Source organism: Lepidochelys kempii, chromosome 6, assembly GCF_965140285.1.
Source record: "Lepidochelys kempii isolate rLepKem1 chromosome 6, rLepKem1.hap1, whole genome shotgun sequence".
In the NCBI taxonomy this organism is placed as follows: Eukaryota; Metazoa; Chordata; order Testudines; family Cheloniidae; genus Lepidochelys; species Lepidochelys kempii.
The window spans coordinates 11,391,786-11,632,853 of NC_136385.1; the positions used below are offsets into that span (position 1 = coordinate 11,391,786).

General features: G+C 48.9%; 6 protein-coding genes, 2 long non-coding RNA genes and 1 pseudogene across 11 annotated transcripts; 6 read left to right on the forward strand and 3 right to left on the reverse strand.

Annotated features, from left to right (window-relative positions):
* The first annotated feature begins 1,435 nt into the window (after positions 1-1,435).
* Positions 1,436-33,291, forward strand: LOC140913678 (uncharacterized). The gene is given in 8 exon segments (XM_073350463.2): positions 1,436-1,539; positions 1,946-2,072; positions 4,082-4,198; positions 11,759-12,675; positions 12,678-20,416; positions 21,529-21,572; positions 21,909-21,985; positions 33,220-33,291. Coding segments are annotated over 5 exon segments (1,326 nt in total). The 5' UTR covers positions 1,436-1,515; the 3' UTR covers positions 12,819-20,416; positions 21,529-21,572; positions 21,909-21,985; positions 33,220-33,291.
* A 1,106-nt stretch (positions 33,292-34,397) lies between these two features.
* On the forward strand, positions 34,398-45,295 carry LOC140913062 (maestro heat-like repeat-containing protein family member 7). Its single transcript, XM_073348744.2, has 11 exons — positions 34,398-34,597; positions 35,004-35,110; positions 35,470-35,592; positions 35,894-35,973; positions 36,396-36,501; positions 36,712-36,807; positions 37,512-37,616; positions 38,058-38,193; positions 38,342-38,544; positions 38,691-38,843; positions 39,822-45,295. Exons 4-11 carry the CDS (start codon positions 35,960-35,962, stop codon positions 39,912-39,914), a joined length of 906 nt encoding a protein of 301 aa, XP_073204845.2. The 5' UTR covers positions 34,398-34,597; positions 35,004-35,110; positions 35,470-35,592; positions 35,894-35,959; the 3' UTR covers positions 39,915-45,295.
* Positions 45,296-55,900: 10,605 nt separating this feature from the next.
* On the reverse strand, positions 55,901-68,720 carry LOC140913662 (uncharacterized). Of its 2 annotated transcripts, none has more exons than XM_078853460.1 (4): positions 68,539-68,720; positions 67,881-68,010; positions 67,659-67,775; positions 55,901-57,686 (listed from the first exon to the last, which is right to left on the reverse strand). In XM_078853460.1, the coding sequence occupies exons 1-4, from the start codon at positions 68,560-68,562 to the stop codon at positions 56,158-56,160; spliced, it is 1,800 nt and encodes a 599-aa protein (XP_078709586.1). In that variant the 5' UTR covers positions 68,563-68,720; the 3' UTR covers positions 55,901-56,157. The 2 variants fall into 2 exon arrangements, with proteins under 2 accessions (XP_078709586.1, XP_073206535.2); XM_073350434.2 differs by having other exon boundaries at positions 67,881-68,007; positions 68,539-68,719.
* A 42,528-nt stretch (positions 68,721-111,248) lies between these two features.
* LOC144930692 (uncharacterized) lies at positions 111,249-120,577 on the reverse strand. The gene is made up of 3 exons (XR_013636013.1): positions 114,852-120,577; positions 112,820-112,901; positions 111,249-112,633 (listed from the first exon to the last, which is right to left on the reverse strand). It is a non-coding gene; the product is annotated as an uncharacterized LOC144930692 (long non-coding RNA).
* Positions 120,578-120,662: 85 nt separating this feature from the next.
* Positions 120,663-131,277, forward strand: LOC140913669 (uncharacterized). 3 transcript variants are annotated; one of them, XM_073350443.2, is made up of 4 exons: positions 120,663-120,828; positions 123,522-123,651; positions 124,384-124,500; positions 129,358-131,277. In XM_073350443.2, the coding sequence occupies exons 1-4, from the start codon at positions 120,805-120,807 to the stop codon at positions 130,719-130,721; spliced, it is 1,635 nt and encodes a 544-aa protein (XP_073206544.2). In that variant the 5' UTR covers positions 120,663-120,804; the 3' UTR covers positions 130,722-131,277. The 3 variants fall into 3 exon arrangements, with proteins under 3 accessions (XP_073206544.2, XP_073206545.2, XP_073206547.2); XM_073350444.2 differs by having other exon boundaries at positions 123,525-123,651; XM_073350446.2 differs by having other exon boundaries at positions 120,664-120,828; positions 123,464-123,651.
* A 10,732-nt stretch (positions 131,278-142,009) lies between these two features.
* Positions 142,010-174,995, reverse strand: LOC140913070 (uncharacterized). The gene is given in 13 exon segments (XM_078853191.1): positions 142,010-142,841; positions 143,533-145,643; positions 148,666-148,752; positions 150,917-151,033; positions 153,232-153,361; positions 153,884-154,255; positions 155,531-155,553; positions 160,411-160,694; positions 160,696-160,800; positions 160,802-161,885; positions 173,376-173,492; positions 174,159-174,285; positions 174,811-174,995. Coding segments are annotated over 12 exon segments (3,492 nt in total). The 5' UTR covers positions 174,835-174,995; the 3' UTR covers positions 142,010-142,841; positions 143,533-144,621.
* Positions 165,753-170,765, forward strand: LOC140913701 (uncharacterized). Its single transcript, XR_012159642.1, has 3 exons — positions 165,753-167,784; positions 168,281-168,678; positions 169,166-170,765. It is a non-coding gene; the product is annotated as an uncharacterized LOC140913701 (long non-coding RNA).
* Positions 174,996-193,218: 18,223 nt separating the features above from the next.
* Positions 193,219-203,777, forward strand: LOC140913667 (uncharacterized). Its single transcript, XM_073350442.2, has 4 exons — positions 193,219-193,347; positions 193,870-193,999; positions 198,885-199,001; positions 202,170-203,777. The coding sequence occupies exons 1-4, from the start codon at positions 193,324-193,326 to the stop codon at positions 203,474-203,476; spliced, it is 1,578 nt and encodes a 525-aa protein (XP_073206543.2). The 5' UTR covers positions 193,219-193,323; the 3' UTR covers positions 203,477-203,777.
* A 16,054-nt stretch (positions 203,778-219,831) lies between these two features.
* LOC140913088 (uncharacterized) lies at positions 219,832-221,256 on the forward strand (annotated as a pseudogene).
* Positions 221,257-241,068: the final 19,812 nt, after the last annotated feature.

Genomic DNA, 241,068 nt, shown 5'->3' on the forward strand with positions numbered 1-241,068 from the left:
CGCCAGCACCGAGGTCAAAACAGGGCATCTGTATGGGGCAGCTGCCCTCCCCATGGCGCTGGGCAGAGACACAGGTGTGAGCTCCTGTAACACACATGGTGCAGCCCTCCTGAAAGACACACATACCACACAATTAGGAAGGCCAAAAAAGAATGTGAAGAACAGTTAGCAAAGACTCAAAAAGTAATAGCAATTTTTTTTTAAGTCCATCAGAAGCAGGAAGCCGGCTAAACAACCCGTGGGGCCACTGGACGATCGAGGTGCAAAAGGAGCACTCAAGGACGATAAGGCCATAGCGGAGAAACTAAATGAATTCTTTGCATCGGTCTTCACGGCTGAGGATGTGAGGGAGATTCCCAAACCTGAGCCATTCTCTTTAGGTGACAGATCTGAGGAACGGTCCCAGACTGAGGTATCACTAGAGGAGGTTTTGGAACAAATTGATAAATTGAACAGTAACAAGTCACCAGGACCAGATGGAATTCACCCAAGAGCTCTGAAGGAACTCAAATGTGAAATTGCAGAACTACTAACTGTGGTATGTAACCTATCATTTAAATCAGCTTCTGTACCAAATGACTGGAAGATAGCTAATGTGACGCTAATTTTTAAAAAGGGCTCCAGAGATGCTCCCAGCAATTACAGGCCTGTAAGCCTGCCTTCAGTACCAGGCAAACTGGTTGAAACTATAACAAAGAACAATATTGTCAGACATATCGATGAACATAATTTGTTGAGGAAGAGTCAACATGGTTTTAGTAAAGGGAAATTGTGCCTCACCAATCTACTAGAATCTTTGAGGGGGTCAACAAGCTTTTGCTGCCAAATTCTTCCAGCCCTACCAGCGGCATTAGCTTTGTCGGCAGGACAGCGCTCCTGCCGACAAAGCCGCGTTCACACTGCCACTTGCGTCGGGCAAAACTTTTGTCTTTCATGGGGGGGGGCTTTTTTAAGTACCCGTGAAAGACAAACGTTTTGTTGACAACTTCGCAGTGTAGACATACCGTTACTGAGAGACTGACAAGCTGCACAGCCTGGCCTGAGCCCTGTTGTCCCCACTGATCCTTACTCCTCTCCAAGAGCCAGGAAAGAACCCAGGAATCGGGGCTCCCAAGCCCCCGCCCTAGCCAGCTCCCTACGGCCCCACGCACAGCCCAGGGGCGGGGACCGGGCTGCCCCCTTACGGGCTCCTGCCACTGGGGCTCCAGGTGCCGCGAGCGCCCCCGGCGGCCGGACTCGGGACCCAGGCGTCCGGGGGGGCTGCTCCAGAAAGTCCCTGCGCTGGGGCCTCCCCCGGCTGCTGGAGCTGGCGGCGCAGGCGCGAGCGGGGAGCGCGGCAGGGTTGGAGCGGGGCGGGGCCTTCCCGGACACCTGGGTCCCAGCCCGGCCCCTGCGCAGGGCGGGTCCCGGCTGCAGCCCCAGGCGGGCCAGTCGGTTTCGGGGAGGGACCAGCCGCGGGGCGGGAAGTCGCTGCCCGGGCGGAGGAAGCGGCCGGGGCCGGAGCCGAGCCCGGCGATGGCTGCAGCGGGGCCGGCGCAGGTAGGACGCGGGGCGGGGACTCCCCGGCCGGGCACTGGCTGGTCCCGGCTGGGGCCGAGGGGGGCCGGGACCGGGTCCCTCCCGCGCTAGTGACCCCGGGGCTGGGAGCGGCTCAGCGCGGCCAGGCAGGGGCCGGGGGTCAGGGGCTGCAGCAGGCGGAGCGCTGGGGCCGGGGAGCGGCTTTGGGGCCCCGGGACCCGCCCACAAAGCCGGGCGGACATGCGGAGCCAGGCGCGACCCCTTTACCCCGAGTCCCCGGGGGGCTGTGTGGGGGGGTCTCCCTGGCTCACAGCTGCTGGGCTGGGGGTTCCCCGGGAGCCGCTGCCCTCGAACCCGCGTCCCCTGCGGAGAGCCCGGGCTGGGGCTGGCGCGGAGGGTGCTGAGTGTGTAACGCTTGTGCCAGCAGCTGCGGGTGGCGTTTGAGGAGGTGGCTCTGTATTTCACCCGGGAGGAGTGGGAGCTCTTATCCCGGCCAGAGAAGCAGCTGTACCGGGACCAGATGCTGAGGAATTACCGGGCCCTTGTTTCCCTGGGTAAGGACCGATTTATCTCTACTCATAGCTGTGAAACGTTTGGGTTCCCTTGATGCCTCAGCTGCCATGTGCCACCCCGTGGTCGGGTGTTGGCAAATGTCGGCCCCTTTCAGGTCGGCTTCCTGTTGAAGCAGAAATCAGGACTATCGAGTAGTGTTGTCCAATAAAAATTCCATGTTAGCCACGCTGCGAGCCACACTTGTGGTTTTGAATTTTTCTTCTTAGCCACATTATAAAAAAGCCACTTGCATTAGCCACAATTCAGTAGCCTATTAGGCACATGTGGCTAGTGGCGAACGTATTGGACTCCGCTGCTATAGAGCCTGGGGCTAATCTTAGGGCTTGGCTACACTTCCAAGTTAGAGCGCATTAAAGCAGCCCCGGGCGCCCTAACTCCCGACCCGTCCACACTGGCAAGGCTCTTACAGCACCTGGACTCTGCAGCCGGAGCGCTCCTGGTAATCCACCTCCACGAGAAGCACAATGCTTGCTGCGCCTCGGCTGAGACGCCCGGGCGTCAGTGTGGACGACATGTTGCATTACTGTGCTGTGATCAGCCTCTGGAAACGTCCCATAATCCCCTTAAGTCAAGTGGCCACTCTTCCCAATGTTGTGACCTTGGCTGTAGGAATGCGGATGTGCCCTTTCAAAGCTCCATTTCTGACAGCTGGCTGCTTAGCTGCTCCGGGACAAAGCAACCATTGCTGTGGAATGCTGCTTGCTGTGAGTGTGTGAGATGGGGTGGGGGGGGGGTCTGCTGCTGTCTGAACTTACAAGACAGCATGCTGACACACTCTCTGCCCCCCAAAAACCAACTCTCTCCCCCCACTTACCCACAACACAGTCCTTGTCACACTCCACCCACCCACACCATTTGAAAAGCACGTTGCACCTCTTGAACGCTGGGCTAGCTACCACAATGCACTGCTCTTTGTGGCGTTGCAAGAGCTGCTAATGTGGCCACGCCAGTGCGCTTGACTCTGACAGTGTGAACACACTGCAGCTCTTTCCCTACTGCGCTCTCCGAGGGCTGGTTTAACTCCCAGCGCTCTACATCTGCAAGTGTAGCCAAGCCCTCAGTGTAACTTGTTTACTTGCATTACGTACCTCAGTCCTGGCACAGCCATGGTAGCAAACAGTCACGTGAACGACAACCTCTTCCAGGAATCCCGGCCAGACACCGATGGCAGCAACTCTGCCTCAGGAACTGACTCTAGCTAGAAAAATAAGGCAGGGAGAAAACACATCTGCTGCTTGCAGCAGCTCCCAACCTCCCTGAAAAGAACACGCATCATACATTTAACAACTGTATAGTAGAACAACGCTTGCAACCTAAGCAAAAGAACTGATAGATTTGTAGAATGGCGCCACCTGGTGACACCTGCCATGGCACATGTTGTGGCTTATGCCTTAATGATGTACTGCCAAGTGTTGAATTTGAGCTGTAAGAGGGCAAAGGACTAAACTTCCCTTCTTCCAAAGTCTTCCCCACCATAAATTTTTAAGGAGACAGTTGGGTAAGTGAGAGAGGGTAGTTGGGGACTTTGTATCCACCCTGTCTCTTAATGAGAGTTAATGGGGTGTTCAATGATATTTCAACTCGTTCAACTCGTTGTCCTATGGAACTTACTGCCACAAGATAGCATGGAGGCCAGGATGAGAACTTTTTGTGGAACATCTGGAGTTCCCCTAGTAAGGATTTAAAACTGGGCCCCCCACTGCAAATTGAGATGGGTCATAGACGTTGCACTTCAGAGTATGAACTAAACTTGCCTGGTGGGAGATGAGAAGAAATCTCTAAGGAAGGCTTATTTCTTTATTCTCCTGCTTGGGATCTCTTGCGCTTTCCTAGGAAGCAGCATCCAAGGTCAGTGTCCCATCATGCCAGGTGCTCGGCAGACACACCCTGATCGAGATGGGGCCCTGTTGTGCGGGGCTGCACCAATATATAAATGATTCCCTGCCCCCAAAATTTTATTAATAAAATTGATTCTTTCCCCTCCAAACAGGCTATTCAGGTTCCACACCGGATTTAATCCACCGGATCGAGCTAGGGGAGGCAGAGCTCTGGATCCAGGATGCCGAGGACTCCAGGGAAACCTCAGGGCCTGAGAGCCCCTCCTCAGGTGAGTCGTAATAATCCAGTCCCTTCTGATTTATACAGCTGCTAGTGGCAGGCTCCTTAATGTAGAAGGCAAAGGCAGAGCGAGCTCCACTGTCTGGGAGCTGAAGGGGACAAATGGAGGCTGGGAATTAGGGGTCAGTGTTTATCTGGGAGGGGAAGGGACCATTGGGAGAGCTCCCCTCATGGCAGCTTGGATTCTCCATCACTGGGAGTCTGTCAGTGGAGATGGGGTGTCTCTTTCTCAAAGCCCTGCTGTAACTCAGCCAGGAGTTACTGGGCCAGAGGCAGGAATCACTACGGGGGAGATTCTCTGCCCTGGGTTAGGCAGGAAGCCAGGCTGGATGGGTACAATGAGTCTGTCTGGCCTTGATATCTTGAATCATAGAAACGTAGGACTTGATGGGACCTCAGTAGGTCATCTAGTCCAGTCCCCTGCACTGAGGCAAAGCTAAGTATTATCTAGATCATCCCTGACAGGTGTCTGCCTCACTTGTTCTTAAAAACCTCTAATGATGGAGATTTCACAACCTGCTTAGATAATTTGTTCCAGTGCTTAACTACCCGTAGAGTCTGGAAGTTTTTCTTAATGTCTAACCTAAATCTCTGTTGCTGCAATTTAAGCCCATTGCTCCTTGTCCTGGCCTCAGTGGATAGGGAGAACAATTTCTCACCCTCCTCTTTGTAACAGCCTTTTACGTACTTGAGGACTGTTATCAGCTCTCCCCTTCTTCTGCCCCCCCGCCAGTCTTCTCTTCTTCAGACTAAACAAACCCAATTTTTTCAATCTTTCCTCATGGGTCATGTCTTCTAGACATTTAATCATTCTTGTTACTCTCCTCTGACCCTCTCCAGTTTGTCTATATCCTTTCTGAAGTGTGGTGTCCAGAACTGGACACAGTACTCCAGCTGAGGCTTTACCAGTGCTGAGTAGAGTGGAAGAATTACTTCTCGCATCTTGCATGCAACACTCCTGCTAATACATCCCAGAATATTTGCTTTTTCCCCCTCCCCCAAAAAACGATTCCATGGTTGACTCATATGTAGTCTGTGATCCACTATAACCCCAGATGGTTTTCTGCAGTACTGTTTCCTAGGCAGTCATTTCTCATTCTGTATTTGTGTAACTGATTATTCCTACATAAGTGTAGTACTTTGTGTATGATCTTATTGTATTTTATCCTATTTAATTCTGACCTTTTCTCCAGTTTGTCAGGATCATTTTGAATTCTAATTCTGTCCTCCAAAGGGCTTGCACCCCTCCCAGCTTTGAATCATCCATAAACTTTGAGTGTACTCTCTATGCCATTGTCCAAATCATTTATGAAGATATGGAATAGAACTAGAGCCAGGACAGATCCCTGTGGGATCCCGTTCAATATAGCCTTGCAGTTCATTTATGAACCATAATAACTACTCTCTGAGTGTGGTTTTCCAACTAGTTGCACGCACAGCTTATAGTAGGTTTGCCTAGGCTATATTTCTCTAGTTTGTTTATGAGAAGACAGTATCAAAAGCATTACAAAAGTCGAGCTGTGACATGTCCTGCTTCCACCCTGTCCACAAGGCTTGTTACCTGTCAAAGAAGAATATTAGGTTAGTTTCACATAATTTGTTCTTGACAAATCCATGTTGACTGTTACTTATTACTTTTATTTCCTTCTAGGGGCTTACAAATAGAATGTTTGATTACTTGCTCCCTTATCTTTCCAGGTACTGAAGTTAAGCTGACTGGTTTATAATTCCCTGGGTAGTCCTTATTTCCCTTTCTATAGATGGTACTATATTTACCTTTTTCCAGTCCTCTGTTTTCTCTACCATCCTCCAGGAGTTCTCAGAGATAATCGCTAATGGCTCGGAGATCTCTTCATCCAGATCCTTAAGTATTCTAGGATGTATTTCATCAGGCGCTGCTGAGTTGAAGGCATCTACCTTGTCTAAGAAATTCATAACTATTTCTTTTCCTATTTTAGGCTCAGATCCTACCCCGTTGACACTAATGTTCACTATGTTAGTCGACCGATCACTGCTAACTTTTTTGGTGAAAACTGAATCAAAGGAGGCATTTAACAGTTTGGCAATTGCTGCGTTTTCTCTTATTGTCTTTCCCTCCATTTAGTAATGGGCCTAGCCTGTCCTTGATCTTCCTCTTGCTTCCCATGTATTTGTAAAATGCTTTCTTGTTCCCTTTTATATACTTAGCTAGTTTAATTTGTTTTTAGCCCTGGCCTTTCTAATTTTGTCCCTACATATTGGTTCAGTTCTAGAAGTGGGTCATTACAGCTCCACCATGCCTCAGATTCCTCACCTGTGTAATGGAGAGGGCATTGGGACTGTGAGGCTAAAATCCGTCTGTGTGTGTCAGCGGATCTGGCACGGGGGGGGTGGGGAGAAAAGCACCTGGGTAGAAATACAAGCCTGCCGGTCCATAGACCACATCACCTTCTTCTAGGCTTCCCACACCTCAGAAAATCATACCAAGGGAAGGGTTGTCCTAGAGATTTTTGAGATGAGTTTCATGCCTCTGACCCTCCTCTCTCAAGTTATGAATGCTGGTGTCCTATGGCCCTGGGCACGTGGGTCCAAATATAGCTCAGAGAAGGGCAAAAACCTGCTCGCAGCCTAGGAGAGCATCCCAGAGTCACTGGCCCTCGGCAGAGAAGGTACTGTCCTCTCCAGGTTCCCACCCCCTCTCTGCCAGTTCATTGCGCACATAACCTCTCAGACTGGAGAAACCTTCTCCAGCGAATAAGGAGAAAGCTGGGAATGGCTCGAGGCAGAGCAGGATCAGTGATGTACGATGAGTGTGAGGGGACGCCACATGGAGGATGCAATTTGTAGAGCAGGTCTCAGGCACTTGTAGAGCTTCACTGTAATGTGCTAAAACTGCCCCGGGTTCCAGGCAGCTTCTGCAGGGGAAGCTGATGTGTTTGGGGGCCAGACGAAATCGTCCTACAGGCTATGGTGTGGAGTACCCTGGTGTATGGGCAGGGTGTGAGGGAGAGGAGGTGGCATGGCCTTGTCACATCCCCACTAGTCCTGCTCTCTCAGGCGTGGTCTACATTGGGGGTGGGGATCGATCTAAGATACGCAACTTCAGCTACGAGAATAGCGTAGCTGAAGTTGACATATCTTAGATCAACTTAGAATCACTTACTTCGCATCCTCGCAGTGCGGGATCGACGGCCACTGCTCCCCCATCGACTCTGCTTCCGCCTCTTGCAGTGGTGGAGTTCCGGAGTCGACGCCAGAGCGATTGGGGATCCATTTATCGCATCTACACTAGACGAGATAAATCGATCCCCAATAGATGGATCACTACCCGCCGATCCTGCGGGTAGTGTAGACGTGGCCTCAGTGGCATGAAATCGTTGTCACTTGCATTGCTTCAGTGTCCATGCTTAGCACAGCCCTCAGCCCTAACGTGTCTGTGACTGTCTGTAGATCAAAGGCCACTCTCACTTTCCAGCACAGCATTGTCACTGATTGGGTTGTAAAACAATACAAACATGTTTTTCAGGTTACATCACACACCCTGAGTGACAGGTTACATCCCTTCAACCCCAAACCCCACCCTCTTGAGGATTTTAGTTTAGTTTTCATAGAATCATAGAATATCAGGGTTGGAAGGGACGCCAGAAGGTCATCTAGTCCAACCCCCTGCTCGAAGCAGGACCAATTCCCAGTTAAATCATCCCAGCCAGGGCTTTGTCAAGCCTGACCTTAAAAACCTCTAAGGAAGGAGATTCTACCACCTCCCTAGGTAACGCATTCCAGTGTTTCACCACCCTCTTAGTGAAAAAGTTTTTCCTAATATCCAATCTAAACCTCCCCCACTGCAACTTGAGACCATTACTCCTCGTTCTGTCATCTGCTACCATTGAGAACAGTCTAGAGCCATCCTCTTTGGAACCCCCTTTCAGATAGTTGAAAGCAGCTATCAAATCCCCCCTCATTCTTCTCTTCTGCAGGCTAAACAATCCCAGCTCCCTCAGCCTCTCCTCATAACTCATGTGTTCCAGTCCCCTAATCATTTTTGTTGCCCTTCGCTGGACTCTCTCCAATTTATCCACATCCTTCTTGAAGTGTGGCGCCCAAAACTGGACACAGTACTCCAGATGAGGCCTCACCAATGTCGAATAGAGGGGAACGATCACGTCCCTCGATCTGCTCGCTATGCCCCTACTTATACATCCCAAAATGCCATTGGCCTTCTTGGCAACAAGGGCACACTGCTGACTCATATCCAGCTTCTCGTCCACTGTCACCCCTAGGTCCTTTTCCGCAGAACTGCTGCCTAGCCATTCGGTCCCTAGTCTGTAGCTGTGCATTGGGTTCTTCCGTCCTAAGTGCAGGACCCTGCACTTATCCTTATTGAACCTCATCAGATTCCTTTTGGCCCAATCTTCCAATTGGTCTAGGTCCTTCTGTATCCTATCCCTCCCCTCCAGCGTATCTACCACTCCTCCCAGTTTAGTATCATCCGCAAATTTGCTGAGAGTGCAATCCACACCATCCTCCAGATCATTTATGAAGATATTGAATAAAACCGGCCCCAGGACCGACCCTTGGGGCACTCCACTTGATACCGGCTGCCAACTAGACATGGAGCCATTGATCACTACCCGTTGAGCCCGACAATTTAGCCAGCTTTTTACCCACCTTATAGTGCATTCATCCAGCCCATACTTCCTTAACTTGCTGACAAGAATACTATGGGAGACCGTGTCAAAAGCTTTGCTAAAGTCAAGAAACAATACATCCACTGCTTTCCCTTCATCCACAGAACCAGTAATCTCATCATAAAAGGCGATTAGATTAGTCAGGCATGACCTTCCCTTGGTGAATCCATGCTGGCTGTTCCTGATCACTTTCCTCTCATGCAAGTGCTTCAGGATTGATTCTTTGAGGACCTGCTCCATGATTTTTCCAGGGACTGAGGTGAGGCTGACTGGCCTGTAGTTCCCAGGATCTTCCTTCTTCCCTTTTTTAAAGATTGGCACTACATTAGCCTTTTTCCAGTCATCCGGGACTTCCCCGGTTCGCCACGAGTTTTCAAAGATAATGGCCAGTGGCTCTGCAATCACAGCCACCAATTCCTTCAGCACTCTCGGATGCAACTCGTCCGGCCCCATGGACTTGTGCACGTCCAGCTTTTCTAAATAGTCCCTTACCGCCTCTATCTCCACAGAGGGCTGGCCATCTCTTCCGCATTTTGTGATGCCTTTGTGCATTTGTATATAAGCACTTGAGATAACCTGTTCATCGCCCCTCATTCCCAGTATGAGGCAGGAGCCCTCCCCTCACAGACATTCCTGCCTGTGCTTCCTCCCGGTATCCCGCTTTCCCACTTACCTCAGGGCTTTGTTCTCCTTCCCCCGGTGAACCTAGTTTAAAGCCCTCCTCACTAGGTTAGCCAGCCTGCTGGCAAAGATGCTCTTCGCTCTCTTCGTAAGATGGAGCCCGTCTCTGCCCAGCACTCCTCCTTCATGGAACACCATCCCATGGTCAAAGAAACCAAAGCCTTCTCTCCGTCACCACCTGCGTAGCCATTCGTTGACTTCCACGATTCGATGCTCCCTACCTAGGCCTTTTCCTTCCACGGGGAGGATGGACGAGAACACCACTTGCGCCTCCAACTCCTTTATCCTTCTTCCTAGAGCCACGTAGTCCGCAGTGATCCGCTCAAGGTCATTCTTGGCAGTATCATTGGTGCCCACGTGGAGAAGCAGGAAGGGGTAGCGATCCGAGGGCTTGAAGAGTCTCGGCAGTCTCTCCGTCACATCGCGAATCTTAGCCCCTGGCAAGCAGCAGACTTCTTGGTTTTCCCGGTCAGGGCGGCAGATAGATGACTCAGTCCCCCGGAGGAGAGAGTCCCCGACCACCACCACCCGCCTTCTCCTCTTGGGAGTGGTGGTCGTGGAACTCCCAACCTCAGGACATCGCATCTCATGCCTTCCAACCAGCGGAGTCTCCTTCTGCTTTCTCGCCCCAGACATATCATCTGGTCCACTCTCCGCAACGATACCTGTGGAGAGAACATGAAAGCGGTTAGTTACCGGTGTCTGTGTTACTGGAACCCGGACATTCCGCTTACCTCTTCTGGAGGTCACATGTTGCCAAGCTTCTTCACTGGCCTCTTGGCTCCTCTGTGCAACCTGCTCTAAATCTGTAGAGCTTTGTGCCCCTAGAAGCCTATCCTGAGTTTTGTCCAGGAAATCCTCAGTTTCCCGTATGCAACGCAGGGTTGTTATCTGTTGCTCCAGACCTTCAATCTTCTCTTCCAATATGGAGACCAGCTTGCACTTTGTACAGACAAAGTCGCTTCTGTCCTGTGGAAGAAAGACAAACATGGCACATCCAGTGCAGGTCACAACAGCTGAACCCCCCCTTCCATATCACCTTCCTACTACGAGCTTCCTCAGAGCAGTTTGCAAGACGTAAGCCTCACTGGGCTCACTCCAGGCGAACTCCCAGGCAAACTCCTACTGTGAGCTGCTCTGCTGTCCCCGCTGCTCAGCTGGTTCTCCGCCGCTCAGCTGGTTCGCGAAGCTCTGGCTATTTTTAAACAGCCAGGCTTCCCTGTCACAAACAAACAGTTTAGTTTTGCACAAAGAATGAAACATCAAGCGGAGGCTAAATTACTTCTTTAAAAGGAATTCCTTGAAAAGGACTCACTCCCCCACAGGAATAAGCTACGTTGTTCTCAGCAGCTTTAAACCAGTCTCAGTACATCCACATGAGGAAATTGTAGCCCCTCAACTAATTTCAAACCAATGTAGTTAAAACAGCACAAAAACTGGCAAACAGGCCTCATGCTATATAAGAGGAGAAAGTGAAGAACCAGCACCAGGTAAATAAACACCTCTGGTTAAAATAAAAACAAAATAAGTTTGAAAACAAAACCAGGGCCCCATTGTGCCAGGCGCTGCCTGTATCTTGGGCAGGCTACAATTTAAGCATAAAATGAGACCCAAGAGGTGCATGGTACACGTGGGAGCAGGTGCTAGGTGCTGCACAAACAATGTAGGGTAGAACCACCGTGACTAAGGTTGAAGATTTGTCGTGGAATTTTGTATTAAAAATTATGGAGCAGTTAAAGTAAACTTAGTAAAATCACAGGTCACTACATTTACTGTGACTGCTCCAGGATTTTTAATAAAACCTGCCCTGCCCAGAGGGCACTAGCCTCCCAAAAAGCACCCTCCCCCTCAGCACTGCAACCCTGACCACAGCCTGGTGCAGAGGGGTTGGTGTGGGCTAGAGAAGATCTGGGTGGCAAGGCCATTCACTGAAGTTTGCCCCCCCCCCCAACCATCATGAATGTGAGTGGGGGCAAATCTGAGTGGCACTGTAACCCCGCGGGCCAGGTCTCAATGCCCAGTGCAAGGCGTTGGGTCTATCCCTGTGGGACAGGAGCCATCATTGCAGGGTAAGGCACCCATCCAAAAAACAGTCATGGACAAATGGAGAAATCGCTCTATCCGTGACATTTTCTATCCTTGACAAACTTGTAGCCTTAACCGTGAGCTAACACTGGGATTGCCTCTGCTCTCTCCAACAGGGCATGGGATCCCGGGCGGAACGAGGAAATGGTCTGAGTGTGGGGAGAGTGCGGCAGGAAAGCAGGATTCCACATCCCACAGAGGGATCCATGCACAGGACACAGTCCATCGCCAGGGTAAACTCAGTCAGAGACCAGACCTGGCTACGCACCAGAGACTCCCCGTGGGCCAGCGTCGCCATCGCTGCATCGACTGCGGCAAGAGGTTCAGAAAACCCTCCGGACTCATCCAGCACCAGTGCGCACACACCAGGGAGAGGCCGTACCGCTGCTCTGACTGCGGCAAGGCCTTTGCAGAGAGCTCAAAGCTGAAAATACACCAGCGCACGCACACCGGGGAGCGGCCATACCACTGCGCTGACTGTGGCAAGAGCTTTACACAAATCGCACACCTGAGAACACACCAGCGCACGCACACCGGGGAGCGGCCGTACCGCTGCACCGACTGCGACAAGGGGTTCAACAGTGCCAATATGCTGACCCTCCACCGGCGAACGCACACCGGGAAGAGGCCATACCACTGTGCCGACTGCAGCAAGAGCTTTGCAGAGAGCTCAAAGCTGAGAATACACCAGCGCACGCACACCGGGGAACGGCCGTACCACTGCACTGACTGTGGCAAGGACTTTGCACAGATCGCAAACCTGAGAACCCATCAGCGCACGCACACTGGGGAGCGGCCGTACCACTGCACTGACTGTGGCAAGGGCTTTGCACAGATGGCACACCTGAGAACCCATCAGCGCACACACACCAGGGAGCGGCCGTACTACTGCTCTGACTGCGGCAAGGCCTTTGCAGAGAGCTCAAAGCTGAAAATACACCAGCGCACGCACACCGGGGAGCGGCCGTATTGCTGTGCTGACTGTGGCAAGGGGTTTACACAGATCGCACATCTGAGAACCCATCAGCGCACGCACACACCGGGGAGCGGCCGTACGCCTGTGCTTACTGCAGCAAGGACTTTGCACACAACTCAAACCTCAGACTACACCAGCACATGCACACAGGGGAGTGGCCATACAGCTGCCCCAGCCCTGAGCCCCGTCCCACCCCCTGAATCCCTCATCCCTGGCCGCAGAGCCCACACTCATTTTTAGAATAGAATAGAATCATAGAATAGAATATCAGGGTTGGAAGGCACCTCAGGAGGTTGTCTAGTCCAGCTCCCTGCGCAAAGCAGGACCAATCCCCAATTTTTGCCCCAGATCCCTAAATGGCCCCGTCATAAATATCAAGGGAAGGGTAAACACCTTTAAAATCTCGCCTGGCCAGAGGAAAAATCCTTTCATCAAAAAAAGGGTTAAGAAGCTAGGATAACCTCGCTGGCACCTGACCAAAATGACCAGTGAGGAGACAAAATACTGTCAAAAGCGGGGGGGAGGGAGAAACAAAGCCTCTCTCTCTGTCTGTGTGATGCTTTTGCCAGGGACAGAACAGGAATGGAGTCTTAGAACTTAGTAAGTAATCTAGCTAGATATGCGTTAGATTCTGTTTTCTTTAAATGGCTGAGAAAATAAGCTGTGCTGAATGGAATGGATATTCCTGTTTTTTATCTCTTTTTGTAACTTAAGGTTTTGCCTAGAGGGATTCTCTGTTTTGAATCTAATTACCCTGTAAGGTATTTACCATCCTGATTTTACAGAGGTGATTCTTTTACTTCTATTAAAATTCTTCTTTTAAGAATCTCATTGCTTTTTCATTGTTCTTAAGATCCAAGGGTTTGGGTGTGTGTTTGCCTATGCAAATTGGTGACGATTTTTATCAAACCTTCCCCAGGAAAGGGGGTGTAGGGCTTGGGGCGATTTTGGGGGGGAAAGACGTTTCCAAACGGGCTCTTTCCCAGTTATATATCCATTAGACGTTTGGTGGTGGCGGCGATAAAGTACAAGGGCAAAAGGTAAAATAGTTTGTACCATGGGGGAAGTTTTAACCTAAGTTGGTAAAAGTAAGCTTGGGAGGTTTTCATGCAGGTCCCCACATCTGTACCCTAGAGTTCAGAGTGGGGAGGGAACCTTGACATGGTGGCAGAGCGGTGGGATTAACTTGAAATCATTTAAGATCAATTTGAGATTCTTTTGAACCAGAAGCACAGATTTGAAAAGAAATTTTTTTTCTTTGGGCTGCTGAAAAGCAGGTTTTAAGCTGAAAGCAGTTAGGTTTTTTTCCTGCTTTGGGGACAGAGCAGAGACAAAAGGGAATTGTCTTTGGTGAGCTGGAGTTTCCCTACCTAAAGGCAGGGTAGTTAACCTCCTGCAGGGAAATTTACAAGTCTTCACAGACCTGAAGTTGTTTTTTTCCTAAGAGCAACTAGAGGGGTTTTCTATCTATTTGCCTGGAGACAAAGGTGTTAGGGTTTTTTGTTTTTGTTTTTTTAGGATTTTTCTGTAGGCTGACAATCACTATCAGAGAATATAGGTGGTACATTACAGCACAGCAAAATTTTACAAGCCAAGGTTTCTTGGGTTTTTTTGTTTATTTCTAACTCTCGGGTGTAAAGTTAGTTCAAAACAGAGAGGCAAAGATGACAGAAACCAAGACACAATACTAATTTGAGTTAGCCAGACTGGAGGCAGCGAAAGAGGCAGAAAAAGCCCTAGAAGCTGCCCACAGGAGAGAAATGGAGGCAAAGGATAAAGAAATGGAGGCAGCGAAAGAGGGAGAAAAGAACCAAGAGGCTGCCCACAGGAGAGCTATGGAGGTAGAAAAGAACCAAGAGGCTGCCCACAGGAGAGCTATGGAAGCAAGGGCCAAAGAACTGGAGAAGAAGGAAAAAGAGAGGAAGCATGCACTGCAGATGGAGAAGGCAAAGACTCGGCAGAATATACCAACAAACCCTAGCAATCCGCCTCCAGGTACCACTTCCCATCCCAGAAAGTTTCCCACCTACAAGGCAGGCGATGATACCGAGGTCTTCTTAGAAAACTTCGAAAGGGCCTGCCTTGGGTACAGCATCTCTACAGACCAATACATGGTAGAGCTGAGGCCACAGCTCAGTGGACCCTTAGCTGAGGTGGTGACTGAAATGCCTAAGGAACACATGAACAAGTATGAACTGTTTAAAACCAAGGCGAGAGTCAGAATGGAGCAAACACCCGAGCCTTCTCATCGGCGGTTCAGAGCCCTACGGTGGAAACCAGACGTGTCATTTACCCAACATGCCTACCACATTGTGAAACATTGGGATGCCTGGATATCAGGAGCAAGTGTTAAATCTTCAGAAGATTTGCCCTTCCTAATGCAAATGGAACAGTTCTTAGAGGGTGTTCCTGAGGAAATAGAAAGATACATCCTAGATGGGAAGCCCAAATCAGTAAACGAGGTGGGGGAGATTGGAGCCAAATGCGTGGAGGCCCCAAGGCCCCACCTACCCCCCAAGGAACCCTCCAGCCACCTTATCGTCCTGCCACACTGTTCTCCAGCAACCCACCTTGCCCCAGTGACCTGTCAGCTGGACAATGTGTTAGATGTAACGAGCCGGAGCATGTAAAGGTTAACTGCCCCAAAAACCCCAACAGATTACAGTTCATTGCACCGGAATCACACTAGAGGTCCTCAGGCCCAGATACCTCCCAGATACCCTTGGAGCGGAGGGAAACAGTGAGTGTGGGCGGGAAGAAGGTCACCGCGTGGAGGGACACCGGAGCACAAGTGTCAGTTATCCATGCTTCCTTAGTGGACCCCAATTTAATCAACCCAGAGATCCAAGTGATGATTCAACCCTTCAAGTCAAACTCTTTCAATTTGCCTACAGCCAAGTTGCCTGTCCAGTACAAGGGCTGGTCAGGAACGTGGACTTTTGCAGTCTATGATGATTATCCCATCCTCATGCTGTTGGGGGAAGACTTGGCCAATCGTGTGAAGCTAACCAAGAGGGTGGGAATGGTCACCCGCAGCCAGGCTAAACAAACTGTCACGCCTAGCTCTGTTCCGGAAACTTCTACCAGGACCTGGTCAGAGGTGATGGACCCGGACACCAGGCCAATGTCTGCAACAGCAGTAGTGGATCCAGTCCCAGAACCGGAACCCGTGGAACAACTAGCACCAGACCCATTGCCAGCACTGAATCCAGTACTTGCAACCCCAACACCAGAGGGCCCCACCGAACTTGAACCGGCAGCAGCCGATAACCCTACACAAGAGGCTCAGCCGGAGCCTGAACCCTAACATAGTGCTCCAGTGGAGAGCAGTTCACAATCAACGGAAACAGCCCCATCCCCTACATTGCTTCCAGAGGGACCAAGCATAAATCCACAATCCAATGAGGAACTGATGTCTCCAGCAGCAAGGGAATAGTTCCAGACCGAACAGGAAGCAGATGAAAGCCTCCAGAGAGCTTGGATGGCAGCACGGAGCAATCCACCGCCTCTCAGCTCTTCTAATTGATCCAGGTTTGTTGTAGAAAGAGGACTTTTATACAAGGAAACTCTTTCTGGTGAACACCAGGAAGACTGGCATCCTCGGAGACAGTTGGTAGTTCTAACTAAGTACTGGGTTAAGCTCTTGAGCTTAGCCCACGATCATCCTAGTGGCCATGCTGGGGTGAACAGGACCAAAGACCGTTTGGGGAGGTCATTCCACTGGGAGGGAATGGGCAAGGATGTTTCTACCTATGTCCGGTCTTGTGAGGTATGCCAAAAAGTGGGAAAACCCCAAGACCAGGTCAAAGCCCCTCTCCAGCCACTCTCCATCATTGAAGTTCCATTTCAGTGAGTAGCTGTGCATATTCTGGGTCCTTTTCCGAAAAAGACACCCAGAGGAAAGCAGTACATACTGACTTTCATGGATTTTGCCACCCGATGGCCGGAAGAGTAGCTCTAAGCAACACCAGGGCTAAAAGTGTGTGCCAGGCACTAGCAGACATTTTTGACAGGGTAGGTTGGCCCTCTGACATCCTCCCAGATGCAGGAACTAATTTCCTGGCAGGAACTATGGAAAGCCTTTGGGAAGCTCATGGGGTAAATCACTTGGTTGCCACTCCTTACCACCATCAAACAAATGGCATGGTGGAGAAGTTTAATGGAACTTTGGGGGCCATGATATGTAAATGAGCACTCCAATGATTGGGACCTAGTGTTGCAGCAGTTGCTCTTTGCCTACAGAGCTGTACCACATCCCAGTTTAGGGTTTTCACCTTTTGAACTTGTATATGGCCGTAAGGTTAAGGAGCCATTACAGTTGGTGAAGCAGCAATGGGAGGGATTTATACCTTCTCCAGGAACTAACATTCTTGACTTTGTAACCAACCTACAAAACACCCTCTGAACCTCTCTACCCCTTGCTAAAGAAAACCTACAGGATGCTCAAAAAGAGCAAAAGGCCAGGTATGATAAACATGCCAGAGAGCGTTCCTTCAAAGTAGGGGACCAGGTCATGGTCTTAAAGGCGCTCCAGGCCCATAAAATGGAAGTGTTGTGGGAAGGGCCGTTCACGGTCCAGGAGCACCTGGGAGCTGTTAATTATCTCATAGCATTCCCCACCTCTAACCGAAAGCCTAAGGTATACCATATTAATTCTCTAAAGCCCTTTATTCCAGAGAATTAAAGGTTTGTCAGTTTACAGCCCAGGGAGGAGATGACGCTGAGTGGCCTGAAGGTGTCTACTACGAAGGGAAAAGTGAGGGTGGCGTAGAAGAGGTGAACCTCTCCATGACCCTTGGGTGTATGCAGCAACGACAGATCCAGGAGCTGTGCACTAGCTATGCACCGACGTTCTCAGCCACCCCAGGACTGACTGAACGGGCATACCACTCCATTGACACAGGTAATGCTCACCCAAGTCCAACCTTACCGGGTGTCTCCTCAAGCTAAAACTGCTATAGAATGGGAGATCCAGGATATGTTCCATATAGGGGTAATCCGCCCCTCTGGCAGTGCATGGGCATCTCCAGTGGTTCTAGTTCCCAAACCAGATGAGGAGATACATTTTTGCGTGGACTACCGTAAGCTCAATGCTGTAACTCACCCAGACAACTATCCAATGCCACGCACAGATGAACTATTAGAGAAACTGGGACGGGCCCAGTTCATCTCTACCTTGGACTTAACCAAGGGGTACTGGCAGATACCGCTTGATGAATCCGCCAAGGAAAGGTCAGCCTTCACCATCCATGTCGGGCTGTATGAATTTAATGTACTCCCTTTCAGGCTGCGGAATGCACCCGCCACCTTCCAAAGACTTGTAGATGGTCTCCTAGCGGGATTAGGAGACGATGCAGTCGCCTACCTTGATGTGGCCATATTTTCGGATTCCTGGGCAGAACACCTAGAACATCTACAAAAAGTCTTTGAGTGCATAAGGGAGGCAGGACTAACTGTTAAGGCTAAGAAGTGTCAAATAGGCCTAAACAGAGTGACACCAGGTGGGTCAAGGAACTATCAACCCCCTACAGGCCAAAGTGGATGGTATCCAAAAGTGGCCTGTCCCAAAGTCAAAGAAACAAGTTCAATGCTTCTTAGGCTTGGCCGGTTATTACAGGCGATTTGTACCACAATACAGCCAGATCGCCGCCCCACTCACAGACCTAACCAAAAAGAAACAGCCAAATGCCGTTCAGTGGACCGAAGAGTGTCAGCAGGCCTTTAACCAGCTTAAAGCGACACTCATGTCTGACCCTGTACTAAGGGCCCCAGACTTTGACAAACCATTCCTAGTAACCACTGATGCGTCCGAGTGTGGTGTGGGAGCAGTTTCAATGCAGGAAGGACTGGATCAAACCTGTAGTGTTTCTCAGCAAGAAGCTGTCTGAGAGGGAAAGCAACTGGTAAGTCAGTGAAAAAGAATGTTACGCCATTGTCTACGCTCTGGAAAAGCTACACCCATACGTTTGGGGAGGAGGTTTCCACCTGCAAACCGACCATGCTGCACTACAGTGGCTTCATACTGCCACAGGAAATAACAAAAAACTTATTCGGTGGAGTTTAGCTCTCCAAGATTTTGATTTCGACATCCAACACATCTCAGGAGCTTCTAACAAAGTGGCTGATGCACTCTGCCGTGAAAGTTTCCCAGAATCAACTGGTTAAAATCATCCTTGAGATGTGGAAAATATTGTTAGTCTTTATATACTTTGTAGTATATTTAGAGGTGCATGTGTCTTATTAACTCTGTTTTCTCCTAGAGCTCCAGGAAAAAATCCCAGCCAGCGTTTCACTCTATCTGTGATTTGGGGGGCATCATGAGTGTGAAGGGAAGGGTAGACACCTTTTTGGGGTCCCTCCTGGCCGGAGGAAAAACCCTTTCACCTGTAAAGGGTTAAGAAGTTAGGATAACCTTGCTGGCACCTGACCACAATGACCAATGAAGAGACAAGATACTTTCAAAAACTGGGGGGAGGGAGAAACAAAGCCTCTCTCTCTGTCTGTGTGATGCTTTTGCCAGGGACAGAACAGGAATGGAGTCTTAGAACTTAGTAAGTAATCTAGCTAGATATGCGTTAGATTCTGTTTTCTTTAAATGGCTGAGAAAATAAGTTGTGCTGAATGGAATGTAGATTCCTGTTTTTGTCTCTTTTTGTAACTTAAGGTTTTGCCTAGAGGGATTCTCTATATTTTGAATCTAATTACCCTGTAAGCTATTTACCATCCTGATTTTACAGAGGTGATTCTTTTTACTTTTTCTTCTATTAAAATTCTTCTTTTAAGAAACTGAATGCTTTTTCATTGTTCTTAAGATCCAAGGGTTTGGGTCTGTGGTCACCTATGCAAATTGGTGACTATTTTTATCAAACCTTCCCCAGGATAGGGGGGGGGGGGTAAGATTTGGGAGGATTTTGGGGGGAAAGACTTTTCCAAACTAACTCTTTCCCAGTAACTGATGTTAGACGTTTGGTGGTGGCAGCGAAAGTCCAAGGGCAAAAAGTAAAATAGTTTGTACCATGGGGAAGTTTTAACCTAAGCTGGTAAAAATAAGCTTAGGAGGTTTTCATGCAGGTCCCCACATCTGTACCCTAGTGTTCAGGGTGGGGAAGGAACCTTGACAAGAGTCATGAACCAAGAAGCCGGCGCAAAAGGACTTGCTTAGACACTGGGGGCATATGGGAAAGAGTGCAGTGAGCATCTACTGACGATCTCCAGAGTGAAGGAGCTTCTGCGCTGCACCTTGGATAACCTGGGAGAGGAGGAGCTTAGGATCTTCAAGGATCTTCAAAATGACTGAAGTTGAACTGAGAAACACATCTATCACCAACCCCCGCATCCATGGGGACAAGCTGGATAGGGAAGGGTTGGCAGAGATGATGGAGGACATAATCAGTCACTACGGGGTGCGCTATGCTATAGAAGCAACCCTGAGCGTGCTGAGAAACAAGAACCAGAGAACCCAGGTGACAAGACTTTGAGATGCAGAGGGATTACATCAGACAAACCTGGGAGTGGAGATCAGCCCTCTTCAGAGTCAGTGATCTCCTGATGCAAACCTGGGGCAGCATGGGACAGAAGGAACTTGAGAGCTTGCAGATCAAAGTGTCTGAGATCAACCATGAGCAGGACTCTAACCCTGTTCTCTGCAATAGACTGGAGACAGCAGAGCCTGTGGAGGTCATGGAGGAGCTGATCCATGAGTGTGGGCAGGAACATGCTCTGCGGGTGACCCAGGACATCCTGAGAGGCATGAACAGGGTTGCCCTGGCACAGAGACTCATGGAGGCAACTAGGACGGGTAAGGAATGAGTCAGGGAGGGGAGATCGGCTCCTTGGGGAATCCCATTATATCCATGTCTCCTTTTATACGGAGGCTCCTAACTATTGGGAATGGTTCGAAAAGCCAGGAAGTGGGAACCGGTAATGAAGGCAGTTCTAGTTCATTGCAGTCCCATCCCTTGTATGACCCATGAGATGCAACCAACACTGTCATTTTCGCCTCCCATTTCCCCTGGTTCTCCACGGTTTTCCTTCCTGGCTCTGTGACATTTCCCTATTCCCTACAGACAGCTGTCTCCCCAGGGAAATATTTCTTGCTTGTTTTTTTTGGCAAAAGTTCCCTAAAACAGAGCAAACCAAGTAGAGGTGACACAGAGTGGTGGTAAAATCAGACCACAGGGGGTTTGTGGGAATCCCAGTGTTTTCATTGACAGGCAGGAAGTTATGTTTTGCTCATCTAAAAGGTGAGCAACATTCTGGGACACATCCTGCAAGGGGAGAGGATGGCTTTGGAGGGCATCAAGGCAGTGTACAAGGGAAGGAGAGAGAGGAGGGACCATATTTCTCCTGGTCCTTAGCCATACCCTCTCTGTGGAGGGAGAATATGGGAGACAAGGGGAAGACAAAAGATGGTCTGAACACCAGCTCCTGTCTCTGGTGCAGGAATAATAACAAATCCAGGGAGCAATGTTTAAGAGGTTGGTTAAGGCCTAAGGAAGCAGCTCCCAGCTCCTCCAATCCCAGCCTCTCCCAGCAGCAGGACCAGAGCTAAAGTGCGGGCTGCAGGGGAGTTCCTGGCTACTCTAGCCTCTCCCAGCAGGGGGCGCTGTAGGGAGCGAGGCAGGAGCGCTGGCTGTGTGGAAAGCTCTCAGCTACTCCAGTCCTAGTCATTGCCACCAAGAGCCCCTAAATGAATAGCCTTAGAAAACGCTGTATAAGTTGGGATCCCAGCCCCAAGGGACGTGGGGGGTGCCATGGGGCAGCTTGTACTGTAGCTGCCGATTGCTCCTTTCCTATGGCTGGAGAGAGGGCATCAGTTTCAGGAACAGTCGTAATGCAGCCTGGAGACTCTCCCCACTGAGAGATGCCAGTGGTATGTGCTCATCTGAAGCATTGTCTTCCTTCCCACAGATGCCTCGAGAGAGAACCAGTGTGAGCTGTGTCCGAGAGAGAAGGTACGGACTGTGCTCTCGCAAGGGTGTTGTACCTGTCAAGGCTGATTCCCCACTCTGGCACTTCAAGTGCAGAAGGTTGAGGCCCCGCAAGGACTCTAAAAATTAATACTTGCTACTCCAGGCTTTTATTAAACCAGGGGTGGGCAAACTTTTTGGCTCGAGGGCCACATCGGGGTTCTGAAACTGTATGGCGGGCCGGGTAGGGAAGGCTTTGCCTCCCCAAACAGCCTGCCCCCTCTCTGCCCCCTCATACTTCCCACCCCCCTCAGAACCTCCGACCCATCTAACTCCCCCTGCTCCTTGACCCCTAACTGCCCCTATCCACACCCCCGACAGGTCCCCAGGACTCCCACGCCTATCCAACTGCTCCCTGTCCCCTGATCATGCCGCTCAGAGCACCAGGACTGGCAGCCGTAAGTAGCACTGGAAGTAGCGCATTCCTACAGGGAGCAATTTAGTACACTACACTGGCGGCTCTTGCAGCCACGCTCCCCAGCAGGAGCTTGCAGCCCTGCCGCCCAGAGCACTGGTGGCACGGCGAGCTGAGGCTGCGGGGGAGGGGGAACAGCGGGGGAGGGGCCGGGGGCTAGCCTCCCTGGCTGGGAGCTCAAGGGCCGGGCAGGACGGTCCCGCGGGCTGGATGTGGCCTGCAGGCTATAGTTTGCCCACCTCTGTATTAAACCCCCATGTTACAGCTTTTCTTTGGCCTTGGATTGGTAGATGCTGTCAGCACCCAAGTGCAGAACCCCTTTGAGAGACCAGGAAGGCGCACTTGGGAACTCCTTCCTGGGCGGTACCCTCAAGCCCTTTCACCCCCCTCCCCCCCCCACTCCCTCCGGGGAAGAGCTGAGAAAGAAATAAAAAAGGAATTTGGCTGTTGCCACCAGCTAATTAAACAACATGTGCGCAAACCTTTTAAGACATACAAATTTAATTCTATTCTTAAAAAAGGCAAATTTTATTTTTAAAATAAAGGAAAGAAAATAAATCTGTAAACTCAGCTATTGCTTGATTTAAAAAAAAAAAATTACAAGGATTAAGCACCAAAAATAGTTTATTTGAGTTCCAACTTAAAGGTGCCAAGAGCACCTAGGGTTAGCACAGAGGAATCCACAAACCATAAAGAAATAAAAGAGAGAAACATAATCGCATCTTCCTAGACATTTCCTGGTCTATTTACATATCTGAGGTTTCAGATGAGTAGTTTCTAGATATGATCTGATGATTTTTCATACCTGGCCCAAGCTTCTTACAGCATCGCTGCTTGGTCCCCCTCTTCCCGGGAGAACAGACAGACAGACAGAGACAAAGGGGGCGTTTTTCTCAATTTTAAAAAGTTCCAGCCTTTCCATTGGCTCTTTTGGTCAGGTGCCAATTCACTTCCTTTTCCCTATGCATCGCAGTGAGACTTTTTAACCCTTTACAGGTAAAGCAAGTGGAGAACAGCTACTAAGAGGGATTTTATAGCTAACTGGCTGGCTGGGTGTCCATAACAGGGAGCTACCTGTCCCCCTTCATTTACCACAGTACCAGATCCAACTGGGACATTGTTCAGGAAGTTACCTCCATGTGGCTGTGTGTTGGGATGTGGAGTTGGGAAGCAGAAATGGCTAGAGGGGTCAGAAACTGTATCAATCCCAGTAATCAGTGAGGGTCTCAGTAGTTGCTCCCTGGAGGCACACAACTTTTTTTTTACTCCTTTTTCATCCATAGACTTAATTTCACTTACTCCTATCGCAACTTCCCCACCCCCAATTCCAGGATCTAGAGCAGGGGGTTGGGTGGGGGAAAGTCAGGACTTCTGGGTTTTATTCCCAGCTCTGGGAGGGGAGTGGAGTCTAGTGGGCTAGAGCTGGGGGTGCGACTGGAAGTTCCTATTTCTAGAAAGACAGCGTGGAGCCATGGTGACCCGGCTCACATCCTTTCCCTTCATGGTGGTTTAGCACGTTAATCTGTATAACAACAATAACAATGAATTCCAGATTTCCTGGTGGCGGGATGTGAGCCCTAGTGTTTTCCTCTGAAAACTGTTTTCGGTGCAGTGCTGTGCTGGGGCTTCATTGAGCCAACTTGGCATTTCCAAAATGGCAAGGGGAGGTTTTTATCTACAACCTTAGGATCCATCCACACCTTGTCCTGCCTTTGCCATTCAACACGCTGCTCCTGCTACCCAAATCCTGCCACCCCTTTCTAGGGGAAACATCAATCCTGCTATGTTTGGGTTAGTATAGCCACAGGCTGCGCAGAAGGGGTGCTGTTTCCATATGCTGTGCACGTGGGAACCCTCAGCCTCAACACGACCAGCCTCTGCCACTTGAGCTCAAGGCGACTCCCCCTTGGCTGGCAGCTGCAATAGTAGATCATTTATCCCGGCTGTGGGCTGCATTTATTAGGAAGAGCTGTCTCTCTTGTGCAGAGCCAGGGTGTCTGCAGAGCCCTTGGGAGCAAGGGGTGGAGGCACTAGCAAAGACAGGATTTCCCTGATAGAGTTTGGAAGGATTGTTCATAACTCTCTGAACCGCTCTTCCTGGCACCTGAAAGCTGATCACAAGTGCCCGTGCCCCCCCTCACAGAGCTGCTTCTCCAGCCCACTGAGAAGAAAACACTCAGCTTTCATAATCCTTTCACTGACCTCCTGGGGCATCTTGGTCACCTGGGGAATATTGCAGGAGATGACAGACGGTGGGGCAGAGTCCAGCTGATCCCTGAGTCCCCTCTGCGGCCGTGCTGTAAAGCCCCCAGGCCACGGAAACAGCCACAGCTGCTCGGGCTCCCTCTTCTCTACAGCTCTCCTGTGGGAAATCCCCACTGGAGTCATGTTAACCCCTGATCCTGTGTTCTAGGATCTACCAGAAGAAGTAAAGCCAGAGATCATTTAGGCCCCAGAGGGGAGCCAGGAGACATAGAATCATAGAATATCAGGGTTGGAAGGGACCTCAGGAGGTCATCTAGTCCAGCCCCCTGCTCAAAGCAGAACCAATCCCCAACATATAGGTAAGAACTGGGGTGGGGAATTCGGTGTCACCCCCTCTGCAGGAGTTCATGTCTGGGAGCATAGGCCAGTTCCTATTCCACCGTGTGCAGCATCCCTCAGGTATGGGCACGTTCAGACTTCACGATTGGTCTGACATAGCAGGGAAATACAGAGAGTGAAGCACTGTTCAGTGTGTAACCCACGTGGCTGCTCCATGACCAGGGTTATTAGGGAGAGCCTTTTGGAGATTTTGTGTGTATAATACACAGAGGGACCCCGTAGACATGGTCAGAACAGGGACAGGTCTGTCTAGTGGGGGCTGGGAGGCAGGACTCCTGGGTTCTATTCCCCAGTTCTTTCACTGACTCGCTTGGAGACTTAGGCAAATCATCACTGCTCCTTCGTGCCTCAGTTGTTCCATCTGAAAAATGGGGAGGAGTTGAGGCTTAATTCCCAAGTGCAAAGTTCTTTGGGAGCCTTAAATGGCAATTACTAGAAATATTCAACAGTAAGGATGATTCACCACAGGAACAAGCTACCAAGGAAAGTGGTGGATTCGCCATCTCTTGATGTCATTTAATGAAGACTGTTAGAGAGCTTATTCCTTCACTCTCCCACTTCCTTGGTCCTTCTCACATGAACAGAGAGCAACAATACCGAAAGTCTGAAGGTGCAAACAATTCAATGTTTACTGGGGTGAACTTCCAGCAAGCTTAAATCCAAGTTCCTTTTTCCTTATTTTCGAATCCCAACTTACGTCCTGTTTGCCCCTAATTTATATAGTAGTAATCTCAGCTATACCTTAACCAATCATTTTATGAAATTTATCTAACCAATCCTAACATATTGTAAATGATTAGCCAACCAATTATATCCCACCACCTTAATTAGTTTACACCCAGCAAATTTAATTATACAGCAGACAGAAACAATCACAGAACCAGACAGAGACCATGCAAATAAACAATAGCAAAGTGGGAACTATACTGACAAAACAATACAGAAGTGAGGATTTCACAACTATATCTATGAAGACATAAGGGTTTCCTAGCTGGGTCTATTGATAAGTGAGTTCTTACCAAACGGAAAACTATCAAACTAAATTTCCTTTTACATCTTCCTTTTACATCCTTTCTCTAAAGGTGATAAATTGGATCACCTTTCTAAGAGCCCCAGATTGCCTTATTTCAATGACTGGTTTGGAATGTAAGGATGTGACCATTCGCTTCCCAGCTTATGGCTGCCTCTGCTGCTTATCCAGAGGCCTTAGCCTAAGCACAGGGCCTCAGACTGTCACAGTGAGAAAAGGCCCTTACACAGATTCTTTCTTTTATACCTCTATAACTAGCTAAATGATAAACATATACCTAAATTCTTAAAGTATAGGCCTTTACAGACAGGCCTGAATATCTATATCCTAACAAAGACTAGATCCTTTCTAGAATGTGTTTGCCCAAAAAGTAGCTATTGTGTCATACAGGGGGCCTGTGACATGCAGGGTGTCAGATTAGACGCTCTAATGGTCTCTTCTGGCCACAAAGTCTCCTCATTTCGGAAAAACTGAGTGGAGCACTGGGAGCAGCGTCTGATGTTTTACTGTCTAGCCAGCTTGCTTCCGAGAATGAACAGTCATTGAGTGGGGTGATCCACAGGGAGTAGCTCAAACCTCCAAAGTGCCTGTCCAGCGGCAGGACATTAGCACAGCAAGGGAGGGGTGTGGCAGTGACATCACAAAGGCCTTTTGCAGGACCTCAGACTATTGGCCCAAGGTGGGGGGGAGGTGGTGACCTCACAGAGAGATGCTGACATCAGCCAGGCAGGACAGGGGCGAGGGGCCAGGGAAACCTCACAGACCCGTGTGGCTTTGCTTCAGCAAGTCTCCTTCTTGAGGTCTCTCTTTGAGGACTGAGAGAGTATTAGGGTTCACGTATGTGAGCGCGAGGAGGAACCTCTTTTGAGTTTTCTCCTTTCCTTTTACTGATTTGAGTAGAAAACAGACGTCCCTGTTTAGAAGGTAAGAGCCTCCTCGAGGTTTGAAACCTGCTCAGTCTGATTCATCTGGTGAGAGATGAATTCTAGGCGTGGAAAACACGAGCTTAAGGAGGCAGAATTTTATTCCGCACCTAGAATTTTGTCCCTTAGAATCACTGGGGACATTAGGGTTTGTCCTTTTTGTTTCACCTTTTCCTCCATCCCTCCCTCCTTTCTCTTCTTCTCTTGTTTCTTTTGTCCTTTCTCCTGTTCCCCTCCCAACACCAGGAGGTGTGTGTGTCATGGGGGAGAGCTCTGCAGCTCCCACTGTGGGAGGACCCCCAAAAATGTGGGGCTGAAATAGCGCTTAGGCACTGATCCCCACCAGTGACCTGGGCCACCCTTTGGGCTCTCTGGTGAGAACCCTCAGCCTCCCGTCCTCAGTCTCTACCCTGATTGCCTGAGCAGGGGGTTATTGACAGAGAGTAGTCTCAGGTTCTTGTTGTTCTCTTTTAAGACCAAGAAAGTAAGTCATAACCAGTCATATGTTTGACGAATTTTGCTGCTTTTTGGCATTAATTGTCTCTGAGCAGTTCATGATTCTCTCTAACATTCCAGTTCTCCTAAAATACTTGCTGAATAATTCCTGTGCCCTGTTGTTGGTCTGGAGCTCATTGGAGAGCACTTTATTCAGGTCATTCAATGTATGAAATTCAAGATCCGATGGTTAGTTTGAAAATCAGGGCTCTTGGGTCCTATTCCCAACTCTGCCACTGACTGGCTGTGTGACCTAAGACAAGTCAATTCTCCTTTCTCAGCGTTAGCTTCTCCCTCTTTCAAGTAGGAATAATAATGATCCTCTCCTACCTACCTCACGGTGGATAGAGGATGGGGATCCATTGGAGAGTGTCACTATGAGAAGTGCATATGAGGTGTCCTATCACGTTTACTCAGATCAGATTATGACATCATAGAATAGCTGAAATATTCTATTTTATTGGTATTTTTTTATTTTGAAATTGTTAAGAGCAGCAACTACTTAGCTCAGACTGAAGCAGCTTATCTAATTTTCGAGATCTAAGTGTCTCCTCTTTGTGTGTGGCAAGACAATTTAACACACTGTGACAAACAGGAAATGCATTTGTTTTGCAACAAAATATTTGTGCAAAGAATTTTCATCCCACTTGTTATGATTTCAAGAAACAAACTGGTTTAGTCTGAATGGGATTTTCTGACAGAAACAGTTTCAATGAAATTTCCCCACCATCTCAATTCCTGGGCTCTATCCCTGCCGAGGGGGAGGGGGACGGGGAGGGAGGTTGTGGTCCGTTAGAACAGGAGTCAGGACTGGTGACTTCTCTTTCTGGCTCTGCCACCGCCTTGCTGTGTAGGCCCTTGGGTAGGTCACTTCCCTTCTCTGTACCCCACGCTCCTCCCCATCTGTCCAATGGGAACAGGGACAATTATCAAACTCTGGGCAGTCGTGAGCCTGAGTGAGAGAAGGGGCATGTCAGAGTTCCCTCTCCACTCTGAACTCTAGAGTACAGATGTGGGGACCTGCATGAGAGACCCCCTAAGCTTATTTCTACCAGCTTAGGTTAAAAACTTCCCCAAGGCACAAATCTCTATTTGTCCTTGGACTGAGGTATGCTGCAACCACCAAGTGATTTAACAAAGAACCAGGGAAAAGGACCACTTGGAGTTCTTCTTCCCCCAGCAATCCCCCCAAGCCCTTACAACCCCTTTCCTGAGGAGGCTTGAGAATAATATCCTAACCAATTGGTTACAAAATGATCAAAGACCCAAACCCCTGGGTCTTGGAACAATGGAAAAATCAGTTATGTTCTTAAAAGAAAGTTTTTATTAAAAAAAAAGGTAAAAATCATCTCTGTAAAATCAGGATGGAAAATACTTTACAGGGTATTGAGATTCAAAACACAGAGGATTCCCCTGTGGGCAAAACCTTAAAGTTACAGAAAACAGGAATAAACCTCCCTCTTAGCACAGGGAAAATTCAAAAGCAAAACAAAAGAAAAACTAATCCGCCTTGCCTGGCTTACCTATACTAGTTGCAATATTGGAGACTTGGATTAGGATGCGTTGGAGAAGATGGATTTCTGTCTGGCCCCTCGCATAGACTCATAGATATTAAAGTCAGAAGGGACCATTATGATCATCTAGTCTGACCTCCTGCACAATGCAGGCCACAGAATCCCACCCACCCACTCCTGCAATAAACTTCTCATCTATGTCTGAGCTATTGAAGTCCTCAAATCATGGTTTAAAGACTTCCAGGTGCAGAGAATCCTCCAGCAAGTGACCCGTGCCCCATGCTACAGAGGAAGGCGAAAAACCTCCAGGGCCTCTTCCAATCTGCCCTGAAGGAAATCCTTCCCGACCCCAAATATGGTGATCAGCTGAACCCTGAGAATGTAGGCAAGATTCACCAGCCAGATACCCAGGAAAGAATTCTCTGTAGTAACTCAGATCCCACCCCATCTAACATCCCATCACAGGCCATTGGGCCTATTTACCGTGAATAGTTAAAGATCAATTAATTGCCAAAATCATGTTATCCCATCATACCATCTCCTCCATAAACTTATCGAGTTTAATCTTGAAGCCAGATAAGTCTTTTGCTCCACTGCTTCCCTTGGAAGGCTATTCCAGAACTTCACTCCTCTGATGGTTAGAAACCTTTGTCTAATTACAAGTCTAAACTTCGCGATGGCCAGTTTATATCTATTTGTTCTTGTGTCCACATTGGTACTGAGCTTAAATAATTCCTCTCCGTCTCTGGTATTTATCCCTCTGATATATTTATAGAGAGCAATCATATCTCCCCTCAACCTTCTTTTGGTTAGGCTAAACAAGCCAAGCTCCTTGAGTCTCCTTTCATAAGACAGGTTTTCCATTCCTCGGATCATCCTAGTAGCCCTTCTCTGTACCTGTTCCAGTTTGAATTCATCCTTCTTAAACGTGGGAGACCAGAACTGCACACAGTATTCCAGATGAGGTCTCACCAGTGCCTTGTATAACGGTACTAAAACCTCCTTATCTCTACTGGAAATACCTCTCCTGATGCATCCCAAGACGACATTAGCTTTTTTTCACAGCCATATCACATTGGCGACTCATAGTCATCCTGTGGTCAACTAATACTCCAAGGTCTTTCTCTTCCTCCGTTACTTCTAATTGATGCGTCCCCAGTTTATAACTAAAATTCTTGTTATTAATCCCTAAATGCATGACCTTACACTTCTCACTATTAAATTTCATCCTATTACTATTACTCCGGCTTACAAGGTCATCCAGATCTTCCTGTATGATATCCCGTTCCTTCTCTAAATTGGCAATACCTCCCAGCTTTGTATCATCCTCAAACTTTATTAGCACACTCCCACTTTTTGTGCTGAGGTCAGTAATAAAAAGATTGGTCCCAAAACCGATCCCTGAGGAACTCCACTGGTAACCTCCCTCCAGCCTGACAGTTCACCTTTCAGTAGGACCCGTTGTAGTATCTCCTTTAACCAATTCCTTATCCACCTTTCAATTTTCATATTGATCCCCATCTTTTCCAATTTAACTAATAATTCCCCATGTGGCACGGTATCGAACGCCTTTCTGAAATCTAGGTAAATTAGATCCACTGTGTTTCCTTTGTCTAAAAAATCTGTTACTTTCTCAAAGAAGGAGATCAGGTTGGTTTGGCATGATCTACCTTTTGTAAAACCATGTTGTATTTTGTCCCATTTACCATTGACCTCAATGTCCTTAACTACTTTCTCTTTCAAAATTTTTTCCAAGACCTTGCATACTACAGATGTCAAACTAACAGGCCTGTAGTTACCTGGATCACTTCTTTTTTCTTTCTTAAAAATAGGAACTATGTTAGCAATTCTCCAATCATACAGTACAACCCCTGAGTTTACAGATTCATTAAAAATTCTTGCTAATGGGCTTGTGTCATAAATATAAAGGGAAGGGTAAACATCTTTAAAATCCCTCCTGGCCAGAGGAAAAACCCTTTCACCTGTAAAGGGTTAAGAAGCTAGGATAACCTCGCTGGCACCTGACCAAAATGACCAGTGAGGAGACAAGATACTGTCAAAGCTGGAGGGGAGGAGAAACAAAGGTTCTCGTGGTCTGTGTGATGCTTTTGCCGGGGACAGAACAGGAATGGAGTCTTAGAACTTAGTAAGTAATCTAGCTAGATATGCGTTAGATTCTGTTTTGTTTAAATGGCTGAGAAAATAAGCTGTGCTGAATGGAATGGATATTCCTGTTTTTGTGTCTTTTTGTAACTTAAGATTTTGCCTAGAGGGATTCTCTATGTTTTGAATCTGATTACCCTGTAAGGTATTTACCATCCTGATTTTACAGAGGTGATTCTTTTATTTTTTCTTCTATTAAAATTCTTCTTTTAAGAACGTGATTGCTTTTTCATTGTTCTTAAGATCCAAGGGCTTGGGTCTGTGTTCACCTATGCAAATTGGTGATGATTTTTATCAAGGGTGTAGGGTTTGGGGAGGATTTTGTGGGGAAAGACGTTTCCAAGCGGGCTCTTTCCCTGTTATATATCTGTTAGACGCTTGGTGGTGGCAGCAATAAAGTCCAAGGGCAAAAGGTAAAATAGTTTGTACCATGGGGAAGTTTTAACCTAAGCTGGTAAAAATAAGCTTAGGGGGTTTTCATGCAGGTCCCCAAATCTATACCAAAGAGTGGGGAAGGAACCTTGACAGCTTGCAATTTCATGTGCCAATTCCTTTAATATTCTTGGATGAAAATTATCTGGGACCCCCGATTTAGTCCCATTAAGCTGTTTGAGTGTTGCTTCTACCTCAGATATGGTAATATCTACCTCCCATATCCTCATTCCCATTTGTCATGCTACCATTATCCCTAAGATCCTTATTAGCCTCTTAGTCCCAAGAGAGAACGGCCACAGAAACAAAGAACCCAAAACAAACCCTCCCCCACAGATTTGAAAGTAACTTTTGTCCCCATTGGTTCCTTTGGTCAGGTGCCAACCAGGTAATTTGAGCTTCTTAATTTGAGGCTACCCTTATGGTTATGACAGGGCGTTAAAGCCCTGTGTGAAGGGGAAAGGGGAGTTTCACGGTGTTTAGCACCAAGGAATTCTAAAGTTTGCTAAAATGTCTAGTCTGCGGAAACAAGAAATGTTCGGGGCCAAATTTTGTAACCACTGCCTTTTTTAAAGCCCATTCAGGGATGTGAGTCCCTGTCTTTTAGGTACCTGGGGTTCTTTGCCAGCAGGAGAGAAGAGGTTCCTGCCTCCATTTTTGTGGCCTTAACAAACCAGGTGCTGTGCCCCAGTTCTCGTCTGAGATCCCTGAAAAAGAACATCTTCCCATCCATTAACAAGACAAGACCTATCTTTAAAGGGGGAACAACAAAGAGAACCCTGGAACTTACAGACTAGTTAGCCTCACTTCCATAGCTGGAAAGATACTGGAATACATTATTAAACAATCAGTTTGTCAGCACCTACAGGATAATTTGGTTCTTAGGACTAGCGAGCATGGATTTGTCAAGAACAAATCATTCCAAACCAATCCTATTTCCTTCTTTGGCAGAGTTACGGGCCTGGTAGAGGTGGGTAAACAGTAGATGTGATCTATCTTGGTGTTACTAAGGCTTTTGACACGGTTCCTTAGGACATTCTCACAAGCAAAGGAAGGAAATGTGGTCTAGATGCAATTAGTGTAATGTGGGTGCAGAGCTGGTTGAAAGCCCATATTCCAAGAGCCCTTCTCCATGTTTGGCTGTCCAATGGAGAGGATGAACATAGTGGGTCCGGCAGGGATCAGTCCGAGGTCCGGTACGATTCAATATTTTCATTAATGATTTGGAAAATGGAGTGGAGAGTATGCTTCTAAAATTTGCAAATGACACCAACCACTTTGAAGCACAGGATTGGAATTGAAAACACCCTTAACAAATTGGAGAATTGGTCTTCTTGAGCCAAACTCCCTGGCTGGGCCCCTCTCTATAGACTGGGCTGAAGTGAAACCCCAGAGCCAAACACTCCTCCTCCTGGGCAGTGCGCTCTGACCTCTAATGGTCAGATGCTGCTTAGCACTGTCAGAGCAGCTTTTGCTGGGGGATTCTCCCAGCACTTTCCAATAGCGGGAAAGTATTAAATTCCTATTTGACTGCTGGGGACAGAGCCATAGACAGGGGAGCAACTTGCCCAAAGTCCCACAGGAAAAGGAAAACAACCAGCAATGGAACCAATAGGAAACCCAGCAATGGAATTCAGGAGTCCTGACTCCCAATTCCCTGGTCCAGTCACTCCAGCGGAGCACACTCCCTCTGAAAGTCAGGGGGAGCGGACATGAGGGCCTGGCTGTAATTGCCAGCTGTGGGAGGGAGTGTGCAGCAGTGGTTAGCGAAGGGGCCTGGAAATAAGGACTGCTGGGTCCCATCCATAGCTCTGACACTTGGTGTGACCCTGAGCCAGTAGCTTCCCCTCCCCAGGCCTGTTTCTCATCAGTAGGGTTGGGGTCGCAATCCTGACAGCCCAGAGGGTTTGGGAGGCTTCAGGAAGGTGTGTAAAGTGCTGGGATGTCAGGATCCTGGAGGCGCTGTCACCCGCGCACTACGGCAGTGATCTGTACCCCCTGCTGTTGGCCAAGTTTCTCCGTCCCTTGGCAATAAGACAGACTCTTGTTTTCACAGCCAGTCGATCCCCCAGTGTCATCACCCTGTCTGGTGGCTGGGCAGGGTAACTCCTCAGGTCACCACCACCCTCTCCAGGCCACCTTGGGCTTGGAGGGTGAGGAGAAGGGCGAGGGACGACACTGAACATCCTCCATCCATCACTCCATCACCGAGAGCAAGTGAGTGGCATTAGGGTTCCTCTTTGGCTTTCCCTGTCTATCTGGGGAGAAGCAGAAAGAGGGGGGGAGAATCTCTCCCAAAGGAGATTGGATTTGCAAACAGCCCCCAGGAGCCCCTCACTCTCAGACCGGGGAGGGGCTTCTCCAGAGCCGTCTCCAGTGTGTTTGGAAAGCTCCCAGCAATGGGGCTCCCAGCCCTTCCCTTGTGGGAGACTGTTCCCCAGGTTGAGAGTCTCTGAACTGGGCCAGACCTTGTGAGCTGCTGAGCATGGAAATCAATGGGAAACAAGGGGGCCCTGGCCTTGCTATGCCTGGGGACTTTGAAGTGGGCAATAGTTTCCCAGGAGAAGTCTGGACTCCTGGGTTCTGTTCCTTCTCTAGCCTGGACAGGGGAGCGTGGCCTGGGATGGCAGGAGGGAGCTGCTTGTCCAAAGTGACCGATGGTCTTTGTGACTGACCCCAGTGCTCGAAAAGGATGAGACTCCCCGGTTACTGCAGCACCAGGGATGACGAGGGGGAACATTGGGAGCAGATCATGCGATAAACTCCTGCCAGTTTGTGTAGCTTGCACTCCCTGCACCCCTGTGGTGGGAGTACGAGCTGCTCTGGCTGGGGCAGAGATGGGGAGGGACGAAAAAGGCTGGTTCGTGAGAGGCTGCCTTGACCCCAGACTCACGCCTACTCCCCGCTCGGTTCCAGGATGGCCAGGCTCCTGAGGATGTTCAGGAAGAAGGCTCTGCAGGTGGCCCCAGAGCCTGAGCGAAGCAGCTGCCATCCTCCCCAGGAGCAGAGCGGCCCCTCCGTCCCTGCTGGTGGGGAAGGAGCCCTTAGCCGGACCAGGAGGTGGAAGTGCCCAGCCTACTGGCAGAGGAAACCCGCTCCTGGCGCAGGTGCCGAGGTGGGAGAGGCAGTGGCTAGGCCAAAATGGAGCTGGGCCAGGGTGCGGCTGGGCAGGCAGGACCCAGCCCAGGAGTGGAACCGGGCAGGGTGGCTCTGGGGCTTGTTGTGTGGGCAGCAGCGGCCCCAGGAGCCCAGCCCTGATTTCCAGCAGGAGGCATCACCCTGCCCGGTCCCTGAGGACCTTCCAGCCTCCCTAGGGCAGGAGGTGGAGGATCCCTGTCCCAGCACCAGGAGCTCGGCCCGCTCCCCATGGGACAGCCGCAGCGCCTGGGACTCGGGCAGCAGCGAGGCCAATGGACGCTTCTGCTTTGTTCCAGGTGAGGAGCCAGGCTGGGCTCAGGGAGGGGTGAGGAGGGGGCTGTGAACCCCCTGGGCCCAGGCCCTCGACCAGTGCTATGGGGGTGGGTCCCCAGCCCAGGTGTCTGGCCTGAGCCACGTGAACCCCACTGACACTAGATGCTGCCACTTTGGTCCTTGGTGCTCCATTGGGCGGGGGGCAGGTGGAGAGGCACCTCCCAGGGAGTCCAGGACAGTGTGGGGGGTCTCTTTGCTATGGGCTCCTGAAAAAGTTGGGGGCTGAAGGCATCACTGAGAGGGGGGAGTGTGGGGCCTGATCTTCCCTAGGTCCCAGAGGTGGGAAGGGGGCACATTGCCCCACCATGCCCCTGTCCTTCCCCCAAGAGGCAGCAGGAGTCACCCTGTCCCCTTCTCTCCCTGGTGCAGGGACCGCCAAGGACTCAGAGGACGAGGAGGAGGAGGACTGGGTGGATGTGGTCACAGAGGAAGCTGCTCTCAAAAACATCCTAGAGCAGCTCCAGGGCCGAGAAAAGGTACAAATGTCCCCCAGCTGTGCTAGAACCGAGATTGTCCCACTCCTTCCCAGCATCCCAACCCCCTGCAGAGGGTCTTGGCCCTCATGAGCCACCACCCCTAATGGGGACCTTTCTCCTCCATGATCTTGGACCCCCAAGATAAGGGTGTTTGTCACACACCAGCCAGGGTCTCCTCCCCCACAGGCACTGTCCCAGTTCCTGACCCTGTTGGTGTAGGAGTCGTGGGGGATTTGGACAATGGGTGGGTCCCCACTATCCCCCATTCAGGCCTAAGTCCTGGAGCTGGTGTGGCTGGGGCAGGGAGGTCCCTGGCTAACTGGCTCTGTCTCCTCTAACCCCACTCCTGGTGGGTGCAGGATGAGGCCCAACAGCTCCTGTTTCTGCACACCATAAACCCCGCGTGTCTCGCTGCACAGCAGAGAGGGCAGGACACACTGGAGCCGCACTGCTGCAAGGCGGCTGTGGAGGAGAGGATTGTGGTGAGTGAGACACGGCACCCGGCAGCTGGAGGGTGGACAGAGACATGGGAGGGGCAGGGGTCTCCCCGGGCTGATGGTTGGGGGATGGCTGGTGCTGGAGGGGCAGCTGAGGGCAGGGATTGCTGGGGCTGAAGATTGGGGAGAGGAGATGGGAGAAATAGTGGGCAGGAATCGGAGGAGCGGGAGGCAGCTGGGGGGATCCTCCTGGCTGCATGGGGTACTGGCTGTGTAATCTCCTAATTGGGAAGTGTCAATGGGGCCCAAAGCTCACACGCTCCTTTGTCTTCTTTGGATCTCACAGGAGCTCATTGAGGAGCTTCCTGACGACTCTCCACCTGGCACCGTCCTGGCCAACTCCCTGATTGCTATGGGCAAACTCAGGTACCAAGACCCTCTTGCGCGGTTCCCCTAACCCTGGTGCTGCTCAGGCCCATGGCTGGGAGTCACTGCCCCTCCCACTCCCAGGTCACGTCCCAAGGGTGTCTCCTCTGGCAGAGGTGGCGGGAAGGTTCACTCTTTCCTGGCTGCTCTGTTCTTTTTCCTCCAGTAACATTGCAATGGCATTGGGGAGAGGCTGACTCCGAGGATCAGATACAGGAGGGGCAGCAGGGTCCAGGGAACAGGCACCATTCCTGCCCTGCCACTGTCTGTCTGGGAAACCTTGGCCTTATCAGTCCCCGTCTTGGTGCCTCAGTTTCCGTTCTCGTCCGCCTCTACCTATTTCCATGCAGCTTCTCGTCCGTGTTGGTGCCAGTCCCACCCCTGCACTGCACAGTCTAAAACCGGCTCCTCTCTCTTGCCAGCACCATGACACCTGCCCTTGAGCCAGCGCTGGAGACCCACCTCCTTCGAGCTGCTCTGCATGCAGTCTTCACCCTGGGCACAGAGAAGGACACCACCCAAGTCCAGGTAGATCGTGCTAAGTCATGGGTTGAAGAGCCAGCTGTCATCCTGCCACAAATCCTTGCGAATTGCCTGCAGTAGGATGTGAATGAGAGAGGCCAGGATATGTGTTTGGGGGTCTCACCAGTGCTTCCCAGAGACCCCCTCTTCCCATCCTGTGGCAGGTGTAGCCGCAGTTTCCCTAATTCTGACCCACGACTCTCCCTTGCTTTGCAGGATCTGCATAGCGTCTTGCCAGACGTCCTGGATGCCATGCTGGGGAACCTGCTTGCAGAGTCCCCAGACACCAACAGGCTCCACTACACCTTGGAGGTGAGCCTGATGAGAGGGGTGGGGGCAATTTTACTGTAACTCTTAGATCCCTTTTCCAGTCTGTCCTCTTAGCTGGGCCCCCAGTGGGCCGTCCTTGGTCAGGGCACTCAGTGCAATGCAGTGTCAGGCCCTTCCTCCTTGAAGAAAAGAGGAAGGAGCTGGGACTTCAAGCCAGAGCTCTGCCTAGTTCTGTTGAGCACTAACCATGGGGCCCCTGGCTGGCTTGGGGAGTGGGAGTCTGAACCCCTCCTGTGAGATCCAGAAGATGGTCCTCAGAGAAGAGTCACAAGCTCGTTCCTAGAGAAACAGGAGGACCCCAGAGAATCAGCCCTTGTCTCTGATGGGCCCCAAGATTCCTGGGGGAATTGTGCTCATACTCAGTCCCTTCACCCAACCAAGGACTTGAGAGCCAGGGAGGCGGGAGGAGTCTGTCTCCTTCCTGGTGAGCTGTTCAGGAATCAGGAGTTCTGGGAGGATGGGACCAGCCCCGACACTGAGCATTGTCCCAATGTAGAGAGACAATGACAAGTTGTGACCTACAAGCATCATCCTAGGGGCAAGAATCCCCTTCTAAAGCTCTACAATCAATGAATCAGCTATTCCACCCCTCATACAATGTCTCAGCCCCCTGGGAATGGGGAGGGGCTCATTAGCACAACACATGCACCTGCCCATTGATCCTGAGCTGCCTCCTTTCCCCACAGCACATTAACTACTGGATCTTGTCCAGGGTGTCGCGAGAGAGAGCCAGGGCCATTAGGAGCAGCACGACCCTGCTCAGATCCACCATCACTCTCCCTGAGTTCGACGTAAGTGGCCTCTGACCCCAGCTTCCTGACTCCAGGCATAGGTGGGCTGGCTCCAACGGACTGTAGGATCTGCTGCTGCAGGGGCTGTGGGTTAGGAGTGCACCTCTTGGGGAGGCAGAGTCAAAGCAGAGAATGAGCCTGGCTTGAGTCAAGTTCTTCTTGTCCTGGTTAAGTGGCTACTCTTGCTTTTAAGGGGACCATGCTCCAGATTCATGCCTTCCTGTCATCCTGGAGCAGCTGGGGAAGCAAATCCTCATGTAGAGCCCTGCCTGCATCCCTGTGCTCCAGGCTCCCTTGCGAGCAGAGACAATTAAGGATCTAGCTCTAGCTCCTATCCTCTAGCATCTCCTGCTGAGGGGAAGGAGAGTCCTGGCCCAGGTGGGGACTGGGAGCTGACAGGAAAATGCTGATGGAATCCCCTCTCCCTCTCCCTTCCATTAGAACTCAGCCAAATTCCCCAGGATGGGTCACCAAGTGGCACAGCTGGCTCTGTTCATCGGTTACCCAGCCAAGGACATCACCTGGCAGGCCAGGGAGGGGGTTTACCGGCTCTACCAGCTGCTGCTGCACCAGAGGGGTAAGGAACCCAGCTGGGAAATGGCACCTGAGAGAAGAGTGAGACTGGGACCCCAGCCAATTTCTCTCAGACTGACCCCGGCTGGAGGATGAGTCTCTCTCTCTCTCTCTCTTTCTGTCTTCTACACCACCCCCTGCAATTGTGTCAGGCCAGGCACACAGCGAGGACTCTGCCAACTCTGCAGCCAGCAATGGGATTGGAAGGACACAAGCACTGCAACCAGAACAACAAATGTGTGTGTGTCTCTCTTTCCCAGGCCTGACCGTCCATGAGGCCAAAGACCTGTGGGTCTGGGACTGGCACCAGGACTGCAGGCTCCTGGGCTACAAGAACACAGCCAGGGTGGGGGAGGTAAGGACACTCTGCCAGGGCATGACACAGCTCTGGCACTGCGGGTGGCTGCCTCCTGGAGCCACTAGATGGAGATGCCATTCTAGTCCAGGATTTGGAGCCTGGCTCTGGGCTATCTGCTGAAGCCTCACATCCGGTTTGTTTAGGTCTTCGGAAAGTTCTTCTCAGAGGGGCAGAGAAGATTCTTCCTGCGGACGGCAGTGCTGGCCATCCAAGACCCCCTACTGTGTGTCAGCCAGGCTGGGCTGCTCCTCACCTACTCCCTCCTGGGGGAAGCCCAGCAGCTGATGGGGGACAAGGTAAGCAGCTGCATTAGACTCAGGAGATTGGGGTGGGGCCCAGGCCTCATTCCCGTCCTATGGCCATTCGCTGGCCTGACAGCAAGGAGACTGGCGGGGAATGAGAGTGAGAGCAGGTGCTACTGGGAAGGGAGATGAATTCACCTCCATGAGCAGGAGGGAGCCAGCTTGTCCCCGGAGCAGCTCCAACTCAGCGCTTTAGCAAGGCTAATTAATGACCAGCATTACCTCATCATGGACTTATGTTCTTGGGACACAGTGCTGTCTCTCTTGGGAAGGGCAGAAGAGCCCCCTAAGTGCCCTCTGCGAGCCTCTCCTGTCCCACAGGGCTGCACCCAGTGGCTCAGTGTCCGTGTCTCCCGGGCCATCACCCAGAGTTGCTCCCATCATTGGCAGCCTGGGAGGCCAAGGACTGACGGGTGATGGCGACTGACCAGGCTGTTCTGAGTCACATGGGCGGGGGAAGCTTGTCCTGCTGCTGGCAGGGCTGGACCCGCTCTAGAGAGAACGGGAGGATTCAGTCAGCAGGGGCTGCTGATCTGCCCCATTCACCAGGGCTGCCATCCTGTGGCTTCAGCATTAGTGGCTGGGATGACTTGGGGAAAGGTCTCAACCTCCCCACATCCCACTTCACTGCTGTCAGAATCCCTCCTGCCCCTCTGCTAGAGCCCCCTGCCTGCCCAACGTGGGTGGGGGTGGAAGAGAGGGGTCTGAGAACTTGAGCTGTGGATTGGAGGTGGAAGAGCTGTCAGGGGCACTGAGGGGGAGGTGGCAGGAGCTCACTCTACAAGAAGGGGAGCTGGCACTGGAGGTCACTAGAAAGGACAAGAAGACTCCATTCTGGGGGTCAGGAGGGGGAATCCATCTCTCAGAGGTGGGTGGGTGCTGGGTGGAAATGCTGCTGGTTCCAGGTGCCCTTAATTCCCCCTGATACTGCGGGGGCGTCTGAGTCTCTGACAGGTCCTCGTTCCCTTGCAGCAGGAGGGCGTCACGGCCAATGTGATGCGCCAGCTCCGCGTCATCCGGCACTTGCGCCGGGTACCTGAGGCGCTGCAGGGGCTCTGCCTCTGAGGCCACCAGCAACTCCCGCTCCCTGCTTCTGCTGCAGGTACTGCTCTGGCAGTGCCCCACCCCTGGAGAAAGAAGGGCTGAACCAGACCAGAGAGGATGCGCAGGCCAGCAGCCAATCGGTAAAGGCCTGAGGAAAGCCAATCAGAGCAGAGGAAGAGGCAGCCAATCAGGGCCAGGCTAGGTCCTATATAAAGGCTGCCGAGCAGAGGCGAAGGTGGTCGCTCCCTGGCTAGTAAGGGAGAAGGACTGGCTCCTGGTATAAGGAGCAGCACCTTGGACAGAGCAGTGCTGGGCAGGCTTTGGGGAGCAGAATGGAGCTCCAGCCCGTTACCTGCCAGGCTCGGCCCATGCCAAAAAGGGTCGAGAAGGTGCATAGGGCCAAAAGGTGAAGTGGCCCAGGGAAACTAGGCAGACAAGAGGGGAGAGAAGAAGGGCAGAGGGAGGCTGCCGCTAGAGGGTCCCTGGGTCAGGACCCAGAGGAGCGGGCAGGCCTCGGTCCACCCCTTTCCCCCTTGTACAGCACCTGGCCGTGGAAGAGTGGTTGTGACAGACTGCAACCAGACCTTGAGCAGAGGGGCTAGACTAAAGGGTTGTGGTTGGCCACCAAGGGAGGTGCAAGCAGGAGGACTGCTGTTAACATCCCCACCCCCGGGAAGGGGGTGAGACTGGAGTGGTGGGCACTGCTGGAGGGCAGTGGCCTGAAGCAGACAACGGTACTGCGCCGAAGAGGATGCCGCTGAGCAGGCAGCAACGCGGGTCCCAGGGCAGCAGAGCAGACGATGGCCAGACACCACGTGTCAAGGGCACTGCACAGCGGTTGAGAGCTTATTCCTGGAGTGACCAACAAGAGGTGCCAGCGGTGGTGGGTTGAACTCCTCACACTCCCTGTAAATGGGGAGCGAGTGGAAGGGGAAATGGAGCCCCCTGGCACTCACAGAAACTCTCTCCTCTCTGTGGAGCAGGGTCCTTTCCTCTGCCCCCCAGATTCCTTCATCTGAGGCAGGAGCTCTTTTCCTCACACCCATTCCCCTCCCCCCTTTCCTTGGTCTACCCCCATCCCATTTCCCCTGCGCCCAAACAAAGCTCTCCCTGCCCCATAGGGTGTGGAAAGGCCATTGTGTCAGGGCCACAGCCCAAGCCCCACGAAAGCTCGGAAACTTTTGAGGAGGTGGGGGTGGGACAGAGGCTCAGGGCTAGCTTCACCTCCTGCCCTTTATTCTCCCCTTGGCCCTTCTATGGGGGCTCTGGGTGTGAAATGAATAGGAGCCTCCTTCCCAACTGTCTTCCAGGCCCTGGGATCTGTTACAGCCTCCCCGATGTGCGCATCCTGTAGCTGAGCCACGTCAGGGAGCAGTGGGGACAGGTCACCTCATCCCATCCAAGCAAGCAACACTGGCTCTCAAAGAGGCTTAGATGGAAGACCCCACTCCCCCATAGAGCTAAGAGCCATTTACTTCTTGGGGCCTGTGGGTCTCTTGGGGGAGAAATGGCTTCCCCAATGCACAGCCTGGCTGGGAGCTTCCCACGTCCCTGACTCCCAGCTCTGGGACAGAGACGTCTTCATCATCGTACCACCCTCGTTTTGTTCCTAGGAAGGGGCTCCCCAGAGATGTCCTCGAACCTGGACTCCTGAGAGCATTTCTGGCAGGAGGCTCCAGCCCCTCGGGCAGGAAGAGAGCATCAGGTAGTCTTGTTCACATGGCATCTCCGGTCTCCAACTCCACTTCCTGCAGCAGGGCAAATGAACCCATCATCTCCCAGTATCCCAACTCTTTGACTTCCTTCCACTCAACAGTGGGGTTTCTCCAGCCCCCTCACCACACCTGTCAGCCTTTGAATGATGAAGGGCCTGAATGTCCAAGTCACCAGAAGAAGCAAACTCCAGTTCCAGGTAGTGGGGCCTGTGTGTGCTCAGCCCCTCTGGAAACCAGGTCTGAAATGGGGAGCAAGGACTCCAGGCCAATAACAGTAGGAGTGGGCAGAGCAGGCCTGTAACAGGGTGCTTTCCCCTGGGCTGCAGAGCCTGGGGCCTAGCCAAGCTGATTACAGAATGAGCCCTAACTGAGAGGCACCAGGTACCTCCCCCTAAAGAGCCAGACTTCAGTGGTGACACAGCCCAGCTGGGGTATCAACAGGAATGAGAACGAGGTCAAGGGAGAGCAGAGCAGCAAGGGAACTTGAGAAGAGAGGTAGGACGTGCCCAGGGAAACCTGCAGCAAAGAGAAAGGAGCAGACCTTGCTATTGGGTACAGGGCCCTGGGCTGCTACCAATGTCAGGGTGGGACTGGGTTCCCGTACTGGCCGCAAAGAAGCAAAAGACACGGCCTGCTTAGGAAATTGCTGAGTGGCAAAAGGAGGGGCCAGGGCCCCAAGAGGTTAGAAAGAAAGGAGAAGGTTCCTCTGACACAAACCCACATGAGGCAGGTAACGTGGAGGTGGCAGGAATGGCCATGGACTTTGCAGACCCTCCACCAACACACCTTGTCAGGTGCTGCAGGGAGGTGAAGGACGAAATGGTTGGCCCAGAGATGAAGCTGACTGGAGTAGGGACAAACACAAGGGGGGAGCAGTCCATGGTGGGTTCCCAGACCTGATGGAAAAGGTTTTGGCGTCTGCAGCTGCAGCAGCGAAAAGGCTACAGAAGACGCTAAGGGCTTCAGAACGGGCTCTGCAAGCAGCGGTTAATGAGAATGAGAGGCTGCAGGAAGAGCGTTGGGATACTGCAGAAGAGGAGGATGCCTCTTCATTCCGGTGAGGGAGCTGGCAGTGGAGCTGGAGACACTGTGGGCACAGGCTGTACAAGCGCGCAGCCGGTGACAGCGACGAGATGACGAGGGATGAAGCTTGGACAAGAACAGAACTTGCCCCCCATGTGGGCCAGTTTCTAAGGAGGAGGGTATATAACGGGGGCTTGGCCTGTGGGTTATAAAGCCTGGAGCTAGGCCAAATGGATTACAGAGTGAGCTCCACCTGAGGGGAAAGCCAGGGAAAACCGCAGCAAAGGTACAGGAGCAGGCCCAGCTGTTCGGTACCGGGCCTTGGGGCAGAACCTAGAATCCAGGGTAGGACTGGTTCTCCCATGGTCTCGAAGGAAGGGGGTGTACAAGGCCATAGAAAGGGCTACCAAGGACAACATGGGCAGGCCGAGCCAAAGTCAGGCTGATGAAGAGCCCCCGAAGGGATGGAGGACCTTGTTTCGGTTAAAGACATTTTTGGACTTTTCCTTTGGGATGAACGCGACTCAGGAAGGAGAGGACTAAAAGACGGTCACCTGCCAAAAAACTGCCAGTCACCTGCGAAAAAACTGCGAGAGGGCCCTGGCAACTCTCGGCGGGGGTGCTAGCCCAGCAAGAAAGCTGTGCCACCAGGCCTTGCCAGGAAGGGGCACCTATCGGTGAGTGAACTGTTACAAGCCTTCTTCCATTATGGAAACAGCCTGGTATTGGAGAGTGGTGGGGATGGCCTGTGGGAGAGGATGGCTGGAAGGGGCAGCAGGGTCCAGTGACGAGAGCAGGGAACAGGTTATACTGCATCCCTGTCACTAAGTGGTCACGTGATCCTGGCCAGGTCACTCTCCCACCTGGTGCCTCACTTTCTCTATCTTTGAAATGGGGATCATGCTGTCCCACATTAGAAAGTGTTGGATCCTCTGATCTTGCTTCCCAAATCCCTGCCCTCCTTGCCCCACACAGGCCTCTGCCCTGTTCCTCAAACGTCCATGCCCGTGTTAGTGCCTGGGTCGCTCCGCAACTGCAAGGGCTCATGTACAGTCTCCTGCCAGCAAACTGAAACCACCCCTTGATCCAGAATAGGAATCGCAGTTCCTGTGTGCTGCCCTGAATGGAATATAGACCATGGGCATGGGGAAGGCCAACACTCACATCCGGGTAGATCATCAACCTACTCCTCTGTCCCAGGAGCAGGAAGGCCTCTGGGTCTTGCTCTCTTAGTAGCTGGAGCTGCTAAGTTGGGGGTGCAGTGGGCCATTGGGTGACCCTTGGTCAGGGAAGTCAGTGCAGAGCAGTGTTTAACCAGTTACCAGTCCATGAGAGGACCTTATGATGTACCTGTATGGCACAATAATTCTTTAGTAAATCCATTGATTCAATTGCTTATTCTTTGGGGTTCAGACCCTCTGTTCTCTCTGGAGCTGTGTGCCAGAGAGGGCCAGGAGCAGATGCACAGGGCTAAACAGCCTGTAATGCTAGGTGAGTCAAACCATGGCCACAATACAGACACCCTGGGCATCCATGGGGACTGATTCTGGGCCCTTCACTACCAAGAGCACAACTCATTCCAACTTGAGTCATGACAGTGGTGACCCCTGCCAGCCCCTCTGAGGTGGGTCAGTATTATCCCTGTTAGCTGGGGCATAGGGATAGAAAGCAGGAGTTATTGTCCTCTGTCTCCTGCTGGTGAACCTGAGCTGTACTATGACTAACCTGCCTGAGCAGTACATGTTAGCTAAACTGTTTGCCACCCCCAAATGGTTAAAAATCATGAGACTGTTCTAAGAAAATGGAAGTTGGAGGTTTTTACGTGCTTTAGGTTTCTGAGCTGTTAGGTGCACTGGTTTCATGTATTCAAGGTTTTCTCTGCTACCATGAGGGCTAGAAACTTTTGTAATGAAAGCTGAAATTCTCCTGCAATACAGTGGAGATAACCTTCATTCCCACCCCTTAAGTGTTATCCCCTTCCCTCTCCTCAACCAGTTTTGGCAGTTGCCGAAGCAGACAGACTCTCCTGGTGTGTATCTGGGCTCACATGACAGTTGCTGAGTGATCAGCATGGGCTCCAGGGTCAGCTTATCATTATGGTCCTTTTTACGTACTCCTCAGACAGAATAATTTATTAGGAACCTGATCTGCAGACACAGGCTCCTCTCCCCTGGGCGCATCATCTGGGGTGCCCCTCCACAGAGATGGGGTAGGGCTACCTGGCCATAAATGGTGAAGATGGGCAAGGAAAGGAAATGGGGGTGATCTCATAGATCCCTGTGGAGTGTGATGAGCCTCACAGGATACAGGGTGGCAGTGACGTCTTAGGGGCTGAAGCAGGGGCTGCCCCACAGGATATGGGGGTGGGGGGCAGGGACCTCTCAGGGTCTGAGCCCTGTGCAGCCTGTTGTGGCCCCTCAGGGAACATTCACTGGGACTGTTAGAAATTCAGGAGCTGTTTGATCCTCCTGAGCCCATCGTCCCCTCTCGCCCCCTGCAGCTGCTGCTCCCAGGGGTTAATGCCGCAGTGAAGGGCAAAGGGCATCTGGGGTTTGGATTGTGGGATGGAGCCAATACAGGCCCAGACTGTCCCACTCTGGGCAATTCCCCCTCTACTTTCAAACTGCACAACCCTGCCCCCACCCCTAATTACCAACTGCCACTCTGGGCTGGGGAAGGACCATTCTCACCTGCGTGGGGGGGGGGGGGGGGAGTTGGAGACTTATCCCCAGACTCAGGATAAAAGCTCCCAGCTGAGGGGATGAACCATTTCACTGGGGGGTGGGGGGAGGGATAAAATGGCAAAGGTTGAAAATTCACCAGTTTGATGTTTGGTTTTGGGGTTTCTGAACAATCAGATCCTTTTCATTTTTCCTGTTCTCTTTAGCAAAGGGGGATTTTTGCCACAGTGACAAATTTTGGGATTGTGTCAGGATAAGCCCCTGCCACCTGGGAGAGTGGGACCCTCCAAAGTGGCAGTTCTGGCAGTTGGTCAATCTTCTTCTCCACCCCGAAGTGCCCACTCAGAGGGCGAGGGGGATCAGCCACCCTGACCAGCCTGGGCTTTCCCCTCTCGATGGAGGATGCCCCCTCCCCAGGCTTTAACTCGCTCCAGAATCACCCCCGTCTAGCACCCTGGCAGCGTAGGCCCTTGGGTCGGCCACTTCCCTTCTCTGTACCCCAGGCTCCTCCCCATCTCTCCAATGGGAACGGGGAATATTCTCGAACTCTGGGCAGTCGTGAGCCCGAGTGAGAGAAGGGGCGCTAAAGCCCTCTGTGAAGGGGAGAGGGGAGTTTCACGGTGTTCAGCACCAAGGAATTCTAAAGTTTGCCAAAATGTCTAGTGCGTGGAAACAAGAAATGGCTGGGGCCAAATTTTGTAACCATTGCCTTGTTTAAAGCCCATTCAGGGATGTGAGTCCCTGTCTTTTAGGTACCTGGGGTTCTTTGCCAGCAGGAGAAAAGAGGTTCCTGCCTCCATTTTTGTGGCCTTAACAAACCAGGTGCTGTGCCCCAGTTCTCGTCTGAGATCCCTCAAAAAGAACATCTTCCCATCCATTAACAAGACAAGACCTATCTTTGAAAGGGGAACAAAGAACCCTGGGACTTACAGACTAGCTAGCCTCATAGCTGGAAAGATACTGGAATATGTTCTTAAACAATCAGTTTGTCAGCACCTACAGGATAATTTGGTTCTTAGGACTAGCGAGCATGGATTTGTCAAGAACAAATCATTCCAAACCAATCCTATTTCCTTCTTTGGCAGGGTTACGGGCCTAGTGGAGGTGGGTAAACAGTAGATGTGATCTATCTTGGTGTTACTAAGGCTTTTGACACAGTTCCTTAGGACATTCTCACAAGCAAACGAGGGAAATGTGGTTGAGATGCAATTAGTGTAATGTGGGTGCAGAGCTGGTTGAAAGCCCATACTCCAAGAGCCCTTCTCCATGTTTGGCTGTCCAACGGAGAGGGTGCACCTGGTGGGTCTGGCAGGGATTAGTCCGAGGTCCGGTACTATTCAATATTTTCATTAATGATTTGGAAAATGGAGTGGAGAGTATGCTTCTAAAATTTGCAAATGACACCAACCACTTTGAAGCACAGGATTGGAATTGAAAACGCCCTTAACAAATTGGAGAATTGGTCTTCTTGAGCCAAACTCCATGGCTGGGCCCCTCTCTATAGACTGGGCTGAAGTGAAACCCCAGAGCCAAACACTCCTCCTCCTGGGCAGTGCGCTCCGACCTGTAATGGTCAGATGCTGCTTAGCACTGTCAGAGCAGCTTTTGCTGGGGGATTCTCCCAGCACTTTCCAATAGCGGGAAAGTATTAAATTCCTATTTGACTGCTGGGGACAGAGCCATAGACGGGGGAGCAACTTGCCCAAAGTCCCACAGGAAAAGGAAAACAACCAGCAATGGAACCAATAGGAAACCCAGCAATGGAATTCAGGAGTCCTGACTCCCAATTCCCTGGTCCAGTCACTCCAGCGGAGCACACTCCCTCTGAAAGTCAGGGGGAGCGGACATGAGGGCCTGGTTGTAATTGCCAGCTGTGGGAGGGAGTGTGCAGCAGTGGTTAGGCAGGGTAACTCCTCAGGTCACCACCACCCTCTCCAGCCCGCCTTGGGCTTGGAGAATGAGAAGGGCAAGGGACAACACTGAACATCCTCCATCCATCGCTCCATCACCAAGAGCAAGTGAGTGGCACTAGGGTTCCTCTGTGGTGTTCCCTGTCTGTCTGGAGAGAGGCAGAAAGAGGGGGAGAGAATCTCTCCCAAAGGAGATTGGATTTGCAAACAGCCCCCAGGAGCCCTTTGCTCTCAGACCAGGGAGGGGCTTCTCCAGAGCAGTCTCCAGTGTGTTTGAAAAGGTCCCAGCAATGGGGCCCACAGCCCTTCCCTTATGGGAGACTGTTCCCCAGGCTGAGAGTCTCTGAACTGGGCCAGACCTTGTGAGCTGCTGAGCATGGAAATCAATGGGAAACAAGGGGGTTCTGGCCTTGCTATGCTTGGGGACTTTGAAGTGGGGAATGGTTTCCCAGGAGAAGTCCAGACTTCTCAGTTCTGTTCCTTCTCTAGCCTGTGCGGGGGTGGGGGTAGGGATGAGTCTGGCCTGGGATGGCAGGAGGGAGCTCCAAATGAGCTATTACCAGCAGGAGAGTGAGTTTGTGTGTGTATGGGGGTGGGGGGGATGTGAGAAAACCTGGATTTGTGCAGGAAATAGCCCAACTTGATTGTCATGCACATTGTGTAAAGAGTTGTCACTTTGGATGGGCTATCACCAGCAGGAGAGTGAATTTGTGTGGGGGGGTGGAGGGTGAGAAAACCTGGATTTGTGCTGGAAATGGCCCACCTGATGATCACTTTAGATAAGCTATTACCAGCAGGACAGTGGGGTGGGAGGAGGTATTGGTTCATATTCTCTGTGTATATATAAAGTCTGCTGCAGTTTCCACGATATGCATCTGATGAAGTGAGCTGTAGCTCACGAAAGCTTATGCTCTAATAAATTGGTTAGTCTCTAAGGTGCCACAAGTACTCCTTTTCTTTTTGTGAATACAGACTAACACGGCTGTTACTCTGAAACCCGTAGGAATATAGTTTTTGATAACCTTCCTTAGCAATAATGATATTTAACGTCATGGTTGAATTCCATATTATTACCCCTTGGTTTCGTACTTACATGGGAATTGCTCTGAAATTACACTCTGACACCTGGACTTCCTAAAAAATCCTACAGCTGGAAGGCGAGACTGTCTCTGTCAAAGCTTGAGATCGAGTCATTAAAAAAGAAAAAAGAGTTTAAAGTAGTTTCACGTGCTGCATTTTGATGGGATTACAATCACATTGTCCTATTGTTTCAAATATTTCCTCTCCCCTTCTACTGTCCCATGTGAAAGACCCACAAAAACAGGAGGAAACTGACTGTACACAAAGTGCTCTCGGTGCTTAGAGTCACCACTTTCAGTCAGCGAAATCACGGGGATTTTACTCAGAACGGAAGTGAAAAGGTTTCAGACAGAAGTGTGGCTTGTTTTCAAGATGACGGTGTCCCTGTAACAAAACAGCTATCCATCTATCTAGGTTCTTAGCCCATCGCCAATGTACCTGAAGTACTGCCCAAAATGAGTCCACAGCAAGTAGCTTATGCCTGCCCAGTTCATAGAATCATAGAATAACAGAGTTGGAAGGGACCTCTGGAGGCCATCTAGTCCAACCCCCTGCCCAAAGCAGGACCAATCCCAACTAAATCATCCCAGCCAGGGCTTTGTCAAGCCTGACCTTAAAAACTTCTAAGGAAGGGGATTCCACCACCTCCCTAGGTAACGCATTCCAGTGTTTCACCACCCTCCTAGTGAAAAAGTTTTTCCTAATATCCAACCTAAACCTCCCCCACTGCAACTTGAGACCATTACTCCTTGTCCTGTCATCTGCTATCACTGAGAATAGTCTAGATCCATCTGCTATCACTGAGAATAGTCCAGATCCAACAGCTGCGGGGGACCCTGTCACAGGAAAGGTTGTTCCCCTGCCACAGTGGCCTTTAAGGGACTTTGCAGAGGTGCAGAGAAGCTAGGACATATCAGTGTGCTGGCCACACCCACTCACACCTCCACCCTCTTCCCCTGCAATGCCCTTGTGCAGCGTGATGTTGGTGGGAAGCCCAAAGGTCTCCCTCACCAGTGTTCCCTGAAGTGGGAAGGGAACAGACTGACACTGCCTCTGGCCCCTTGGTGCCTAAGGGTGTTTTCATATAGCTTGGTCTGTTTCTGTGGAGGGCCTTAAAGCTGAGGACTGATATGGTGACATGAACCCAGTATTCTGTAGGGAGCCAGTTTAACAGGTCGAATGTGGTGGGGATGTCCTTTCCATTGCTGACATTACTGGGGAAGTGGGCTGTGGTCTCCTCGTCCAGCTGGAGCTTCCCTAAAGATGAGATTTCTGAGCTGGGTTACTTGTCACCTCACACCTGCCCTGGGATTTACCCTTCCAAGCTGCAGTGCAGTCCTACCCACAGATACAGGTCACTGTGCTCAAGTCATGCTCCAATAGGCAGGGGTTGCTGCCTACTTGCTAGCCCCAGGTGAGAGAGGATGTCTTTGGCAGCTGTAGTTATCTTAGTGTGCAAGAAGATATCCCAGGCTCTGAAATGACTATTTGAGGAGTGACTCTTTCATTAATGGAAACTGCTATCTATGGTGGTGACTGGCTCTTCCCATTGTTTTCTCTTCCAATCAACATCATCTCTATCTTGCCCAAGAAAAGCTTCAGCCAGCTGCCTTTCTCCCTTTTACTGATCTCAGCCAGGCCCTGAGATATCTGGGTGGTTGTGCTGTCAGCATCAGAGTCAAGTGACTAAATTATTTGTGCTCATCCTCAGAGTTCATTTCTTAATACATGTACTATTAAAGCACTATATTGCTTTTATAGCTTCATAGTATTATTGACACTTTTCGACCTGAGCAACTAGTCTGAGTTTGGGGCCCTGGGGATGTGCTGCTGGAAGCCAGGTATTTCTTTGATGCAATTTTATTTGCAAAGAATGAACAAAGTCCTGCTTCTCCGAATGTATGAGGAACCAAGAACATGAGGAGCAATTTCATAGCTTACTGCCACCCCAACCCTCTTTAGACTTAAGGATCTCTCTCTAGCTCAGCAGTTCTTAAACTGTGGGTCGGGACCCCAAAGTGGGTCTGGGACGCATGACCAGAAAGGGTTAAGCCTCCTGCAGGATAAATGACTCAAATTCAACATATGGGGAGATAATATTTGTGGTTTTGTGTATTTACATATATACTGGTAGAGGTCAACAATGTAATCAGACAGTCCCTGTCCATGCTGTATTCTATTTATTCAGAGATCAAAAGAACATCTTAACATTTAAATGAACTTTAAACATAGGATACTGCTGTATTCATCTCTCTTTGAAATGTATAGCAAATCCTCTGTGAATGGTGGAAAAACAGGCAATTGCCTTATGTTAATTCGTGTAGCTAAGTACTGGTGGTGGACCTATTTGTGAGCCAAGGGACTCTGCCCTGTCACAGAAGGCCTAAAATTGTATAAAAGATCCTTGATTCCCGATCCTGTCATCTCAGATCTGCTTAAGCTTCATCAGGGGAAGTTTGAGTCGCAAGATTGAGATCGTGGTCCTAAACTGGAACACCCTGAATGTGATACTGGACACTGAACTATAACCTCTATACTAAATTCTGAAAGAACTCTTTGCAGCTACAAAGCTTACCATCTCTGCCATGAATCTGAACCTCAAGAATTGAACTCATGTCTGGGTGTACACTGATCTTTTAACCATACTCTTTTCTTTTTTTTATAAATTTTAGTTTAGTTGATAAGAACTGGCTGTCAGCGTGTATTTGGGTAAGAGCTGAAACATTCATTAACATGGCAGGTGATGTGTCCGATCCTTTGGGATTGGCAGAACCTTTTCTTTTATATGATGAATAAGGTTTTCATTAATCCTCATCATATCTGACTTGGGTGACTAGTGAGAAGCCTGAGGCTATGTTACTTTAAGGGAACTGAGTTGTTGACTTATGTTGCGGGAAGGGTGGCCAGCACATCCCTCGGCCCGTGCTGCTTCCTGCAGCCCCCGTTGGCCTGGAGCGGTGAACAGCGGCCAGTGGGAACTGCAATCGGCCAAACCTGCGGACACAGCAGGTAAATAAATGGGCCCGGCGCTCCAAGCGGTGGACAAGAGTTGAGAACCACTGTCTTAAGGGGTTTAGGGAAGAATGCGGGAAGATGGATGGGTTGATTGAGCTGGAATGAAAAGGGTATTTTAGATAGAAATTTAGAATGCAGTCTTAGAGTGACTTTGTTCTTGAAGAAGATCCTGTACATGGGGTATGACATGAGGGCCCCAAGTTCTCCTACGCATTTTGCGGATGTGATGGCAACAAGGACGACCACTTTCACTGATAGATGTAAGAGTGGACATGTAGCCAAGGGTTCAAACGGAGGTCCGGTAAGAGAACTAAGTACTAGGTTAAGATCCTATAGAGGTATTAGGATTCAGAGTTCAGGACAGAGATTCCGGACACCTTGTAAGAATCGTTTTGTAATTGGAAGGGCAAAGAGATATTTTCCTATCTAACTAATGTATTTCCCAAACTACACGGCTAATCCTATATCAAAAGGTAAGTCATGCAGAGGCATTGCTGGAGCTCAGACTCAGACTAAGGGTGGTTGAGAAGGACTGGGGGGTGGGGGGGAGTGTTGGTCGTACAATGCTGGTTAATGGCCCCTGCTGGCACGAGACGGGGAGAGCACACATGCGACCCCACCGGGCACTGCTAGACTAGAGGTGCAGGGGCGCACAATCACCTGAAGTGGAGCCCCCACAGGGACATCATTTGAAGAAGAACCTGTAGTTATTAAATACTAGAGGATTGGCTACCAGATCTGAGTGATATATTGACCTGGTTAAGTGGCTGGTCCCTTGGGATTGCAAGGACTTTATGTATGATGAATAAGGCCCTACCAAATTCACAAACACAAAACCTGGTCTCCCCCATTAAATCTGGCTATTGTAGGGGGTTTGCAGTATTGCCACCCCTACTTCTGTGCTGCCTTCAGAGCTGGGCAGTGGGAGAGCGGTGGCTGCTGGCTGAGACCCCAGCTTTGAAGACAGTGCTGTTGCCATCAGCAGCACAGATGTGAGGGTGGCATGGTATGCCATTGCCACCTGCAGCAGTGGAGAAGGGCGGCAATACCAGACCATGCCACACTTACTTCTGTGCTGCTGGTGGTGGTGGCTCGGCCTTCAGAGTTGGGCTCCCGCCCAGCAGCCACCGCTCTCCCACCGCCCGGCTCTGAAGGCAGCGCAGAAGTAAGGGTGGTAATACCACAGCACCCCCACCCATCCCACAATAGCCTTACAACCCTCTTTTGGGTTGGGCTCCCCAGTTTGAAAAGTGCTGACTTGAAGGCTTTACATGTTTTTATATTTTTAAATACATATTCATGATTTGTGACAACACCCTAAAATTTAAGATTTAAAGATCTGTAACTGTGAAAATCAAGATTTTTAAAATGTGATGACTGTGAAATTTCCCAAAATGAACCGTCAATTCCATAGGGCCCTAATGATGAATCTGTCTTTCAGTGACCTCTCATCTTAAAGACCAGATGTCTGGGTGGTGAGCCAAGGGCTGGATTTCCTAAGGGGACTGTATTTTTTGGCCACTGGTGAACCAGTATGGTGAGACAGAAGCTCATTTTGTTACCAACTTGGTAAACTCTAATGATAGAATAACCACCAGTTTGGGGTGGATCTGCCGTTTCATACAGTTTATCCTGAATATGGTACTCAGTTGTGACCCACTTTAGGCGCGGTGACACTACATTCATAGATTTTAAGTCCAGAAGGGACCATTACATGATCTAGTCTGCCCTCCTGTGTAACACAGCTCAGAGAATCTCACCCAGTTACCCCTGTACTGAGCCCAATAATGTATTTGTCTGAAGCATGGTCCAGAAAGGCATCCAGTCTGGATTTGAAGACACCAGGAGATGGAGAACCCACTTCCCTTGGTAACAGAGATCAAAATGAAATCTCTGGGAGCAGAAGAAAGTGACAAGAACAGGAAATACACAAGAGGTGGGGCGAAGGGACCTCGGACAGGACAGGACAGGACAGGAGACAGATGCTGAAATCACTTCCATTCTCTTCCGGCGCAGACTGACAGCAGCATCCTGACTCCCTTTGGGCAGGGCTAGCATGGAGAAAACATGGAAAAAGCTGCTGTGGCAGACCCTGGAAGAGCAGGGGGACAGAGAGCTGAGGAGATAAGTGATCAGGCTGCAAGTGGCCCTGCTTGACAAGAGGGTGAAGCTCATTCCCTGCAAGAAGCTAGACATACGGGCTGCCACAGCTATTAATGATGTGCTGATCAGGTACTGCGCCAAGCGCTACGGAGTGGAGGTGGCCGTGAAGGTGCTGACAGACATTGACCGCAGAGACGGTACTGAATGAGCTCAAGAGAGATCAGACCTCCCTAATGGGGAACACACATTGCAGGCCCTGACCTGCCCTCTTGTTTCTGTGCACAGCCTAGCCAGGGATAAATCCAGCTCTTGCCATCAGGAGAAGTCAGCTCAATTCCCCAAAATTTGTCCCCTTCTGTCCTATTCACTCCAACCTGTCCTAGTCCTGCCTCTTCCCGACCCGCAGCTACTCAGTCCAGTCCCACTTGTCTTCCCCAGTGAGTCCCAAGTTCTCCTTGCCCAGCCAGTCCTAGTTCCCCACAGCTCCTCATCTGATCGGTATCTCCCCTCTCCCACCACTGGTTCCTTGCCCGTTTCCTTGTCCAGCCAGTCCCTGTCTCACCCTGTCCAATCTCTGTGTGCCCTGTCCCCCGGCCCCCCACTCCCCTGTCCTTTCTGTCACTGGCTGAGTCGTGGGTGGTCTGGCCTAATGGGCAGAGCAAGAGTCTGAACTCAGAAAGGACAGGTCCTGAGGCAGAGCCAAGGGTTGGAGCTGGGAGTTAGAAGCCAAAGTCTAAGCCAAAGGGTAACTGGAGTCACAGCCAAGGATCAGAGTTGGGAGTCGAAAGCCAGCATGGAGCTGGGACTGGGGCTTTAGAGCAGGAGCAGGCTGGGGCAGGAGCAGGAGCAGAACTAGACACGACACAGCAGGGACAGGACCAAGCGCAACTGCAGCCAAGGAGCATGTTGAGCAGCCAGTGCTCTGTTATTGCTGCTGATCTTATAAACCAGACTGCTGGCCCTGTGGCCAGTCAGACCCTGCGATCAATCAGGCAGCTCCAGGCCAGGGCAGCTGGGCCTGCTAGTTGCCAGGCAACGAAGTTAGTTGGAGAGCAGGCCAGTGGCTGCTCCTAGCTGACCTGACCCCTGTGAGTAGCCCACTTTCAGGGGCACCTTCCAGGAGCCCTAGAACCAGGATTCTTGGGGTCTGCCCTGAGAAAGTACGCAGAAGGCCCGGGTCATGGCCATGTTCCGTGGGATCCCATGAACGCACAGAACTCTCTCTGTTTCCTTTAACAAAGAGAAGGTAAGGGGTGACTTGCTTATAGTCTGTAAGTATCACATATTTCATAATGGGATCTTCAGTCTAACTGACTGGTATAACATGATCCAATAGCTGAAAGTTGAAGCAAGACACATTCAGACTGGAAATAAGCCGTACATTTCTGACAGTGAGGTAATTAACCATTTTGGAACAATTTACCAAGGTCCTGGTGGATTCTCAAGATGGGATGTTTTGTTAAATGATCTGCTCTAGGAATCCCCCACCCCCTCAAAAAATCTTTTCTATACTTCTGCCACCCACACCCACCAACTTTCCTGGTTCACTCCCAGGCTCCTCCCAGCAAGTACTTCCCTCTCCCTCACTCCTCCGTTACCCGACTCCCCCAAGCCTTTGCACCGCTTCTGAGGGGTGCGGGAAATACATTTCTATATTGTATTTTACATGAATTATTACTCAATGTTCTGTATTAATATGCCTAGTAAGGAATCTTTTTTGCTGTCTGTATTGTTACAGACATACTTGCTGACAAGTATTTTGAAATAAATTAGCAAAATAATTGAAACTAGTGTGATTATACTGTGTTATTTTGACAAACAAATTATGCAGAATTTTAAAATATTGTTCACTGTATTCCTAAGTGCAGAATTCCCCCAGCAGTAATGGGAAACTCGAATGCAACAACTTCTTTAATAGCAAAGAAACACCTGGTTAGACAGACCTTTGTTACACATTAGGGACGTAGTTCTTCATCACATTTCTATTTAAAATAGACAGCATGAGCAGTTCCTGAGTCTTCTTTCAATAACACAGACCGGGCTGTCCTGACCCACTCCTCAGCCCAATCCATACTGAGACAGGACTGCAAATCCCACTCTAGATGTTACCCAAGAGTCACCTGTTGGCTGGCACCCAGATAGGTGTGGGGGGAAGTTCCTGGCTGAGTCCCATCTAGATGCGTGAGGGAGTCGTGTGTGTGTGAGAGTCTTGGCTGCATCCCAGCTAGATGCGTGAGTGAGTTGGGACGGAGACAGAGAGAGACATGGCTGGATCCCACCTACATGGGGGGGACAGCTCCCTAATGGAGAAGGCTGTGACCATCTGCTCTAAATTCCCTCTACCTGTCTACTCTTCCCCACGCTGCTCAACCAAGTCCCCTTCCCTGCCCCCGGCAGTCTCTGCTTGGCCTCATGGGGACAGGACCACTCCCTGGTCTCCATCTGCTGGTGCTGTGTCAGGCCCATGGGCTGCCAGAAGCCCCTCAGGCCCTGGCGGTGGCAGAGGGGCACTGGTGTGAGGACCTGGTGCCGGGTGAGGTTGGCCAATCAAGCAAAGCGCTTGCCCCAGTCAGCACAGCTGTACTGCTGCTCTCAGCTGTGAATGCACCAATGTGATATCAAGGAGGCCCATGTAAAGCTCTTGCCGCAGTCAGTGCATTGGAATGGCCTTTCCTCAGTGTGAGTGCACTGGTGCTTGGTCAGTGCACTCGTTTTGCTGAAGTTCTTGCCAGAATCGTCACAGTGGTGCAGCCACTCCCTGGTGTGTGCACTGGTGTCTTCTCAGGTGTGAAATCTGTACAAAGCCCTTGCCACAGTCAGCACAGTGATGCGGCCGCTCCCCGGTGTGCGTGAACTGATGTACTCTCAGGTGTGAAATCTGTATAAAGCCCTTGCCACAGTCAGCACAGTGATGCGGCCGCTCCCCGGTGTGCGTGCGTTGATGTACTCTCAGGTGTGAAATCTGTACAAAGCCCTTGCCGCAGTTAGCACAGCGGTGCGGCCGCTCCCCGGTGTGCGTGCGCTGGTGTGCTCTCAGGTGGGCAATCTGTGCAAAGCCCTTCCCGCAGTCAGCACAGCGGTGCGGCCGCTCCCCGGTGTGTGTGCGCTGGTGTCTTCTCAGGTGTGAGCTCTCTGCAAAGCCCTTGCCACAGTCAGCACAGCGGTGCGACTGCTTCCCGGTGTGTGTGCGCTGTTGTCTTTTCAGCTTTGAGCTCTCTGCAAAGCCCTTGCTGCAGTCAGCACAGTGGTGCGGCCGCTCCTTAGTGTGTGCGCGCTGGTGTGCTCTCAGGTGTGCAATCTGTGCAAAGCCCTTGCCACAGTCAGCACAGCGATGTGGCCGCTCCCCGGTGTGTGTGCGCTGATGTACTCTCAGGTGTGAAATCTGTGCAAAGCCCTTGCCACAGTCAGCACAGCGGTGCGGCCGCTCTCCTGTGTGTGTGCGCTGGTGTGTTCTCAGGTGTGAGCTCCGTCCAAAGCCCTTGCCACAGTCAGCACAGCGGTGTGGCCGCTCCCCGGTGTGCATGGGCTGGTGAAGGGTCAGCGTCTTGGCACTGCTGAATACCTTACCACAGTCAGCACAGTGGTATGACCACTCCCCGGTGTGTGCGCGCTGATGGGTTCTCAGGCTTGAGTTCCGTGCAAAGCTCTTGCCGCAGTCAGCACAGTGGTATGACCGCTCCCCGGTGTGCGTGCGCTGGTGTGTTCTCAGGCTTGAGTTCCGTGCAAAGCTCTTGCCGCAGTCAGCACAATGGTAGGGCCGCTCCCCAGTGTGTATGCGCCGGTGTCTTCTCAGGGTTGAGCTTTCTGCAAAGTTCTTGCCGCAGTCACCACAGTGGTACGGCCGCTCCCCGGTGTGCGTGCGCTGGTGTATTCTTAGGTTTGAGCTCCGTGCAAAGCCCTTGCCGCAGTCAGTGCAGCAGTAGAGCCGCTCCTTGGTGTGCGTACGCCGGTGTATTCTCAGGATTGAGAACTGTCTGAAGCTCCTGCCACAGTCAGCGCAGCGATGCATCTCCCCCGCGTGTGTTCGCTGGTGCTGGGTCAGTGCGGAGGAGTTGCTGAACCTCTTGCCACAATTGATGCAGCGGTGGGGGCGCTGGCCCATGGGGAGTCTCTGGTGTGCAGCCAGGTCCAGTCTCTGGCTGAGTTTACCCCGGGGATGGACTGTGTCCTGTGCACAGATCCCTCTGTGGGATGTGGGATCCTTTCCTGCTGCGCTCTCCCCACATTCAGACTGTGTCCTCGTTCCTCCCGGGATCCTGAGTCCTGCTGGAGAGAGCAGAGACAATCCTGGTGTTAGCTCACAGTTAAGGCTATGAAAAAATGTCCCAGATGGAACAATTTCCCCATTTGTCAGTGACTGTTTTTGGGATGGGTGCCTCACCCTGCAATGGCAGCTCCTGTCCCACAGGGCTGGACCAAACACCTCGCTCCGGGCACTGAGACCTGGCCTGCAGGGTTACAGTCACACTCAGATTTGCCACCGCCCCCAGTCATGATGGTGGGGGAAACGGGCCAAACTTCAGTGAATGGCTTTGCCACCCAGATCACCTCTACCAGGCTGGGGTTAGGGTTGCAGCGCTGGGGGGAAGGTGCTTCTTTGGGCGGTTTGTGCCCCCTTGGCAGGAGGAGGGCAGGTTTTTTTAAAAATACATGTGACCTGTGACTTTTACTAAATTTACTGTAACTGCTCCATAATTTCTGATACAAAATGCTGTGACAAATCTGCAGCCTGACTCAGGGAGGTTCTTGGATGCTCTAGAAGCAGGAGGGCTCTGAGTGTAACCCATCACAAACAGCCCCCATCTGGGGGAGGGATAGCTCAGCGGTCTGAGCATTGGCCTGCTAAACCCAGGGTTGTGAGTTCAATCCTTGAGGGGACTATTTAGGGAACCAGGGCAAAAATTGGGGATTGGTCCTGCTTCGAGCAGGGGGTTGGACTAGATGACCTCACAAGGTCTCTTCCAACCCTGATATTCTATGATACCCTATGGGGTCTGTGCAGCGCCTAGCGCCTGTTCCCACGTGCGCCATGTACTTCTTGGGTCTTGTTTTAGGCTTAAATTGTAGCCTGCCCAGGATACAGGCAGCACTTGACACAATGGGGCCCTCATCCAGAACTAGGGGCTCTAAGTGCTAACAAACAGGGTCTGGGGTTTCTTTTCACACCAATTTTGGTTTTATTTCAATCACAAGTTTTTATTTACATGTGGCTAATTAGTCACTTTCTCCTGTTTTGTAGCATGAGTCCTGTTCCCCAGTGTTTGCACTGTTTAAACTATATTGGTTTGAAACTGGCTGAGGGGCTACAATCCCCTCATGTGGATGCAGTGAGACTGGTATAAAGCTGCTTAGCACAATGTAGCTTATTCCTGCGGGGGAGTGAGTCTTTTTCAAGGAATTCCTTCTAAAGAAATCATTTACCTTTGGCCTCATGTTTCATTCTTTGTGCCAAACTAAATCTAAACTAAACCTAAAATCCTTAAGAGGGTGGGGGTTTGAGGGGATGACAAGTCACTCAGGGTTTGTGTGATGTAACCTAAAAAAACATGTTTGCATTGTTTTACAACCCAATCAGTGACACTGCTGAGCTGGAAGGGGTTAATGGCTGCCACACAGCAGGAACTTTGATCTACAGACCATCACAAACCTTGTTAAGGCTGAGGGCTGTGCTAAGCATGGACACTAAAGCTATGTAAATGACAAAGATTTTGTGTCACAGAGAGCGGTAGGGCAGGGGAGGTGACAAAGGCCATCCCACCCCCTCTCCCTCGCATCCAGTCCATACACCAGGGTACTCCCAAATCCTGGCCCACAAGATGATTTTGTCTGGCCCCCAAACAGATCTGCTCCCCCCCCCCAGCAGCAGCTGCCTGGAACATGGGGCAGTTTTAGAGCATTACAGTGAAACGCTGCAAGTGCCTGAGACCTACTCTACAAAATGGCATCCTCTATGTGGCATGAACTCACACTCATCATACGTGCCTGATCCTGCCCTGCCCTGTGTCATTCCCAGCTTTCTCCTTGCTCACCAGGGACAAGTTTCTCCAGTTGAGAGGTCACATGTGAAGTGAAGTGGCAGAGGCAGGGTGGGGTGGGAAGCTTGAGAAGACAGCGCCTTCTCTGCCAAGGGCCAGTGCTCTCCCAGGCTGCGAGCAGGTTTTTGCCCCTGGCTGAGCTATGTCTGTATCCAGGTGCCCAGGGCCATAGAGCATCAGCACAACAGCTTGAGTCAGGAGGGGCAGAAGCATGATACCCATCTGAAAAATCTCTAGGACACCCCTTGCCTTGATATGATTTTTTGAGGTGTTGGAAGCCTAGAAGAAGGTGATGTGGTCTATGGAACAACAGGCGTGTCTTTCTAGCCAGGTGTTCGTCTGACCCCCAGTGCCAGATCTACTGACACACACAGATGGATTTTATCCTCACAGTCCCAGTGCCCTCTCCATTACGCAGGTGGGGTAACTGAGGCATGGTGAAGCTGTAGTGATTCGCTTCTAGAACTGAATCAAGATCTTTTGAATCCTACTGCACTGTCCTACCCTCTAGGTCAGCCATTCTCCAATTGGGGTCCTGGGGTTCCGCAAGTCATGTCCCCCACCGGCCCTGCTGATCAACTCCTCCCCTTCCCTCCCAGTGTCTCCTGCATGCCCCGGAACAGCTGTTCAGTAGCGAGCAGGAGGCGCTGGGAGGGAGGTGGAGTAGCGGGGATGGGGCGCGCTCAGGGGAGGGAGCAGAAAGAGGAAGGTTAGGAGTGGAGTGGGGGGCGGGAAGAGGTTGGGTGGGGGCGGGGCCTGGGGCGTAGCAGGGGTTGAACACCTCCAGGGAAAATTAGAACCTGGCTTGGGGGGTCCACGAATTTTAAATCAAAATGAGGGTCCTCGGGTTGCTAAAGTTTGAGAACTGCTGCACTAGGTAAATGCAGCCCCTAAATGCCTCTATAGACATCACTCTTTCCCTCAGCACCCTTCAAATCTCCCACCCCACATTGTCCCATATCACTATCCTACCCCTCTTCCAAGTTCATCACAGCCCCATCTCCAGTCCATTTCTTTGTCATGGCTTTGAGGCCCCATCATTTTTAGGTCCCATCCTAGGTCACAGATATCCAAGGAGTAGGAAAGATAGGAAGTATGACAGTAAGACTCCCTGGCTTAACCAGGAGATCTTCAATGACCTGAAACTCAAAAATAAAGTCATACAAGAAGTGGAAACTAGGTCAAATTACAAAGGATGAATATTAAAAAAACAAATCCACAAGCATGTAGGGACAAAATTAGAAAGGCCAAGGCAAAAAACAACATTAAACTAGCTAGTCATATAAAGGGGAACAAGAAAGCATTTCACAAATACATGGGAAACAAGAGGAAGACCAAGGACAGGCTAGGCCTATTACTAAATGAAGAGGGAAAGACAATAAGAGAAAACGCAGCAGTGGCTGAACTGTTAAATGCCTCTTGTTTCAGTTTTCACCAAAAAAGTTAGCTGTGATCGGTCAACTAACATAGTGAACATCAGTGGAAATGGGGTAGGATCTGAGCCTAAAATAGGAAAAGAAATAGCTATGAATTATTTAGACATGTTAGATGTCTTCAAGTCAGCAGGGCCTGATGAAATACATGCTAGAATATTAAGGAAATGGAAGAAGAGATCTCTGAGAACTCGTGGAGGATGGTAGAGAAACCTGAAGACTGGAAAAGGGCAAATATAGTACCTAGCTACAGAAAGGGGATAAGGACAACTCAGGGAATTATAGACCAGTCAGCTTAAGTTCAGTACCTGGAAACATAACAGAGCAAACAATCAAACATTCTACTTGTAAGCACCTAGAAGAAAATAAAGTGTACTCCTGAGGGAATTCAGTGCCAAAAAATTAAAAATTCTCCACCAAAAAAATGAGAAATTATGTGCACAATATTTTAAAATTCAGCAAATTTTATTAGTCAATAAATACATGTGGCTCCAGCATGGCAGTGGAGAACACAGGCCACTGGCTGCACTAAGGTGGGAGATCACTCTGAAGCCCTCACCTCCCACAGTACAGGGATTCAGCAGTGAGGCTGCACCTGTCCTTGACACAGTCCAAGGGCTGGGCCTGCCCCACAAACACCATGGGACCCTGCCACTCTGCGCCAGGTGAACCAGGTGTCGGTGGGCAGGCTCAGCTCAGCAGGATCCAAGTGTGGCAGGGCTTAATGTGGGGAGATCCAGATGTTGGGCCAGAGGTTTCTGTGAGATCTGGATGCACAGGAACTCGTTGTGGGGTTCTGGGTGCAGGGGCAATGGGACTCTGGAGGAGATTCAGGTGAAGATGGTTGGGGCTCAGCAGGCGGGGTCTGGGTGGCTCGTCAGAATGGTCCAGATATAGAGGGGTAGGGCTTGTCAGGGTGAGGGTTTGATGGGCCTGCTTAACAGGGAAGCCCCAGCTGCTGCTGAGGGGACGCTACATGCCAGGCTCCTGCTTCCCTCCACAATTCCATCCCCTTTTTCTTCTCCATCCCCCTCCCCTCACTCCCACATTCCCCTCCCCCTGCGCTATTACACCACCTTCCTTTCCCACCCCCTCACTCCCTGTTCCCTCCTTTCCGTCTCCCCCAACCCTTACCCAGCCTCACCGTGGGCACTCACTCTTGCACAGAAAATAGGAAGGTTCCCAGTACACAGAAGGGGAGCACGACTGGCAATAAGACCCAGGAGGCCACATTCAGCTGCAGAGTCAGCAGAGCTGAGAGGCAGCCTCCTTCAGCTGGGCAGCTTCTGTGCTTGCAGAAAATAGTTGGGGGGGAGGCGCAGTGGCCCAAAACCCTGTGTGCCCCCCCATGCCTCACCTCTGTTGGGGGGGAGCAATCCCCCCCAAACAACTGCACACATGGTCACATTCCCATCCCCCGCACCTCCCACACCGTGGCTTCCCTGCCATTTTCTGCAGGGAGGCACAGGAATTCTGCGGGGGAGCTGTTTTCTGCGGGCGCACAGTCAAGCAGAATCTCCCCAGGAGTAAAAGTAATAAGTAACAGTCAGCATGGATTTGTCAAGAACAAATTACATCAAACCAACCTAACATCCTTTTCTGGCAGTTAACAAGCCTTGTAGATAGGGCGGAAGCAGCAGATGTCACATCTTGACTTTAGTAAGGCTTTTGATACTGTCTTATATGACCTTCTCATAAACAAACTAGAGAAACATAGCTTAGACAAACTGCCATAAATATAAAGGGAAGGGTGACCACCTTTCAGTATACAGTGCTATAAAATCCCTCCTGGCCAGAGGCAAAATCCTTTCACCTGTAAAGGGTTAAGAAGCTACGGTAACCCCACTGGCACCTGACCCAAAATGGCCAATGAGGGGACAAGATTCTTTCAAATCTGGAGGGGGGGGAACAAAGGGTTGGTCTGTCTGTGTGATGCTTTTGCCAGGTACAGATCAGGAATGCAAGCCTTACAACTCCTGTAAAGTTAGTAAGTAATCTAGCTAGAAAAGGCGTTAGATTTTCTTTTGTTTAATGGCTTGTAAAATAAGCTGTGCTGGAAGGAATGTGTATTCCTGTTTGTGTGTCTTTTTGTAACTTAAGGTTTTGCCTAGAGGGATTCTCTATGTTTTGAATCTGATTACCCTGTAAGGTATTTACCATCCTGATTTTACAGAGGTGATTCTTTTACCTTTTCTTTAATTAAAATTCTTCTTTTAAGAACCTGATTGATTTTTCATTGTTCTTAAGATCCAAGGGTTTGGGTCTGTGTTCACCTGTACCAATTGGTAAGGATTATTATCAAGCCTTCCCCAGGAAAGGGAGTGTAGGGGTTGGGGGTGGGGGGAATATTTTGGGGGAAGACATCTCCAAGTGGGCTCTTTCCCTGTTCTTTGTTTAAAACGCTTGTTGGTGGCAGCATAGTGTTCAAGGACAAGGCAAAGCTTGTACCTTGGGGAAGGTTTTAACCTAAGTTGGTAAAAATAACAGCTTAGGGGGTCTTTCATGCAGGTCCTCACATCTGTACCCTAGAGTTCAGAGTGGGGAAGGAACCTTGACACAAGCCTACTATAACTGCACAACTGGTTGGAAAACCGCACTCAGAGAGTAGTGGTTATGGTTCAAAATGAGCTGGATCCCACAGGGATCTGGCCTGGGTCCAGTTCTATTCAACATCTTCATAAATGATTTGGCAACGGCATAGAGAATACAGTCAAAGTTTACAAACAATTTAAAGATGGGAGGTATTGCAAGCGTATTAGAGCACAGGATTAGAATTCAAAATGATCTTGACAAACTGGAGAAATGGTTAGAATTAAATAGGATTAAATTCTATAAGACCATATGCCAAGTACTACACTTAGGTAGGAATAATCAATTACACAAATACAGAATGGGAAATGACTGCCTAGCAAGGAGTACTGCAAGAACCATCTGGGGTTATAGTGGATCACAAACTAAATATGAGTCAACAATGGAATAGTTTTTTTGGGGAAAAAAAGCAAATATTATTCTGGGATGTATTAGCAGGAGTGCTGCAAGCAAGATGCGAGAAGTAATTCTTCCACTCTACTCAGCACTGATAAAGCCTCAACTGGAGTACTGTATCCAGTTCTGGACCCCACACTTCAGAAAAGATATGGACAAACTGGAGAGGATCAGAGGAGAGCAACAAGAATGATTAAAGACCTAGAAAACATGACCCATGAGAAAAAGATTGAAAAAATTGGGTTTGTTTAGTCTGGAGAAGAGAAGACTGGGGGAGGGGGGCAGGGGGCACGACCTGATAACAGCCTTTACATTCTCGAAGACTGTTACAAACAGGAGGGTGATAAACTGTTCTCCCAAGGCCAGCACAAGAAGTAATGGGCTTAAATTTCAGCAAGGGAGATTTAGGTTAGATATTAGGAAAAACTTCCAAACTGTAAGGGTAATTAAGCACTGGAACAAATTACCTGGGGAGGTTGTGGAATCTCCATCTTTGGAGGTTTCTAAGAACAGTTTAGATAGACACCTGTCAGGGATGGACTACTGTATATACTCGTTCATTAGCCCGTCCGTTTATAAGCCAACCCCCCCAAGACGGATAGGTAAAAATAGCAAAAACTGTATGACCCGTTCATAAGCCGACCCTATATTTCAGGGGTTGGCAAACTTTGGCTCCTGGCCCGTTAGGGTAAGCCGCTGGCGGGCCTGGACATTTTGTTTACCTGGAGCGTTCACAGGCACGGAGCCCCTCAACTCCCAGTGGCCATGGTTTGCCGTTCCCAGCCAATGGGAGCTGTGGAAAGTGGCGCCACTTCCCGCAGCTCCCATTGGCTGGGAACGGCAAACTGCAGCTACAGGGAACTGAGGGGCTCTGTGCCTGCAGATGCTCCAAGTAAAGAAAACGCCCCGACCCACCAGCGGCTTACCCTGATGGGCCAGGAGCCGAAGTTTTCTAATCCCTGCTATATTTTAAAAGCTGGCATCACAAGAAACACTCAAAAGTTTTGCTAGAATTATTTTAATGTAATCTAACGAAAAACCTGTTGTTACAATAATAACTGAACAAATATGTACTCACCTTCAAAATTACAGTCAATATTTAAAATCAGTAAATGGATATTTAAAACAAGTAACTTAGAACAATACGAGACTTTAAAAAGTCTTAAAATCCTTCGAAGTCTGAATCAGCCTCTGATTCACCAAACAGTTCATTAAACTCAGCTTCAGTCACATCTGCACCTGCATTGTCATCGTAGATGTCGGCAGTATCATCTTCAGACTCAGACTACTTCTCATCATCAGCCTCTGTCATGTCATCATCAAACATGGCATCATCTTCTGACCCGTCGAGTGCACTGCTGATACAGCATTTCCTAAATGATTTTTCTATAATTGCGGAGGGAATGGACACCCATGCGTCCTTGATCCACTGGGTGACCAGACTGATTTCGGGCTTCATAAGATTCCCGCCTTTTGTCAACTTTGCCATGCCTGAGCACATCCATTCAGACCACATTTTGCTTAGCCTGTCTTTAAAGGGTTTGTTCAGGCAGACATCAAGCGGTTGTAGAACTGAAGTTAAGCCTTCAGGTATTACAGCCAAAGTAGTTTTCATATTTTTGGCCACATTTTTCACCTCATCCGTCTTGTGTGCCCTGAACATGTCCCAGACAAGTATAGCAGGTTTCTTGAAAAGTGCTCCTGGTCTCTTATTCCACACTTTTTCCAGCCATTCAATAGTCCCACTTTCATTCATCCATCCCTTTTCGTGTGCACATACGATGATACCAGCAGGAAATTTCATGATTTTAGGCAAGATTTTTCTTCTAAAAATAACAACAGGAGTGAGTTTTGATCCATTTGCCAAACACGATAAAACTACTGTAAATGGATTTTTTCATGGCCAGTGGTTTTAATTAAAAACTGTTTTTTCACCAACACCAGTTACCGTTCTGTTGCTCGGGAGATCAAATGTCATCGGTGTTTCGTCCATATTTCCTATTTGTGACAGTTCAAATGCATATTCCTTTCGATATTTTATAATAAACCTTTGGAAAGATTCGATTTTTTCTTCTAGATCTCTCGGCAGTTTTTGCGCTATCTTTGTTCGCTGACAAAGACAGAGACCATGACGGTTCATGAAGCGAGTACACCAACCTGCTGATGCGACAAACATTGATGGCTTTACTGACTTGTATTTGTCGTCTTTTGACATTTGCAGTGCACGCAGACGAATTCCAGTTCGAGTGACAATGTACCCATTTTGTCGACATTCAACAACCCAATTATTGAGATCTTTCTCCAGCTCAGGAAATGAAGCGCACCTCGTTGGACATTTTTTCTTGCTTCTTGGCATGTCTTTTAGTGTTGTTTTATTTTTTCGCCATTCTCTTACTTTCTTCTCATTGATACAGAATTCACGAGCAGCGGCACAATTATTGTTTGCTTCTGCATATTCAACAACTTTAAGTTTGAATGCTGCGTAATAAGCAGACCTTTTTCTTTTGATTTCACCGTTGTTCATTTTAAATACTAGTATGAAAATAGATTATTATTATTGTAGTTATAGATTTTGTAGGACTTTATATAGGAATGTCACCTGCTTTATCACTGTCAAATTATTATTGTTCTTTGTTTATTTCAAAGCAGCCCTGTAGATTGGCATGTCTGTGGGGATAACAGGCTATTTCAATTTTATTAGAGATTCCATCGATTCTGCATGTTATATTTTCATATTGGCTCAAGACTTATGAGTTCCATTGGTAGAAATGCATGAAGAGATCAAATTACACAGTAGCGGACAGACACCACTGCTATAGTACTGTTGTTCATTGTACTTTTCTGATTGACTTGTAAGGCCTAGCATTTTGTGGAACGCATGGGTCAAATGTCATGCAGATCTGCAGCACTGCTCTTTTAGTATTCCTTTCAAGCCAATCTAGTCCACTAAACAAAGGCTTTGCAACTTTAAAAGGATGCACTATTGACATCAATAAATGGGTCAGCAAACTCTGGCTCCCAGCCTGTCAGGATAAGCCGCTGGTGGGTTGGGACGTTTTGTTTACCTGGAGCGTCTGCAGGCATGGAGCCCCTCAGCTCCCTGTGGCCACGGTTCGCCGTTCTCAATGGCTGGGAACAGCGAACCATGGCCACAGGGAGCTGAGGGGCTCCATGCCTCCAGACGCTCCAGGTAAACAAAAAGACAATGTATTAGATATTGAATTTGACGATTCCAGAGAGTTTAAAATCTTCAAATTTTGGTGTAGACCCATTTATAAGCCGACCCCCGCTCTTTGATGCGTCACTTTTTTACCAAAAATATTTGGCTTATGAATGAGTATATACGGTAGATATGCGCCTCGGTGCAGGGGACTGAACTAGATGACCTACCGAAGTCCCTTCTAATCCTATGTTTCTAGGATTCATAAATGTCAAGGCCAGACAGGCTCATTGTACCCTTCCAGCCTATCCTAGTAAGAGAATCTCCCCCAGCCATTCCTGCCTCCAGCCCAGTAACTGCTGGCTGAGTTACAGCAGAGCTTTGAGAAAGAGACGCCCCATCTCCACTGACAGGCTCCCAGTGATGGAGAATCCAACCTGTCCCTAAGGGAGCTCTCTCAATGGTTCATTCCCCTCCCAGATAAACATTGGCCCCTAATTCCCAGCCTCCATTTGTCCCCTTTAGCTCCCAGCCAATGGATCTCGCTCTGCTTGTGCTTTCTACATTAAGGAGCTCTCCACTAGCAGCAGTGTAAATCAGAAGGGACTGGATTATTATGACTCACCTGAGGAGGGGCTCTCAGGCCCAGAGCTTTGCCGGGAGTTCTCAGCATCCCAGGTCCAGAGCTCTGGCTCCCCTAGCTCGATCTGGTGGATTATGTCGGGTGTGGAACCTGAATAGCCTGTTTGGGGGGGAAATAATCAGTTTTGTACTAAAGTTTTGGGAGCAGGGACACATTTATATATTGGTGAAGCCCAGCACAACAGGGCCTGGATCTCATCCTTACCCAAGGAAACAAGGACCCGGTAATTCCTCAGCATCTGGTCCCGGTACAGCTGCTTCTCTGGCCGGGATAAGAGCTCCCATTCCTCCCGGGTGAAATACAGAGCAACGTCCTCAAACGCCACCCGCAGCTGCTGGCACAAGCGTTACACACTCAGCACCCTCCGCGCCAGCCCCAGCCCGGGCTCTCACCAGGGGACGCGGGTTCGAGGGCAGCGGCTCCCGGGGAACCCCCAGCCCAGCAGCTGTGACCCAGGGAGACCCCCCCACACAGCCCCCCGGGGACTCGGGCCCCGCTGGCCGGCGACAGGAGTCGCCCTCGGCTCCCCACGGGGCTCTGGGGCGGGGCGCTGGGAGGGGCCCGAATCCCAGGGCAGGGACCAGGCTCCTCCCCCGGCCGGAGTCCCCGCCTCCGCCCCAGGCCTGGGCTCGGCCCCGCTCCCGCCCCCGCCCCCGGCTCGGCCGCCTCGGGGCTCCTCGGCCCGGCTCCGCGTGTCCGCCCGGCCCGGGGCCCCCAGCGCCGCTCCCCGGCCCCAGCGCTCCGGCTGCGGCAGCCCCCAGCCCCGGGGTCACTAGCGCGGGAGGGACCCGGTCCCGGCCCCCCTCGGCCCCAGCCGGGACCAGCCAGTGCCCGGCCGGGGAGTCCCCGCCCCGCGTCCTACCTGCGCCGGCCCCGCTGCAGCCATCGCCGGGCTCGGCTCCGGCTCCGGCCCCGGCCGCTTCCTCCGCCCGGGCAGCGACCTCCCGCCCCAGGTGTCCGGGAAGGCCCCGCTCCGCCGCCAACGGCCCCGCGCCTGCGCCTCCCGCTCCAGCCGCCGGGGGAGGCCCCCACGCAGGGACCTTCCGGCCCCGCCCCGCGCCCCCCGTGCGGCCCGGCTGGGAGCATCTGCCGCGGGGCGGGGGAACGCGGGGCGGGGCCGGCCCGAGGCTGCTGGAGACGAGCCGCTGCCCTGGCCCAGGCCCCGGGGCAGGGGCATAAAGCGGCGGATACTTTGCAAACCGGGGTCCCAAGTCCAGGGGCCGGGACTCGCCCCTCGTGGATCGATCGCGGGCGGCTCGGAGGAGGCGCGGGCTGCGGCAGGGGAGAGATCCCCAGCAGGGGCAGCTGCGGTGGGAGTTCACTGGGACCGCCCCGTGCCGCCCCTCCTGGAGTGCGGGGCCCACGGGGAAGGGCAAGAGCCTGGAGTAGAAGGGGGCCCGCGGCTTGTTCCTGGGCAGAAGGAGGGGGCAGAGGGGACGAAACCCAGGGAGGGCCCAAGGAAGTGTCACTTATGTGACAAAGTGATGCCCCATGTCTGGGGGATCCAGATCCCCGCCCTGAGCTGCCCAGGTGAAAGCCGCTGCCCCCCAGGCAGAGACTTCAGTGGTGGCAGCCCGAGCTCGAGTTAATTTTGGCAGGTCTGATCTCCTGGACCCAGACCAAGAGTTTATTAAAATAGGCCGAGGTCAACGGTAGCGTGTGCCAGGGCTGGGGAGACACTGAAGTGAGCTGTAGCTCAGGAAAGCTCATGCTCAAATGAATTGGTTAGTCTCTAAGGTGCCACAAGTCCTCCTTTTCTTTTTGGAGCACAGATGTCTCTAGTCAGGAAAGAGGTGACTAAAGAGGGTGATCTCCTAGACGAGGAGGTAAAACAGGTTTTGGGGCAGCTGAAAACCATGGAGCCTTTAGCTCAGTGGTTTTCAAACTTTTTTTCTGGCAACCTGGGTGAAGAAAATTGTTGATGCGCACAACCGAACGGAGCTGGGGATGAGGGGTTTGGGGTGTGGGAGGGGCACAGGGCTGGAGTGCAGGGGTGAGAGCTGCAGGGTGGGGCCAGGAATGAGGGGTTCAGGATGTGGGAGGGGGTGGGGGCTCTGGGCTGGGGCAGAGGTGTGGGAGTGTTGTACCAATAAAATAAAAACCAGCAGGATCTTATTAAAGGGAAAAAGGCAAAATACCACATTTATTGTGAATACAGAAAGAATCATAGTAAGCAGTTAGTTATAGCTATAACATTCCATTCAATCTCATATTTATTCTCACATTCATTCATTCATACAAACACACACACACACACACAGGTTCTGCAAGGTTGTTATCATAGTTACCAGCCTTAGAGTTGCTCATGCCAAGTCACTGGCCAGGTGGCCTGGACATGAGGAGGGAGCAGGGCCTTGTCAGATGCTCATCTGATGCTCCTGGAAGTTGGTTTGCAGAATCAGACCCCAAAGTTCTCACTTTTTAGAGTCTATTTTTATAGGAATTTCTTCCTATGCCAGTCTATGGGAATTGCTTCATCATGCTGTTGCTGAATCAATCAGCAGATAGCACATTCCTGACGGCTCCAAGATGTTATCTTGTTCTTTGGTTCTCCCATTCTTGAGGCTGTTGGGTGGATTCCAGTCTGCCCTCCGGGTGGGGATCCTCTGATTATTTCCACTTGACGCCTTCTTCAGCCGATGGACACTGGATTCTTAGGCTGGCACCTCCCTGATCATTCAGTTATTATCCACACCAAGCATCCATCCACATACATCCTCTATCTCTATTTTAATCACAATTGTTAATACAACAAAAGGGCGGGGAGTCTCTGGGTGCTGTTTCTGTTGTTAGAGTATTGCTTTGAGTCTCTCTCTCTGTGAATTGCTTTGAGAACAGACTCTGTCTTAGAATGTACTAACACAGTTAGCAGCTTGCAAGTTTCACACATAGAGGGAGAGAATCAGCACCAAAAACCAAGAGACCTCTTAATTAGTAATACCCTGGAATTTAAACTCTGGGGAATCAAACTCATTTGTGATTTTAATACAGAACTTCTTTAATATGATCCAACATAATCCCCCTTTTGACACTAAGATTTATAATCGTCAGTGTCACTTTCTATGTAGCCTATTTAAGAGAAAGTACTGTGAGGCAATTTGAGTTTGTGATTCCAATTCATGCCACATACATGATCCTAGTGATGTATCTTTACTACAAGGTTCTGGGGCAACAGGCAAGGTGAGGCACACCCACTTTTGAGGAGTCCATTCGGTACAACCTCTAGTGTCCAATAGCTTCCCTCCCTCCCCAGCTCACTGGCTCAAGGTCCAGGGTAGCCAAAAGGATCCCATGTGTAATATGGGGAGTGGGTTAACCTTCAATACCTTTGCCTCCAGGGACTGTTGGTGTGCAATTTTGACAACAATTTCTCCCATTAACAAGTCTGGTTTACAATAGTGGAAACATATTGCATCCATTCATATTGATAAGTGTCAAACAATGATCTCTTTCTTTTTTAACAAATGCATCAAACCCTTAATATTTCCCAATATGACCCAGAACATTTTGTGTTCCAAAGTAGCTAGTGCAAGTATCTGCATTTCAGTGCATCCCATAGCTATGCCTGTGTAGTTTCCTATTTCTAATATTTTTTTTTCTTATGGATAAGCCATGTGGTAGTATTAAGCCATTACTAAAGATTCCATTGGCCTTTTAGGTTACCCAGACCAATTTGGACCAAGTCTACTTTGGCATGTACTTGTTTTTGTATCAGGCTGTCCTGTAGCTGGGACAGAAAGCTTAATTTATTTTTAAGTTCCTGCAGGTCTTCAGTATTTTTTTTTTTAAACACACAACAGTGCTAGCAACAACACAAAACACAAGACAAAACATAGAACACAGAACACAATTTCTATTGTGACAGTAGATTCGTGGTATTGGGTTGCTTTTCAGCTGGCAGCTTTTCCTGATTTTCTGAAAGACAAAAAGAACATGTTTCTACCCCTTTTGGGGTGGCAGATTATTGCTTAAAATATTTCTCTTACAAATACCCTTGCTGATTGCAGGCAAAACAGAGAAATTGCCCCCATATTTTCCTGTTTTTGTTCTATAGGCAGGCCAGGTTTCAAAGGCTTTTATCTTTTAAGATAAAAAATGGGGAAATTATCCCACTGTTTAGTCATTAAATCCCTGAGTTTTCCTTCTTATACAGCAGACCAAGTTTATAATGTTTTTCCTGCTGTGTTAAGCTTTAAGTTTTATTTACAGGTAATAACTGAGAAGCATCATTACCATACGACCTTAAAGGATTTTTCCAAAAATCATACACACTATACGTTGTTACAGGGATACTTATTATCATTACATTTATTAAAATTATCTTGTTATCCCATGCCTTTTATTTAGACAATTTGTTTGCTGACCAGGTATGTCCTTTATCTGCAGCTCCTTTGTGCTGCTAGTTCTTTCCTTCCTTTATCATTTAGGTAATTTGCATTTTCACAGAAACTTCCTGCTTTTGGATTTAAAGCCATCAGCAGCTCAGAGACTCTATCTTAAAAGGGACACAATCAACTTTCACCAGAGTTTTGATTACTTTTAACTTCTGCTTCCAAAACACACAGCAATCTGAAAAAGAAAACCCAACCTATTGTGGCTCCCTTTGGAGCCCTAATAGCATTTTAATTAAGTAGCATGGTATGTTTGCATTTCTTTTGCCCCTTCTACAATATACCCTGCACATGTTCTGGGGCAAATGCACATTTCTTCCATAGTTTAACTTCTATAACATTATCCAGATCCATTTTTACATAAGGTGTCACTATTTCTTTTTTTTGCTTACAGAGTTTTCATGTACCTTTATCAAAGTGACAGTCTGATTACTCAGAGCCATTTTAAGACTCAGTGTTTCTAACATTGCTTCTTTTTGTTTTGTGCACCTCACCCCTGCTGTTGCTTCAGAGAGGCACTGTCTTTTTTTAATTTTTTTTTACTACAACTCTCATCTGCTATTTTGTTACAAAAACAAACAAACAAAAAACAAACAAAAAGAATCCAAAATTTTTTTTTTTATATTCTCCTGATTTTGACTGCCCTGCTGCAGCCACAACTTAAAAACATTTTAAATTTTGTAAAGCATTGAGTTACCTTTTAAGGGTTAAATGCCAAATCCCAAAGCCAAACAACACTAATTACCTGTGTCTAGCAAAAAGGTCTGTCAGTTTTGCAACTTTGAATTAAAGAGTCAAATGGATTTTTAGTGGCATTAACAAAAACAAAACTAACTGGTCCTTAGAACTTTACATATTTACACACACACAGACAGATACATACACATTTTCTTTTCCTTAACATCCCTTCCACACTGCTCTGTTTTTTACATCTTACATTCCCTTTATACATTTGAGGCAGTTAAGTTCCAATAGAACCCTCTTATGTTCTTTTAGCAAATTTGACTAAATTGTCCAGTCAAATGATTTTAATCAGATAGTTTATTTTTGCCTGGCTAATTTACAGACATTCCTTTGGAAAAGGGCTCATTTTTCTTTCAGAATGGCTGCAAAGAAACCAAGAATGCTCTAACACTTTTCCTTTTTAACATTTTCGGTTAAAAGTTGTTTGGGTGAAATACAAAGTTTAACTGCTTAATTCCCTCCAGCCTCTGCAGAGTTAACTTTTTTTTTTTTTTACTCTCTTTTCTCTTTGTAATTATGCCTGGGGGTGCCGTACATAGGACCTTCTCCCCCTTTACCTGCCTCCCTCCAGCCTCTGCAGAGTTAACTTTTTCACTCTTTTTGTATTCCTGGAGTGCCTCTTTCACTATTTTCAGCTGGCTTTGGATATGTGTAGCCAGCACCTTCCAATTGTCTGCTCCCTTTTCCATTTGTGCCTTTTCCTCTTTACATGAAGACAAGCGGAGGGAAGAATCCTTACATGCCTCCCACAACAACCAAATTGCTGCTGCATCTCTTTTGGCAGCACTAGAAGGTTTGTATATGAGGATATACTGAGCCAATCTATCCTCTAGGTCCGAAATAGTGCAGACATCAGCTAGGGCTTGTTTAGTCCAAGGACTGTGCCCAAATTTTTGAAGGATTTGTTTAAAAGGTGTAATTTCTTTAACAAAAGGTGAGGTTGGAGTTCCTTCTGACTCCATTCCTCCCTCTAGTACTGGCTTACCCTGTTTTCTTTTAAACATCTTAACATGGATATTTCAATCTCTTTGTCACTGCTGGTATTACTTAGCAAGTGACACAGCCTAGATTCTGAAATCATAGCTTAATCTATGCGTTTTTCCCCTGCTACCTTCCCGGAGGCCAGCAGGTCCCCTGCTACCTTCCCAGAGGCCAGCAGGTCCAGTTAACCTATTTCTGCCTGCTACCTTCTCGGAGGCCAGCAGGTCTGGTTAACCTGTTTCTCCCTGCTACCTTCTCGGAGGCCAGCAGGTCCGGTTAACCTGTTCTTCCCTGCTACCTTCTCGGAGGTCAGCAGGTCCCCTGCTACCTTCCCGGAGGCCAGCAGGTCTAGTTTAATCTGTTTTCCCTGCTACCTTCTCGGAGGCCAGCAGGTCTTCTTTAATCTGTTTTCCCTACTACCTTCTCGGAGGCCAGCAGGTCCCCTGCTACCTTCTCAGAGGCCAGCAGGTCTGGTTTAATCTGTTTTTCCTGCTACCTTCTCGGAGGCCAGCAGGTCTGGTTTAATCTGTTTTTCCTGCTACCTTCTCGGAGGCCAGCAGGTCCCCTGCTACCTTCTTGGAGGCCAGCAGGTCTGGTTAACCTAATAGAAATGCCTAGCTCACTAGAGCTGGCGGTGTGCACACCAATATTTACAATAACTGAGGTTTTTTACCAATATTCCCCCTTTCGCAATTCTCCACCAAAATGTTGTACCAATAAAATAAAAACCAGCAGGATCTTATTAAAGGGAAAAAGGCAAAATACCACATTTATTGTGAATACAGAAAGAATCATAGTAAGCAGTTAGTTATAGCTATAACATTCCATTCAATCTCATATTTATTCTCACATTCATTCATTCATACAAACACACACACACACACACACACACAGGTTCTGCAAGGTTGTTATCATAGTTACCAGCCTTAGAGTTGCTCATGCCAAGTCACTGGCCAGGTGGCCTGGACATGAGGAGGGAGCAGGGCCTTGTCAGATGCTCATCTGATGCTCCTGGAAGTTGGTTTGCAGAATCAGACCCCAAAGTTCTCACTTTTTAGAGTCTATTTTTATAGGAATTTCTTCCTATGCCAGTCTATGGGAATTGCTTCATCATGCTGTTGCTGAATCAATCAGCAGATAGCACATTCCTGACGGCTCCAAGATGTTATCTTGTTCTTTGGTTCTCCCATTCTTGAGGCTGTTGGGTGGATTCCAGTCTGCCCTCCGGGGGGTCCTCTGGTTATTTCCACTTGACGCCTTCTTCAGCCGATGGACACTGGATTCTTAGGCTGGCACCTCCCTGATCATTCAGTTATTATCCACACCAAGCATCCATCCACATACATCCTCTCTCTCTATTTTAATCACAATTGTTAATACAACAAAAGGGCGGGGAGTCTCTGGGTGCTGTTTCTGTTGTTAGAGTATTGCTTTGAGTCTCTCTCTCTGTGAATTGCTTTGAGAACAGACTCTGTCTTAGAATGTACTAACACAATTAGCAGCTTGCAAGTTTCACACATAGAGGGAGAGAAACAGTACCAAAAACCAAGAGACCTCTTAATTAGTAATACCCTGGAATTTAAACTCTGGGGAATCAAACTCATTTGTGATTTTAATACAGAACTTCTTTAATATGATCCAACAGGAGGGGGTCAGAGCTCTTGGCTGGGGGTGCAGGCTCTAGGATGGGGCTGGGGATTAGGGGGTTGGGGTACAGGAAGGGGCTCTAGGTTTGGGGGGGCTCAAGCTGGGGCAGGGGATTGGGGCACAGGCTTACCTCAGGTGGCTGCCCAGAAGCGGCCAGCAGCAGGTCCGGCTCCTAGGTGCAAGCAGCTCTCCGCGACTCTTGCCTGCATGCACCGCGCCTCAACTCCCATGAGCTAGGAGCCAGCCAATGAGAGTACAGAGCCGGTGCTCAAGGCAGGGGCAGCGTGCGGAGCCCGGTGGATCCCCCGCCTAGGAGCTGGACCTGCTGCTGGCCACTTCTGGGGCACAGCATGGTGTCAGAACAGGTAGGGACTAGCCTGCCTTAGCCAGGCAGCACCACCGACAGGACTTTTAATGGCCCGGTCAGTGGAGCTGTCCAGAGCCGCCACGACCCACTGCCTCACATTCTGCGACCCAGTAGTGGGTTGCGACCCACAGTTTGAAAACCACTGCTTTAGCTGACAGTGAATGAGAGTGGGAAGGTTTACGGGCTACTTTCAGTGTGAGAATTCTTAAGAATTTCTCAGCTGATGCATTGGTGGGAAATAAGATATCACTGCCCAAAACTGTTAATATTGTGACAACCTGTATCAAAAGGGAATATGTCTCTGAATTCCCAGAGGCAAACTCTGAGAAGAGGGGCAGCTATTTTGTGAGTTCTGGGAGACGTGCAGGGTAAAGCAATTGAAATTTGGCCCATACCATGTAGAGATTAGCAGTTTAGTTGAGGGGTTCAACAGGACTCTAAAATCCATGTTCAACAGGAATATATGCAAACAAGAGGGTGAGTGACTGGGATGTAATGTTACCCTGTCTATTTGCTTACCCTGGAGTGCCCCAAGAGGCCACATGGAGTGCCCCATTTCATCTCCTGGATGGGAGAAAAGTCACGGGGCCCCTGGATCTCACTGGAGAGTCCCTGGAGGGTGGCTCTGAGGCAGAGGGGGAGCTGATGGCTGAACTTGTGCAAAAGTTTGGGGAAGCTTTAAAGACTATGATAGGCATAGTTCGGGAAATCCTCACAAAGAGCCAGACTGCTCAGATAGCCTGGTGTGGTCGCAATATGTGTGAACGATCACTTGATGCAAGGGGCTTGGAGCTGGTGTTACTCCCTGTAGAAAGGTACAAAATGCAGAACCCAGGCAGGAAGGCTGTGGAAAGGGTTACCAATGTTACCTAGAATGCACAAAGGTCCCACATCAAGGTTACTCCTGATAAGCAGGTTAAAAGCAGATGACAAAGGAGAAGCCATTGTCAACATGCCATGCTGTGCAGAGGAGGATCCTCAGACTGCCCCTCTAACTGATTTGATGGCTGAACGCCATAGCAACACTTCTCTCCAGAGTGCTGAGGTATGTGAAGAGTTAACCCCAGCTGAAAACGCAGAGGTTATGAGCATGTGGCAGAGTCACCAGCAGGTATTTGCCAACAGGCCAGGAGTGACTCAGCAAATGGTTCATAAGTTGAACACTGTGGGGCCACACCTGCCCACAGCAGAGCATATCGGACCATTGAAAAAATGCAGGAGCAAATTTGTGAGGCACTAAGAAGCATGGTGGGCATGGGGATAGTTACAGAGTCAGACAGTCCTTGGGCTTCTCCAGTCGCCATGGCCCCCAAAAGGGCAGGACCATGAGGTGTTTGGGTTGATTACAGGGAGTACAACACTGCCACTGTTCTGGATGCATACCCTGTGCCCAGGATTGATGGCATGTTAGACAGTCTAGGTGGAACAAAGTTCCCAAGCATCTTAGATCTAAAGCAATCCTCTTAGACAGTGAAGTGCAGAAAAAGTCCATGTTTGTTACTCATTTGGGACTTTGAGTTCATTAACTTTTGGGGTTAGTTAATGCAGGAGCCACATTTCAGAGCTTGTTAAGCAAGTGCTGAATGAGGTAGCTGGACTTTGCACAGGCCGCTAATGACAATCTTACAATTTCAGCAATTCCTGGTCAGACAATAAAAACCTCTTGGGAATTGTGCTGAAACGACTCAGAGCTGCAGGGCTCACAGTCAAAGCATCCAAGTGTTAAGCAGGAGCGGCCGCAGTCCATTATCCGGGACATTGGGTAGGAGGCGGCCAATTTTGCCTAGATTCCTTGAGGGTGGAATCCATGGGCTTGTAGCCCATACTAAAAAGCAAGTCCAGTCTTTTATAGGCTTGGCTAACTACTGCTGCAGATTTGTAAATGGTTCCAGTTACTTTGTGGTTGCTATCACAGACTTGTGTAAAAAGACAAACCCGAGTAAAGTGGTGCGGACAGCTGCCTGTCCGAGAGGCTTTTGTGACGTGAAGAAAATTGTCAGGAAAGTCCATTCTGGCCAGTCCAGATTTTGATAAGGGGTTTGAACTGTGCACTGATGCATCTGGCGCAGGCCTGGGAGCTGTAGTAATGCAACTGGGGAATGGAACAAGCAGCATCCTATCACTTTTCTGAGTAAAAAACCTACACCCCACTGAACAGAGGTAAGAGAAAGAGAATGTTCTCACTTGTGTGGGCAATCAACCCATTACAGGCTTAGCTATTGAACAGGAAATTGAGGGTCCTGTCAGACCATTCTTCATTGGTATGGCTACACAGAACAAAAGGTACCAACTCCAAACTGGTACATTGGAGCATCACTCTCCAAGAATATAAAATGGAAATTTACATGTTAGAGGTAAAGAAAACGTAGCAGGAGATGCTCTGTCCAGGCAACAGGGCCCTGAGGTGACTCTAAAAGTGAGCCCATGATTGACCCTGCTGCATCAATATAAATGAGGCAGTGTGACCCAGGAACCTCTTGATACCAACTGGCAAAGAGGGGGTGCATATGGATTACAGGGATCCCCTGGGTCTGATATATACATAATGGTGTGACGGAATACACCCCTGTAGTCACACCCTAATCTATAGTGATATACTTTGTACAAGGCATGAATTGTGAGGTATCATTTGAAATCTCATACTTTGCTGGTCAGTGATAGCACGGTAAAATGCATGTCGAGAGTCAAGAGTTCTGAAAGAACTCAAATGTGAAATTGCGGAACTGGGGGGGGGAGGGATAGCTCAGTGGTTTGAGCATTGGCCTGCTAAACCCAGGGTTGTGAGTTCAATCCTTGAGGGGGCCATTTAGGGATCTGGGGCAACGCTATAGGTAAAGTTCTGAACATAGGTGCTAACTGTGGGTGCTCAGGCGGTGGAGCACCCATGGAGAAAAATTAGCGGGTGCTTCACACTTACTGGCAGCCAAACTCCCCCTGCCCCCACCCTTTCCTCACCACCTCCTCCCCCACCAGCATGCCACATCCCTGCTCCTCCCCCTTCCTCCCTCCCAGCACTTCCCGCCTTCCTCCTAACAGCTGTTTGGCAGCACTTAGGACTTACTGGGAGGGAGGGGGAGGAGCGGGGACTTGGGGGAAGGGGGTGGAATGGGGGCAGGGCTTGGGTGAGAAAAGGCAGGGTGGGGCGGGGACTTTGGGGAAGGGGTGGAATGGGGGTGGGAGCGAGGGCGGTGCAGGGGCGGGAAGTGTAGGGCAGAAGTGGGGCCAAGGTTGGGGTGGTGGGGTGTCAAGCACCCACCAGGCAGAGGGGAAGTCAGCGCCTATGGTTCTGAGCATAAGCCGACAGCATGACTGACGTGTGTTTCTCAGATAAGTCTGGGGAGTGGCTATACCAGTTTATCAAACATAATGTGCAAGCTGGTGCCCCAGCCGGATGTCAACAAAGCTGATGGGCCATTACCTGTCAAGTGGCCATTCTTTGGCCTTTTATTCTATTTAACTTTACACATATCTAAGTGGGTTTGGCTGTGGCGGCTATAGTCTCAAGTTCAACAGAGTTACCTCTGTTCTAGATTTAGAGTTCATAGGAACACATGTAATTGTATGTGTTATTTGCCTATGGTTTCAAGAGCATCTATCTTTTAGTAATTTTATTGAAGTTACCAACAAAGCTATAAATGTCACAGCATATACAATTCCTATCGATAAGAATAATGAACTAATTATACCTACAGACATACTCACATCCTCCTAGATGGTGTTAGTTTGTTCTCTCATGGATCGACCATCAATAGCGGAGTGCTTCCTGCTGGAGTTTCCCATAAGAAGCCCAATTTTCCTGCTCTGGGCACCCCTTTTTATACTGTGAGTCTGTCTATACCTACATTCTGCGCATTTACATGAAAGTGTCAACCCTCTCTTTCTTATTGGTTTATGATTCCTGGAAACACAAGGGATCCCAAATTCTATCGACTGGGTACGTTCTTGTCAATATTGACGTACCACCTTTGTCCTGTGGTTAGGGCACGCGTTAGAGATAGTGTTTGTTGTTACAGCATTTCATATTTTAAATTTAATCTTCCCAGCAATACTTTTGCAATATTACCAGTTGGTAACTCTTTTCCCATCATCTTTTGGGTTATTTCTCAGTCATTGACTTGCACCGTCATTTCTTCTCTCCAAGACCCAAAATAGCAAAGGTAGAGTCTTGCAAACCTTGGCCTACAGGCTTTGCGTTTCAGCTTGTCTTACTCATGCCTACTACATGTTTCCTCTAAATACTGAGGAATCTTATACTTTCATAATCCTACAGATCAACTCTAATTAACATACAGTGAATATATGTAATATTGATTAATCAGAACATCACACGATAAATGGATACTAAACTAAAATCATTGGACACAGGGGGCAGGGACAAAGATCTGCATTTTAGCAAAGAAATATCTCCTTCGTCCACCAGACCCTCTGTCTCTTGGTTCTCAGCTGCAAATGCTTTCCAAAGAGGAACTGAATGTATAAAAAGGAAGGGCAAACACCTGAATACACCTCTTGTCTCTCTCCCTGCCCATCTCATTCTCTGCATCTGAGAAGACTAAGGAAACAACCTTTGGACTCTGGAGGAGGGATCGTGACCTAAATTGTCAGTAATGCTGCTGGAAGCACATGGTGAGAAACTTTGCTCTGAATCTAGTATAGTTTGTTAAGTAGGCATTTGACAGCATTTTATCTTTTTGTTATTCTAGTAACCATTTCTGACTTATGCCTCATTTATTGCACTCACTTAAAATCTCTCATTGTTGTTAATAAACTTGATTTATTGTTTCATCTACTCCAGTGTGTTTAAGTTAAAGCGTCTGGGTAACTTCATTTATGGGGCAAAGGCGCTGTATATTATATATTAAAATATTTCTTTTTGTTTGTTTTAAATCTGCTGCCACTTAATTTCATTTGGTGACCCCGAGTTCTTGTGTTTCGAGGAGCAAATAATACTTACTTATTTACTTTCTCCATGCCAGTTATGATTAGACCTCTATCATATCCCCTTTTGTAGGTGACAAATCTGAGGAATTGTCACAGATTGAAGTGTCACTAGAGAAGGTTTTGGAATTAATTGATAAACTGAAGTAACAAGTCACCGAGACCAACTGGCATTCACCCAAGAGTTCTGAAAGAACTCAAATGTGAAATTGCGGAACTGGGGGGGGGAGGGATAGCTCAGTGGTTTGAGCATTGGCCTGCTAAACCCAGGGTTGTGAGTTCAATCCTTGAGGGGGCCATTTAGGGATCTGGGGCAAAAATTGGGGATTGGTCCTGCTTTGAGCAGGGGTTGGACTAGATGACCTCCTGAGGTCCCTTCCAACCTTGATATTCTATGATTCTATGATTAACTATGGTTTGTAACCTGTCCTTTAAATCAGCTTCTGTACCCAATGACTGGAAGATAGCTAATGTAACACCAATATTTAAAAAGGGCTCTAGAGGTGATCCCGGCAATTACAGACCGGTAAGTCTAACGTCAGTACTGGGCAAATTAGTTGAAACAATAATAAAAAGAAAATTGTCAGACACATAGAAGAACATAAATTGTTGGGCAAAAGTCAACATGGTTTCTGTAAAGGGAGATCATGTCTTACTAATCTATTAGAGTTCTTGGAAAGGGTCAACAAACATGTGGAAAAGAGGGATCCTGTGGACATAGTGACCTTAGATTTCCAGAAAGCCTTTGACAGGGTCCCTCACCAAAGGCTCTTATGTAAATTAAGTTGCCATGGGATAAGAGGGAAGCTCCTTTCATAGATTGAGAACTGGTTAAAAGACAGGGAACAAAGGATAGGAATAAATGGTAAATTTTCAGAATAGAGAGGAGTAACTAGTGGTGTTCCCCAAGGGTCAGTCCTAGGACCAGTCCTATTCAACTTATTCATAAATGATCTGGAGAAAGGGGTAAACAGTGAGGGGGCAAAAAGTTTGCAGATGATACGAAACTGCTGAAGATAGTTAAGACCAAAGCAGACTGTGAAGAACTTCAAAAAGATCTCACAAAACTAAGTGACTGGGCAACAAAATGGCAAATGAAATTTAATGTAGATAAATGTAAAGTAATGCACATTGGAAAAAATAACCCCAACTATACATACAATATGATGGGGGCTAATTTAGCTACAACAAATCAGGAGAAAGATCTTGGAATCTTCATGGATAGTTCTCTAAAGATGTTCATGCAGTGTGCAGCGTCAGTCAAAAAGCGAACAGAATGCTGGGAATAATTAAGAAAGGGATAGAGAATAGGACAGAAAATATCATGTTGCCTCTATATAAATCCATGGTACGCTCACATCTTGAATACTGTGTGCAGATGTGGTCACCCCATCTCAAAAAAGATATACTGGAATTGGAAAAGGTTCAGAAAAAGGCAACTAAAATGATTAGGGGTTTGGAACAGATCCCGCATGAGGAGAGATTAAAGAGGCTAGGACTTTTCAGCTTGGAAAAGAGGAGACTAAGGGAGGATATGATAGAGGTATATAAAATCGTAAGTGGTGTGGAGAAAGTGAATAAGGAAAAGTTATTGTTCCCATAATATAAGAACTAGGGGCCACCAAATGAAATTAATGGGTAGCAGGTTTAAAACAAATAAAAGGAAGTTCTTATTCACACAGCACACAGTCAACCTGTGGAACTCCTTGCCTGAGGAGGTTGTGAAGGCTAGAACTACAACAGGGTTTAAAAGACAACTGGATAAATTCATGGAGGCTAAGTCCATTAATTGCTATTAGCCAGGATGGGTAAGGAATGGTGTCCCTAGCCTCTGTTTGTCAGAGGGTGGAGATGGATGGCGGGAGAGAGATCACTTGATCATTACCTGTTATGTTCACTCCCTCTGGGGCACCTGGCAATGCCCACTGTCAGTAGACAGGATACTGGGCTGGATGGACCTTTGGTCTGACCCAGTATGGCCATTCTTATATCTCCCCTTAGTCATCTCTTTTCCAAGATGAAAAGTCCCAATCTTATTAATCTCTCCTCATATGGAAGCTGTTCCATACCCCTAATCATTTTTGTTGCCCTTTTCTGTGCCTTTTCCAATTCCAATATATCTTTTTTTGAGATGGGGTGACCACATCTGCATGCAGTTGTGACATTGCACTCTACAGGATTTTATGAAAATATGCTAATGAGTATGAATATAATGTAACTGGAATATGCTTCATGCAAAAGGTTTCTTGTAAGGTATCATTACAAAGTTTATAATCTACTGAGCGTCATCCTATTTGTATAAATGTATAACTCTTGAATCTGAAACTAGAAATATGAAATATAACTGAGGGCCTATTGTAATTATGCAAAGTGTGAGCAATTAATGGTGGTTTGGAATCTTGATGGCTCCCATCAGCCAGGAAAATTGACTGTGGATGGCTGTTTGCAGGCAGGCCTTCCTGTGAGGCAGGCTGGGAGGAATGAAGGCTTGGAGTCTCACAGGAAATGTGACCATGTCACCGGGTACTGAAATTCATCTTAAACCTGGTGCTTTTCTATTTAGAAGGGTGGGGGGACCCAGAGAGACAAAAGATTCTCGCCTTGTGCCAAAGCCATATAAGGCGGTGGAACAGAACAAAGGGGGTGGCCATCATGAGAAATCCCCTAGCTACCACCTGAGCTGGAACAAGGGCCGTACCAGAGGAAAGGATTGTGCCCAGACTAGGAAGGCGTCCAGTCTGAAAGAAACTTATTGAAACATCTCTGAGGGTGATATTTTATCTGTATTTAGTTTTATTACTGTATTAGACTTAAACTTGAGTGTTTTATTTTATTTTGCTTGGTAATTCACTTTGTTCTGTCTGTTACTACCTGGAACCACTTAAATCCTACTTTCTGTATTCAATACAATCACTTTTTGCTTATTAATTAACCCAGAGTATGTATTAATACTTGGAGGGACAAACAGCTGTGCATATCTCTCTATCAGTGTTACAGAGGGCGAACAATTTATGAGTTTACCCTGTATAAGCTTTAGAGAGGGTAAAACGGATTTATTTGGGGTTTGGACCCCATTGGGAGTTGAGCATCTGAGTGTTAAAGACAGGAACACTTCTTAAGTTGCTTTCAGTTAAGCCTCCAGCTTTGGGGCACATGGTTCAGACCTTGGGTCAGTGTTGGAGACCCGAGCGGGCAGGGAAAGCAGGGGTAGAAGTAATCTTGGCACATCAGTTGGCAGCCCCAAGGGGGTTTCTGTGATCCAACCCGTCACAGCAGTATTCAAGATGTGGTCATGCTGTGGAATTATATAGAGGTGTCATGGGGCAAGTGCACCCCATCCCATTTTGGGGTGGGGTAATTAATTCCCCATGGTTGTGTCTTTACAACTACCCCTTTCAGGGTTGTGTGGCCCAATGGCCAGAGTCAGGGTGATGGCCACCTTCTCTCTCAAGGTTGTGTGGCCCGATGGCCAGAGTCAGGGTGATGGCCACCTTCTCTCTCAAGGTTGTGTGGCCCGATGGCCAGAGTCAGGGTGATGGCCCCTTCCCACAGGGCTGTGGGACCTAATGACCTGAGTCAGTATGGATTCCCGGTTCGGCCATGGTGTATAGCCTAGTGCTCGGAGTCAGTGTGGCCGCCTGGCTCAGCAAGGCAGTATGGCCTAGCAGCAAGAGTCAGTAGGGCTGCCCTCTCTCAGGGCTGCTCTCAGGGCTGCATGGCCCAATGGTCAGTCACTATAACTGCCCCTTCTGTAGGGCTGTGTGGCCTAGTGGCCTGTCAAGGGAGTGGGTCCCAGCTCAGGGCCCTGTCAGTGGTAAGTATGCCTGCCACTGGGTCAGCAGGGAATCCACTTGAGACATGCTGACCCCACTCAGCACAATAGCTAGTCCCGCTGAGCTATTTCCTACCCTGTGCCTGACGCAGTGGTCCCGGGGTCTCTGGGCTCCTTGGTCAGTGCAGCTACGAGCAGCTCCATCGCTCCTTGGTCATTCTTTGGAGTCTCAGCGTCTCTGGCTTCTGCCATCCGGGGCTTCCACAGTTCCCAGGCTGGAGCTTGCAGGGTGTGTTCTCCCTCTTCAGCGGTCAGCCCTGAATGTGCCGAGCTGCTCCCTTTTATACCTAGTCCCCAGCCAGAGCGCCCGAGGGGGCATGGACTCCTCGGCCCAGAGAATAGATTTAACCCCCAGAGTATCAGTGTGGGGCAAGTGCGTCCCATCACAAGAGGCTATATGATATTTCCTGTCTTAGTATTCATTCCTTTCTGAATGAGTGCCAACATTCTGTTCGTTTTTTTGACTGCTGCTGCACACTGAGTGGATGTTTTTTTAATCGCGTGATTAGTTTTTTTAATTGCTTGATAGCCCTACTTATTTCTAATCTGAATTTGTCTTGCTTCAACTTTGAGCTTTTGGATCATGTTATACTTTTGTCAGCTAGACAGAAGAGCCCATTATGAAATATTTGTTCCCTATGTGATACTTACAGACTGTAAGCAAGTCACCCCTTACCTTCTCTTTGTTAAAATAAACAGATTGAGTTCTGTGAGTTCATGGGATCCCAAGGAACATGTGCATGCCCTGGGCCTCCTGCGTGCTTTTCCCAGAGCAGACCCAAGAATCCTGGTTCTAGGGCTCCTGGAAGGTGCCCCTGAAAGTGGGGAACTCACAGGAGTCAGGCCAGCTAGGATCATCCACCAGCCTGGTCCCCAGCTAACTTCACTGCCTGGCAACTAACAGGCCCATCAGCTCTATCCTGGAGCTGCCTGATTGATCGCAGGGTCGGACTGGCCACAGGGCCAGCAGCCTGGTTGATAAGCCCAGCAGCAACAGCAGAGTGCTGGCTGCTCAGTGAGCTCCTTGGCTCAGCTGCACTGGGTCCTGTCTCTGGTCTGCTGTGTCTAGCTCGATTCCAGTTCCTGCTCCAGCCCCAGTCTGCGCCTATGCCTGCTCCCGCTCCAGCTGCAGTCCCAGCTCTGTACTGTCTTTGGACTCCCAGCTCTCACCCTTGGCTGTGCCTCCTGGCTGTGACTCCAGTTACCCTTTGGCTTAGACTATAGCTTTCAACTCCCAGCTCCGACCCTTGGCTGTGCCTCCTGGCTGTGACTCCAGTTACCCTTTGGCTTAGACTATAGCTTTCAACTCCCAGCTCCGACCCTTGGCTGTGCCTCCTGGCTGTGACTCCAGTTACCCTTTGGCTTAGACTATAGCTTTCAACTCCCAGCTCCGACCCTTGGCTGTGCCTCCTGGCTGTGACTCCAGTTACCCTTTGGCTTAGACTATAGCTTTCAACTCCCAGCTCCGACCCTTGGCTGTGCCTCCTGGCTGTGACTCCAGTTACCCTTTGGCTTAGACTATAGCTTTCAACTCCCAGCTCCGACCCTTGGCTGTGCCTCCTGGCTGTGACTCCAGTTACCCTTTGGCTTAGACTATAGCTTTCAACTCCCAGCTCCGACCCTTGGCTGTGCCTCCTGGCTGTGACTCCAGTTACCCTTTGGCTTAGACTATAGCTTTCAACTCCCAGCTCCGACCCTTGGCTGTGCCTCCTGGCTGTGACTCCAGTTACCCTTTGGCTTAGACTATAGCTTTCAACTCCCAGCTCCGACCCTTGGCTGTGCCTCCTGGCTGTGACTCCAGTTACCCTTTGGCTTAGACTATAGCTTTCAACTCCCAGCTCCGACCCTTGGCTGTGCCTCCTGGCTGTGACTCCAGTTACCCTTTGGCTTAGACTATAGCTTTCAACTCCCAGCTCCGACCCTTGGCTCTGCTTCAGGACCCGTCTCTTCTGAGTTCAGACTCTTGCTCCACCCATTAGGCCAGACCACCCATGACTTGGCCAGTGACAGAAAGGACAGGGGATTGGGAGCCTGTTGGGTGAGGGTGCCAGGGAGACAGGGCCCACCAAGATTGGACAGGGTGAGACAGGGACTGGCTGGGCAAGGAAACGGGCTAGGAACTGGTGGTGGGAGAGGGGAGATACAGATCAGATGAGGAGCTGTGGGGAACTGGGACTGGCTGGGCAAGGAGAACTTGGGACTTGCTGGGGTAGACAAGTGGGACTGGACTGAGGAGCCATGGGTGGGGAAGAGGCAGGACTGGGAGAGGTTGGAAGGAACAGGACAGAAGGGGACAAGCTTCGGGGAACTGAGCTGACTCCTCCTGATGGCGAGAGAGGGATGTGTCTTTGGCTGGGCTGTGCACAGAAATAAGAGGGCAGGTTGGGGTGTGTGACATGGGTCCCCTATTAGGGAGTCTGATCTCTCTTGAGCTCATTCTGTACCGCCTCTGCTGAGTCCCTCTGTCAGGTCTCTGCAGTCCATGTCTGTCAGCACCTTCACGGCCACCTCCACCCCATATCGCTCGGCACAGTACCTGATCAGCACATCATTAATAGCTATGTCCCCTATGTCCAGCTTCTCACAGGGAATGTGCTTCATCCCCTTGTCCAGCAGGGCCACTTGCAGCCTGCTCACTTATCTCCTCAGCTCTCTGTCCCCCTGCTCTTCCAGGGTCTGCCACAGCAGCTTTCTCCGTGTCTTCTCCACGCCAGCCCTGCCCAAGGGGAGTCAGGACGCTGCTTCCAGTCTGGGCCACTACCCTACCACACCAGGCCATCCTCACTTCCACACTGCTGCTGGCGGCGGAAGTGCCTTCAAAGCTGGATTCCCAGCCAGCAGCCGCCGCTCTCCGGAGTCCAGCCACCCAGCCCTGAAGGCAGCGCGGAAGTAAGGGCGGCAATAACGCAAACCCCCTACAATAGCCAGATTTCATGGGGGAGACGAGGTTTCATGGCTGTGAATTTGATAGCACCCTATTCATCATACATAAAATCCTTCCAATCCCAAGGGACCAGCCACTTAACCAGCCACAGGTCAATATATCACTCAGATCTTACCCCAAAATCAGGCTGGTAGCCGGTCCTCTAGTATCTAATAACTAAAGGTTCTTCTTCGAGGGATGTCCCTGTGGGCGGTCCACTTCAGGTGATTGTGCGCCCCTGCACCTCTAGTTGGAGAATTCCATCAGCAGTGCCCGGTGGGGTCGCACGTGTGCTCTCCCCGTCTTGCGCTGGCAGGAGCCATTAACTACCGCTGTGTGACCAATCCCTCTTCAGTTCCTTCTCATAAGAACATAACATAAGAACATAAGAATGGACCTACTGGGTCAAACCAAAGGTCCATCTAGGCCAGTATCCTGTCTTCCAACAGTGGCCAGTGCCAGGTGCCTCAGGGGAACAGAACAGGTAATCATCAAGTGATCCATCCCCTGTAGCTCATTCCCAGCATCTGGCAAAGGGAGGCTAGGGACACCATTCCTGCCCATCCTGGCTAATAGCCGTTGATGGACCTCCTCCATGAATTTATCTAGTTCTTTTTTGAACCCTGTTATGGTCTTGGCCTTCACAACATCCTCTAACAAGGAGTTCCACAGGTTGACTTTGCGTTGTGTGAAGAAATACTTCCTTTTATTTGTTTTGAACCTGCTGCCTATTAATTTCATTTGGTGACCCCTAGTTCTTGTGTTATGAGAAGTTGTAAACAATACTTCCTTATCAACTTTCTCTACACCAGTCATGATTTTATAGACCTCAATCATATCTCCCCTTAGCCATCTCTTTTCCAAGCTGAAAAGTCCCAGTCTTACTAATCTCTCCTCATACGGAAGCTGTTCCATACCCCTAATCATTTTTCTTGCCCTTTTCTGAACCTATTCCAATGCCAATATATCTTTTTTGAGATGGGGCGACCACATCTGCACACAGTATTCAAGATGTGAGCGTACCATGTATTTATATAGAGGCAACATGATATTTTCTGTCCTATTTTCTATCCCTTTCTTAATTATTCCCAGCATTTTGTTCGCTTTTTTGACTGACGCTACACACTACGTGGACGTCTTCAGAGAACTATCCACCGTGACTCCAAGATCTCTTTCTTGAGTGGTAACAGCTAATTTAGACCCCATCATTTTATATGTATAGTTGGGATTATGCTTTCCACTGTGCCTTACTTTGCATTTATTAACATTAAATTTCATCTGCCATTTTGTTGCCCAGTCATCCAGTTTTGAGAGATCCTTTTGTAGCTTTTTGCAGTCTGCCTGGGTCTTAACTATCTTTAGTAATTTTGTATCATCTGCAAATTTTGACACCTCACTGTTTACCCCTTTTTCCAGATCATTTATGAATATGTTGAATAGGACTGGTCCCAGAACAGATCCCTGCGGGACACCACTATTTACCTTTCTCCATTCTGAAAACTGACCATTTATACTTACCTTTTGTTTCCTATCTTTTAACCAGTTACCAATCCATGAGAGCACCTTCCCTCTTATCCCGTGGCAGCTTACTTTGCATAAGAGCCTTTGGTGAGGGACCTTGTTGAAGGCTTTCTGAAAATCTAAGTACACTATATCCACTGGATCCCCTTGGTCCACATGCTTGTTGACCCCCTCAGAGAATTCTAGTAGATTGGTGAGGCATGGTTTCCCTTTACTAAAACCATGTTGACTCTTCCTCAACAAATTATGTTCATCTATATGTCTGACAATATTGTTCTTTATTATAGTTTCAATCAGTTTGCCCGGTACTGAAGTCAGGCTTACAGGCCTGTAATTGCCAGGATCACCTCTGGAGCCCTTTTAAAAATTGGCATCACATTAGTTATCCTCCAGTCATCTGGTACAGAAGCTGATTTAAATGATAGGTTACAAACCATAGCTAGTAGTTCTGCAATTTCACATTTGAGTTCCTTCAGAACTCTTGGGTGAATACCATCTGGTCCTGGTGACTTATTGCTGTTTAATTTATCAGTTTGTTCCAAAACCTCCTCTAGTGATACCTCAATCTGGGACAGTTCCTCAGATCTGTCACCTTAAAAAGAATGGCTCAGGTTTGGGAATCTCCCTCACATCTTCAGCTGTGAAGACCGATGCAAAGAATTAATTTAGTTTCTCCGCAATGGCCTTATCGTCCTTGAGTGCTCCTTTTGCACCTCGATCGTCCAGTGGCCCCACGGGTTGTTTAGCCGGCTTCCTGCTTCTGATGGACTTAAAAAAAAATTGCTATTACTTTTTGAGTCTTTGGCTAACTGTTCCTCAAATTCTTTTTTGGCCTTCCTAATTGTATTTTTACTATTCTCAACCACCCTTAGTCTGAGTGGGAGCTCTGGCAATACCTCTGTATGACTTACCTTCAGATATAGGATTAGTAGTATAGTTTGGGAAATACGTTAACCAGTTGGATAGGGAAATCTCTCTTTTCTTTTTCTTTGTTCTGGGGGAAGTGCACATATCACAGAAGTGTCCCTATTGCCACAAACTTAAGACCTGCGCCCGGAAAGCGAGGGACCTTAAACTCAAATAGATTCTTATAGAGAAGTTTCTCTGCCTAGCCTCCGACCTAGGAAACTCAAACCCCTCCCAGCCCCTGGTTGCCTACCTCGGCTTCTGACAGACTTCTCTCACCGGTACGGCACAGGAGGGACCTATACAGGAAGGATGGGCTCCACCTAAACCAAAATGGAAAGTGCCAGATTGCTGACACTTAAAATTAAAAAGGTCAGAGAGCAGCTTTTAAACTAAGGGCTGGGGAAAGCCAACAGGTGCAGAGGAGCACATGGTTCGGACAGAGACATCCCTTAGGGGAAGATCTATTAATGGAGATTTTCTATGTCCTAGTAAGGAGGAGAGGATGGAAGATAAAATACAGGTAGGATCTGATAAGAAATAGTCAAATGAAAGAGAATCCCATTCAGTTACATCAGGTAATGGCAGACAGCTGAAAAGTGACAATTTTTTAAAGCGCTTATATAAAAATGCTAGAAGTCTAAATAATAAGATGGGTGAACGAGAGTGACTTGTATTAATAATAAGATGGGTGAACTAGAGTGCCTTGTATGCATCTGAAGAAGTGGGGTTTTTACCCATGAAAGCTTGTGCTCAAATAAATCTGTTAGTCTTTAAGGTGCCACCGGACTCCTTGTTGTTTTTGTACTAAATGAGGATATTGATATAATAGGCATCACAGGAACTTGGTGGAATGAGGATAATCAATGGGATACAGTAATACCAGGATACAAACTATATCTGAAGGACAGAACAGGTCATGTTGGTGGGGGGAGTGGCACTATATGTGACAGAAAACAGAGTCAAATGAAGTAAAAATCTTAAAGGAACCAAACTGTACCATAGAATCTCTATAGATAGTCATTCCATGCTTGAATAATAAGAATATAGCAGTAGGGATATACTGCTGACCACCTGTCCAGGATGGTGATAGTGACTGCGAAATGCTCAGGAAGATTAGAGAGGCTATACAAATAAAAAAACTCAATAATAATGGGGGATTTCAACTATCCCCGTATTGACTATGTACATGTCACCTCAGGATGGGATGCAGAGACAAAGTTTCTTGACACCTTAAATAACTGCTTCTTGGAGCAGCTAGTCCTGGAACCCACCAGAGGAGAGGCAATTCTTGGTTGAGTTCTAAGTGGAATACGGTATCTGGTCCAAGAGGTGAATCTAGCTGAACTGCTTGGTAATAGTGACCATAATTAGATTTAACATCCCTGTAAAAACACCACAGCTGCCCAACATGGTATCATTTAATTTCAGAAATGGGAACTACACAAAAATGAGAAAGTTAAACAGAAATTAAAAGGTACAGTGCTGAAAGTGAAATGCCTGCAAGCTGCATGGAAACTTTTGAAAGACACTATAATAGAGGCTCAGATTAAATGTATACCCCCATAAGGATAAGGCCTTTTCCTGTAGTCATATTGTAAGGCCTAAGACCTTTGTCTGCAGCCATATTAGGAGAGCAGCAGCCATTAGGTAAGAATTAGGAAGTCACATCCTCACATTTCATCTAAATTATCTTAAAACAATGTAATATCAGGCTGTTAAGAAGGCGATCCTGTCCTAATAGCACCCACCATCACCAGATAAAGAAACATCTTAAGATGGTTAAAGAAAACTTAGTTTGATAGCATTCTGTCTGGCAAGTAATCACTTATCAATTGTTTGTCTGTATGATCTCTGTCTGGTTCTTTGATTGTTTCTGTCTGTTACAAAATTAATTTAGCTAGGTGTCAATCAATGAAGGTGGTGGGGTATGATTTTTTTTGGTAGATAATTTTGTTACAATATGTTAGGATTGGTTAGTAAAATTTTAGTAAAATGATTGATTAAGGTATAGCTAAGCAGAACTCACTATATAAACTGGGGTCCAAGAAGGAGATCAGTAGAGAAAGAACAGAAGAAGAAGAAGAACTCACCTCTAAGACACAGCTTAAGAACAAAGCTGCTAAGAACCTCAGCACAACCGTGACGTGCAGCAACCAGAATCCAGACGAGACTGACCTTGCCTGGCCAACAGGGAAAGTCCACCTGCCTGATCAGGATTGGTGAGCATAGCATTGTATGCTTAGCATGTGTATTCCCCTCCTTAATGATGCTTTTACCAAAGCTGTCATTACTACTACAAGAGTCCAGTACTCAGACCTGCTGAGCTTGGGCTTGCCTCCTGGGTATAAATAACAAGGGCTTTATTTGACTTTCCATGCCAGCTCCTGCATTCTTCAAACAGTTTTCTTCATCCAGCAAGCCAAAGCTTGCTAATAAAGCCAATTGGATGCCAATGATCACCACAATGGGGTGAACCATGATATTTAGCATGCCGATTGCAGGTGAAGACCAACTTAATAGTGTTTCCCACCAGGAGTGATGTCCTGCATCTGTAATAGTTTTCAGTACATGAGCGATTTCTGTATTATCATGTTGTACTTCAATACATATATGTTCTCCTGTCTGTGCAATATCTTGTAAATGTGTATGTAACATAGGATGGATTAACAATTTTCTTATCATGGTCATATTCATGCCTAAGGTTAGAAGTCATTACATTGTGATACAATTGTGGTTTAAACTTCAAGCAGTTTACGGTGCATACAGGTACACAGTATTCAAAATCACAACTTTTAATCTTTGTAATATTGCAAAAACATCTATTTACTAAATAAGTCACAAAATACAATTCCTTATTGTCTACTACTACCATTGGACAATGACTTCTAACACAAACACATCCCTTTCCTGCATACACAACAGCTGACTTTTGTTCAGTGAATGTATTAAACATACATTTTTGGGTTCCTTTGTCTTTAACATAGAAATATTAATCACTTTCTTGTAAATTTTGATTCTCACACATATATGGCGGTTCAATGATGAGACAGAACACAGCTTTATGCAAGCAAGCAGGCTGGTCAGCTGAGATGGGCTGTTCTGCCCCCCCGCCTTCCACCTTCTCCTTTTATTATATTTCTCCCCCCTAAGCATTACACACTGCTACCGCAAAAAGATACACAAAGGAATGTATGACGTTGATTAATATACTTATTTGCCATCCTTTATCTACTACAATCCTGGTTCTCAGGCCTTGAGCCCAGGCTAAGAAAGCCTCCCACAGTTGCTGTCCCAACAATCAAGTTCTCATGGTTCATATCTAACCCTTGTCCTTGGATAGAGCAATGTGTGCATTGCTTCTACAAAACAGTCAGGGTGTGCCCTGCCTGCTTCCAGGTGGAATAGCTAAACATGAACCCTTCATCCCCCCGTTTTTTATTTAATGATATTTGGCCATCTCATGGTAGCCGTCAATTTGTTTTGTCATGCTATTTAACTCCCAGACAGACAAGGACATAACCTGGGGAGCTTTCCAGGGTGAAATTTTACAAAGTCTTAACAAGGAAGGAATACATTGTACACAGCAGCAGCAAAAAATAAGCCCAATGATTACAAACACAGAATAACCAAAAAGCTGTCGCAGCCATTCTAGAGAGGGCAGCCAACCTGTAAGCCAATTCCAAAAACCCTCAAACCCCAGATCTTGGCGTATGTGTGTTGTAAGACTGGCCAATTCAGCCAGTCTAGTTTCTATGGAGCGACTATTATCAGTTAAATTAAAGCAACACATGTGCTGAAATGTGGAGCAGCCTAGATGGTGTTTCAGGAGCAGAAAATCAATGGCTACTCTGTTATCCAAAATTGCGTCCCTTGATTCGTGTTGTTCTGTGTTAAGTAAGGCAATAGCCTGGGATGTTGTATTAATTGCCTTTGCTGCAAAGCATGCCAGGTTATTTAAGGTTCTGGCTGAATACATAGCAAGCGCGGGGACCCCAACAATAGAGGCCGCTAAGGCAGTATACTCAGCATGACTAAAAAGCTCAACATCTGCAATACAATCATCTGAAAGGGGTACACTTCTTTTACTACGATTTTGACCAGCAAAAGGCAATATAAGTGTCATTCTACTAAGACAGCAAAGGGTGCCATCACTTAAATTTGCAGGAATATAATTAAAGGTGCGTGAACCGCAAGTAAAAAACCATCCTGATGGTAGGATATGGCCATAATTATATGAAACATTAACAGCATGGGAACAATTTAAAAGGGGTTGAGAAATTTTTCGACAGCCCAAGGCCACCTTTGTACTAGTGCAGTTAACTACACGCGAACAGGTGACATTGTGAGCCCCGGCCGGGTACGGTGTGTGGAGGGATATAGCCGTGCGAGGCAGAGAATAGTTGGCCGGGCCCCAATTAGCCATGCTAGAGTACTGGGAGGAAAGATTCGCATAAGCAGAGAACAGTGTCTTATTCTCCATCTCCTCAGGGTGATGACATACTGGAATAAGGCATGTACCTAACAAATCTCCGGCTGCTACAGAATTAGATAGACAAAAGTGGGTAACATTTGCTATTGAAGCCAATCTTTCCCATATGTTATATGTCATTCGGGCTCGTAACGGGGGAAGCGCTTCCGAGCCAACCCCTACAGGAAATAGCAGGCACAAAAGGCACACAATCATCACAGAATTAGCAGTGATTTGGGCGAGAATCGCCACAAACAAAGTCTCAGGAGTCTCTGGCTGTTGATCTGCTGACAGTCTTTGTTGGGCCGCGGCGACCAATGCTTTTACTGCTCCCCATGTCACGGGCCGGTTTGGGACACTACGCCTCCTCCGTTTCCGTCCCGTCGTTGTCGACTCGGGGGGCAACGCGGTCTCCTCCAAAGTCAGCTGAAACTCTGGTATGGGATTCGTCAGCCCCTGGTGCCATGCCATGTTGTTTAAGTGCCGGTCGCACACACCGAGCTGGAACCCACAACAGTCCTGCAAGGAGAGACACAGCAGCATATCCCCGATCCCAAGTGATTAGAGGTACTGGGCCCAGCCACTGTGGATCGGGCAGCTGACGGTAAAAGACACGCGGTCTTTCCAGTACCTCAGATTTGTGAAAATGCCGATCCGCAGGGGTCTGCTGATCTGCATTCAGTGTTAAATTATTTAAAGTAAACAAGAGGATATGCATTTGTTGTTGAATGTCTCCTAAGGTTCGGAGACGCAGCTCCCCTTGTTTTAATTGTTTAGCTAGCAAGGTTTTGAGTGTGCGATTGGCACGTTCAACAATGGCTTGGCCCGTGGAATTATAAGGGATTCCGTGTTTAAGACGGACATCCCAGCGGGCACAAAAGGTGGAGAGGGCTGCAGAGCAGTAGGCTGGGGCATTATCTGTTTTAATTTGGCAGGGGCGACCCATAACAGAAAAGCAGGCCAGCAAATGGTGAATAACTTTGTTAATGGCTTCCCCATGTTGTGGGGTTGCCCAAAGGAAGCCTGAATAAGTATCAACGGAAACATGTAAAAACGAATAGGGGCGAAATTGTGGCACATGAGTAACATCCATCTGCCACAGCTGATTTGCTGCGGTACCTTGGGGGTTAACGGCATAAGAAAAAGTAGGAGCAGCAGCAGCACAGTGGGGGCAGGAATGAACAATGGAACGTGCATGATCAGCAGGAATGTGAAACTGCCGGGCCAAAACAGAGGCAGACTGATGAAAAAAGGCATGGCTTTCAATGGGGTCAGAAAAAAGGGAATTTACCTGACCACGCAACGCGCGATCGGCACGTGCATTGCCCTCAGTGAGTGGCCCAGGCAGAGGGTTATGACTGCGAATATGAGCAACAAAGTAAGGGAAATGATGAGTGGCAAGAAGATGCTGCAAAGACAAAAACAGGCAGAGGAGGTCTGCATCAACCTGAGGGGTAATGAGGGCAAGGGGTAAATGATCAATTACCTGATAAACATAATGGGTATCCACAATTAAATTAAAGGGACAATCAGCAAAAAGTTGAAAGGCCAAAATAACAGCAGCTAATTCTGAACGCTGTGCAGAACGCTGAGGCAGTGTAAAACGAGAATGCCAACGAGGGGGGTCACCCAACTGAAAAGTGACTACACCTCGGTGGGGAGAGCCATCAGTAAAAAGAGTGACAGCAGAAACAATGGGTTGAGAGCGGCTAAGACGATGAACAACTAGGGGCACCTTTTGGGTAATGACCAACCGAGGATCTTTTGGAGGATTGTAAGAAATCTCTCCCACATAATCACAAAGAGCAACCTGCCAGGCCAAGGAGGTGTGGCACAAAGAGTCAAATTCAGTACGGGACAAGGGGAGCACAATGGCAACTAAATCAGTGCCAGTGAGTTGCACTGCACGGTGGCGGGCTTTACGAACAAGATCAGATAGGGCATCTAAATACGGATAAATATTTCGAGGAGGGGTGGATGAAAGGTATAGCCATTCTATAATAGAGACGGCTGTGTCTGTACAGGGTACAAACAGAGCCGCAGTTGGTGTATGAGGGGTGGCAAGAAGAACCAATCGTAAGGGACGGACCTCTGGGAGTCTGTCCACAAACTGCTGACTCAAAGCTGCATTGATTTGTCGAATGCAGGCAGTATGCTTTTCAGTGATGGCAATAACTGCACCCGGTGCCCGGGCTCCACGTAGGAGCTCAAACAACGGCTGCAGCATTGAAGTGGGGAGACGAAAGTAGGGCCGAATCCAATTTAAATGGCCCAAAATCTGTTGTAATTTAACAAGGGTTAGGGGTTGAGGTAGAATTAATTCCGGACGAACCGGAGCAGCATAGGTTTGTAAAACCTTATATCTGAGGTAGTGGTAGGGATAAGAGCGTTGGATTTTTTCTGGTGCCACTAACAGGCCATTTTGGCCGAGAATCTGAGATAAAGATTCAAGCTGTTGTGCCGTGACCCTGGGACCACTTAGCAAAATGTCATCCATGTAATGGTAGACCTTTAGCGAAGGGTACCAGGCACGGAAAGGGGCAAGGGCCCGATCCACAAAAAGCTGACACAAGGTTGGACTATTTTGCATTCCCTGGGGCAAGACCTTCCACTGATACCTTTGAGAGGGTTGCTGATTATTATATTGTGGCACCGTAAATGCAAATTTTTCGCGATCTTGAGGGCAAAGGGGGATGGTGAAAAAACAATCTTTTAAATCTAACACACAAAGTTGATCGGTTTGAGGAATTAAATTTGGATTTGGTAAGCCAAATTGCAAGGGGCCCATAGGTTGGATGTGTTTATTTATTTCCCTTAAATCATGTAACAGCCGCCAAGCACCCGATTTTTTCTTAATAACGAACACCGAGGTGTTCCAGGGACTGGTGGAGCTCTCCAGTCGCTGTGCTTGCAAATGCTGTTGCACAAGTGAATGAAGCGCTTTTAGCTTTTCTAGAGGGAGGGGCCACTGGTCAATCCATACGGGCTCTAAGGATTGCCATACCAAGGGTAATGCGGAGGGCACGGTGGGTGAGGGAGGGTTTTGGGCCATCAGATGTTAATATCGAGGGTGGTGTCTAACTTTGTAAGTAAATCACGGCCCCAAATATTGAGGTGGACAGGGAGTACAAAAGGGCGGATAGTAGCAAGGGTACGGCCTCCCGTTTTAGAGACTGTGACCCAAGACAAACTGTGGCGCCCAGGTTTACTACCCCCGATCCCCCACAATTCTTTAGAAGGAACCGTAGGCCAACTAACCGGCCACTCCAGATCACGAATCACCGTAACGTCAGCTCCAGTGTCCACCAGCCCTGTAAAAGGAACATCATTTAAGAGAAGTGTTAACTGAGGTTTCGAGGGGCGGACTGACATTGTCAGAGCAACAAGTGGAGAAGACGCGCTGTGAGACGGCGAGTGAGACAACGTCGATCCAAAGCTGCCTCCGCCCCGAGTTCGATCCTCGGCAGCTGGCACCTGATAGGGGACTAAAATCAATTGTGCAATTGACCGTCCACGCGGGAGCGACTGTGGAAGATGAGTCCACACCTGAACCTTAATAATGCCAGTGTAATCAGCATCAATGACCCCTGGAATGACAAAAAAGCCCTGTTTCCCAGCATGTGAGCGAGGGAGAACAACACCTACAAAGCCGGCAGGGAGAGGTCCCGTCACCTGTGTAGGTATGGCACAGACCTCCCCTGGCAGCCGAAAGTCAGTGTCCTCCTGCATGATCAAATCAAGCCCTGCACTTCCAGCAGTCGCCGCCCTCATAGAGTCTACGGATTTTAAGGCAGAGGAGCGGTTGTCTGAGTGGGAAACACCCCCGTTTGGCTCTGGGTTCGGGGGGGACCCGTCGCACGGTTTCCCGACCCGCTACGACACTGATTAGCCCAGTGATAACCTTTCCCACACTTGGGGCACTTCTTTGAGGGTCGGGCTGGTGCCTTAGATGAGCGGCACTCCCGCTGAAAATGACCCTCCTTACCACAGCAGTAACAACGCTTCCCCTCCTTCTCAGTTTTTCTCAGGGCGGCAGCCAGAACTCCAGCCTTGTGGGCTTGTGTGCCAATGTTCTGGCACGCCCGCAGCATGTCTGAGAGCTCTAAAATACCAGAGGCTTGCGCTGCCTGGAGAGCACGGCGGCAATCCTCGTTTGCATTTTCAACTGCCAATTTTAACAGGAGCTCGTGAGCTGCCGCAGAGTTATCCACCTGTCGGAGGATAGCCTCCTGCAATCTGTTGGTAAAATCCAAAAAGGACTCTGAGGCACCCTGACGGATACTGACAAAGCTTTTGGTAGGCTTGCCTGAATCCGGGACCTTCTTGAAAGCATGCTGGGCACAGGTGGAAATAATGGGGAAGACGGCCTGAGGGAGTTGAGACTGCATCTCAATAGTAGCAAACGGGCCCTCCCCTGCCAAATGCTCATAAATGATACCGTGCTCTCTATGTACCTGAGCTTGGCGTTCTGCCATCTGCCGATACTCACTAAGCCAAATAACATACTGACTGGGTGATAACATCATGCGCAGCAGCGTTTTCCAATCCTCGGGGATTAGGGAGTACCCAGTACCTATCCCTTCAATGAGACCACGCACAAAGGTGCTAGTCAGGCCAAACTCACGAATTGCTTTCTTTACCTCTCTAACCACCGAGTATAGCAAAGTGGTCCAGGTGCCCACGGGGTTGCCCTGGTCATTATTCTGCCAGGTCACTGGGCAAACTGAGACCAGATCAGCCAGCTCCTCCGCTGTAAGATCTGATCGAGCTTTCGCTGCGTGAACCATTTGTTGCACCAGCGAAAGCTTCTGAGCAGATGCAGATGACCCTCCGGGGGGCCCCGGAGCATGGGGCCCCACGGACGGAGGGTGATCACACACTGGCTCCGGTGGGGAAGGCAAGGGAGGCGGTGGTAATGAAGACACTGGGGGCAAAGCAGGGAGAGGGGGGGCTGTGGGTACGGGAGAGGGTCTTTCCGAAGCGACACACTGGGTTGCATCAGTAGAAGGGGGGAGAGCTGCAACGGGGATGGCTACAGGAGCCGACGGGCGTGGCGAGATCACCAGCCTCGTGAAAGAGGGCCTATCCGAGGTGACACGCAGTATCGCGTCGCGACAGAGGTGCCAGGCATGTAAAGCTTGCACGGGCGCCCGAGGCTCTTCGTGCAATGTCTGGCCCAATCGCTCCCAGTCCACTAGCTTAAGGCTTCCGGCTACAGGATACCACGGGCATTGGGCACGCACCTCCTGTAGCAGGAGAGTAAGTGCTCGAGCGGGGCAGTCATGCTGAGCCTTACGCAGCAAATACTGCAGCTCATTGTGGTGTTGCACTTGCAAAGCAGAGAGGGAGCTTCCCATACTTACCACAATGAAAAATACTCACCGGGATCCACGAAGCGGATGAGTGACGCGTCTGAAACCCTTGCCGGGCGAGGTGAGTGCTGAGGGCCCCACGTTTGGGCGCCAGTTATGGCGGTTCAATGATGAGACAGAACACAGCTTTATGCAAGCAAGCAGGCTGGTCAGCTGAGATGGGCTGTTCTGCCCCCCCGCCTTCCACCTTCTCCTTTTATTATATTTCTCCCCCCTAAGCATTACACACTGCTACCGCAAAAAGATACACAAAGGAATGTATGACGTTGATTAATATACTTATTTGCCATCCTTTATCTACTACAATCCTGGTTCTCAGGCCTTGAGCCCAGGCTAAGAAAGCCTCCCACAGTTGCTGTCCCAACAATCAAGTTCTCAGGGTTCATATCTAGCCCTTGTCCTTGGATAGAGCAATGTGTGCATTGCTCCTAGGAAACAGTCAGGGTGTGCCCCGCCTGCTTCCAGGTGGAATAGCTAAACATGAACCCTTCACACATATATCCCAAATTTTCATGGGCCACACATTGAAACATGTCAATGGTTTTCCATTGTTGGCTTTCTTTATATGCCCAGGAATGATGAGCAGTGGAATAAAAAACCAGTTTTTTTGTTCACTGGATTCCCACACGTACAACTGGATGTATATCAACAGTTAGACTGGGGTGTACAGTTACTACATATGCTTGTGGACCCATTTGCTCTTTATTTAGGGTAACATTTACCAGTTTCCACCAGGCCTTCTGTAACATTTTCCCACAACAACGCTTTTGCTTTCCAAAGGCAGATTTCCTTGCCTGCCTTCCCGGATTATTTGAATGACCAATTTCTGACTTATTTCCTGGGCTTGTGTACAGGCTAATGCTAAGGCCACATTTTCTTGTATCGATTCCATAATTCCTGCAAAAACTAACAAATTATTTTCACCTTGCTGTTGTGAAACTGGCAGTATTTGAGAAAATAATTGTTGCCTCATTCCTAATTTTGACAATGATCCACTGATGGGCTTTCCCAATTCTTGTATTTATTTCAGCTGTAACATAACTTAGTTTGTTTGCCATTACCTCTATGTTAGTAGCATCCGGTACTCCAGCTCCTAATCCAGTTCCACGCAAAACAGTTTCCAATACACCCCTTGGGGTTCTTTTCCTTATAGATTTTTCAATATACCCTAATTTTAACCATGCTGCCCCCCTTATGGAGTGTTTGTACATATGGGGCACATTGAGGTATGACACATTTAACCCAGTAAGGTCCAGCTCAATTTGCTTTAGAGATCGTACTGGTGATATAATAACTTGTTCCCTATGATCCAGTTTTACCATATGGTCCAGCTAATGGGTATCTTCTTGATTTTTGCATATTAGGTTCGATGACAATTATTTTAAAATTTAATTTTACCGAGATGTTTTGCAATTCATATTCACCTACTTGGGCAGGGATATTATGAAAATTAGTTAGACACTGATATTGTAATTGAACTTTAGGTTGTTTTTTAGTATATTCACTGCCCTGGCTTTCTTTAATCCATTCTGGGGGTCCCACTGGACCTATAGCCACCGGTCAAGATGTATTCGTACCATTTCCTGGTATTTGCAATTGTTGCCCTGAGGGAACAGTCAGTGTGCTGGGCCTTGATTCCCAGATTTGAAGCAGGTGAGGCTCATTAAGCCCCATTAACATCCTAATATCAATGTCCCCTCCTGGCTGCCAAGCAAACCCCAGGACCTTCAGTATCCCACATTTTGGGATGAACATGGGGATCCCAAGAGGATTGACCCCTTGTTTCTGTGTGAGTTTAAGGCAGTCAATATTATATATTGTGACTTTTGGTCCTGTACAATTTCCCATCAGAGTGTTAGAGTATCCAGTCACGAATGACAACCTAAATTGGGATGGGGCTTCTGGTGACCGCCCGCCAGCTGTTATGTTATAGTAATGGGCAAACCCCTTTTCCCCACACAAGCAACAGCTGGTGTGATTGAATTCTGATGGATCAATCTAACATTGTACCATCATCCAGAAATCATTTCTCCATACATGTACTGCATGAATGTCGACAGGCGTGCGAATAGGATTGTGTACCAGACAAATAACATATACCATAAAATACACACACACACACACAGTTGCGACAGCAGCTTCTTTATCATTGTGCCCGGGTCACTGGTGTTCTTCTGCTGGTGCCAGCCTTCTCTTAGAACTCCGAGAGACAAAATACACAGTTTTCTAAGCCCCCCTTGGTGGGGCCAATTAGAGGTTACTGCTTGAAATCCCCTTTCCATGGTATAAACTGTGACGAACAGAACCATTTTAACTTTGTCTTGTTTAGCCTTTTTGACCAGATTTCTACCTGGTGTACTGTTGGGCTGCCCTTTTATAGAATAGAATTATAGGACTGGAAGGGACCTCGAGAAGTCATCTAGTCCAGACCCCTGCACTCATGGCAGGAGTAAGTATTATCTAGGACAGAGATGGGCAAACTTTTGGGCCTGAGGGCCACATTGGGGTGCAAAACTGGATGGAGGGCCAGGTAGGGAAGACTGTGCCCCCCAAACAGCCTGGCCCCCGCCCCCCATCCAACCTCTCCCACTTCCCACCCCTTGACTGCCCCCCTCTGTGGCGGTTCAATGATGAGACAGAACACAGCTTTATGCAAGCAAGCAGGCTGGTCAGCTGAGACGGGCTGTTCTGCCCCCCCGCCTTCCACCTTCTCCTTTTATTATATTTCTCCCCCCTAAGCATTACACACTGCTACCGCAAAAAGATACACAAAGGAATGTATGACGTTGATTAATATACTTATTTGCCATCCTTTATCTACTACAATCCTGGTTCTCAGGCCTTGAGCCCAGGCTAAGAAAGCCTCCCACAGTTGCTGTCCCAACAATCAAGTTCTCAGGGTTCATATCTAGCCCTTGTCCTTGGATAGAGCAATGTGTGCATTGCTTCTACAGAACAGTCAGGGTGTGCCCTGCCTGCTTCCAGGTGGAATAGCTAAACATGAACCCTTCACCCCTCAGAACCCCCCACCCATCCAACCCTCCCTGCTCCCTGTCCTGACTGCCCCGACCCCTATTCACACTCCTGCCCCCTGACAGGCCCCCTGGGACCCCACCCCCTATCCAATCCCCTCTGTTCCCCATCCCCTGTCCCCCCATGAACCTCTGCCCTATTCAACTGCCCCTTGCTCCCTGTCCCCTGACTGCCCCCTGGGACCTCCTGCCCCATATCCAACCCCCCCGGCCCCGGCCCCCTTACCATGCCACTCAGAGCAGCATGTCCGGAGCCGCGCCGCCCAGCTGAAGCCAGAGGCGCTGCCCTGCAGGAGAGCGCCGCCCAAAGTGCTGGCGGTGCAGCGTGCTGAGTCTGCGGGGTAGGGGGAACAGCGGGGGAGGGGCCGGGGGGGAGCCTCCCCGGCAGGGAGCTCACGGGCCGGGCAGGATGGTCCCGCGGGCCGCATGTGGCCCGTGGGCTGTAGTTTGCCCACATCTGATCTAGACCATTCCTGACAGGTGTTTGTCTAACCTGCTCTTAAAAATCTCCAATGATGCAGATTCCACAACCTCCCTAGGCAATTTATTCCAGTGCTTAACCACCCTGACAGTTAGGAAGTTTTTCCTAATGTCCAACCTAAACAGCCCTTGCTGCAATTTAAGCCCATTGGTATCCTCAGAGGTTAAGAACAACAATTTTTCCCCCTCTGCCTTGTAACAACCTTTTAGGTACTTGAAAATGTTATCACATCCCCTCTCAGTCTTCTCTTCTCCAGACTAAACAAACCCAATTTTTTCAATCTTCCCTCATAGGTCACCTTGTAGTAGCTCCATCTAGGTTGCATTTCCCTAGTTTGTTTATGAGGTCATGCGAGACAGTATCAAAAGCTTTATTAAGGTCAAGATATACCATGTCACCTGCTTCTGCCCTATCCACAAGGCTTGTTACACTGTCAAAGAAAGCTATCAGGTTGGTTTGACATGATTTGTTCTTGACAAATCTATGCTGACTGTTACTTATCACCTTATTAAATTCTAGATGTTTGCAAATTGATTACTTAATTATTTGTTCCATTATCTTTCCGGGTACAGAAGTTAAGCTGACTGGTCTGTAGTTCCCCAGGTTGTCCTTATTTCCCTTTTTATAGATGGGCACGATATTTGTCCTTTTCAAGTCTTCTGGAATCTCTTCTGTCTTCCATGACTTTTCAAAGATAATCGCTAATGTCATCTCCTTGAGTATTCTAAGATGCATTTCATCAGGCCCTGGTGACTTGAAGACATCTAACTTGTCTAAGTAATTTTTAACTTGTTCTTTCCCTATTTTAGCCTCTGGTCCTACCTCATTTTCACTGGCATTCACTTTGTTAGATGTCCAATCACCATCAACCTTCTTGGTGAAAACCAAATAAAAAAAGTCATTAAGCACCTCTGCCATTTCCACATTTTCTGTTATTGTTTTTCCCCCCTCATAGAGTAACGGACCTACCCTGTCCTTGGTCTTCCTCTTGCTTCTAATGTATTTGTAAAATGTTTTCTTGTTACCCTTTATGTCTCTAGCTAGTTTGATCTCGTTTTGTGCCTTGGTCTTTCTAATTTTGTCCCTGCATACAGTACTTGTTATTTGTTTATATTCATCCTTTCTAATTTGACCTAGTTTCCACTTTTTGTAGGACTTTTTTTTTATTTTTAGATTGTTGAAGATCTCCTGGTTAAGCCAGGGTGGTCTCTTGCCATACTTCCTATCTTTCCTATTCAGTGGGATAGTTTGCTCTTGTGCCTGTAATAATGTCTCTTTGAAAAACTGCCAACTGTCTTCAATTGTTTTTCCCCTTAGATTTGCTTCCCATGGGATCTTACCTGCCAATTCCCTGAGTTTGCTAAAGTCTGCCTTCTTGAAATCCATTGTCTTTATTTTGCTGTTCTCTCTCCTACCATTCCCTAGAATCATGAACTCTATCATTTCATGATCATTTTCACCCAAGCTCCCTTCCACTTTCAAATTCTCAACCAGTTCCTCCCTATTTGTCAAAATCAAATCTAGAACAGCCTGTCCCCTAGTAGCTTTCTCAAACTTCTGAAATAAAAAAATGGTCTCCAATACATTCCAAGAACTTGTTGGATAATCTGTGCCCTGTGGTGTTATTTTCCCAACAGATGTCTGGGTAGTTGAAGTCCCCCATCACCACCAAGTCCTGAGTTTGGATAATTTTGTTAGTTGTTTAAAAAAAGCCTCAGCCACCTCTTCTTCCTGGTTTGGTGGTCTGTAGTAGACCCCTACCATGACATCACCCTTGTTTTTTACCCCTTTTTTCCTTACCCAGAGTCTTTCAGCAAGTCTGTCTCCTATTTCCATCTCAACCTCAGTCCAAGTGTATATACATTTTTAATATATAAGGCAACACCTTCTCCCTTTTTTCCCTGTCTGTCCTTCCTGAACAAGCTGTACCCTTCTATACCAATCTTCCAGTCATGCGTATTATCCCACCAAGTCTCTGTGATGCCAACTATGTCATAGTTGTGTTTATTTACTAGCATTTCGAGTTCTTCCTGATTATTCCCCATACTTCTCCCCTTCCTATAAAGACATCTAAGATATTGATTTGATTTCCCCCAACCCCCAGTTCTGTCTTGTCTTTCCCTTATCCCAGATATAACAGCCCATGCGCCCCCCAAATTCCAAACCTTCTCCCAGGTCTCCATGTTTTTGACTTACCTGTGGGCTTTGGTCACCTACCCCCTTTGAACTCAGGGTATGTCTACACTACGGAATAAGGTCGAATTTATAGAAGTCAGTTTTTTAGAAATCGGTTTTATATATTCGAGTGTGTGTGTCCCCACAGAAAATGCTCTAAGTGCATTAACTCAGCGGAGCGCTTCCACAGTACCGAGGCTAGAGTCGACTTCCAGAGCATTGCACTGTGGATAGCTATCCCACAGTTCCCGCAGTCTCCGCTGCCCATTGGAATTCTGGGTTGAGATCCCAATGCCTGATGGGGCTAAAACATTGTCGCGGGTGGTTCTGGGTACGTATCGTCAGGCCCCCATTCCCTCCCTCCCTCCGTGAAAGCAAGGGCAGACAATCGTTTCGCGCCTTTTTTCCTGAGTTACCTGTGCAGACGCCATACCACGGCAAGCATGGAGCCCGCTCAGGTAACCGTCACCCTATGTCTCCTGGGTGCTGGCAGACGCGGTACGGCTTTGCTACACAGTAGCAGCAACCCCTTGCCTTCTGGCAGCAGACGGTGCAGTACGACTGGTAGCCGTCCTCGTCGTGTCCGAGGTGCTCCTGGCCACGTCGGCTGGGAGGACCTGGGCAGACATGGGCGCAGGGACTAAATTTGGAGTGACTTGACCAGGTCATTCTCTTTAGTCCTGCAGTCAGTCCTATTGAACCATCTTATGGTGAGCAGGCAGGCGATACGGATTGCTAGCAGTCGTACTGTACCATCTTCTGCCGGGCAGGCAAGAGATGAGGATTGCTAGCAGTCGTACTGTACCATCTTCTACCGGGCAGGCAAGAGATGAGGATGGCTAGTAGTCATACTGTACCATCTTCTGCCGGGCAGGCAAGAGATGAGGATGGCTAGTAGTCGTACTGTACCATCTTCTGCCGAGCAGCCATGAGATGTGGATGGCATGCAGTCCTTCTGCACCGTCTGCTGCCAGCCAAAGATGTAAAAGATAGATGGAGTGGATCAAAACAAGAAATAGACAAGATTTGTTTTGTACTCATTTTCTTCCTCCCCGTCTAGGGGACTCATTCCTCTAGGTCACACTGCAGTCACTCACAGAGAAGGTGCAGCGAGGTAAATCTAGCCATGTATCAATCAGAGGCCAGGCTAACCTCCTTGTTCCAATAAGAACAATAACTTAGGTGCACCATTTCTTATTGGAACTCTCCGTGAAGTCCTGCCTGAAATACTCCTTGATGTAAAGACACCCCCTTTGTTGATTTTAGCTCCCTGAAGCCAACCCTGTAAGCCATGTCATCAGTCGCCCCTCCCTCCGTCAGAGCAACGGCAGACAATCGTTCTGCGCCTTTTTTCTGTGCGGATGCCATACCAAGGCAAGCATGGAGGCCGCTCAGCTCACTTTGGCAATTAGGAGCACATTAAACACCACACGCATTATCCAGCAGTATATGCAGCACCAGAACCGGGCAAAGCGATACCGGGCGAGGAGGCGACGTCAGCGCGGGCACGTGAGTGATCAGGACATTGACACAGATTTCTCTGAAAGCATGGGCCCTGCCAATGCATGCATCATGGTGCTAATGGGGCAGGTTCATGCTGTGGAACGCCGATTCTGGGCTCGGGAAACAAGCACAGACTGGTGGGACTGCATAGTGTTGCAGGTCTGGGACGATTCTCAGCGGCTGCGAAACTTTCGCATGCGTAAGGGCACTTTCATGGAACTTTGTGACTTGCTTTCCCCTGCCCTGAGGCGCATGAATACCAAGATGAGAGCAGCCCTCACAGTTGAGAAGCGAGTGGCGATAGCCCTGTGGAAGCTTGCAACGCCAGACAGCTACCGGTCAGTTGGGAATCAATTTGGAGTGGGCAAATCTACTGTGGGGGCTGCTGTGATGCAAGTAGCCCACGCAATCAAAGATCTGCTGATATCAAGGGTAGTGACCCTGGGAAATGTGCAGGTCATAGTGGATGGCTTTGCTGCAATGGGATTCCCTAACTGTGGTGAGGCCATAGGCGGAACCCATATCCCTATCTTGGCACCAGAGCACCAAGCCGCCGAGTACATAAACCGCAAGGGGTACCTTTCAATAGTGCTGCAAGCACTGGTGGATCACAAGGGACGTTTCACCAACATCAACGTGGGATGGCCGGGAAAGGTGCATGATGCTCGCATCTTCAGGAACTCTGGTCTGTTTCAAAAGCTGCAGGAAGGGACTTTATTCCCAGACCAGAAAATAACTGTTGGGGATGTTGAAATGCCTATATGTATCCTTGGGGACTCAGCCTACCCCTTAATGCCATGGCTCATGAAGCCGTACACAGGCAGCCTGGACAGTAGTCAGGAGCTGTTCAACTACAGGCTGAGCAAGTGCAGAATGGTGGTAGAATGTGCATTTGGACGTTTAAAGGCGCGCTGGCGCAGTTTACTGACTCGCTTAGACCTCAGCGAAACCAATATTCCCATTGTTATTACTGCTTGCTGTGTGCTCTACAATATCTGTGAGAGTAAGGGGGAGATGTTTATGACGGGGTGGGAGGTTGAGGCAAATCGCCTGGCTGCTGGTTACGCGCAGCCAGATACCAGGGTGGTTAGAAGAGCACAGGAGGGCGCGGTACGCATCAGAGAAGCTTTGAAAACGAGTTTCATGACTGGCCAGGCTACGGTGTGAAAGTTCTGTTTGTTTCTCCTTGATGAAACCCCCCACCCCTTGGTTCACTCTACTTCCCTGTAAGCTAACCACCCGCCCCTCCTCCCTTCAATCACCGCTTGCAGAGGCAATAAGGTCATTGTTGCTTCACATTCATGCATTCTTTATTCATTCATCACACAAATAGGGGGATGACTACCAATTTAGCCCAGGAGGGGTGCTGGAGGAGGGAAGGAAAATGCCACACAGCACTTTAAGCAGAGCACTTTAAAAGTTTACAACTTTAAAATTTATTGAATGACAGCCTTCTTTTTTTTTGGGCAATCCTCTGTGGTGAAGTGGCTGGTTGGCCGGAGGCCGCCCCACTGCGTTCTTGGGCGTCTGGGTGTGGAGGCTATGGAACTTGGGGAGGAGGGCAGTTGGTTACAGAGGGGCTGCAGTGGCAGTCTGTGCTCCAGGTGCCTTTGCTGCAGCTCAACCATACACTGGAGCATACTGGTTTGGTCCTGCAGCAGCCTCAGCATTGAATCCTGCCTCCTCTCATCACACTGCCGCCACATTTGAGCTTCAGCCCTGTCTTCAGCCCGCCACTTACTCTCTTCAGCCCGCCACTTACTCTCTTCAGCCCGCCACCTCTCCTCCCGGTCATTTTGTGCTTTCCTGCACTCTGACATTATTTGCCTCCACGCATTCGTCTGTGCTCTGTCAGTATGGGAGGACAGCATGAGCTCGGAGAACATTTCATCGCGAGTGCGTTTTTTTTTCTTTCTAAGCTTCACTAGCCTCTGGGAAGGAGAAGATCCTGTGATCATTGAAACACATGCAGCTGGTGGAGAAATAAAAGGGACAGCGGTATTTAAAAAGACACATTTTATAAAACAGTGGCTACACTGTTTCAGGGTAAACCTTGCTGTTAACATTACATACATAGCACATGTGCTTTCGTTACAAGGTCACATTTTGCCTCCCCCCACCGCGTGGCTACCCCCTCAACCCTCCCCCCTCCCCGTGGCTAACAGCGGGGAACATTTCTGTTTAGCCACAGGCAAACAGCCCAGCAGGAATGGGCTCCTCTGAGTGTCCCCTGAAGAAAAGCACTCTATTTCAACCAGGTGACCATGAATTATATCTCACTCTCCTGAGGATAACACAGAGAGATAAAAAACAGATGTTGTTTGAATGCCAGCAAACATACACTGCAATGCTTTGTTCTACAATGATTCCTGAGTACGTGTTACTGGCCTGGAGTGGTAAAGTGTCCTACCATGAAGGATGCAATAAGGCTGCCCTCCCCAGAAACCTTTTGCAAAGGCTTTGGGAGTACATCCAGGAGAACCGCGAATGCCAGGGCAAAGTAATCCTTTCACATGCTTGCTTTTAAACCATGTATAGTATTTTAAAAGGTACACTCACCAGAGGTCCCTTCTCCGCCTGCTGGGTCCAGGAGGCAGCCTTGGGTGGGTTCGGGGGGTACTGGCTCCAGGTCCAGGGTGAGAAACAGTTCCTGGCTGTCGGGAAAACCGGTTTCTCCGCTTGCTTGCTGTGAGCTAGCTACAACCTCCTCCTCATCATCATCTTCTTCGTCCCCAAAACCTGCTTCCGTGTTGCCTCCATCTCCATTGAAGGAGTCAAACAACACGGCTGGGGTAGTGGTGGCTGAACCCCCTGAAATGGCATGCAGCTCATCATAGAAGCGGCATGTTTGGGGCTCTGACCCGGAGCGGCCGTTCGCCTCTCTGGTTTTCTGGTAGGCTTGCCTCAGCTCCTTCAGTTTCACGCAGCACTGCTTCGGGTCCCTGTTATGGCCTCTGTCCTTCATGCCCTGGGAAATTTTGACAAAGGTTTTGGCATTTCGAAAACTGGAACGGAGTTCTGATAGCACGGATTCCTCTTCCCAAACAGCGATCAGATCCCGTACCTCCCGTTCGGTCCATGCTGGAGCTCTTTTGCGATTCTGGGACTCCATCATGGTCACCTCTGCTGATGAGCTCTGCATGGTCACCTGCAGCTTGCCATGCTGGCCAAACAGGAAATGAGATTCAAAAGTTCGCGGTTCTTTTCCTGTCTACCTGGCCAGTGCATCTGAGTTGAGAGTGCTGTCCAGAGCGGTCACAATGGAGCACTCTGGGATAGCTCCCAGAGGCCAATACCATTGAATTGTGTCCACAGTACCCCAAATTCGAGCCGGCAAGGCCGATTTAAGCGCTAATCCACTTGTCAGGGGTGGAGTAAGGAAATCGATTTTAAGAGCCCTTTAAGTCGAAATAAAGGGCTTCATCGTGTGGACGGGTGCAGGTTTACATCGATTTAATGCTGCTAAATTTGACCTAAAGTCCTAGTGTAGACCAGGGCCTAGTTTAAAGCCCACCTCACCAGGTTAGCCAGTCTGTATCCAAATATGCTCTTCCCCTTCCTCGATAGGTGGACCCCATCTCTGCTTAGCAGTCCTTCTTCCTGGAACAGTATCCCATGGTCAAGGAAGCTGAAGCCTTCCTGGCGATACCATCCTCACAGCCAGGCATTCACCTCCAGGATGCACCTGTCTCTGCCTGAGCCCCTACCCTTGACCAGAAGGATCGAAGAGAACACCACCTGTGCACTGAACTCTTTCACCCATACTCCCAGAGCCCTGTAGTCACTTCTGATTTGCTGAGGGTCATACCTCACAGTATCATTAGTGCCCACATGGATGAGTAGCATGGGATAGCAGTCAGAGGGCCGGATGATCCTTGACAATCTTTCCATAACGTTTCGGATATGGGCCCCTGGCGGGCAGCATACCTCCCGGGATGCCATGTCAGGGTGATAGATGGATGCCTCCATCCCCCTCAGAAGAGGGGCACCAACCACCACTACTCTACGTTACCTCCTGGGAGTGGTGGCTGTGATCCTCCCAGCCTTGGGGGTACACGGCTTCTCCTCCTCCACCTTTGGGGGTGATTCCTCATCGCTCGTTCCCAGGGCAGCATATCTGTTTTCCATCACCATGGTGGGTGGGTTGGGAGCAGAGCCGTATTAAGACCGTTAGAGGCCCTAAGCACTGAAAAGATTATGGTGCCCCCCCATATGTAATTCAAAATAAAAATAATACTATACCGTAAAATAAAATTTTATTTTTCAAAATGACACAAAACTTACATGTATGCTGAAATTAAAATAGCTTCTTTCTAGATTTTCTGATTGCAAAATTCTGGATAAGTTCATCGAAGCTAACTTGATGAAGCATGTCCGCTTCCATACACAATAGGGAAAGTGAATCAAGTCTGTCCTGACACATTGTTGTTCTCTGAGGGTTTTTTATTCTTTTCGGATGAGAAAAAGAGCATTCTGCGGAGCAGTTAGTAATTATCAATGTTAGAAAAATACGTCGTAAGAACTCTACATTTGGAAATACACATTGTATTCCGTCTTTCAGTATTGTGTCATGAAGATCAATGTGATTGAATTTCATTTTTCCTGTTTCATTAAACGTTGCGCGCATATAACTGTGGAACTGCCGTACTTCTCCACAGAGATTCATGTTCAAGTCAACAGGGTATGAGTCAACTAGCTTTTGGGAACCTTGTGAATATTGTTCGTCAGATAAGTCCATATCATTTAGAAAAGAAAATCTACTTGATACTTCTTTGTACACTTCACCTCTCCTTTTCATATGAGCTTCAAGTGTATCAATTATAGCGTAGTAAGTAGATACGTGAAATTTGTCTCTAGGATTTGATGCTGTTTCTGTTGCACTGCTATCATTTGCTTGTTTTTTTCCTGATTCGCTTGAGGGACTGGGCTTCTTTGTAGTTAGTATCAGGCAAGATATCTTTTGATATGTTTTCAAATCTTTCGAAATCATTCCTCAAAGTGTGTAAGTGGTCCGCTAATGATTGACAGAGGTCTGCACATGTTTTCAAATCCAATTCTTTTTCTTGGAGAGCTTGACTTGTGTGGTAAAAGTGTTGTAAAATCTCATTCCACATGAATACAAACTCTAGTTCTTGCATCTTGTTTGCAATGTTTTCTGCCTCTCGTCTAGTTTCTCCCTTTTGTGATTGGTCTTCGGCTATACTTTCTAATGCATCCACAATCTTTGAGTGGGACTCCAGAACTGCACTTGTTGCCACTGCATGTGCCTCCCAGCGAGTATTAGAGATTTCAACACACGATCATTGCCCAAATGTGTTTGAAGAACTGCCCATCGGTGTGTTGAGGCAGAGAAAAATGTATAAAGTAACTGGACTGTTGAGAAAAAACTTACTGCCACCGGACAACAATCAACAGCACTGCGGCCAAAAAGATTGAGAGAGTGTCCAGCACATGGTATGAATATGGCACATTTGTTCTGTTCTAAAAGCTTCTTCTGCATTCCTTGATAACGCCCTGACATGTTGGCAGCGTTGTCATAAGATTGACCTCTGCACTTTGAGAAATCTATTTTGCAAACTTGGCACAGATAATGCAGTACTTGATTTGCCATTTCTTCACCAGTGTGGCTTTTCAAATTGAGGAACGTTATAAATTGTTCAACTGGTTTTCCATCTGTGGGAGACACATATCTTAGTACAATACTCAGTTGATCAATATGTGAAAGATCAGGTGTAGAGTCGACAGGTAAACTGAAGTACCCATCAATACTTATTTCATCCACAATAGCTGAACGAACTTTGTCACTCATTAGACCAATGAATTCATCACATATTGTCTTGGATAAGTATGATGGGTTACCTTTGCCAGCATTCCCATATTTTGAGATATGGCCCACTCAGTTGGTTAGGTTTCATCCTGCCCCTTATCTCAGTTATCTGAACTAAAAAAAACAACAAATTACATAATGTACACTATATATATATATATAAAAGGAAAAAAAAAGAATCAAGTACGTATAACTCAGAAGAATATATCAATAATAAAACAAATTTATTGCAATACATGACAGGATCTTATTTCCTCGCACTATTTCGATCTACGTTAGTAGGACGCCCCCTGGTTTAGGTGGGGATAAGTAATAAAAAGAGAACAGAAAAATGGGGGAAGACTGTGTAGTGGAGCGTAAGGAAGTCTAACAAGGTTCTGATTTTTCCCATGATGACTACTTCGATGCTTTTTTTGAAATATCAAATTTTTTCCAAAAAAAATCTAATTTTTTTGGATGCCCCCTGCTTTGCTGGTGCCCTAAGCACGTGTTTAGTCTGCCTATTGGGTAATCCAGCCCTGGTTGGGAGTAGGGGTGGAGCACTGCCTACTGCCAGAAGTAACCAGGAGCCAGTTGTTAGGATATAGATATTCAGGTCTGGCTGCAAAGACCTATACTTTAAGAATTTAAATGTATTCTTACCACTTAGCTAGTTATAGAGGTACAAAAGAAAGAATCAAAATCACTGTCTGACTGTATAGGGCCTTTTCTCACTGTGACAGTCTGAGGCCCTGTTCTTAGGCTAAGACCTCTGGCTAAGCAGCAGAGGCAGCCATAAGCTGGGAAGTGAATGGTCACCTCCTTACATTCCAAACTAGTCACATTGAAAGAAGGTGCTATTGGGCTGTTAGGAATACAATCCTGTCCTGATAGTGCCTGTCACCTCCAGAGAAAGGGAAGTGCCTAAAAGATGTAAAAGGAAACTTAGTTTGATAGCATCCTGTCTGGCAAGAACTCACTTATCAATAGCTGGGATGTGAAATCCTCACTTCTGTATTGTTTTGTCATTATAGTTCCCACTTTGCTATTGTTTGTCTGTTTGTATAATCTCTGCCTGGTTCTGTGATTGTTTCTGTCTGCTGTATAATTAATTTTGCTGGGTGTGAACCAATTAAGGTGGTGGGATATAATTGGTTAAATAATCAAGTTACAAAATGTTAGGATTGGTTAGTTACATTTCAGTAAAATGATTGGTTAAGATATAGCTAAACAGAACTCAAGTTTTACTATATAGTCTGCAGTCAGTCAGGAAGTAAGGGGGAGGAATGGGAACAGGGAACGGGAGTGGGGGAATTGGAATTATGTTTTGCTAAACGGGGGGAACAGGAAATGGAAACAGGGACACAGGCAAGGCTCTGTGGTGTCAGAGCTGGGAAGGGGGACACTAAGGAAGGAAATTGGAATTGCTGGAAGTTCTCCCCAATAAACATTGAATTGTTTGCACCTTTGGACTTTGGGTATTGTTGCTCTCTGTTCATGCGAGAAGGACTAGGGAAGTAAGCGGGCGAAGGAATAAGCCCTCTAACACCAGTGTCCTCCCTGTGATAGAGCCATATCCTCCTCCCCCTGTGGTGTGACAGCAGTCCTCTATAGCTGGATAGTGTCCTCAGCCTTGGATGTCTCCACATGACTACTCTTGAGGAATTCCTCGTGGGCACGGATGCTCCTCAGCCTAGCCACCTCCTCCTGTAGCTCTCCCATCTGCTTCCTGAGAGATTCCACCAGCAGGCACATTTCACACTGGATGGTCCCCCCAGCCTGGCTTTCTGAGAGTGGGAAATCTGCAAATCCACACCAGGATCTGGGCAGAGGCATCCATGGTTAGCTTGTCTGTCTGGATACAGGCGCAGGTGGAGGAGACGGGAGCAGTGTTGGCATTGGTGATGCAGCCCTTCCTAACCATAGCGATTATATTATGTCTCCCTCCCACAAACTCCCTTGTTCGCGGTCTCCTGTTCCCTAGCTCCCCTTGGTCGCTTAGCCTCTGGCTGTTAAGGCCTTCTCTCCTAGGTCAGCTCTACCAGCTCGTTAATTACACAGCGGAAGGGTGATCACAAGGCTCACTGAGGCTGATCAAAGATGATCAAGGATGATCCAGGGAACAAAGACTCGAAACAGTCCCCAGACACACAATCCCAATTGACTCTGTAACTGAAATAACCTGAAAGAGAAAGAAAAACATAAACAGCCAAACAAACTCACTCACCCCAAGATTAGTACTGACTGACCCCAACTGGCTAGACACAGAAGGGGATTTTATGAGGGATCAGCAAGAGGACCAGACCCTAAGCTGCATCTGGGAACGAGGATGGCACCTGACCCAGACAGTGAGGCTGAACAACAAAGGCCACAGGTCTGAGGTATGTGAGGACGGCCTGTACTGCGTGGTCAGGGAGCCTCAGAGCCAAGAAGAGCTGTGGCAGTTGCTGGTTCCTTGGAAGTACAGGAGAGGCCTGCTACGATTAGCCTACTCAGTGCCCTGGGCAGGGCACCTAGGCAGGGAGAAGACCCTACAGTGGGTGGCACAGTGGTTCTTCTGGCTCGGCATCACCACGAGGTACGGAACTGTGGCAAGGCCTGCCTGCAGTGTCAACGCACCAGGCCAAAAAGGGTACCGAAGGCCCCCTTGATACCACTCCCTGGGGTTGGGGTGCCATTTGAACGAATTGGTCTAGATCTCGTAGGACACTTGGGAAAGTGTGGTTCTGGGTGTCAGTATATACTGGTGGTGGTGGATTACATGACTAGGTGTGAAGAAGTGGGACTGTTCTTAATGTTTTCTCTGAATATTGTGGGGGTGCCTCAGTTTCCCCTATGCAGTTCTTAAGTATCTAGGTGGTGGGATAAGGGTGTATGATCATTGCAGAGCCCTAGAGGGCAGGTGTGTACAGGGGTCTGGACACAGAGAATGGCCGACACCCTGTTTCCTGGCAACTGGTGGCCTGGCCCTTCCCCCCTACAAGGTGATAACTAAAGGGTTGAAGACAAAGAGATCAGGTGACCTCCTGGCCCGGGAAAGGGACAAAGCCCAGAGGAGGAGGGGCTGGAGAGAGTTTCAGTTTGGGACTGGCTGGGGACGAGGAGTGAAGTGCAGACGTGGTTGTCTGGCTCACTCCTACCCCCCCCCCCCCCCCATGGACTGGCTGCGAGGTCCTGTTCTCTGTACCTACAAGCTCTGTTTTAGACCACATTTGTGTCATCTAATAAAACTCTGTTTTACTGGCTGGCTAAGAGTCACGTCTGACTGTGAAGTTGGGGTGCAGGACCCTCTGGCTTCCCCAGGACCCCGCCTGGGCGGACTCGCTGTGGGAAGCGCATGGAGGGGCAGAGGATGCTGAATGCTCCGAGGTCAGACCCAGGAAGGTGGAAGCTGTGTGAGCTTTTTGCCCTGCAGACAGTCTGCTCACAGACAGAAGACTTCACCAGAGTCCTGCCTGGCTTCGTAGGGAGCAGTTCCAGAGCATCGCCCAGGGACTCCACGACACTAGATATCCCGAAGCTGTCCCGTTATGGAATGGCTCAGCCCCTACCATAGCAGCCGAGCTTCTAAAAATCTTCTCCCACGTGGGGATACCCAGGGAGATTCTGACCAACCAAGGAACCAACGTCTCGTCCAAACTGATGTCGGAGTTGTGCTGGTTGTTGAATATCCGAGCACTTAAGACCTCCGTACACCATCCGCAGACAGATGGCTTGGTGGAAAGGTTTAACAGGACATTGAAATCCATGCTAAGGAAGTTCATAGATGACGACCCGTGACACTGGGACAAGCTACTACCAACCTTATTGTTTGCTGTACGGGACGTCCCCAGGCCTCCACAGGCTTCTCACCTTTCAAGCTACTTTATGGGAGACAGCCATGGAGGATCCTTGACCTCCTGAAGGAGACCAGGGAAGAGCAGGGATCCTTGGTCATGGGGTAACTTCCCTTCATACTTTAACTATGCGAACAACTCCAGAAGTTGGGAGTGTTCAGGTGGGCAAATCTACTGCCAGTGCAACAGACCCAAGCCCACCAATACAACTGAGGGGTGAGGCTGCGCTCTTTTGAACCCAGGGCTAGTGTTCTGCTCCTGCTACCTTCAGCCGAATCCAAGCTGCTTGCTAAATGGCAGGGCCCTTTCAATGTGGTCCGACAGGTAGGGCCAGTGGACTATAAAGTACGGCTACTGGGAAGAAGGAAGGAAGTCTGGACTTACCATGTGAACCTCCTGAAGGAGTGGAAAACTCAGGAAGGGCTGCTGATCACCCTGTATCCCCCAGAACTGGAGCTAGGTCTCTTGGCCAGTGACCCCGTCAACACCCATCATGGTCAGGGCAGAACTGGACCCAAGGCAACAGAGGGAGCTGCAACAACTAGTCCAGGCCTTCCCCACTGTGTTATCGACCCACCCAGGGCAGCCTAGACTGGTAAGTCACCACATCACCACCCACGTCAAAGGGTCCGTGAGAACCACCGACCCCTACCGAAGAAGATGTGGGATGTGGTCCAAAATGAGCTCCAGACTATGCTAGACATGAGAGTAATAGAAAAATTGCGGAGCGAGTGGAGAAGTTTCATTGTGCTGGTCCCAAAGCCAGATGGGACCATACAATTTTGCATAGACTTTCAAAAAGTGAATGCGATCTTACGATTCTATGCTTATCCCATACCACGGGTAGACGATTTCCTCGAGTGACTGGGTAATGGCAATTTCATCTCAACGCTAGACTTGACAAAGGGGTGTTGGTAAATTCCCTTGACCCCGGCTTCCTATGAGAAGACAGCCTTCCCTACCCCATTTGGATTGTACCACTTAGTTACCATGCCTTTTGGTCTACGTGGGACTGCTGCCACATTCCAACAACTCATGGACCAGCTGTTGCAACCCCACCGCCAATATGAAGTGGCCTACATAGATGATATAGTGGTGTACAGTCATACGTGAGAGGAACACCTCTGATACCTCAAGTCCATGCTATAAGCCCTGGGGGAAGCTGGACTCACGGCCAACCCTGCTAAATGTCACCTCAGACAATTGGAAGTAACTTACCTGGGATACACCATGGGGTGACGGACCCTGCATCCACTTGTGGACAAGGTACAAGCTCTGCAGGACTGCCTGATGCCAACAACAAAGAGACAGGTATGCTAATTCTTAGGCTTGGCAGGGTACTACCGCTGCTTTGTGCTGGATTTCGCAACACTCGCGGCACCCTTGTCAGACCTAACCAAGAGCTCCCAACCCCGAAAGATCCAATGGTCAGCAGAATGTGAGAGAGCCTTCCAGGATCTAAAGGACTGACTGACTACGGCATCAGTCCTATTTTACCCAGACTTCGCTAAACCCTTTATACTTCAGACGGATGCATCCAAAGTGGGGCTGGGAGCAGTGTTGTTCCAGAAGATCAAGGGAGAAGAACATCCAGTCCTCTTTTTGAGCCAAAAGTTGTTTCCCCAGGAGCAGAGGTATTCAACCATAGAGAAGGAGGCCTTGGTGGTAAAGTGGCTGGTCAATGCACTAAGATACTACCTGCTGGGGAACCCCTTCCAGTTTGTCACAGATTATTCATCACTCCAATGGCTCAACACTATGAAAGATACCAATGCTTGAATTATGAGGTGGTACCTATTGCTCCAGCCCTATGACTTCAAAGTAGCCCATTGACCAGGTAGGGCACACGCAAATGTGGACTTTTTCTCCCAGGCGGGAAGTGAGGAAGGAAAAGAGGGACCACCACCGGACACCCTCTTAAAAGGGTGTGTGTGTGACGGGGCACACTTGCCCCACACTGATACTGTGAGGGTTAAATCTACTCTCTGGGCCAAGGAGGCCACGACTTGGCCCTGCTGGTCATGCTCCGGCTGGAGACTAGGTATAAAAGGGAGCAGCTCGACTCATTCAGGGCTGACCACCCAAGAGGGTAATAACCTCTGCCTTTTCAGCTGGGGTTAACTCTTCACATACCACTTCTCTCGAGAGAAGTGTTGCTATGGTGTTCAGCCATCAAATCAGTTAGAGGGGCAGTCTGAGAATCCTCCTCTGCACAGCATGGCATGTTTACAATGGCTTCTCCATTGTCATCTGCTTTTAACCTGCTTATCACCAGTCTGTGGAGCAACCTTGATGCAGGACCTTTGCGTATTCTAGGTAACATTGGTAACCCTTTCCACAGCCTTCCTGCCTGGGTTCTGCATTTTGTACCTTTCTACAGGGAGTAACACCAGCTCCAAGCCCCCTGCATCAACTGATCATTCACACACATTGCGACTACACCAGGCTATCTGAGCAGCTTAGCTCTTTGTGAGGATTTTCTGAACTATGTCCATCATAGTCTTTAAAGCTTCCCCAAACTTTTGCACAAGTTCAGCCATCAGCTCCCCCTCTGCCTCAGAGCCACCCAGCAGGGACTCTCCAGTGAGATCCAGGGGCCCCGTGACTTTTCTCCCATCCAGGAGATGAAATGGGGCACTCCATGTGGCCTCTTGGGGCACTCCAGGGTAAGCAAATAGACAGGTACATCCCAGTCACTCACCCTCTTGTATGCATATGTTCCTGTTGAGGAGATTTCACCACCTCCCTAGGTAACCCATTCCAGAGCTTTGCCACCCTCCTAGTGAAACAGGGCTTCCTAATATCCAACCTAGACCTCCCGCATTGTAACTTGAGACCATTGCTTCTTGTTCTGTTGTCTGCCACCACTGAGAACAGCCGAGCTCCATCCTCTTTGGAACCCCCCTTCAGGTAGTTGAAGGCTGCTATCAAATCCCCCGTCACGCTTCTCTTCTGCAGACTAAATAAGCCCAGTTCCCTCAACCTCGCCTCATAAGTCATGTGCTTCAGCCCCCTAATCATTTTTGTTGCCCTCCGCTGGACTCTCACAAAATAGCTGCCCCTATTCTCAGAGTTTGCTTCTGGGAATTCAGAGACATACTCCCTTTTGATACAGGTCATATTATCTTATTTCCCACCAATGCATCAGCTGAGAAATTCTTAAGAACTCCCACATTGAAAGTACCCCGTAAACCTTCCCACTCTCATTCACTGTCAGCTAAAGGCTCCATGGTTTTCAACTGCCCCAAGACCAGGAGTTTTACCTCCTCCCCTAGAAGATCACCCTCTTTAATCACCTCTTTCCGATGAAGTGAGCTGTAGCTCACGAAAGCTTATGTTCAAATAAATTGTTTAGTCTTTAAGGTGCCACAAGTCCTCCTTTTCTTTTTCCTGACTAGAGACATCTGTGCTCCAGTGTCTCCCCAGCCCTGGCACACGCTACCGTTGACCTCGGCCTATTTTAATAAACTCTTGGTCTGGGTCCAGGAGATCAGACCTGCCAAAATTAACTCGAGCTCGGGCTGCCACCACTGAAGTCTCTGCCTGGGGGGCAGCGGCTTTCACCTGGGCAGCTCAGGGCGGGGATCTGGATCCCCCAGACATGGGGCATCACTTTGTCACATAAGTGACACTTCCTTGGGCCCTCCCTGGGTTTCGTCCCCTCTGCCCCCTCCTTCTGCCCAGGAACAAGCCGCGGGCCCCCTTCTACTCCAGGCTCTTGCCCTTCCCCGTGGGCCCCGCACTCCAGGAGGGGCGGCACGGGGCGGCCCCAGTGAACTCCCACCGCAGCTGCCCCTGCTGGGGATCTCTCCCCTGCCGCAGCCCGCGCCTCCTCCGAGCCGCCCGCGATCGATCCACGAGGGGCGAGTCCCGGCCCCTGGACTTGGGACCCCGGTTTGCAAAGTATCCGCCGCTTTATGCCCCTGCCCCGGGGCCTGGGCCAGGGCAGCGGCTCGTCTCCAGCAGCCTCGGGCCGGCCCCGCCCCGCGTTCCCCCGCCCCGCGGCAGATGCTCCCAGCCGGGCCGCACGGGGGGCGCGGGGCGGGGCCGGAAGGTCCCTGCGTGGGGGCCTCCCCCGGCGGCTGGAGCGGGAGGCGCAGGCGCGGGGCCGTTGGCGGCGGAGCGGGGCCTTCCCGGACACCCGGGGCGGGAGGTCGCTGCCCGGGCGGAGGAAGCGGCCGGAGCCGGAGCCGAGCCCGGCGATGGCTGCAGCGGGGCCGGCGCAGGTAGGACGCGGGGCGGGGACTCCCCGGCCGGGCACTGGCTGGTCCCGGCTGGGGCCGAGGGGGGCCGGGACCGGGTCCCTCCCGCGCTAGTGACCCCGGGGCTGGGAGCGGCTCAGCGCGGCCAGGCAGGGGCCGGGGGTCAGGGGCTGCAGCAGGCGGAGCGCTGGGGCCGGGGAGCGGCTTTGGGGCCCCGGGACCCGCCCACAAAGCCGGGCGGACATGCGGAGCCAGGCGCCACCCCTTTACCCCGAGTCCCCGGGGGGCTGTGTGGGGGGTCTCCCTGGGTCACAGCTGCAGCGGCCGGAGCGGTGGGTTGAGAGAGGGCTTCACTTTTTCAACGGCTGAGTCTTTCACTCTTACACCACATGCGACTAGCCAGTCAGCTGAGTTTCTTGCAGACAGATGGGGAGCATTTGCTGGTCTTGTTCCAAACGAGTGTCCAACTTCGGGATGAACAAGTGACAATGCCCTGAACATTGGCCTCCCGTTTCTGTAGCGTCTGGTATCTCTTGCTTAAGTGGAAAGTAGGATGCCACAGCCCTGTTGGTTCACAGAAACTGAGTTGTGTCTCCAGCATTCTTAACAGCCGCATTCGGTTCTTCTAAAATTGGCTTTGACAGTGGCGGGCTGATAAGGCTTTTTGCATGTCCATACAGTCCAGAGGCCAGGTGTTCTGCAGCCTTTTCATATAGGTTGTCAGTATTGGCTTAGCTGATCAGTCTGGCAAACCCAGCTCCTCCATTTTTACTATATAGATCCATGGTACACCCTCATCTTGAACGCTGCATGCGGTTCTCGTCATTCCCTCGGAAGCACCTGGAATAATTCCTGCTGGAAGACAGGATATTGGGATAGATGGACCATTGGTCTGACCCAATAATGTCCTTCTTACATAAAAATAATTATAATAGTAGAAGTTCAGTACAGAAATTCCCCGAGATAATGACCTCTTCAGGTAGCGATGATGTGAGATAATGGCCTTGGGAAATAATGCATTTTTAAAATATTGGCCTACTACGAAACATATATTTATATAAGTTTCCCAGTCACAAATCTAGCATTCTGTAGCAAAGTCACTAAAACGTAGTCCAATGCCCTGGCCGCTGTTTGTCGTTCCACCGTTCACTCTACCGCTCCATCCCCAATGGCCCTGCACTGTCACCTTCTGCTGCCACTGTGACCTCTGTGAGTCTGTCTCTTCAGGTTCCACCCAGCTCTCAGTGGGGGAACCTCACAGCTAGTGCAGGCCGGGCCGTCTCTTCCACAGAAACACTCCCACAGCAGGTTTAAGCACTTAGACCTAATTATCAGTGTTTTTAGCTCTTGTGGTCACTTATGAAGCCTAATCAACTCTCTCTGTAAACAGGAGAGAGGGCAGGTCAAATAATGCCTGTCACCTACACCGAGCAAAACACCTGTGCCCCACCCTCTCTCTCTGTGCACTAGGATATGGCATCCAAACCTCCTGCTTAGGGAGTGCAGTTCAGTTGAAGATGACCAGTGCTTAATTTGTAAGGAAAGAGGTGCTGGGGCTCAAGCAAGTTTGTTACTTTAATAACTGATGTGACAAGCCCAGAGGTCCCAGAGCTATGAACTGCCCAGCCTAGAGGTGCCGGGGCTCAGCCCTGGCACAAATTAAGCACTGAGGGACACATCCTCATTCAGTCAAGCTAAGTACAGTTCTGCTGCCTTTTACTCATACAATACAGATAACAACATTTCATAACCTCCACAGTTAATACTTAAAAATAAAAGGAGGACTTGTGGCACATTAGAGACCAACAAATTTATTTGAGCATAAGCTTTTGTGAGCTACAGCTCACTTCATCAGATGCATTCAGTGGAAAATACAGTGTGGAGATTTATATACATAGAGAACATGAAACAATGCGTGTTACCATACACACTGTAAGGAGAGTGATCACTTAAGGTGAGCTATTACCAGCAGAAGAGTGATGGGTCGTCCTCAAATAAATTTTAGTCTCTAAGGTGCCACAAGTACTCCTTTTCTTTTTGCGAAGACAGACTAACACGGCTGCTACTCTGAAACCAGTTAATTCTTAAGTGATTTGTAACCAACACCTGCCAAAATTGATCCCTTGGGCAACACAGCTCTGTTTCCTGGATACCTAGGCAGAGTAGGTGAGTTCATGTATATACAGTCTGGTCCTGAAGCTTTTCCACCCAACTGGGTCATCACTAGCTGTCAGGGGAGAGCTCATTCAGACCTTGCTTACAAACCATCATTTGAAATTATTAGGTTGGCCAATATAGCTGAAACAAATGTGCCAACATTGTCATAAATAACTGTATGAGGAAGCTAGTCTTGGTTCATACTTTTCAAACCCATTATGCTTTCTCAGGTACAAGTATTTTCTCATACACTGTATATGCATTTAAAGTGTGTATTAATGTTTCAATTTCAATTCAGATTTCCAACCAACAACTAAACTGGCAACACTGCATGTAATTGGGGGGGGGGGGGTGTTGGGGAAATTCAGGGGGGGCTTAGGGAAATCCCTGCCCTGAGGTCCCTGGGGGGGCTGGGTGGGGCGGTGGAGTCTCCCTCGTTCACAGCTGGTGGGCTGGGTGTTATCCCTGTGAGTCACTCCCCTAGAAACCGCGTCCCCTGCAGAGACTCCAGGCTTGGGGGGCTGGAGCGGAAGGTGCAGAGTGTGTAACGCTTCTGACAGCAGCTCCAGGTGGCGTTTGAGGACGTTGCTCTGTATTTCACCCGGGAGGAGTGGGAGCTCTTATCTAAGCAAGAGAAGCTGCTGTACCGGGACCAGATGCTGAGGAATAACCAGGCCCTCATTTCCCTGGGTAAGGACCTATTTATCTTTACTCATAGCTGTGAAATGTCTGGGTTCCCTTGACACCTCAGCTGCCATGTGCCACCCAGCAGCCAAGTGGTGGCAAATGTCAGCAACTTTCAGAGCCTCAGGCTAATGTTAATGTAACCTGTTTACTTGCATTATGTACCTCAGTCCTGGCACAGAGGTGGTTGGAAACAGCCCATGAGCAACAACCTCTTCCAGGAATCTCAGCCCAGACACCAATGGCAGTAACTCTGTCTCAAGAACTGACTCTAGTTAGACAAATAAGGCAGGGAGAAAATCCTCCTGCAGCAACTCCCCACCTCTCCAAAAAAGAATCAACATCGTAAGTTTAACAGCCGCACAACTGAACAAATCTTGCACCCTATGCAAAATAACTGGTAGGTCTGTGTAACGGTGACACCTGCCATGACTCAACCCCCACAGCAAATTGAGAAGGGTCATAGACGTTGCTGCTTCAGAGTGTGAACTGAACTTGCCTGGTGGGAGATGGGAAGAAATCTTTTCTAAGGAAGGCTTATTTCATTATTCTCCTGCTTGGGATCTCCTGCGCTTTCCTCTCAAGCAGCGTCTGATATTGGGGCCTTATCGTTCCAGGTGCTGCGCAGACAAACACTGATCGAGGTCAGGGCCCTGTTGTGCTGGGCTGCACCAATATATAAATGAGTCCCTACCCCCAAAACTTTAGTAATAAAACTGATTCATTCCCCCGCAACAGGCTATTCAGGTTCCACTCCGGACTTAATCCACCAGATTGAGCTAGGGGAGGCAGAGCTCTGGATTCAGGATGTCGAGGACTCTAAAGAAAGCTCGGGATCTGAGAGCCCCTCCTCAGGTGAGTCATAATAATCCAAACCCTTCTGATTTACACACCTGCTAGTGGAGGGCTCCTTAATGTAAAAGGCAAAGGCAGAAAGAGATCCACTGGCTGGGAGCAGAAGCGAGACAAATTGATGCTGGGAATTAGGGGCCACTGTTTATCTGGGAGAGGAATGATCCATTGAGAGAGCTTCCCTCTGGAGAGGGTGGATTCTCCATTACTGTGAGTCTGTCAGTGGAAATGGGGCATCTCTTTCTCCAAGCCCTGCTCTAACTCGGCCAGAAGTTACTGGGATGGAGTCAGGAATGGCTTGGGGAGATTCTCTGGCTCAGATAGGCAGGAAGCCAGGCTGGATGCTCTCAATGCGTCTGTCTGGCCTTGATATCAATGAATCACAGATATCATAGTAATGTAGGACTAGACGGGACCTCGGTAGGTCATCTAGTCCAGTCCCCTGCGCTGAGGCACGACTAAGTATTATGAAGTCCATCCCTGACAGGTGTCTGTGTAAACTGTTCTTAGAAACCTCCAATGATGGAGATTCCACAACCTCCCCAGGTAATTTTTTCCAGTGCTTAACTACCCTTTCAGTTTGGAAGTCTTTCCTAATGTCTAACCTAAATCTCCCTTCCTGCAATTTAAGCCCATTACTTCTTGTCCTGGCCTCAGTGGATAAGGAGAACAATTTATCTTTCTAACAACCTTTTAGGTACTTCAAGACTGTTATCAGGTGTCCACCAGCCGCCCTCCCCCCGCCCACACAGTCTTTTCTTCTCCAGACTAAACAAATACAATTTTTTCAATCTTTCCTATGGGTCATGTTTTCTAGACCTTTAATCATTCTTGTTGCTTTTGTCTGACCCTCTCCAATTTGTCCACATCCTTTCTGAAGTGTGGGGCCCAGAACTGGACACAATTCTCCGGTTGAGGCCTTACCAGTGCTGAGCAGAGTAGAAGAATTACTTCTCACATCTTGCTTGTAACACTCCTGCTAATACATCCCAGAATGATATTTGCTTTTTTTTTTTTCAACAGAATTCCATTGTTGGCTCATATTTAGTTTGTGATCCACAATAACTCCATATGGTTTTCTGCAGTACTCTTTCCTAGGCAGTCATTTCCCATTCTGTATTTGTGTGATTTATTATTCCGACTTAAGTGTAGTACTTTGCATATGGTCTTATTGAATTTCATCCTATTTAATTCCAACCATTTCTCCAGTTTGTCAAGATCCTTTTGAATTCTAATCCTGTCCTCTAAAGCACTTGCAACCCCTCCCAGCTTGGCATCGTCCATAAACTTTGAGTGTATTCTCTGTGCCACTGTCCAAATCATTTATGAAGATACGGAATAGGACCGATCCCAGTGGGATCCCATTCGATATGCCTTTCAGCTCGTTTTTGAGCTATAATAACTACTCTCTGAGTACAGTTTTCTAACGAGTTGTGCACCCACCTTATTTGCCTAGGCTGTGTTTCTCTAATTTGTTCACGAGACGGTCATGTAAGACCGTATCAGAAGTCTCACTAACGTTGAGCTGTGACATGTACTGCTTCTCCCCTATCCACGAGTCTTACTACCTGTCAAAGAAGGATATTAGGTTGGTTTGACATAATTTGTTCCTGACAAATCCATGTTTTCTGTTACCTAGAAGGAAATAAACTAATAAGTGCTTACAAATAGAATGTTTGCTTATCCATTATCTTTCCAGGTACTGAAGTTAAGATGACTGGTCTGTAATTCCTTGGCTTGTCCTTATTCCCCTTTCTATAACTGGTTACTATATTTGCCCTTTTCCAGTCCTTGGGTCTCTCTACCATCCTCAGCGATTATCTCTAAGAACAAGTGAATGGCTCAGAGATCATTTCAGCCAGTTCTTAAGTATTCTAGGATGTATTTCATCAGGCCGTGCTTACTTGAAGACCTCTAACTTGTCTAAGTAATTCATAACTATTTCTTTTCCTCTTTTAGGCTCAGATCCTACCCCATTGATTCTGATGTTCACTATGTTAGTCGACCAATCACAGCTAACTTTTTTGGTGAAAACTGAAACAAAAGAGGCATTTAACAGTTTGGCCATTGCTGCATTTTCTCTTATTGTCTTTCCCTCCTCATTTAGTAATGGGCCTAGCCTGTCCTTGGTCTTCCCTTTCCTTCCCATATATTTGTAAAATGCTTTCTTGTTGCCCTTTATATCCCTAGTTAGTTTAGTTTTGTTTTTTTGCCTCGGCCTTTCTAATTTTGTTCCTACATGCTTATGGGTTTTTTTTTTTAATATTCATCCTTTATAATTTGACTTAGTTTCCACTTCTTGTATGACTCTTTTTTGAGTTTCAGGTCACTGGCAATCTCCTGGTTAAGGCAGGGAGTCCTCTTATCATACTTCCCATCTTTCCTACTCATTGGATATCTCTGACCTATGATGGGACATAAACATTATGGGGCCTCAAAGCTGTGAAAGAGAAATGGATCGGAGATGGGGAGATGATAAACTTGAAAGAGGGGTGGGATAGTGATATGGGATAATGTAGGGAGGGGGAAGATTTCAGGGGATGCTGAGGTTTCCATGGTAGGGCCACGGAGCATATGAGGGCTGCATTTACCTAGAGGGTAGGACATTGCAGTAGGATTCAAAAGATCTTGATTCAGTTCTAGAAGCGAATCGCTACAGCTCCACAATGCCTCAGTTACCCCACCTGTGTAATGGAGAGGGCATTGAGGCTGTAAGGATAAAATCCATCTGTGTGTGTGTCAGTGGATCTGGCACTGGGGATCAGACAAGCACCTGGCTGGAAAGACATGCCTGTTGTTCTATAGACCACAACACCTTCTTCTAGGCTTCCCACACCTCAGAAAATCATACCAAGGCAGGGGTACCCTAGAGATTTTTCAGATGGGCTTCATGCCTCTGCCCCTCCTGACTCAAGCTGTTGTGCTGGTGTTGTATGGCCCTGGGACATCTGGATCCAGACATAACTCAGCCAGAGGCAAAAACCTTCTCGCAGCCTGGGAGAGCATCCCAGAGTCACTGGCCCTTGGCAGAGAAGGTGCTGCCCTGTCAAGGTTCCCACCCCACCCCCTCTCTGCTATTTCACTTCACACATGAGCTCTCAGACTGGAGAAACCTGCCCCCAGCGAGCAAGGAGAAAGCTGGGAATGACTCAGGGCAGGGCAGGATCAGTCACGTATGAAGAGCGCAGGTCATGCTATGCAGAGGACGCCATTTTGTAGAGTAGGTCTCAGGAACTTGCAGCGTTTCGCTGTAATGCCCTAAAACTGCCCCGTGTTCCGGGCAGCTGTTGCTGGGGGAGAATGAACACGTTTAGGTGCCCAGACAAAATCGTCCTGTGGGGCACGACTTGGAGTACCCTGGTGTATGGGCTGGGTGTGAGGGAGAGGGGGTGGAATGGTCTTTGTCACATCCCCTCTCCTGCTTTCTCAGTGGCACAAAATCTTTGTTGTGTACATTGCTTCAGTGTCAATGCTTAGCATAGCCCTCAGCCTTAACATGGTCTGTGACTGTCTGTAGACCAAAGGCTGGGTGGCAGCCATTCACTCCTTCCACCTCAGCAGTGTCACTGATTGGGTTGTAAAACGAGACAAACATGTTTTTCAGGTTATATCACACAAACCCTGAGTGACTTGTCATCCCATCAAACCCCCACCCTCTTAAGGATTTTAGTTCGGTTTTAGTTTTGCACAAAGAATGAAACATGAGGCTGAAGCTAAATGACTTCTTTAGGAGGAATTCCTTGAAAAGGAATCACTCCCCTGCAGGAATAAGCTACATTGTTCTAAGTGGCTTTATACCGGTCTCACTGGGTCCACATGAGGGGATTGTAGCTGGTTTCAAACCAATATAGTTTAAACAGCGCAAACACTGGGGAACAGGCCTTATGCTATAAAACAGGAGACAGTGCAGAACCACCAACATGTAAATAAAAACCTCTAATGGAAATAAAACCAAAATCAGTGTGAAAACAAAACCCAGACCCTGTTTGTTAGCACTTTGAGGCCCTAGTTCTGGCTGAGGGCCTTGTTGTGCCAGGCGCTGCCTGTATCCTGGGCAAGCTACAATTTAAGCACAAAACGAGACCCAAGATGCATGGCACACATGGGAATCATAGAATACCACGGTTGGAAGGGACCTCAGGTGGTCATCTAGTCCAACCCCCTGCTCAAAGCAGGACCAACCCCCAATTTTTGCCCCAGATCCCAAATGGCCCCCTCAAGGATTGAACTCACAACCCTCGGTTTAGCAGGCCAATGCTCAAACTAGTGAGCTATCCCTCCCCCCAGGTGGTGGCTGTTGCACAAACAACATAGGATAGAACCACCCTGAGTTAGGCTGCAGATTTGTGTCAGCATTTCGTATCAGAAATTAGAGAGCAGTTACAGTAAATTTAGTAAAAGTCACAGGTCACTAAATTTACTGTGACAGCTCCATGATTTTTAACATAACCTGCCCTCCTCCTTGCCCTGCCCATGGAGCACCAACCGCCCAAAGAAGCACCTTCCCCCTAGTGCTGCAGCCCTAACCCCAGCCTGGTGCAGAGGGGTTGGTGTGGGCTAGAGAAGATCTGGGTGGCAAGGCCATTCACTGAAGTTTGGCTCGCTTCCCCCACCATTCTGACTGGGGGCGGGGGCAAATCTGAGTGGCGCTGTAACCCCGCAGGCCAGGTCTCAATTCCCAGAGCGAGGTGTTGGGTCCAGCCCTGTCGGACAGGAGCCGCCATTGCAGGCAGAGGCACCCATCCAAAAAACAGTCACTGAGAAATGGGGAAATCGCTCCATCTGTGACATTTTCCCATCTTTGACAAACCAGTAGACTTTACTGTGCACTAACGCCAGGATTCCCTCTGCTCTCTCCAGCAGGGCACGGGATCCTGGGAGGAACGAGGGCATGGGCAGAATGTGGGGAGAGCATGGCAGGAACACAGGATCCCACATCACACAGGGGGATCCATGCACAGGACTCAGTCCATCCCTGGGGTAAACTCAGCCAGAGACCGGATCTGGCTACACACCAGAGACTCTCCATCAGCCAGCGTCCTGACCGCCGCATCAATTGCGGCAAGAGGTTCAGCAATCCGTCCGCGCTGACCCAGCACCAGCGCTGGCATATCGGGGAGAGGCCGTACCACAGCGCTGCCTGTGGCAGGAGCTTCAGGCAGTCCTCAATCCTGAGAACACACCGGGGCACGCACACCAGGGAGCGGCCGCACCACTGCTCTGACTGCGGCAAGGGCTTTGCACAGAGCTCAAGCCTCAGTAGACACCAGCTCATGCACACCGGGGAGCGGCCGCATCGCTGCGCTGACTGCGGCAAGGGCTTTGTACAGATTTCAAACCTGAGAGTCCATCAGCGTACGCACACCGGGGAGCGGCCGCACCGCTGTGCTAACTGCGGCAAGGCCTTTGCACAGATTTCACACCTGAGGGTCCATCAGCGCAGACACACCAGGGAGCGGCCACACTGCTGTGTTGACTGCGGCAAGGTCTTTGCACAGATTTCACACCTGAGAGTCCATCAGCTCACACACACCGGGGAGCGGCCACATCACTGTGCTGACTGCGGCAAGGCCTTTGCACAGATTTCACACCTGAGGGTCCATCAGCGCAGACACACCGGGGAGCGGCCGCACTGCTGTGTTGACTGCGGCAAGGGGTTTGTATGCAGCTCAAGCCTCAGCAGACACCAGCGCACACACACTGGGGAGCGGCCACACCGTTGTGCTGACTGTGGCAAGGGCTTTGTACAGAGCTCAAGCCTGAGAAGACACCAACGCACGCACACTGGGGAGCGGCCGCACCGCTGTGTTGACTGTGGCAAGGGCTTTGCACGCAGCTCAAGCCTGAGAAGACACCAGCGCACACACACTGGGGAGCGGCCGCACCGCTGTGCTGACTGTGGCAAGGGCTTTATACAGAGCTCAATCCTGAAAAGACACCAGCTCACCCACACCGGGGAGCAGCCGTACCGCTGTGCTGACTGCGGCAAGGGCTTTGTACAGATTTCAAACCTGAGAGTCCATCAACACACGCACGCCGTGGAGGGGCCGCACTGCTGCGCTGACTGTGGCAAGCGCTTTGCTAGGTTGGCCAATCTCATCCGGCACCAAATCACACACAGCAGTGCCCCCCTGGCAACGCCACAGCCTAAAGGGCTTCTGGCAGCCAGTGGGCCTGGCACAGCGCCAGCAGGTGTGAACCAGGGAGTGGTCCTGTTCCCATGATGCCTGACAGAGACACTGTGTGGGGCAGGGAAGGGGACTTGGCTGAGCAATGTGGGGAAGAGCAGACAGGTGGAGGGAATTTAGAGCAGATGGTCACGGCCTTCTCTATTTGGGAGCATCCCCACCCCCACCCCCACTCCCTGTAGGTGGGATCCAGCCAGGCCTTTCTCTTTCTATCCCACACTCATGCATCAGGCTGGGATGCAGCCAGGACACCCCTCACCCCCCTCTAGATGGGACCCAGCCAGGAAATTCCCCACACACCTACCTCAGTTCCAGTCAGCGAGTGACTCTTGGGTGACATCTAGAGGTGGGATTTGCAGTCCTGTCTCAGCATGGATTGGGCTGAGAGCGGAACAGCCCGGCTGCATGTGATTGAAAGATGACGCAGGAACTACTCCTGCTATCTTTTTAAATACAAATGTGATGAAGAACTATGTACTTAATGTGTTACAAAGGTCTGTCTAACCAGGGTGGATTTGATTTAAATCACGAGTCAGGAAGACTCTATTTATGTAGAAATCCGTGATTAAAAGTGCATTCTTGTTGGTTGTTATATCCTTAATACATATTCTTCACAACTAAGAGAGAGATGTAGGCTTCATTTTTAAAAGGTTACACACTATACATTTTTAAGTGATTTATTTTGAAAACTTTTCAGATGAGTTTTACAGCTATATCAGAAAATGAATGATTGTTTGGTTATTTCATTTACCAAAGATAATTGAAGCAGACATTTATGAAGTCACTGGGAGGTGAACTATCTCCAAATCAACAGGTTAATCGTTAATATTTGGAGGATTTTCTTGCCATGCTGTGTTAGGAGGAGAACATCACCAGACAGACATTTAAATAGTTTTATTTAACTAAATCAACAACGTTATGTATGCTGGATTTTTTTTCTTCAACAGCAAACGTATAATATTTTTTACAAAACAAGCATATGAATTTTTGAATTTAGTTAAACATTCAAGTTTTTTAAAATCAGGTTTGTTTTTGTTAAAATTGTTTTTAACTAAAATAGTTAAATATTTTTAAAAAAAAATTAAATCGACGATGTCAGCCAGGTTAACATGAGAAACTTAAAATATTGGCTTCTGGAGCTAACTCAGTCGCCTTCACCTTCATTTTCCTGTTTGTTCATAATCTGGAAAAGAAAAACAAGCTTTCCTGCTTTTTCAGGTCCCAAATGATTTCTCAATTTGGAATGAATTATTTCAAAGCAAGAAAATATTCTTTCTACTCTGGCAGAAGAAGCTACTCCTCTTAAGTGAGATTATCACTTCAACAGTCTCTGAATCCAAGTGCTTAAGTGACTTCTACCAGTTCCATCAATGTGACTTTCTTTAAAACATCATCAGCGAACACATATTTCTTGTATGGTTCTTATTCCCAAACTGGGTCTCTTATGACCTGCTGCCATTATAGGTTTTCCTTTCTATTGAGAGAATGGTATGGTAGATCTTAAATCAATGAAGGCTACACTCAGAAAGACCTCAAGACTTCTGGAATATGTTGCTCAAACAGTTTCACTTTTGTTTCTACTGCCTGCCCTTCCTGTGATGGGTTTGATCACAGAGACCCCCTTGGGACTGTCACCTGATGTGCTGAAACTACCTCTGAACCCATTTTCCCTGATGGCTTGGGACTCCAGAACCCTGCCTTGTTGAGCCAGACATGCAAGCCTGCTGCAACACAGACCCAGGATCTGAACCACCCCCCCCCCAAAGCTGCAGGCTTTAACCGAAAACTACTCAGTAGGTAACCAGTTTCCAGCATCCAGATACCCAGCTCCCAATGGGATCCAAACCCCAAATAAATCTGTTTTCCTGTGTATAAAGCTTATACAGGGTAAACTCAAATTGTCCGCCCTCTATAACACTGATAGAGAGATATGCACAGCTGTTTGCTCACCCAGGTATTAATCACTTACTCTATGTTAATGAATAAACAAAAGTGATTTTATTAAGTATAAAAAGTAGGATTTAAGTGGTTCCAAGTAATAACAGACACAACAAAGTAAGTTACCAAGCAAAATATAACAAAACAGGCAAGTCTAAGCCTAATACATTAAGAAACTGAATACGGGTAAATGTAACCCTTAGAGATGTTCCAATAAGCTTCTTTCACAGACTAGACTCCTTCCTAGTCTGGGCCCAGGCCTTTCCCTTGTTACAGACCTTGTTAGTTCCAGCAGGCATCTTAGATGAAAAGCAGGGGATTCCACGAGTGGGGACCCCTTTGTTCTGTTCCATGCCCTTTTATATCTTTGGTACAAGGTGGGAATCCTTTTCTCTCTGGGTTCCCACCCCTCCTTCTAAATGGAAAAGCACCAGGTTTAAGATGGATTCCAGTATCATGTGACCAGGTCACATGTCCTGTGAGACCTCATTCTTCATTACCCATCTCATGAACACAGGAAGGCTTGCAGGTAAACAGAGCCACTTACAGCCAATTGTCCTAGTCAATGGGAGCCATCTAAACCACCATTAATAGCCCACGCTTTGCATAATTACAATAGGACCTCAGAGTTAACTTCATATTTCTAATTTTAGATACAAGAATGATACATACATACAAATAGGATGACCACACTCAGTAGATTATAAGCTTTGTAATGATACCTTACAAGAGACCTTTTGCATAAAGCATATTCCAGTTACATCATATTCACATTCATAAGCATTATTTACATAAACAGATGAAGTGCAATGTCACACCTCCCTTCTCACATTTATCTCCAGACTTCTTCTCCTTGTCCAGATCTATTCCGCCCCCAACAATCTTCTATTTATTGAACTTTTTGAAACTTTGCACTTCTAGAGAGAGGTAAGGGATTGACTCTGTGTACACAAATTTGCAGAGGGACAATAGAGTTGAGGTCTGTTATTTCTCACGTCTATATATTATTTATTTAAAAACATTTTTGCTGTTAACAAGCATGTTATCTCTGGAGCCACAAATCCACAGTTTGAGAACTGCAAAACTAAGCATCTCTGATGGTATCTTCTGGACTGAGCACTGAGTCCCATTGGGTAGATACAAAGATTAACCTAAATAATCTATACAGAAGCCCCTGGAACCCCATAAGATTGGGTCCCTAATCCATGAACTATTGGAACTCATTTACAAAACTTTTCTTAAACATTACATGAATATATTGTCTCATTCTATAGAATTAGAATTTATAATCCCTATTCCATTATGAGATATCTTTGAGCTATAATGTATCTTAATTAAAACTATCTCTAGATAGGTTTTTTCCTCAAAAAGCATTTTGTCAAAAAAATCAGATTTTTTTTTTTTTAAATCACTGATTTTTATGCACCCTGTGTCTAACTAGGTGTCTCTTTGCTATTAAAGAAGCTGATGCATTTGGATGGCATGTGGAAAAGCCAGTGTGAAGTGTAAATCTTTAAGGTGAACCAATCAAAGTGTTCTAAGGCCTAACTGACCATGAGGCCTGATGAACTGTGTGACTGGCAGGTGCACAGAGAGAGTTTCCCATTACTCCTGGAGGAATTCGGTGCGTAAAAATTCTGCGAACAATATTTTAAATTTGTGCATAGTTAATTTCTCAAAATAACATAATAATCACACTAGTTTCAATTATTTTGTTAATTTATTTCAAAATACCTGTCAGCAAGTATGTCTAACAATACAGACAACAAAAAAGATTCAAGAAGTGTTTTTGACAAATAGATTCCTTATTAGGCATATTAATCCAGAATTTTGAGTAATAATTCATGTAAACTACCATTCAAAAACGTATTTCCCGCACCCCTCAGAAACAGTGCAAAGGCTTGGGGGAGTCAGGGGAAACAGAGGAGCTGAGGGAGAGGGAAGTAATTGCTGGAAGTAGCCTGGGAGTGAAGCAGGAGGGCTGTTGGGTGCGGGTTGGAGAAGTATAGAAAGGATTTGTGGGGGAGGAGGAGTGGAGATTCTTAGAGCAGATCTTTTAACAAAACATCCCATCTTGAGAATCCACCATGACCCTTGGTAAATTGTTCCAAAATGGTTAATTACCTTTGCGATCAGAAATGTATGCTTTATTTCGAGGGCTGTTGATTAATCGCAGTTAACTCATGCGATTAACTCAAAAAAAAGTAACTGAAATTTAATAAATTAATCGCACTGTTAAACAATAGAATACCAATTGAAATTTATTAAATATTTTGGATATTTTTCTACATTTTCAAATATATTGATTTCTATTACAACACAGACTACAAAGTGTATAGTTGCCCACTTATTTGTAATAAAAATATTTGCACTGTAAAATTGATAAAAGAAATAGTACTTTTCAATACACCTCAGACAAGTACCATAGTGCAATCTCTTTATCGTGAAAGTGTAATGTACAGATGTAGATTTTTTTTTATTACATAACTACACTCAAAACCAAAACAATGTAAAACTTTAGAGCCTACAAGTCCATTTCACCCCAAGGAGCCAGCAGCTCTGCAGTGGGAATCTGTCCCCAAGAGCAGCATATACTGGAACTTGTGGCGTGGAGCTACATCTGCTCCCCCCAGTTGGGCTCTGGGTGTCAATCTGAAAGCCCATCCAGAACATACCCCTCTGGCTGTCAATCTGAAGGCCACCTTAGGGTGTACATGGAGCTGCATCAAGCCAGAGATGGGAGGTCCCAGACATGAGGCTGGGGAAGCAGGGGCATGAAATACGTGGGTGGAATAACGGGGGTGGAATACAGGGCATATGGACACAGGGTGGGGATGGGGTCGGGGTCAGGACACAAGGGACTGATGGGGTGGGGTTTGGAACACAGTGGGAGAGAAATGGGATGAGGGGACTAGGACACTGTGGGCAAAGGGGATGGGCTAGGGAAACAGTCGGCAAAGAGCAGATGGTGAGTGGGGATAGAACATGGGGGGCAGGATGTTAGAGAAGGAGGCCCATGGTATGGGGGGGCAGGATACTGTGGGGCAGATTGCCGTAGAATGGGGCTGGACAAGTGGGTCAGATAGGCTAGGACACGGGAGGTGGGGAAGATGTGGATAGGAAGGCTAGGGCAGTGGTGTTAGGATATAGGGGACAGGAGCCCAGGGGACAAGCACAGACGGGGTGGGGCTGGGTAGGACACAGGGAGCGGAGAGAGGCAGGAGGACTAGAGCAGGTGGCAGATGGGAAGGAGGAGGAACCACTTACCTGGTTACACCCACCCTGGGGGCCCCTTGTCCTTCTGCTCAACCAGGGAGAGGCTGCCAGGGGCTGGGCTCTGGGTGTCAGTTCAGAGCAACTGCACCTGTATTTGCCCTCAGTGGGCCCCACTGTCAGGCTTCCAGCTCCCCAGTTGTTCCCTCTCTCAGCTGAAGACATTCACCCCTCTCCCTTCTGACCGGGGTATTTGCAGGTTGCACCGTTCCCTCCCTCACTGTTATCCCAGCACGGAGAGGCTGCCCAAGGACACTTCCTGGCTTTCTCTTTAGAGGTGATTAATAGGTGCAGTGCTACTGGTATAAAATACCACCCAGCATTTCCTAGCAAGTCTGCTTTCTTCTTAAGGTACAAAGCATTACAGAGAAAACATCATAAAAACAATAAAAAACCTACACATGTGCTATCAAGACCAGGATTATCCCAACCCTGCCATGGATTCTGGCAGAAGCAGTCCTTGCAACCCCTGCCCAGTTGGGTTCCTTGTGGTCATCAGCTCATCTGAGTTTCAGCTCAGAACTAGCACCCAGTCCTTCCAGCCCACCCCTAAGGCCTGAGGTTCTGCGTGGGTCAGGGGTCCTGTCCATTTGATGGACCAGGATGAAGGCCCTGAGCCTGTTTGAAACCAGGCTATTTATCCACAAACCCCTTCTTTGTCCTTTGGTCCCTAGAGAATCCAGCTGCTTTCCTGATATCCACAGAGCCAGTTTTCTCATCATAGAAGACAATCAGGTTGGTCAGGCATGATTGCCCGTGGTGAATCCATGTTGACTGTTCCTGATCACCTTCGTCTCCTCCAAGTGCTTCAGAATGGATTTCTTGAGTAACTGCTCCCTGATTCTGCTGGGGATTGAAGTGAGTCTGACCGGTCTGTAGTTCCCTGGGTTCGCTTTCTTCCCTTTTTTAAATATGGGTACTATATTTTCCTTTTTCCAATCGTCTGGGACCTCCACCGATAGCCACAAATTTTCAAAGATAATGGCCAATGGCTCTGCAATCACATCAACCAACTCCCTCAGCATCCTTGGATCCATTAGATCTGGACCCATGGACTTGTGCATGTCCAGCTTTTCTAAATAGTCCATCACCACTGAGGGCTGCTCACATTCTCTCTATACTGTGTTGCCCAGTGCAGCAGTCTGGGAGCTGATCTTGATTGTGAAAACCAAGGCAAAAAAAGCATTGAGTACTTCAGCTTTTTCCACATCATCTGTCACTAGGTTGCCTCCCCCATTCAGTAACGGTCTCACACTTTCCCTGACCTTCTTCTTGTTGCTAACATACCTGTAGAAACCCTTCTTGATACCCTTCACATCCCTTGCTAGCTGAAACTTCAGTTGTGTTTTGGCCTTCCTGATTACACCCCTGCATGCTCGAGCAATATTTGTATACTCCTCCCTAGTCATCTGTCCAAATTTCCACTTCTTGGAAGCTTCCTTTTTTAGTTTAAGCTCAAGGAAGATTTCACTGTTAAGCCAAGCTGGCCACCTGCCATATTTGCTATTCCTTCTGCACTTCGGGATGACTTGTTCGTGCGCCCTCAATAAATCTTCTTTAAAATACAGCCAGCTCTCCTGGACTCCTTGCACAGGCGCCGACTTCCCCTCTAGTCGGTGGGTGCTCGACCTCCCCTCCGCCCCAGGCCCTGCCCCAACTCCACCCATTCCTCCAAGCCCCTGCCCCGCCCCCTTCCCACATCTTCCCCACCTCCTCCCCCGAGCAAGCCCCATCCCTGCTCCTCCCCCTCCCTCACGGAGCTTCCTATATGCTGCAAAACAGCTGTTTGCAGTGGGTAGGAAGTGCTGGGAGGAAGAGGGAGGAGTTGGTCAGTGGGGCCCGCAGGCAGGTGAGAGGCACTGAGGGGCGGGGGGAGCTTGGCTGCCAGTGGGTGCTGAGCACCCGCTAATTTTTCTCAGTAGGTGCTCCAGCCCTGGAGCACCCATGGACTTGGCGCCCATGCATCTATGTGTCTGATGATTCTGGTTTTATTATAGTTTCAACCAGTTTGCCTGGTACTGAAGTCAGACTTATTGGCCTGTAATTGCCGGGATCACCTCTGGAGCCCTTTTTAAAAATTGGCATCACATTAACTATCCTCCGATCATCTAGTACAGAAGCTGATTTAAATGATAGGTTACACTATAGGTCATCAGGTACAGACTACAGGTCTACAGACTGGTACAGACTACAGGTAATCTGGTACAGAGTTGATTTAAATGATATGTTACAGACGACAGTTAGTGGTCCTGCAATTTCACATTTGACTTCCTTCAGAACTCTTGGGTGAATGGCATCTTGTCCTGGTGACTTATTACTGTTTAGTTTATTAATTTGTTCCAAAACCTCCTCTAATGACCCCTCAATTGGGGACAGTTCCTCAAGATTTGTCACCTAAAAAGAATGGCTCAGGTTTGGGAATCTTCCTCACATCCTCAGCCATGAAGACTAATGCAAAGAATTCACTTAGTTTCTCCGCAATGGTCTTCTCATCCTGGAGTGCTCCTTTAGCATCTCGATCATCCAGTGGCCCCACTGGTTGTTTAGCAGGCTTCCTGCTGCTGAGGTAAAAAACTAAATTTGCTGTTACTTTTTGAGTCTGTTGCTTGCTGTTCATCCCATTCTTTTTTGTCCTTCCTAATTATATTTTTACACTTCATTTGCCAGAGGTTATGCTCCTTTCTATTTTCCTCAATAGGATTTGACTTCCACTTTTTAAAGGATGCCTTTTTGCCTCTCACTGCTTCCTTTACTTTGTTGTTTAGCCACTGTGACTTTTTCGGTTCTCTTACTATGTTTTTTAATTTGGGGTGTATATTTAAGTTGAGCCTCTATTATGGTGTCTTTCAAAAGGTTCCATGCAGCTTGCAGGGATTTCACTTTTGCCACTATACCTTTTAATTTCTGTTTAACTAAGTTCCTCATTTTTGTGTAGGTCCCATTTCTGAAATTAAATGCTATGGTGTTGGGCTGCTGTGGTGTTTTCCCTGCCACAGGGATGTTAAATCTAATTATATTATGGTCACTATTACCAAGCAGTTCAGCTATATTCACCTCTTGGACCAGATCCTGTGTTCCACTTAGGACTAAATCAAGAATTGCCTCTCTCCCCTTGTGGGTTCCAGGACTCCAAGAAGCAGTCATTTAAGGTGTCAAGAAGCTGTCTCTGTACCCCATCCTGAGGTGACATGTACCCAGTCAATATGGGGATAGTTGAAATCCCCCATTATTCATGAGTTTTTTAATTTTTATAGCCTCTCTAATCTCCCTGAGCATTTCACAGTCACTTATCACCATCCTAGTCAGGTGGTCTGTAATATATCCCTACTGCTATCTTCTTATTATTCAAGCATGGAATGACTATCCATAGAGATTCTATGGTACAGTTTGGTTCAGATGTGGATTGGCGTCTCCAAGTTCATTGTTAGCTTAAGTGTTTTTTGATTGGGCACTTACTGAGAAGAGACTTTTCTCAGGCAGCTGACCAACTGCTTCCCTGAGCCTACTTAAAATCAAACAAGTACACAGCCAATATTCATAACTTTGAACACAAAAATGACCCATGCATACAAATAGGATGAATATAGTCAGTAGATCGTACCCTTTACAGAGATATGTTACATGGCATATGTAGCATAAAACATATTCCAGTTATGTCATATAGACATTCATAAGCAGATTCCTATAAAGCATTATGGGGTGCAACATCACACCTATATCTAAATGTTAAGTTGTGCAGATGCACCGCCAGAGCTCCCACTCAGACTAGACGTGGGTGAGAAGGACTGAGGGGGCGGGTTGATCGCACAGTGCTAGTTAATGGCTCCTGCCGGCAGAGACAGGAAGAGCACACATGCGACCCCACCGGGCACTGCTGTCGAAATTCTCTGGCTAGAGGTGCAGGGGCGCACAATCACCTGGAGTGGAGCCCCCACAGGGACATCCCTGGAAGAAGAACCTGTAGTTATTAGATACTAGAGGACTGGCTACCAGCCTGATTTTAGGGTAGGATCTAAGTTATATATTGACCTGGCTAAGTGGCTGGTCCCTTGGGATTGCAAGGACTTTATGTATGATGAATAGGTCCCTACCAAATTCACAGCCCTGAAGCCTGGTCTCCCCCACAATGCTCTCTGGCTATTGTAGGGGGCTTTCAGTATCTCCACCCTCACTTCTGCCTTCAGAGCTGGGTGGCCGGGGAGCGGTAGCTGGCAGCTGGGAATCCAGCTTTGAAGGCAGCCCCACCACCAGCAGCAGCCCAGAAGTGAGGCTGGCCTGGTGTGATATTGCCGCCCTTCTGCGCTGCCACTGAGGAGCTGTTGGGGCAGCCACTAGCCGTTTACCCCAGCAAGATGAGCGACAACCCTGGAACCCAGGTACCCCCTGATTGGGAGTGTAGGAAGGAGCCCAGGGAAGCTGAATAGGGTTCGGCTATGTGACTGACTGCAAGCCGGCCAGCATGTTGCAGCCAGATTTCCCCGCTGACCCAGTTGCAGACCACTCCACCACCGTTAGGGCCTTGGGCTGGGATGCAGTGGAGTGGGTGGGCCTGCGTTCCTCCTACCCCCTGCCACTCCATCCCTGGGGCTGGCAGCCTCCCCACTTTCAGGCCAAGAAGCCTGCATTGCTTTCTGTCCCAGCACTCTATGAGCTTCCGGCTTTCTTTCGTGGCATTTTTGCAATGGCCCGTCTTTGCTGTGCACCCTGGCATATTTGTGAGAAGGGATGGATCCTGCAGTGCTTTCCTATGTTGCTAACTGTCATGAAGACATCACGGATGGCAGTGCAGTTAATCATGAAGTTCCTAACTGAGGAGGTCTTGCAGGTGCCCGACATTCTGTGTGATAGGGATAGGAGCAACTTTAGCTTGCTTTTGGCATTCACAGAGCAGGTGTATAGGGTAGGCCATCGCTTTTGGGCTCGGGAAACAAGCACTGAATGGTGGGATCGTATTGTCATGCAGGTGTGGGATGATGACCAGTGGGTACAGAAATTTCAGATGTGGAAAGCCACCTTCCTGGAACCACGTGTGGAGCTCGCCCCAGCCCTGCAGCGCAAGGACACCAGAATGAGAACTGCCCTCTCAGTAGAGAAGCGTGTGACAATCAGTGTGTGGAAGCTGGTGACTCCAGACTGCTACCGGTCAGTCGTGAATCAATTCGGAGTGGGGAAGTCAACCATTGGGGCTGCATTAATGAAAGTGTGCAGGGCAATAAATCGCAGCCTGCTATGAAGGACCATGACTCTGGGAAATGTGCATGAAATAGTGGACGGCTTTGCAAAAATGGGTTTCTGAAACTGTGGAGGGGCAATAGTACACATATTCCAATTTTGGCACCAGACCACCTTGCAACGGAGTACATCAATAGGAAGGGGTACTTCCCCATGCTGTTGCAGGTACTTGTGGATCACCGTGGGCGTTTCACTGACATCAACATGGGGTGGTCCGGGAAGATGCATGACGCACACATCTTCAGAACACCAGCCTATACAGAAAGTTGCAGGCAGGGACTTTCTTTCCTAACCAGAAGATCACAGTGGGGGATGTTGAAATGCCCACAGTGATCCCGGGGGACCCTGCATACCCCTTACAGCCATGGTTCATGAAACCTTATATGGGACACCTGGATAGCAGTAAGGAGCGGTTCAACAACAGGCTCAGTAGGTGCCAGATAACAGTGGAATGTGCCTTTGGCAGATTAAAGGCACGCTGGCGATGCCTTTATAGCAGGTTAGAGCTCACTTAGGATAATATTCCCATGGTCATAGCCACATGCTGTATGTTGCACAATCTCTGAAGCGAAGGGTGAAAAGTTTGCTCAGGGCTGGAGTGCTGAGGCAGACCACTTGGCTGCTGATTTTGAGCAGCCAGATACCAGGGCTGTTAGAGGAGCCCAGAGGGGAGCTATTTGAATCAGGGAGGGTTTGAGACAGCACTTGGACAATGAGCACCAGTAACATACCTCTGTCAGAGGTACTCCAATGTTACATTACATGTAGTTTTCCTAGGGGAAATGGGGGCCTTATAATCCAGTAAGAAAGTGATTAAAATGCCTGTGCACGTATTGGCAGTGCCTGCAATCTTACCTTGTAGAAAGAAAAAATAAAGATGATTTACCATTATAAAGCTTGGCTTTTACTGCACAAGGAACAGCACGCGCAAACACACAGATGCTTGGCGGGAAAGGAGGAACCAGGGAAGGGCAGACTTTCACAGCTGTGTGTAGGTCCAGCTGTCATTGTGAAAGTTGTCCGAGGGGGTGGAGTGAAGGGGAAACTGAGAAGTCCCAGAAAGTGGAAAGGAATTTGTGGGCAGAGTTTAGGGGGCAGGGACATGGGAAAGAGTTCAGTGCTCCTCTGCCACTGCAGCACATTCAGATCTGCTTGGGGCTTGTCTACACTTCCCGGGGGATCCACGAGTGGCAATCAATGCATCGGCGGTTGATTTAGTGGCTTGAGTGAAGACCTGCTAAATCGACCGCAGATCGCTCTCCCATTGACTCCTGTACTCCACCAGCCCAAGAGTAGCAGGAGTCGACAGGAGAGCGTCTCCCGTCAATATCACATAGTGTGGACCCCGTGGTAAGTAGATCTAAGCTATGTTGATTTGAGTTACGTTATTCATGTAACTCAAATTGTGTAGCTTAGATCGAATTTCCCCTCTAGCATAGGCAAGGTCTCAGTCTGCAGCATTATTAAGGACTTCAGCACCTGTGTTTGCTCCTCCATTATTTTAATCATCCACTCAGTTGTGTCCTTAAGAAATGTGTGATTCTCTTTTCTGTCCTGCTATTCAGCTTCCCAGCACTCCTTGTGTTCCCTTTTTTTCTGCATTAGAGCACTGCCGGACCTCCCAGAATATGTCTTCTTTGCTGCACCTTGGGCGCTTTTTTATCTGGCGGAGATGCTTGGCCAGCATGCGTGAGGTGTTCCTGAAGGCCACATCTGGTGAAGCACAGGGGACAATGCACAGAAGCAGGATTGTTAAATTCATGCACAACGTTAAAACATTTCAATTAAATATACCTTTTACAACATTGCCATCACTTTCTCACCGACCCTAGCGAGGCACACATTTCTGTGAACACCCAAAGCATGGGGAGTGTTGGGACGGGGGACTGACTCCACACTGAGAAAAGAGCACACACTCTTTGCAAGCATCGTGGTGCAGCATTCTAGGGAACAAATTCTAAAATTCTCCCACGCTTTTCTACAGGTGGGGGTCGTTCTAGCGGACATCTCACTGCTAAGGGTAAGCAGGGGAAAAGGGTACAGCTACTCCACGCTTGTGGTTTCTGCCCTGCTCCATATGCTGCTCGCATGTGTGCCACTTTGGTCCCTGCACAAGTGATTGCCGAATGGCGCGGGAAGTTTCCTACAATGGGGGAAGGAACAAAGCTGCTCTACCACAGAACCTTCAGCAGAGGATTGGCAAGTACCTCCAGGATACTTTCCTGGAGATCTCCCTGCAGGATTTCTGTGAGATCTCGACGTGCATCAACACCCGACCACCGTACCAATTCCACCGTACCAATTAGCTACACGGGGAATCGTCCAGCTCACAGAAACACAGCCAGCCTCCCACATTTCTATAGCCTGAACCCACCTCCACACTACACAAGCCACAGCCACTTACCAGGCATCTCATCTCCTGCTTCTTGCTCCCTGAAGAGCAACTGCTGAGTCTGGCTAGACAGCTCTGGAGTGGAGAACAGTTCCTGGCTGCCTGGCCTACTGGATGACCCTGCCAGGAGCTGCACATCCTCATCTAACTCCACCTCTTCATCAGTAACTTCAGCCTCTGGGTTAGGTCCTCTTTCCGCTGCCTCTGTGCCCTCTGAAGTATCCATGCGGCTCTTGGCAGTGGAGGTGGGGTTTCCACTGAGGATAGCATCCAGCTCCTTATAGAACCAGAAGGCCTTAGGTGAAGCACCTGAGCGACAGTCCGCCTCCCTCGCGTTATGGTCCCCCTGCCTCAGCTCCTTTACCTTCGCTCTGCACTGTAGCGTGCCCCGATCACAGCCCTTTTCGCACAAGCCTCGAGAAATCTGCCCGTGGGTATCCCAATTCCTACAGCTCAAGCGCAGCTGGGACTGCACAGCCTCCTGATGCACGGGGAGAGAGCCACAGTTGCCTTACAGACAGTGAGGACTTAGAACATTTTCATTGGCTCACCTTAAAGATTTACACTGTTTACATTGGCTTCTCCACATGCCATCTGAACCCATCAGCTTCTTTAATAGCAAAGAAACATCTGGTTAGACAGACCTTTCTTACACATTAGGGACGTAGTTCTTCTTCATCACATTTCTATTTAAAGTAGACGGCATGAGCAGGTCCTGAGTCTTCTTTCAATTACATGGACCAGGCCGTTCTGCCCCGCCCCACAGGACTGCAAATCCCACCTCTAGATGTCACCCAAGAGTCACACTGGTTGGAACCGAGATAGATGTGGGGAGAAGTTCCTGGCGGGGTCCCATCTGCAGGGGTGGAGGGGAGGGGGTTGTCCGGGCTGCATCCCCTCTAGATGCATGAGTGTGTGTGGAACAGAGAGACGTAGTTGGATCCCACCTACATGGAGGGCAGGAGGGAGTTCCCTAATGGAGTAGGCTGTGACCATCTTCTCTAAATTACTACCACTGGTCTGCTCTTCCCCACACTGCTCAACCAAGTTCCCTTCCCTGCCCCACGCAATCACTGCTGGTCATCAGGGGGACAGGACCACTCACTGGGCTACATCTGCTGATGCCATGGCAGGCCCACTGGCTGCAAGAAGCCCCTCAGGCCCTGGCGATGGCAGAGGGGTGTTAGTGTGAGTGACCTGGTGCCGGTTGAGGTTGGCCAATCTACCAAACCACTTGCCACAGTCAGCACAGTTGTACGGCCGCTCCCCGGTGTGTGTGCGCTGATGTCGTCTCAGGCTTGAGCTCTCTGCAAAGCTCTTGCTGCAGTCAGTGCATTGGAAAGGCCTCTCCCCTGTGTGTGTGCGCTGGTGCTTGGTCAGTGCATTGGTGTTGCTGAAGTTCTTGCCGCAAACATCACAGCAGTGCAGCAGCTCCCCGCTATGTGTGTGTTGGTGTGTTCTCAAGTTTGAGCTCTCTGCAAAACTCTTGCCGCAATCAGCACAGCTGTACGGCCGCTCCCCAGTGTGTGTGCGCTGGTGTCTTCTCAGGCTTGTACTCTGTGCAAAACCCTTGCCGCAATCAGCACAGTGGTACGGCCGCTCCCCGGTGTGTGTGCGTCGGTGTCTTCTCAGGATTGAGCTCTGTGCAAAGCACTTGCCACAGTCAGCACAGCGGTACGGCCGCTCCCCAGTGTGCGTGCGCTGGTGTCTTCTCAGGCTTGAGCTCTCCGCAAAGCCCTTTCCGCAGTCAGCACAGTGGTACGGCCGCTCCCCCGTGTGTGTGCGCTGGTGTATTCTCAGGTGTGACCTCTCTGCAAAGCCCTTGCTGCAGTCAGCACAGCAGTGCGGACGCTCCCCAGTGCGTGTGCGGTGGTGTGTTCTCAGGAGTGAGCTCTCTGCAAAGCCCTTGCTGCAGTCAGCACAGTGGTGTGGTCGCTCCCCAGTGCGTGTGCGCTGGTGTCTTCTCACGTTTGAGCTCCGTGCAAAGCCCTTTCCGCAGTCAGCACAGTGGTACAGCCGCTCTCTGGTGTGCATATGCGGGTGTATTTTCATGACTGAGGACTGGCTGAAGCTCCTGCCAAAGACAGACCATGTCCTCATTCCTCCCAGGCTCTCGTGCCCTGCTGGAGAGAGCAGAGACAATCCCGGTGTTAGCTCATGGTTAAGGATACAGGTTTGTCAAGGATGGAAAATGTCATGGATGGAGCGATTTCCCCATTTCTCTGTCTGATTTTTTGGATGTGCGCCTCACTCTGCAATGGCAGCTCCTATCTGACAGGGCTGGACTGAACACCTCGCTCTGGACATTAAGACCTGGCCTGCGGGGTTACAGTGCCACTCAGATTTTCCCCTGCCCACAGTCATAATGGTGGGTGAGGCGGGCCAAATTTCAGTGAATGGCCTTGCCACCCATTTCGTCTCTAGCCTCCTCCTACCCCTCTGCACCAGGCTGGGGTTAGGGTTGCAGTGCTGGGGGGAGAAAAGTGCTTCTTTGGGCAGTTAGTACCCCCTTGGCAGGGCGAGGACGAGGGCACATTTTGTTAAACATCATGGAACCATCACAGGAAGTTTAATGACCTGTGACTTTTACTAAATTTACTGTAACTGCTCTGTAATTTTTTATATGAAATGCCATGACAAATCTGCTGCCTGACTCAGGGTGGAAGGGATAGCTCAGTGGTTTGAGCATTAGCCTGCTAAACCCAGGCTTGTGAGTTCAATCCTTGAGGGGGCCATTTAGGGATCTGGAGCAAAAATTAGGGATTGGTCCTGCTTTGAGCAGGGGGTTGGACTAGATGATCTCCTGAGGTCCCTTTCAACCCTGATATTCTATGATTCTACCCTATGTTGTTTATGCAGTGCCTATTCCCACATATGCCATGCACCTACTGGGTCTCATTTTATGCTTAAATTGTAGCTTGCCCAGACAACAGGCAGCAGCTTGTACAAAGGGGCCCTGATCCAGAAGTAGGGGCTTTAAGTGCTAACAAACAGGGTCCAGGGTTTGTTTTCACACTGATTTTGGCTTTATTTAAATCAGAGGTTTTTATTTATGTTGCTGGTTCTGCACTATCTCCTGTTTTATGGCACACGGCCTGTTCCCCAGCGTTTGTGCAGTTTATACTGGTTTGAAACTAGTTGAGGGGCTATAATCCCCTCATGTAGATGCAGTTAGACCGGTATAAAGCTGTTTAGCACAAGGTAACTTCCTGCAGGGGAGTCTGTCCCTTTCAATGAATTCCTTCTAAAGAAGTCATTCAGCCTTGGCCTGATGTTTCATTCTTTGCACAAAACTAAAACTAAACTAAAATCCTCGGGGTGGGGAGGGGTTGAGGAGATGACAAATCACCTAGAGACACTGCTGACCTGGAAGGAATTAATGGTTGCCACACAGCAGGCCTTTGATCTACAGACAGTGTTAAGGCTGAGGGGTGTCTAAGCATGGACACTGAAGCAATTGTAAGTGACTAAGATTTTGTGCCACTGAGAGAGCAGGAGAGGAGATGACCTCCTGAGGTCCCTTCCAACCCTGATATTCTATATTCTATGTGACAAAGGCCACCCTCTCCCTCGCACCCAGCCCATACACCAGGGTACTCCAAGTCATGGCCCACAGGAGCCTTTCGTCTGGCCCCCAAACATGTCCGCTCCCCCAGCAGCAGCTGCCTGGAACGCGGGGCAGTTTTAGAGCATTACAAAGAAAAGCTGCAAGTGCCGGAGACCTGCTCTACAAAATGGTGTCCTCTGCGTGGCATGACCTCGCACTCATGGTACATGACCCACTCGGGGGGGGGGGGGGATTCTGTGCGACTGCGTGCACGGATGTTTAATGAGCCCCGCAGATTTCTAATTTTTCATGCAGAAAAAAGCTTCTGCCAAAATGTTGCTGTAGTTCCGCCTTTTGCCCACCAAGGGGTGCTGTGGTGATAGAACAAAGTTGCAGCTCCCTGCAGTGAGGGAGTCAGGAGACAGGGACTGTGGAGTGGCTGGCTGTGGGGGAGGGTCAGGTCAGACAGGGGCTCATAAGGGCTAGTGGGGGAGGATAGACTGGGGCAGGGGCTGAATGGGAGTGGAGGCACAGGGCCACGGGGGAGAGGGAGGTGCAGAGACACTCAGTGATGGGGGAGGTTTGCAGAGCTACATAGGGAGAGGGGACTGGCTGGGTGGGGGTACAGATGGTGATAGGGGCAGATGTGCCTAACTGAATGGGAGAGATTAGGGGTTGGTCAGGGTTTGCATGGGGGAAGCTCCCTAACAATCTCTCCCTGCCCCCCTACCCCGCTCTCCACCCCAAAAGCCTGTTCCATACTTTTCCCACCCATACACAACAACCCTCCAAGTTCGCACCCAGGCTCCTTCTCAGCAATGACTTCCCACTCCCTCAGCTCCTCCGTTACCCCTGGCTCCCCCAAGCCTTTGCACTGCTTCTGAGGGGTGCGGGAAATATGGCTCTGTATTGTAGTTTAAATGAATTATTACTCAGAGTTCTGTTTTAACACGCCTCGTAAGGAATCTATTTGTCAAAAAACATTTCCTGAATCTTTTTTGTTATTACGGACATACTTGCTGACAGGTATTTTGAAATAAATGACCAAAAATAATTGAAACTGGTGTGATAATATTGTGTTATTTTGACAAATAAAATATGCAGAATTTTAAAATATTGTCCGCAGAACTTTGAATTTTTTGGCGGAAGTAATGACGGATCCTGCCCTGCCCTGAGTCATTCCCAGCTTTCTCCTTGCTCGCTGGGGGCAGGTTTCTCCAGTCTGAGAGGTCACGTGCGAAGTGAAGCGGCAGAGAGGGCGGGGGATGGGAACCTTGACAGGGCAGCACCTTCTCTGCCAAGGGCCAGTGACTCGGGGATGCTCTCCCAGGCTGCGAGCAGGTTTTTGCCCCTCTCTGAGCTATGTCTGGATCCAGGTGCCCCAGGGCCATAGGACACCAGCGCACAAAGCTTGAATCAGATTTTTCAGGCATGAAACCAATTTGAAAACTCTCTAGGGCACCCCTGCCTTGGTATGATTTTCTGAGGTGTGCAAAGCCTAGAAGAAGGTGTTGTGGTCTATGGACCAATAGGCGTGTCTTTCTACCCAGGTGCTTGTCTGACCCCCAAGTGCCAGTGTCTGATCTGCTGATACGCACAGATGAAGTTTATCCTCAGAGCCGCAATCCCTTTTCCATTACACACTTGAGGAAGTTGAGGCATGGGGGAGCTGTGGTGACTCGCTTCTAGAAATGAACCAAGATGTTTTCAAATCCTACTACAATGTCCTACCCACTTGGTAAATGCAGCTCCCATATTCTCCTCCCACCACGGAGACCTCTCTCTTTCCCACAGCATCCCCTGAAATCTCCCACCTCCCCACATTGTCCTATATCACTATCCCACCCCTTTTCCAAGTTCATCACCTCCCCCTCTCCAATCCACTTCTCTTTCACAGCTTTAGGGCTGTATCATTTTTAGGTCCCATCGTAGGTCAGATATCCAATGAGTAGGAAAGATAGGAAGTATGATAGTAAGACCCCCTGCCTTAACCAGATCTTCAATGACCTGAAACTCAAAAAACAGTCATACAAGAAATGGAAACTAGGTCAAGTTACAAAGGATTAATATCAAAAAAACAAAACCCCACAAGCATGTTGGGACAAAATTAGAAAGGCCAAGGCAAAAAACAAATTAAATTAGCTAGGGATATAAAAGGGAATAAGAAATCTTTTTACAAATACGTGGGAAGCAAGAGGAAGACCAAGGACAGGCTAGCCTTACTAAATGGAGGGAAAGACAATAAGAAAAAACGCAGCAGTGGCCAAACTGCCATTAAATGCCTCTTTTGTTTCAGTTTTCACCAAAAAAGTTAGCTGTAATCGGTCGGCTAACATAGTGAACACCAGTGTCAGTGGGGTAGGATCTGAGCCTAAATAGGAAAAGAAATAGTTATGAATTACTTAGACAAGTTAGAGGTCTTCAAGTAAGCACGGCCTGATGAAATACATCCTAGAATACTTACGGAACTGCCTGAAATGATCTCTGAGCCATTCACATGTTCTTAGAGATAATCGCTGAGGATGGTAGAGAGACCCAAGGAGTGGAAGAGGGCAAATATAGTAACCAGTTATAGAAAGGGGAATAAGGACAACTCAGGGAATTATAGACCAGTCAGCTTAACTTCAAAACCTGGAAAAATAATGGAGCAACACCATTTCTCCAGTTTATCAACAACCTTTTGAATTCTAATCTTGTCCTTTAAAGCACTTGCTACCACTCCCATCTTAGATTCGTCTGTAAACTTTATGAGTGTATTCTCTGTGCCACTGTCCAAATCATTTATGAAGATATGGAACAGAGCTGGACCCAGGACAGATCCCTGCCGGATCCCACTCGAGATACTCTTTCAGTTTATTTGTGAACCATAATAACTACTCTCAGAGTGCGGTTTTCCAAGTGTTGCAAGCAAGATGCGAGAAGTAATTCTTCCACTCTATTTAGCACAGGTAAGACCTCAACTGGAGTATTGTGTCCAGTTCTAGGGCCCACACTTCAGAAAGGATGTGGACAACTTGGAAAGTATCAGACGAGATCAACAAGAAGGTCTAGAAAACATGACGACCAATGACAAAAGATTGAAAAAATTGGGTTTGTTTAGTCTGGAGAAGAGAAAACTGTGGGGGACTTGATAAAAGTCTTCAAGTACGTAAAAGATTGTTACAAAGAGGTGGGTGATAAATTGTTCTCCTTATCCACTGAGGCCAGGACAAGATGTAATGGCTTAAACTGCAGCAAGGGGGATTTAGGTTAGACATTAGGAAAAACTTTGAAACTCTGAGGATAGTTAAGCACTGGAACAAAATTATCTAGTGAGGCTGTGGAATCTCCATCATTGGAGGTTTTTAAGAACAGGTTAGAAACACGCCTGTCAGGGATGGTCTAGAAAATACTTAGTCCTGTTAGTGCAGGAGACTGGATGAGATGACCTACAGAGGTCCCGTCCAGTCCCACATTTTTATGATTTCTAGGATTCATAGATATCAAGGCCAGACACGCTCATTGTACCCATCCAGCCTGGCTTCCTCCCTATCCCAGACAAAGAATCTCCCCCAGCAATTCCTGCCTCCAGCCCAGTAACTCCTGGCTGAGTTAGAGCAGGGCTTTGAGAAAGAGATGCCCCATCTCCACTGACAGACTCCCAGTAATGGAGAATCCATCTTGTCCTGAGGGGAGCTCTCCCAATGGTTCCTTCCCCTTCCAAATAAACAATAGCTCCTAATTCCCAGCCTCAATTTGTCTCCCTTTTGCTCCCCACTAGTCAATCTCGCTCTGCCTTTGCCTTCTACATTAAGCATCCCTCCGCTAGCAGCTGGGTAAATCAGAAGGGATTGGATAATGATGACTCACCTGAGGAGGGGCTTTCAGGTCTTGAGTTTTCCCTGGAGTCCTCGGCATCCCGGATCCAGAGCTCTGCCTCCCCTAGCTCGATCCGGTGGATTAAGTCTGGTGTGGAACCTGAACAGCCTGTTTGGGGAGAAAGAATCAGTTCTGGGGGCAGGGACTCATTTATATGTTTCAGAGTAGCAGCCGTGTTAGTCTGTGTCCGCAAAAAGAACAGGAGTACTTGTGGCACCTTAGAGACTAACAAATTTATTAGAGCATAAGCTTTCGTGGGCTACAGCTCACTTCATCAGATGCATAGAATGGAACATATAGTAAGAGAGATACATAGATACACATACAAATAAGTTGGAAGTTACCATACAAACTGAGAGAGGCTAATTAGTTAAGATGAGCTATTATCAGCAGGAGAAAAAAACGTTTGTGGTGATAATCAAGATGGCCCATTTAGACAGTTGATAAAAAGGTGTGAGGATACTTAACTTAAGGAAATAGATTCAATATGTGTAATGACCCAGCCACTCCTAGTCTCTATTCAAACCCAAGTTAATGGTATCTAATTTGCATATTAATTCAAGCTCAGCAGTTTCTCATTGGAGTCTGTTTTTTGAAGCTTTTCTGTTGCAAAATTGCCACCCTTAAATCTTTTACTGAGAGGCCAGAGAGGTTGAAGTGTTCTCCTATTGGTTTTTGAATGTTATGATTCCTGATGTCAGATTTGTGTCCATTTATTCTTTTGCGTAGATATATGATATGTGATAGATGCCATCATGTGCCAGCAATGCCCCTCTGCCATGTACATTGGCCAAACCGGACAGTCTCTACGCAAAAGTATCCTCACACCTTCTTGTCAACTTTCTAAATGGGCCATCTTGATTATCAATACAAAAGTTTTTTTCTCCTGCTGATAATAGCTCATCTTAACTAATTAGCCTCTCACAGTTTGTATAATAACTTCCAACTTATCTGTACGTGTATATGTTCCACTCTATGCATCTGATGAAGTGGGCTGTAGCCCACGAAAGCTTATGCTCTAATAAATTTGTTAGTCTCTAAGGTGCCACAAGTACTCCTGTTCTATTTATATGTTTGTGAAACCCAGCACAACAGAACCCTGATCTCGGTCAGGGTGCGTCTGCATGGCAACTGGCACAATGAGGCCCCAGTCTTGGACGCTGCTTAGGAGGAAAGCGCAAGAAATCCCAAGCAGGAGAATAATGAAATAAACCTTCCTTAGAGATTTCTTCCCGTCTCCCGCCAGGCAAGTTCAGTTCGTACTCTGAAGCAGCAACATCTACGACCCGTCTCAATTTGCTTTGGGGGCTGAGTCACGGCAGGTGGCACCAGGTGGCACCATTACGCAGACCTACCAGTTCTTTTGCTTAGGATGCAGCATTGTTCAACTGTGCAGTTGTTAAATTTATGATGTTCCCTCTTTTTGGCGAGGTGGGGAGCTAAATTCCCACTAAGCTGTGCGGCCGTGCAGCAGACTATCAAGGGTTGCACAGGTCCACAGCCACAGGGGTCTGGACTGGAGAGGTGCCGCGGCCAGGTAAAGGCGCTTCTCCCCTGGCCCCAGCCCCAGAGCTGCCGCAACCAGGGAGAGGCGCCTCTCCCTCAGCCCTGGGCTGCTACAGCAAGAGAGGGCTGGGGGGAGTCCTCTCTCTCCGCCACAGCCCTAGGCAGCCTGCACCCCAAACCCCTCATCCCCGGCCCCACTCCAGAGCCCTCACCCTCTGCACGCCAACCTGCTGTGCCAGCCCTGAAACCCCTCCTGCACCCTGAACCCCCTCATCCCCGGCCCCACCCCAGAGCCCTCACCCCCAGCCAGAGTCCTAACCCCCCCCCCACCCTTAGCCCCAGCCCTGAGCCATCTCCCACACTCCGAACCCCTCAGCCCCACCCCCACCACACATCACCTCCATAATGGTGCACAGAACAAAATTCATTCCACACATGGATGTAAAATCTTAGAGGGAACATTGGTGGGGAGCTGTTCCAAGCAGCAGGAGACTTTTCTCTCTGCCTTATTTGTCTAACTAGAGTCAGTTCTTGAGGTAGAGTTCCTGCCCTCGGTGTCTGGGCTGGGATTCCTGGAAGAGGTGGTTACAACCACTTCTGTGCCAGGACTGAGGTATAATGCAAGTAAACCAGTTACATTAACATTACCCTGAGGCTCTGTAGCCCTGATTTCTCCTTTAACAAGAAACCGACCTGAAAGGGGCTGACATTTGCCACCACTTGGCTACTCGGTGGCACATGGCAGCTGAGGCATGAGGTAGCCCACTGCAGTGAATAAAAGAAGGGAAATTGGTCCTTACCCAGGGAAACGAGGGCCCGGTAATTCCTCAGCATCTGGTCCCGGTACAGCTGCTTCTCTGGCCGGGATAAGAGCTCCCACTCCTCCCGGGTGAAATACAGAGCCACCTCCTCAAACGCCACCCGCAGCTGCTGGCACAAGCGTTACACACTCAGCACCCTCCGCGCCAGCCCCAGCCCGGGCTCTCCGCAGGGGACGCGGGTTCGAGGGCAGCGGCTCCCGGGGAACCCCCAGCCCAGCAGCTGTGACCCAGGGAGACCCCCCCGCACAGCCCCCCGGGGACTCGGGCCCCGCTGGCCGGCGACAGGAGTCGCCCTCGGCTCCCCACGGGGCTCTGGGGCGGGGCGCTGGGAGGGGCCCGAATCCCAGGGCAGGGACCAGGCTCCTCCCCCGGCCGGAGTCCCCGCCTCCGCCCCAGGCCTGGGCTCGGCCCCGCTCCCGCCCCCGGCTCGGCCGCCTCGGGGCTCCTCGGCCCGGCTCCGCGTGTCCGCCCGGCCCGGGGCCCCCAGCGCCGCTCCCCGGCCCCAGCGCTCCGGCTGCGGCAGCCCCCAGCCCCGGGGTCACTAGCGCGGGAGGGACCCGGTCCCGGCCCCCCTCGGCCCCAGCCGGGACCAGCCAGTGCCCGGCCGGGGAGTCCCCGCCCCGCGTCCTACCTGCGCCGGCCCCGCTGCAGCCATCGCCGGGCTCGGCTCCGGCCCCGGCCGCGTCCTCCGCCCGGGCAGCGACCTCCCGCCCCGCGGCTGGTGCCTCCCTCCCCGGGGCCGCCTCCCGCCCGCTCCCCGGAGCTGCAGCCGGGACCCGCCCTGCGCAGGGGCCGGGCTGGGACCCAGGGGGCCGGGAAGGCCCCGCCCGCGCCTGCGCCGCCAGCTCCAGCAGCCGGGGGAGGCCCCAGCGCAGGGACCCTCCGGCCCAGCCCCCCGCCGGACGCCTGGGTCCCGAGTCCGGCCGCCGGGGGCGCTCGCGGCACCTGGTCCCAGGCGGCAGGAGCCCGTTACTGGGCAGCCCCCTGGGGTGGGGGCTGGGATCCCGGACTCCTGGGTTCTCTCCCTGCTCTGGGAGGGGAGCGGGGACTAGTGAGTACAAGAGGGCTGAGGCCCGGCTGTGGAGTGTGTCACTGTCACAGTAAGGGACGGGTCGGGCTGTGTGGTGTGTTTGTTGCTCGGTCGTGTGTTGTTGGTGTGTGTGTTACAGGAGATCACACCCCAGGCTGTGTATGGTGTGTAGGTATGGGTGTTGCAGGAAGACTGTGTGATGTGAGGGTTTTGCAGATCACACCCTGGCTGTGTAGTGTGCATATCTTACTGGAGTTCACCCCGGCTGTAGTGTGTGCGTGTAGGTTTCGGGAGCGGTGTGTCTGTGTGTGTTACAGGAGCTCAGTCACACCTGGCTGTACTGTGTGCTACATGTGTGTTTCAGGAGGGCTGCGCAGTGTGTGTGTGACATATATGTCACAGGATCCATCACCCATCTGTGTAATGTGTGTGTGTGTGTGTGTGTCTGTGTGGTGCTGAAGGAGCTGGTGCCCAGGCTGGCTGCCCCACCCGCCGCCCTGCACACCTCATGTACTGCTCCCGCTGGCCACAACAAATGGTCCAAGGTCAAACTTATCAAGGGCCCATGGGAAGCCCACCGCAGCTGGCTCTTCCAGAAGCTCACCATGCCGCTGTGCTTGCTGAGAAAGGTATGGGGGGGACGGAAGGGATGGATCCTGTATGTGACACAGCTCCAGCCAGAGGCTGTGGCTACAGAGCCCTGCCAGCCCAGCCTTGACCAGTAGCACTGACCCTGGTGCCCCTAAGCCCAGCACCTCTGTTAGCCCAAGGCCTACATCCCCTCTGGCTGCTGGAGAAGAGGATGCTGGTCTGTGGGGTAGTGTCTCCCCTTCCCATCCTTCCTCCACTGGACCTTTCCTCTGTCCCACAACACCTCCCCTAAGGTGCCTGGGTCTTTGCCCCACTCTAGCAGCTGTTCTGCATAAGTGGTGGGAAGTGCAGTCCCTGTGGTCCAAGCGGCCTAAGGTAACAGCTAATGGTGGCTGAAAAGGGGAAGGGCGTTAGGCAGGTGGTGTGGGGCAGGGAGGGTCACCAGGGGTCTCAGGACTCCTAGGTCCTATCCCCAGCTTTGCAAGGGGGATATTCAGAGTCAGGACGCCTGGGTTATATCCATGGCTCTGGGAGAGGAGTGGAGGCTGGTGGGTTAAAGTAGTCGGGGCTCGGAGCCTGGACTGCCTTCGAATGGGATCCCAGCCATGTCTCCCTTGTGACACTTCCTGCAGACCCAACCCTGATCTCAACACCAACCTGGCCAACATCATCAAGCAGTGCTGGAGCAAGAGCATGCCCAAAGCAGCCATTGAGTCGGCTATCAAGGGAAGGGTACGGAGCCAGGTCTAGGAGCCCAGCACACAGGGCAGAGGGGCTCATGAGCTGCAGCCTTACTGCATTCTCTGGGCCATGCTGAGGGGCATTGGGAGCCTTGAATGAGGAAGCGAGGCTGGGCTTGTGGCTACGGTGCTGGGCTGGGCTACAGGACTCCTGGTGTCTATTCTTAGCTCTGCCACTTGCTGCCTCTGTGACCTTGGGAAAATCACTTAGGTCATAGGGAATTGCCAGATGGGATCAGAGCAGACGTGTCCACTCCAGTGTCCTGTTTCCAGCACCAGAGACTGCAGAGGTTGGTGTAAGAATCCCGCAGTAGCAGATGTGGGGATAATCTCATGTGCTCGTGTCACTCAGTGGGTCACACCGGAGAATACCAGATTCAGGACAAACTGCTCAGAAATAGGGCAGACACACGCCAAAATTGCTGGTTATTTTTCCATAAGATATACCAAACCAGCAACAAAAGTAAACTCCTGTCTCACCACAGTGGCTAATAGTCAGAAATGCAGCCACCTTAGGTATCCCAGGCCTTGTTTCATCACCCACACACTAGACTTAATGATGAGTGGTTACTGAAAACCAACTTCATCAAACAAGGAGTTCTTCTGATCCCAAAGGACCAGCCACATACCCAGGTTAATATACAGCTCAGATCTTGCCCAATAATCGCTGTTGCCAATCCTTGGTATCTAATATCTAAAGGTTTATGTATAAGCGAAAAGAAAGAGGTGAGGGTAAAAATGGTTAAAGGAATCAAATACATATACACATTGCAAAGTGCTTGTGTCCAGTTTGAAGCAGTGATGGAATAAACTGCTGGCTTGTTAAGTCTCTGATGGCATCCAAAAGATTGGAAGGTCCCGAGTCCATTGGTTAGAACGCTCCTTTTATTGTAAGTCCATAGTCCAGAGATCAGTGCAGGGAAGAGGCAAAATGCAGATGTTTCTAGGGCTTTTTATAGCTTCTGCCAGGCCTAAGTGTTTCATGATTTTCTCATTTCTTTTTTAGTATTTTGCTAAATGTGCCAAATAAGTCAATAACCAGCTCTGCATTTTGTCTCATACATGGGTGTATTGTTCAACTTTACATTGTTAGATTTACCTGACATTAGGCTGTGTGTGTTTTGTATAAAATACTGCTGAAAACAAGTATGATGGTCTGTGAGACTTAACTGTCAATAAAACTAACTTGAACGTATGCTTAAAGTAGTTTATCTATAAAATAATATGCAGTTTGGTTTGAGTGTATGCTAAATTGTTTTGAGAAAGAGGAGGGAAGGGTGGATGTTAAAGTGTTATGTGTCTGTATGTGTGTAGAGAGGTCAGAAAACAACATTTATAGCTCTGGTAAAAAGTGCAATCAACTCTTAACATAAAATAGTTTAAACTAGCCTTACATTTTGTCTACGTGGGGTGTACTGAACAATTGAACACCGTTAGATTTCTTTTAAACTAAGCTGTGTGCGTATTCTGTATAAAATAATGCTGAAAACAAGTATGAATGTGTATGTGAGTGGATGACATCTATAAAACTAATTTGAATGTATGCTTATGGTGGTTTATAAGTTGGCTTGAATGAATGCTTATTTGTTTTGAGAAGTGGGGCTGGGAGGGGTTTGTGACTGAGGCTGTGTGTGCAGGCTTTTGGGTTTTGTTTTTTTTTCTTTTTCTTTTTAATTTCTCTATCTCTTCACCCACTGCCACAATATACATAGGAAAGAACAGGTCTACCTCATATAACTGAGCAGCATGAGCTCCAAAATGAACATTTACTACGGTTCTCCTGTTCCGTGTCATGTGGGCCACAAATAGATTGCTGAGACCGGCTAGACCCCTCCGGAGTGGAGAATTCCTGACTCGCCGTGCCACTGGATGACCCTGCCACCGACTCCACAATGTTCTCCAACTTGACCTTTGTCCAGGACTTCGTTCTCAGGCTTGAGCCCCCTGTCCACCGCCTGCAGCCCCGCCAAAGTATCCACAGGGCTCTTGGCGGTGGAGGTGAGGTCACCACCAAGGGTGGCATCCAGCTCCTGATAGAAGGGGTAGGTCTTCAGCGCAGGACCAGAGTGATGGTTTTCCTCCCTTGCCTTCTGGTACGCCTGCCTCAGCTCCTTTCTCTTCGCTCAGCACTGCTGCCTCCTCCCACCCCATAACTGGACTTTTGGTTCGGGCACGATATAGGGTTGCCAGATCCCAAAAACCAGACACCCAGAAACCCTAAATGGCACCCAGACACAAAAGCCAAAACCTGGACAGGTGGCAACCCTACCAGTCATACAATAAGTACACACTGTGGAACAGGCCCCTCCTTTCATCTCATTAAAAGTTGGGTCATTCCTGGGTGGTCAGATCACTCCTTGCCCAGTGTGGCAGTGACATTGGGGAGGTTGTGGGGGGGCTGTTACTCTTTCATGCTGTCCCAAGGGGTGTGTGAAGCCCAGTGTTTTCATTTAAAGGCACGGCAAGACATTACGCACAGAAGAGTTGGGGAAATTATGCACCACTGCACAGGCGCAGAATTCATGTCCCCAGCAGATTTTTTCTTCCTTGGCAGAAAATACATTTTGCCAGCAAGGCGCTGCAGTTACACCTTTCTCCCACCAGGAGCTGTTATGGTGCCAGAACAGAGGGCAGCCAGCTCAGCAACCCGCCCACAGGGCCAGGTGAGGAAGCAGGCAATATGGGGCGGGGGGACACAGGGCTGCTGCGGGGATCACATAGGCTGGGGTTCAGAAGGGCTGGTGGGTGGGAAGACTGGGGTGGGGGTCTAAGTGGGAGTGGGGGTGCAGGACCACACAGGGACAGGGGGGTGCATGGGGGCAGGGGTGGCTGAGTGGTGGTGCAGGGTCACACAGGGATGGGGGGAGGAGAGTGCAGGAACACACAGGGACAGGACAGATGTGCCTAACTGAATGGGAGAGGCTAGGGAGTCCTCCAGGGAAGCGTGTGGGAGGCTCCGCAACTCTCTAACAATCCCCGCCCCCACCCCACAAAAAAATCTGTTACATACTTCTCCCACCCACACCCAACAACCCTCCTGCTTCACTCCCAGCAATTACTTCCCTCTCCCTCAGCTCCTCTGTTACCCCTGACTCCCCAAGCCTTTCTACTACTCCTGAGGGGTACAGGAAATAGGTTTCTGTATTATAGTTTACATGAATTCTTACAAAAAGTTCTGTATTAATATGCCTAGTAAAGAATCTATTTGTCAAAATACACTTTCTGAATCTTCGTTGTCTGCATTGCTACAGACATACTTGCCGACAGGAATTTTGAAATAAATTACCAAAATAACTGAAACTAGTGTGATTATATTGTGTTATTTTGACAAATGAAATATGTAGAATTTTAAAATATTGTTTGCAGAATTTGTAGGTGCAGAATTCCCCCAAGAGTAATGGGAAACGCTTTCTGTGCACCTGCCAGTCACACAGTTCATCAGGCCTCATGGTCAGTCAGGTCCTAGAACACTTTGATTGGTTGCACTTCACATTGGCTTCTCCACCTGCCGTGTGAATGCATCAGCTTTTTTAATAGCAAAGAAACACCTGGTTAGACAGACCTTTGTTACACATTAGGGACGTAGTTCTTCTTCATCACATTTCTATTTAAAGTAGACGGCATGAGCAGTTCCTGAGTCTTCTTTCAATCACACACACTGGGCTGTCCTGCCCTGCCCCTCAGCCCAATTCATGCTGAGAGAGGACTGCAAATCCCACCTCTAGATGTCACCCAAGAGTCACCCCGTCAGGGTTCCCTCCCCACTCTGAACTCTAGGATACAGCAGCGGGAACCCACATGAAAGACCCCCTAAGCTTATTCTTAGCAGCTTAGGTTAAAAACTTCCCCAAGGCACAAATCTCTATTTGTCCTTGGACTGAGGTATGCTGCCATCGCCAAGTGATTTAACAAAGAACCAGGGAAAAGGACCACTTGGAGTTCCTCTTCCCCCAGCAATCCCCCCAAGCCCTTACACCCCCTTTCCTGGGGAGGCTTGAGAATAATATCCTAACCAATTGGTTACAAAATGATCGAAGACCCAAACCCCTGGGTCTTGGAACAATGGAAAAAATCAGTCATGTTCTTAAAAGAAAGATTTTATTTAAAAAAAAAAAAAAAAGGAAAAATCATCCCTGTAAAATCAGGATGGAAAATACTTTACAGGGTATTGAGATTCAAAACACAGAGGATTCCCCTGTGGGCAAAACCTTAAAGTTACAGAAAACGGGAATAAACCTCCCTCTTAACAAAGGGAAAATTCACAAGCAAAACAAAAGATAAACTAATCCGCCTTGCCTGGTTTACCTATACTGGTTGCAATATTGGAGACTTGGATTAGGATGGGTTGGAGAAGATGGATTTCTGTCTGGCCCCTCTCAGTCCTAAAAGAGAATAGCCACAGAAACAAAGAACCAAAAACAAACCTCCCCCCCAGATTTGAAAGTATATTTTGTCCCCATTGGTTCCTTTGGTCAGGTGCCAACCAGGTTATTTGAGCTTCTTAACCCCTTACACGTAAGGAGGAATTTTAGGCTACCCTTATGGTTATGACACACCCGCTGGCTGGAACAGAGTTAGGTGTGGGGGGAAGTTCCTGGCTGGGTCCCATCTAGATGGGAGGAGGAAGAAGGGGTTATCCTGGCTGCATTCCAGTGAAGTGAGTGAGCGAGTGTGGGACAGAAAGAGACACATGTCTGGATCCCACCTACATGAGGGAGAGGGCTCCCTAATGCAGTAGGCTGTGATCATCTGCTCTAAATTCCCTCCACCTGTCTGCTCTTCCCCACACTGCTCAGCCAAGTCCCCTTCCCTGTCCTCCACAGTCTCTCTGCTGGGCATCATGGGGACAGGACCACTCCCTGGTCTGCATCTGCTGGTGCTGTATCAGGCCCACAGGCTGCCAGAAGCCCCTCAGGCCCTGGCGGTGGCAGAGGGGCACCGGTGTGCGTGACCGAGTGAGGTTGGCCACTCTAGCAAAGTGCTTGCCCCAGTCAGCACAGCTGTACTGCTCCTCTTGGCTGTGAATGAACCAATGTGATTGCAAGGAGGCGGCCCGTGCAAAGCTCTTGCTGCAGCCGTCGGAATGTCCTCCCCCCAGTGTGCGTGCACTGGTGCCGGGTGGGTGGATTGTTTTTTTTCACGTTCTTACCAGAATCATCACAGTGGTTCGGCTGCTCCCCGGTGTGTGCGCTGGTGTGTTCTCAGGGTTGATGTCTCCGCAAAGCCCTTCCCGCAGTCAGCACAGCAGTACGGCCACTCCCCGGTGTGCATTCGCTGGTGCAGTGTCAGGGTGGAAGCACTGCGGAATCCCTTACCACACTGGGCACAAAGGTGCGGCCGTTCCCCAGTGTGTGTGCGTTGGTGTCTTCTCATGGCTGAGCTCTGTGCAAAGCCCTTGCCGCAGTCAGCACAGTGGTACGGCCGCTCCCCGGTGTGTGTGCGCTGGTGTATTCTCAGCTTTGAGCTCTCTACAAAGCCCTTGCCGCAGTCAGCACAGCGATGCGGCCGCTCCCCGGTGTGTGTGCGCTGGTGACTTCTCAGTTGTGAGCTCAGTGCAAAGGCCTTGCCGCAGTCAGCACAGCGATGCGGCCGCTCCCCAGTGTGCATGGGCTGGTGTCTTCTCAGCTCTGAGTGCCATGCAAAGCCCTTCCCACAGTCAGCACAGCGATGCGGCCACTCCCCGGTGTGCGTTCGCTGGTGCACTGTCAGCGTGGAGGCACTGCAGAATCCCTTACCACAGTGGGCACAACGGTGCGGCCGCTCCCCAGTGTGTGTGTGCTGGTGTATTCTCATGGCTGAGCTCTGTGCAAAGCCCTTGTTGCAGTGAGCACAGTGATGTGGCCGCTCCCTGGTGTGCGTGCGCTGGTGTCTTCTCAGCTTTGAGCTCTCCGCAAAGGCCTTGCCGCAGTCAGCACAGCGATGCGGCCGCTCCCCAGTGTGTGCGCGCTGGTGTCTTCTCAGGTGTGAGCGCCGTGCAAAGGCCTTGCCGCAGTCAGCGCAGCGGTGCAGCGACTCCCTAGTGTGTGTGCACTGGTGCTGGGTCAGTGCGGACGGGTTGCTGAAACTCTTGGCGCAGTCGGTGCAGTGGTGGGGACGCTGGCCCATGGGGAGTCTCTGGTGTGTAGCAAGGTCTGGTCTCTGGCTGAGTTTACCCCGGGGATGGACTGCGGTCTGTGCATGGATCCCTCTGTGGGATGTGGAATCCTGCTTCCCTGCCGCACTTTCCCCACATTCAGACTGTGTCCGCGTCCCCACCAGGATCCCGAGCCCTGCTGGAGAGAGCTCACAGTTAAGGCTACAGGTTTGTCAAGGATGGAAAATGTCACAGATGGAGCGATTTCACCATTTGTCCGTGACTGTTTTTTGGATGGGTGCCTCACCCTGCAATGGCGGCTCCTGTCTCACAGGGTTGGACCTAACACCTCTCTCTGGGTACTGAGACCTGGTCTGCGGGGTTACAGCGCCACTCAGATTTGCCTCTGCCCCCAGTGACAATGGTGGGGGAAGGAGGCTAAACTACAGTGAATGGCCTTGCCACCCAGATCCTCTCTAGCCCGCAGCAACCCCTCTACACCAAGCTGCGGTCAGGCTTTCAGCACTGGGGGAAGTGCTGGGCACGTGCCCCACGGCGAGGAGGAGGGCAGGGTTTTTTTAAAAATCAGGGTGCAGTCACAGGAAGTTTAGTGACCTGTGACTTTTACTAAATTTTCTGTAATTTTTTTATACAAAATGCCATGACAAATCTGCAGCCTGACTCAGGGTGGTTCTACCCTATGTTGTTTGTGCAGAGCCTAGTACCTGCTCCCACTCCCACGTGCGCCATGCACCTCTTGGGTTTTCTTTGATGATTAAACTGTAGCTTGCCCAGGATACAGGCAGTGCCTGGCACAACAGGGCCTCTAAGTGCTAACAAATAGGGTCCGGGGTTTGTTTCAAATTGACTTTGGTTATATTTCAATCAGAGGTTTCTATTTACATGTGGCTGGTTCTTCACATTCTCCTGTTTTATACCATGAGGCCTGTTCCACAGTGTTTGCGCGGTTTTAACCATATTGGTTTGAAACTAGCTCATGTGGATGCAGTGAGACCGGTCTAAAGCTGCATACCGTAATTGTAGCTTTAAAAAAGTTTTCTATTTTTCTCTGCGAGTTCCTACCTCCCAGAGGTCAGGGAGCTTAGGTACCAATCTCTTATAGAGCTCCGGGAGGTTGGTACCTAAGCTCCCTGACCTCCGGGAGGTAGGAGCTCTATAAGAGATTGGTACCTAAGCTCCCTGACCTCCGGGAGGTAGAAGCTCACAGAGAAAAACAGAAAACTTTGGTAAAGCTACAATTACGGTATCCAAGCCAAATTACTCGCTGAACGAGATCAGGAGTAATAAAGAGCCGAAAGGCCCAGCACTAACTCGCTGAACAATATCGGGGTAACAAAAAGGAAACAAAAGTATGCTTGTAAAAATGTTTAAGGAAAGGCAGGGGAAGCCAATAACAGAGGGAGGAATGGAATTAACAGAAGCTCCAGCCACCCCCTTTGTAAAAGAAGTTACATCTTTTAAACAAATCCTTCAAAAATTTGGGCACAGTCCTTGGACTAAACAAGCCCTAGCTGATGTCTGCACTATTTCGGACCTAGAGGATAGATTGGCTCAGTATAGCCTCATATACAAACCTTCTAGTGTTGCCAAAAGAGATGCAGCAGCAATTTGGTTGTTGTGGGAGGCATGTAAGGATTCTTCCCTCCGCTTGTCTTCTCGTAAAGAGGAAAAGGCACAAATGGAAAAGGGAGCAGACAATTGGATACCCAAAGTCAGCTGAAAATAGTGAGAGAGGCACTCCAGGAATGCAAAAAGAGAGAAAGATTCCTGGCAGACCAAGCTAAAGCCTCTGAGAAAATTGAAAGAGAGAATCATGTGCTCCAAGGTATGGTAAAGAAATTAACCTTGAAGCAGGGCAGAGCACCTGCAAATCATAGTCGTTGTGAGTCACTAATTAAGAGACTGAGACAAAAATTGGGCTTTGCCTCTAAACAGGTAGCAGCCATTACAGTAGGTGAAGGGGGAGAAGGTCCTATGCACGGCACCCCCAGGCATAATTACAAAGAGAAAAGAGAGTGAAAAGTTAACTCTGCAGAGCTGGAGGGAATTAAGCAGCTAAACTTTGTGAAAATGTTAAAAAGGAAAAGTGTTAGAGAAAAATAATTCTTGGTTTCTTTGCAGCCATTCTGAAGGAAAAATGGGCCCTTTTCCAAAGGAATGTCTGTAAATTAGCCAGGCAAAAATAAACTATTTAAAATCATTTGACTGGACAATTTAGTCAAATTTGCTAAAAGAACATAAGAGGGTTCTATTGGAACTTAACTGCCTCAAATATATAAAGGAAATGTAAGATGTAAAAACAGAGCAGTGTGGAAGGGATGTTAAGGAAAAGAAAATGTGTATGTATCTGTGTGTGTGTAAATATGTAAAGTTCTAAGGACCAATTGGTTTTGTTTTAAATAATGCCACTAAAAATCCATTTGACTCTTTAATTCAAAGTTGCAAAACTGACAGGCCTTTTTGCTAGACACAGGTAATTAGTGTTGTTTGGCTTCGGGATTTGGCATTTAACCCTTAAAAGGTAACTCAATGCTTTGCAAAATTTAAAATGTTTTTAAGTTGTGGCTGCAGCAGGGCAGTCAAAATCAGGAGAATAGAAAAAAAATTCTGGATTCTTTTTGTTTGGTTGGTTTTTGTTTATTTTTGTAACAAAATACCACATGAGTGTAGTAAAAAAATAAATAACTAAGAAATTAAAAGAGACAGTGCCCCTTTGAAGCAACAGCAGGCGTGAGGTGCACAAAACAAAAAGAAGCAATGTTAGAAACGCTGAGTCTTAAAATGGCTCTGAGTAATCTGATTCACTTGAATAAAGGTACATGAAAACTCTGTAAGCACAAAAGAAATAGTTACACCTTATGTAAAAATGGATATGGATATTGTTATAGAAGTTAAACTATGGAAGGAATGTGCATTTGCCCCAGAACATGTGCAGGGTATATTGTAGAAGGGTAAAAAGAAATGCAAACATACCATGCTACTTAATTAAAATGCTATTAGGGCTCCAAAGGGAGCCACAATAGGTTGGGTTTTCTTTTTCAGATTGCTGTGTGTTTTGGAAGTAGAAGTTGAAAGTAATCAAAACTCTGGTGAAAGTTGATTGTGTCCCTTTTAAGATAAGAGTCTCTGAGCTGCTGATGGCTTTAAATCCAAAAGCAGGAAGCGTCTGTGAAAATGCAAATGACCTAAATGATAAAGGAAGGAAAGAACTAGCAGCACAAAGGAGCTGCAGATAAAGGACACACCTGGTCAGCAAACAAATTGTCTAAATAAATAATCCAAGGGATAACAAGATAACTTTAATAAATCTAATGATAATAAGTACCCCTGTAACAATGTATAGTGTGCATGATTTTTGGAAAAATCCTTTAAGGTCATATGGTAATGATGACAGGTTTCAGAGTAACAGCCGTGTTAGTCTGTATTCGCAAAAAGAAAAGGAGTACTTGTGGCACCTTAGAGACTAACCAATTTATTTGAGCATTAAATTGAGCAAATAAATTGGTTAGTCTCTAAGGTGCCACAAGTACTCCTTTTCCTTATGGTAATGATGCTTCTCAGCTATTACCTGTAAATAAACTTAAAGCTTAACACAGCAGGAAAAACGTTATAAACTTGGTCTGCTGTATACAAAGGAAAACTGAGGTATCCCACCTCATGAATTTAATGACTAAACAGTGGGATAATTTCCCCATAAAGATATAAGCCATTGAAACCTGGCCTGCCTATAGAACAAACATAGGAAAATATGGGGGCAATTCCTCTGTTTTGCCTGCAATCAGCAAGAGTATTTGTAAAAGAAATATTTTAAGCAATAATCTGCCACCCCAAAAGGGGTAGAAACACGTTCTTTTTCTCTTTCAGAAAATCAGGAAAAGCTGATGCCAGCTGAAGAGCAACCCAATACCATGAATTTACTGTCATAACAGAAATTGTGTTTTGTGTTCTGTTTTGTCTTGTTGTTAGCACTGTTGTGTGTTTAAATATATATATATATATATATATATATATATATATATATATATATATATACTGAAGACCTTCAGGTAATTAGGAATAAATTAAGCTCTCTGTCCCAACTACAAGATAGCCTAATTCAGAAACAAGTTCACGCAAACGTAGACCTGGTTCAAACAGGCATTGGCAATCTAAAAGCTAGATGGAATCTTTGGCAATGGCTTAATGCCACTACCTGGATGTTGCATAAACAACAATTACAGCTAGAGAACCGCATAGCCATGGGGTGTACGGAGATGCAAATTATGGCACTCTCCACATTAGGACAGGAAATGTTCTGGGTTATATCGGGGAATACGAAGGTCTTGCTACACCTACTAAAACAAGGAAGAAGATCACTGTTTGACACATATCGGTACGAATGGGTGCAGTATGTGTCCAGTAATGTAAAACCAGAACTGCTGCTCGGAGAAATTATGATTAAAGTAGCACAGCAACAAGGACAGGAGACTCGGATATGGAAAGTTAGCCCACTCCCCACAATGCATGTGGGATCATACTGGCTACCTCGGACCTCGAGCCAGTGGGCTGGGGGGGACGGAAAACTATTGGATATTAGAGGATGTACCAAATGGACACCTCAAAAGTGGGTGTGCTTATCCCTGCCTGAAGCCTCAGAACCTCACAGTAAGGATATGTCCATGGGATCCTGTGTATGGGATGAGTTAAGTAATGAAACCAGGGTACTGTATAATGGGCAATGCGTTTGTATTACCTCATGGGAAATTGTATAGTGGGAGGATGGGAGGACCAGTAATCCACCGGTAGATGAATGTAAATGTAATGTAAGCACGATTTTCACTAAAAATCATACTTACTATTTGCCACAGCCAAAAAGATCTCAATTTACAATGGAGGCAGGACGACCAGAGTTCTCCATTCACCTTGATCTTGACTGGCAAGAGTTAGCACTAGAGTTAACTATTAGAACAAATACTTATTAGCTATTAGAACAAACAAGTGAGACCGTAGGGAATACAACTATCCACGTTAATTGGGATGTGTGGAGTGCATTGTTGGATAAAAAGAATGTATGTGAGGCTAGAACCATGAGCCCAGCTCGCCTCTCAATATATGCGCTCTAAAAGATTATCTAGAAAATGACACTATTGACTGTATTATTATAGTGTCAAAAGAGGGATACTGTTGGGTCGCCCTCAAAGTTACACAAGATAAATTGGTTAGTCTCTAAGGTGCCACAAGTACTCCTTTTCTTTTTGCGAATACAGACTAACACGGCTGTTCCTCTGAAACAAGTAGGATAGAATTATAATTATGTAGCAGTAGAAATAAAGATAGACAAAAGAGTATATAGGTGTGACAAAGTGAGACTGTTCTTGATGTTTCTTCTGGATAGTGTGGAGGTGCCTCAGTTTCCCCTATGCAGTTCTTAAGTATCTAGGTGGTGGGGTAAGGGTGTATGATTATTGCAGAGTCCTAGAGGGCAGGTGTGTGCAGGGGTCTGGACACAGACAATGGCCAACACCCTGTTTCCTGGCAACTGATGGCCTGGGCCCTTTCCCCCTGCAAGGTGAGAGCTAAAGGGTTGGAGAACAAAGGAATCAGGTGACCTCCTGGCCTGGGAAAGGGACAAAGCCCAGAGGAGGAGGGGCTGGAGAGAGTTTCAGTTTGGGGCTGGCTGGGACATGAAGTGAAGTGCAGACGTGGTTGTCCGGCTCACTGGCCCCAAAATGGACCCAGCTGAGGGGTCCAGTTCTCTGCACCTACAAGCTCTGTGTTAGACCATGTTCCTGTCGTCTAATAAACCTCTGTTTTACTGGCTGGCTGAGAGTCCCGTCTGACTGTGAAGTTGGGGTGCAGGACCCTCTGGCTTCCCCAGGAGACCCGCCTGAGCGGACTTGCTGTGGAAAGCACACGGAGGGGCAGAGGATGCTGAATGCTCCGAGGTCAGACCCAGGAAGGTGGAAGTTGTGTGAGCTTTGTGTCCTGAAGACAGGCTGCTCACAGAAAGGAGACTTCCCCAGAGTCCTGACTGGCTTCATGGGGAGCAGTTCCAGAGCATCACCCAGGGACTCCGTGACAATAGGTATTGTAAAAAGGTATGAACATCAGTTCCATGCTGTTGAATTTCACTCCGTAACAAATGGAAGGCCAAAGTGCTAATTATTTCAGGCTGGTACAAGACAAAGAGTCTGTGCTGGATAGTGATAAGAACTTTGAAGAAACAATGCTATTCTTTAAAACAACACTGTGATGCTCTTCCCCCGCGGGGGGGGGCCCTTGTCATGCCTATGTAAATCTTGGTATCCGAAGAGGGAAAAATAGATAGTGGGATAAAACTTGTTAAATGAATCAAGAATCATCGATTGTGTTGTTAAGTAAAAGAATGAATGATGAGTGCATCGAATTGAGAGCCTGAAGCAGGGAAATAATTGGTTAGTAAATGTTAGTTAGTTATTGGTTGTTGGTTAGTAATTGGTTAGTAAATGGTGCCAGTCTAATCCTAAGAATTTCAACCTCACGAAAGCTCATGCTCAAATAAATTGGTTAGTCTCTAAGGTGCCACAAGTACTCCTTTTCTTTTTGCGAATACAGACTAACACGGCTGTTACTCTGAAACCTTGATATTGATGGGCCAAAGAATATGCAAAGTGGAGATAACCGGATGACCCCCAGAGGGCGAACCAGAATCCACCCAAAACACATCAAGGAAGAACAAGAAGATAACATCTAGCCATCGTGGATGTACCACCTGTTGCTGATTGAGCTGATCGATGGTCATCTCAATTGGAAATTCAGCATGATGAAGCAACTTCCATAGACTTGTATTGAACCAGAGATCTATTAAAAATTGGGTCCAGGGACTGTGTTCTTTGAGTCCGGTTCTACAACCACCCTCCAGGAGCATCGGATGCACATCTGACAACGACTCGGTTCCACTCTCATGTCCAGGCCACCTGGCCAGTGACTTGGCACGAGCAACATCTAGGCTGGTAACTATAACAACCTTTATGTAGAACCTGTGTGAGAATGTCTGTGTGTGTGAAGAAAAGGAGGACTTGTGGCACCTTAGAGACTAACAAATTTATTTGAGCATAAGCTTTCGTGAGCTACAGCTCACTTCATCGGATGCATTCAGTGGAAAATGGATCTATATAGAAATTGCATAAAGGAATATTTTGTTGTATTTACAATTAACATGGCAATTTGCCTTGTCCCTCTTACAAGATCCTGTTGGTATCATTTTTATTAGTATAACACTACGCAGTTTATTCTTGCGGGGGAGTGAATCCTCTTCAAGGAATTCCTTCTACAGAAATCATTTACCCTCGGCCTGATGTTTCACTTTTTGTGCAAACTAAAACCGTCAAGAGGGTAGGGGTTTTTTTGGGGGTGGGAAGTGGGTTGAGGGGATGACAAGTCACTCAGGGTTTGTGTTATGTAATCTGAAAACCATGTCTTGTTTTACAACCCAATCAGTGACACTGCTGAGCTGGAAGGGGTAAATGGCTGCTACCCAGCAGGACTTTGATCTACAGTCACAGACTGCGTTCGGGCTGAGGGCTGTGCTAAGCATTGACACTGAAGCAATGTAAGTGACAACGATTTCATACCACTGAGAGAGCAGGAGGAGAGGGGATGTGACAAAGGCCATTCCACCCCCTCTCCCTCACACCCAGCCCATACACCAGGGTACTCCAAGCTGTGGCCCGAAGGACGATTTCGTCTGGCTCCCAAATATGTCCGCTCTCCCAGCAGCAGCTACCTGGAACGCGGGGCAGTTTTTGAGCATTACAGTGAAGCGCTGGAAGTGCCAGAGACCTTCTCTACAAAATGGCATCCTCCGCGTGGTGTAACCTCGCACTCATCACTTATCATACATGACTAATCCTGCCCTGCCCTGCATCATTCCCAGCTTTCTCCTTGCTCGCCAGGGACAGGTTTCTCCAGTTTGAGATGTCATGTGCGAAGTGAAGTCGCAGAGAGGGGGTGGGGCGGGAACCTTGAGAGGACAGCGCTTTCTCTGCCAAGGGCCAGTGACTCTGGGATGCTCTCCTAGGCTGCAAGCAGGTTTTTGTCCCTATCTGAACTATTTCGAGATCCAGGTGTCAAGGGCCATAGGACACCAGCTTGAATCAGGAGGGGCAGCGGCATGAAACACACTTGAAAAATCTCTAGGGCACCCCGGCTTGGTATGATTTTCTGAGATGTGGAAAGCCTAGAAGAAGGTGTTGTGGTCTATGGACCGGCAGGCGTGTCTTTCTAGCCAGGTGCTTGTCTGACCCCCCAGTGCCAGACCCACTGACACACACAGATGGATTTTATCCTCACAGCCCCAGTGCCCTCTCCATTACACAGGTGGGGTTATTTAGGCATGGTGGAGCTGTAGTGACTCGCTTCTAGAACTGAAGTGAGATCTTTTGAATCCTACTGCAATGTCCTACCCACTAGGTAAATGCAGCCCCCATATGCTCCCCCACCACGGAGACCTCTCTCTTTCCCTCAAATCTTCCCTGTCCCCACATTGTCCCATATCACTATCCCACCCCTCTTCCAACTTCATCACCTCCTGTCATAACCATAGGGGTAGCCTAAATTCCTCCTTACCTGTAAGGGGTTAAGAAGCTCATGTAACCTGGTTAGCACCTGGCCAAAGGAACCAATGGGGACAAAAGATACTTTCAAATGTGGTGGGGGGGGAGGTTTTGTTTTGGGTTCTTTGTTTGTGTGGCCATTTGCTCTTGGGACTAAGAGGGACCGGACATCAATCCATATTCTCCAAATCTTTCTGAACAAGTCTCTCTTATTTCAAACTTGTAAGTAACAGCCAGGCAAGGCATATTAGTTTATCTTTGTTTTCTCAACTTGTGAATTTTCCCTTTGATAGAGGGAGATTTATCCCTGTTTTGCTGTAACTTTGAAACTAAGGCTAGAGGGGGTTCCTTTGTGCCCTTTGAATTTTCTGCTACTCTGTAAGGTTAACTACCAGCCTAAGTACAGAGGTGATTCTTTTACCTTTTTCTCTTTAAATAAAATCCTTCTTTTTTAAGAACCTGACTGATTTTTTCCCATTGTTCTAAGACCCAGGGGTTTGGGTCTGTAGCCAATTGATGAGGATATATGCTCAAACCTTCCCCAGGAAAGGGGGTGTAGGCTTGGAGGAATAGGACTCCAAGTGGTCCTTTCCCTGATTGTTTGTTAAATCACTTGGTGGTGGCAGCAATCCCAAGGCAAGAAAGGAATCTGTGTCTTGGGGAAGTTTTAACCTAAGCTGGTAAGAATAAGCGTAGGGGGGTCTTTCATGCAGGTCCCCACATCTGTACCCCAGAGTTCAGAGTGGGGAAGGAACCCTGACACCTCCCCATCTCCGATCCATTTCTCTTTCACAGCTTTGAGGCCCCATCATTTTTAGGTCCCATCTTAGGTCACAGATATCCAATGAGTAGGAAAGAGAGGAAGTATGATAATAAGACTCCCTGGCGTAACCAGGAGATCTTCAATGACCTGAAACGCAAAAAAGAGTCATACAAGTGGAAACTAAGTCAAGTTACAAAGGATGAATATTTAAAAAACACCCACAGGCATGTAGGGACAAAATTAGAAAGGCCAAGGCAAAAAACAAAACTAAATTAGCTAGGGATATAAAGGGGAACAAGAAAGCATTTTATAAATACATGGGAAGCAAGAGGAAGACGAAGGACAGGATAAGCCCATAACTAAATGAAGAGGGAGAGACAATAAGAGAAAAAGCAGCAATGGCCGAACTGTTAAATGCCTCTTTTGTTTCAGTTTTCACTGAAAAAGTTAGCAGTAATCAGTCAACTAACATAGTGAACACCAGTGTCAGTGGGGTAGGATCTAAGCCTAAAATAGGAAAGGAAACAGTTATGAATTACTTAGACAAGTTAAAAGTAAATACATCCTATACTACTTAAGGAACTGAATGAAGAGATCTCTGAGAACTTGTGGGGGATGGTAGAGAGAACCAAGGAGTGGAAAAGGGCAAATATAGTACCTAGCTACAGAAAGGGGACAAGGACAACTCAGGGAATTATAGACCAATCAGCTTAACTTCAGGACCCAGAAAGATAACGGAACAAGTAACCAAACATTGTATTTGTGAGCACCTAGAACAGAGTCTCAAACTCGGTTTACCTTAGGGCCAGTGCCAGTCCTCAAATCCTCCCAGCGGGCCAGTACTGTCACTCATGCCACCCAGAACCTGTCCCACAAAGACTCTGGGAGAGAGTCTGGGTGGGGGAAGGAGGTCTGGGGTAGGGGATTGGGGTGCAGGCTCTGGGATGGAGTTTGGGTGCTGGGTGCAGGCTCTGGGCTGGGGCAGGGGGTGAGTGTACAGGAGGAGGGGGAGGGGTGCAGGCTCTGGGACAGAGGTCAGGGGAGGGATGCAGGCTCTGGGAGGGGCCATTGTAAGTCGCCTGGGGGAGTGGGGGGAAGCACCTGGGGGCAGCAGGTGGGGCCAAGGGAGAGACCTTGTCCCAAAACTGCTGGAGCCTCGCAGGACACATTGGGGAGGTTCGCGGGCGCAGAGTTTGAGACCCCTGACAGTCAGCATGGATTTGTCAAGAACAAATTATGTCTAACCAACCTAATATTCTTATGGACGATTCAAAGCTGGGTGGGGCTGCAAGCACGTTAGAGGACAGGATTAGAATTTAAAGTGATCTTGACAAACTGGAGAAATGGTCAGAATTGAAATGACAGCTTAGGAAGGAGTACTGCAGAAAACCATCTGGGGTTATAGTGGATCACAAATTAAATATGAGTCAATGTAATACTGTTGAAAAGAAAAAAAGTATATATTCTGGGATGTATGAGCAGGAGTTTTGCAAGCAAGATGTGATAAGTAATTCTTCTACTCCTCTCAGCGCGGGTAAGGTGTCAGCTGGACTACTGTGTCCAGTTCTGGGTCCCGCACTTCAGAAAGGATGTAGACAAACTGGACGGGGTCAGAGGAGAGCAATGAGAATGATTAAAGATCTAGAAAACATGACCTACGAGGAAAAACTGAAAAATTGGATTTGTTTAGTCTGGCGAAGGAAAGACTGAGGGGGGCTTAACAAGAGTCTTCAAGTACATAAAAAGCTGTTACAAAGTAGAGGGTGATAAATTGTTTTCCTTATCCACTGAGGCCAGGACAAGAAGTAATGGGCTTAAATTGCAGCAGGGTAGATTTAGGGTAGATATTAGGAAAAACTTCCAAACTCTAAGTGTAGTTAAGCACTGGAACAAATTACCTATGATGATTGTGGAATCTCCATCATGGGAGGCTTTTAAGAACAGGTTAGACAAACACCTGTCAGTCATGGACTAGATAATACATAGTCTTGTCTCAGTAGAGGGGACTGGACTAGATGACCTACTGAGGTCCCTTCTAGTCCTACATTTCTGTGATTTCTAGGATTCACGGATATTAAGGCCAGACAGGCTCATTGTGCCCATCCAGCCTGGCTTCCTGCCTATCCCAGCCAGGGAAACTCCCCCAGTGATTCCTGACTCCAGCCCAGTAATTCCTTCCCCTCCAAAATAAATACTGGCCCCTAATTCCCAGCCTCCATTTGTCCCCTTCAGTTCTTCGGCAGTGGATTTCACTCTGCCTTTGCCTTCTAGATTAAGGAGCAATCCACTAGCAGGTGCGTAAATCAGAAGGGATTGGATTATTACGACTCACCTCGGAATGGGCTCTCTGGCCCGGAGCTTTCCCTGGAGTCCTCGACATCCTGAATCCAGAGCTCTGCCTCCCCTACCTCGATCTGGTGGATTAAGTCCGGTGTGGAACCTGAATAGCCTGTTTGGGGGGAATTAATCAGTTTTATTACTAAAGTTTTGCGGGTAGGGACTCATTTATATGTTGGTGCAACCAAGCACAGTAGGGCCCCGATCTCAGTCAGTGTTTGTCTGCGCAGCACTGGGCGCGACGAGGCCTCAATCTCGGACACTGCTTAAGAGGAAAGCACAGGAGATCCCAAACAGGAGAATAAAGAAATAAAACTTCCATAGAGGAGATTTTGTCCTGTCTCCTGCCAGGCAAGTTCAGTTCGTACTCTGAAGCAGTAACATCTATGACCCTTCTCAATTTGCTTTGGGGCTGAATCATGGCAGGTGTCACTGTTATACAGACCTACCATTTTTTTGCTTAGCGTGCAAGAATTGTTCAAATGTACGGTTAAGATTATGATGTTCATTCTTTCTGGGGAGGTGGGGAGCTGTTTTCTTCCTGCCTTAATAGTCTTATTTGCTCATGTGCTGTTTGCAACCAGCCCTGTGCCAGGACTGAGGTAGGTAAACAAGGTACACTAAGACTAGCCCCAGGCTCTGCAGCCTTGAGTTCTTCTTCAACAGGAAGCCGAACTGAAAGAGGCTGACATCTGCAACTGCTTGGGCACATGGCAGGTGAGACAACAAGGGAACCCAGACATTTCACAGCTATGAGTAGAGATAAATCGGTCCTTACCCAGGGAAACAAGGGCCCGGTAATTCCTCAGCATCTGGTCCCGGTACAGCTGCTTCTCTGGCCGGGATAAGAGCTCCCACTCCTCCCGGGTGAAATACAGAGCCACCTCCTCAAACGCCACCCGCAGCTGCTGGCACAAGCGTTACACACTCAGCACCCTCCGCGCCAGCCCCAGCCCGGGCTCTCCGCAGGGGACGCGGGTTCGAGGGCAGCGGCTCCCGGGGAACCCCCAGCCCAGCAGCTGTGAGCCAGGGAGACCCCCCCGCACAGCCCCCCGGGGACTCGGGCCCCGCTGGCCGGCGACAGGAGTCGCCCTCGGCTCCCCACGGGGCTCTGGGGCGGGGCGCTGGGAGGGGCCCGAATCCCAGGGCAGGGACCAGGCTCCTCCCCCGGCCGGAGTCCCCGCCTCCGCCCCAGGCCTGGGCTCGGCCCCGCTCCCGCCCCCGGCTCGGCCGCCTCGGGGCTCCTCGGCCCGGCTCCGCGTGTCCGCCCGGCCCGGGGCCCCCAGCGCCGCTCCCCGGCCCCAGCGCTCCGGCTGCGGCAGCCCCCAGCCCCGGGGTCACTAGCGCGGGAGGGACCCGGTCCCGGCCCCCCTCGGCCCCAGCCGGGACCAGCCAGTGCCCGGCCGGGGAGTCCCCGCCCCGCGTCCTACCTGCGCCGGCCCCGCTGCAGCCATCGCCGGGCTCGGCTCCGGCCCGGGCAGCGACCTCCCGCCCGCGGCTAGTGCCTCCCCGGGGCCGCAGCCCTCCAGCCCTGCTGCGCTTCCCGCCCGCCTCCCTGCGGCTGCAAGGACCCCGCGCCTGCTCCAGCAGCCGAGGGAGACCCCAGCGCAGGGACCTTCCGGTGTGGTGTGTCTGTTACTGCTCCCCCTGGGAATGTGCGACTGGCCGCAGTTACTGACACGTAGCAGATTGTAAGAAACTGCTGTGGTATAAACCAGCTCCCTGAGGTAGCAGATGCCTCCAGGTAGCAGCTTCTTGCACTGTCCTGTGTGACATTGCTACACCTAGAAATGTGCTATGTGTAGAAAGCTTGTGCTCAAATGAATTGGTTAGTCTCTAAGGTGCCACAAATCCTTATTTTCTATGTGTAGCAGTTACTGATAGGTGTAGATTGTAAGAAACTGCTATTTGATGCAGCAACCTAAATCTCCCTTGCTGGAATTTAAGCCCATTACGTCTTGTCCTATCCTCAGAGGTTAAGGAGAACAATTCCTCTCCCTCTTCCTTGTCACAACCTTTTACATACTTGAAAATTGTTATCATGTTTCAGTCTTCCCTCATAGGTCATGTTTTCTAGACTTTTAATCTTCACAGTACTCCAGTTGAGGCCTGATCAGCACAGAGTAGAGCGGAAAAAATACTTCTGGTGTCTTGCTCACAACACTCCGGCTAATACATCCCAGAAGGATGTTCAGTTTTTTTTGCAGCAGCGTTACACTGTTCACTCATATTCAGCTGGTAGTGTGCTGTGACCCCTAGGTCCCTTTCCGCAGTACTCCTCCCTCGGAAATCATTTCCTGTTTTCAAAAAGAACAGGAGGACTTGTGGCACCTTCGAGGCTAACAAAGAAAACTCATGCTCAAATAAATCGGTTAGTCTCGAAGGTGCCACAAGTCCTCCTGTTCTTTTTGCGGATACAGACGAACACGGCTGCTACTCTGAAACATTTTCTATTTTGTACGTGTGCAGCTGATTGTCCCTTCCTAAGTGGAGTACTTTGCATTTGTCCTTTCTGAATTGCATCCTATTTACTTCAGACTATTTCTCCAGTTTGTCCAGATCATTTTGAATTTTCATCCTATCCTCCCAAGTATTTGCAACCCCTCCCAGCTTGGTATCATCTGCAAACTTTATAAGTGTACTCTCTATGGCATTATCTAAATCATTGATTAAGATTTTGAATAGAAACATATCCAGAAGTGGTCCCTGCAGAACCTCACTCGTTATGCCCTTTCAGCGTGACTGTGAACCACTGGTAACTACTCTCTGGGAACTGTTTTCCAACCAGTTTTGCACCCACCTTATTGTAGCTCTATCTAGGTTGTATTTCCCTAGTTTGTTTATGAGAAGGTCATGGGAGACAGTATCAAAAACTTTACTAACAGCAAGATAGACCATGTTGACCACTTCCCCATGTCCACAAGGCTTGTTACCCTGTCAAAGAAAGCTAGCAGGTTGGTTTGACACTACGTGTTCTTGACAAATCCATGCTGATGGTTATTTATCACCTTATTATCTTCTAGATGTTTGCAAATTGATTACTTAATTATTTGCTTCATTATCTTTCCAGGTACACAAGTTAAGTTGACTGGTCTGTAATTCCACAGGTTGTCGTTATTTCCCTTTTTATAGATGGGCACGATATTTGCCCTTTTCCAGTCTTCTGGAATCTCTCCCGTCTTCCTTTACTTTTCAAAGGTAATCGCTAATGGCTCAGATATCTCCTCAGTCAGCTCCTTGAGTATTCTAGGTCACAGTTCATCAGGCCTTGATGACTTGAAGACATCTGATTTGTCTAAGTAATTTTTAACTTGTTTTTCTCCCATTTTTGCCTCTAGTCCTACCTCATTTTCACTGGCATTCACTATGTTAGGCGTCCAGTCGCCACCAACCTTCTTGGAGAAAACAGAAACGAAGTCATTAAGCACCTCTGCCATTTCCACATTTTCTGTTATTGTTTATCCCCCCATTGAGTAACGGGCCTACCCTGTCCTTGGTCTTCCTCTTGCTTCTAATGTATTTGCAGAATGTTTTCTTGTTACCCTTTATGTCTCTAGCTAGTTTGATCTCGTTTTGTGACTTGGCCTTTCTAATTTTGTTCCTACATACTTGTGTTATTTGTTTATATTAATCCTTTGTAATTTGACCTAATTTCCACTTTTTGTAGGACTCTTTTGATTTTTAGATCATTGAAGATCTCCTGGATGGTCTCTTGCCATACTTTCTATCTTTCCTACACAGTGGTATACCTTGCTCTTGTGCCCTTATAATGTCTCTTTGAAAAACTGTCAATAGTCTTCAATTGCTTTTCCCTTTAGACTTGCTTCCCATGGGATCTTATCTTCCAACTCCCTGAGTTTGCTAAAATCTGCCTTCTTGAAATCCATTGTCTTTATTGTGCTGTTCTCCCTCCTATCATTCCCTAGAATCATGAACTCTATCATTTCATGATCACCTTCACTCAAGCTGCCCTCCACTTTCAAATTCTCAACCAGTTCCTCCCTATTTGTCAAAATCAAATCTAGAACAGCCTGTCCCCTAGTAGCTTTCTCAGCCTTCTGAAATAAAACATTGTCTCCAATACATTCCAAAAACTTGTTGGATAATCTGTGCCCTGCTGTGTTATTTTCCCAACAGATGTCTGGGTAGTTGAAGTCCCCCATCACCACCAAGAACATAAGGTTGTTCTTATTTGCTGACTTGTCCTAATTTGTTAAAAACTGCTAATTACGGCAAAGAGCAGTTTCACACAGCCTACAGTGTAAGAAACTGCTCTCCGTAGGAATTTTCTACCTGAAGCAGCGACAGGTCCTGCTTTGCTAAAAACTGGCTGATGTAGCTAATTCCTATGGAGAGCAGTTTCTTATGCTGTAGGCTGTGTGAAACTGCTACTTGTATGAATTTGCTACCTGTAGTAGGGAGAGGTAGTGAATTGCTAACATTAGCAGTTGCTGATCCTAATTTGCTAAAACTTGACAGTGGTGTGGGAGGGAAGCGTAGAGTGTTCAGCTTCCAAACGACCCTGCCCGAATTCATTGTAGTGGGACACGGGACATGTGGAGGATAATTTAAAATCTTAATTTCCTTAGGGTTCGCCTTCAGTACACTTCTATGCTGGTTTCAGATGGTGCGATCTCTGACCATTACAGTTCATCAACTCAACAGGTAGGCCCAGGCAGCGATGCACTTGTCCTGTTGTCTTGACTGAGAAAGGTTTCTGATCAAAGGGAGCGTAGATTCCAGCAAGCTCCTGGGGTAGTATCTTATTGGAGATATGGTGAATGTCTCTCATACCCCATTTTGTGTTTCTTACCATCATGCCATCTTCATTTTATTTTTATTTTTTTTGCAAGTCACATAATTGCAGTATAAGCAGTAGTCCTCCATGGTCTCTGAAAAAAAATCAATAAAATGTTGTCAAATGATGGTTACATTGTGACCAAAACTGTAAATAGAAATCTTGATCTATTCATTACTGTCAATTACTCCCCAAAATTAACTTGTTTGCAAATAATTTTCCTTTTTTTTGGGGGGGGGGGGGGGGTCATAGTTTGGATTGGATCACTGCTTGCAATTTCTGCCAAAAAAACACTCCTCTTCATCCCTGTCTGTGACCTCCACCTTTATCACTTGGCTGTTGTGAGGCTTGTAAGATACATCACTTCCCATTTCGCCTATCTCTTCTGAGGTGACTTTTTTCATAGTGTCATCCACAGCAGTCTCCAATTCCATGTTTTCCTGCAATCTGTTTTCAGCAGCTAATGTTGGAGGCTCTTTAAATAGTTTTCAGTGGGAGATACTGTACATAGATCCTAAAAGTTTTCCTGAGATGGTTTCTAATTTAACTCTTTTACCCTCTACAGCAGTGGCTTTGTATGGTCCACAGTAGGAAGGTTGCAGTGGCCCTCCCTTTCTTGTTTTCCTTCTTGCATTCAGTAACATGACACTCTCCCCAACCGCGAATGTTGTTTTCCCATGTTTATGAGTCTTAGTTTGGCATACTGTATCTGTTGCTTTTAATGAGCTTTAGAAATATTAGTAAGAGCAAGTTCAATGTCAGCAGCACGTCTAGATTCCATATTTCTGGTGTACTCGTTGTAGAATTGTTCCTCAAGTTCCTCAAAATCTGTTGGCTTTGTAAACAAATGGAGAAGGAGTTGTGTGTGTAAAATGAACAATCACAGAATAACATATGCACCTGAAAGCTGATGGTTCTTAAAGACACCGACCATGTAATTTTCTGAGACTTGGTCTGGGAATGTTGCTTCAAAGCCATACAGTAATCGAAAGGGTGACATTTTGGTGGTTGTGTTTGGTTTTGATCACAAAGAAAATAAAATGTCACCAAGAAATTCGTCCCAATTATTCCTAGTGTCATCAACCAACTTCCGCAATGCTCTATAACAAATCATGATGGATTCTTTGGTGGGGGAGAGGGGAGAGAAATTGTACACAATCCAAAAGGCGTAAAGAGGCCATCCTAGTTTATTGGTACGATTACTTTTTCTTGAACTAAAAGATAAGTGGACTTGCAATGTACTAAAATTTTGAAGCAGTTTGTACCTTCTGTCATAGTGCATTCTCCTTGCTATTAATACTGTAATTTTCCCAGCCGCAAAATGACCTTTTGATGGATTTGTTTGTGTTTTCAGCCAATCCAGTGGTTCGTGGGTGGTATGGGCTGGTGAAACTACACTGTAGTCCCAATTTTTTGTAAATGTCTAGGTTAAACTGAAAGAAAAAAAGTTAGGCCATAAACTTTCCTTTGGACAGGTTTGGTGGGTAAAAAGAGACCAAAGAATAAAATGTTATAGCAACCCTGATGGGGTGACCAGCCGTAATCCTTACCAGAGTTGAGTGGGAGTTCATAGAAACTTGTCAGCAAAAATGCCCATGAAGAAAAACTCACCAGGGCAATGAAGCCCATGTTCACTGTCAGCTCTCTGTGATCTGAAAGTGTGGTTGAAGACATAGTCAAAAACAACCTTAGAAAAAAGTATTTACCCCATCATTGAATTCTGGCCCACGACCTGTCACTGTCACAACCCAATGGCCCCCTCCCTCCGGGGGTCCCTGGGGGGAGGCTAATTAGCCTTGTATAGTGCTAACACTGTTTCAAGTATCGCAGAGTATTTTGGGAAGGGTCAAAGGTGTGAGTGTGGAATGGAAGATTTCTTTGCAGGCTGTGAGAGGCCAAAAGGGGAAGGAGGAAGAGAGCAGAGAACGGGTTACCTCAACGCTTCAGCTAGCTCAGTCTGAAAATAAGATGCTGGCCCCAGTCCAAGGCCACGGTGTTCAGTGAGAAAAAGTCTACAACTGTGTGTTATCTCACCCAGCCCCAGCCAGCCATGAGATAAAGAAAAAGTGAACTGAACCAAGGCTGCAGAGATTAAAAACACAGGCGAGACAACAGGGGGAGAAAAGCGGAGCTTCGCATATGTTCTGGAAACGTTAAGGAGGTCACAGTGAGAACGGAGGATCCAATTAAACAGACCTGTAGAGGCAGCCCAAAACAAGCAAAACAGCGAAGACCAACACGGAGAAAAACAAAGTCTAGCTGGTGTGTTTTGGGAAAGCAAAGGGGACCACAGAAAGCCAGTTTGGACTGGTACAAAAAGCACCAAAAGCAGAGGTCATGGAACAGAACAACCCCAAAGAAACCCAGGACTTAAAAACTCTCCTGAGAGCTGAAGCAATTTGGAGATTTACAGCGAACCCTGGACGACCTGGGCCCAGGACAGCACTCCTGTCCACCCTTCTTCTTCTTAAGTTACACCCAGGCTTGGCCAGCCTCAGGTAGTTTGTCTGTGAGTATGAAAGTGGGTTAGGGCTTGGGGCACTAATGCTTTCTTCCTTCCTCTGAGTAACGTAGGGTACGCCCTCCACTCTTCGCTGTTATTTTATTAATAAAGCTTTAAAACTTAGACACTTGGTATGTTCCGTCATCTCCTCCCTTAACGATCCTGTGGCCTCAGCCTAATCACCTGACGCGTCAGGCAGATTGGTAACTGAAATTTGTCACAATTCACTGTGGACATCCAAGTTGCTGTATAATTTCATACATTTTTTTTGGCACCTCAGATGCCAACGTATTTCGAAGTGGAAATGCTTCAACCCATCTTGTAAGATAGTCTGTGGCTGTCAGGATATACTGGTATCCCTCCTTTGTTGCCAGTTATGGCCGTATTAAATAAATTCCCACCCATTCAAAGGGCCAACTGACCTGTATGCAAGGGAATTGGTTGAAGTCATACTTTGGATTTCTCTTATTTCATATTCTTAATAAGCCCAGGAAAAGTATGAGGGTAGACTAAGATTCATTCAGGTGTTTAGGCTCCAGCTTTGGGAACTGACCATACTGCACCCTAAAGGCTCAGGAACAAAGAGGTGCATAAGAACAAAATATCATTTATTTATTAAAATATCTTGACTTCAGGGTGTATAACTCGTGTTTTTAGAATTCTTGTGGTTGTCAAGGTATCCTGGGGTTGTAGATGTGTGTTCATTATGTTTTGAAGGCCAAAACTATGAATGGGGTCAACAAAGAATTAGATCAGTCCCTCAGGATAGGTGCATTAGCTATTAGCCAAAATAATCAGGGATGCAGCTCCATGCTCTGCGTGTCCCTAAACCGTCCTCTGACGGCCAGATGCTGGGAGTAGACAATGGGATGGTTCACTCAGTGATTGCCTGGTCTGTTCATCCCTTAGAAGCACCTAGCACTGGCCGCTGTCAGAAGACAGGATAAGGGACTAGACGGACTATTTGTCTGACCCACTATGGCAGTTCTAATGTTCAGCAAAAATTACAATAGATTTTTGCCTTCGAGAAAGATGTTATAGGAGATAGTAATCGGCCTTTATTGAATATTTGAGAATCCAGTTGTACACACAATCAGTGGCATGCGGAAGAACACTAAGGGCTGGATTGAGAGGCAAAATAACAGTTGCAAAATGCAATCACCGTTGGTAGATTGAATGAAAACAAAGTTTTGAGACCAGTCCATAAATTTAGTGAGACGGGAACTCAGATGACCCAACAGAATAAATCTTCTGCTCTAAAAATAAGGGAAAAAAAGTTAGAATTAAAAATTTCAAATTAGAAATCACAGTAAATGCAAGGGCAACACTAGAAACACAGCTGTCATTCCTAAAACTACTAGCATGAACTTACTTATATATATTTTCAATGAGTATTTGCTGTTAAAATATAAATTAAATAGCACAATAACATGCATCTGCACAATAACAAAGCTAAATGATGAAATCCTAAGAGTAATTCAGGGAATCCCAGCAGCAGAGAAGACAAACTGCTGAACTGCTAGAAGACTCTATGCAGTCAGATACACTGATTAGGGATTTTTTGTTTCTGAGGGGGGTATATGTAAAATCACAGAATCACAGAATATCAGAGTTGGAAGGGACCTCAGGAGGTCATCTAGTCCAACCCCCTGCTCAAAGCAGGACCAATCCCCAATTTTTGCCCCAGATCCCTAAATGGCCCCCTCAAGGATTGAACTCACAAACCTGGGTTTAGCAGGCCAATGCTCAAACCACTGAGCTATCCCTCCTCCCCACGATAATAACCCTGTGCAAAAAGAGAGGGTTGCGCATGGGAAAGATCACCAAAGCACAGTTCATCGTGCAGCTGGAGGACGATGACCGCCCTAAGGAACAGAGTCCTGACCCCAAATGGGGCTATAGCAGGATCTGGGAGCAGCTGGAGTAGTAGCCAGGCATCCCCAAGACTCCTGTCCCCAACCAGACGGGGGTCTTCACAATCGGGTTTGCCATCAGGGAATCGGACGGGATTGGAGCTGAGTCCGAGGACTATGAGAGACAGCGAGAGCCAAAGAAAGAGCTGCAGGAAAAGCAGCAGCATGAACTGGCGATGGTGGAGCGGAGAGGCACAGGGGACCTCCCAGGGGTGAGTGTGGATAGACCCCCAGTTCCGCAGGGAACCTCGAGACTAAATTGCTGCCCTGGTTAAGGGGGGGGATGTGGTTGCCACCTCACTGCCTTTGAGCAGGCTGGCGATTTGAACCAGGGGACCCTGTGGAACAGCCCCGGTGTCTAGCTCCCTTGCTGGGTCCCAAGGCCATAGACACCGTCAGCCCGATGGGTGGGGAGGTGGACAGGCTCCTGGCCCCAGCCTATGTGTCTGTGTGGAGTTTCCTGGGGTCAGGCCCCTCAGACCTCCAGTGGGAGCGGAAGGTGATGGTCAATGGGGAGACATTTCTGGGGTGGCGAGATCCTGCGACAGAGAGAACTGGTGTCAGGCCCTGGGTGGTGCAGCCTCAGATGCTGAGGGGCTGTGTGAGCTGGGTGAGGGTCCCAAGGACAAAGCCCCTCGCCCTGCCTGTGGCCCAGATCCCTGTGCAGACCCAGGAGGGGTGGGGCTGGCTGGTCGTTGGGGCTCTCCAGGATATGGGCCGTGAGGTCCTGTTGGGGGGTGACTGTGTCTCTTTGGGACAGGATCCAGGCCCTGCTCCTGTAACGGCCGAGGATCTGAATTTGAATCCAGGGAACCAATCGGTGGAGAGGGAAATGGTCAGTGAAAATGCAGATGACCTGGCTGGCAGTGGGGAGGAGTTGCTAGGCTTAGGATACCTGCCTACCTGTAACCAGCCCCCTGGGACTGGGTGGGACGGAAAGAGGCTCCCTGCCCCCCTGCACACCGGAGAGGGGGCTCACGCTGGATCCGATGCTGTAAGGAGAGCAGAGAGCTCGCTGCCTGCCCCCACTGCGACAGCAAGGGCAGCGCTGAGCAAGGGGGGAGCTGAGACCCCAGCTGAGGGGGGGGGGACCCACAGGCAGGGCAGTTCGGCTGCCAACCAGGTTTAGCTGGTCCAGAGACGCTGCTGGGAAGTGATCCCAGGGCAGGGAGGGAGCGACCAGGGACAGGGCTCAGCGGGGCTGTGACCCCAGGCCCAGCCCACGAGAGGGAGCAGGTCCCACTCCCGTCCCCAGCACCTGAATTCCAGACCGAGCTGCGGAAGGATCCCTCCTAGGAGGAGCTGAGGGGACTTGCTGGCCACAGGCTGCAAACCCCCGTGGGGAAGGCTGCAGGGACAGATTCCCGTGGGAGAAGGGATTCCTGTACCGAGACGGGGCTCCCCCAGGGGAAGTAGAACCGTGGGGGATCAGGAGGCCGCTGGGGGTGCCCCGGAAGTGTCACCACCGGCTGTCGTACCTGGCCCACAACGACCCTCTCTCGGGACACCAGGGGATCCAGGCCCCAGGCAGCGGCTGCTGCAGAACCACTACTGGCCCGGAGTCTGGGACGTCGCCCAGCAGCACGGCAGGTCCTGCAACCCTGGCCAGAGGTGGGGAGGAGGGAAGGCCAGGATAAGGGAGAAGCTCCCTTGAGACCCCTGCCCAACACAGAGGAACCTTTCCAGAAGGTGACTATGGACATAGTGGGGCCCCTGTGACGAAGTGGGACTGTTCTTAATGTTTCCTCCGAATATTGTGGGGGTGCCTCAGTTTCCCCTATGCAGTTCTTAAGTATTTAGAGGGTGGGGTAAGGGTGTATGATCATTGCAGAGCCCTAGAGGGCAGGGGTGTGCAGGGGTCTGGACACAGAGAATGGCCAACACCCTGTTTCTTGGTATTTCACTGAATTAAGTCTCCTGCAGCACCTCAGTCGGTTACATCAGACAAAGAGAGCTACGGTGAGGAGGCAGTGGGATGCCTGTGCCTTTAAGAACCCAGCCCTGGGAAGCCCATGCTGAGAGGTGCTGTTTGTGAGAGAGGAAATAAAAAAGCCCCTCTGCCCCCCCCCCCATTTTTGCAAACACTGGTGTCTCAGTCCACCAAGGTAACTGTTACCCCCTCTGCTCCTGCTTGTGCCGGGGTTTTGCCCTCTGGCAGCGCCTCACCTCTGGGCTTAACCCTGGCTCCTTCTTCCCCTCCCCCAATTTTGCCCCTCAGTCCCTCTCCTAACCCTGCCTCCAGCTGCTTGACCCCCCAGACCAGCTGATTTTCGCCCCCTACTCGGACCCTGACCACCCGCCTCCTCCGATTTGCCCCCTTTCCCCTTTTTAACCCCTGTAAAAAGCCGTCAGCAAAATCTTAACGTCTAGAAAGGGCAGGCTGAAGGGCAGTGGCTTCAAAAAAGCAGTCAGCAGAATCTTACCTCACCCCCCCCCTTGCATTCAGCCTCTAGCTCAGTGTCACCCCCCTAGCTCCTCTGACCCCACCAGCAGCCCTGGGTGCCCCATTCTGTCCATCCCCCTCCCCCATCCATTGCCTTCAGACCTCGGCCCACAGGTAGGGGGCTGTGAAGAAAGTAGCCCCTAACCCCCTCCCTCCCTGTGACTGGCTGCTCCAGCCCTAAGCCAGCAGCTCTCTGTTCTGGTGTCCCAGCAGCCCCTTGTGGGGGAAAGGTGCAATTACAGGGCTTCCCCATCAAAATAAATTGTTCTGCAATGGAAAAAACCATGGGGCGCATGAATTCTGCACTTGCGCAGTAGCACGGAATTCCTTCGTGAGTATCGCATGGGAAGCGACAGTACCGATATTATCATTGAAGCGTAGGGAATAATCAAGCCCTGGCACAGAGGTGTGTAGAGCTGTTAGTGTTCTTCCATTAACTGTTCTCCCCTGTTGGCTGCGGATAAGGTTGCTAACATACATACCAACATCCCAGCGTTATAGTGGGTATGGCAACAACAATTGCTTCATGTTCTCTGTGTATATCTATCTTCCTACTGTATTTTCCACTGCATGCATCCGATGAAGTGGGTTTTAGTCCACGAAAGCTTATGCCCAAATCAATTTGTTAGTCTCTAAGGTGCCACAAGTCCTCCTCGTTCTTTTTGCTGATACAGACTAACACGGCTACCCCTCTGAAACCTGTTGCTAACTTTCTAATTTCTGAAAACAGGACAATACAGCAGGAGCATTGCAACCCTGCCCCACCTATTCCCCCTGAGGCCCTGCCCCCTGCTCTGCCTCTTCCCTTGATGCTCCGCCCCTTCTCCATCTCTTCCCACAGCCCCCCCACTCACTCCTCTCCCCCCCACTGCATTTCTCGTCGCTCAGTCCTCTCGAACTTCCCCATCTCTAAAGCTGGGCCCCCTCTCCTTCGAGGATGGGAGCTACAGCCCCTGACGCAGAGACTGTCTGCCCACGAGTTGCAGATAGGAGCAGAGGCTGGCACAGATTGATGACCCTCTCCCACCTACCTCCCCCCCTCCCACAGCAACCAGACTTTTGGTATGTGTTCAGTACATCTGACAAGATGCTGTACTGGTCCCCTTTTGACTAGACTTTGCAGTTGAAAATAGGACACCTGGCATCTGTAGCACGGAACACACAAATGAGTCAAACCACTGTATGTGACTGTGACGAACTATTATCCAAGGACAGGGCCATCCAGATGTGGGAAGAAACTTTCCATAGAGACTCTGTTCTAACTTCCAGATGGACATTTCTGCAGACAGCTATGGGTGCTGATGGAAAGAGCGTGGAGTCATGCACAGCTGGACAGATGAGCACACAGCAGACAGCCCATGGAAAGTAGCTTGTCGATGTAGATTACTAACCAGATCTGTGCCTTTAAATGTTCAGTGCATGACCTCACAGCTCTGACACCAGCTGGGACAGCACAAAATGTTTTACACAGGGATACTGGAGTTTTCCAAAGTTGTAAGAGGTTGCTGTGATGGAATACACCACTATACACACCCTACACACTACTAGAATAATCTTTGTACAAAATATGCCTTATAAGGTATAATTTCCAAACCAATATCTTGCTGGCCAGTATTGTCATGGTGAAATGTATGCAGCAACTTTGTATATACAATTATGAACATAAGCTGAAATCATGACTGAAGTGTGTTTACCAGACACACCTGAGGAGTGAGTAAAACTCTTAAAAACAAAGGAGAAGTGAAAAGAAAAGGAGGACTTGTGGCACCTTAGAGACTAACCAATTTATTTGAGCATAAGCTTTCGTGAGCTATAGCTCGCTTCATCGGATGCATAAAGGGGAAAATACAGTGAGGAGATTTATATGCACACAGACCATGAAAAAATGGGTGTTTATCGTACACATTGTAAGGAGAGTGATCACTTAAGATGAGCTATTATCAGCAGGAGAGTGGGGTAGGGGGAGAGAAAACCTTTTGAAGTGATAATCAAGGTGGGCCATTTCCAGCACATTTCCAGGAATTAACAAGAACGTCTGAGGAACAGCGGGGGGGGGGGGGGGGGGAGGAATAAACAAGGGGAAATAGTTTTACTTTGTATAATGTGTTAGGGGGCTTATTCCTTCACCCACTTACCTCCCTGGTCCTTCTCGCATGAACAGAGAGCAACAATTCCCGAAGTCCAAAGGTGCAAACAATTTGATGTTTATTGGGGTGAACTTCCAGCAAACATGATTCCAGTTTCCTTTCTTAGTATCCTCCTTCCAAGCTCTGACACCACAGAGCCTTACACCTGTGTCCCTATTCCCATTCCTGCCCTTAGCAAAACTTGATTCCAATTTCCTTACTCCCATTCCCTGTTCCCATTTCCCCCTTTATCAAAACATGATTCCAATTTCCTTACCCCCATCCCCTGTTCCCATTTCCCCCACCCGCATGCCCACCACCCTACTTCCTGATTGACTGCAGACTATATAGTAAAACTTGAGTTCTGCTTTGCTATACCTTAACCAATCATGTTCCTGAAATTTAACTCACCAATCCTAACACATTGTAACATGATTATGTACCCAATTATATCCCACCACCTTAATTAGTTTACACCCAGCAAAATTAATTATACAGCAGACAGAAACAATCACAGAACCAGACAGAGATTATACAGACAAACAATAGCAAAGTGGGAACTATAATGACAAAACAATACAGAAGTGAGGATTTCACATCCCAGCTATTGATAAGTGAGTTCTTGCCAGACAGGATGCTATCAAACTAAGTTTCCTTTTACATTTTCTAGGCACTTCTAGGCACTTCCCTTTCTCTGGAGGTGACAGGCATTATCAGGACAGGATTGTGTTCCTAACAGCTCAATAGCACCTTCTTTCAATGTGACTAGTTTGGAATGTAAAAAGAACAGGAGTACTTGTGGCACCTTAGAGACTAAACAATTTATTTGAGCATGAGCTTTCGTGAGCTACAGCTCACTTCATCGGATGCGTACCGTGGAAACTGCAGCAGATATTATATACACACAGAGATCATGAAACAATACCTCCTCCCACCCCACTGTCCTGCTGGTAATAGCTTATCTAAAGTGATCATCAAGTTGGGCCATTTCCAGCACAAATCCAGGTTTTCTCACCCTCCGCCCCCCCCCCCCACAAACTCACTCTCCTGCTGGTAATAGCCCATCCAAAGTGACAACTCTCTTCACAATGTGCATGATAATCAAGGTGGGCCATTTCCTGCACAAATCCAGGTTCTCTCACCCCCTCACCCCCCTCCAAAAACCACACACACAAACTCACTCTCCTGCTGGTAAAAGCTCATCCAAAGTGACCACTCTCCCTACAATGTGCATGATAATCAAGGTGGGCCATGTCCAGCACAAATCCAGGCTCTCTCACCCCCCCTTCTCCCCCTCCGGGACACACACACACAAACTCACTCTCCTGCTGGCAATAGCTCATCCAAACTGACCACTCTCCAAGTTTAAATCCAAGCTTAACCAGAACGTCTGGGGCGGGGGGGTAGGAAAAAACAAGGGGAAATAGGCTACCTTGCATAATGACTTAGCCACTCCCAGTCTCTATTTAAGCCTAAATTAATAGTGTCCAATTTGCAAATGAATTCCAATTCAGCAGTTTCTCGCTGGAGTCTGGATTTCAAGTTTTTTTGTTGTAAGATAGCGACCTTCATGTCTGTGATTGCGTGACCAGAGAGATTGAAGTGTTCTCTGACTGGTTTATGAATGTTATAATTCTTGACATCTGATTTGTGTCCATTTATTCTTTTACGTAGAGACTGTCCAGTTTGACCAATGTACATGGCAGAGGGGCATTGCTGGCACATGATGGCATATATCACATTGGTGGATGTGCAGGTGAACGAGCCTCTGATAGTGTGGCTGATGTTATTAGGCCCTGTGATGGTGTTCCCTGAATAGATATGTGGGCACAGTTGGCAACGGGCTTTGCTGCAAGGATAAGTTCCTGGGTTAGTGGTTCTGTTGTGTAGTATGTGATTGTTGGTGAGTATTTGCTTCAGGTTGCGGGGCTGTCTGTAGGCAAGGACTGGCCTGTCTCCCAAGATTTGTGAGAGTGTTGGGTCATCCTTCAGGATAGGTTGTAGATCCTTAATAATGCGTTGGAGGGGTTTTAGTTGGGGGCTGAAGGTGACGGCTAGTGGCGTTCTGTTATTTTCTTTGTTAGGCCTGTCCTGTAGTAGGTAACTTCTGGGAACTCTTCTGGCTCTATCAATCTGTTTCTTCACTTCCGCAGGTGGGTATTGTAGTTGTAAGAAAGCTTGACAGAGATCTTGTAGGTGTCTGTCTCTGTCTGAGGGGTTGGAGCAAATGCGGTTGTATCGCAGAGCTTGGCTGTAGACGATGGATCGTGTGGTGTGGTCAGCGTGAAAGCTGGAGGCATGTAGGTAGGAATAGCGGTCAGTAGGTTTCCGGTATAGGGTGGTGTTTATGTGACCATTGTTTATTAGCACTGTAGTGTCCAGGAAGTGGATCTCTTGTGTGGACTGGACCAGGCTGAGGTTGATGGTGGGATGGAAGTTGTTGAAATCATGGTGGAATTCTTCAAGGTCTTCTTTTCCATGGGTCCAGATGATGAAGATGTCATCAATATAGCGCAAGTAGAGTAGGGGCTTTAGGGGACGAGAGCTGAGGAAGCGTTGTTCTAAATCAGCCATAAAAATGTTGGCATACTGTGGGGCCATGCGGGTATCCATAGCAGTGCCGCTGATCTGAAGGTATACATTGTCCCCAAATGTAAAATAGTTATGGGTAAGGACAAAGTCACAAAGTTCAGCCACCAGGTTAGCCGTGACATTATCGGGGATAGTGTTCTTGACGGCTTGTAGTCCATCTTTGTGTGGAATGTTGGTGTAAAGGGCTTTTACATCCATACTGGCCAGGATGGTGTTATCAGGAAGATCACTGATGGATTGAAGTTTCCTCAGGAAGTCAGTGGTGTCTCGAAGGTAGCTGGGAGTGCTGGTAGCGTAGGGCCTGAGGAGGGAGTCTACATAGCCAGACAATCCTGCTGTCACGGTGCCAATGCCTGAGATGATGGGGCGCCCAGGATTTCCAGGTTTATGGATCTTGGGTAATAGATAGAATATCCCAGGTCGGGGTTCCAGGGGTGTGTCTGTGCGGATTTGATCTTGTGCTTTTTCAGGAAGTTTCTGAGAACCTGGATTTGTGCAGGAGATGGCCCACCTTGATTATCATGCACATTGTGAAGAGAGTTGTCACTTTGGATGGGCTATTACCAGCAGGAGAGTGAGTTTGTGTGTAGGGGGGTGGAGGGTGAGAAAACCTGGATTTGTGCTGGAAATGGCCCAACTTGATGATCACTTTAGATAAACTATTACCAGCAGGACAGTGGGGTGGGAGGAGGTATTGTTTCATGATCTCCCCTGGCCTGTCCAGCTTCCCGTGGGCTCCCCGAGTCCCTCTGCTAACTCCCTCTTCCTGAACTGCCCTGAGCTTCCTTCTACAGTCAGCCAGCCACACCTTGCTTTTCTCTCCAGCCTGGATTATTGCAGAGTGACTCCAACATACTCCCAATCCCAGATTTTCCCTCAGAAATGTATGTTCTGTCACGTCCAACCCTCTCCCGGATAGTCCAGAAATACTAAATTAGTTATTCCTTTAAAGGGAATAATGTACACCAGCTCATTTCCATAAATTGTTACTCCCACACTTTTCTTAAATTTTCTTTCCACTAAAAATTCAGAAGTGTCAGAATTTCCCACAGGATGGACACTGTATTTCCCAATCATCTCTATTCATAACACAAGACCTAGAGGATGTTCAGTGATGTATAAAGTGGGAAATTCAAAGCTGATGATAGGAAATACTTTTTCACACAATGGATGATTATCCGGTGGAACTCACTGCCACAGGATGTTACAAAGGGCAAAAACTTAGCAAGATTCAAAGAAGGACTGGATATTTCTATGGACCACAAGAACTTCCAAAGCTGGAATAGTTAATGCATACAACCACTGGCAGGGATATTAAACCTCCTGCTCCAAGACTTGAGCTGACTGTAACTATTACAGACCAAGATCAGACCTAGCACAGGATGATTATCCACAAATCTGTTACTGCAGGGTTCTTACACCTCCTCTGCAGCCTCTGATGCTGGAAACAGGGCACTGGAGTGGACAGGCCTCTGGTCTGATCCAGTGTCCCTACTTCCTATGACCGAAGTCAGAGGCTCTCAACCTTCCCAGAGTACTGTACCCCTTTCAGCACTCTGATTTCTCTTGCGTATGCCCAAGTTTCACCTTACTTAAAAACGATATGGTTAGAAAATCAGACATAAAAATACAAAAATGTCCCAGCACACAAGTACTGAGAAAATGCTGACTTCCTCATTTTTGTCATATAATTATAAACTAAATGAACTGCACTATAAATTGCACTTATATTCCAGTGTATAGCATATAGAGTGGTATAAACCAGTCATTGTCAGTATGAAAGTTTAGTTTGTACTGACTTTGCAAGTGCTCTCTATGTAGCCTGTTGTAAAAGTAGGCCTCTATCTAGATGAGATGGTGTACCCCCTGGAAGACTTCTGCGTACCCCCAAGGATACTCCTGGTTGAGAACCACTGACCTAAGTGATTTGCCCAAGGTCACTGAGGAAGCAAGTGGCAGAGCTAGCAATAGAAACCAGGAGTCCTGTAGCCCAGCCCAGCCCCGTAGCCACAAGTCCAGCCTCGCTCCCTCATTCAAGGCTCTGAAGCTCCTCCACATGGCCTGTCCTGGCCCAGAGAATGAATGCAGCAAGGCTGCAGTCCATGAGCCCCTCTGTCCCCTGAGCTGGGCTGGTAGGACCCAGCTACGTACCCCTCCCTTGATGGCCATCACAGTGGATGCTTTGGGCACGCTCTTGCTCCAGCACTGCTCAATAATGCTGGCCTGGTTGGTGTTCAGACCAGGGTTGGGTCCCTCCTTTGAAATAGCATAGAGAGGGGGAGACACGGCTGGGATCCTATTCCAGGGCAGTCCCGGCTCCCAGTCCCTACTGCTATAACCCACCAGCCGCCCCTGCCCTCTAAGAGACAGGGATAGAACCCAGGCATCCTGAGGCCCGTGGTGACCCTCCCTGCCCCAAGCCACCTGCCCCTCTTCGGCCACCGTTAGCTGTTACCTCTGGCCGCATGAACCACAGGGACTGGACTTCCCCCCCTCTTATGTGAAGCAGTTGCTAGAGGGGGACAGAGACCCAGCCACCTTAGGGGAGGTGCTGTGGGACAGAGGACAGGTCCAGTGGAGAAAGGATAAGAATGGGAGAGACACTACCCCACAAACCAGCATCCTCTTCTCCACCAGCCAGGGATGGTGCTGGCCTTGGGCTCACAGAGGTTAGGGGGTGCTGGGGTTAGGGGCAACAGGGTCAGTGGTAGTGGTCAAGGCTGGGCTCTGTAGCGCCTCCTCTGGCTCGGGCTGTGTCACACACAGCATCTGTATGGGGCAGCTGCCCTCCCCATGGTGCTGGGCAGGGACATGGGCGTGAGCTCCGGAAACACACACACTACAGCCATGTGAGAGCTCCGGGAACCACAGGGGCTAGAATTAGGGGTGCTATGACACCCCCTGGTTTGAAGTGGTTTCCAATACATACAGGGGTCACGGTTTGGTTCACTGGCTCTCAGCAGCCCCCCAATACAAACTGCTCCAGTCCCGCCCCTTGCCTGTATCGCGCACAGACACAGGGCGAGCGCTGCTCACACACCCACCACACACAGCCTGGGGTGTGATCTCCTGTGACACACGCACCAACACCGCACAGCCGAGCAACACACACGACACAGCCCGACCCGTGTGTTACTGCGACACTCCCACGCTGCACAGCCTGGCCGGGGCCCTCTTGTACCCACTAGTCCCCGCCCCCCCTCCCAGAGCCGGGAGAGGACCCAGGAGCCCGGGGTCCCAGCCCCCCGCAGCCAGCTCCCCACGGCACAGCGGGGCCCCGCTCCCAGCTCCCCACGACCACGCTGGGGTCTCCCCGGGCTGCTGGAGCTAGCGGCGCAGGCGCCGGGCCCTTGCAGCCGGGGCGGGCGGGCAGCAAATCACAGCTGGAGACTGCGCGTCCCACAGCGCCCAGCGAGGGGGGCGGGGCCAGCCGGGACACCTGGGTCCTAGCCGGGCAGGGCGGGTCCCAGCTGCAGCCCCAGGTCGCTGGGGAGGGAGGCACCAGCCGCGGGGCGGGAGGTCGCTGCCCGGGCGGAGGAAGCGGCCGGGGCCGGAGCCGAGCCCGGCGATGGCTGCAGCGGGGCCGGCGCAGGTAGGACGCGGGGCGGGGACTCCCCGGCCGGGCACTGGCTGGTCCCGGCTGGGGCCGAGGGAGGCCGGGACCGGGTCCCTCCCGCGCTAGTGACCCCGGGGCTGGGGGCTGCCGCAGCCGGAGCGCTGGGGCCGGGGAGCGGCGCTGGGGGCCCCGGGCCGGGCGGACACGCGGAGCCGGGCCGAGGAGCCCCGAGGCGGCCGAGCCGGGGGCGGGAGCGGGGCCGAGCCCAGGCCTGGGGCGGAGGCGGGGACTCCGGCCGGGGGAGGAGCCTGGTCCCTGCCCTGGGATTCGGGCCCCTCCCAGCGCCCCGCCCCAGAGCCCCGTGGGGAGCCGAGGGCGACTCCTGTCGCCGGCCAGCGGGGCCCGAGTCCCCGGGGGGCTGTGCGGGGGGGTCTCCCTGGGTCACAGCTGCTGGGCTGGGGGTTCCCCGGGAGCCGCTGCCCTCGAACCCGCGTCCCCTGCGGAGAGCCCGGGCTGGGGCTGGCGCGGAGGGTGCTGAGTGTGTAACGCTTGTGCCAGCAGCTGCGGGTGGCGTTTGAGGAGGTGGCTCTGTATTTCACCCGGGAGGAGTGGGAGCTCTTGTCCCGGCCAGAGAAGCAGCTGTACCGGGACCAGATGCTGAGGAATTACCGGGCCCTCGTTTTCCTTGGTAAGGACCAATTTCCCTTCTTTTAGGGTATATCTACGCTATGAAATTAGGTCGAATATATAGAAGTCGTTTTTTTAGACATCATTTTTATATAGTCGATTGTGTGTGTCCCCACACAAAATGCTCTAAGTGCATTAACTTGGCGGAGTGTTTCCACAGTACCGAGGCTAGAGTCGACTTCCGGAGTGTTGCACTGTGGGTAGGTATCCCACAGTTCCCGTAGTCTCCGCTGCCCATTGGAATTCTGTATTGAGATCCCAGTGCCTGATGGGGCAAAAAACATTGTCGCGGATGGTTCTGGGTACATGTCGTCAGGCCCTCCTTCTCTCCATGAAAGCAACGGCAGACAATCATTTTGCGCCTTTTTTCCTGAGTTACCTGTGCAGACACCATACCACGGCAAGCATGGAGCCCACTCAGATCACTTTGGCAATTAGGAGCACATTAAACACCACACGCATTATGCAGCAGTATATGCAGCACCAGAACCTGGCATAGTGAAACTGGGCGAGTAGGCAACGTCAGCGCGGTGATGAGGACATGGACACAGACTTCTCTCAAAGCACGGGCCCTGACAATGTGGGCATCGTGGTGCTAATGGGGCAGGTTCATGCCGTGGAACGCCGATTCTGGGCCCGGGAAACAAGCACAGACTCGTGGGACCGCATAGTGTTGCAGATCTGGGACGATTCCCAGTGGCTGCGAAACTTTCACATGCGTAAGGGCACTTTCATGGAACTTTGTGACTTGCTTTCCCCTGCCCTGAGGCTCAAGAATACCAAGATGAGAGCAGCGCTCACAGTTGAAAAGCGAGTGGCAATAACCCTGTGGAAGCTTGCAACGCCAGACAGCTACCGGTCAGCTGGGAATCAATTTTGGAGTGGGCAAATCTACTGTGCGGGTTGCTGTGATGCAAGTAGACAACATAATCAAAGATCTGCTGATATTGAGGGTAGTGATCCTGGGAAATGTGCAGGTCATAGTGGATGGCTTTGCTGCAATGGGATTCCCTAAGTGTGGTGGGGCCATAGACGGAACCCATATCCCTATCTTGGCACCGGAGCACCAAGCCGCCGAGTACATAAACCGCAAGGGGTACTTTTCGATAGTGCTGCAAGCTCTGGTGGATCACAAGGGACGTTCCACCAACATCAACGTGGGATGGCCGGGAAAGGTACATGATGCTTGCACCTTCAGGAACTCTGTTCTGTTTCAAAAGCTGCAGGAAGGGACTTTCTTCCCAGACCAGAAAATAACTGTTGGGGATGTTGAAATGCCTATAGTTATCCTTGGGGACCCAGCCTACCCCTTAATGCCATGGCTCATGAAGCTGTACACAGGCAGCCTGGACAGTAGTCAGGAGTTGTTCAACTACAGGCTGAGCAAGTGCAGAATGTGGATTTGGACGTTTAAAAGTGTGCTGGTGCAGTTTACTGACTCAGTTAGACCTCAGCGAAACCAATATTCCCACTGTTATTACTGCTTGCTGTGCGCTCTACAATATCTGTGAGAGTAAGGGGGAGATGTTTATGGCAGGGTGGGAGGTTGAGGCAAATCTCCTGGCCGCTGGTTAAGCGCGGCCAGACACCAGGGCGGTTAGAAGAGCACAGGAGGGCACGGTGTGCATCAGGGAAGCTTTGAAAACCAGTTTCATGACTGGCCAGGCTATGGTGTGAAAGTTCTGTTTGTTTCTCCTTGATGAAACCCCCCCACCCCTTGGTTCACTCTACTTCCCTGTAAGCTAACCACCCTCCCCTCCTCCCTTTGATCACCGCTTGCAGAGGCAATAAAGTCATTGTTGCTTCACATTCATGCATTCTTTATTAATATCTGCCAAGGTAGCCCGGGAGGGGTGGTGGAGGAGAGAAGCCGCGGAAGGGGTGGTGGAGGTGGGAAGGACAAGGCCACACAGCACTTTAAAAGTTTAAAACTTATTGAATGCCAGCCTTCTGTTGCTTGGGCAATCCTCTGGGGTGGAGTGGCTGCGTGGCTGGAGGCCCCCACACCGCATTCTTGGTCGTCTGGGTGAGGAGGCTATGGAACTTGGGGAGGAGGGTGGTTGGTTACACAGGAGCTATAGCGGCAGTCTGTGCTCCAGCTGCCTGTCCGGCAGCTCAACCATATGCTGGAGCATATTGGTTTGATCCTCCAGCAGCCTCAGCATTGAATTCTGCCTCCTCTTATCATGCTGCCGCCACCTTTCAGCTTCAGCCCTCTCTTCAGCCCGCCACCTCTCCTCCCGGTCATTTTGTGCTTTCCTGCACTCTGACATCGTCTGCCTCCACGCATTCGTCTGTGCTCTGTCAGTGTGGGAGGACAGCATGAGCTCAGGGAACATTTCATTGCGAGTGCGTTTTTTTTCACCTTCTAATCTTCACTAGCCTCTGGGAAGGAGAAGATCCTGTGATCCTTGAAATACATGCAGCTGGTGGAGGGAAAAAAAAGGGACAGTGGTATTTAAAAAGACACATTTTATAGAACAATGGGTACACTCTTTCACAGTAAACCTTGCTATTAATATTACATACATAGTACATGTGCTTTCGTTCCAAGGTCGCATTTTGCCTCCCCCCACCACATGGCTAGCTCCTCCCCGTGGCTAAGAGCAGGGAACATTTCTGTTCAGCCAAAGGCAAACAGCCCAGCAGAAACGGGCACCTCTGAATGTTCACTTAAGAAAAGCACCCTATCTCAACCAGGTGACCATGAATGATTTCACTCTCCTGAGGATAACACAGAGAGATAAAGAACGGATGTTATTTGAACGCCAGCAAACATACACTGCAATGCTTTGTTCTACAATGATTCCCAAGTACGTGCTACTGGCCTGGTGTGGTAAAGTGTCCTACCATGGTGGACGGAATAAGGCTGCCCTCCCCAGAAACCTTTTGCAAAGGCTTTGGGAGTACATCCAGGAGAGCCGCGAATGCCAGGGCAAAGTAATCCTTTCACATGCTTGCTTTTAAACCATGTATACTCTTTTAAAAGGTACACTCACCAGAGGTCCTTCTCTGCCTGGTGGTTCCAGGAGGCAGCCTTGGGTGGGTTTGGGGGTACTGGCTCCAGGTCCAGGGTGAGAAACAGTTCCTGGCTGTCAGGAAAACCGGTTTCTCCGCTTGCTTGTTGTGAGCTATCTACAACATCATCATCATTATCATCTTCCTCATCCCCAAAACCTGCTTCCTTGTTGCCTCCATCTCCATTGAAGGAGTCAAACAACATGGCTGGGGTAGTGGTGGCTGAACCCCCTAAAATGGCATGCAGCTCATCATAGAAGCGGCATGTTTGGGGCTCTGACCCGGAGTGGCCATTCGCCTCTCTGGTTTTCTGGTAGGCTTGCCTCAGCTCCTTAAGTTTCACGCGGCACTGCTTCGCATCCCTGTTATGGCCTCTATCCTTCATGCCCTGGGAGATTTTGACAAATGTTTTGGTATTTCGAAAACTGGAACGTAGTTCTGATAGCATGGATTCCTCTCCCCACACAGCAATCAGATCCCGTACCTCCCGTTCGGTCCATGCTGGAGCTCTTTTGCGATTCTGGGACTCCATCATGGTAACCTCTGCTGATGAGCTCTGCACTCACCTGCAGCTTGCCACGCTGGCCAAACAGGAAGTTGAAATTCAAAAGTTCACGGGCCTTTTCCTGTCTACCTGGCCAGTGCATCTGAGTTGAGAGTGCTGTCCAGAGCGGTCACAACGGAGCACTCTGGGATAGCTCCCGGAGGCCAATACCATCTAATTACGTCCACAGTACCCCAAATTCGACCCCGCAAGGCCAATTTCAGTGCTAATCCCCTTGTCGGGGGTGGAGTAAAGAAATCAATTTTAAGAGCCCTTTAAGTTGAAAAACGGGCTTCGTCTTAGTCACAGCTGTGAAATGTCGGGTTCCTTCAAGGTCTCTGCTGCCATGTGCTACCCAGCAGCGAAATGGTGGTAAATAGCAGCCCGTTTCAGGCCGGCTTCCTGTTGAAGGACAACTCAGGACTACAGAGCCTGGGGCTAATCTCTGCGTAACTTGTTTATTACGTACCTCAGTCCTGACACAGCGGTGGTAGCAAACAGCACGTGTGCAACAACCTTTTCCAGGAATCCCAGCCCAGCCACTGAGAGCAGCAACTCTTCCTTAAGAACTGACTCTAGTTAGACAAATAAGGCAGGGAGAAAACTCTCCTGTTTCTTGTAACAGCTCCCCATCTTCTCCAAAAGAATGAACAGCGTAGTAAATTTAACAACCTTACAGTTGAACAATGCTGCATCCTTAGCAAAAGAATTGATAGGTCTGTGTAATGGCACCACATGTCGACACCTGCCATGACTCAGCCCCCCCAAAATATGGAGAAGGATCATAGACATTGCTGCTTCAGAGTACAAACTGAACTTGCCTGGTGGGAGACGGGAAGAAATCTCTTCTAAGGAAGTTTCAGTGGGGTAGCTGTGTTAGTCTGTTTCAGCAAAAACAACGAGAAGTCCTGTGGCAACTTAAAGACTAACACATTTATTTGGGCATGAGCTATTGTGGGCTGGAACCATTTCATCAGATGCACGAAGTGGAAACTTAAGTGGGCAGCTATATATATACACACATGCAAAGATGGGTGTGTTACGTTACTATGCTTATGCCCAAATAAATGTGTTAATCTTCACGGTGCCACAGGACTCCTTGTTGTTTCTTCTAGGGAAGGTTTATTTCATTATTCTCCTGCCTGGGATCTCTTGCACTTTCGTCTGAAGCAGCGACCGAGAGCAGTGTTCCGTTGTGCTAGGTGCTGCACAACCATACGCTGATCGAGATCGGGGCCTTGTTGTGCTGGGCTGCACCAACGTATCACTGAGTCACTGCCCCCAATGCTTCAGTAATAAAACTGATTCTTTCCCCCCCAAACAGGCTCTTCAGGTTCCACACCGGACTTAATCCACCGGATTGAGGTAGGGGAGGCAGAGCTCTGGATCCGGGATGCCGAGGACTCCAGGGAAAGCTCCGGGCCTGAGAGCCCCTCCCCAGGTGAGTCAGATTGGAAGAGACCTCAGGAGGTCATCTAGTTCAATCCCCTGCTCACAGCAGGACCGACACCAACTAAACCAACTTTGTCAAGCCGGGCCTTAAAAACCTCTACGGATGGAGATTTTACCACCTCCCTAGGTAACCCATTCCAGTTCTTCACCACCCTCCTAGTGAAATAGTGTTTCCTAATATCCAACCTAGACCTCCCCCACTGCAACTTGAGACCATTGCTCCTTGTTCTGTCATCTGCCACCACTGAGAACAGCCGAGCTCCATCCTCTCTGGAACCCCACTTCAGGTAGTTGAAAGCTGCTATCAAATCCCCCTCACTCTTCTCTTCTGCAGAATAAACAAGCCCAGTCCACTCAGCCTCTCCTCGTAAGTCATGTGCTCCAGCCCCCGATCATTTTCATTGCCTTCCTCTAGACGCTCTCCAGTTTGTCTCAAGACAGGATCAATCACGTAGGAAGAGTGCGAGGTCATGCCTAGGCGGAGGACGCCATTTTGTAGAGCAGCTCTCTGGCTCTTGTAGTGCTTCACTGTAATGCTCTAAAACTGCCCCGGGTTCCAGGCAGCTGCTGCTGGGGGCGCGGACGCACGTGGGGTCCAGAGGAAATCGTCCTGAGTGGCACAACTTGGAGTACCCTGGTGTATGGGCAGGGTGTGAGGGAGGGGGGTGGAATGACCTTTGTCACATCCCCTCTCCTCCTGCTCTCTCAGTGGCACAAAATCATTGTCACTTACATTGCTTCAGTGTCCATGCTTAGCACAGTCCTCAGCCTGAACGGGGTCTGTGACTGTCTGTAGCTCAAAGGCCTGCCGGGTAGCAGTCATTCACCCCTTCCAGCTCAGCAGTGCCATGGATCAGGTTGTAAAACAAGACAAAAAATGTTTTTTGAGGTTACCTCACACAAACCCTGAGTAACTTGGCATCCCCTCAATCCCCTTCCCTCACCCCCCCGAAAAAAAAATTCCCACCCTTCTTAAGTATTTTAGTTTAGATTTAGTTTTGCACAAAGAATTAAACAAACGTCAAGCCGAGGAATAAGCTACGTTGTGCTAAGCAGCTACCTGCGTCCACAGGAGGGGATTGTAGCCCCTCAACTGAACTATATTGAAACCAGTCTTGTTAAAACAGCACAAACACTGAGGAACAGGCCTCCTGCTATAAAACAGGAGAAAGTGAAGAACCAGCACCGTGTAAATAAAAACCTCTGTTTGAAATGAAACCAAAATCAGTTTGAAAACAAACCATGGACCCTGTTTCAACTGCATGAGCACCGAGGGACCCTAGTCCTGGGTCAGGGCACTGCCTGGATCCTGGGCAGTTTACGCATAAAACAAGACCCAAGAGGCGCATGGCACACATGGGAGCAGGTGCTAGGCACTGCACAAACAACATAGGATAGAACCAACATGAGTCAGGCTGCAGATTTTCACAGCATTTTGTCTCAAAAATTACAGAGCAGTTTGAATACATTTAGTTAAAGTCACAGGTCACAAAATTTACTGTGACTGCTTGAAGATTTTTAATAAAAGCTACCCCCCTCCTCGCCCTGCCCAGAGGCACTTGCCACCCAAAGAAGCATGCTCCCTGCAGCACTGCCTAATCCTAGCCCGGGACAGAATGGTTGGTGTTAGAGAGCTTATTCCTTCACCCTCTCACTTCCCTGGTCCTTCTTGCATGAACAGAGAGCAACAATGTCCGAAGGTGCAAACAATTCGATGTTTACTGGGGTGAACTTCCAGCAAGCTTAAATAGAAGTTCCTTCTTCCTTATTTTCGAATCCCAATTTACTTCCTCTTTGCCCCTAATTTATATAGTAATATTCTCAGCTATACCTTAACCAATCATTTTACTGAAATCTATCTAACCAATCCGAACATATTGTAACATAATTTTCTAACCAATTATATGTCACTACCCTAATTAACTTACACCTAGCAAAATTAATTATACGGCAGACAGAAAGAATTAAAGAACCAGACAGATTAACAATAGAAAAGTGGGGCCCTAAAGATAAAACATACAGAAATGAGGGTTTCACAACCATTGAGAAGTGATTTCTTGCCAGACAGGATGCTATCAAACTAAATTTTCTTTAACCATCTTTCTCAGGTGGTGAAAGGAATACAATCCTGTGCTAATAATCCCTAACAGCCCAATAGCACCTTATTTCAATGTGACTAGTTTGGAATGTGAGGGTGTGACCGGTCGCTTCCCAGCTTATGGCTGCCTCTGCTGCGTAGCCAAAGGCCTTAGCTTAAGAACAGGGCCTCAGACTGTCACAGTGAGAGAAAAAAGAACAAGGAGGACTTGTGGCATCTTAGAGACTAACAAATGTATTTGAGCATAAGCTTTCACGGGCTAAAACCCACTTCATCGGATGCATGCAGTGGAAAATACAGTAGGAAGATACATATACACACAGAGAACATGAAACACTGGGTGTTGCCATACACTCTATAACCAGAGTGATCAATTAAGGTGAGCTATTGTCAGCAGGAGAAAAAAACCTTTTGTTGTGATAATCCGGATGGCCCATTTCCAACAGTTGACAAGAAGGTGTGAGTGACAGTAGGGGGGAAAATAAGCATGGGGAAATAGTGTTAGTTTGTGTAATGACCAATCCACTCCCAGTCTTTATTCAAGCCTAATTTAATGGTGTCTAGTTTGCAAATTAATTCCAATTCAGCGTCTCTCGTTGGAGTCTGTTTTTGAAGTTTTTTGTGAGAGAAGACCATTACACAGATTCTTTCTTTTATACCTCTATAACTAGCTAAATGATAAACATATACCTAAATTCTTAAAGTCTAGGCCTTTACAGGCAGGCCTGCGTATCTGTATCCTAACAGTTGGGGTGGGCTGGAGTGGATGTGGGTGGCAATGCCATTCACTGAAGTTTGGTCCTTTCCCCTACCATCATGACTGGGGTGTGGGGCAAATCTAAGTGGCACTGTAACCCCGCAGGCCAGGTCTCAATATCTGGAGCAAGGTGTTGGGTCCAGCCTTGTGGGAGAGGAACCGCCATTGCAGGCAGAGGTGCAAATCCCAAAAACCGTCACCTGGAAATGGGGAAATTGTTCCATCCGTGACATTTTTCCTTCCTTGGCAAACCTGCATCCCTAATGATGAGCTAACACCAGAATGGCCTCTGCTCTCTCCAGCAGGGCACGGGATCCCGGGAGAAATGAGGGGACAGTCTGAATGCGGGGAGAGCACAGAAAGAGAGCAGGATCCCACAGTCCACACGGGGATCAATATGCTGGATACAGTTCATCTCCTGGGTAGCCTCAGCCAGAGACTCCCCATGGGCCGGTGTCCCCACCGCTGCATCGACTGCGGCAAGAGGTTCAGCAACCCCTCCGCACTGACCCAGCAGCAGCGCATGCCCACTGGGGAGCAGCCGTATTGCTGCGCCAACTCTGGTCAGAGGCTCAGCAACGCCAGCACACTGACCCAGAATCAGCGCATGCACATCAGGGAGCAGCCGCATCGCTGTGCTGATTGTAACAAGAGTTTTGCACACAGCTCAAAGCTGAGAGTACATCAGCGCACGCACACTGGGGAGCGGCCGTATCGCTGTGCTGAGTGTGGCAAGGGCTTTGCACAAGTCTCGGATCTGAGATCACACCAGCACACGCACACCGGGGAGCGGCCGCACCGCTGTGCTGAGTGCGGCAAGGGCTTTGCATCGAGCTCAAATCTGAGCAGACACCAGCTCACGCACACTGGGGAGCGGCCGTATTGCTGTGCTGACTGTGGCAAGGGCTTTGCGCAGCTTGCACACCTGAGAAGACACCAGCGCGCACACAGCGGGGAGCGGCCGCATCGCTGCGCTGACTGTGGCAGGAGCTTTGCAGAGAGCTCAAAGCTGAGAACACACCGGCGCGCACACACCGGGGAGCGGCCGTACCGCTGCGCTGACTGCGGAAAGGGCTATGCACAGATCGCACACCTGAGAACACACCAGCGCACGCACACCGGGGAGCGGCCGTACTGCTGCACCGACTGTGGGAGGAGCTTTGCGACAAGCTCAACGCTGAGAATACACCAGCGTCTGCACACCGGGGAGCGGCCGCATCACTGCACCGACTGCGGCAAGGACTTTGCACAGAGCTCAACCCTGAGAATGCACCAGCGAACGCACACCGGGGAGCGGCCGCACCACTGCGCTGACTGCGGCAAGAGCTTTGCAGAGAGCTCAAAGCTGAGAATACACCAGCGCGCGCACACGGGGGAACGGCCGTACCGCTGCACGGACTGCGGAAAGGGCTATGCACAGATCGCACACCTGAGAATACACCAGCGCACGCACACCGGGGAGCGGCCGTACCGCTGCGACGATTGCAGCAAAAGCTTTACCAATGCCAGTGCACTGACCAAACATCAGCGCACACACCCGCGCACACTGGGGAGCAGCTGCACCGCTGTGCCAACTGTGGTAAGAAGTTCAACGATGCCAACAAGCTGACCCAGCACCAGTGCACACCGGGGAACGGCCATTCCAATGCACTGTCTGCAGAAAGCACTTTGCACAGAGCTAATACCTGAGAATACACCAACGCATTCACAGCGGGGAGCGGCTGTCCAGGTGTGCTGACTGTCGCAAATTCTTTGCTCACTTGGGCAACCTCACCTGGCACCAGTTGACTCACCAGTTGACTCGCCCTTCTGCCACCACCAGGGCCAAAGGGGCTTCTGGCAGCTGGCGGGCCTGGCACAGTGCCAGCAGAATCAGACCAGGGCGTGGTCCTGTCCCCATGATGCCCAGCAGAGACTGTGTGGGGCAGGGAAGGGGACTTGACTAAGCAGCGTGGGGAAGAGCAGAGAGGTGGGGGGATTTTAGAGTAGATGGTCACAACCTACTCCATTAGGGGCCCCCTGCATCTAGGTGGGATCCAGCCAGGGGTCTCCCTGTCAAACTCCCCACAACACATATAGCTGTGAGGCAGCCAGGACAATTCCCCCTCCCTCCATCTAGATGGGACTGAATCAGGAACTTCCCCCCACAGCTCCCTCTGTTTTAGCCAAGGGGTGACTCTTAGGTGACATCTGGAGCTGGGATTTGCTGTCCTTTCTCAGCATAGATTGATGTCTGATCTAAGGCCTGACTGACCATGAGACCTGATGAACCGTGTGACTGGCAGGTGCACAGAAAGAGTTTTGCATTACTCCTTGGGGAATTCTATGCCCAAAAAAATAAATAAATAAATTCTGCACACCATATTTTAAAATTTTGCATATTTTATTTGTCAACATAACACAATATAATCACACTAGTGTCAATTATTTTGGTAATTTATTTCAAACTACCTATCAGCAACTATGTTTGCAACAGTACAAACAACAGATGACAAAAAAGATTCAGGAAGTGATTTTTCACAAATAGATTCCTTACTAGGCCCTTTAACACAGAACTTTGAGTATTAATTCATTTAAACTACACTATCAAAATGTATTTCCTGCACCCCTCAGAAGCAGTGCAAAGGCTTGGGGGAGCCAGGAGTAATGGAGAAGCTGAGGGAGAGGGAAGTAATTGCTGGGAAGGAGCCTGGAGTGAATTTTGAGAGTTGTTGGGGGTGGGTGGGGGAAGTATGGAAGAGGGGGATTTGTTGGGAGAGGGGAAGAGTGATTGATAGAGACTGGGGAATCCTCCCGTATGGAACCCTGGCTCACCCTTGGCCTCTCCCATTGATTCATGCACACCTGCCCGCTGTCCCTGTGTGTCCCTGCCTCCCCACACCCCCGTGTATCCCTGCCCCCTCTTTTACCCCCATGTGTCCCTGCGCCCCCACTTGCATTCTGCTCCTACCTCAGTGTTACCTCACTAGCTCCTGTGACCCCCCCTCACCCCGCCCAGGGACCCCTGTATGCCCCATTCTGTCCATCTCCCCCATACTCCTTGCCTCCACACCTGAGCCCATGGGCAGAGAACTGTGAAGTATCCTCTGACCCCCTCCCTCTGTGGCTGGCTGCTCCAGCTGTAAGCCAGCTGCCCTCTCTTCTGGTGTCACAGCAGCCCCCAGGGGGGGAAAGGTGTAATTGCAGCGCTGCTCCATCAAAATAAATTATTCTGGGGTGAAAAATAACTTGTGGGGCACATGAAGTTTGTGCTTGCGCAGTGGTGCAGAATTCCTCCGTGAGTATCGCATGTGAAGTGACGTCACACATGTAATCATTGACGTGTAGGGAAGTGTCAAGCCCTGGCACAGAGGTGCGTAGAGCTGTTCGTGTTCTTTCCTCAGCTGTTCACTCATGTTAGCCATGCCCACAGACTACGCAAATGAGTCAAATCCCTGTATATGTCTCTGGGATGAACTACTCTCCAAGGAGCCACCCAGGAGTGGAAAGAGACTTTCCATCAGAGACGGATTTGCAGTGAAACAGAGGGTGCCCTGGCACAGGGCCCCCCAACAACAGGGTACCCTAGGGCTGGGCAGTTGTGGGGGCGGAAGCTTGGTCCTCCTGGCTCCTGCTGCAGGCTCCACACCCACCAGCAGCCAAGCTCCCTCCTCCCCGCCTCCTCCCCAGAGCATGCCATGTTCCTGCCCCTCCCTCTCCCTCTTCCCTTCCCCCACCCTCTCAATGCTTCCCCTGCCGCCAAACAGCTATTTGCTGGCCCTCAGGTCGCTCTGGGAAGGAGGGGAAGGAGTAGGGCTGCAGCACGCTCGGGGAGCAGGCGGAGAAGAGGTGGGGGAGGGGCCTTAGGGAAAGGGGTGGAATTGGGACAGGGTGGGGCCCCCACACTCCCCCTACACATACCCCCCCCCAGCCCTCTGCCGTGAGCCGCTCAGGGCAGGGGGCTGGGAGCACCCCCATGACCCCAGCCCTAACTCTTGCACCCCCCTCACAAACCCCCAGCCCTCCCTGACTCCTGCACCCCCCACACATACCTAGCACCCCCAAACCCCATGCCCTGTCTCCAGCACCCCCCCCCATCCCCAGCACCAAATGGGAGCTCCTGCACACACACACACACATTCCCGCTTGCACTCCTCGCACCAAACGGGAGCTGCCCCCAGTCAGCGCTCCACACCCCAACCTCCTGCCCCAGCCCTGAGCCCCCTTCCCACACCCTAAGTCCTGGCCAGACCCCACACCCCCAACGGTTTTTTAAATTTTTTTTAATAAAGAGCTCTTAGCCAAAGCACTCTACAATCATTAGCTAATGGTACAAACAATATTTGGAAAGATCATGAAGTGGTCCGATGAGACCCTCCATGATCTTCAAGTGGTCTGTGGAAAAATAAATTAGACTACAAAAACAATCAAGGTACCTCCCTTTATTTTCATTTACTTCCTATGACTTATAGGAGGAGGAAGAAGAAAAAAAGAATGAAGGGGGGGGGGATAAGAGAGAATGTTCTTTTTCTTGGTTGGGTCCCAAGGAGGGGCCCCAAAAATGAAGCTGAGCACAGGGCCCCACTAACTCTAAACCAGCACTGCTTTCCATAGAGATTGTTCGAATTTGTAGATGGAAATTTCTGTTAGGAGTGTAAATACTGTTTAAAAAGTTAACCATTTAAATGATTAAAATATGTCATTTAAACAGTTAACCATTTACGCGGCTGGGGCCCATCTGGCTGGTGCGGGGGGGGCTCTGGCTGGGCCCACTTGGGCTGGTGCTGCAGCTGGGCCCGCTCCATCCCTAATTACATCCCTAATTTCTGCACACAGCTCAGAGTGCTGATGGAAGGAGCATGGAGTCATGCAAAGCTGGCCAAAGGTGCACAGGGCAGGGAGCCCATGGAAAGTAGCTTGTGGAGGTAGATTACTGATTGGAGCTGAGGTTCACTCCATGACCCCACAGGTCTCACACCAACTGGGACGGCACAGAGGGTTTTACACGGGGATACTGGAGTTTTCCAAAGTCTCAAGACGTCTCTGGGATGGAATACACCCCTGTATTCAAACCCTACAGACTGCTATAATCATCTATGTACAAATTATGCCTTACAAGGTAGGTATCATTTGAAAACTAATAACTCACTGGCCAGCATGATCATAGTGAAATGTATGCAGCAACTTTGTATAAAAATCTATGAACAGAAGCTGAAATTGCAACTGGAGCGTGTTGACCAGCCACGTCTCCGGAGCGGGTAAAACTGTTTCTCAAAAACAAAGGAGATGTTAGCCGAGTTGTCATCAAAGCTGATGGGCCATCACCCATCAAGTAGCCATTCTTTGGAAAGGAAGGCAATCAGGAACAAACTGATCTGCATTTTAGCAACAACAGCATGAAACCTCTTCTCCACCAAAGTTCATGTCTCTCCACATCTAGGGGTCACTGAGAAAATTCTGCATTTCAAAGGGTGATTGAACTATAAAAAAGAGGGGCAAAAACACCTCGTGTTATTTTTCCTGTTCATCTTGTTATCACCTAAGAGGACCCCAAAAAAAAAGCAGCCCTTGGACCTCAGGAACTGATCCTGAACTAAAAACTTGGTCAGCAATGCTACTGGAAACCTGTGGTAAAGGACTTCACTTTGCACCACGTCTGGTTTGTTCACTTTAGTCCTGAGAAGTGTTTATATCTTTCTTTTTCTTGAAACCATTTCTGACTTTGATGCCTCATCACTTGAAATCTACCTTTGTGATTAAATAAATTTTTCTTCTTTAATTGAAATGAAGTGGACTGTGTCGGCAACTCCATTTGGGGTGCGGAAAAATGTAGGTATATTGATCCCCTTAGAGGGGCAATGGACCTATTCTATCAGGACTGTCCAGGAGAAGGCTGGACAATACAAGCCACATATATTTGGGGGGAAATCTGGGACAGTGTGTGTATTGGGATCACCCTGCAGTAATAACCAAGGCTGTGAAAGCCAGAGTGTGAGCTGAGCGTGGCTGGCAGGCAGCAGCTACACACAGACACTCGGGGTACGACCGGAATGCTGGCGGCTGTTTGTGAGTGGTCTGGGTTGGGAGTGACAGCAGCAAAGCATTACTGGGCCCCCCAGGTTACAGGGCAGGCGGTAACACTGTCCCACCTCCCCACCGCATGTCTGGATTACACTCTGGATTGTGATACCCTCATTGTCTCATTGGACAATGAGAATGGACACAACTCATATCCTGGTTGGATGTTGCAAGATTCTGCCATGAGTACAGGTTGTTTCCTGATTGGCTCAGGCCAGCTTTGCCCAGCAGCGTGACCAAGCTGTACGATCCAGCAGAAATGGTATAAAATGTCCCATCTTGTTCAGCACGTTGCTTCCTCAGGTCAAAATGTCTGTACGAAGGAGACGTGAGTGGGACCAGCATCGCCTGGCCATAGAGAACACCGCCTGCTGGGTAAGAACTTTAGTTGGGTTGCTGACAAGCACCCTATTAACTCTGGCTTTTTAAAGTCCACTGAGAAATCCACCCAGAGAACAGGCTGTCACAGCACCTTGAGTGAATCACCTGAATGAACTCCCTCTCCGTTTCAAGAACCAGCTACTGCAACGGTGAAACTGAGCCAGAGAAGTCACCTCCATGCCAGCTCGAACGGATATGTAGAAAAAAAAAGTCATTTTGCATATTTACACACTGGTTAATGAATTGACAGCGTGGTTGTGTTAAGCGAACTGCTTCATATCTGAGTTAACACCCTCTGGGCGACTAAAATGTCTGATGTGCAGAGGTGACTGGTAACGGCTGGCAGTGCGGGGAGGAATATGTAAAGGCTCTGGTGGTGTGCTGCAGGGTCAGGGCAGGTACTCAAGCGACAAAGGAGTTTTGATTCCTAGACCTACTTTTGATGTCATGTTGGGTTCCCCCCTCTCCCCCCCGGGGTGCCACCTGATGTACTGGGGAACCACTGAGCCCACCTGCTCCACCAGCCTGGGCTCCCTTACCCTGCCCTGCTGAGCCAGGCCCTCCAGCCTCTTCAGCGCACACTGGTAGGGCCACAACCAACTGCAGAAGGACACAGACACTGAAATCAGCTCTGCATGGGAAGGCTTCAAATAAGGAATTCCCCACATAGGGGCCGACTTCGTGGGTGCTCCGGGGCCGGAGCACACATGGGGAAAAATTAGCAGGTGCTCCGCACCCACCGGTAGCCAAGCTCCCCTGTCCTCGCCTCCTTCTCCCACCCCGAGCAGGCCAAGTCCCTGCTCCTCCCCTTCCCTCCCAGCACTTCTCCCCCCTACCACCTAACAACTGTTTGGCGGCGCTTAGGATTTTCCGGGAGGGATGGGGAGGAACGGGGACACGGCACACTCGGGGGAGGAGGCAAGGAAGAGGCAGGGCAGGGGACTTGGGGGAAGAGGGTGGGAAGGGGAGGCGGGGCTGGGGTGAGAAAAGGCGGGGTGGGGTGGGGACTTTGGGAAAGGGGTGGAATGGGGGTGGGGTGAGGGCGGTACAGAGGCAAGGGGTCAAACACCCACCAGGCAGAGAGGAAATCGGCGCCTATGATTGTCCAGCATATGATCACAACCCCTCTGGAGTGTAAACCCAAAATTATACTGTCTTGCACTGCATAGAGAACTATACAGCATAAGCTCATGAAATTCGCCCCTTTCCTCAGGGTGGAGGAAGATACGCACAGCTTTTGCCCCCCAGTTATGAATTTCAGAAACTGGTTTTAGTGAAAACAAAACCAAGTTTATTAACTACAAAAGATCGATGTTAGTGATTATAAGAGAGAGCAAACGGATCAAAACAGATTACCGATCAACTAAAACAAACACGCAAGCTAAACTCAATATGCTAAAGAAAGTGGTTGTAAGCATCAATTTCTCACCCTAAATGTTATTTTAGGCAGATTGCAGAGGATCTTGAAGGCAAGCTGCTCTTGCTTGCAACTTAAAACTTCAGATGTTCCTTTCACAGGCTAGACGCTTTCCAGCTCTTCTCTCCCCCCAGCCCATGTCTTTGTTTCTTAAATGTTCACAGCAAACATCTTGGGCGGGGATTCAGTGAAAAACAAACACTGATTAGGTCACTCCCCTGCCTTAAATAGGTTTCACATATGGCCGGAATCCCTTGTTTTCCAGTGTGAGTCCATCCCTAGTCAGTGGAAAAGTACTAATTTTAACATGTAGTTCAGTATCTGGCGTTGTGATCACATGACCCTGCAGCCACAACTCAAAGTCTATTTGCTGGGTCCACAGGAAGGCTTTCCAGGAAGGTGGGATATTGGAATCTTAAAAGACCTATTGTTTTTCCTCGTAGCCCATCCAGACTGATTGCATTGTCTGGTGGGCGTTCCCCAGGTGAAAACCCACTTGTAATGGATTCATAATCAGTATTCCTAACTTCAGATACCAAAATGAGACATGGTTACAAATAGGATAATCATCCAGTAATCATAACCTTTCTAGTGAGACCTCACATAACCCATCTTGCATAAAATACATCTCAGTTATGCTATGAAGAATACGGAGCGCAGTGTCACAGTCATGTTTTACGAAACTATGCCATAGCACACATGAAGCAGCTCTGGGTTGCACTGATGTACTGTATCAATTTGAAGAACAGAGATATTTGCAAACTAAACCTTTGATGTGATCTTTTGGGGCTCTTGTGATAATATCAGCACCCAATAATTATGTCAGGAATCAGTTCTAATTTAACCATATACAATTATTTCCCCTCTGCATTTGAATCCACCCTCTCTGCTGGATTTACAAAGAAAACGTGGCACTCTTGGGCGTCACAAGTCTCAGAAATCTCATGGTAACCCTCCTGAGGACTATGATGTCTCTCTTCTGGTATCTATAGTATCACAGAATGCTGAACATGGAGCATCAGTAGCAAAGCTGGAAAAGCAGGTATCGTGCTAGGAGGAGAAGGGTTTGAAAGAATTTTTGGAAAGTAAATTAAAACAGATTTCTGTGCTCAGTCTCCTATGCCCAGCCCAGAGAGCAGGGATGTTCCAGTCACCTATCTGAGCTTGCCTACAATTCCATTTTCTCTTTACAGTTCTCTTTTAACTAGAGATGGACCCCAAACTAGGACACAGAATCCAGACCGCTCAGAAACATGAGGAAAGTCAGATCTAGGTGCAGATTTCAACTTCACAGCTCAGGTTTCTTTTTATGGTGGTCCATTTCAGAACCCAAATCCTAACACTCTTGTGAAGTGACTTGGGTTTGGATCTGAAGATTAGGAGCTTGAATTTGGATCAAAGCTTCACAACTGACCCACTTGTGCTGTTAACGTTACAAAGTTTAATAGTGTGACTTTCCAGTTCTTAATTATTACTCATTATAATATATTTTGACATTATCCAATCCAGCAAACTCCTAAATTTATGCTTAATTATAAGCATGTGAGTAGTCCCACTGAAATCAATGGACTTAAGCACACTGAAGTACTCTGGCAGGTAAGGGCCTTAAGAAAAAATGAAATAAAATATTGTCAGTTTCAGGGGAACTGCACTTGTATTCCCCTCATCTTCCCATTTCCCCCTGCCCCCGCTTCCCCCCCAGGCTCCCCACCCACCTCCCCATTGCCTTGGCCCCACTGCCTCCACACAGAGCCCAGCAATCTCCCCCTTAGCATTCTGCCTTCCCCAGGCTCCCTATGCACATCCCCATCATCCTGGTTCCCTGCTGCCTCCCCCAGTCTCCCCAGCCATCCCCTCTGGCCCCCAGTGACTCTCCCAGGCTCCCCAGCCATCCCTGCATTGCCCCTGGCCTGTCCAGCTTCCTGCAGGCTCCCTGAGCCCCTCTGCTAAGCCCTGCTTCCTGAATTGCCCTGAGCTTCCTTCTGCCGTCAACCAGCAATACCTTGCTTTTCTCACCAGCCTGGATTATCACAGGGTGACCCCAACACAGATTTTCGCACAGAAATGTATGTTCTGTCATGTCCAACCCTCTCCCAGACAGTTCAGAAATACTAAATTAGTTATTCCTTTAAAGGGAATAATGTACACCAGCTCATTTCCATAAATTAAGTTACTCCAACATTTTTCTTAAATTTTCTTTCGCTAAAAATTTTGAAATTTCAATTTCTGATCTGCTTCAGAATCAAAACAAATTTAGAAATGTCAGAATTTCCCATGGGATGGACACTGTATTTCCCAATGATCTCTATTCATAACACAAGACCTAGAGAATGTTCAGTGACATAAAGGGTGGGAAATTCAAATCTGATGATAGGAAATACTTTTTCACACAATGGGTGATTATCCAGTGGAATTCTCTGTCACATGATGTTACAGAGGGCAAGAACTTAGCAAGACTCAAAGAGGGACTGGATATTTCTATGGACCACAAGAACTTCCAGAGCTGGAATAGTTAATGCATACAACCATGGCAGGGATATTAAACTTCCTGCTCCAAGACTTGAACTGACTGTAACCATTACAGACCAAGATGAGACCTAGCACAGGAAGATTATCCCCAAATTTGTTACTGTGGGGTTCTTACACCTCCTCCACAGCCTCTGATGCTGGAAACAGGACACTGGAGTGGACAGGCCTCTGGTCTGATCCAGTCTGCCTATTCCCTATAACCTAAGTCAGTGACTCTCAACCTTTCCAGACTACTGTACCCCTTTCAGCACTCTGATTTCTCTTGCGTATGCCCAAGTTTCACCTCGCTTAAAAACGATATGCTTAGAAAATCAGACATAAAAATACAAAAATGTCCCAGCACACAAGTATTGAGAAAATGCTGACTTCCTCATTTTTGTCATATAATTATAAACTAAATCTATTGCACTATAAGGATTGTACTTATATTCCAGTGTATAGTATATAGAGTGGTATAAACAAGTCATTGTCAGTATGAAAGTTTAGTTTGTACTGACTTTGGAAGTGCTTTTTATGTAGCCTGCTGTAAAACAAGGCTACTATCTAGATGAGATGGTGTACCCCCAGGGGTACCCCTAGTTGAGAACTACTGACCTAAGTGATTTGCCACAGAGGGAGCAAGTGGCAGAGTTAACAATAGAAACCAGGAATCCTGTAGCCCAGCCCAGCCCTGTAGCCACAAGCCCAGCCTCGCTCCCTCATTCAAGGCTCCCAACGCACCTCCGCATAGCCTGTCCTGGCCCAGAGAATGCAGCAAGGCTGCAGCCCATGAGCCCCTCTGCCCCATGAGCTGGGCTGGCAGGACCCGGCTATGTTCCCCTCCCTTGATGGCCATCTCAGTGGATGATTTGGGCATGCTCTTGCTCCAGCACTGCTTGATGATGCTGACCCGGTTGGTGTTCAGATCAGGGTTGGGTCCCTCCTTTGAAATAGCACAGAGAGGGGAAGACACGGCTGGGATCCCATTCCAGGGCAGTCCCGACTCCCAGCCCCCACTACTATAACCCCCCAGCCACCCCTGCCCTCTAAGAGACCTGGATAGAACCCAGGCATCCTGAGGCCCATGTTGACCCTCCCTGCCCCAAGCCACCTGCCCCACTTCAGCCACTGTTAGCTGTTACCTCTGGCCGCATGAACCACAGGGACTGGACTTCCCCCCCTCTTATGTGAAGCAGTTGCGAGAGGGGGGAAAAGAGATCCAGTCACCTTAGGGGAGGTGCTGTGGGACAGAGGAACTATCCAGTGGAGAAAGGATAAGACTGGGAGAGACATTACTTCACAGACCAGCATCCTCTTCTCCAGCAGCCAGGGATGGTGCTGGCCTTGGGCTCACAGAGGTTAGGGGCTCCTGGGGTTAGGGGCAACAGGGTCAGTGGTAGTGGTCAAGGCTGGGCTCTGTAGTGCCCCCTCTGTCTGGGGCTGTGTCACACACAGAATCCATCCCTTCTTTCCGCACTGTAGCTTTCACGGCAAAGCACAGCTTGGCGAACTTTTGGAAGACCCGGCTGCGCTGGGCGTCCCGCAGGCGCTTGATGTGTTTAACCTTGGACCATTTGTTGCAGCTGGTGTAGATGGCATCTGTGGTGTGCAGGGCTCGGCCCAATGGGCGGGATCTAGGGGTAGCCAGCTGGGGCATGAGCACTTGAGGCCAGAAGATGGCATAGGGCAGCGGCCCTCCCCCGGCACTGGGCAGGGACATGGGTGTGAGCTCCTGAAACACACACGTTACACAGCTGGGTGAGAGCTCTTGTAACACACACAGCCCTCCGGAAACACGATGAAGTGAGCTGTAGCTCACGAAAGCTTATGCTCAAATAAATTGGTTAGTCTCTAAGGTGCCACAAGTACTCCTTTTCTTTTTGCGAATACAGACTAACACGGCTGTTACTCTGAAACACACATTACAGCCATGTGAGTGCTCCTGGAACCACAGGGGCTAGAATTAGGGGTGCTATGACACCCCCTGGTTTGAAGTGGTTTCCAATACATACAGGGGTCACGGTTTGGTTCACTGGCTCTCAGCAGCCCCCCAATACAAACTGCTCCAGTCCCGCCCCTTGCCTGTATCGCGCACAGACACAGAGCGAGCGCTGCTCACACACCCACCACACACAGCCTGGGGTGTGATCTCCTGTGACACACGCACCAACACCGCACAGCCGAGCAACACACACGACACAGCCCAACCCATGTGTTACTGCGACACTCCCACGCTGCACAGCCTGGCCGGGGCCCTCTTGTACCCACTAGTCCCCGCCCCCCTCCCAGAGCCGGGAGAGGACCCAGGAGTCATAGAATCGTAGAATCACAGAATATCAGGGTTGGAAGGGACCCCAGAAGGTCATCTAGTCCAACCCCCTGCTCGAAGCAGGACCAATTCCCAGTTAAATCATCCCAGCCAGGGCTTTGTCAAGCCTGACCTTAAAAACCTCTAAGGAAGGAGATTCTACCACCTCCCTAGGTAACCCATTCCAGTGTTTCACCACCCTCCTAGTGAAATAGTTTTTCCTAATATCCAACCTGAACCTCCCCCACTGCAACTTGAGACCATTACTCCTCGTTCTGTCATCTGCTACCATTGAGAACAGTCTAGAGCCATCCTCTTTGGAACCCCCTTTCAGGTAGTTGAAAGCAGCTATCAAATCCCCCCCCATTCTTCTCTTCTGCAGGCTAAACAATCCCAGCTCCCTCAGCCTCTCCTCATAACTCATGTGTTCTAGACCCCTAATCATTTTTGTTGCCCTTCGCTGGACTCTCTCCAATTTATCCACATCCTTCTTGTAGTGTGGGGCCCAAAACTGGACACAGTACTCCAGATGAGGCCTCACCAATGTTGAATAGAGGGGGACGATAGGTCTGTTTAATCTTTAAGGTGCCACAGGACTCCTTGTTGTTTCTTCTAGGGAAGGTTTATTTCATTATTCTCCTGCCTGCGATCTCTTGCACTCTCGTCTGAAGCAGCGACCGAGAGCAGTGTCCCGTCGTGCTAGGTGCTGTGCAGACACACGCTGACCGAGATCGGGGCCTTGTTGTGCTGGGCTGCACCAACATATAAACGAGTCACTTCCCCCAATGCTTTAGTAATAAAACTGATTCTTTCCCCCCAAAGAGGCTCTTCAGGTTCCACACCAGACTTAATCCACTGGATCGAGGTAGGGGAGGCAGAGCTCTGGATCCGGGATGCTGAGGGCTCCAGGGAAAGCTCCGGGCCTGAGAGCCCCTCCTCAGGTGAGTCGTAATAATCCAGTCCCTTCTGATTTACACACCTGCTAGGAGAGGGCTTCTTAATGTAGAAGGCAAAGGCAGAGCGAGCTCCACTGTCTGGGAGCAGAAGGGAGACCAATGGAGGCTGGGAATTAGGGGCCAGTGTTTATCTCGGAGGGGAACGAGCGTCTGGGAGAGCTCCCTTCACAATGCAATGGATTCTCCCTCACTGGGAGTCTGTCAGTGGAGAAGGTGCATCTGCCTCACAAAGCCCTGCTCTAACTCAACCAAGAGTTACTGGGGTAGATAGTTTGGCAGGAAGCCTGGCTGGATAGTCGCAATGAGCTTGTCTGGCCTTGATGTCGATGAATCATAGAAATGTAGGACTAGAAGGGACCTCGGTAGGTCATCAAGTCCAGTTCCTAGCACTGCGGCAGGGCTAAATGTTACCTAGAGACCATCCCTGTCTCGTATCTGTCTAACCTGTTCTTAGTAACCTCCAATGACGGGAGATTCCACAACCTGCCTAGGTAATTTGTTCTGGTGTTTAATTAACCTCAGAGTTTGGAAGTTTTTCTGAATGTCTAATCTAAATCTCCCTTGCTGCAATTTAAGCCCATTACTTCTTGTCCGGGCCTCAGTGTTACCCACACAAAATTCTCTGTCACTCACACAGTCTATAGGTACCCACCCTTACCCGTTCCGTGTGCTCAGGTGTAACCTTACACTCTGCGGGTTTGCGGGATCTTTTACCAGTGAAAGAGCCTTACACAGCAATATCCTACTTAACCTCTATTTATTACCAATCACCACAAACAGAATGCACATGCTGAGCATAAAATGCTCACCACTCCCAATAAGACAGATGAACTTTTCTTGATGGCCAGTCAGGATCAGGTCCACCTGGGGGATTCCTGTTTCTGTACAGTGTCATTGGCAGAGGGTTGAGGTCTGGCAGCTCTGAGCTTGGGGCTGTGTCCTGGAGTTGGTTTCCAAAGAACTTCCTTTGGGACCCCAGTTTATATAGTGAAACTGGAGGCCTGCTTAGCTGTATCTTAACCAATCATTACACTAAAATTTTACGAACCAATCCTAACATATTGTAACATAATTCTCTAACCAATTATATCCCAGCACCTTAATTGATTTATACCTAGAAAAATTAATTATACAGTAGACAGAAACAATCAAAGAACCAGACAGAGATCATACAGACAAACAATAGGGTAGTGGGGACCATAATGACAAAACAATAAAGAAATGGGGCTTTCACAGCTACCAACTACTGAGAAGTAGTTTCTTGTTAGAGAGAGTGCCATCCAACCAAGTTTTCTGTAACCATCTTAAGATCTGTTTCTTTACCTGGTGACAGTGGGTGCCATTAGAACTGGGTCTCCTTAACAGCCCAGTATTACATTGTGTTAATGTAATTTAGACAGAATAAGAGGAGGTGACTTTCTGCTACTCAGTTTATGGCTGCTGCTCTTTCAATCTGGCTGTAGACAAAGGCCATAGGCTTTTAGGCCTTACAATATGGCTACAGGCCTTATAATATGGCTACAGGAAGAGGGCCTGATCCTTACATCAGTGGTTAAGGAGAACAATTTATCACCCTACTCAGTGTAGCAACCTTTTTTCTACACATGTAATCATTCTTCTTGCTCTCCTGTGTGACCCTCCCCAATTTGTCCACATCCTTCTTGAAGTGTGATGCCCAGAACTGGACAGAGTATTCCAGTTGAGGCCTTATCAGTGCTGAGAAAAGTGGAAGAATTACTTCTCACAACTTGCTTGCAACACTCCTGTTAATACATCCCAGAATGATACTTGCTTTTTTGCAACAGTATTCTATTTTTGACTCATTTAATTTGTGATCCAGTATAACCCCAGATGGTTTTCTGCAGTATCCTTTCTTGGCAGTCATTTCCCATTCTCTATTTGTGTAAGTGATCATTCCTACCTCAGTATAGTACTTTGCATATGATCTCACTGAATGTCATCCTATTTAATTCTGACCATTTCTCCATTTTGTTAAGGTTCTTTTGAATTGTAATCCTGTCCTCTAAAGTGCTTGCCACCCCTCCCAGCTTGGAATCATCTGTAAACTTCATGAGTGAATGCTCCACACCATTGTCCAAATAATGAATAAAGATACGGAATTGAACCAGACCCAGGACAGATCCCTGTGGGATCCCACTTGATATGTCCTTTCAGCTCAATTGTGAACCATAATAACAACTCTGCACAAGTGGCTGGAAAACCATACTCAGACTCACCTTATAGTAGGTTTCCCTAGGCTATATTTCTCTAGTTTGTTTATGGGAAGGTCATGCAAGATAGTATCAAAAGCCTTACTAAAGTCAAGATGTGACATCTACTGCTTCCCCATCCACAAGGTTTGTTTCTTGCCAAAGGAGGATATTAGGTTAGTTTGATTATAATTTGTTCTTGAGAAGTCCATGTTGACTCTTACCTGTTACTTTATTTCCATCTAGGTGTTTACAAATAGAAGGTTTGATTACTTATAAAATCATAGAAAATTAGGGTTTGAAGAAACCTCAGGAGGTCATCTTGTCCAACACCCCTGCTGAATGCAGAACCAATCCCAACTAAATCATCCCAGCCAGGGCTTTGTCAAGTTGGGCCCTAAAAACTCTTATGGATGGAGATTCCACCACCTCCCTAGGTAACCCATTCCAGTGCTTCCCCACCCTCCTAGTGAAATAGTGTTTCCTAATATCCAACCTAGACGTCCCCCACTGCCACTTGAGACCACTGCTCCTGGTTCTGTCATCTGCCACCACTGAGAACAGCCGAGCTCCATCCTCTTTGGAACCCCCCTTCAGGTAGTTGAAGGCTGCTATCAAATCCCCCCTCACTCTTCTCTTCTGCAGACTAAACAAGCCCAGTTCCCTCTGCCTCTCCTCGTAAGTCATGTGCCCCAGCTCCGGTAATCATTTTCATTGCCCTCCGCTGGACTCTCTCCAACTTGTCTCAGGGCAGGATCAGTCATGTAGGAAGAGTGAGAGGTCGTGCCCAGGCAGAGGACGCCATTTTGTAGAGCAGGTCTCAGGCACTTGCAGCGTTTCACTGTAATGCTCTAAAACTGCCCCGGGTTCCAGGCAGCTGCTGCTGCGGGAGCGGAGGCACGTGGGGGCCAGAGGAAATGGTCCTGTGGGCCACGACTTGGAGTATCCTGGTGTATGGGCTGGGTGTGAGGGAGAGGGGGTGGGATGGCCTTTGTCACATCCCCTCTCCTCCTGCTCTCTCAGTGGCACGAAATCGTTGTCACTTACATTGCTTCAGTGTCAATGCTTAGCTCAGCCTGAACGCGTCTGTGACTGTCTGTAGCTCAAAGGCCTGCCGGGTGGCAGCCATTCACCCCTTCCAGCTCAGCAGTGCCACGGTTCAGGTTGTAAAACAAGACAAAAATGTTTTTGAGGTTACATCACACAAACCCTGAGTGACTTGTCATATACTCAACCCCCTCCCCACCCTCCCCTCGCCAAAAAAAATCCCAACCTTCTTGAGGATTTTAGTTTAGTTTTAGTTTTGCACAAAGAATGAAACAAACGTCAAGCCGTGGAATAAGCTACGTTGTGCTAGGCAGCTACCTGCATCCACAAGAGGGGATTGTAGCCCTTCAACTGAACTATATTGAAACCAGTATTGTTAAAACAGCACAAAAAGTGGGGAACAGGCCTCGTGCTATAAAACAGGAGAAAGTGAAGAACCAGCACCATGTAAATAAAAACCTCTGTTTGAAATGAAATCAAAATCAGATTGAAAACAAACCATGGACCCTGTTTCAACTGCATGAGCACCGAGGGGCCCTAGTCCTGGGTCAGGGCACTGCCTGGATCTTGGGCAATTTATGTATAAAACAAGACCCAAGAGGCGCATGGCACACGTGGGAGCAGGTGCTAGGCGCTGCACAAACAACATAGGGTAGAACCAACATGAGTCAGGCTGCAGATTTTCACGGCATTGTGTGTCAAAAATTACAGAGCCGTTTCAGTACATTTAGAAAGTCACAGGTCACAAAATTTACTGTGGCTGCTTGAAGATTTTTAATAAAACCTGCCCCCCTCCTCGCCCTTCCCAGAGGCACTTGCCGCCCAAAGAAGCATGCTCCCCGCAGCACTGCAAGCCTAAACCTAGCCCGGGGCAGAGTGGTCGGGGTGGGCTAGAGTGGATGTGGGTGGCAACGCCCTTCACTGAAGTTTAGCCCTTTCCCCCACCATCATGACTGGGAGCAGGGCAAATCTGAGCGGCACTGTAACCCCGCAGGCCAGGTCTCGGTATCCGGATCGAGGTGTTGAGTCTAGCCCTGTGGGATACGAGCCGCCATTGCAGGCAGAGGTACACATCACAAAAACAGTCACTGAGAAATGGGGAAATCGCTCCGTCCGTGACATTTTTCCTTCCTTGACAAACCTGCATCCCTAATGATGAGCTAACACCGGAATGGCCTCTGCTCTCTCCAGCAGGGCACGGGATCCCGGGAGAAACGAGGAGACAGAGTGAATGTGGGGAGAGCACAGAGGGTGAGCAGGATCCCACAGCCCACACGAGGATCAATATGCTGGGTAGACTCAGTCAGAGACCAGACCTGGCTACGCACCAGACACTCCCCATGGGCCGGCGTCCCCACCGCTGCACCGACTGCAGCAAGAGGTTTATCAGCCCCTCTGCACTGAGACAGCACCGGTGCATGCCCACCGGGGAGCGGCCACATCGCTGTGCCGACCGCGGCAAGGGTTTTGCATACAGCTCAAAGCTGAGAACACTCCAGCGCACGCGTACGGGGGAGCGGCTGCACTGCTGGGCCGACTGCGGCAAGGACTTCGCATGCAGCTCAAGCCTGAGAGTGCCCCATCGCAAACACTCCAGGGAGCGGCCGCACCATTGCCCTGACTGTGGCAAGAGCTTTATACAGCTCGGACACCTGAGAAGACACCAGCGCACGCACACCGGGGAGCGGCCGTAGCGGTGTGACGATTGCGGCAAGAGCTTCAGCAGTGCCCGTGCACTGACTAAGCATCAGTGCGTGTATAGCAGGGAACAGCCATACCACTGTGCTGACTGCGGGAAGGGCTTTTCACAGATTTCAAGCCTGAGAGCCCACCAGCGCACGTACACAGGGGAGCAGCCCCACAGCTGTGCTGACTGTGGCAAATGCTTTGCTCAGTTGGGCAGCCTCACCTGGCACCCGGTCACTCACACCAGTGCCAGGGCCTGAGGGGCTTCTGGCAGCCAGTGAGCCTGGCACAGCGCCTGCAGGTACCTACCAGGGAGTGGTCCTGTGTCCGTGATGCCCAGCAGAGACTGTGTGGGGCAGGGAAGGGGACTTGGCTGAGCGGTGTGGGGGAGAGCAGACAGGTGGGGGAATTTTAGAGCAGATGGTCACAGGCTACTCCATTAGGGACCCGCTGTATCTAGGTGGGATCCAGCCAGGTCATCCCCTCCCCCATCTCACTGGGATCCAGCCAGATCTCTCACTCTGTCTCTGAGACACACACCTCTAGCTGGGATGCAGCCAGGACAACACCCCCCTCTCCCCCCCGGCCTGGAAACAAAAGGATTGTAACCACAGGGGTGGGAGAGAACAGGATGGACCCAGGTCAGAAAAGGCAACTGACCTGAGAAGGATTTCACTTGGAATAACATCTAGGTTGAGAAGTTATCATTTGTAACCGATTTCCTAGTGTATTAAGCTTAGCCTTGCGTATTTTGTTTTGTGACTTACTTTGTTCTGTCTGTTACTTGAAACCATTTAAATCCTACTGTTTATACTTAATAAAATCACTTTTGTTTATTAATAAACCCAGTGTAAGTAATTGTTACCTGGGGGGGCGGCAAACAGCTGTGCATCTCTTTCAGTGATACAGAGGGCAAAAACTTATGAGTTTACCCTACATAAGCTTTATACAGAGTAAAATGGATTTATTTGGGGTTCAGGCTCCCAGAAAGGCAGTACACTGGGGGATGGGAAAGTCCCTGTTAACTGACAAGCCCCAGGGCTGAGTGAATCTCAGGTCTGTTTAACTAGGTGTTGCTATGCTATTAAACAAGCTGATGCTTCCAGATGTCCTAGAGGAAAGCCTGTGAGAAGTGTACATCTTTAAGATGAATGAAGCAAAGTGTTCTAGGGCCTAACTGACCATCAGGCCTGATGAACAGTGTGACTGGGAGGTGCTCAGAGAGAGTTTCCCATTAGTCTGAGGGGAATTCTGTGCCTAAAAATTCTGCAAAAAATATTTTAAAATTCTGCATATTTTCTGAGTCAAAATACCACATTATAATCATGCTAATTTCAATTATTTTGGTAATTTATTTAAAAATACCTGTTAGGAACTATGTAACAATACGGACAACAAGAAAGTTTGAGGAAGTGATTTTTCACAAATAGATTCCTCACTAGACATATTAATGCAGAACTTTGAGTAATAATTCATTTAAACTCCAACACAGAAATGTATTTCCCGCGGCCCCCCCCCCGCCCACCCCCCTCGGAAGCAGTGCAAAGGCCTGGGGGAGCCAGGGGTAATGGAGGAGCTGAGGGAGAGGGAAGTAATTGGTGGGAAGGAGCCTGGAGTGAACCTGGAGGGTACTGGGTGTGGGTGAGAGAAGTATGGAACGGGGGTTTTTTGTGGGGGAGGGCAGTAATTGTTAGAGAGTTGGGGAGCCTATGGAGACTGTGGCTCAGCCCGGTCTCTCACATTCAGTCAGGCTCTGTCCCGTCCCCGTGTCTCCCTGCACCCCTCCCCATGTGCCCTGCACCCCCCTTGTATTCAGCCTCTGGCTCAATGTCACCCCCCTGGGTGCCCCATTCTGTCCATCCCCCCCATCCATTGCCTTCAGACCTCGGCCCACAGGTAGGGGGCTGCAAAGAAAGCAGCCCCTAACCCCCTCCTTCCCTGTGACTGGCTGCTCCAGCCCTAAGCCAGCAGCTCTCTGTTCTGGTGTCCCAGCAGCCCCTTGTGGGGAAAAGGTGCAATTACAGGGCTTCCCCATCAAAATAAATTGTTCTGCAATGGAAAAAACCATGGGGCGCATGAATTCTGCCTGCCCACCAGTTGCAGGTAGGAGGCCTCCCTGACCGTGCAGAGGCTGGCAAAGATTGATGATCCTCTCCCACTTACCCCTACTCCCACCCCCTCCCACGGTAACCGGACTTTTGGTGTGTGGTCAGTTCATCTGACAAGATGCTGTACAGGTCCCCTTTTGACTCGACTTTGCAGTTGAAAATGGGACACCTGGCAACCCTCGTGCGGACCACACAAATGAGTCAAGTCACTGTACCTGACTCTGTGATGAACTGCTCTCCAAGGACAGGGCCACCCAGGAGTGGGAAGAATCTCTCCCTAGAGACTCTGTTCTAACTTCCAGATGGACATTTCTGCAGACAGCTGTGAGTGCTGATGGAAAGAGCATGGAGTCATGCAGAGCTGGAGAAACGAGCATATGGCAGAGAGCCCACGGAAAGTAGCTTGTGGAGGCAGGTTACTGACCGGATCTGCGCCAGTAAATGTTCAGTGCATGACCCACAGGTCTGACAGCAGCTGGGACAGCACAAAGTGTTTTACACAGGGATACCGGAGTTTTCCAAAGTTGCAAGAGGTCACTGTGATAGAATACAGCACTACTCACACCCTACACACCACTAGAATAATCTCTGTACAAAATATGTCTCATAAGGTATAATTTCCAAACCAGTATCTTGCTGGCCAGTATTGTCATGGTGAAACGTATGCAGCAACTTTGTATATACAATTATGAACATAAGCTGAAATCATGACTGAAATGTGTTTACTGAAGTATGCCCTCACCCCTGCACCCCCCACACACCCCAGCCCTGACTCCGGCACCCTCCCCTCGTACCCAGCCCCCTGTCCTGACTCCTGCACCCTCCTCACACACACCCCAGCCCTGACTCCTGCACCCCCCACACATACCCAGCCCCACCACACCCTATTCCCTGACTCTTGCATCCCCCACACCCCCACTCCCACCCTGAGCACCACCACCCCCCATTCCCACCTGCACCCCTCGCACCAAATGGGAGCTGCCCAGGTAAGCACTCCACACCCAAACCTCCTGCCCCAACCCTGAGCCCCCTCCCTCATTCTAGCTCCTGGCCAGACCCTACACCCCAACCCCAGTCTGCTCCTTCACCCCCAGCCCTGTTCTCAGCATACTTCCACCCTCATCTCAGTGCAGAGAGAGGAAGAGAATGGATAAAACCAGGGAGAAGGTAGGTACCTACTCTATGTGGACAGGGCCGGGACTCCAGACCGGCAGCGGGCTGAGCAGGGCCTGCAGCCAGGACCCTGGCTGGCAGGAGGCGGCGGACGGAACCCCAGACCCACAGCGGGCTAAGCGGCAGCGGGCCTGCCTCACTCGCCTGCTGCCAGTCTGGGGTCCCGGCCGCCGGCCCCGTTCAGCCCACTGCCAGTCTGGGGTTCTGGCTGCCAGCCCCTTGCCAGCTGGGGTCCCGGCCACAGGCCCTGCTCAGCCTGCTGCCGGCCTAGGTGAACGGAACCCCAGGCCAGCAATGGGCAGAGCGGGCCAGCGGTGTAAGATCAGCATTTTAATTTCATTTTAAATGAAGCTTCTTAAAGATTTTGAAAACCTTGTTTACTTACAATAGTTAGTTATATAATATATAGACTTATAGCGAGAGACCTTCTAAAAAACGTTAAAATGTATTATTGGCACGCGAAACCTTAAATTAAAGTGAATAAATGAAGACTGGGCACACCACTTCTCAAAGGTTGCTGACCCCTGATCTAGAGTTACCTCACCAAGGCTTTAAACTCGGCCCCCACTGCAAAGTGAGAAGGGTTGTAGATGTTGCTGATTCAGAGTATGAGTGAGAGACGGGAAGAAATCTCTAAGGAAGGTTTATTTCCTTATTCTCCTGCTTGGGATCTCTTGCGCTTTCCTCTGAAGCAGAGACCGAGATTGGAGCCTTGTTGTGCTAGGTGCTGTGCAGACACACCCTGACTGAGATCCAGACCCTGTTGTGTTTGGCTGCACGAACATATAAACGAGTCCCTGCTCCCAAAACTTTAGCAATAAAACTTTCCTCCCAAACAGACTCTTCAGGTTCTAAATCGGATTTAATCCACTGGATTGAGCTAGGGGAGGCAGAGCTTTGGATCCGGGATGTCGAGGGCTCCAGGGTACACTCTGGGCCTGAGAGCCCCTCCTCAGGTGAGTCGTAATAATCCAGTCCCTTCTGATTTACACACCTTCTAGTGGAGCGCTCCTTCATGTAGAAGGCAAAGGCAGAGCAAGAGCCAATAGCTGGGAGCTGAAGAGAGACAAATTGAAGCTGGGAATTAGGGGCCAGTGTTTATCTAGGAGGGGAATGAACCACTGGGAAAGCTCCCGTCAGCATGCAATGTATTCTCCCTCACTGGGAGTCTGTCAATGGAGATGGGGCGTCTCTCTCTCAAAACCCTGCTCTAACTCAGCCAGGAGTTACTGGGCCAGAGTCAGGAATGACTGGGGGAGCTTCTCTGGCTGGGATAGGCAGGAAGCCAGGCTGTATGGGCACAATAAGCCTGTCTGGCCTTGATATCTATGAATCCTAGAAATCATAGACATGTAGGACTAGAAGAGACCAAGGTAGGTCATATAGCCCAGTCCCCTGCACTGAGACAAGACAAGTATTACCTAGTCCATCCTTGATAGGTGTCTGTTTAATCTGTTCTTAGAAACCTCCAATGATGGGGATTCCACAACCTGCCTAGATAATTTTGTTCCAGCCTTAACTATCCCCAGAGTTCGGAAGTTTTTCCTAATCTTTAACCTCTATCTCCCTTGCTGCAATTGAAGCTCATTAAATCTTCTCCTGTCCTCAGTGGATAAGGAGAACAATTTATCACCCTCCACTTTGTAACAACCTTTGATGTCCCCAAGGACTGTTATCAGGGGTTCTCCCCTGCCCCACCACCTTCTCTTCTCTAGACTAAACAAACCCAATTTTTTCACTTTCTTCATACGTCTTGTTTTCTAGACATTTAATCAGTATTATTCTCCTTAACCTCTGATGATAGGAGAAGCAGCAATGGACATAAATTGCAGCAAGGGAGATTTAGGTTGGACATTAGGAAAAACTTCCTAACTGTCAGGGTGGTTAGGCACTGGAAGAAATTGCCTAGGGAGGTTGTGGAATCTCCATCACTGGAGATTTTTCAGAGGAGGTTTGACAAACACCTGTCAGGGATGTTTAGATGGTGCTGGTTCTGCTGTGAATGCAGGGGACTGCACTTGATGGCCTCTCAAGGTCCCCTCCAGTTCTATGAATCTATGGTTGTTGCTCTCCCCAATTGGTCTTCATCCTTTCTGAAATGTGGGGCCCAGAACTGGACACAGTACTCCAGCTGAGGCCCTATGAGTGCTGAATAGAGTGGAAGAGTTACTTCCTGTATTTTGCTTAAAACTCTCCTGCTAATACATCCCAGAACGATATTTCCTTTTTTTTTTCAGTAGTATTCCACTGTTCTACTCATAGTTAATTTGTGATCCACTATAATCACCTGATCCTTTTCTGCAGTAATCCTTCCTAGGCAGTCACTTCCCATTCTGTATTTGTGTAATTGATTATTCCTACTTAAATGTAGTACTTTGAATATGGTATTATAGAATTTCTTCCTTTTCTATTCACACCATTTCTCCAGTTTGTTGAAATCCTTTTGAATTTTAATCCTGTTTTTAAAGCACTTGCAACCCCTCCCCTCTTGGAATCATTTGTAAATATTATGAGGGTATTCTCTGTGCCACTGTCCAAATCATTTATGAAGATACGGAATAGAACTGGACCCAGGACAGATCCCTGCACGATCCCACTCGATATGCCCTTTCAGCTCGTTTGTGAACAATAATACTCGAAGTACAGTTTTCCAACCAGTTGTGCAACTACCTTTTAGTAGCCTTGCCTAGCCCATACTGCTCTAGTTTGTTTGTGAGATGGTCATGTAAGACAGTATCAAAAGCTTTACTAAAGTCAAGATATGTGACATCTACTGCTTCTCCCCTATCCCCAAGGCTTGTTACCTGTCAAAGAGGATATTAGATTGGTTTCACATAATTTGTTCTTGACAAATCCATGTTGACTCTTACTTATTACTTTATTTCCCTCTAGGTGCTTACAAATAGAATGTTACATTACTTCCTCCATTATCTTTCCGGGTACAGAAGTTAAGCTGACTGGTCTGTAATTCCTTGGCTTGTCCTTATTCCCCTTTCTATAGCTAGGTATTATATTTGCCCAGTCCTCGGGTCTCTCTACCATCCTTTACGAATTCTGAGAGATGATCGCTATTGTCTCAGAGATCTCTTCAGCCAGTTCCTGAAGTAATCTAGGTTGTATTTCATCAGGCCCTGCTGAGATGAAGACCTCTAACTTGTCTAAGTAACTCATAACTATTTCTTTTCCTGTTCTAGGCTCAGATCCTACCCAATTGACACTGACGTTCACTATGTTAGTCAACCGATCACTGCTAACTTTTTGGTGAAAACTGAAACAAAAGAGGCATTTACCAGTTCGGCCATTGCTGTGTTTTCTCTTATTGTCTTTCTCTCCTCATTTAGTAATGGGCCTAGCCTGTCCTTGGTCTTCCTCTGCCTTTCCATGTATTTGTAAAATGCTTTGTTTTTTCCCTTTATATCACTAGTTTTGTTTTGTTTTTTGCCTTGGCCTTTCTAATTTTGTCCCTATATGCTTGTGTTGTTTTTTTTATAGTTGTCTTTCTAATTTGACCTACTTTCCACTTCTTGTATAACTCTTTTTTGAATTTCAGGTCATTGAAAATCTCCTGATTAAGCCAGGGGGGCCTCTTACAATACTTCCTATTTCTCCTATGCATGGGTAATCTCTTACCTAGGATGAGACCTACATATGATGGGGCCTCCAAGCCATGACAAAGAAATGGATCAGAGATGGGGCTGTGATGAAATGGGAAGAGGGGTGGAATTGCGATATGGGTCATTGGTGGGGTGGGAGATTGGAGGGGTGCTGAGGGAATCAGAGAGATCTCCATGGTGGGGGGAAGTCTTCTGGGGCCTCATTTATCTAGTGGGTAGGACAGTGCCGTAGGATTCGGAAGATCTCGCTTCAGTTCTAGAAGTGAGTCACTACAGCCTCACCATGCCTCAGCTTCCCCAGCTGTTTAATGGAAAGGGCACTGGGGCTGTGAGCAATGTTCCCTCTTATTTCTTCCATCCAGAATAAATGTTACGTGCACCGAGGCCTGTGCACCACCAGTAGAAACAAAAAACCCTACGTATAATATGTATTTCTAAAAGTTATCATAGGGATAATTACTCCAGGACATTTTAGAACTCACTACTTAAAGAATTAAATTTAAGTGCAAGATAAATAAAAATCATGAAATGCATAGACCAGTCAAAACACTAAAATAACACACTTAGAAAGAATAAAATTGCAGAGAATATATGTGCATGGTAGGAAGTACCAAGAAGTAACAACAATACTATAACTATGTGTTTGGAGGTGAGTGTGAAAGAGCCAGAGACACTGTGTGTGTGTGTGTGTGTGTGTAACACAGAGTCAGTCTGTGTGCTGGCCGCTGGCGAAGTTTCTGAGAGATGCTGGGAGCTGAATCCAAGACATTCATTGAAATCTCTCCTGAGCCCTGTCTCCCCTGCCCCCGCTCTGAGGAGATGGGGTACATGGACTGGAGGGCTGGCGGGGAGGAGGGGAGAGAAAGGGAAAGACTGTGTGAGCTGGCTGCTGGGGGATCAAACAAGCACCTGGGTAGAAAGACAAGCCTGTCTGGCCATAGACCACAACACCTTCTAGGCTTCCCACACCTCAGAAAATCATACCAAGGAAGGGGTGCCCTAGAGACTTTTCAAATGAGTTTTCATGCCTCTGCCCCTCCTGACTCGAGGCATGTGTGTGCTGGTGTCCTGTGGCGCTGGGCACCTGGATCCAGACGTAGCTCAAAGGGGCAAAAACCTTCTCACAGCCTGTGAGAGTATCCCAGAGTCACTGGCCCTTGGCAGAGAAGGCGCTGTCCTCTCCAGGTTCCCACCCCAAACCCTCTCTGCCAGTTCACTTCACACATGACCTCTCCAACTGGAGCAACCTGTCCCCAGCGAGCAAGGAGAAAGCTGGGAATGACTCAGGCAGGACCAGTCACATACAATGAGTGCGAGGTGACACCATTTTGTAGAGCAGATCTCTGTCACTTGCAGTGTTTCACTGTAATGCTCTAAAACTGCCCCACATGTCAGGCAGCTGCTGTGGGGGGAGTGGACACATTTGGGGGCCAGATGAAATTGTCCTGCAGGCCACAACTTCGAGTACCCTGGTGTATGGGCTGGGTGAGAGAGAGAGGGCAGTGGCAGGGCCTGTGTAACCACTAGGGGCCGCTTAGGGCACCAAGATTTGGGGGCGCCAAAAAGCAAGCCTGGCGGCAGCAGGGCTTACAAAGGAAACGGGCGGCTGCCTTGGCTCAGCCCCAGCGGGGGGCATGGAGAGCGCATTCACCCCCCACCCCCACCCCCTGAGAACAGAAGAGCCTCACATGGCAGTACGGCAGAGGAAGAGGATGCTGGTGCGTTGGCCAAGGTAAGCGCTTCCCCACAGCTCGGGCCCCTGCTGGTCCGCGCTGCTCTCGTGCACGGGCGGCTGGAGAGGATGGCAGCCTGCAGAGCTGAGCTGCCCTGGTGCCCCTCTCCCTGCCCCAGCCTCTGTCAGCGGGAGAACGATTGGAGCTGCCCTGGGCTGGGGCTTTCTGCAAACCGGGACCCAGGCGTCGAGAGAGGGACAAAGCCAGAGAGACACTGTGCCCCAAAGACAGATCAGGGCTAAAGGGAAATGTAGAGCTGCACTGTTGGCTTCAAATTGATTGGCTCCAACTATGCGGTATTGGAGAGGGAGAGGAGTGTAGGGCAAGCAGGGACCTGCAGTACTTCCTAGCTGAGTCTCTCCATCCATCCCAGGATGGTCCTACCAAGACTGACAGTGCGAATACAGACACATCAAATTTGGTTGTTAATGATGCTGCAAAGTGTTGCTTGGAGGCAACCGCCTTCGATTTAGTTCAGCGTGTTTATGTGTATTTCTCAGCTTCTGCATGTCACTGGGAAGTATCTAATCTCACAGGTAAACCATGGAGTGAAACAAGATGGGAAAGTCCAATCGATGCTTTGAAACCTCTTCGCGATCAGCTTGGTGACATCTATGATGCTCTGATAGAGATCTATGATGACACTAACAGGATCATCTGGCAATACGTCACAAGTTGATGCAAAGCATCTTGCAAAAGCCGTTTCTAGTTTCAAGCTTTTCTTGTTGTGTGGTATGACATATTGTTTGAGATCAACATGACTAGCGAATAGCTTCAGGCGAAAGAGTTCGACATATGTGAGGCCATTAATCAACTTGGAGAAACCAAGAAGTTTCTTGTGGGCCACAGAAGCGGCGCAGACTTTGAGAAAACATTGGTAGATGCAGGTGAACTTGCGGAGGAGTTGGATGTACCGGCACTTTTGGAACCAGATCCAGTCCGTATTAGAAAAAAGAGGAAGCCGTTCACATATGAAGCAGATGACGAACCTACTTATAATCCGAAAGAAAAATTCAAAGTGAACTTTTACTTTGCACTCATCAACACAGAAATACATTTGGTTGAAGAAAGATTCACATTGATGCAGCAAATTAGTTCAGTATTTGGCTTCCTATGTGATTACAGTTTGCAAAATACAACACCAAAGCAACTTATGGAACATTGCTTGAATCTGGAGCACGCTTTGCAACATGGTGAATCCAAAGACATTGATGCCTTTGACTTGTGCAATGAATTGCAAGCTATTGCAAGACGAGTCCAAAAGAGTGCATCACCGCAAGATGTATTGAACTTCATATGGAAAAATAAGCTGACAGTCTCCCCAACAGTTATTGCTCTTTGCATCCTCTTGACTCTCCCAGTTTCTGTGGCCAGTGGTGAGCAAAGCTTATCGAAGCTCAAGTTGATATAAACATACATGCGAATGTCAATGGTGAAACAAAGACTTGGGCTATCTACCTTGTCAATAGAACATGACATGGCTCACAGCATTGACTTGGAGGAACTTGTTTCTAAATTTGCTAAACTGAAAGCGTGGAAAAATAAATTCTAAATTATAATGTGTTACATTATACACAATACACTGTCACAGAGTATGTGATTTATTTTAAGATCCATGCTATGTTGTACAAAGTGAAAACAATAACAATGTCAACGCTGTCAGGTTATTCATTTATTTTCATTAAATATGGAGCCTAAATAATGAAATTAATAAATTTTCAAGCCAAACGTGTGTTAATTCTAATGAACAATGCCACATTAGGCAGTATTCATTTTTGAAAGTTTATAAGCAGCGCTGGGGGGAGGGAGTGCGCAAGGTGGAAGTTTCGCCTAGGGTGCAAAATATCCTTGTACCGGCCCTGGGTGTCAGTATGGCCTTTGTCCCATCCCCTCTCCTCCTGCTCTTTGAGGCATGAAATTGTTGTCACTTACATTACTTCAGTGTCAATGCTTAGCACAGCCCTCAGCCCTAACGTGTCTGTGACTGTCTGTAGATCAAAGGCTGGGTGGCAGCCATTCACCCCTTCCAGCTCAGCAGTGCCAGGGAGTGGGTTGTGACACAATACAGACATGTTTTCCAGTTACATCACACATCCCCTCAAACCTTCAGACACACCCGAACCCCCACCCCCTCACCGCAACCCCCACCTTCTTGAGGATTTTAGTTTCGTTTTAGTTTCGCACAAAGACTGAAACCTCAGGCCAAGAGTAAATGATTTCTTCAAAAGGAATTCCTAGAAAAGGACTCGCTCCCCCACAGGAATAAGCTACATTGTTCTAAGCAGCTTTAAACTGGTCTCACTGCATCCGCATGAAGGGATTGTAGCCCCTCAACTAAACTAGTTTCAAACCAATATAATTATAACAGCAAAAATACTGAGGAACAGGCCTCATCCTATAAAACAGGAGAAAGTGAAGAACCAATACCACATAAATAAACCCCTCTGATTGAAATAAAGACAAAATCAGTTTGAAAACAAAAACAGGGTCCTGCTGTGCCAGGCGCTGCCTGTATCCTGGGCAGGCTACAATTCAAGCTTCAACCAAGACCCAAGACATGCCTAGCCCCTGTGGGAGCAGGCGCTAGGTGCTGCACAAACAGCATAGGGTAGAAACACCCTGAGTCAGGCTGCAGATTTACAGCATTTTGTATCCGAAATTACGGAGCCGTTACAGTAACTTTAGTAACATCACAGGTCTGTAAATTTACTGTGACTGCTCCAGGATTTTTAATAAAACCTGCTGTCAAGGCTGATTCCCTGCTCTGGTACTTCAAGTGCAGAAGGTGGGGGCCCGCAAGGATTTTAAACCTTAATACTTGCCACTCCAGGCTTGTATTAAACTCCCAAGGTTAGAGATCCCCCTGGACACAGTCTGAATGTCGAGAGAGCACGGCAGGAACGCAGAATCCCACGGCCCACAGAGAGTTCCATGCACAGGACACAGTCCGTCCCCGGGGTAAACTCAGCCAGAGACCAGACCTGGTTACATACCAGAGACTCCCCATGGGCCAGTGTCCCCATCACTGCATCAACTGTGGCAAGAAGTTCAGCAACCCCTTCGCACTGGCCCAGCACACCGGGGCGCAGCCCTACTGCTGTGCTGACTGTGGCAGAAGATTCAGCTGGTCCTCGATCCTGAAAATACACCAGCGCACACACACCGGGGAGCGGCCGTATCGCTGTGCTGACTGTGGAAAGGGCTATGCACAGATCGCACACCTGAGAATACACCAGCGAGCACACACTGGGGAGCAGCCATACTGCTGTGACGATTGCAGCAAAAGCAAAATCAGGAGGTCGTTCACCTGCACATCTACCAATGTGGTATATGCCATCATGTGCCAACAATGTCCTTATGCCATGTACACTGGCCAGATCAGACAGTCTCTACACAAAAGAATAAATGGACACAAATCAGACATCAAGAACTGTAACATTCAAAAACCAGTAGGAGAGCACTTCAGTCTCCCTGGACACTCAATAACAGACTTAAAAGTGGCAATTCTTCAACAAAAACACTTCAAAAACAGACTTCAGTGAGAAACTGCAGAACTGGAATTAATTTGCAAACTGGATACCATCAAACTAAACCTGAATAAAGACTGGGAGTGGCTGGGTCACTAAAAAAATAATTTCCCCTCTGTTGATACTCACACCTTCTTGTCAACTGTTGGGAGTGGGCGACATCCACCACTTGGTAAGGCAACTCCCATCTTTTCATGTGCTGTAATATATATACTGCTTACTGTATTTTTAACTCCATGCATCTCATGAAGTGGGTTTTAGCCCACAAAAGCTTATGTCCAAATAAATTTGTTAGTCTCTAAGGTGCCTCTTAGATCTCTGTTCTTTGTTACTCTGCTTCCCAAACAGTCTCAGTGCTGGCTGTTCAAGTGAGGTGTGAACCTCCAGCTAACCTAACAGGCTGAGGTGTGCCCTGTCTCTTTGGAGGTAGGTTTCAGAGTAACAGCCGTGTTAGTCTGTATTCGCAAAAAGAAAAGGAGTACTTGTGGCACCTTAGAGACTAACCAATTTATTTGAGCATAAGCTTTCGTGAGCTACAGCTCACTTCATCGGATGCATACCGTGGAAACTGCAGCAGACATTATATACACACAGAGATCATGAAACAATACCTCCTCCCACCCCACTGTCCTGCTGGTAATAGCTTATCTAAAGTGATCATCAAGTTGGGCCATTTCCAGCACAAATCTAGGTTTTCTCACCCTCCGCCCTGCCCCCCCCCCACAAACTCACTCTCCTGCTGGTAATAGCCCATCCAAAGTGACAACTCTGTTCACAATGTGTATGATAATCAAGGTGGGCCATTTCCTGCACAAATCCAGGTTCTCTCACCCCCTCACCCCCCTTCAAAAACCACACACACAAACTCACTCTCCTGCTGGTAATAGCTCATCCAAAGTGACCACTCTCCCTAAAATGTGCATGGTAATCAAGGTGGGCCACTTCCAGCACAAATCCAGGCTTTCTCACCCCCCCCCCCTTTCCCGGGGACACACACACACACACAAACTCACTCTCCTGCTGGCAATAGCTCATCCAAACTGACCACTCTCCAAGTTTAAATCCAAGTTTAACCAGAACGTATGGGGGGGAAGAGGGGGTTAGGAAAAAACAAGGGGAAATAGGCTACCTTGCATAATGACGTACCACTCCCAGTCTCTATTTAAGCCTAAATTAATAGTATCCAATTTGCAAATGAATTCCAATTCAGCAGTTTCTCGCTGGAGTCTGGATTTGAAGTTTTTTTGTTGTAAGATAGCGACCTTCATGTCTGTGATTGCGTGACCAGAGAGATTGAAGTGTTCTCCGACTGGTTTATGAATGTTATAATTCTTGACATCTGATTTGTGTCCATTTATTCTTTTACGTAGAGACTGTCCAGTTCGACCAATGTAAATGGCAGAGCGGCATTGCTGGCACATGATGGCATATATCACATTGGTGGATGTGCAGGTGAACGAGCCTCTGATAGTGTGGCTGATGTTATTAGGCCCTGTGATGGTGTCCCCTGAATAGATATGTGGGCACAGTTGGCAACGGGCTTTGTTGCAAGGATAGGTTCCTGGGTTAGTGGTTCTGTTTTGTGGTATGTGGTTGTTGGTGAGTATTTGCTTCAGGTTGCGGGGCTGTCTGTAGGCAAGGACTGGCCTGTCTCCCAAGATTTGTGAGAGTGTTGGGTCATCCTTCAGGATAGGTTATAGATCCTTAATAATGCGTTGGAGGGGTTTTAGTTGGGGGCTGAAGGTGACGGCTAGTGGCGTTCTGTTATTTTCTTTGTTAGGCCTCTTCCTGTAGTAGGTGACTTCTGGGAACTCTTCTGGCTCTATCAATCTGTTTCTTCACTTCCGCAGGTGGGTATTGTAGTTGTAAGAAAGCTTGACAGAGATCTTGTAGGTGTTTGTCTCTGTCTGAGGGGTTGGAGCAAATGCGGTTGTATCGCAGAGCTTGGCTGTAGACGATGGATTGTGTGGTGTGGTCAGGGTGAAAGCTGGAGGCATGTAGGTAGGAATAGCAGTCAGTAGGTTTCCGGTATAGGGTGGTGTTTATGTGACCATTGTTTATTAGCACTGTAGTGTCCAGGAAGTGGATCTCTTGTGTGGACTGGACCAGGCTGAGGTTGATGGTGGGATGGAAATTGTTGAAATCATGGTGGAATTCCTCAAGGGCTTCTTTTCCATGGGTCCAGATGATGAAGATGTCATCAATATAGCGCAAGTAGAGTAGGGGCTTTAGGGGACGAGAGCTGAGGAAGCGTTGTTCTAAATCAGCCATAAAAATGTTGGCATACTGTGGGGCCGTGCGGGTACCCATAGCAGTGCCGCTGATCTGAAGGTATACATTGTCCCCAAATGTAAAATAGTTATGGGTAAGGACAAAGTCACAAAGTTCAGCCACCAGGTGAGCTATGACATTATCGGGGATAGTGTTCTTGACGGCTTGTAGTCCATCTTTGTGTGGAATGTTGGTGTTGAGGGCTTCTACATCCATAGTGGCCAGGATGGTGTTATCAGGAAGATCACCGATGGATTGAAGTTTCCTCAGGAAGTCAGTGGTATCTCGAAGGTAGCTGGGAGTGCTGGTAGCGTAGGGCCTGAGGAGGGAGTCTACATAGCCAGACAATCCTGCTGTCAGGGTGCCAATGCCTGAGATGGTGGGGCGCCCAGGATTTCCAGGTTTATGGATCTTGGGTAGTAGATAGAATATCCCAGGTCGGGGTTCCAGGGGTGTATCTGTGCGGATTTGATCTTGTGCTTTTTCAGGAAGTTTCTTGAGCAAATGCTGTAGTTGCTTTTGGTAACTCTCAGTGGGATCATAGGGTAATGGCTTGTAGAAAGCCACACACCTGGATGGCCCTGCCCTTGGGTAGTAGTTCATCACAGAGTCATGTACAATGATTTGACTCATTTGTGTGGTCCATGGCTGTGGTTGCCAGGTGTCCCATTTTCAACTGCAAAGTCCAGTCAAAAGGGGACCTGTACAGTGTCTTGTCAGATGTACTGACCACACACCAAAAGTCTGATTACCGTAGGAAGGGGGTGGGGGTAGGTGGAAAAGGGTGAGTAACCTGTGCCAGTATCTGCACAGCCGGGGAGGCCTCCTACCTGCAACTCGTGGGCAGACAGTCTCTGTGTCAGTAGCTGCAGCTCCCCTCCCCAAAGTAGAAAGAGCCCAGCTGGGGAGGTGGGGGAGGTGGAGAGGACTAAGCAATGAGAAATGCAGTGGCGGGAGGAGGTGAGCAAGCAGGGGGCTATGGGAAGAGATGGAGAAGGGGCAGGGCATCAAGGGAAGAGGCGGAGCAGGGGCAGGATTCCAATGCTCCTGCTGTAGTGTCCTGTTTTCAGAAATTAGAAAGTTGGTTGGCAACCCTATCCGTCGCCAACAGGGGAGAACAGTTAATGGAAGAACACTAACAGCTCTATGCACCTCTGTGCCAGCATTTGATTATTTCCTACACTTCAATGATAATATCAGTACTGACGCTTCCCATGCGATACTCCTGGAGGAATTCCGTGCTACTGCGCAAGCGCAGAATTCATGTGACCCACCTTTCTTTCCATTGCAGAATAATGTATTATGACGGGGAAGCCCTGTAATTGCCCCTTTTGCCCACAAGGGGCTGCTGTGATACCAGAACAGAGAGCTGCTGGCTTAGGGCTGGAGCAGCCAGTCACAGGGAGGGAGGGGGTTAGGGGCTGCTTTCTTCATTGCACCCTGCCCGTGGGGCCAGGTCTGGAGGCAATGGATGGGGGAGGGGGATGGACAGAATGGGGCACCCAGGGTTGCTGGTGGGGTCACAGGAGCTAGGGGGGTGACACTGAGCCAGAGGCTGAATGCAGGGGGGGGTGCAGGGCACATGGGGATGGGGTGTGTGTGCAGGGAGACACGGGGACAGGGCAGATGCAGAGCAGGGTAAGGCTGGCTCCCAGAGTCAAGGATTGGAGTGGCCTAGCAGATCACCAGTCCAGATAACACCAAAGGGGAACATCACATTTGGGACATGCCCTTGGATGGGAGGTGTGGTTGAACCCGATGTAACAGGTGACACCTTAGAAAACGTGTTTGAGAAATATGGACAGTTGTACAACCCTAATGCCAGTAAAAGGCAGACAGCCAGAGTGTGGCTGTTGTGGCAGGCTGTAAAAAAGGTAATTGCATGTAAGGGGGAAATTTGTGCGGAGTTCCAGACATTACAAGAGAATTTTAAAACTTGACAGAAAAATTTGGAGAGGGAAGTGAGGCAGGCACAGATAATGCAAACTCAGTTAGAAGAAATGGAAAAACAAAATAGGGAATAAAAAAAGAAAATGGTGGATCGGGAAGAAAATAAATTAAAAAATCAAGCAGTAGGGATGAAACAATTAATTCAAAAACTGACTAAGGAAACAGAAATTGCAAGTGTTTCTCATAGTTGGTACAAGAAAACTATAGCAGCATTATAAAAGCAAGTAAAAATACGGGAGCTGCAGGTTGCAGCTGTTTGTCAAAAAGGGAGAGATTTGGATTTGGATTCCAACGATATCTGGTACAGAGGATTCGGAGGATGCATGTGGGGGTCAAGAGAAAAGGGAACTTGATCGGCCTCGAGGGGGGCTTTATACTAAATTGAGAAAAAAAATAAAAAACTGTTCAGAAAAGCCGAAGTCAGGAAAGTCCATAGCAGGAATAGAACATAGATCAACTGTCAAAGATGCAGCCAGAGAGGTACCCTCAGAACAAACAGAAATAATTCCTGCAAGTTCATCAACTTACAGTTGATGACAAAGTCATTATGCCCAGTAAATATAAAAAATCTAGCTACATGGCTAGTACAGTGGGCTGAGTTAGGAGGAACGGAAAATTTAAGTATGAGTAAATGCTACAGGTTGATCAGGAAAGCTACCACTGGAGAGATGAGACAGGCCATAGATCGAGTGAAAAATGCTTTGGAGAGGCAGCCAGAAGCACACCAGCTGGTACTGCGATTTATTATGCTGTTAAGAAAAAAAACAGGTCAAAGACCCATGAAGGTTTATCCAGTGCAAATTACATGAAGCCTGGGGATTCGCCCAGGAATTAGTTGTTAAGAAGAATAATATTGGGGTTATTGGCTGGAGAAATACAACTAGTGACAAACCCCAGGGCCAAAGGCGCTGACTTCCCCGCTGCCCAGTGGGTGCTTGATCCCCTCGGCCCCTGGCCTGCCTCTTCCCACCCCTGCACTGCCCTTGTCCCACCCCAATTCCACCCCTTCCCTGAAGTCCCTGCCCCACCCCTCCTTTTCCCACCCCAGTGGGGACTCGGCGCATTGTGGGGGGGAAAAGGAGGCAAAGAGCGGGGAGCCTGGCTGCAGGTGGGTGTGGAGAACCAGCTAATTTATCCCTGTGGGTGCTCCAGCCTGCTGCTGGCCTAGGTGAACAGAACCCCAGGCCGGCAACGGGCTGAGCGGGCCGGCGGCGTAAGATCAGAATTTTAATTCAATTTTAAATGAAGCTTCTTAAACATTTTGAAAACCTTGTTTACTTTACATCCGACAATAGTTTAGTTATATAATATATAGACTTCTAGCGAGAGACCGTCTAAGAAATATTAGAATGTATGACTGGCACGCGAAACCTTAAATTGAAGTGAATCAATGAAGACTTGGCACACCACTGCTGAAAGGTTGCCGACCCCTGACATAACTGAAGTATGCTTTATGCTAAATGCCCCATGTGACATATCATTAGAAAGGTTATAATCTACTAAGCCTGTTCATTCTATTTTTTTGCACGTATTATTTGTATGTCTGGAGTTAGGAAAAAGAGGTATAAACTTGTGCTACGGATGTAGTCATATTAAGTGGAGACCATTAAGGGTACTTCAGAAACAATGAGTTGTGAATGGCTTTGTTTACCTGCAAGCCTTCCTGTGTAGTGTGGGCTAACCCAGGAAGAATGGAGACTGGGGTCTTACAGAGACATGTGACCCCATCACCTGATACTGAAATCCATCTTGAAGCTGATACTTTTCCAGAGGGGGGTGGGATTTCAAACAAAGGTTTCCTGCCTTAGGGACACTCTATATAAGGCGGGGGAAGTAAACAATGGGGGTCTTCAGCTGGCTTAAGAGATGGCCTATCCTCCCCAAAGAGATACCTGAAAGCACCTGGAAACAAAAGGATTGTAACCATATAGGTGGGAGAGAACAGGCTGGACCCAAGTCAGAAAAGGCAACTGACTTGAGAAAGACTGTACCTGAAATAACATCCAGGGTGAGAAGTTAGCATTTGTAACCAGTTTCTTAGTGTATTAAGCTTAGCCTTGCGTTTTTTGTTTTATTTTGCTTTGTGATGTACTTTGTTCTGTCTGTTATTACTTGAAACCATTTAAATCCTACTGTTTATACTTAATAAAATCACTTTTGTTTATTAATAAACCCAGTGTAAGTAATTGTTACCTGGGGGGAGCAAACAGTCTGTGCACATCTCTCTATCAGTGATACAGAGGGCAAATACTAATGAGTTTACCCTGTATAAGCTTTATACAGAGTAAAACAGATTTATCTGGGGTCAGGCTCCCAGAAAGGCAGTGCACTGGGTGCTGGGGGCAAGTCCCTTTTAACTGAGAAGCTCCAGGGCTGAGTGAACCTCAGTGTATGAACTGCAGAGGGGTGTGGCCCTAACTCTGGGTCTGTGCTGGAGCTGGAGTGTCTAGCTCAGCAAGACAGAGGTGAGAGATGCCCGTTCTGGCAGAGAGGTTATTCTCAGTGGTATCCCAGCATATGAAGTGGCAGTCTCAAGGGTGTCTCTGTGACCGAACCCATCACACCCCTGTCCCCAGGACTGAATGTTAGTGGCCAAATTACAGCCCCACGTAACTGGTAGATCTGAGGGGGAAGTGGGGAGAGAAGGAAACATATAATGGTTGCTGGCATTAATTAGTACAGGAGCGGAGGAAACTTTAATTAAGTCCGTGCAGGAGAACGTGCAGAGAGGGTAAATCATTCCTTTGTTTCAATTTCACAACAAAGAAGTAAAAGGAACTTTATTGGAACATCTGCCATAGGTAGTAGCTCAACTTCAATTGTAAACAGGTACAGTGATGTGTCACAGCATGACTGAGGAAGCTATCTTGGAAGTAGTTGTGGATCCACAGGCAAAGCGGATAATTGATTTGGCAAGAGGCTCGTTGCAGGGAAAAAAAGAGAGAGGGACTGTGAATGAGCAGGTTATTTCAGAAGGATTAAGAAAGCGGGACTGTAAGGCTATGGCGGCTGTGGGACTGCCAGACAATAAGTGGATAGGGGAATTTTCCATGAGTTGGGAAATGTGAAGGCATGCAAGCTGTAAGGCATAGTCTTACCAGTTAACGGCCTTAACTGTTAACCCCCGCACCAGCTGGAGCGGGCCCAGCTGTGCCACCCAGCTGGAGCAGGCCCGGACACGGCACCCGGCCAGAGCAGCGCTGCCCAGCTGGAACAGCACCATCCAGACAGACCCGGCCCCAGCCCCAATCAGATGGGCCCCAACTGCTTAAACAGTTAACTGTTTAAATGACATATTTTACTTGCTTAAACGGTTAACTTTTAAAACAGTATTTACATCCCTAGCAGAAATTTCCATCTAGAAGTTTGAACAATCTCTATGGAAAGTCTCTTTCCACTCCTGGATGGCTCTGTCCTTGGAGAGTAGTTCATCCCAGAAACATATACGGGGATTTGACTCATTTGCGTAGTCTGTGGGCATGGCTAACAGGAGAGAACAGTTGAGGAAAGAACACTAACGGCTCTACGCACCTCTGTGCCAGGGCTTGATTTTTCCCTACACATCAGTGATTACATGTGTGATGTCACTTCATATGCGATACTCAAGGAGGAATTCTGTGCCACCTGTGAAAGCACAAACTTCATGTTCTCCACATATTATTTTTCACCCCAGAATAATTGATTTTGATGGAGCAGCGCTGCAATTACACTTTTTCCCCCCTCTGGGGGCTGCTGTGACACCAGAAGAGAGGGCAGCTGGCTTACAGCTGGAGCAGCCAGCCACAGAGGGAGGGGGTCAGAGGATACTTCACAGATCTCTGCCCATGGGGTCAGGTGTGGAGGCAAGGAATATGGGGGAGATGGACAAAATGGGGCATATAGGGGTCCCTGGGAGGGTCACAGAAGCTATTGAGGTAACATTGAGCCAGGGGTGGAATGCAAGTGGGGATGCAGGGACACATGGGGGAAAAAAGAGGGCAGGAATACACAGGGATGGGGGGATGCAGGGACACATGGGGAGAGAGGGCAGATGTGCCTGACTGAATGGGAGAGACCAAGGGTGAGCCAGGGTTTCATATGGGAGGCTCCCCAAGTCTCTAACAATCACTCTTCCCCTCCCCCCACAAAACCCCCTCTTGCGTACGTCTCCCACCAACACCCAACAATTCTCAAAGTTCACTCCAGGCTCCTTCCCAGCAATTACTTCCCTCTCCCTCAGCTTCTCCATTACCCCGGCTCCCCCAAGTCTTTGCAC

Bases quoted from the DNA above. Each gene is read 5' to 3' on its own strand.
- LOC140913662 (XM_078853460.1), bottom strand. From the start codon at position 68,562: ATGGCTGCAGCGGGGCCGGCGCAG. The intron at 68,011-68,538 runs GTAGGACGCGGG...CGCTTGTGCCAG, and splicing joins CTGCAGCGGGGCCGGCGCAG to CAGCTGCGGGTGGCGTTTGA. The intron at 57,687-67,658 runs GTGAGTCATAAT...TGCTCTCTCCAG, and splicing joins GCCTGAGAGCCCCTCCTCAG to CAGGACTCAGGATCCCGGGA.
- LOC140913062 (XM_073348744.2), top strand. The intron at 36,502-36,711 runs GTAGATCGTGCT...CTTGCTTTGCAG, and splicing joins AGGACACCACCCAAGTCCAG to GATCTGCATAGCGTCTTGCC. The intron at 37,617-38,057 runs GTAAGTGGCCTC...CCCTTCCATTAG, and splicing joins TCACTCTCCCTGAGTTCGAC to AACTCAGCCAAATTCCCCAG.
- LOC140913667 (XM_073350442.2), top strand. From the start codon at position 193,324: ATGGCTGCAGCGGGGCCGGCGCAG. The intron at 194,000-198,884 runs GTAAGGACCAAT...CCCCCCAAACAG, and splicing joins CCGGGCCCTCGTTTTCCTTG to GCTCTTCAGGTTCCACACCG. The intron at 199,002-202,169 runs GTGAGTCAGATT...TGCTCTCTCCAG, and splicing joins GCCTGAGAGCCCCTCCCCAG to CAGGGCACGGGATCCCGGGA.
- LOC140913669 (XM_073350443.2), top strand. From the start codon at position 120,805: ATGGCTGCAGCGGGGCCGGCGCAG. The intron at 120,829-123,521 runs GTAGGACGCGGG...CGCTTCTGACAG, and splicing joins CTGCAGCGGGGCCGGCGCAG to CAGCTCCAGGTGGCGTTTGA. The intron at 123,652-124,383 runs GTAAGGACCTAT...CCCCCGCAACAG, and splicing joins CCAGGCCCTCATTTCCCTGG to GCTATTCAGGTTCCACTCCG.